Source organism: Odocoileus virginianus, chromosome 33, assembly GCF_023699985.2.
Source record: "Odocoileus virginianus isolate 20LAN1187 ecotype Illinois chromosome 33, Ovbor_1.2, whole genome shotgun sequence".
Classification (NCBI taxonomy): domain Eukaryota; kingdom Metazoa; phylum Chordata; class Mammalia; order Artiodactyla; family Cervidae; genus Odocoileus; species Odocoileus virginianus.
Window position 1 is genome coordinate 26,664,514 of NC_069706.1, and position 222,996 is coordinate 26,887,509.

Genomic DNA, 222,996 nt, shown 5'->3' on the forward strand with positions numbered 1-222,996 from the left:
CGGGAGAAGAGGGGTAGGCACGGGATCCCTCACATGAGAAGAATCCCGCTCCGCGCGGAGAGCGAGCAGGAGAGCGCAGGCCCTGCACTAGGGAGGCGCCTGACCGGAGCCTTGCCCGCTCTTGCTTTGGCCTCTCCCTGAGGTCTCTTCCCAGCCCACAGTGTCCCCACCGACCCCCGGACAGATCTGGACAGATCTGTTGTCCTCTTCTACTCCGGTCCCATGTGCCAACGCTGTGTGGGGCTGAGGCTGACCTTGGCTTCACCCTGGAGTTGGGGGGTGCCGTGGAGGCCCCCACTTGGCACGGCCAGCCTCCCCAAACACTCAGTCAGGAATGGCAGGTGCCTCCGGGGTCAGACCCCCAGGGACCTGCAGGCTGTGGTGTTGGGCAGTCATTCTGGATGCCCTGGTCCCCGCTGCCCACTCCAGCCCTCAGAGGGACCAAGACAGGGCCTCACAGTCCCTGAGGCTGGCCTGTCCACTTCTGCCCCTCCTCGAGGAGCCTGGTCTCTATTCACCCAACTGGGAACAGCAAAGGTGTTTTCTGGCCTCAGGAGGGAGTTGGGAGTGGGCCGAACCATCACAGCCTTTGCCCTTGATGGCAAACAGAGTGGAGAGTCACCTGGTTGAGGAGTTGGCACTGCTCAAGGGTTTGCATAAGCTGGAAGTTGAGAAATCCTGCTTGCTGGAGGGAGAACCGGAGGCAAAGGGGACTGAAGCCCCTTTAGGAGGAGACAGTCTCCTGTAGGTGACCCTTTATGGAACGGCTGACCTAAGCCCTCCTCTTTTCTGTCCGCTTGGTGAATTAATTAGGCTCTTTCGAACTTGATTTCCTCATCTTTGAAATTAGGGATAAGACCACCAGTTCCCCGAGATCCTTTTCTTTCTTTCCACGTGGGATCTTAATTCCCCAAGCAGGGATTAAACAGGGCCCTTGTCAGTGACAATGTGATGTCCTAACTGCTGGACCGCCAGGGAATTCTCCAAGATCCTTTCCATCTTGGCCATTCTATGAGATTATTAGTGAGATTGGTTTTCTAGTAAACAAACACTCAAAACAGTGCTGTGATGCTTAAGGTAGGCCTTAATGTATTCCTATAACCTTGTGCGTGTGTGTGTCTGTATGCTTAGTCGCTCAGTCTTATCTGACTTTGTGACCTCATGGACTATAGCCCACCAGGCTCCTCTGTCCATGAGATTTTCCAGGCAAGAATGCCGGAGTGGGCTGCCATTTTCTACTCCAGGGGATCTTCCTGACCCAGGGATTGAACACATGTCTCTTGGGTCTCCTGCATTGGCAGGTGGATTCTTTACCGCTGCATCATCTGGGAAGCCCCTATAACTTTGTAATTACCCCCAATAAGGAGGAAGTACCTGCAAAAAGAGACCTTATTCCCCTTCTTCCTCTTTTCCTTCCTTCCTTCCTTCATGGCTTCCTTGCTTTTTTATAGCCTTAATTACCTTCTTCAATCATATGTCTTTTGAGACTAGAGTTACCATTTATAAACAGCCATTTGAGTCAGGTCTTGTGGATAAAGGAGGGTCAAACACGATGTCACTGGCTGTGACAGTTTCCCAGGGAGCGTGCTGCAAACTCTGAAATGCTGTCTGCGAGTCACTGGGCCACAGTTCAGACTTCTTGCCAAGTTCAGAATCGCACATGAAAAATATCCTTCCTGTCAAAGGAGTGAAGCACCAGGGCTTCCTCTGGATCCATTTCTTTTCTCAGTTCTGGAATTTTTAACTGTAGATTTTGATGTCTGATTTGGTTGTACTAGGCACTCCCACTGCTGTTTCCTTTAAAACTCCCTGATTGGTCCAGCTCCTGAGAGAAATCTTTGCTGTTTTATATGTCAAAATACATGGACTAATAATTGCAGAAACATGCTACATATTCCAGGTTACTTTAAAAATTAGACCAAAGCTTTATTTACCATTTACTTTTCAGCTTTCATGAAAGTGGTTAGCCATCATTTAAAGAAAACAGTATTTTCTGACCTTTCCCCCATTTTCACAGGTTATGGGTTGCCTGCATGGGCAAGGGTGAACCTTACAGGCAGATGGCTTCTTGCCCAGAATGGCTAGGATACCATTTCTAACCATGTCACTGTGCAGATGTAGAACGAAAAGCCACTTGGCAGCGAGCTATATCGGGAATTCAGGCATCATGTGGGTGGCGGGATTTACAGGGCCTTTTCCTTTCAACCAGAAAATTCTACATTTCTGTAATGCTAACTCCTTCCCTACCTGCCACACACCATCAGTGGGCAGATTCTGACATGACTTTCCATAACCGTGCCTCTTGGTATTCAGTCCATTGGGTAATATCTTCCTCTGATTGTGGGTTGAACCTTATGACTTAAAAAAAAATTTATTTATTTATTGTTTTTGGCTACATTGGGTCTTCGCTGCTGCCTGGGCTACTCTCTAGTTGCAGTGCGAGGGCTTCTCGCTGGGGCGACGTTTCTTATTGCAGCTCCTGGGCTCTAGAGCACAGGCTCAGAAGTTGTGGCACACGGCCTTAGTTGCTCCGTGGCATGTGGGATCCTCCCAGACCAGGGATCGAACCCTTATCTTCTGCATTGGCAGGTGGATTCTTTACCACTGAACCACCAGAGAAACCTGGAATTTTAAAAATATGTATTTATTTATTTGATTGTCTCAGGTCTTAGTTGGGGCATGTGGGATATAGTTCCCTGACCAGGAATTGAACCTAGCCCCCTGAATTGGGAATATGAAGTCCCAGCCACTGGACCACCAGGGAAGTCCTATGATGACTGGTTTCTAAGGAACAGAACGCACAGAGATGATCAGATGTCACTTCCATGGCTAGGTTACTTGTAACACTGGGACTTCCATCTCACTACCACTTTCCTTTGCTGGCACTCTCTCTGCCTGTCTCTGCTTTCTTACCCAGATGAAGCAAGCTGCCACCTGGAAAGACTCAGACAGTCCAGAGCTGAGGTTGACCTCTGGGCAGCAGTCATCAAGGAACTAAGGCTCCCAGTGCAACCACGAGTGAGGAGGTGAATCTTGCCAAAACCGTGAGATGGAGCTTTGAATCAGCCCCTTCTCCAATTCAAGCTTCAGATAAGACTGCAGCCTTGGCTGAAACCTTGGCACAGCCTTGCGAGAAACTCGAAGACAGAGGACCCAGCTGGGCTGTGGATTCCTGGAAATCCAGGTTCCTGACTGAGAGAAACCGTGGGAAACAATAACTATTGGGTTTTTGTTGTTGTTTTGTTGCTGTTTTGTTTTCGGCCACGCCTGCAGCTTGCAGAATCTCAGTTCCCTGACCAAAGATCAAACCCACGCCCGTGCATTGGCAGCACAGAGTCTCAACCATGGATCACCAGGGAAATCCCACTATTGTGGTTTTAAGTCACTAAAGTTTTAAGGTTTGGGGGCTAATTTGTGATGCAGCAGCAAATAACCAATACATCATTCAATATTGTCAAAAACCCTCACTCTCTTAATGTTTTATTGACCCGAACTCCTTTTAGTGTAGCAAGTGTTTTGCTTTTAGATTTCATTTGACTGAAATTTATTATCAAAGGGGTTGGAATCAGTCATCTAGAAAGTGCCCCTCAGCTGCACATTTCAACAACAAATTCTTTGTTCCAAAGAACAAAACATTCTTTTTTTTTCATCCTTAGGAAATAAGAAGTCTTAAGTGGCCACAATCTTGCTGGCACAAGATTAACTGGCTGGCTGTGCAGACGGCTGCTGGTGTGAGCGGATTCAGGGGCAGGGTGTGCAGCTGTGACACAAGCTCTTTTGAACTTTCACCCTCTGGAGAAACTCAGGGTTCTCGGGGTCAGCCACCCCTCTCCCACTCTTCGTGGACTCTGACTCACTTTACAGTCTGGTCTTATTGTGGGTTCCTGTCCATGGTTGGTTTAGTCGCTAAGTCATGGCCGACTCTTTGTGACCCCATGGACTGTAGCCTGCCAGGCTCCTGGGGTTCATGGGATTTCCCAGGCAAGAATACTGGAGTGGGTTACACGTCCTTCTTCATGATCTTCCCCACCCAGGGATCAAACCTGGGCCTCCTGCATTGCAAGCGGAATCTTGACCAACTGAGCCACGAGGAAAGACCCATAGCATTTTTTAAATTACGTATTTATTTACTTATTTGGCTGTGCCTGGTCTTAGTTGCACCATGTGGGATCTGGTTCCCTGACCAGGGATCAAACCCAGTCTCTTGCATTGAAAAATCAGAATCTTAGCCACGGGACCACCTGGGAAGTCCCAGCATTGTTAGAGATAACTCTAAAATGCCTTTCTTCTTTCTTTTTCTGAGAACGAATGCCTGAGTCCTCCCTTCCCTTCTTTGAGGACATGGAGGCAAAGACAGGTTAAGTGGCCCACTCCTGGCCGGATCCTGACTTCTCCCTCGATACAGCAGCGCACCCCTACCTTCACTGAAAAAGGAACTCTAAGCCTCTTTAGAATGCTGATGTTGCTACCAGCACACCCTGAATCCTCTGACTTGAACATTTCATGCTGCTCCCTAAATTCTCTAGAGTTCTATGAAAGCGATATCGTCAGCTTTAAACTGTTTTCTCTTCTTGCTTTTCTCTCTTCTAAATTAATTTATACCGGAGTATAGCAAGGCCTATACTGGTGGCTCAGACGGTAAAGTGTCTGTCGGCAATGCAGGAGACCCAGGTTCGATCCCTGGGTTGGGAAGATCCCCTGAAGAAGGAAATGGCAACCCACTCCGGTATTCTTGCCTGGAAAATCCCATGGACGGCGGAGCCTGGTAGGTAGCCATGGGGTCGCAAAGAGTCGGACACGACAGAGCGACTTCACTTTCACTTTCATAGCAAGGCCTGGCGTTCTGCAGTCCCTGGGCTCACAAAGAGTCGGACACGACCGGGCAACCGAACAGCATAGTCGCTTTACAACTGGGTTCTACCGTACCCAGTTATACGTATACACACGTCCCCTCTTTTTGGATTTCCTTCCCGTTTAGGTCGCCACAGAGCACGGAGTAGCGTTCCCTGTCTGTACAGTAGGTTCAGTTGTATTATTTTATACGTAGTATCAATACTGTATAAGTGTCAATCCCAATCTCCCGGTTCATCCTGCTCCTCTTTCCCCCTCTTTCTAATTTCCCTATTTTCCACTCCTTTCTCCCTCTCTTTATGTCATCTTCTTGTATCATTTGCTGTTAAGTAAAGACATGAAAAAGTTTGTTCTTTTAAAAAACAAGTAGATAAATATATATATTTGATGTATACATACATCAAATTTGATGTATGTATATAGGTATATATATACATATATACACACACATATATATACTAAGCACAGTATATACTATATATATAGTTTCAGGTATATATATATATTTGATGTATGCATACATGTATGTATACATAAAACATATATATATACCTGAAACTATATATATATATATATATATATATAGTATATACTGTGCTTAGTCACTCAGTGGTGTCCAACTATTTGCGACCCCATGGAAGGCTCCTCTGTCCATGGGGATTCTCCATATATAGATATAAAATGGAAATAAGCAATGAATTTCAGAATGCAGCCAAAATGAGGGAGCATGACTTCTAAGGCTAGATCACAAAAGGCAGTGTGCTTTTCAACCTGTTTACTGGAACACTCATCCTGGAGCCCTGAGCTGCCCTCGAGGGAGTGGTTTGAGGCCACCATGTTGTGGGGAAACTCAGACAAACCCACATGGAGTGACCTCAGAGAGAGTTCATGAAACGACATGAAGAGGGAGAGTGAGAGGTACCAGCCAGCTCCTGCTGCTTCTTCCCCCTGCTGCTCCTCTTTTAAACGTTTTCAGATTTCAATAAGATGGGGAGACCCTGAGCCAACCAAGCCCTTCTCAGACTCCCAACCCATAAAAACTGTGAAATATAACAAAACGATTATTACTGTTTTAAGCCACTGTTTTGGGATAATTTGTGATGTAGCGATAGATAAGTAACAGTAACTTGCCCCCCCCACCCCCCACCGCCTTATTAAGTCATAGAGCTGAGATTTGAGCTGTCAGTGCCGTGAATAAAAAGACAACACATGCATACATAAAGACACATTTTTTAATCTTCAGGTATAGCTAGGAGGAGAACTGGCTATTGCAGTTCATCTGGCATTCACAGTCCACAAGGCTAAGTTGTAATTTAGCATAACTTTGTTTGCACACGTTGATGAGGTCTGAGAGATTCAAATTACACAGCAAAGTCATACTTTTTCTTTTAAAACATGTCTGACTTCTCTCTAGCATATGAATGACCAGAGTTCTTCTCAAAGACTAGCCCTGGAAGGGAAGGGCTGGTTGAAAACAAAGTAGATTCCTGTGTGCCACCCAGATCTCTGAATCTGATTCTCTTGGTGGTAGGATCAGGAATCTGAATTTTAAACAACTCTCCAGGTGGTTCTGTTTTTATTTTCTCTTAAATTTTTTTTTTTAATTTGGCTATACCAGGTCTTAGTTACAGCACACAGGATATTTAGTGGCAACACATGGAACCTTCTGGTTGCAGCCCATGAGAACTAGTTCCCTGACCAAGGATGGATCCTGGGCCCCCTGCATTGGGAGCAAAGAGTCTTAGCCACTGGACCACCAGGGAAATCCCTCTCTAGGTGCTTCTTAAGCACATTAGAATTTGAAAACAGCTGCTCTGTGGCCAACATCATTTAACTTGGAGAATATTCAAGGTAGGCCTTCCTAATTAGCCTCTCCAGGAAAAATCATGCAATCACTAACCTTTCAATCAATATAACTCCCTGAATTTGCCTGATTGTAAGGATCACCTAGGGGATTTGACAAAGATATACATTCCTAGGTCTCTCCTGGGAAACTGAGAAGCAAAGCCTAGGAATCTGAACTTTATATTAGTTGTTAAGGGAATTCCCTGGTGGTCCAGTGGTTAGCTTTCACTGCCGGGGGCACATGTTCAATCCCTGGTCAGGGAGCTAAGATCTCACGAGACCTTCGGTGTGATCCAAAAAAAAGTCGTTCAATGTTCTTCTAAGTAACTGCACAAATTTATGTGTTCCATGGAGTTATTGAAATATAAATCAGCTAGATTTTGGATAGCATTTACCCAAAATGATAATTTTAGTTTTCAAATAGCAGTGTATTTTAAGCCATCATTTCTGGAAGAATTAAATTTCACCGAATGCTTTATTTTTCTTTTATCCATAGAGATGAGGATTAAGATGACAATAGGTAGCACCTGGGCTTCCCAGGTGGTGCCAGCGGTAAAAAAAAAACCCACCTTCCAATGCAGGTAGATGTAAGAGATGTGGGTTTGATCCCTGGGTTGGGAAGATCCCCTGGAGGAGGGCACAGGCAACCCACTCCATTATTCTTGCCTGGAGAATCCCACGGACAGGGAAACCTAGCAGGCTGCAGTCCATAGGGTCCACAGAGTCGGGTACAACTGAAGCAACCTAGCACATACACACCTGGTTAGTATTTGTTGGGCACTTACTATGTGCCAGGCACCATACATTTGATCCTCCCCAAACCTTTTTAGGCAGGTACTATTGCTATCCATATTTCTTTTTTTTTTTTTTTTGGCTGAGCTGCACAGCTTGTGGGATCCTAGTCCCCCAACCTGGGATCGAACCCGCACCCTCTGCAGTAGATGTACGATGTCTTAACCACTGGACCGCCAGAGAAGTCCCACTATCCCTCTTTTATAGATGGAGATTCTGAGGCTGAGGGAGGTTATGTACCTTTTCAGGTACATCCAGCTTGAGAAGTTAGAGCTATGATTCCAACCCATGTGTTTAACCCATGCAATACTGCCTTTCTCCCCTTATCCCAGACCAATTCACCTGATGTTCAGAATGTGCCTTTGGGGCTTTCCTGGTCATCCAGGGGTTGAGAATCTGCCTACCAATGCAGGGAACATGGATTCAGTCCCTGGTCAGGGAACTAAGATCTTACATGCCACAGAGCAACTAAGCCAAAGCTAACTAACTAAATAAAAATTTTAAAAATGTCTTTGTTCAATATGCTTTTGTGAAATGTATTTCTTATATAAAACAGAAGGTTTACCTTGTGCTGTGTGTGACTCACAGCTAAAAGATTGCTAGAAACCTTGTTCTTAACACATAGAGGCCTCTTTTAAAAAAATATTTTCTATACCAGCAAGAGAAGCTTGCCAATTTAAATTATGAGAGAGTAAAGCCTCTTGTAGGACTATCCTGGTGGCTCAGATGGTAAGGAATCTGCCTGCAATGCAGGAGAGCCAGGCTCGATCCCTGGATTGGGAAGACTTCTTGGAGAAGGGAATGGCAATCCACTCCAGTATTCTGGTCTAGAGAATCCCTGTGAACAGAGGAGTCTGGTGGACTACAGTCCATGGGGTCACAAAGAGTTGGACATGACTGAGCAACTAACACATTCACACTTTTAGTTAATTATTTTTGAATGATTTATTCTTGAGATTCTTCTGAATTGTTGGGTGTCACAGAGTATCTTGGAAAACCTCTAATTAGGAACCTCTAATGATGAACACTTATAGAGTTATTGTTGAAGGCAACTGTTTTGGTTTTTTTTTTCATTTATTTTTATTTGTTGGAAGCTAATTACTTCACAATATTGTAGTGGGTTTTGTCATACATTGACATGAATCAGCCATGGATTTACATGTATTCCCCATCCTGGTCCCCCCTCCCACCTCCCTTTCCACCCGATCCCTCTGGGTCTTCCCAGTGCACCAGGCCCGAGCACTTGTCTCATGCATCCAGCCTGGGCTGGTGATCTGTTTCACCCTAGATAATATACATGTTTCAATGCAGTTCTCTCTAAACATCCCACCCTCGCCTTCTCCCACAGAGTCCAAAATTCTGTTCTGTACATCTGAGTCTCTTTTTCTGTTTTGCATATAGGGTTATCGTTACCATCTACTGTTTTTTAACACCTAATCCTGAAACTGAGCAAAGGGCTTATGCAGAAAGCCAAAGTGCCCATGGAAGTTTGCAGTAAAGTAAGGAATTATTGCAGTTACAGGGCAACAAGGAAGGACATGGGAGACAAGCCTCAGATCCACTCCATCCTGGGCTTTGAGACTGGAGATTTTTAAAGGGGAAAAACAAAGAGGCTGGAATTAATCATCATCTTGTGACATTTCTGTGACATTATAAAAACTGATGTATAGTTGATCTACAGTATTGTGTTAGTTTCAGGTATATAGCAAAATGACTGAGTGATATATATATATATATATATATATATATATATACTTTCCACTATAGGTTATTATGAGATACTGAATACAGATCCCAGTGCTACACAGTAAATGCTCGTTACTTATCTATTTCATTTATAATAGTTTATATCTCTTAATCTCATTCTCCTAATTTATCCCTCCCCCATCTTTCCCCCTTTGGTAGCCATATATTTGTTTTCCATGTCTGAGTCTGCTTCTATTTGTATTTGTATTGTTTTTTATATTCTACATATAAGTGATATCATATAATATGCATCTCTGTCTGACTTACTTCAGTTATTATATTCTCTAAATCCATCCACATGCTGCACATGGCAGTCTTTCATTCATTTTTACGGCTGAGTAATATTCCTCTGTGTGTGTGTGTGTGTGTGTGTGTGTGTGTATGACATCTTCTTAAACCAATCATCTATTTTTTTTCAATTAATCATCTATTGATGGGCACTTTGGTTGTTGGTCTTGGCTTTTGTAAACAGTGCTGTGATGAACACTGGTGTGCATGTATCTTTTTGAATTAAAGTTTTCATAATTTCTGGAAATATGCCCGGGAGTGGGATTGCTGGATCATATGGTAACTCTATGCTTAGTTGTGTAAGGAACCCTCCATACTGCTTTCCTTACTGGCTACACCAATCTTCTGCAATATTTCTTTCTTTCTGTCTTTCCTTTTTTAAGACAAGTAAGCCTTTATTTCCTTGTTTCACAAATAAAGCTGGCTCAGTTGGTTGCTTTCTGTGACATTTCCTGATAGTATCTTTGGAAGTCAGGATATCTCTGGCTAAGTGGTCTGTGTCTTGGGGCCCATTAGGTTATCTTGTTCTGGAGAACCAACCCTAGTTTGTACATTAAGATGATATCTACAAGAGCAATTTTAGCACATTGACGATGTTATTGACAATTGCCATTCTTGTCATCGGGTTTTCCTGGTGGCTCGCTCAGAAGGCAAGAAATCTGCCTTCAGTGTGGGAGACCTGGGTTCGATCCCTGGGTCAGGAAGACCCCCTGAAGAAGGAGATGGCCACCCACTCCAATATTCTTGTCTGGAGAATTCCATGGACAGAGGAGCTTGGCAGACTAAAGTCCATGGGGTCACCAAGAGTCAGACATGACTGAGTGACTAATACGTTCATTCTTATCATCTGACTCTGACGAGTGTTCAGTTAGCGGAGAATTGAGGTCAGAGGGGACAAGAAAGGGGATAAAGTTTTGGAGAGTAGTCACAGACTCGGTAAGGGAACTCACTTTTAGAGGGGCTGGATTTCAATCCCACTAGGAATTTGGCAAATTGGCATGAGTTTATTTATTATGTTTTCCTTTAAACCGAAAGCATGCATGTTGATTAGCTCAAACGTGTTCTCATCCTCATAGAGTGTAGAAAACAGGCAAGAAGAGAAGTGTGTGGAAACCTGTTGGTGGTCTGGTGATTAAGACTCCGCGCTTCCACTGCAGGGGGCGAGGTTTCCAACCCTGGTCAAGGAACTAAGATCCCACATGAGGCATGATGCAGCCAAAAAAAAAAAAAAAGAAGAAGAGAAAGTGTGGTGTAGTGTGTAAGGAGGGTCAGGTGCAACTTGTATTTGGCTTCACTGCTGACTGCAGTGTGGCTTATGAGAAATGAACTCATCTCTTTATGGGTGGCACATGATCCCCCTTGAAGAATCTCAGAAATTCTTACAGAAGGACCCTGTAAAGCCAGGGCTTTCTACAGTCATATAGATTGAGTATTCAAGGTGATAGAATGCAGAATACACAGATATACAGGTTAATCCAGCAGGATGAAAAACTGGTCTTGAAATTGGCATGAAGATCAAGGAGCTGCCCCAACCTGTCTCCTGCTGGGACTATGCGGAAAACATTGATTAAGACACAGCAGGTCTCTACGGAGAGACTAGGTTTGGTGAGTGAAAGAATCGAAGAGCTAGAAGGAGAGAAGAGTGTTTCAATTATTCTTACTTCATAATATATCACTTGAAAACTTTAGAGGCTTAACACAATAATCTCTCTCTCTCTCTCTTTTTTTTTTATGACTGGATTCAGTTAGGTGGTTCGCATGTGGGTCTCTGATGCTGTTGCTATGGCTGGGGCTGGAGTTATCATAAAGGCTTCTTCAGTCCCAAGTGTGGTGACTGATGTTGGCGGTCAGTTGAGACCTGAGGCTGTTGGCCTCTCCGTGTGGCCTGGGCTTCCTCACAGCATGGTGACTGGCTTCAACCAGCAAGCACCTCAAGAAGACCATGAAGAAGTGGGTCTATGATCTGGTTTCAAAAGATACAGAGCATCATTTTTGCCGGTTAGACTCTCTCCGATTTAAGAGGAAGGAACATCACCCCAAACTCTGGATGGGAGCAGGGCCAATATCACGTTGCAGAAGAGCTTGTCAGGTGGGAAATCTTTTTGCCGCCATCTTGGAAAATGCAATCTGCCATAACAGGGAAGAACAAAGGGCAGAATATGGGTGTTTAAGATGTTAGAAACCTGGCCATTCAAAAGGACAACAAGGACCACTCCTGTGGGCAGTTGAGGTGGAATGGCAGCAAAGGCCATCACAGTTGAGGAAGATATGGGACAACTAGTCAGGGGAGCTGCGTGGCCATCTACAAGAACACTGACATCTTTGGGAAAACAGAGGACTTGAGAGAGGTATGCCAAAGGCAGAAAGGTCAGATGCTATGGTAAAGGCTTTCTTGAGTTTTTGCCTTTTGTTCCCAGGTGGTGAAAAAAAAGTAATCTCTGGTGGGGAGAACTTTTTTATTTGGAAAAAGATATTTGCTGTAGGCTGGTAGCTTGTGCAAATATAGCTAACATTTTTTCATGCTCGTACATTCATTTGTTTATTCCAAATGTATACTTACTGCATACCTCCTCTGTGGTCAGGGCCTGTCTGAGATGCTGATGCAGTAGTTGACAAAGCAGAAGATGTCTGCCTTTGGGGGCCTTATATTCTAGTGGGAGAGACTGACATAAAATAGATTTTTTAAAAATAATACATATTATGTCATGTGTGTGTGCATAAGTCTCTTCAGTCATGTCCAAGTCTGTGTGAACCTATGGGCTATAACCTGCCATGCTTCTCTGTCCATGGGATTCTCCAAGTGAGAATATTGGAGTGAGTTGCTATGCCCTCCTCCAAGGGATCTTCCCAACCCAGGGATCAAACGCGTCTCTTAGGTCTCCTGCACTGGCAAGCGGGTTTTTACCACTAGCACCACCTGGGAAGCCCACATACTATGTCTTACAGTGGTAAATGCTGAGGAAAAAGAAGCCTTAATTCTCTATATGTGTATTAGCTCATAGCACAGGAGCTAAGAGCATGGATCAGGGAGCCAGCCTGCTGGAGCTTGAATCCCAGTTGGGCAACTTATTAGCTATGTGATTTTTGGCAGTTTATTTAGCTTCCCTGAGCCTCAGTTTCCTTATCTGTAAAACATAGATAACAATAGTTCCTACATCAAATGTTGCCGTCAGAATTACATACAGGTTAAGGACTTGAGAAGAAGATGGCAGGGGAGGGGCAAGTCACCAACATCAGGGTTCCTACTGGAGCTCTGGGGCCATGTTTAGACTGGGTGGTCAGGGTGGCCATCCTGGGGTTCATGGATCTTGGAAGAAAGGATCTCATCACGGGGACCTCAGGGTGCCCCAGGGCGGTGTCTGGGATAGCAGTGAGCAGATGGAATTTCAGCAGAGTTCAGCATTTAATCCTGGGTCCTGCCTACCATGGGGCTTTCCCAGTAGCTTAGTGGTACCCTTGTGGCTCAGTGGTAAAGAATTAGCTTGCAGTGAAGGAGACACAGGAGACATGGATTCTTGGAAGAACCCCTAGAGGAGGGCATGGCACCCACTCCAGTATTCTTGCCTGGAGAATCCCACGGACAGAGGAGTCTGGTGGGCTACAGTCCATAGTATAGCAAAGAGTCAGATATGACTGAGGCAACTTAGCACAGCACTCCAGCCTACCTCATATCACAGGGCTATGTTGTTTCTTACAGTGAAGCAGGAGCAGGAAAAGACCTTGAAACTTGGTTTCATGCAGAGAGTAGATGGAAGAGGAGGGTTGGTGAATAATCCATCCGTTCTGGGGGGAAGAAAAGAGCTTCCATGTCAAATTGAGAGACGCTTTCTCAGAAGGAAGCCGCATCCCCTGGTGGAAAGGTGGGAACGTGTAAACCAGATGGGCATAGGTACTAATTGAAGGTTTACTTCTTATAGTAATTGGGCCCGGTACTTAGCCCTCTGAGACTTACTTCTTTCTCATGGAAACTGCGGATAATGATACCGACCTTGCATAGAGCTTATGAAAATATATAATATATCAAGAAGCCAGTGCAGTGCTGGGCATGTATCTACATGTGCTTACAGGACAGCATCTTTGGTGGGTCGGCAGCCCATCTGTGCACATAGCATGTTTCCTAGTCCACTCCTCATCCAGTATTTATTTTATTTTTTTTAAATTTTTTTTTTATGTGAATGATTTTTAAAGTCTCTATTGAATTTGTTACAATATAGTTTCTGTTGCTTGTGTTCTGGTTTTTTGGCCATGAGGCATGTGGTATTTTAGCTCCCCAGCCAGAGTTTGAACCCCCACCCCTATGTTGGAAGATGAAGTCTTAACCACTGGACCACCAGCGAAATCCTTCACCCAGTGTTTAAGAAAGAGCATTTCCTCTGTACCAGCAATAATGAAGTGATATCAGAATCCATTATCCCTTGAAAGAAAAATGGCACATCCATCTGATCTCAATAGGATATTCACTGTGAATGGGATTTTCCCAAAGGACACTGAGAGGCCTGGGATTTCAGACTCTGCTATATAAAGATTCCTAGGAAATCCCCTGGTGGTCCGGTGGCTAGGACTCTGTACTTTCACTGATGAAGGCACAGGCTGGATCTTTGGTCGGGGAGCTAAGACCCAAAAGCTGTGGGGCACAACCAAAGAAAAAAGATTTCTAGCCAGCTACTGCCACACCTAAAGGGTCCCTCAGTATCCTTGCTGTGACCTTTCTCAAAACTTGGACAGGCTGACCTGTCCTAACAAGGGTCTCAGCACAGCGCCAGGACCCCGTGAGATGATCCTGCCTCCCGAGAGAGTCTTCAGTTCAAAACTGTCCCAGGGCTTCTCTGGTGGCTCAGTGGTGAAAGACCCACCTGCCACTGCAGGAGACAGGTTTGACCCCTGATCCAGGATGATCCCACATGCCCTGGAGCAGCTAAGCTTGGGCACCACAACTGTTGAACCTGTTCTCTAGAGCCCAGGAACCACAACTACTGAGCCCATCTGCCACCGCTGCTGAAGCCTATAGTGTCCTGGAGCCCATACTCTGCAGTGGGAGAGGCCACTGCAATTAGCCCATGCATGGCAACTAGAAAGTGGTCCCCACTCGCTGCAACTAAGAGAAAGCCCGTGTGTAGAAATGAAGACCCAGTGCGGCCAAAAATAAATAAAATTGTTTAAAAAAAAAAAACTTGGACAGGTATCCTTGCTGTGACCTTTCTCAAAACTTGGACAGAAAATATACAGTGTTGTAACCCAGTAGAGCAAGTTTGGGGTCATGAATAAGCTTGTAGAAATCTTTTGGGATTTCTGGTTTTGGTATGATGGATTGAGCCAACATAGAAAATACAGAAACACAAGATAAAACCTTCTAAGGAAAAAAGCTGAGGGCATTCCCTGATGGTCCAGTGGTTAGGACTCTGCCCAGGGCCTGGGTTTGATCCCTGGTTGGGGAGCTAAAATCTCATAAACCAAAACCAAAACCAAAAACAAACAAAAAATAAATAGGAGCACTTAGGAGAGAAAAAAGGAAAGAAAAAAAGCTTAAATATATAGCCGAACTCAGTAGGAAGACAGATTTCCAGGTGTGGATGAAAGAGACCTTAAAACCAGCCCTAAAAATGAAGTGCTGTAGCTGTAGTGTCCGAAGGGCATATGGCATGGGATGCTGGCTCCAGAAATTGTAATGACAAACTAGAGACTCTTCCAACCTGAGTCTGTCCTTTCATGAAAGAGAATTGTGGGTGGCTCTTTGGGAGCACAGAGGGGGAGAAGTTTCCAGAATGAGGTGGTATTTAAGCTGGTCCCATTCATTCAATAACCCATTCACCAAATAATTCTTAAGCACATGTTATTGTGCCAGAACACAACACAACACGTGAGTGGTCAGTTGTGTCCGACTCCTTGGGACGCCATGGTTTGGAGCCTGCCAGGATCCTCTTGTCCATGGGATTTTTCAGGCAAGAATACTGGAGTGGGTTGCCATTTCCTTCTCCAGGGGATCTTTCTGACCCCAGGATAGAACTCAAGTCTCCTTGGCATGTGGATTCTTTACCACTGGTGATGCCTGGGAAACCCATTGTTGTTCTAGGTACTACCTCCTATTGCTGGGAATACAGAAGATCCAGGCACCGTCCCCACAGAATTTGCAGTTGGTAGAGGGAGACATTAAGTCAGCAATTATAACACAGGAGCTCTGTGTACATCTTTTAAAAACAAGGTTTACTGAGATATAATTTACATACCACCCTTTTAGAGTGGTTTTATTCATAGAGCTGTGCTTCCACCATTCTAGTTTCAGAATGTTAGATTACCCCAAAAAGAAACCTTGTACCCATTAGCAATCACGTCACATTTTCCATCACCCCAGATCTTGGCTACAAGTAATCTATTTTCTCTCTCTAGGGATTTGCTTGTTCTAGACATTTCATTTGAAAGGAATGATATAGGACTTTCCTAGTGGTCCAATGGTTAAAAATCTGCCTGCCAATGCAAGGGACATAGTTTCAGTCCCTGGCCCAGGAAGATTCCACATGCCACAGGGCAACTAAGCTTGTGTGCCACAACAAAGACCCAGTGAACCCAATGAATAAATGCATAATTAAAATTTTAAAAATACATAAAAGGAATGATACAAAAATGAGCTTCAACAATATATTGCATAACACAGGGACTACAGGCTATATTTAATAATAATTTTAAGTGGAGTATGACCTTCAAAAATTGTCAATCACTATATTGCACACCTGTAACATATAATACTGTATTAGCAACCATGTGTACGTTTGTGCTCAGTCGCTAAGTCGTGTCTGACTCTTTGTGACCCCAGAGACTGTAGCCTGCCAGGCTCCTCTGTTCATGGGATTTTCCAGGCAAGAATCCTGGAGTGGTTGCCATTTCCTCCTCCAGGGGATCTTCCTGACCCGGAGATCGAATCTGCATCTCCTGTGTCTCCTGCATTGTAGGCAGATTCTTTACCACTGTGCCACCTGGGAAGCCCATTAGCAACTATAATTTAAAATAAATAAAAGGAGTGATACAATACTAGGCTTTTATATCTGGGTCTTTCACTTTGCATAATGTTTTCAAAGTTCATCCATATTGTAGCATATGTCAGTATTTCATTCCTTTTTATAATTGAATACCAACACTCCATTGTATGAGAACATTTTGTTTATTTATCAGTTGATGGGCATTTTTGGCTATTATGAATAATGCTGCTATGAACACTCATGGACAAGCTTTTGTGTGGACTTATGTTTTCAGTTCTCTTGGGAATATATCCAGGAGTGGAGTTCCGGGGTCACATAGTAACTAGTAACTATGTTTAACATTTTGAGAAATTGCCAAACTGTTTTCTGAAAGGCTACACCCAGCAACGTATTGATATGGTTTCCATCTGTGTACAGTGTGGTGTGGTTTTTTTTTTTTTTTTTTCTTCATCATGTGGCTTGCAGGATCTTAGTTCCTCAACCAAGAATGGAACCTGGGCCCTGGCAGTGGAAGCACAGAGTCCTAACCACTGGACCACCATGGAATTCCCTATATACAAGTTTTGAAGCTTACATGTTTGGACTGGCGCAAAGTGACTTCCCAGAGTTGTGCCCATCAAGCATAGAAGGTCAGTTACCACTCGGCACTATGGAAAGGTTGATGAACCACTTATGAGACACAGGAGCTTCTTCTGTACAGAGACAAGAGCTCTTCCCGGTGAGCCTCCAAAAATGACAGCCTCACCCAACTTCCCACAGTAGCTTCCTCCTGCTGGGTCTGCCCAGCCACCCCTTCCTGCCTCTGGGAACAGCACTCTTTTGTGTTTTTGGGAGAACAGGTTTTCATAGACTCTCTTGTAGGGCTACTGGGGGCTAAGGTCTCCAGCACTCTTTCTTTCTAGCCACAGGGCTCGTGAGTGATCTGAGTCTGGTTGAGCTGTCTGAATTCTTCATCAGGATTTTATCTTATTTTATGTATTTATTTAGCCAGGGCTGAGTCTTCGTTGTGGTGTGTGGGCTTATCCAGTTGTACCGAGCAGGCTTAGCTGCCCCACCATATGTGGGATATTTTAGTTCCTTGACCAGGGATCGAACCTGTGTCCCCTGCATTGGAAAATGAATTCTGAACCAGAGAAGCCCCTCATCAGAATTTTCAAAGTTGAATTTAAGGGAGGAAAGGCAGTCCTTTCCTGGTAGAGGGGGAAGAAAAAGGTGCAAATGGAGAAACAATGGGACCATTTTTTCTTCTATAGGCAGAAAACTGGCTTGAGAGCACAAAATTGACACATAGAGGTGAAAGTGGACAGAGAGAGTCTTGATGGGGTTTGAATCCCCAGCCTGATGAACTGGGTTTGTGTCACCAGAGTCCCAATTATGACAATAGAAGTGGGAAAGTCTTCCAAGAGAAAAAAAATATCTAAGTAGTGCGTCAGTTAAGAGTATGAAAGCTCCAAGGTGAAGGTAGTAGAATGTGTATGAGGAATTCAAGGAAGTCTCTTCGATTATTTGGCAAAAAACACCATTAACAGGGGAAAAGGGCAAGCCGAAGTATTGGAAACAATATCTTCAATACACATATTGACAAAGATTTGTATCCAGAAAATATAAAGACCTTCTATAAACCAATAAGAAAAAGACAACCTATTTTTTAAAGAGCGAACAAGGCTTAAATAGGCACTTCGAAAAAGAGAAAAATCTAGGTAATCAATAAGCATATGAAAGGTGCTCAGATTCATCGGTCTTCAGGGACAGGCAATTTAAAAACCACCACGATCCCTCTAGAGAACCACATTTCCTAAAACTTAAGGCACTGAACTTGCTGAGGGTTGGTGAGGATGTGGAGTACCCAGAACTCTCATTCTTTGCTAATAGTTTAAATTGGTACAACTACTTTGGAAAACTTTTTAACAGTGTGGTGGCCCTGGTAAAGCTGCTACGAACATTCTGTAAATGTCTTTGGGTGGCTGTATGCACTCATGTCTATTGAGAATATATCCAGGAATGGAATTAGAGTCATACAGTATTGGTAAATACTGCCTAGGTCAATTCAATCAGTCTCCCTTCAAGAGAATCTGCTGCAAAGAGGCTAGATGGCCAGTAGCCTCCAGCTGACACCCCTTTGGTTTTTGTTTTGCTTTTTTTTAAAGTAAGTCTTTAAAACACATTTATTATTACTTTGGTTGCGCTGTGTCTTTGTTGCTGCACACGGGCTTTCCCTAGTTGCAGAGAGTTGAGGGCTATTCTTCGCTTTTGAGCACAGGTTTCTTACTGCGGTGGCTTAGTTTGTTGTGGAGCATGGCTCTAGGTGCGTGGGCTTCAGTAGTTTCAGCACATGGGCTCAGTAGCTTCGGCTTTCAGGTTCTAGAGCACAGGCTCAGTAGTTGTGACATGAGGCTTAGTTGCTCTGTGGCCTGTGGAATCTTCCCTGACTAGGGATCAAACCTGTGTCCCCTCATTGGCAGGCAGATTCTTACCACTGTACCATCAGGGAAATTCTCAAGCAATGCTTTATTGGGGCCCTTGCTACAGCAGTGGGGAGCAAGAACAAGCAACAGGTTCCCTTGCTCCACACCTTTGGATCCATCACAGCATTCATGCCGAGCCCGTGCTCTCCCTAGGCTGCTCCCAGCCAATGACTGTGCCCGGCAGGATCACTAGATCTGGGTCACTCCTGCCTTGCTCCCTGTTAGCCTGGCTAAGACTGCAGAACTTTCACAGTGGACAGACCTGCCCTGTGATCTGGAGGCTCTCCATGCCTGCTCTTCTTCCCTGTCCCTTTTATTCTTCAGAGACATCGCCTCCTGTAAATATCTCTTACACATCTGATTCCACCTTGGCATCACCTCTTCAGAGGACATGAATTAACCTATGCAATATTTACTAACACCGTCTGACTCTAATTCCACTCCTGGATGTATTCTCAATAGACAAGAGAGCATATAGCCACCAAAAGACATTTACAAAATGTTTGTAGCAGCTTTACTCATTATAGCTAAAAACTGGCCAAATGTCCATCAATTGTGGTTAGTCATATAATAGACTATTATACAGCTGTGTACAATAACATGGATAAACCTCTCAGACATAATGATGAATCAAAGAAGCCAGATAGTCAATAGATCTCATTGAGTAGAGGAATCCTGAAGGAGAGGGGCTACCAGGAGAATGAGTGCATTCAGTTATATGAAAACCACCAGAGAGTTAGAGTGGTGATCTTTTTGAGGACTGTGGCAGGCAGCCTTTAAGATGATCCCAGTGATCTGTCTCCCTGTATTCATGCCTTTGTGTAATGCCCTTCCATTCAGCGTAGACTGGACCTAGGGGCTTCCCCCCACCCCAGTTTTATTGAGATATAATTGACATGTAACATTGTGCTAAGTTTAGGATAAACAACATGATTTGATAATGTATATATTGTGAAATGATTACCACAGTAAGATTAGTTAATGCATCCACCACCGTATCTAATTACCTTTGCGTGGAGGGAAGAAATGAGAGCATTTAAGATTTAGCAACTCTCTAAGCAATTTTCACATATACAATACATATTATTAACTACAGACTCCATTCTGTACATTAGAGCTCCAGAACTAATTCATCTTATAATTGGAAGTTTATGCCCTTTGACCAGCATCTCCCCATTTTCTCTACCTGCCAGCCCCTGCCAACCATCAATAAATGTTTCTATGATTTCAGCTTTTTTATTTTCCATGTGTGAGATTATATAGTACAGTTGACCCTTGAACAACACAGGTTTGAACTACACAGGTCCATTTGTACGTGGATTTTTTTCAATACATACATATACAGTTCTACACAATCCTCAATTGGTTGAATCTGTGGCGGTGAAACCTCAGATATGGACGGCTAACTGTAAAGTTATGTGTGGATTTTTTACTTTGTGGTGGGGTCAGTGCCCCTAAACCCTGCCTTATTCAAGGGTCAACTATAGTTGACTTTCTCTGATTTATTTCACTTAGCATAATGCCCTCAAGGTTTGTCCAGGTTGTCTCAAATGGGAGGATTTCCTTCTTTTTTGTGGCTGAATAATATTCCATTGTGGATACATACCACATCTCCTTTATCCATTCATTCATCCATGGACACTTTGGATATATAAGTAATAGAATATGTAAAAGTGGTGGGCTGTCTCTACTGAGAGTAGGTTACAAAAAAACTGTGACTTCCATTTCTCTCTCTCTCTCATCCCTTGCTCTAAGGGAAGTTAGCAGCTTCTTATGGAGAAATGCAAGTGGCCAGAAACTCATGAATCCAGTCAACAGCCATTTGAGTGAGCTTGAAAGAGAATTCTCTTGCCTTGAGATGCCGGCAGCCCCAGCGAACATCCTGATGGCATCCTTGTGAGAGACCCTAAGCCAGGGAATCCAGCTAAACAATTCCTGACCCACAGGAACTATGAGGAAATAAGAGGTATTTTCCTTTATTTTGGGCTTCCCTGGTAGCTCAGCTGGTAAAGAATCTGCCTGCGATGCAGGAGATCTGAGTTCGATCCCTGGGTCAGGAAGATCCCTTGGAGAAGGGAATGGCTACCCACTCCAGGATTCTTGCCTGGAGAATTTCATGGACAGAAGAGTCTGGCAGGCTACAGTCCATGGGGTTGCAAAGAGTAGGACATGACTGAGTGAATTTCACTTCACTTTCTTTAAGTTACTAAGTTTGGGGAAGTTTGTTACTGATCAATACAAGGACATCAGTTACTCAAAATCCCTATATAAAACAAATCTCTTGGACAGTTCAGTTCAGTTCAGTGTTCAGTCACTCAGCTGTGTCCAACTCTTTGCGATCCCGTGGACTGCAGCATGCCAGGCCTCCCTGTTCATCACCAACTCCCGGAGTTTACTCAAACTCATGTCCATTGAGTTGGTGATGCCATCCAACCATCTTGTCCTCTGTCATCCCCTTCTACTGCCACCTTCAATCTCTCCCAGCATCAGGGTCTTTTCAAATGAGTCAGCTCTTTGCATCAGGTGGCCAAAGTATTGGAGCTTCACCTTCAACATCAGTCCTTCCAATGAATATTCAGGACTGATTTCCTTTAGGATGAACTGGTTGGATCTCCTTGCAGTTACAACCAGGGAAAAGCTAGCAATATCTAAGAACAATATGTTTCTTAGAGACAGTGAAAATAACATACATGTGTTTTTCTTTTAGTTTTGGCCATCAGGAAGCTCAGAGCCAGATTTGTGGCTCAGTTTTAATTATTATATGATACTCTATGGCCTGCTTGTCTATGTTCTTACTCCTGGTCTTTCCTTATATTTTGAATAGGCTTTTTCTTCACCCTAATTTTTTAGTTCATTTTTATATTTTACTGTATTATATGAAGTATGTTGTTGTTGTTCAGTAGCTCATGAATGCTGGTGACTTTCCCCACCCCTGCCATCTTGTTCTCAAGTTCTTAACCTGTATGTAATTCTGACAACAACATTTGATGTAGGAACTATTGTTTTCTATGTTTTCAGTTCAGTTCAGTTACTCAGTCCTGTCTGACTCTTTGGGACCCCATGGACTGCAGCACGCAGGCTTCCCTTTCCATCAGAAACTCCCAGAGCTTGCTCAAAATCATGTCCATCGAGTCAGTGACACAATCCAACCATCTCATCCTCTGTCATCCCCTTCTTTTCCTGACTTCAATCTTTCCCAGCATCAGGGTCTTTTCCAATGAGTTGGTTCTTCGCATCAGGATGCCAAAGTATCGGAGCTTCAGCTTCAGCATCAGTCCTTCCAATTAATATTCAAGGTTGATTTTCCTTAGGATTGACTGGTTTGATCTCTTTGCAGTCCAAGGGACTCTCAAAAGTCTTCTCCAGCACCACAGTTCAAAAGCATCAATTCGTCGGCTCTCAGACTTCTTTAGTTAAGCCATCTCAAATTCAGCTCACAGGGAAGCAAGGCATTCAGAAATAATTTTTAAAAATAGTTCATTTTGCACTTGTTGAATACAAAGTGCGTGGAGGTGGTGATGGAGAACATTGGGGAATGTAAGCGTAGCTGTAGAGCTTGGCTCTGGAGTTCCGCCCAATGGCCAAGGTTAATTTGGATAGGGTGAGAAAATATCAAGTGATGGACAAAAAAAGGCGGAAAGTATGGCCATTGATTAGACCCCCAGGAGGTGGGGCCAAGGGCTTATCCAGTCACACACGTTGATATCTTTGAAATTTACTCCTCGCACCCAGTCCTACAAGACCCGCCCGTGCCACCCAACCCCGGCTCGCCTCGCCCCAGCTCGCCCCACCCGAGCCCTGCTCGCCCCTCCCCACCCCTGCTCGCCCCTCCCCTCCCGCCCGAAAGCCCCGCCCTTCACCTCATGGCCCCGCCCCTTCTTCGGCCCCGCCCGCTGCGCGCGCCGCACCGCCTCTAGCCCCGCCCGCCGACCGGCCTCTCGGGCGGTTGCGCGTTCCGCCCCCTCCCTCCGCGCCCGCGCGCGCTTTCCCAGCCCGGTCGGGCTCTCTCCTTTCGGGGCGGTTGGGCCGCGCGCCTGTGGGGGCGGGGCCCGGAGGAGGCGGTCGAGCCAATGGGGCAAGGCGGCGGCGGCGGCGGTGGCGGCGGCGGCGGAGGCGGTGGCGGTAGCGGCAGCGGCTGGGTCGGGCCCCGACGGGCGGCGGCGGCTGAGGTGGAGGCGGAGGGAGGCGGCGGCGGCGGCGGCGGTGAAGGAGGCGGCGGCGGCGGCGGCGGCGGAGGGGGGAAGATGGCGGCGCCCGTCCTGCTGAGAGTGTCGGTGCCGCGTTGGGAGCGGGTGGCCCGGTATGCAGTGTGCGCCGCCGGGATCCTGCTCTCCATCTACGCCTACCACGTGGAGCGAGAGAAGGAGCGGGACCCCGAGCACCGGGCCCTCTGCGACCTGGGGCCCTGGGTGAAGTGCTCCGCCGCCCTTGCCTCCAGGTAGCCCGGCTGGGGGGAGCGGGCCGGGAGCGGCCGAGCGGGGCGAGGGCGGAGGCTGGGGGTGGGGAGCGCGCGGCGGGAGCTCGGGCCTGGGGGGGGGCGGCGGGGACCGGGCCGCGAAGGGACCGACGGCGCCGCGAGCCGGGCAGGGGGCCGCGGCCGGGGCCGTGGGGGAGCGGCGGCCCGGGGTGGGGGGCGGCCGGAGTGCAGGCCGCCGGGGCTGAGGTGGCGGTGCCGCGAGACCGACGAGGAGGGAGGGATGAGGTGGCAGAGTGCACCCGGGGAGGCCGGAGCGGACCGGGAGCAGTTGGGGAGGCTGGGAAGGGGCGAGTGGGGTTCACGGAGGGTGGGTCCCGGCCGGCATGACAGATTTCCTGGTTCTCGCCCCGGGAGGCTGGTCGGGGGTGCGGGACCCTGCCCGAAGGAGCCGTGAGGTCAGTGTCCACCCCTTGTCTGGGGTCGCCGCTGCTGCCCTAGGCTGTGCGGCCGGCGTGAGCTCGGAGGTTGCATTTCCCAATGTCTTCCCGGTGCTAGGACAGGTGTTTCCGTGGGCAGGCCTCTTTGTACTCTGGAGCGCTGATGGGAATTTTGCAGACTTCTTGAGACAGTGACATTTGCGGGCAAACACGAATTTGACCCTACTCTGGAAGAGGATACCGGCACTCAACATATCTGATTTCTTGGATTCCCCCTCGTATATTTCAGGGTGCCTGGTGGCCTGAGTTTGGGTCTAGTTTCAGCTTAATTTCAGTAAAATATGTCATGTGTGATGACGATGTTTGGGGAATAAGGGTGACTTTTAAACGTTGTCGGTTATTATAATCAAATACCCACCGAAGATTAAAAATACGTAGATTGCTAAACTGATAATCTTAGGTTTTTAAGCATGTTGTAGTTGATTTATCTGTTACAGTTTATTTTATGCGTTAGATTTTCCTAGGCAAATTACTTTGAAAAAAAAGAGGAATTTACATCTTTAAAGTAGCGGCTCTTTTTTTTTTCTTTTTTTGAGGAGGGTTCCTTTTTAAAAAGTAGCAAAAGTAAGAGAAATTATTTTACAATTGCTAGGTTACACAGGTTGCACTGTTAATAGAGACATATTATGCCTAATATTTTGAGTTTGTTAGCGGTAGTCACGTTTGAGCAGTTTCTTCCTCTCCTGTTGATCTGTAACTTACTAGGCAGACAGTAATGTATATAGCTCACTAGTTATTTTGACCTACATATTGGTGATTATATGAACAACCTAGCTTTGGAGTTTGTCTTGTTACTATTTACAAGCTCCAGAGGAGGTTCTTTTCCACTTAATGTTCTTGGTGAGCCAGGTACTCTTTCTCATCTGTAACTTTTTAGTGGGAAAATAGTTACTGTTGCCACATTAGATACAATGTGTTTAAAATGTAGGTACCAGTTAACAGTTAAAATACAACAAAGTAACAAAAAGTTTACATTTGTTGTTGGGTATTTTGAACCAAGTTAATAGACCTAACAGACTCTCAGATACCCTTTTGAGGACCACTGAGTGTATTTTATGTAAACATTTGTATATTATTTTCACTATCCATTGAAAAGGACTTTTATACTTAGAGTACCTTGCACCCAAAGTTAGCTGAATAAGTATATAATGAAAAGACTGTGCAGTATATATCAGGTGTTTGAAAAGAGAATAAAATGTTTTGATATTAGATTAACGTGGAATTTAAGCAGAATTATTACCAATTTTAGCTTTTGGATACATTATAGTGTATAATTAATTTTACTAGATCTTTTAAGTTTTGGGCTTGGAAAGAGTGATTTATGTTATCCAGACTGCATGTTTAAGTTCTTAAAATTGGCTCTCCTTTTAAGAAGAGTGGTTTGAGTCATGTAGTAAGTACAGATTTTAAATATTTTCAGTTATGTGTCCTGCGAGATACAGGTTTTTGTGCTCTGATTTCATTTTAATAAGGCACCATAAAATAATATAAATAGCATCAAGTGAGATTAAAAGTTTATGTGTAAGACTGAAAAATCTGGCTCTCTTTATGATTTTAAATGTGAATTTAATATGTTGTGACTGAAACTAATATTTAAATTTGCTCACCAAAGGAGGTAAGAAATAAGACATGCTAATAAGAGAACTAAATAGCTTATTTGCCATGTATTCAGTAAAATTCAAGAAATTTATCTAGTTTGACCCACTTGTTTGTAAACTACCTGCAAAGCCATATGTGTATGTGTATATATATATATATATACACACACACACACACACTATATCTATCTATATACATGGAGATAGATAAATTTGGAAATTTGCTTGAGTCTGATTTATAGACCAATTTTCTTTTGGAAGTAGTAGACTAGACCTAATTAAAAGTTTTTATTTTGTCAGAGTGAAAAAGGCTTTAAATAAAAGCAAACTATTGGAGGCCTCAAGTAGTAGCTCTTTTTATTTGACTTAAGTATTGATTGCCAGTTAGCAGTAGTAGTAAAGAATGTGACTATTTTAGGAACAGAAAGTTTGATCCCAGGTTTGAGTGAGTAGAATTGAAGATAAAGAATGAGAAAAATCAACCAGTGAAACAAATCCTGAGGAAAGTTCTCTGCCCAAACCCTACATTAACTCATATTATTTTGGATTGCTGAAACTCACTTTACTCCCATTTCTCAATCCTTCAATGTCCCAATACAAGTAAAATAGAGATTAATGAGAGAGTCTTGAGGTGTGTGTGTGTGTGTGACTGAAGTCCTCTGTTATTTTGGGAGGCATCATTATCTAAGGAAGTAGTTCCCCAATTTTTTGGATTTCAGAAGTATTCCCCCCCAAATTGGGAGGCTGCAAGAGACATGCCAGGCTTCTTCCTAGTGGTAAAGAACCCACCTACTAATGCAGGAGGCAAAAGAGATGCACTGTCTACTGTCACTGTCATTTTAAGTAAGAATATTTTAACTCACATAATTAGAACTGAATCTCAGCATGAAAGATCTTTAAACTGAATCAGTTAGCTTTGTTGAAAAGTTTACTTTCTTTTTATTTTTCCTCATTTATATTTAAATTACTAAAAAACATCATTGCAAGTCTGCACCAGCCTGCCAGCTAATCCCTGTCTAGAGTGCACTGAGCTCAGATCCAAAGATTTTTGGTGGACTCCTAGCTCTCCACTTGTTATCTATGACCTCAGGCTAGTTGTCATCTTCATGGAGCCATAGTCACTTCTCCTGTTAAATGGGGATATTAAAACCTACATTGCCATATGAATGGTAGGATTAAAAAGGATACACAGAATGAATAAATGGATGATACTTGGAATAAAGTATGTACTCAATTAGTTACAGCTGTTATTGACTGGAGGTGGAATGATTATTTTTTTTGCAGTGTCTCATCATAAATGCCTTTATATAGTACAAGTTTCTTGTTATATTTTAAATGTAAATTGTTCTAGTGTATGTTATTGCTGGGGCTTCTCAGGTGGTTCAGTGGTAAAGAATCCTGCCAGTGCAGGAGACAGGAGATGCTGGTTTGATCCCTGGGTTGGGAAGATCCCTTGGAGAAGAAAATAGCAACCCAGTATTATTGCCTAGAAAATCTCATGGACAGAGGAGCCTGTTAGACTGCAGTCCATGAGGTCGTGAAGAGTTAGATACAACTTAGTAACTGAGCATGCGCACATGCACTTTATTGCTTACTCCATGGCATAGTATAAAGACTTTAGTATGAAAACTTAAAGTCCAGAGATTTCCCTGGTAGTCTAGTGGTTAAGACTTCGCCTTCCAGTGCAGGGGACATGGGTTCAATCCCTTGATCAGGGAGCAAAGTCCCACATGCCTTGGGGTCAAAAAACCAAAGCATAAAACAGAAGCAATATTGTAACAAATTCAATTAAGATTTTAAAAAATGGTCCATATTAAAAAAAACACACAAAACTTAATAAAATCCATTTAAACAACTCCAAAGATATGGCAAGAGACACAAAATAATGTGCAGAATATTCTTTAAAGGTGTATCCTGTAAGTTGCATTAGACCCCTTCTTCTAAGAAGGATTTTTATGTAAGACAGAAATAATCTTGAAAGATTAATAAGCTTGACAGTTATGTTCTCAAAAAGTTGCCTTACTTTGCAAAATGTTGAACTAGTACCCCCTCATATCTTAAAGATAGTACCATCTATTTACTACCCTCCTCTTTGAGATACATTTTTGAAATTAGATTAGAACCTAGAAATCTTTGCTGTCCCTGACTTGGTCCAGCTATACTCACAGGTAAATGACTTGCCCAGGGTAACAGAGTTAGTGGCAACTTGGGACTAGAAGACTAGCTTTCAGAGTACTTGTTTAGACGGACCACCACCCACCACCTCCATTTTTAAAATTAGGTTCTTATATAGATAATATGGGCTTCCCTGTGGCCCAGATGGTAAAGAATCTGCATGCAGTGCAGGAGACCAGGGTTTGATCTCTGGGTTGGGAAGATCCTCTGGAGAAGGGAATGGCTACCCATTCTAGTATTCTTGCCTGGAGAATTCCATGGACAGAGGAGCCTGGCAGGCTACAGTCAGTGGGATTGCAAAGAGTCAGACATGACAGAGCAACTAACACACACATAAATAATATATTTAGTGCTTTAAATTTGAAAGATACTAAAGTATATAAAATGAATCACCCCTTTCATTATCCTCCCAGGCTTGTACTTCTCCCTTTCCTTAATCAGACATTAAATTTTATAGAGCCATCTGATGTGTATACAAGCATAAATAGGACATATCAGTTTCCCAGTTTTTTAAACATAAAGCTGCCATATTCTGTGTTCTGATCTGTACTTTACTCTCCTTAGCATTCTTTCCATCACCACTATACTTTTAAGTGCTTACATTCATGTCTGGTGGAATGTTAATAGTAACTGCTTCTGTGTAAGAGAAAATTTGTTCTGCTAGTTAGTTTTGATCAAGATGAATTTAATAAATAAAACACAGATTCTTATGTGACCATTGTTTCTTGGGATGGAAATTTCAGAAGCAGTATGAACATCAGAGTGTAAGTGGAATAGATATCACAAAAGAGGTGAACCTGGATTGCCATGTGTTAGAGATAATTGTTAATACTTGGATAATGTTTACTGTGTGCTAGGCAGTGTTCTAAATGCTTTACATATGTTATTCTTAAAACTGTCTTGTGAGGCACTTTTTTCACCATTTTACAGATTCGAAGATTGAGGTACGCAGAAGGTAAATGAAACTTGATTTAAAAATACAGTGGCAGAGATCACATTTTTACCCAGGCAATCTGGCTCTTTACTACTACTTAATTTTTAAATTTTTTGCTCTGCAGCTTGTGGGATCTTAGTTTCCTAGCCAGGAATCAAACTGGTGCTCCCTGATGTGGGAGCTCAGTCTTAACTGGGCTGTCAGGGAAGTCCCTCTTTACCTCTACTTTAAGTTCCATTTGATCTGATAGTGATACAGTGATACCAATATGAGCCAAATTTTAAAAAATATACACACATCTATGCTTTTTTTTTTTTTCTTTCTTCTGTGTGTCAAAAATGCCTAGTTTCGTGTTTTAGCTTTTACTTGTTGAGAGTGATCTTTTTGGAAAAGCAAGGACATTACTATGAAGGCATGATGTTCAAGAAGTAACTCCTTGGAGTGTTTGCTTTCTAAGCCTAAACTTGTAGAGATATGGCTTTTGTCACACCTAGTTAGTGAACAGATTCCTAGTGGGGTGAGGATCAGGAAGACCTAACAGAATAGCTGAGAGAAGAAACATAAGGTGGATCTAGGTACCTGGAGGTATAGAGGGGAGGGGAAAAGAGTTAGTTTGAATTTGTACTAGGGTGGGGTATTCCTTTCAGAGAGAGGTGTTGATTCATAAGGACTTAAGAGACTTGTGAGTTGGGCCTGGGGTGTGGTGTAGGTAAATCTCCAGAACCAAGAATTTCAGAGGGATTCATTTCCTGGCTGATTTGAAAGAATTCTAAATATGTGGAAAGGCAAAAATGGTGACCGTTCTGTGGGGGGAAGCAAACAGTCATATTCTCACGTAGCAGAAACTTACCTGGGTCAGGAAAGGACTGGAATCTAGAGGCTGGCCAGAAAAATGCACAGCCAGGCATTCTTGTAAGCCACGTGTTCTTGTAAACATAGATAAGACTTAGAAGCACTGTGCCATGAGTTTCTCTTCTGTACTGTGTTTGTAGTAGATGGCACTAGATTTGTATCAGATTATTAATTTAAAGAATTCATTCTCCAAAATCCTAGTTTTATGATAGTACAACAAGGATTTCATAAGCATTTGAGTCACATTTTTAACATTGTAAACTTTAAAACACTGTAAAGGTTGTAAACCAGGACTTCCCTCGTAGCTCAGCTGGTAAAGAATCCACCTGCAATGCAGGAGACTCCGGTTTGATGTCTGGGTTGGAGACATCTGCTGGAGAAGGAATAGGCTACCCACTCCAGTATTCTTGGACTTTCCTGGTGGCTCAGGCAGTAAAGAATCCACCTATTTCCACCTGCAGTGCGGGAGACCTGGGTTCGACCCCTGTTTTGGGAAAATCCCCTGGAGAAAGGGAACGGTTTCCCACTCCAGTATTATGGCCTGGAGAATTCCATGGACAGAGTCTGGCAGACTGCAGTCCATGGGGTTGCAAAGAGTTGGGCACAACTGAGCGATTTCCACTTCACTTCAAACACTGATACACATTCAAATGTTATATCATGCTAAATTTTAACAAATGAGACTGCTGATTTGTACTGCCAGGTTGTCTAGGTTAAAAAAAAAGTCAGTCTTTAAAGGTTACATTCTGTACAGTTGCATTTATATAACATTATTGAGATAACAAAATTATAGAGATGAAGAATAGATTAGTTGTTGCCAGGAGTTAGGAATAGGGGAAGGTGTGGTTAAGGAGGCAGCATGAGGGAGCTTTGTGGGGAGGGAACTGTTCTGCATCTCAACTGTTGTTACTCAAAGCTACAAGTGTCAAATGTGGTAAAATTGCATAGAACACACATGAATGTAAAAGTGCTGAAGATATTAATAAACTCTGTGGATTGTACCACGGTCAGTCTCCTGGTTGTGATCTTGCATAGAAGTAAGATATTACCACTGAAGGAAGTTAGGTGAAGGGCCCTTGGGTCCCTCCTGTACAGTTTTTTGCAAATTCCTGTGATTTATAACTATTTTTAAATGAAACATTTAAAAAAAAAAACAAAGAAAAGGCAATGTATTTAAGATATTTGAGGAAAAATAAAATGAAAAAACTAAAATTGTCTATAATGCCAGCAGCCAGGTAACAATTCTTATAATGACATTTCTTGCTTGCTTTGTGCATGTACTTGAATTTCTAAAAATTCTGTTGATTGGAAAAATTGTAGCTTTATGTTCTTTTAAAAATTCAGACCACTGCTTATTTGTTCATGTAAGATTATAGGAGCAAATTTACTCCTATAAACACCTCTCATTGCATTGTGCAGTAAATGTGACCGCTTTATATATATAATGTCTTGATGTCAGATTAGTATATATTTTAAGCTTCATATTTGTTTTACCAAAATATTTGTGGTTACCACATATTCTCATTGATATTACTAGAGATTTAACATAGAATTTTTCTACTTGGACTTCTGGACAGGTATAGTAAATCCTTAGATAGCAATAATGTGCTATTTTTAAAAGAATGACAAAGACTTATTTGTAACTGCTAATCTCTGTGAATCAGGTTTTTTTTTGATACTGGGCAATAAACAAAACAGATTTGTCCCACTCTTCCAGAACTTTGAGTTTGTGTTCATCAGAAGAGTTTCACTGTAAATATTATAAATTTGAGCTTTTCAAATACACTAACAGAATAAAATGCTGCTTTGTTTCTTTTTTTTTAAAATTTGTTTCTCATACTGTAGGTCCATATAAAATTTCACTTAGAAAAGTATTTCTTTGCTTAAAAAATTTTTTTAAATCCCGTGGATTATGATCTATAAAGTTTCTTTTGTCATCAGCACCTGAAATTGTCAGCATTTCAAGGATGCTGTTGTCTCTGTTGTGTGATTATTGACCTTTTGAAAGCAGCATTGTATTTAGAAGTAAAATAATGGAATATCCATGACAAAATAGGAAGTAAGAGGAGTATATTCAACTCTCAGGAGTTTGATTTATTTCCTCCTGTCCATTGTACTAGTAGTTACAATCACAGACTAGACCAGATGTATCTGGGTTGAGACCTTGGCTCCATGACTTGATCTCTCTTGTCGAAGTTTCTCCATAAAATGAGGATAATAAAGCATCTAACTCAGGGTTATTGTAAATATGAAGTGCACCAATAACCTGTAGACAGTCTTAGCTCAGTGTCTGGCAGAGAAGAAAGTGTCCATAAAACTTAGCTATTATTTTAAAATATGGTTGAGATCATACTGTGTGTATTTTATATCTTTTTTCCTCATTTAACAAGTCACAACTCTTTTCTCATGTCATTAAAAATTCCACCTGTAAGGTAAATAGGAGAACATCAGGCACCCTGTACCTCTGACAGTATTGGGCATTCTCATTTTTTTACACCTTTATCAATTTCATGTGTGAAAAATGTTGTCTCATTGTTTTGACTTCCTTCCCCCCCCCCCCAAGTATAAGCAAGGTTTCATGGTTTTCACATTGTTTTAACTGTTTGCATTTTTTCTCCAGTTTTGCTTGTATAGATCTAAGAATTTCTATATTGATTTAGATAATGCTTTCTATATTTAAAGTACATAAATAATTTATTTGTTAATATTTTTGCCATTTTCTATTTCATTAATTTTTGCAGTACTAGAGGTTTTCTAAAGTATATAAAATTTATTTTTCTTTGTTTTTGTTAGGTTTTAAATTTAGAAGGGCATTTCTCATTCTGATATCAGATGAATGTATATTTATAATTTCTTTTGGTTTTGAAAAAATTAATTTCTTAATCATCTAAAATATAGCTTATCAGGCTTTAGATGAGTCTGTAAATTAACTTTTGTGCAGACATATGGTTAATGGGCATTCATATTCCTTCTGGATGTTGCCTGTTTATGTCTTTGGCCATTTTTTTCCCTTCAGGGTTGTCTTTTTTTTTGTTTGTTTGTTATTGGTTAGCAGGAATTCTTCAGATATACAGTAGTTTACAGTAGTTAATCCTTTGTTATATGCATTACATATATTTTTCACCTAATTTCTTCTAACTTGTCTTTTAATTTCACTTATGGTGTTTTTATTCATATAGAAGTTTAAACTTTGTATGTGGTCCCATCTTTGACTTCTTTGTAGCTTTTGAGTTTTTTTTTTTCCTTTAATCTTGTTTAACAAAATCTCTACCATCCCAAGATTTTTTTTTTTTAATTCTCATGTGTTTGAAATTTGTTTTTTCATATCATATTTAACTTGTTCATTTTGTGTGGAATTTACTGTTTTGTCTGACGTAGGGGTAGAGATTTTTCTCAACTGACAAGCTTTTCCTAATTTCACTTATTGACTTGTCCATATTTGAAGTGCTGCAAGAATTTCCTTGTATACGTAGGGCCTCTGGATGCTCTGTTCATTTCCCCTGGTGTGTTTGTGTATATTTCTGCAGAATTCTATTACACAGTGCCCCTTTCCCCTGCAGCTTTATATCCTACAGTTAGATACCAGATAGAGCAAATATGCTCATTTTCAATTTTTTCTGGGTTATTATCATGCATTTATTGTTTCAGATGAATTTTAGAATTTATTTTGATAAGCTCTAAAAAAAATCCCATTGAAATTTTTATTAGAGTTGTACTGACTTTATAGGTGAATTTGGGAAGGAGACAGCCTTCACTAAAATCTTTTTATCAAGGAACAAACAAACACTTTGAATTTCTGTTTCTGGAGTTGCTAAATCTCATGCAAATTTATCCTAGATGTCCATTGTGTTTTGTTTTGTATGTGATTGATGTGGTACTAGAAATTGAGAAATTTTATGATGGTATTCTGGTGTGATCCAGGAATGTTAGAATTCTTTCCAGTCCACAGCCACTGTTTTCAAGTCTTTGGGGTTCCTAAGGGAGAGATTTATATTAAGTATTTGTACTGGCAATAAAACCCCCCAAACTTCGCCTCTTATTCTTGACTAGGACTTGAGCACCAAACCCCAAGAGAGAAGACTCGAATGAGTCCCACTGCTTTATGTGGAGTTGCTGTTTTTCTCAATTTAGTTTAGCTTTATTTGTTTGAAACTGACCCAGGCCATAAGATGGACACCCTCCATCTCCCCAGTTTTCGAGCACAGCTAGATCTTTCCCTTGTGATGTGGGCAAAGCTGGTCTGACTCATTCGTATCAGTGCTCAGGGCCTTGTAACCAGAGAGAGCCCATTTGCCCCGGCTGACTGCTGCTCTGGCCTTGGCCTCCTGCCTCTGGCCTTTTCTGCCCAAGTAGTAGGTTTAGCCCTGGCTCTCCCTTGGAGTAGCAGAAGTCCTCTCTTGAAGGTGTCTCATGCCACTTCAGTCACATGGAAGACACGTAAAAGTGAGCCTGCACCTGTGTGCTGACCTTTTCATGGCAATTCTGCCCAGTGGTGCAGACCTAACAGTTCTCTCCATTCTATCTTCCGTCCTGAGAATCAGGGAGAAGAGTGAGAGGGGCCTTTGTTTCTCACTTCCAAAGACAACATGAAAACTTAGAACCGTTCTCAAAAGCATTGGTTTTCTCTTGGTTGTTGCTTTTCCCAAATCAGCCAGAGAGAGGTGGAGTAAAAACTGGCTCGCTGAGTATTGTGCATAACCCGTATGCTTTCTAAACTATGCACCAGCCTGCAGTGAGTGACTGATTACTCAGGAGACGTTCTCTTCCTTTGCTTAATGGTTCACCACACACTCTTGATAGTCCTCCCACCGCTTGGTTCCTTCCCAGTGTTTTGGTTTTTTTACTGGCTTCTCCTGTACCTGCCCGTTAATGTTGGCACATCCGGGGTCAGCCCCGTGCCTTCTTGTCAGTCTTCTTTCCCTAGACAGTCATCTCCCTGTCCATGATTCCCTTGACAGGTGAATCTGAAATTTCCCTCCTCTGGACCTCTCCTTTGAGCTTGAGATCAACATATCTAATTGCCCACTGGACATCTCTGCCTGGATGTCTCAAAGGTACTATAAATTCACCATGTCCAAGCTTTATTTCATATCTTTCCCCTGAAAATGCTGTTTCCTTATCTCAGTGAAAGGCATGCCCACCCAAACTGGTGTGCAAGTCAGAAATCTGGCAGTTTCCCTTGGCTGTCTCTGTATTCCTCTCTTCCCCCAGCAAACCCCATCAGTTACCAAGTCCAGCTGACTTTTTTACATCTTTTTTTTTTTTCTGATTTATAACCTTTTCACTTTTGTTCTGATACACACAGAAAAATCACCGGTCTGTGCATCTTTCTTTGATTAAAAAGTGATTAAAAAGCATAAGCCCTTGTAACCAACATTCAGGTCACTAAGTATTTGTCAGCATCGCAGAAAGCCCTGCTTAAAATTCCTCCTAATGAACTATACTTCTGCTCCTTCACTAGAATGATCTCTGTCCTGACTTGTATATATATATGTGTATGTTACATACACATATATATATACGTAACACATACATGTAACACACACACACATATATACAAGTCAGGACAGAGATCTAATTTTATTTATTTGTTTTTAGCTGTGCTGTCTCTTCACTGCTGTACGGGCTTTTCTCTAGTCGCAGTGAGCAGGGTTACTCTTCATTGTGGTACGTGGGCTTCTCATTGTGGTGGCTTTTATTGCAGAGCACTGGCTCTGGGGTGCGTGGGCTTCAGTAGTTGCAGCTCATGGGCTCTAGAGCGCAGGCTCAGTAGTTGTGGGGCACAGGCTTGGTTGCTCTAAGGCACGGGGGCCCTTCCTAGACCAGGGATTGGACCCATGTCTCCTGCGGTGGTAGGCAGGCTCTTTGCCACTGAGCCATCGGGGAAGCCCTCTGCCCTGACTCTTACGATATCATAATCACTTTCTTACTTTTCTACCTAAGGTTGCACCCAAATTTGGTAGTTTAGTTTTGCCTGCTTTTTCAACCTTATGTAAATGGAACCATTTATTTTGTATACTTTACTGTGGCTGTTTTCACTAAACATTATTTTGTGAGATTCATCTGTGTGCAATGGAGCTGTAGTTGGTTCGTCATTGTGGGATGTTCTGTTATACAAATACATCACAGTTGATTATTTTGCTCTTTTTTTCAATGAGTTGCACCAGTTTAGAGTTCTATCAGCAATGTATGAGAATTCCTATTATTCTACCTCTTTGCCGAGCCTTGGAATTGTCAATCTGTTCAGTTAACCATTCTGGTTTATATATAATGGATTTTTGTGTGTACTCTGAGGTATGTGTCATATCCAATAAGTTGCAAAAATTTTAAATGTACACCTTGAAGAATATTTTGCATATGCATGTACCGTATTCACATGAAAATGTAGAGCATTTCCATTACTCCAGAAAGTTCTCTCATACTCCTTTGCTTACAGAATCTGTATTCTGTTAAAACTGCTTTGACTTCTACTGGTATAAATTTGTTTTGCCTCTTCTTGAACTTCATGTCAGTGGCTCATAACAGTATGCACTCTTTTGTGTCAGACTTCTTTTGCCCATCATAATAATGTTTTTTGCAATTTATCCAATTTGTTTTATCAGTTATTCTTTTTTCATTGCTTAGTCCCATTTTATGATGATCATTTTTTTAATTGATTGTTGTTTCTAAGTTTGGCTGTTTTGAATTAAGCTGCTATGAACATTCTCATGCACATCTTTCTATATATACATACTCATTTCTCTTGAGTATATATTAAGGAGTGGATTTTGGGTCATCAGGCAGGCATTTAATTTTATTAGAAACTACAGAATAGTTTCCCAAAGTGGTTGTACTATTTAACACTCCTAGTTGGTTTTAATTTGTATTCCCTTGATTACTACTGTGATTGAGCAGCCTTTCGTTTATTTATTGACCATCATCTTTTAGAAGGACTCATTAAAATCATTTGCCCAATTTCCTATCTGCTGTTCTGTCTTTTTCTTATTTGTGTGTGTGTGTGTGTGTGTGTGTGTATTTTCGGATACCTCTATTGCAGATTTCATCTTCCACTTATGGCTTGCCTTACCTTTTCGTTTTCTTAAAGGTATTTTTGGATTAACAAATTCTCAATTTTAGTTTTTATTTTTAACATTTGGATCTTCCCAACCCAGGGATCGAACCCAGGTCTCCTTCATTGCAGGTGGATTCTTTACCAGCTGAGCCACAAGGGAAGCCCACAAATTCTCAATTTTAATATAGTTAAGTACATCAGTCTTTTCCTTTATAATTAGAACTTTTTGTATCCAGGTGATGAAGATATATTTGCTATTATTTTCTGTTAGGTTTTGCTATTCACAGATCAACAGTCTATGTGGGATTTTTTTTAATGGTGTAAGATAGGGATCAATTTAGTTCTTTTCCTATATGAATATCCAATTACTGTTGGGTTGACCAAAGTGTGTGGGCTTTTCCCATTACTTTGTACAGAAAAACCTGAACAAGATTTTTGGCCAACCCAGTATTATTGTGGCACTGCTTTTTAAAATGTCCGCTCTCCCCTGCTCTGTAGAGTCACTTTGGTCGTGAGTCAGCTGGTTGTATAGACAAGGACTTGTCTGGCCCTCCTGTTCCATTTCTCTGTTTTGTCTGTCCTTATGCCAAAATGCCATTGCATTAGTAGTCTATTTCAGTAGTTCTCCTGGGACCATGTAGAGTCCCTGAGACCCTTTAAGGGGTCTCTGAGGTCAAAACTGTTTTCATAGTAATAATAAGATGTTATTTGCTTTATTCACTCACTGTCTCATGAGTATACAGTAGGTTTTCCAGAGAATGTGTGATGTGTGATATTGAAGTTGATTGAATAAAGGAGCAGATTTGAGAATCCAGCCATCTCCTGTTAAGCTAGATGTTAAAGAGATTCATAAAAATGTAAAACCGTGCCACTCTTCTCACTAAATGTTTTGTTTTGGAAAACAGTTGTTTTTCATAAATTTATTTCTGTTAGCATGTGATAAGTTTCTTGTTATTTTAAAATGAATTTTCTGTTTAGTTTCAAAGGTAAAAAATAAACTCCCATAAACTAAAGCTCTTTAGAGTCTCAATAACTTGTAAGAGTATAAGACTAAAAAGTTTGAGAATTACTACTGTAGTTTGATAAATCTTGATATGCAATAGATAACTCTTGGTTATTTTGGGCTCCTTGCATTTGCATATACCTTTTAAAATCAGCTTATAAGATTCCGCAATGATAAGTTTAGGTGCAATTGAAATCTTTATAGCAGTGAGTCTTCTAGTTCATGAATATTATCTCTCCATGTATTTTGATCTTCTTTTGTTTTTTTCTCAATAATGTTTTATAGACTTCTAGAGGTATTGCATATCTTCTTAATGGAATTTTTGAATAGAAAAAAGTAATATAACAATAGGCATAAAATAAAAATTGTCAACATTATGCCATAGCTGGGCAATGTGATTTTTTAGTGCTATATAAAATAATTGTATCTTTTTAGAAAAATTTTTGTTGGAGTATACTTGATTTATAGTGTTGTCTTAGTTTCATATTGAAGGTATCTTGAAGTTCATAAAATATAATCTGTAAACCCAGTGTAATAATAATATCTCAAACAAAATTTTCAAAACTTGATTCTAAAGTTCATATGAAAGGACAAAAGTGGAATTTTTCATAAAAATCATGGAAAAGCCGATGTTCATGAAGAAGGGATTAATGCTATTAGAGTCTGTGTTAAAGCTGAAGTAATGAAGAGCACCAGAGTAGACAGGTTACACTGGATAGAGTTGAGAGGACTGAAGTGGCCTCAATTATAGAAATGTCAAATGTGATAAAGATGAAAACAAATTTTCAATAAATAGTATTGGGTAAACTCAGTAGCCATTTGAAAAAAAAAAAACCAGCTAGCTTGTGATCTCACTTCAAAAGAGAAAAACCTTGGAGAAGGAAATGGCAACCCACTCCGGTTTCTTGCCTGGGAAATCCCATGGACAGAAGAGCCTGGTGGGCTACTGTTCATGGGATCGCAAAAGAGTCAGACATGACTTAGCAACTAAACTGCAACAACAAAACCACAAACAACTTGGTCTTTCTGCCTCTCAGAAAATAAACATTTTTTTAAATGAAAAAGAAAAACTTTTATTGAAATGCAATTCACAGGAAAGTACACATATTTAAGGAATCAACAAATTTTTATGTATGTATACATAAAGTAGTCACTGCCTTGAATAAGATGGAGACTATCTCCAACACTTAAAAATTCTTTCTTATGTTCTTCCCAGTCAATATGACCTCCCCTAGTGATAACCACTATTCTGACCTTTGCCCATAGATTAGTTTTGCCTGGTTTTGGTCTCCACATAAATTGAATCATATGGTAAGTCTTTTGGGTCTAGTTTCTTTTGTGTAACATTATGTATGAGATTTATTTATGTTGCACATAGCAACATAATGAAAGCATTTTTAATATGTATGATTGGTGAAAAGAGTTTGATTTAGCTAACATGTAGGGGAATAGCTACTTCCATTTTAGTAAAAGTTCTTTGTTAGTGTTGTGTTGAATTATATTGTGTTAATATGTCACACTTTATTCTACTGTTGATAGAAATTTTGGTTATTTATATTTTGGGGGGTAAAATTGCTGAGAACATTCTTACGCATGTTTGTGGGGAGAGCACAAGTGTTCATTTTCTGTTGGAATTGAGAGGAAATGCTGTGTCATAGGATATGTGTGTGTTTAATTTTAGTATATATTGCCAAACAGTTTTCCAGAGTGACTTTACCAGCTTATACCCACCAGCAAAGTATGAGAGTTCCATTTGCCCTAAGTGTTGTGAAACACCAGAAACTATAAAGAAAAAAAGTTGATGAGTTTGCATAAAGACAAATAAAACCTATGCACGGCAATAACTAACAGAAACAAAATTAGAACTCCAAAGACATACTGGGAAAAAACTTGCCATGCATCATATTTAAGGAGCTTGTTGTTGTTCAGTCACTCAATTGTGCTGACTCTTGGTGATCCCATGGACTGCAGCACGCCAGGCTTCCCTGTCCTTCACCATCTCCTGGAGTTTGCTCAGACTTAGGTCCTTTGAGTTGATGATGCCATCCAACCATCTCATCCTCTGCTGTCCCCTCCTCTTCCTGCCTTCCATCTTTCCCAGCGTCATGGTTTTTTCCAGTGAGTCAGATCTTTGCATCAGGGGGCCGAAGTATCAGAGTCTCAGCTTCAGCAGCAGTCTTTCCAGTGAATATTCAGGACTGATTTCCTTTAGAATTGACTGGTTTGATCTCCTTGCAGTTCATGGGACTCTCAAGAGTCTTCTCCAACACCACAGTTCAAAAGCATCATTTCTTCGGTGTTCAGCCTTCTTTATTGTCCAATTCTCACATCTATTCATGACTACTGGAAAAAACCATAACTCTGACTATATGGACCTTTGTTGGCCATGTAATGTTTCTGCTTTTTAATATGCCGTCTAGGTCGGTCATAGCTTTTCTTCCAAGGAGCAAGCGTCCTTTAATTTCATGACTGCAGTCACCATCTGTAGTGATTTTGGAGCCCAAGAAAATAACATCTGTCACTGTTTCCATTGTTTCCCCATCTATTTGCCATGAAGTAACAGAACCAGATGCCATAATCTTAGTTTTTTGAATGTTGAAATTTAAGAAGCTAATTTTCTTTCAAAAAAACCGGGAATCCATTTAAATCAATACAGAAAAGGCCAACAACTCAATAGACAAGTAGAAACAGGACATTCAGGGGCTTCCCAGGTGGTAAAGTATCTGCCTGCCAATGTAGAAGATGCAGAAGATGTGGGTTCTATCCCTGGATCAAGAGGGTCCCCTGGAGAAGCAAATGGCAACCCACTTCAACATTCTTGCCTGGAAAATCCCATGGACAGAGGGGCCTGGCGGACTATATAGTCCGTGGAGTCACAGAGTCAGACACGACTTAGCAACTGAGCGTGCATGCACAGTTCAAAGATGGTTGAAACTAAAAACAATTTTTAAACAGGAAATAATTCTCAGTTTCAGTCATAATAAGATAAAAGCAAACAGTATATTGAAAGCATTTTTAATAAATATGATTGGCAAAGAGAAAAAAAAGTTTAATTTGGCTAACATGTAGGGGAATAGCTACTTCCATATAGTAACGGTAGGATTCTAAACTATGGAGAGAAGATGGTATCCATTAAAATTAAGAATGCACATCTCAAGAGTAGTATGGATAAGTTGTGATGTATTAAATGAAATATTGCAGAGAGCAAGAATGAATGATTTATAGGACTTCCCTGGCAGTTCAGTGGTTAAGAATCCATGCTTCCAATGCAGGTGGTGCGGGTTCAATCCCTGGTCTGGGAATTAAGATCCCACATGCCATGTGACCCAGCAGAAAGAAAAAAAGGAATGAATGAATTATGATTCATACATCATATAAATGATTCTCACAAACATATTATTGAGTGGAAGCTGCTGCTGCTAAGTCGCTTCAGTCGTGTCCAACTCTGTGCGACCCCACAGATGGCAGCCCACCAGGCTCCCCCGTCCCTGGGATTCTCCAGGCAAGAACACTGGAGTGGGTTGCCCATTTCCTTCTCCAGTGCATGAAAGTGAAAAGTGAAAGTGAAGTCGCTCAGTCGTGTCCGACTTTTAGCGACCCCATGGACTGCAGCCTACCAGACTCCTCCATCCATGGGATTTTCCAGGCAAGAGTATTGGAGTGGGGTGCCATTGCCTTCTCCGATTGAGTGGAAGAGCTAGACACAAAAGTTCAAAACCAGACACAATTAATCTATGGTGTTATAAATCAGGGTAGTGTTACCCTTGATGGAGCTCACTGAAAGGGAACACAAGAAGGGTTTGAGGGCTTGTAATGTTTTGTATCTTGATGTGGGTGCTGGTTACACAATTGTGTTTACATTGGGAAAATTCATCAAGCCATAAATCTAGGATTTGTCTATTTTTCTGAATGTATGCTATACTTTAATAATTTTTTAAAAGTGTATATACATAGTCATAAAGCACATGCCTTTGTTTTAGCAATCCCTTCTATGCTTGTAAGTACACACATACATAAACATACACGTTTGTGTTTATGGGGATGAAACAGTATGAACATATTCACTGCTGTGTTTATAACAGCAAAATTTTGGACAAAACCTATTTACCCATCAGTTGGGAGCTGGTAGAATAACTAATGGTTATAGTCATACAATGAATTAGTAGTAGCTCTCAAAAGTTCTATATGCACTCCTTTAGAAATGTCTCTAAGATACATTAAATGAAGAGACCAAGGTGCATGAAAACTCTATGTAGTTTGCTGTCATTTCCATGTGTGTATTCTTTAAGGCACGTACATACAGACTTATATAGAATATCTCTAGAAGGATAGAAAATATGCATATATATGTATATGGACAGAAAAATATGTATGTGAGTGTATACATTTTTTTTTTACTCTTTGAGAAGTGGGTGAGTGGGGGACATAATGGGAAACACTCTCCTATTATTATTTTGTGACTTTTAAATTTAAAAAAATTTAAATTGCCACAAAATACACAAAGCGTAAATTTTACCATCTTAACCATTTTAAGTGTGCAGTTCAGTATTTATTGTTAAGTTTATATACATTGTTGTGCACTCAACCTCCAGAGCCTTTTGTACCCATTAAGTGACTCTAAAATTTCCTACCCATTTCCTCTTCACCTTGATCCCTAGCTGTTAGCATTCTACTTTTTTTTTCCTATGACTTTGACTACTCTGGATGCCTCATAAAAGTAGAGTCATAAAGTATTTGTCTTTCTGCAATTGGCTTATTTCATTTAGCATAACATCCTCAGAGTGCATTTAAACTATTCTGTGACCTTTGTGTTCTGTACCTTGTTCATTTATTACTTAGTTTTAAGAGATCATTAAAGTAAAAAGTTACAACTGTATTGTTCAGAGATGGCTGATCAGACAGTAAAAAGTTGATCCTGTGTATTACTCACCTAACCAACATTTAACACCAGCTTTGGCAGCAAAAGCACTTTATGCCAAAGTGCTATTTGAAGCTTTATCTCACCTCATGTTTCTCCTGTTTTCATCTGTAGGTGCCAACCAAACTACAGGCTCATGAAGTTCTGTCTCTTGACCATCAGCCTGCTCAGTAGTTTTTCCCCTGGCCTTACTGTCCAACTTCGTTCTTCTCAAAATCTACCTCTTCACCCCAGGCACGGTTTGGTTCTGTGCCAAGGGAATTGCTTTCTCTTGGCAGCTTTCTCCACTATTTCTGACCTATCTTAAAGGGGGTTTTCATTCTGCTGGGTATTCAGTACTGCTTGAGATCATTAGTCTAGAGCCTTCTGTAGTAATACTGTTTCATTGGAACCTTTGACTGAGGGAATTGATGTGGAGATAGAGGAACAAGTTGAAATGACTTTGAAGTTTATGGGAGGACCTTGTCCCGTTAAATAGAACAGAGGGGAACAGGCAGGTCCTAGGTGGAAGATATATGGTTTGGGGAAATATTGAGTTGAGATGCTGGCCTATGAAACAGCAGGAGCTGACATAGAAATGGGGATTTAGAAAATAAACTTGTCATTGTAAATTTAGTGTTTGTGTATGTATATGTATAATGAAAATACAGAAAATATATAGAATAAAAAGTATTCATACAGTTATTAACATTGAATTAACTTCTGTTTTTTTTGTGTATGTGGTTACATACATATAAATGTACATATAAACTCAAATTTCAAGATGTAGTTGAGATTTTGCATTTTGTATTCTGCTTTCTTGTGTGTGTGTTCTATTCATGAATGAAGAAGTCCAAGGCCAGTTACATATGGTGCTTCTCTTGTGTTAAGAGTCAGCAGCAGAAGAGGTCACAAATGAAACTGAGGCTTGTTGAAATTACACATGGTACTATCCTGCACAGATGGAGAAGGAAATGTGGCAAGCACAGGACTTTGGAAACTTGCCTGTATTTGAGGATTCAAGAATAAATCATAATCAGAGAAGCAGAATTAAGAGAATGTAGTGTCAGATTGAGAGTGGAGCAAATTCCAGGAAAAAATAGATTTTTTTTTTTTTCAAAGAGGGAGTGCTGGATGAAGACTAAGACAAAGGCTTTAGGAAATTGTGAAATCGATAGTTGATATACCATATTTTTACCATATTTATTCTGTCCAGCATTGTGTGGAATAACAGGGACTGAATTTACCTTGCTACCTTAAGCAATTAGGAAACTAGGCAATATATGAAATAACAGACACACACAGGCATGTGATCCCTGAAAGAAGGGAAGCAAACCTAAGGAGGCTCTGTGGCTGCCCCACTGTATTATCTGGAGGTGGTTTGGGGCTGCAGAGAACCCAGATAGAGCCCGGTGATCTCCCCGAGTTGAGAAGACGAAGTGTGAAGGGCCAGGCAGCTCTGATTTGTAGGGCAGACAAGAGGAGGAAGTGGCACAGAAGACGCCAGAGGTATGCGGAGGTGTCCCCTTGAGTCTGGCTGAGTACTGATCTGCACATGCATGAGAGGAGATCACCCGAGGCCAGAGAAAGAACCGTGCTGGAAAAAGGGTGAGCCGGAACTCAGCCAGGTTGGGAATGTCTGAGTATGTGCAGGGCATTAAAAAGGTACTGCCTTGGTCATAGGGCTCAGTTAGCCTAAAATTGAAGGCTGCTCTGGACCCACTCCAACAGAGCACAGAAGCGAGCCTTGGAGGATCCAACTGATTTCAAGAAACTTCACTGTACACCAGCACGAAGTCAGCACCCTTTAAAGGAGCATAGCAAAATCCAGCACCCAAGGCATAAAATTCAGTCGAATCAAAAGTTACCAGACAAGCAAAAACCAGAAACTGGGGGCTTCTCCAGTTGCGATGCATGGGTTTAGTTGTCCCATGACATGTGGGGTCTTGGTTCCCCAACCAGGGATCCATCCACATCCCCTGCACCATCAGGGAAGTCCTTGTGTTGTTTTTTTTTTTTAGAACAAAATTGAGACTGTGCTCTTCGTTTTCATTTAATTTTGAATTGTAAGCATTTTGACTTGTAATAAAGTATTTGAAAGCAGCTTTTGATGTGTGTGTAGAATTCCACTAAATGACCAAAATGTAATTTGTTTCGTCCTAGATTGTTTCCCGTGTAGGTTTTTTCAGTTTGCTGTTTTAAATGCTGTGATGAGCATCCTTGTACACTTTTATGTAAACCTTTACCTCATTGGTTATTTTTCTATAACCAACCATTTTCAGGCTATATTCCTGGAGGTAGAATTGTGAAATTTAATTCTAGACAATTATAGCAATTTATGTTCCCTCTATAGCATATAGGAATGCCGAATTGATGTCATCCTTGTCCACCAGTAATAGTAGTTAAACATTGCCTAAATGTTTAACATTAAGCATTAAAACAGTTGTTTTAATTATAGGTAACTTGACTTCCACTCTGAAGACTTATAAGGATACTGTTTCTCTGAAGTTCGAAAATTCTACCAGAACGTCTTTGTATTAAATTTGGCCAGAAGACAAAATTGTACATTTGTTTTTCCTTCTCCTTCTTCCTCTTTTACCTTCTTTTCTTCCTTTCTCCATTCTTTAGCAGTATATTGTTTTCATTTCTTTGGTTATTGCTTCAGCCTCATTTGTTCTAGAAGATAAACTTCCATGTCTGTCTTGTTCACTATTGTTTCCTCACTGCCTGACTATATTGTACTATATGCTCAATAAACTTGTAGAATAATGAACTCTTTTCCTTTCTACAGCTCTCATTGGTAAAAGTTGATCTGTATAATATTTCTAACTTTTAAATTTCATTTATCTGTTTTGTCCTTTTGATTAGAGTTGTGGGATCATTTGTCCATTTGTGTTATCATGTCACTAATTTTCATTTGGTAATACTTCATCTGCTGTTCACTGCTTCTATTGCTATTTCAAATTTGGCAAATCATGTTTTTCATCTCAGAAAATTTTTTGATCTCTGTGAAATTGTTCCTCCTCTTAGATTATTCTCACTTCGTGATTATTTACATATGCAGAATTCTCTCAGATTCTTTTAAAACATTAAATTTTCACCTCAATTTATACCAGCTTTTTTAGACTCTTAGCTTTTTATATCTTTTTTATCTTTTTTATTACCTCTAGGGAATTTAAACCAGTAGGAAATAAAAGAAAATGGAGTGTCCATCTGTTGATTAGTTTTGTCATTTGTTTCTTTACCTCAACCACTTCAACACACAATTTAAATGTGGTACCACAAGATATTTAGTAGTAGAAATTTAGACTCAAGGGTTATTAGCAAATAGTTCTATGTGGGTCTATTCTAGCAAACACCTACTTCTTGAGCTATTTTTTGAGACCTCCAAAGGTAGAGAGCTGAATCAAAGAAACAGGTAATCAAAGAAAGTTTGAATACAAACTACCTATTCTTGAGAAGACCACAAATTCAGAACTCAAAGAGTGGGAATTATTCCTTTCCTTAATTACATACACTTTGGAATTTGACCTTGGGAACTCAGAAGTGAATAAGAGTTCCTGTCCGCCAGGAGTCCCTCACCTGTGTCTTACACGAGACAAAATTGTGGTGGTGGTGGTGATGTTCCGGATGGTGAAGGAGCTTCATAGTTCCTGGTCTCTGTTTTCTTCTGAGAGGAGCCAGGAGACATGCAGAGTGAGACTGCGTTTTGGAGTAATAGACTTAAACTTGCGATGAGTGAAAAAATTACAAATTAAGATTAAAAAATTTTTTTCTTAGTATGAGTCCTCACATAAGGGTAGAAAATGATAGTAAAATTGACTAAAGGTAATTTGAAGGAGAATGGGACTGAGCAACAAGTGCTTGACAAACTCGGTTTTGTATATACTTGAATCCTTGTTACTTTGCATATTTAATGTGAAATTAATTGCTAAAGCCTCAAGTTAGAATGGAAGTTTAAAATGTTTTTCCTCATACCTGAAAACTATTCCTGGTAGCAGTATTTCTAATGATCTCAGGCATCCTCTTTCCCAATCCTGATTACTGTCTGGCTTTGCTTTCACATTACAGAATGACCCACAGTTCATTACAGAATGAGCACATCCTGGTGTTCAGTTTTGATTACTGGCAACATACACCACTGTGAACACTACAGGTTTTGTGTTTTGTTTTGTATTTTAATCGTGGTGGAAAGGTCTAATATTTTCATCAATATTAGCTAGGCTAATGGTCTACCAATCTCTGAACCAGGTGTTTAATTAGTTTTCAAGTTCAAATTCACTTAAACTTCAGGGATTCTGAGATTAAAATCAGAACACTTTGATATTTCCAAAGACAATTTTGTTCAGCTTGTTACACTAAACTGGATAGGTTTTGTTCTTTAGAGAATCTTCCTTGTTCCCCTCCATCCCCACCCCACCATCAGAGACATCAGTTTCAGTGGATTTTGGATTAAATATGAAAATGTGCTCTAGTCCATGCTTTCATTATTTATTGTGAAAACAAGCAAGCAATATGTCAGGCCTAGTAACTCCTCTGCTACCTGGGGTCCATGAGTACTTTGCACATAAATACCCACAGCTGGATAACATATTTTCCTCTACCCATCAGATTTCAAGATATTTAAAAATTAAGGTTTACTTTAGGTGTTCACAAAATCTCAATAAACATGTGTTCAGAATTTACGTGAATTTACTCTGTTGACACAGACTCAGGACACAAGTATCTATTTGAAGTTAGCCCCATGTTTTGTGAACTGTGGTGAAGGAAGAGTGAGATTTCCAGTCAATTATGGGCCAATATTTGTGCAAAGTGAATTATTTAAAAATAGGTGAAAGCAACAAAACAACAGACATGCTAAATACAAGCTCATGTAGTTTAATCATCTTACAAAATTACATTTTAATGATTAATATAAGCAGTAAATAACAGAATACAGAGAGTTACAAAAACTGTAAAAAAAAACCACAAAAACCCAAAAAACTACCTGTGTAGTCAATGTGGTGAATTTCTCTGTTCTTAATGTAATTTTGTGGTTGTAACTAAAAAAAGTTATGCAATAGCTATTAGGTATTCTAAATACCTAACATACACCTTGAACAAACACTGTTTAAGTTTTTTAAAAAATGTTTATTTATTGTTTTTGGCTGGGCTGAGTCTTCCTTGCTGCTCATGGGCTTTCTCTAGCTGTGGCCAGCAGGGGCTCCTCTCTAGTTGTGGTGCGTGGGCTTCTCCTGTTGCAGAGCACAGACTCAAGGGCGAACAGGCTCAGTGGTTGGGACACACGGGCTTAGCTGCCCCATGGCATGTGGGATCAACCCTTCCTGGCCCAGGGGCTGAACCCATGTCCTTACATTGGCAGGTGGATTCTTAACCACTGGACCACCAGAGAGGTCCAGTGTTTAAAGTTTTACTGTGATAAGCTCACTTCTTGCTTAACTTATCTAGGTTGAAGACAGCTCTATTTTCAGGTAATAACATACAGCTAATCTATTGTGCTTTGATTTAACAGTACTCAAGTAGGGAAACCATCTTTACTGAGTTATGTTGATGGGACTGGAAGAAGAGATACTGAAGGCAATGTCATCAAGCTCAGGATATTCATTTAGAATTTCATCCAAAAACAAGTGCTGTAGTCTCAAATGTATCCTTTACCATTCAAGAGTAGCCAATTCCAGTAGTTTGTATGGTGAACAGTTAAATTGTATTTAAATGAAAGAAATAGGTTTAATTCTATTACACTTAACGGTCTGTGGATGCTATTGGGTTGGAAAGTTAAATTTCAAAATTTCATTGGAAAGTGTGGATTGAGGCAACATTTCCAAGCAGATATATTTGATGTAATTGTTCCTTTGTCTTTTAACAATTATATTTAGTGTTTTAGCCTTGCAATCCAAAGTGCAAGAATAGGATGCCTCTAAAACCAACATTTATTGAGAGAATGTTGAATATGTGCTTTTGTTAGCCTAATTCAGTGCTCTTTCTTTCAGAAAATTATTTTGGCTCTGAGCTTATTTTTGTGTATTTTTGTAAGTGTTATTCAGTCACTAATTCATGTCTGACTCTTTGAGAGTCATGGGCTGCAGCAAGCCAGGCTTCCCTATTGACATTCCACTATCTCCCAGAGTTTGCTCAAGTTCACGTCCGTTGAGTCAGTGATGCTATCTAACCAACTCATCCTCTGCTGCCCTCTTCTCCTTTTGCCTTCAGTCTTTTCCCAGCATCATGGTCTTTTCCAATGAGTTGGCTCTTCGCTGACTTTGTGAGTGCTCCTTAAATTTTGATATTTTTGTTGCTCCATTAACTAGTATATATCTGCAGTAAACACATGTGATGATAACACTTTTCCATCAGTTATGGCTACAAATTGATGATATGGGGCTTCCCCAGTGACTCAGATGGTAAAGAATCCATCTATAATGCAGAAGACCTAGATTCAATCCCTGGGTTGGGAATATCCCCTGAAGAAGGGAATGGCTACCCACTCCCAGTATTCTGGCCTGGAGAATTCCATGGACAGAGGAGCCTGGCAGGCTACAGTCATGGGGTCGCTAAGAGTCGAACACAACTCAGTGACTTAAAAAAGACTACAGAACTGAACTCAGTATATAAGGGATCATACTCCTGAGTGAAAGAAGGCCTCTTTTGATCTACATCTGTTTGGAATCACTTCCTTTACCCTCATTTGCTTTGCAGATACGAACACATTCAGAAAAGAGGTGTCTTTTCCACTAAAATGTTGCTGAAAAATCTACTGAAGCTTGTTTGTCCATGTGTAAATTTGGTCAATTTCACTTCTCTCATTTAGCTAATGATATTATAATTTAAAAAGCATGATTAAGAATAAACTGTTATAAAATTAACTAGTTATAAAAATGAGTAAACCTGTGTATTTTCTCAGGTTTTTATAAACCTTTAGATAGTTGACAAAATAACCTTAAAATGTCACATGAAACTTTGTTATACTGTGCTTCACTAGTGCATGTCATGCCAGATGCAATTCATCACGTAAGTCTGACAACAATTGGAGCTGTCTATATTTTCTTCATCAAGACAAATCCGCTAATCATGTACTTTGATGTCATGGCAATGTCAAATGTCTATAAAAATTTCTAAGTGCTTACTTTCAGTTTCTAAACTGATCACAGATCCATAGCAGATAGTTCATAGACTATCATTGATGTGTGATCCATGCTTTCAGTAGCAGTGGACCTCTAGTAGAGTTGTAGGCTTTATGTGCACGATACTTAAATCTGTAGGAAATAACCAGCCTCACTGCATCTTTTTAAAGATTTATACCTGTTACCTGGCACAACAGAGCATATTATGCACTATATGTGCTTAGTTGCTCGGCTGTGTCTGACTCTTTGTGACTGTATGGACTGTAGCCTGCCAGGCTCCTCCGTCCGTGGGATTCTCCAGACAAGAACACTGGAACAGGTAGCCATACCCTTCTTCAGGGGATTTTCCCCACCCAGGGATCGAGCCTGGGTCATCTGCATTGCAGGCAGATTCTTTACCAGCTGAGCCACCGGGGAAGCCCTATTACACACTGTTGAGGTATATAATTTCATAATAAGGTAATATTAAGGCAAGAAACACTGTACTTTATATTTAGTGATTATTATATTTTTTCAAAATTTGCAGTGCTTTCATGAAAAAATGTGCAGGCATCTCTTGTTTTAACTGGAATTTCAGAACACTAGAAAGTAGATATGAGCTGTTCTTTTTTGGCTGTGCTGGGTCTTCTTTGCTGCCCATGGGCTTTCTGTAACTGCGGTGTGCAGGCCGCTCGTGGTGGCTTCTCTTGATGTGGAGCGCGGGCTCAGTAGTTGTGGCTCATGGGCTTAGTTGCCCCGTGGCATGTGGGATCTTCCCGGACCAGGAATCAAACCCAAGTCCCCTTCATTAGCAGGCAGATTCTTAACCACTGGACCACCAGGGAAGTCCTGTGAGCTGTTTATAAGGCATGAATTTGCAGATGTAACTTCTTAATGTTGGTGGAGCTGCCGGGTACTGTTTCTTCCCCAGGAAGCCATCAAGAACCACTGTGTGGTGTAAGCTGTGGCTCTTCCCAAGATCACAGTGCTTACAGCTGACCCTTTTTAGTGCATACTTAACCCCCATGTTTCTGAGCTGGCCCCACCGGGTGTGTTCTGATTTATGTAATCGATAAGAATGTGTGAAGAAATGGGTAAGAATAACCCACCATTTTATTACAAGAATTTTCAAGCATTCAGAAATTGTTAAAGAATTTTAGAGTGCCTGTATACCCACCACTTAGATTCTTCCATTAGCATTTTACTATACTTGTATTTATTACATGCCTGTACAAATGTCTACACTTCTATCCAACCATCACTAAAACCTTTCTCCTAAAAACTTCCTCACACACATCATTAACTGGAATTCATTGTTTACAGTCTGTTTTCTTTTGAGCTAAAATACACATACAGTGAAATACACGGATTTCAAATGAATAGTCTCTGAAATCTGACAAATGTATATGTCTATGTAAGTCAAATCTGTCAAGATGCAGGGCAGTTGTGTTCATTTAGCGGCAGTTTTGCCTCCAAGGGGAGATTTGATGGTTTCTGGAGTTATTTTTGGTTGTCCAGGTTGGGCTGCGTAGTGCTGACATCTAGTGGGTAGAGTCCACTCACAATTCTTTGTCAGTAGTGTCCCATTTGAGAAATCATGTAGAGCATTACCCCAACCCTGGAAGGTTTCATCATGTCTCTGGCCAGTCAACCCCTTCCCTCACCCCCAACATTCCAGTGATAACCATTGGCATGGGCGTTTTTTTTTCTTACTATAGTTTTATTTGTTCTAGAATATCAATATAAATGGGACCAAACATTATATACTTCATGGCAGTCTTGCCTTAAAAAAATAACACAATACATTGCCTATAACTCATCAAGGGAGGCAATTTTTCCCCCATTAACTATAAAAGAAATCTTTTGTAGGATTTTACATAAAGGATGCAGAGATATATAGACAATATTCTCAGCAACATGCCTATAAGAAACAAATTACAGGTGTTCCCTCAGTATACACAGGGGATTGGCTCCAGGACTTACCATAGACTGTAAAACCCACAGATGCTCAAGTCCCTCTGTCAGCCCTTTGCAGTCATGCTCCACATCCTCAGATTCAACCAATCTCAGATCATGTGGTACTCTAGGTATTTATTGAAAAAATGTCTGCATATAAACCTGCATAGTTTAAACCTATGTTGTTCAAGGGTCAATTGTAAAGGAGTTCACATGACTGTTCCCTTCAGACATAATGCCAACATGAAACTCAGTGCAAGCAGCTTTACATAGAGACAATATTGTCCAAAGACATAGGTTTCTAATAGTCCAGTTTGATTTCAAATTAAAACCCTTAGATGAATGTTTGGGATCATCTTCAGATACTCCCCATGAAGGGTACTTTGTTCAGGCAAAATTTGACAAGACATGTACAGCATCCATTTCAAGGTATATACACAGTGCAGATAACATGATGCCAGTTAAAGGGAAATCTACCAGCTTTGGAGAACAAATAAGAAACTTGCCTCACATTTAATGTTCAGTTCAGTTCAGTCGCTCAATTGTGTCCTACTCATTGCGACCCCATGAATCGCAGCACGCCAGGCCTCCCTGTCCATCTTACCTATACATTATTTTCCTTGAAGGTAGTATTTGAGAATATCTGAAGGCAAAGAAAGAAGGTTTAAAAACCCAAACAACATAGTTGTTCCACTCTAACAGAAGCTCAGGTCTCCAAGTTAGCTACCACTTTCATCCTTGGTGGCTCTGATGACTAACAGTCATGTTTATTAGTCACTGATTGATTAATTGATTCATTTATGTCAGAAGTCCCTTGGTGATGTCATTGTCTCATGAATTTGAATGCCATGTATGTGCTGATATCTCCCAAATTCCTTAAACAATAAACTCATAAATCCAATTGCCTACCTGATGTCTCCACTTGGATATATAAAAGGCAATTCAAACTTGATGTTTCCAGAGCTGAAGTCTCTCTCTGATTATTTCCCTAAAGCCTTCTCTTTCACATCTCAGAAAATAGCCTAAGCTATTTTTCCTAATAGCCTTGGGCTTTCTAGCAGCTCAAGTCAAAACCTTGGTATCACCTTAGGCCATTTTTATCACACACTGCACATCCAACCAACTCTTTATTTATTCATTATATTCATGCCACGTGACTTGTGGGATCTTAGTTCCCCAACCAGGGCTGGAACCTAGACCCTTGGCAGTGACAATATGGAGTCCTAACCACTGGACCACCAGGGAATTCCCTGAAGAATTCAATTTAGTGTAGGTCTTTTAGTGAACATGTTTAGGTTTTATTCATCTCAGAAAGTATTTTCCCTTCATTTTCAAATACTATTTAGACTAGATATAGAATTGTAAGTTGGCATTTCATTGTCTTTTAGCTTCCCTTTCTGTTGGTGTTAGTGGTCAGTCTTATTGTTGCTGATTTAAGAGTAATGTGTCTATTTCCCCCGCTTCTGTGGCTGCTTCTTTCATTTCCTGGAGTTTTACTATAATATTCCTGCATGTGTTTTTCTTTAAATGTCCTGCTTGGAGTTCAGCACCTCTTGAATCTGGCTTGGTATCCATCTTCAGTTTTGGAAGATTCTTAACAGTTATCTATTACTTCAAATATTGTTTCTGTTCCACTTTCTCCTCTGTCTCTGGTGACAGCAAAGTGGAAGGTTTGATCATGGGGATGGAAAACTGACTTGGGGTTGCTGAGTGGGTAGTTGATGTGGTGGGATGATTCACCTATCTGGTGTCCAAGTCTCTTAAAAAGATGATAGGAGCTGGGGAGGAGAGAAAGACTATGAACCAGGAGCCAAAGCCTCCCTTGATTATAAGGGTGTGAGAGTACAAACATCTGTGTGATTATAAGGTTGGTGGGTGGAAATGGCTGGGCTTGTGCATTGAAACACAACTGCAAGGAGCAGGGAGTTTTGGAGGAGGGAAAGAGAAGCAAAGCCCTGAAGGCAAAAATTAGAAGAAAGGACCATATTTTCCTCCCTGGCTCTAACAAATGAATATGAGATGAAACGATGTCAGCATTTGAATGGTCTGTAAAGGAATTTGTGTTGTGAGAGAAGAGCTAAAGAAGGCAGAAGAGGGTCTTCTAAAAGTCAATGAACAGAATTTCAGAAGACATAATTTGAGAGGTTTGGGAGGTAGGGGAGAAGAATGAGAAATTAGATTTTAATGGGAAGTACAGAGCAGTGTGAGATTCATGTGATGATTTAGGAAGTTTGACCTTCTGCCACTGACAGGTACAAGGGTTGACAGGTACAAGAGGCATAGTGAGAAGGGTCCTGAGAGTTTCTGAGATAAAGATGGGCTATCATGTTTTTTCTCCTGTTTATGAAGGCTTCCCCTTCAGGTATGGAGAAATGAGATGGCTCTTAATATATCAGTTCTTCTGAGCTTTTTGGATAGGGTGACTTAGCCAGGGCAGGCTACCCAGTAGACTCAGTGTGCTAATATTTTCATATGTGGCTCACTGAGGTTGGAAATAGTAGCTTCTCAAGGCTTTTCAAGTTTTTGAGATTTTGAAATCCAAAGCCAGGCCCTTGACTATGACCAGTGAAAGCCAGACCCTTGGCTATGACCAATACACCGAGCTAAATACCAATTTGTGAGATGTCTGGCAGCCTCACGATTGGCATTTTTCTTTTTTTGGTTAGTCTTTACCCTCTGTTAAGCTGGACAATTTATCTTTACATTCTATAACGGTATGATCTTTATCAGTAGTGACATTATTCTGGTTAAATACAAAGATTGGCTTTTTCTTCATTTTACAGTAGGCCCTTGTTGGTTATCTGTTTTAAATATAGCAGTGTGAATGCATCAATCCCAAACAATTTATCCCACACCCCCCTTCCTCCTGGTAACCATAATTTCATTCTCTAAATCTGTGTGTGCGTTCCTATCTTGTAAATAAGTTCATTTATATTATATAATAAGTTCATATATTATATATATATGTATATGTATATTTAGATTACAGTATTTAGTATACAGTATATGTATACATATACTATATATAGTATATGTATATATACACACACATATATAGTATATGTATATATACACATATATTTAGTATACAGTATATGTATACATATATGTATATTTAGATTACAGCATTTGTCTTTTCCTGTGGGTGACTTTTTCTTTAAGGGCCAGATAGCAATTATTTTAGATTTTATGGGCCACATATCTCTGTAGCAAGAAATAGTACAGATGAGAGTGGTCATGTTCTAATTAAATTTTATTTACAAAAACAGGTAATGGGACTGAATTTGGCCCGTGGATTGTAGTCTTCCAGCATTTGGTCAAATGAAACCTCTAAGGATATTTTGCATTGAAACCACTGTCACTTTGACAGTACACTTTAGTAAATTTTTTGTGCCATATGGTCTTCAAATATTGTGAAAATCTATCTAGTAATTTTTGCAAATGCGGTAACAGACAAATATTCAACTGCTTAGTTTTATTTATATGAAATTGCTGGGTGGTGATTGACAGCTGTACCTACCCGTTATTTTTAAGTCATTGTTACTCACTAGCTTAATTGCCAACTCTAGGAAGTATTTTTTACTCTGTATTTTGCTAATCTTTTCCTCACGATTTGATATTGAATTTTCCTTCAATTCTGTCTTCCTGTCACTGCACTCACCTGGTTCTCCTACCACTCTCGCCCATTTTCAGTCACCCTCATGGATTTCTTCTCTATGCTCTTTTTCTGACTGCTCTCCCTGAGCTTTCTTACTCGTGGCAGTGGGTTTTAGAGCCACATTTCTAAACCCACATTTTAGACCAGTTTATAAACCTTCAGACTTTTACTTTTGGTTGCTTATTAAACATAATTATCTGTGTGACTCCGAGATACGTGAAAACTCAGAATGTCAAAACTAAACTCAGTCCTCCATTGTTCTTACTCCTGAGTTTGTCTCATAAGCAGCCTCGCCATCTATCCAGTCATCCTGGCAACTTGGGAGTCAGTCATCCTTCCTCCATAACTTGGTACATTATCAAATCCTCTCAATTATACTTCTTAACTATCTTTTGGATCCATCTTCAGTGCTCTGAGTCCTAGTCCACACCATATTTCCCCTAAATTATTATAGTGGTTTGCCAATTGGCCTTACTGTTTTCAATTCTGACCCCTTTGATCTTTGATTGGTGCTGTATACCAATGCCATTCTCCCTTGTTAACCCTCCCAGACAGAATTAAACCCTCTTCATCTAGGTACATAGTTACTTTACAGTGTTTATTACTTTGCATTATGTTTCTGGATGTCATTTTTCTCTCTGTTCTTGAGTATTTATTTATGTGCCAGGTCTTAGTTGCAGAATGTGAATGCCCACTTGTTGCACGTGGGGTCTAGTTCCCTGACCAAGGATCAAACCCAGGCCTTGTGCACTGGGAACGTGGAGTCTTAGCCACTGGACCACCAGGAAAGTCTCTCTCTCTGTTCTTTAAGACAAAGCTTCTTGAGGGTACGGACTGTGCTTCATGCATTTATGTCTAACTTCACACCCCCTGCTGCTTCAAACACCTGCTGCTTGGCATATATGTATTTGATAAAATTTGAGTAAGTGAATTTTAGATTTCCAGATAAACATGATGGATTTTACACATGTGTTTATACCCTCAGAGAATTCCAAGAAAAGGAGAATAAAGGAATAAAAGAAATATAAAACCGCAAGGACGGAAAGAATGGGGAAGTAGACACAGCTCTAAGAACACTAGCAGCCAGGCATCTTCACCATATCCTTACTAGCAATAGGAGACTGGGGGAGTTTTTTTTTTTTCAATGTTTCCTAAACATATTAGGAAAAAAATGTTTCTTTAGAAAAAAAAATTCCTCCAGTCTCCTATTGCTAGTAAGGATATGGTGAAGATGCCTGGCTGCCTGGCTTGCAGCAGTCCATGAGGTTGCAAAGAGCCAGACACGACTTTGTGACTGAACAACAATGATATGATTAACTCTGTTTTATAGCCCATCTATAGTAACATCTCATGTTGACAAAACCATACCCAATAATAGAAATTCCATTCTTCCCTGATGGCTCAGATGGTAAAGAGTTTCCCTTTTTACAGGAGACACTGGTTATAACATCCCTGGATAGGGAAGATCCCCTGGAGAAGGGAATGACTACCCACTCCAGTATTCTTACCTGGAGAATTCCTATGGCCAGAGGAGCCTGGTGGGCTACAGTCCATGGGACTCACAAAGAGTCAGACATGACTGAGCAACTAAATGATAACAATCTTGAAATTAGTGTGTGTTCTCTGGTTGCATTATTTTTAAAAAATATTTTGGCTTTTTCTAGTTCCTCTACCTTTCTATATAAATTTTTGTCACTATCTATAAAAAAAAAATCTCACTGTTATTATTATTTTTATTAGAATTGAGTTGAATCTGCATTAATGTCTGAGCAGAATTAGTATCCTAATCATTTTGAGTCTTCCAGTCTTTCTCCATCTATGTAGGTCTACTTTATATCATAACTTTCAGCATGTGAAAGTCACTCAGTCATGTCTGACTTTTTGTGACCCTATGGACTATATAGTCCATGGAATTCTCCAGGCCAGAATACTGGAGTGGGTAGCCTTTCCCTTCTCCAGGGGATCTTCCCATACCAGGGATCCAACCCATGTCTCCCGCAATTCAGGTGGATTCTTTACCAGATGAGCCACAAGGGAAAGTCTTCTTTATTTTATCATAATATTCAGCATACAAGTACTATTAATACACATATGTTGTTAGATTTGTACCTATGTACTTTATTTTTGTGTATGTACTATTGTAAATGATCATTTTAAATGTTTCATTTCCAATAATTAATTTCTAGTATATAGAAATATGGGCTTCTTCTCCGTGAGTAAAGAGCCTGCCTGCAGTGCAGGAGATGCTGGAGATAAGAGTTCAGTCCCAAGGTCGGGAAGGTCCCCTGGAGGACGGACAGCAGTTCACTCCAGTATTCTTACCTAGAGAATCCCCTTGGACAGAGGAGCCCGGCGGGTCATGATGTGTGATCCTTCATGTATTTTGCTGGATAGAATTTACAGTGTTTTGTTGAGGATCTTTGAGCCTGTTTTCAGGAGTGTAGTGGTTTTTTGGTTGGTATGTTTTGATGTTATTATCTGGCTTTGATATCACAGAATCCCCATGGACAGAGGAACCTGGCGGGCTACAGTCCATAGGTCGTAAAGTCGGACATGACTGAAGTGACAGAGCACAGCACAGCACAGTGTATAGAAATACAGTTGATTTTTTTTAATTTTGATCTTGTGCTGTATAACCTCATAAACTTACCTGTTAATTCTAGGAATTTCCTTTAGTAGACTCCTGATATGGATATAAATGAAGACCACCCAAAAGAAAAAGTAGGGCATCAGCCACCGTTTCTTGCATTTGGCACAGAATCAGAAGGAAATCTACAAGGAGAGTATGAAAACTTTTATAAGGAACCTGAAGGGAAAGCTTCAGGTTGCCTTAATTGGAAGTTGTTGGCATGGGGAAGCTGGAAGAGGGCCTAACTAGAAGTAGGGCATCCTGTGTGGTTGGTTGGGGGAGCTTGTTTGACTTTGGTTGGTCCTAAAATGGAAGTGGGGGCAGAAGTTAGGGAAGCTGGCAGTTATTGATCAAGGCCTGGCTGTTTGGAAATAGTTGCTACAGAAGCTATGGTTTGCCTTCCTGGATTGGTTGTTGCAGAGGGTGTGGGCCAAAGTTGTCTTTGGATGTGATCTTGCTGTTGTCCTTTTGTATATTCAGTCTCTCGCTTGGGATTTTCTATGTAGGCAATCACGTGGTCTTGCAAATAGAGTTTTATTTCTTCCTTTCTAATTGGTATGCCTTTATTTTCTTCCCTAATTGTACCAGCTAGGACTTACAGTACAATGTTGAATAGGAGTGGTGAGAGCAGACATCTTTTTTTTCCCCTGCTTTGAGAGCAGATGTCTTTGATTTTGTTCCTAGTCTTAGAGAAAAAAATTAAGTCTTTCCTCATTGAATGTGACATTAGCTGTAGGTTTTATGTAGGTGACTTTTTTAGATAAAAGAAAATCCCTTCTCTTCCTACTTTGTTAGGCACTTTATTTATTTTTTTTGTGTGTGTTAGGCACTTTAAAAATCATGAATGGGGGACTTCCTGGTGGTCCAGTGTTCAAGACTCCACACTTCCAACGGAGGGCACAAGGACTCCATCCCTGGTTGGGGAACTAAGACCCCTCATGTCACACAGCATGGCCAAAAAATAAGGAAAATAAGAATAATAAAATAATTGTTTAAAAAATCATGAATGGATGTTGTTTTGTCAAGCGCATTATCTGCATCTACCGAGATCATCATGTGGTTTTTCCCTTTAGTCTGTTAATATGATGAATCGCACTGATAGATTTTTTAATGTTGAACTAACTTTCCATTCTCACAGTTCATCCCCCTTGGACATGATGTGTTATCCTTCATGTATTTTGCTGGATTAAATTTACAGTGTTTTGTTGAGGATCTCTGAGTCTGTTTTCAGGAGTGTAGTGGTTTTTTGGTTTGTTTGTTGTGATGTTATTGTCTGACTTTGATATCATGGTAATTCTAGTCTCATAAAATGATTGAGTTGAGAAATGTTGCATCCTCTACTGTTTTCTGGAAGAGAGTGTGTAGAATTGGTGTTGATATAATTTGGTATTATATACGGTAGAATTTCCATATATATATAGTGCAGCCATCTAGATGTGGAGAGTTAAGTTGTCAAATTTATAGGCATAGAGTTGTTTGTAGCATCCTTTTAATGTCTGTACCTGTCTGTAGAGATACATGAGTGTGTGCTCAGTTGCACAGTTGTGTCCAGCTCTTGCAACACCCTGAACTATAGCCTGCCAGGCCTCTGTCCGTGGAATTTTCTAGGCAAGAATACTGAAGTGGGTTGCCATTTCCTCCTCCAGGGGATCTTCCCAATGGAGGGATCAAACCTGCATCTCTTGAATCTCCTGAATTGGCAGGCAGATTCTTTACCACTGAGCCATCTAGGAAGCCCCAATAATGATATATACCCTCTTTCATTTCTGATTTTGATGCTGTATATGTGTGTGTGGCCACAGCACACAAATTGTGGGATCTTAATTCCGCAGCAAGGGATCAAACCCAGGCTGTTGGCAGTGAAAACACAGAGTCCTAACTACTGACCTGCCAGAGAATTCCTTGATATTGATATTTTTAATCTTCTCTTTCTTTTTCTCTTTGTCAAGTATAGCTAGAGATTTATCAATTTTATTGATCATTTCAAAGAACCAGCTGAGCCACAGGGGAAGCCCAAGAATACTGGAGTGGGTAGCCTATCCCTTCTCCAGTGGATCTTCCTGACCCAGGAATCAAACCAGGGTCTCTTACATTTTAGGTGGATTCTTTACCAACTGAGCTACCAGCTTTTTATTCCACTTATTGTTTTTCTTTATCAATTTAATTGATTTCTGATCTAATCTCATTTTCCCCTTCCTTTTTAATTTTTATTTTTTATTTATTTATGGCTGTGTTGGGTCTTAGTCATAACACCTGGAGCCTTCACTGTGGCACGCGTGATCTTTCACTGGGGTGCCCAGGCTACTTGCTGTGACCGCGGGCTTCTCTCTAATCGCAGCTCTCAGTCTCCAGAGCACACACACTCTGTATTTACAGCAGGCATGTTTAGTTGCCCCACAGCATGTGGGATCTTAGTTCCTTAACCAGCGATCAAATCCGAGTCCCCAGCATTGGAAGGTGGATTCGTAACCACTGGACCACCCGGGAAATCCCCTTTACCATTTTTTTAAATTAAAATTTTGTTTTGGTTTTGCAGGGTCTCCATTGCTGCACATAGGCTTTCTTGAGTTACAGCGAGCAGGGGCTACTCCTTATTGCAGTCCACGGGCTTCTCATCGCGTGGCCTCTCTCGTTGTGGAGCGCAGGGTCTGCAGCATGTAGGCTCAGTAGCTGTAGCTTGAGGGCTCTAGAGCGCGGGCTCAGTAGTTGTGCACACAGGCTAAGTTGCTCCTTGGCATGTGGAATCTTCCTGGACCAGGGATTGAGCCCGTGTCCGCTGCTTTGGCAGGTGGATTCCCATCCACTGTATCAGGAGGGAAGACCCCCAATATTGCATAATTTCTATTAACCTTTTAGCTCACTGAATCTTCCCCTTTGCCATCTTCATTCTGCTTTTGACCTCCTCTAGTAGATTTTTAATTTAAGATAGTGCATTGTTTAGTTAAATAATTTCAGTTTAGCTTCTGTTTTATAGTTATTCTTTCTCTTCTGAAAACTTCCATCTTTCCAGCCATTTCTCATTACCTTCACCTGGGGAACACAGATACAACTGTTCTAAAGCTTTCCTTCTGGTAACTCCAGAATCTAAGCCATTTTAGGATTGACTTTTTATTCCCTTGAGAATTGATCAGTTTGGGGGGTCTTGTTTTGTTTTTGGATTTTTTTTGTTCGTTTTATGTCATGTGATTTTGAAAGGTATCTTTAGCTCATTGTATTTTGAACATTTTGCTTTTAGACTCTGGATTCTGTTCAGATCTTCTGAGGATGCTGACTTTTGTTTTGTTTAAACAGATAATCAAGTTGCAGATTAAACCTACAAGTTTTGTCTCCTCTGTGGGTGATGGTTTCAGTCTCACTTCCATTTTTAAAACCTTTGCCCTCACACGCCCCACCCGGTAGTCAGTCTGCCACTTGAGTGGTGGTTTAGGCAGTTTCGGTTTCAAAGACTTGGCTCGGCTTCTCTGATTCTGTTCCACGCATGTGCAACTCAAGGATGAGGCTGGTGCTTTTGTAGTTGTTACACAGCATCAGGAGCTCCTTTCTCTGACTCGCCCCTAGCTGGGATGTTCTTCCTAACCTCTGGTTCCAGCCACCCCCCCCCCGGCCTGGCTCCCCCCTCCGTGTCTAGTTCCTCTGGCTAGAAAGACAGGTTTCTCACAGAGCATTTTAGCTCGCTGGCTGTCTTAGAGTTCCATGTGGCAGATTTCACCCTCGGGGTGAAGCAATGCGAACAAAGAGGAAAAAGTGACAGGGATTGCCTTTCCCTGCTTAAGAGCACGGGGCCCCTTTTCTCTCTTCTTCCAAGCAGAGACAAGTTTTCTGTCAATTTGAGGTGTGTGGACTGTCATCCCTGAGATGCAGTTTCAGACCTCTTGCTCACTTTTAAGCAAGGCCAGGAGAGAAAAAAAATAAATATGGAAGCAAACTGTAGTTGCCCCCACACTACTCAGCTCACACAGGTCCTTTTTGTTCATCTAGCCACAAAGAAGGGCTCTGGGACTGTCTACCACCCCTGGTCAGTTCTGCAAGTTGAGCTACTCTTGGTTCAAAGGCAGATGGCAGAAGAGAAGAAAAACCCCAGAAAACTCCACTGTACTGATTTTTCAAGTTTCAGCGTCTCTCACCTGTCCCCTTGCTGGTTTTTACTTTTTAGAGTCCTCAGGTAGTTGGTTTTTGTATTCTTTCCAATTTTCAGTTGTAATCAGTGAAGGAGACAGGCTGTGGTGGGCATAATCTCTTTTGCCCAGCACTGAAATTGGCATTCAGATTTTTAATGCCTGTCTACAAGTGAGCTAAAGGGTCCTCAGACATTTGAGAAAAGTCTTCAGTATGGGAGACAGACACACATAGACATCCACCGAAGAACTCAGAGGAAACCGAAGAGTAGGACTGGGACAAAAGGCAGGAATGTTACCCAAATGGAGGCATCTCCATGTGGAAATTTGAAGAACAGGGAATAATTCAAATATCTGTATGTGTTTGTGTACAGAGAGAATTTTAAAATTGTTTTTAAAGAATATTGATATTGTTAAAAAGCAAGATGATCACACATTTATTGTTAACAGAAATTTAAATACCTAAGAAAAAAAGCAGATACTTTCCAAAATATCAGTAAAGCAAGTAAATGTAATCAGAAGTTTAAACTTGGGAGTGTATTTTCCTGTTTAAATGTAAAGGCAGGTATATCCTTAATTCAATTCTAGTTGTTTCAAAGAAGATATTTCAGGGACTGATGTATAAATTTCAGGGACTGAGGTATAAATTGGTGTAACTTTTATGCACAACTTTTTGCTCAATAACACAATACTTTTTAGGATGCTTCTGCCACCAGATCAAGTCATTTCTTTCTTTGTAGTTTATCTTATAGAAATAATGTAATATGCAGATAGACATTTTGCACAATATGTTCATTTAATGGTCTTTATGAGAGGTAGAAACAACCCACCAGAAAAGGATATGTTCAGTTAATTATAATACAAATATACCTATAAAATATAGAATATTTTACAATATTTAGGATCAAAATTTAAAAATTTCAATAAAGTAAGCATATATTTATGGATGGAAAAAAGCTTTATATAAATTCTATTTCAAAACAACTGCCTTGAAGAGAGAATGCCAGGTAGCAGAATGTCTTATGTATAACTCAGTCACACTGCTGTAAGCAGAAATTAAATACAACATTGTAAATCAACCATGCTTCAATAAATTTTGTTTTCAATGGTAAACCACTACATAATTATTCTCAACACAGTTATTTCTCACAACAGTCCTATGAATTGGCTCCCATAATCATCTCCATTCTACAAATGAGGGAATTCAGAGTTCAAGGTTAAGTGACTCACCGAAAGTCATCAAATCTGTTGACAGTAAAACCAAGTTTGTCTGACTCTGAAACTCTCGCTCTTTGCACTGCTGTCTCTGGATGCCTGTCAGGAAGCAGGTCCGCAGTGGGTAGACTTTTCCTTTGTGTAAATTACATTTGTAGGGTTATTTTAAAGCTGCTGTAAGACAATCTTATTTTTCTTGAAGATGCCCAACTTTTTGCCATATCCCTTCATAATGTCATAATGCCCCCAGCCAACTTTGGAAGTCGCTTGCATTTTTCTGTGGATTGCAGCTTATATAGATTGGTTGGTTGGTTGCTTTTTTCAGTAAAGTATACTTCCCAGAGTTGTACAACATCAAAAAATACAGTTTAAAATGCTAAAATGGACTAATACCAATAGGCTTACATCATGCTCATAAGATCTAAAATTAGAAAATTGTGGGCAAACTATACTTCATTAACCAAGCTGGAATTTAAGAGGGAAAAAAAGCAAGAGTCCAGTTGTCTTGGGTATATTTATAAGCGAAAAGAATATTTTTAAGTGAGGTATGTAAGCAAGCATCTCAGTAAAGTCTTCCTCAGAGTGAGGAAAATACTAGGGGAGCTCTTATATTCTTATATTCAGTCATTTCCTCTCTTTACTAATTTTGTATTCCTGAATGTTTTAGTCATGATCTTAGAGCTTTGGTAGATTTTCCATGATAAAAGAGATTGTTTGCAGTAAAATTTATCATAAGCTTTTTATGTATTGAGATTATATGATTTTTTTTCATGCTATTAATGTGATGTATCACATTGACTCATTTGCATAAACTGAATCATCCCTGCATCCTGAACATAAATCCCACTTGATTCATGGTGAATGGTCCTTTTAATATGCTGGTGACTTTGGTTTGCTAGTATTTTTTTTGTTTGTTTGTTTCACTGGATCTTAGTTGCAGCATGCAAGATCTTTTTAGTTGCAGCATGTGGGATCTAGTTCCCTGACCAGGGATCAAACCCATGCCCTCTGCATTAGGAGCTCAGAGTCTTCTTACCCACTGGACCACCAGGGAAGTCCTGGTTTGCTAGTATTTTATTGAGTTTTTGCATCGATATTCATCAGAGTATTGACCTGTAGTTTTCTGGTAGTGTCTTTCTTTTTGCTTTGGTATCAGGGTCGTGCTGGCCTCATAAGATGAGTCTGGCCTCGTCCCATATTTTGGAAGACCTCGGGGAAGACTGGTGCAAAGGTAACTGTTTTAAAGAGTACACTCAGTGACATTTAGCACACTTGCAGTGTTGCGCATCCATCACCTCATCTAGTGGCAGAACATTTTGATTATCCACAAAGGAGGTACTATACTCATTCAGCAGCCAATCCTCACTGCCCCCCTCCCCTGGCCTCTGGCAACCACTAACCTACTGTCTGCCTCTATGGATCTGTCTGTCCTGAAACTCTCATACGGATGTGATCTTTTGTGTCTGGCATTTTTCACTTAGCATAATTATTCAAGGTTCATCTGCGTTGTAGCGTGTATTAGCACTTCATTCCTTTGTATGGATATACCATGTTTTATGTATTGAGTAGTTTTTACCTTTGGCTATTGTGAATAGTGCTGTTGTAAACAAGTACTTGTACTTACTTGAATACCTGTTTTCAAATATTTGGGGTATATACCTAGGAGTGGAATTGCTGAATCATATGGTAATTCCATGTTTCACTTTTTGAGGAACCAACAAATTGTTTTTCTCAGTGGCTGCACCTTTTTATCCACCAGCAGTATACAAGGGTTCCCAAATCTCCACATCCTCACCAACATGTGTTAGTTTCTTCTTTTTAAAAAAAGTTACAGCCATGGAATCTTTTAAAAATATAATTTATTTTAAAAGGAATTGAAAATATAATTTACTGAAAGGTATAATATTTATTGAGGTATAATTGACATATAATTTTAGGTGTACAATGCACTGACTTGATATTTACATATATTGCAAAATGATCACCATAATAAGTCCAGTTAAAAACCATCACCATACACAAATATATAACATTTTTCTTCTTGTGATGAGAACTTTGAAGAGCCATTTACCTAGCTACTTTCAAATATACAATACAGTATTCTTAACGATAGCCACCATACTGTACATTAATTACACCCTCAGGGTTTATTCATTTTATAACTGGAAATTTGTGTCTTTTGACTCCCTTCACCAATTTTGCTTACTCCCTCCCTGAGGCAACCACCAATCTATTCTCTATATCCATGAACTCAATTTTTTTGTTCATTTGTTATTTGTTGTTGTTTTAGATCTCACATATAAGTGAGATCATACATTTTCTATCTTCTTCTGTCTGACTTATTTCATTTAGCATAATGCCCTTAAGTTCTATCCATGTTGTTACACATAGCAAACTTCCATTCTTTTTTATGGTTGAATAACCTATTATATGCCACGTTTTCTTTACCTATTCACCCACTGGTGGACATTTTAGTTTGTTTCCATGTCTTGGCTATTGTAAATAATGCTACAGTGAAGAAAAGGATACTTTCTTTTTCAGTTAATGTTTTTGTTTTCTTTAGATAAATACCCAGTAGTAGAACTGCCAGATCATGTGATTGGTCTATTTTTAGTTGCTTAAGAAAGCTCCATACTGTTTTCCATAGTGGCTCCACCAAAAAGCATTCCCACCAGCAATATACAAGGGCTCTCTTTTCTCCACATCTTTACCAATACTCATTTCTTGTCTTTTTGATAGTAGCCATTCTAACAGGTGTGAGGTGATATCTCACTGGTTTTGATTTGCATTTCCCTGATGACTCGTGATGTTGAACACCTTCAAATACCTATTGGCCAACTGTGTCTTCTTTGGAAAAATGTCTATTTAGTTCCTCTGCCTATTTAAAAAATCAGATTGTTCGATTTTTTGCTGTTGCACTGTATGAGTTCTTTATGTATTTTGGGTATTAACTCATCAGATATATGATTTGGAAATATTTTCTCCCATTCAGTAGGTTGCCTTTTCTTTTTTTTTTTTTTTTTTTTGATGTTTTTTTTTTTGCCCTGCAGCAGCTGCTTAGTTTGATGTAGTCCCACTTGTTTATTTTTGCTTTCATTGCCTTTGCTTTTGGTGTTAAATCCAAAAAATCAATGCCAGGACTAATGTCAAGGAACTTACTGCATATGTTTTCTTCTAGAGTTTTATGGCTTCAGTTCTTACATTCAAGTCTTTAATCCATTTTGAGTTCATTTGTACATGTGGTGTATAAAGTGGTCTAGTTTCATTCTTTTGATGCAGTTGTCCAGTTTTCCCAACATCACTTACTGAAGAGACTATTTTTTCCCCATTGTATATTCTTGGCTCTTTTATCATAAATTAATTGGCCATACATGTGTGGGTTTATTTCTGGGCCCTCTGTTCTGTTCCATTGATCTATGTGTCTCTTTTTATGCAACTGCCATACGGGTTTGATTGCTGTAGCTTTTTGTATAGTTTAAAATCAAAGACTGATGCCTCCAGCTTTGTTGTTCTTTCTCAAGGTTGCTTTGGCTATTCAGGGTCTTTTGTGATTCCATGAAGACTTTAGGATTGTTTGTTCTATTTCTACTTTATCTCACCCCAGTTTATAAAGTTTTGTCTGATTTGTGATTTGGGTTTTTTGCGGGGGGCGGGGAAGGGGGGGACTGGTCAAAAGCAGTGATTTTCAAACTTTTTGATAGGAGAACCCCTTTATACTTTTAATAATTATTGTTGTTGTGTTGTTGTGTTAGTTGCTCAGTCGTGCCTGACTCTTTGCGACTCCATGGACTGCAGCCCATCAGGCTCCTGTGTCCATGAGATTTTCCAGGCAAGGATACTGGAGTGGGTTGCCATTTCCTTCTCCAGGGGATCTTCCCAACCCAGGGATCAAACCCGGGTCACCCCTAAAAGGCCTTGTTTATGTGGGTTATACCTATATTTGGTATTTTGGTATTTACTGTATTAGAAGTTACAAACTGAGAAATTATTTAAGTATGCATTCATTCATTGAAACACAATAAACCCATTATATGTTAACAAAATATTATGAATAATACTCCCTTCCCCACACACACACACCACGAACACACACGATAGTGGAAAGACTTGCATAGTTTCTCTTATTGCAGATCTCTTTAATGTCTGCTGTAAGGTAAGTCTGTTGATTCTCACCTAAGGTCCTGAGATCTGCAGGTAGCCTTTGGAAAACTCCCCTATACACTTGTGAGAGAGTGATAATGAAGGAGGCAAATAATGTCTTAGATTTATCCTCAGTGACTGAGGATACCCAGGTTGGAGAGCAATTGGTTTTAAGATTTGTTTCTGGCAAAACTAGGAGTGTTTAAAAACCTTTCAGCAATTTCTTATCATAGCTTAGGGAATGGTATTGGTTGTTTTGAACCCAAATACAAAATATTCAAGGAACTTATATTTGGATCAAAGATGAACCTTTTTTTAAGAGTCAAAGATTAAAGACAAGTTATCAATTACATGATCTCTTTTTTTGTGTTATCATACTGAAGCAAAATGAACAGCTGTTTAAGTAATACTTTCAGAAAACAGTTCTTTTTGCTTAATCGGTTAATATCCCATCTCGTTCCATAAGGCACTTGGGGCAACTCTGCGGATAAGTGGTATAATAGAATTTTGAATATAGATGGGACAAGGAGAAAACGGTTAGAAACTAAGACAAAGCCAAGTATAAAGTTAGCACATACACTTTTGTATAACGTTTAGAATTGGGAGAAAACTACAGTATTTTCAAATGTTCCAGCTGGAGAAAGGCTCACTGAGGGTCTTAATGACTCCTGCCGTCCTTGGCAATCGTGCAGCATAGTGTCCTTAATGAAAATCTGTTCTTCCCTTCCCACGGAAATAATCTTGCTAACAGCTGTTACATCAGCTTTATCAAAATGTATTCAGGTATATTCAGTATTATTAATTGTATTTGTATGTGTGCTCAGTCTTGTCCAGCTCTTTGCAACCTCATGGACTGCAGCCCATAGGCTCCTCTGCCCGTGGGATTCTCCAGGAAAGAATACTGGAGTGGGTTGTCATTTCTTTCTCCAGGGGATCTTTAGTTACAGAGTGTGAGCTCTCGTTCCCTGATCAGGGATGGAACCTGAGCCCCCTGCATTGGGAGCATGGAGACTCAGTCACTGAACCACCAGGGAAGTCCCGGTAATTGCATTTTATAATGTTATGCAGGATAAAGAGCACAGCTGCCATCCAGGAGACCAGAGATGTAACTTCGGTTCTGAGGCTGGATTCCTCCAAGCCTCGGTAGTCACGTACTTCTTGCTCGTGGGAAGAGAGGAGAACAGGTTGCTGGAAAGGGACTAACTAATTTGGGAGATGGAAGCACTCTATAAGAGTGTTGAGTGGTTTAGGTTTTTTTTTTTAAATGAAAGGTACTTACACTCTCACTTCACACTAGTAGAATTACTTCACACTCCAGAATTGCTACACCATGATTACAATTTGTATACCAGGGTTACTCAGGTATTTGTATTGGTCAAAATTATACAGTTAAGATTTGTGCATTTATACACATTTTACCTTAAAAAAATTAAAAATAATCACGTGGTTAGTGGGTAAAGGTGGCAATGAAACAAGAAAGGCACAATTTTCAAAGCTGCGTGATAGGGACATGAGGTTACTATCCAGCTCTGTTCACTTTGTGTATGTACATTTGAAGCTTTCCATGTTAAAATGTTTTTGTTTAAGCAGCTTTTTGCTCTACCGTATTAGAATGTCAAAAGATAGCATTTAGAATTGATAAATCAAGAAAGCAATGTAAAGATATTCTTTAGAAATGTGGAAATAAATAAAAGGGGAAAATAATTAAAAGGCATCAAAGTGGTTGCCTATGGGGATCAGAACTGAGTGGAGAGAGGGCTGGAGTAGGAAATATCTCGATTTTGTTTTTTAAGGCTTTCAGTGTTATTTGATTTTAAACCTTATGCATATATTCCTTGGATAAAATGGTATATTCATTCTGTGGATTACTGCATTGTTTTCGAGGAACATATCCACAAGATCATATGTGGATAGTTAGTATTAATTCTAAACACAGACCAACGCTTAGAATAAAAATTCTGTTTACTTATGATAATTTCGGCAGTATGCCCAGTTATTTCCATTGCCAAAGTTGGTGATTTACATTTGAATTCCTACTTCAGATGCAGAGGGCTCCAGAGTTTGATTGCATAGTTTGTCCCTGCCCTCCTGCAGTTTGTTCTTGACACCAGAGTCAAGAGTGATCATTATAAAGCTTCTATTACTCTCCTGTTCAAAAGCCACTGAGTGGCTTCCCATGGCAGTTAGAATACAATTCAAACTCTTCATCATGGCCCACAGACAAGGCTGTTTAAGTTACATAAGTGATGGGACGGTGCCTTATCTTCCTGTCACTCTCCCTCCTCAGAGTCAGCTGGATCCGAGCTCTTGCCTGCCTCCAGGCTTTCATACTTGCCATTGCTCCTGAGACTGGCTGCTTCTCCTCATTCAGGAATTAATTCCTGAAAAAGGCCTCCCCTGACCATCTAGCTATAGTAGCTCCTTCCACCCCTTCTCCATGTAAAGCAGTGGTGCTGAGAGTGGTCCTCAGACCAGAGGCATGAGCATCACATGGGAACATTTTGTTTTGTTTGGAAATGCATTACAGACCTGCTGAAATAAAATCTGCATTTTAACAAAATCCCTCTGGTATGCAGTGTAAATTTTTCAAAAGTTCTGATCTAGAATAACCCCCCTTCTCAATTTTCCTGTTAATAGCTCATTTCTGAAGATAACCTGGTCATTTACCTGTCCATTACTTCTCCCTAAATGAAATAACTGTACAACGATCTTCATGGTGTTCACTAATTTGTATAATTGGGGTCATACTATCTCTCACCCTCATCATTATGAAGAGATTCACTATTTCTTGGACTACTGAAGTCATGCAGCTAATGAAGAATCACTCATTTATCCTTATCTTCAGGTAGTTTGTCTTCAGAACTGAAGTTTAGGTTTTATTGAGCACTTTGCTACAGACTGAAAACACTTTCTTTTTGGTATTTTATAAAGCACTTCCATTTAGAGTGCTGACTTTAAAAGATGCACGATGTGAGAGTTGCAAGTTAAGTTTTACTTGGGGCAAAGTGAGGACTGTAGCCCTGCAGACAGCATTTCAGATCAGCAGGGGAAATATACATGACCTTGGTGGGGGGCAGTCCATGCAGTCAAGCACATATTTTCTTGCAGGTTTCTTCTAGTCGGGAGCAGCAGTTGTCACTACGAAGGATTTTAGTGTTTTTCTAGATATGAGGAGATACAAGAACTGGGCTCATGAAATCAGCTCCTGAACATATCTGACTATCTGAAAACCTGTCCTGTGGGGTACTGAAAATCAACAGCTGCAGTAGCACATGATTTAATCCTTGGTAGATGTAGATGGCATCTACCTAGAGGTAGATGGCAAGTGCCCATTTGGAGCTGACAAGAGTTAAAGTTATCTTTAAAGGTTTTTATCCAAAGTAAATGTTAGTCTACTATTTGTATCAAATTTTATTAAGTCAGAATTTAATAATTTTTTAATAAGAAAATAAGATTCTGAAAATGGAAAGTCAAATGCAAAATTTTCAGTTAAACTAAAATAAAAACTGATGGGGCAAATAAGGCATCAACTTTTTCCTTGTGAGGTAAGATTCTAGGAAAAAGTTTAGTTTGGGATAGTCTACATTTAAAGATAATGTTCCAAGGATATGTCTCCTCATGCGTGTCCTGGGTCAGGAAAAGTTTCATTCTATGTACTTTGAGTGAAGAAATAGGACAGCTTACATTGGTGACTTTCAACTAGGGGTGATTTTGCTCCCAGGAGACATTTGCAATGGCTGAAGACATTTTTGGTAGGTGCAGCTGATGGAGAGGGGGGTATAGAGGCCAGGAACCTCTAAATACCCTGTAATGACCCCCACTGAACACCTCTCCACCACAAAGAATTATTTAGCCCAGAATGTCAGTGGTGCTGCTTCAAAGAGACCCTGGCTTAAATTGAAAGAGCCCTTCCTCAGCAAATATTAATGCTATCAGAAGAACAACACTTTGTTCAACCTTTTGGAAAAGAGACTATATAGAAACTGGCAATTTAGAGATTCAGATGGGTATGTGGGCAGGAAATGCTCAGATAGTTCTCCTTTTTTAAAAAGAAGAAAACTTAAAAATAGGGTTACTGGTTTTCTTTATTTTACAGATGGGGTCGAGGATTTGGTCTTTTGGGTTCCATTTTTGGAAAGGATGGTGTATTAAACCAGCCAAACAGTATCTTTGGACTTATATTTTATATACTACAGTTATTACTTGGTAAGTATTTATACAGCAATACATAAATAAGTTTGTTATATTTCACTTTGTCTCTGCCCTGATGTGTCTTTATAGTAAATAAAAAGCAGATGTTGATGGTAGAACCACTAGTTTGTAACACATTTTTGTGTTGTGAAAACTTGGTTCACTAAGATTTTGATGACACTCAGCCTGAACTTGGTATTTGTTGGTATTTACTCAGGGGTAGGAGCATCCCAGGATGCTCAGAAAAACAAGTCCCATTCAGGGAAATTATTACTCCAAACAGTTTGCCTGGGAAACCTTGTTTCCTTGTTATTTTGTATACTCTGTAGCTATTTTAAAATATTATGCATTGAGAAAACATTAATAGTAAATTATATTCATTCATAATTCCATCACCTTTATTGCCACTATTGCCATTGTTCCTTACCTTTTTTACTTAAATTTATGTGAACTCTCTTATACTGTCTATCCTCTTAAATGCCTTGCTGTTATGGATATCAAGGCCTCAGATTTTTTAATGTTCTAAATAATACTACAGTGATTAACTTTGTTTAAAGTCCTCTTCTCATACTCCCTTTTCTCTTTGAATTATTTCTGCAAAACAAATATCTAAATGTAGGATGAATGAGTCAACAAACATAGATTTTTTGGGGGGTATGGATTTTAACAGGTAGAAACAAACTGATTTTCCCTCAGTTGTCAGGTTTTCCCAAAGCTTCAACCATCCTCATTTTTTTTCCTATAAAATTTCTAATTCAGCAGTTACATATTAATAGCCATATTAATTTTATTTTTAATTTTATAGCATTTTAATTTCCTATTATTGCCACTTTAGTTATTGGGATCCTGATTACAGTACATTTCATATTTGTTACAAACATTTTACTCATTCTTTATTCTTGTTTTAGAAATACTGATTTTGTGAATTTTGATTATACAGAACGTTTTATACTTTCAGAGTTAAATCCATCCATCTTTGTCCTTGCGTTTCAATTGTTAATATTTTATCCTGTTATCTGGCAGGTCTTCTGTATAGCACCAATAGATTTATTGTAAGGCAAACTGTGCACCTAAATTTTTCTCAATAGCCCTATCAAGTTTGCTCCCTTCTGTTATCTGTATATCCTGCAGAAATAAAACACACACACACACAAGGATATTCATAGCAGTACAGTTTAAAATAGCAAAAAATTAGAAGTAGCTTGTAAGGATTAAATAAATTAGGTTACAAGCATGCTAGAAAATACTATGTAGCCATTAAAGAGAAAAGTAGGTCTACAAACCCTAGAAGATCAAAACCTAGTTTAGCAATTAAAAAATAAAGCAAATTGTGGTGTAATAGAGAATAAGTATATGTTTATATATGTGCAGAGTTGAGACTTTCACCTTTTATTCCATTTAATTGTTCTGTTTGAATTTCTAAAGAAGAATATAAAGTGTAAGTTCACAATAAAATAACCTAAGAAAAGCTTCTGACTCTGTTAATTTTGGGAGATGGTGTTGAACAAATTATTGTTTTGTAATATTTGTTAATTTCATTATATACACATTTAAAATCATGTGTATTTTATGTATTTTTTCTAGTCACATTTTAGACATTCACATGCATTTTTAGTGTTTGTGTCTTTACCACTGGAGGCACATTTGAACTCCCCAAACCTGGTTTTCCAGAGCACATCAGGTTCACTTCCTTCTAAGTTGTTCAAGATAGAGCCTTTTTGTTTTTGGCGGCACTGTGCAGCTTTGTGGGCTCTTAGTTCCCCGACCAGGAATTGAACCCAGGCTACCACAGTGAAAGTCCTGAGTCCTAACCACCGGACCGCCAGGGAAGTCCCATCCTATTAGCTCTTTAAATCTGCACAACAGTCTTAAGAGGCAGTCATGATTATTATTCCACTTTTACAGTTAAGGAAAAGAGTGGCACAGAGAGTAAATAACTTGCCTGTATCATTTTGAAATTAACTATCTTAGACAAAATTAAGGTGCCAGCGTTCATTTTTGAAGTTTGAGATATTAGCATCAATGAGGTCAGCCAACTTTGTTTTTTAGTAAAGGGCCAGATAGGAAATTATTTAGGCTTTGCTGACTGTCACAGCTACTCAATTCTGCCACTGTAGTGTGAAAGCAGTCACGGTCATTACATACATGAATGAGTGTGGCTGGATTACGATAAATCTTTATTTACAAAAGCAGGTGACATGAGTAATCCAACGGTATCTTAGTCTGGAAAGAGCCTTGTTAAAGCATCACGGATGTCGCTGGTGGTCCAGTAGTTAAGACTCCGTACTCCCAATGCAGGGGATGCAGTTTCAGTCCCTGGTCAGGGAACTAAGATCCCACATGCCGCAGTGGGGTAAAATAAATAAATTAATAAATACTCCTCTGCTTTTAAAAAAAAAAAAAAGATTCTTTAAACAACATGTATATTAAGTGGTCTCTAGGCAAGTCGGTCCCCATGGCTAGGCTAGAGCCCAGATGCAACTTCTCGTTGTACTGGTAGTGTGATCTCAGCTCCGTAATTAACCTCTTCAAACCACTACCACTTATTTATTTTTATCCTGTTTCTGTGCTCCTTATCCATTAGTTGTTGGGTAGGAACTCTGCTGTCTCCTCTTGTCCTTGAAAATAAATGCACATGTTCTCATTACTGTTGGCTACAGGAAATTACAAAACCAAACGTGAAGATGTCAGATGATAGCATCAAGAGTTCAGGCAAGTGTTTGTCTTGAGAACTCAGGTTAGCACATATAACTGCCTTTTTTTCTCCATCTGGTTTGACCCACATGTGGCCAACTGGCCAAATGTGGTTTTCCTTATGCCCCAGGGTGAGCCCTTCTGAAATGTTTATCATGACTTTTTTTTTCCTTCAACAGCATGTTGATGTAATCATCTCCCATTATGGGATTTTTGATAAATTTGATCTAAACACAGGAAAGCAAATTTTACTTTCCACAGGTGGGGAGCCTGTCTATAGTGAAAAGGGTTTGGGATGGTCTCACCAAATGTGTCCTGCTTGGAAGAGAAGGTTGTGGTCCTCACATTACTTTTTTTTTCTCCTTTCATTACTTTATTCATTATAGGAGGTCGGGGTGTCAGTTTTACAAATCTGCTTCATTGCATAATATGATTGCAAAAGTGCATATTTTCTTTACATGCCTTAACTAAGGCTAGTTTATGGAATACTTAATATTTCATCCAGAATATTTACCAGTCAAAAATAGTGCAGCTATGGGATGGACATGTACACACTGCTATGTTTTAAGTGGATGACTAACAAAGACCTACTGTAGAGCACGGGGAACTCTGCTCAGTGCTGTGCGGCAGCCTGGGCGGGATGGGAGTTTGGGGAAGAATGTTGTTGTTGTTTAGTGACTAAGTCATGTCTGACTCTTTTGCAACCCCTGGACTGTAGCCCACCAGGCTCCTCTGTCTGCAGGATTTCCCAAACAAGAATACTGGAGTAGGTTGCCATTTCCGCTCCAGGGGATCTTCCTAATCCAGGGATCAAACCCGCGTCTCCTGCACTGGCAGGTGGATTCTTCACCACTGAGCCACCAGGGAAGCCCTGGGAGAGAATGGATACATGTATATGTATGGCTGAGTTCCTTCACTACTCACCTGAAACTGTCACAACATCACAACATTGTTAATCGGCTATACTCCAATACAAAATTAAAAAAACAAAAAACAATAACACTGCAGCTATCAAATTTAAGAAAATAGACCTGTAGGTCTTGTCCTCAAATTTCAGAGTGTTTTGTCTTAAGATGAGTGTTCCAGCCCTGCAGCAAATCACAAAATGTTACCTTTGAACTCGGAAGCTTGTTCTCCAGTGTCCAGGTCTGACTGAGCCAAGTGTCCCTTCCTCTTGCAGGTCTGACAGCAAGTGCAGTTGCAGCTTTAATCCTCATGACATCCTCCATCATGTCCGCAGTGGGGTCTCTGTACCTGGCCTACATCCTGTACTTTGTGCTGAAGGAATTTTGCATCATCTGCGTCATCACATATGTGCTGAACTTCATTCTTCTTATCATCAACTACAAACGACTAGTTTACTTGAACGAAGCCTGGAAACGGCAACTGCAGCCCAAGCAGGACTGACTGCCTGACGAACTCTTTACCTGACACTCTGAAGTCCCTTTTTCCATTAAGTTTATTTTGCAGCAGTTTGGTGTTTTTTTTTTTAATTATTATTATTATTCTTCTTCACAACAGACACTTTCCCTAAGAATCTTAAACTGATTTTTTAAAATCCTGTAAATTAGAAGGGGCTCTAGCTATTTTCTGTGTCAATCTTCATTTTAAATATGGATACAAAAAAAGGATACACCGAGCCAATCAAAGACAAGCTTTAACTTTACTTTGGAGATGTTTCTGAAATGGTAAAATGTAGCCCTAGCCCCTTCCCCTCAGTTGTAAAGTGAGCAACCATTGCTAGTAATTCTCTAATGTGTATAAATTCAATTTCAGGTATAACAAATGTGATCATGACATGAAAATATTTTAGAATAGATACTGTATTCAATATTGCCATGTTTACAATATGTAATATGTTTTTTAGCCAATGGATTTAAACATGTAGATTCAACTAGAATCCATTTATGTGCTATTTGTAAATAAAGGTAGAGATATTGGATCCAGCCCTGCAGAAACTTGCTGTTCAGCTTAGTTGGAGTGTAGTGATGAGGAACTGTCAGCTCACTGCTGACTGAAGACATAGTGAAAATACTAAGTCCACACAGAGCATCTTGTAGAAAGGACTGGCAACTGTGGGTCCAGCACTGACAGCAAAAATAATAGGGTGACTGGTTCCCTTTCATCTCCTTCCTTTGAAAGGAAGAAACTAAATTTGGACATTCAAGTCAAGCTTGTACCTAGTCATAAAACTGGATCAATTAGAAACTTACAGTGTGAGTCATGTGACCAGACTTTCAAGGCCTTCAGGACACTAAAGGTGGGAAAATGGGTAGATTTCTCTGGCAAAAAGCTGGAAATAGTACTATGGCATTTCATAGTCTCTTACAACAGGTGAATTTTCATGCACTTAATTTTCCTTCACATTAGTGCCAGTCAACCAAACAGTATTGGCTTGGAAAATCATCAGTATAAGCCCCAGTCACTCCAGAGTAGGATTACTCTTGGGTAGCTCCATAGTGTTTCTCCTGTTTCTTTCTTCACTAACTAACCGGACATCTAGTTTAATTGTTTTAGGGTCAGATATTACATTTGTAAACTTTAGGGCTGACATGCTGCTCAATTGGCTTAACTGGGAGGAGTACTAAAGGGAGAAGTATCTCAAGGTGGAACATAGTACTCTTTCTAATAACTACCACAATGCAGAGTCTTTGAAAGCGATTTGAATAAACCCAAATGAAACAGTGACAGTACATTTCTGTGGTTAACATCTTCTATCAGAATGTTCAAAGTGCCTTCTGTCTTAAATCTCAAACCAAATATTTTGTGTGTTGAACTTGGGCAGAAGTGTCCTTCCTTCCTTTCTCAGCATGAAGTAGGAAACTTGCAATCTATAGAAAGGTTCTGTGTGATCTTTTCATTTCTTAGGTTGAGAAGGAGTAGCCATGTTTTTGCTTCCAATTCTGTTCATCATTATGTTAAGAAGAAACCGGTAACTATTGAGTGTTCTGCCTTTTGTAAGGAGGGGACAGGCTCTGCTCTGTAAACCATAACATGTAGAGTCATCAACTGTCCAGCAGTTTCCAACCAACTGTCATAATTGATGCAGTGTATTTTTCTAGCCCAAGGCAGGTATCAAATTGCATTGTAATGTACTTTTAACCAGTTTAAAAGAGTTTTGTAAAAGATAGCTTAGTTCTGATTTCATCCAGGCTTATATTTTTTCCCATGAATGTGAATATTTCAATGTCTGTTTTATTATGTATGTATTGTTCTTGTTTCTCTAAAGAACTCTAGAAAGTGTTGATTAGATGTCTGGTATTTATGGAGAAATGAGTTCTCTGGAGAGCTGCACAATGAGCTCGTCGGGCAGCAGAGCTTCCCCTCTACCCAGCAGATCAGCAGTTCACTGCTTCTCTTTTCTCCACTAGTCTGGAGACGGCTTCACCGTGATGACATCGTGGTATATATATATATAAACTCTGGTCGTGCTAAACAAATTCCTTGTGTCCCCATTTAAAATTGTTCTTTGCCCTCCTCTGTATCGGTCAGCGGAGTAGAGTTAAAAGCTTGTCTTGATGTTGCGTTCTTGCGAATGTCTGCAATTCTTTCGTGAGAAAACATCAGAGTGTTCAGTCAGACCCTTCAAGTTTTTCCTTTGCTTTTCTAAGCCTTGGGGACACTACTGTTTCAGTTACAGAAAAATTGTTGCCACATTCCTACAACCCCAGAATTCATGTCCTTCTCACTGAGTGATGAACATGTGCTGCCTAAAATACCACGTGGTGATGCCCATCTCTCTCTAAGCAAAGGACCCCCACCCTGGTGTGTGTGATTTGGTATTTTTTCCCTGGGAAGAATTTAGGCTTCCCTCTACATCCTCAATTCTACCCTAGAAGAAGGGGAAAACCCCCTGTTATAAAAGTCTGAGGGTTATTAAGATTATTTCAGACTGAATATTTAAACACTGCAACATTATTAGCTACCAGTGTTGAAGAACAGGTTGGGGAAAATATGAATTTCTACTTCTCAGTTTTCAAAATGATTTGTAACAGATGAAGCCTCTTATTTACTTGACAGTCCTATCATTTGAAGAAATAAGAGGTGTCATGGTTACATGATAAATTTTAGGAAGGCTCGGTGGTTTGAAGGGTTTCATTTTTTTTTTTTTTTTCATTGCAACTAGTTGCTATCAGTTGAGGGCCAACTTCTGGTGAAATGTCAGGTTTAACTAGCTGCGTGCCCTGGGTGTATGTAGCCCCTCCTTAAATCCATGACTTTCAAAGATGTTGATAGCATTGACTATTTTCATTCAAAGAGACAAAGATCTCTCATTTGATACAAGAGATCTTTGGACCTCCTACATAAAATACAGGACCAAGACTACAGTGAAATTAAAACTGTGAGTTGGCTTTAGTTTTCTTAGACTTCATTTAAGACTATCAGCAGAAGTACAAAGTTGTCTTCAGCAAAGCTTGACACCAATAACTGCTGACAGATCTTACCCTGAACATCAGTACTGGACAACTGCCAACAAGAAACCCACTCTCATTTTTGGTAACCTATTTGGGAAAGAATACCTAATATTCAATCTTTATCCTCGTGTATTTTTGTGTATTTTTTCCCCAATGGGCAAGTACTGGTGAAACACTGCTATTTATATATTTTAGGCAGCACTTATGAGTCCTAATTTGTGAGAACTACCCTTCAATAAATCAAAGGTATGGGGTGGGAGTCCAGGTGACTTGGTTAAACTTTTTTTTTTTTACATATTAGCCCAGAAAAGGTAAAATGTTTTGTTATAAAACTGTATTAAGCATGGCCTAAGTATTAGGTGTATGATCTGTATAGTATGTTCCATCAAAAAATATTTATTACTAGTGCTTTAAGCTCCAGAGTAAACATTCATTTTAAATGGAGTTCACTGGGCAGATTTCCCCTTTAATATAGATAGAAATATTCTTTATCAGAGATTTAGGACACAGTTTTGCTAACTGGTAAAAACAAATGTAAATATGTAAGAATGTTTATTTGTTGCACATAACTTTTTTGGTATAAAATAAATGTAGAAGTTACCTGTGGAAGTTGTGCTGCCCTCATTCTTATACTGCAGTGTTACATTTCAAAAATGTAACAGTCTTCAAAAATGAATTCAGTCTTAGAAATGATTTTAAGTTTTGGTCACACCCTGAGGTCAGGACCTTAGTTCCCCAACCAGGGATCGAACCCATGCCCCTTGCACTGGAAGACAGAGTCTTAACCATTGGACCATCAGAAGTCCCTATAACTGATCCTTACAATTAATAGCACAGCCTCATTTCTACAGGTATAGAGTTGACTCTTTTTCTCTTAAATTATATGTAACTTATAGAATACGGAAGCAGAATTCTTAGAGATTCTAGTTCTTGGAATTCCTGTGGGTTTATGATGTATGTGGTTGTCAAGAATTAATGACGATGTTACTGCTTACAGTTCTGTGAGCACATAGACTGTATTAATCAGATGTTTTTTTCACTGCTTTACTATAGCTCACCTTGAATACGCCACTCTTAAAATCTCCTAAAAAGTTAATATCTGCAAGAAAGATAATTTCATTGGAAATGCAGTTAGCCATATTTTATTGAATAGAACAATTGTGTCCTTTGTTAGGACCTTAGGACTTGAGAAAAGAATCTTACCCCTAATTTGTAAAACATTTAAGTGTGTCTGTCATTTTTCTTTTTTTTAATGTTTGTCAGGTAAAGAATTTTATATATTATTCCTTGACATTAAACTGGAACATAAAACTTGATTACTTCAAAGAACTTAGTTTTAGTGGTAACAAAATAAATATACAGCCCCTAAAATTCCTAACTTATTATTTGGGTGAACGACACCCTCATTTCTTCTTGGAGAAAAGGGCATGTGTTGAGACAAGAAATCCCCTACAAGTGGATCAAACTCTGTATTAAGAACTACATTGATTTATGGTCTTCAATTTGATTGAAGCTTTCAGCTTTAAATCAGGGTTGATGAACACTGACATTTTACAAATAACGTACCTTCCTTAATGGAGCCTGCGGAAGAGGGGCAGGAGGACAGATTCCTAAGGAAAGACCGTCCTCGGGGTCAGAGCAGGGGGCGGCGCCAGGTGCAGAAGTCTGCCTGTCTGCAGCCCGTGCATTCAGAGGCTGCATCTCCACCTTTAGTGGAGTCGGCTGTGACGGTCCAGTGGGCTTCTACACCTGTCTGTCCCTTTCAGTCCAGACAGAATGATGGCTGCGGTTAGAAGAATGTCCCAGAAGCACTGGTAACCTCTGAGCTCCCTTCCAGTTCCAACACTGCTCCATTCTTACCTCCCTTCTGCATCTCCGTCAGCTTAGCTCCAGTTCACGGACCCTGTGCCTTCTTCTTCCAGCATGATGCTACTTTCTGTGAATTTGCTGAAACTTCAGCCCTTCTGGGGGGTTCCTAGCAGTTGTTTTCTACTGTCACCCACTCAAGTCAAGGCTGCCCACAAGCGCAGGCAGCAGGGCTGGTTTGGTGGCAACACAGTTTGTAAGCCGCCACTCTGAATGGGGCATGAGTGCTGAAGCAGAGGTTTCCCAAGACTCTGTTAAGGCTACAAAGATGTAGAAGCTCTATACAGTCAGCAAAAACAACACCGGGAGCTGACTGTGGGTCAGATCAGGAACTCCTTACTGCTCAATTCAGACAAATTGAAGAAAGTGGGGAAAACCACTAGACCATTCAGGTATGACCTAAATCAAATCCCTTATGATTATACAGTGGAAGTGAGAAATAGATTTAAGGGACTAGATCTGATAGAGTGCCTGATGAACTATGGGGGTTCGTGACACTGTACAGGAGACAGGGATCAAGACCATCCCCCAAATAAAGAAATGCAAAAAAGCAAAATGGCTGTCTGAGGAGGCCTTACAAATATCTGTGAAAAGAAGAGAAGCAAAAAGCAGAGATATACCCATTTGAATGCAGAGTTCTGAAGAATAGCAAAGACAGACAAGAAAGCCTTCCTCATGATCACTGCAAAGAAAGAGGAAAATGATAGAATGCGAAAGACTAGAGATCTCTTCAAAAAAATCAGATATACCAAGGGAACATTTCATGCAAAGATGGGCACAATAAAGGACAGAAATGGTATGGACCTAACAGAAGCAGAAAATATTAAGAAGAGGTAGCAAAAATACACAGAACTGTACAAAAAAGATCTTCATGACCCATATAATCACAATGTGTGATCACTCACCTAGAGCCAGACATCCTGGAATGTGAAGTCAAGTGGGCCTTAGGAAGCATCACTATGAACAAAACTAGTGGAGGTGATGGAATTCCAGTTGACCTATTTCAAATCCTAAAAGATGATGCTGTAAAAGTGCTGCACTCAATATGTCAGCAAATTTGGAAAACTCAGCAGTGGCCACAGGACTGGGAAAGGTCAGTTTTCATTCCAATCCCAAAAAAAGGCAATGCCAAAGAATGCTCAAACTACTGCACAATTGCACTCATCTCACACGCTAGTAATGCTCAAATGTCTCCAAGCCAGGCTTCAGCAATACGTGAACCGTGAACTTCCAGATGTTCAAGCTGGTTTTAGAAAAGGCAGAGGAACCAGAGATCAAATGGCCAACATCTGCTGGATCATCGAAAAAGCAAGAAAATTCCATAAAAACATCTATTTCTGCTTTACTGACTATACCAAGCCTTTGACTGTGTGGATCACAATAAACTGTGGAAAATTCTGAAAGAGATGGGAATACAAGACCACCTGACCTGTCTGTTGAGAAATCTGTATGCAGGTCAGGAAGCAACAGTTAGAACTGGACATGGAACAACAGACTGGTTCCAAATCAGGAAAGGAATACGTCAAGGCTGTATATTGTCACCCTGCTTATTTAACTTATATGCAGAGTACATCATGAGAAACACTGGGCTGGATGAAGCACAAGCTGGAATCAAGATTGCTGGGAGAAATATCAATAACCTCATATGCAGATGACACCACCCTTATGGCAGAATGTGAAGAACTAAAGAGCCTGTTGATGAAAGTGAAAGAGGAGAGTGAAAAAGTTGGCTTAAAGCTCAACATTCATGGGAAAAAAAAATATGGAAAGCTCAACATTCAGAAAACTAAGATCATGGCATCCGGTCCGATCACTTCATGGCAAATAGACGGGGAAACAGTGGCTGACTTTATTTTGGGGGGTTCCAAAATCACTGCAGATGGTGACTGCAGCCATGAAATTAAAAGACACTTACTCCTTGGAAGGAGTGTTATGACCAACCTCGACAGCATATTAAAAAGCAGAGACATTACTTTGTCAACAAAGGTGTCTAGTCAAGGCTATGTATGGATGTGAGAGTTGGACTATAAAGAAAGCTGAGCACCGAAGAATTGATGCTTTTGTACTGTGGTGTTGGAGAAGACTCTTGAGAGTCCCTGAGACTGCAAGGAGATCCAACCAGTCCATCCTAAAGGAAATCAGTTCTGAGTGTTCATTGGAAGGACTGATGTTGAAGCTGAAACTCCAATATTTTGGCTACCTGATGCAAAGAACTGGCTCATTTGAAAAGACCCTGATGCTGGGAAAGTTTGAAGACAGGAGGAGAAGGGGGCGACAGAGGATGAGATGGTTGGATGGCATCACTGACTCAATGGACATGAGTTTGAGTAAACTCCAGGAGTTGGTAATGGACAGGGAGGCCTGGCATGCTGTGGTCCATGGGTCACAAAGAGTTGGACACGACTGAGTGACTAAACTGAAGGCTACAAAAACAGCCTGAGACACCAAAAACAAATGCAGATGCTTTTCAGCACTATAGATCATTCAGTTTACAGATGGTCACTTTTAAGCTAACTCTTTATTCTGATATGACAAAAGCCTTTATTTTCTTTATTATTATTGGCCATGCTGTGCAACATGTGGGATCTCAGTTTCTCAACCAGGGATCAAACTCAGGCCCCCTGCAATGGAAGTGCTGAGTCTTAACCACTGGACTGCCAGGGAAGGCCCTACCAGTCTTTATTTTCTAATATTCCCTTCTAGCAAATGACCACAAAATCCAGGTGAGAAGCTTCCAGGTCTGCTATGCACAGGGCAGGAAACACTTGCTCGGTGTGCGATGGAAGTAGCACCCCCTCCCTGGGGAGGAGAAGCTGACTGAGCCAGTGTCTGCAGAGAGGTAGTTCTCGCTTTAAACAGTAAACAGGCTGTTTCCCACACACTGTGACTTCACAGCTGACTGGTGGTACCTGGTTTCATTGGCAAGTCTCCAGTATCTCTCTCGCAACAGGAATGCTGCACTCTTCGGTTGTCTCTGCCGAGTGAAGATCCCTTTTCTGTTCCCTATCATCCGAAATGGTGCTAAAAACAAGGCAAAAGTTGTCTCAGATGACTGCTGATGGGGAAAATCAGAACCATCCTGGAGCCAAGCTGGGAACTCAGCAATGTCTTCATGCTTTAGAGCTGCTTGGCCTGCTGTGGACTCAGAAGTGGCCGCTTAATGGGTTAAAGACTTAAATACCAGTGCTCCCCGAAACACTTCAGCTTTCACCCATTAGGGGAAGAATCTAAAACTGTTTATCTTTTCCTTGCAAGATAATGTTTAAGACATTTAGGGTGCCCAGCTGCCTGGTAACTGGAGCGGGGCTGAGACAAAGTTACCCTTGGAAAGGCTGGAGCCCTCTCTGAAAGGACTGCTCTCCTCGTAGGAGCCAGAGTCTTGACCACTCACGGGTGCCCAAGCAGGATCTACTAGTAGACGTTAAAGTCCTCCCAGGCAAACTTCCACCTGGGTCCCCACCCCTGGAGGCAGGTCCGCCAGAGAGGGAGGTCTCTCCACCCCCAAGAGAAACCACGCCTTCCGTGAAATGGAAAGGCCTCTGCCACTGAAAAGTTCCAGACAACAATCATTTCTTCCATGAAAAGCAAATACCAGGCACCGTGCCAAGCACTTCAAGTGGAATCCCTATGTCAGCCTTCGAGGTGGTGGGTGTTATCCCCACTTCACAGGCTTGTGAAAAGGTACGTACCTTGTCCAAGGTCACACAGCTAATTCCTTAATACATAAAGCCAGTGCCCCTACTCACAAAACTAGGTTCCCATCCAAGTTTATTTCCAGGAGCCATTAATCTCATTTGCCAAGGAGAGTGGAGGCTCGTGTTCTCTTTCTTTTTCCTCTTTCACTCTTGCCATTCTGATTTTCTTTCTTTTTTTTCTTATTTTGGTTTTTTTGGCCATGCTGTGTGGCATGAAGTATCTTAGTTCTCTGACCAGGGTTCAAACCCATGTTCCCTGCATTGGGAGTGCAGTCTTAACCACTGGGCCACCAGGAAGCACCCCGCCCTCCCGCTGCCGCCCAAATTCTGATTTTTAATTGAACTTTAACCTTTCAAAAACCTGTCTTTCACCAGAAGTAGTAAAAGGTAATTCCCACTATTATCAGTTCTTCCCTACCTCCCCCAGCTTGCTCTCCTTCCTCAATTTACAATATATCAAGAATCTAGTAACCTAGAGGGGTAAAAAGATACAGGAAACATTCATTTGGAAGCTTGTCATCGTCCTCACTTGAGAAAGTACAGATCATGTTCACTCTGAAGGCTTTTAAACATACTCCTACATTCAAAACCCTTTGATACTTAGCTGTATTTGGTGAACCTGCCTTTCCTAAGCACATCATATAAAACAAACTGAAATGTCTTAGGTTTCTCAGGCTTTCTACCTTACCCTAGAATCCCAAGTGTATCCCAATAAATCCAGTGCAAGATCCACTTTTTCCTCATACTATCGTGAAACACAGAGGAAAGCTGGCCACCTCTGCCTTGAGACGGTCGCCTCTCCCATTTACTTCAGAAAATGATCTCCATTACTTGCAGCATGCAAGTAATCAGCTGATTGCTCAACACAACTGACTTTTTCCTGGGAAATCCTCTGTGTGGCCTGCTTTGATGACATCAGCCTTCCCCTGCTTGTTTCCAGGGTTCTTAGAACCAAATGTCCTGAACTAACACGCCCACCAGAAACAATGAGAAGGGGTACATCCCGTGCACCCACATGCCACTTACACTCATTAGTCATGAAATCAGCAAAATTCCAGATGAGCTCGCCAACCACATATTCTTTGCGTTTTTGGTCCAGAACCGCATGATACTGCTCGAGCAGGCCTTTCTGGTACTCTTCACTGAACATCAGTGGTGGATCCTGGAATTCACGGCAAAGAGAGAAGTTAGGAGTCAGAACCAGCAAAACTGTAAACATTAGATAAAAATAAAGATCCATGTGATGATGACCAAAATATCTGTCCTTGTGGTGGGCTATGGTGCCTGCAGGACTTGCTGATACTGGTGTAGGGACAAGCCAGTGTGTGATGTAGCCCAGGGTTTAAAAAAAAAAAAAGCTTAACAACAACCTTAATTAGTAACTGCTTTGTTTATAAACAGAATTTTTTTTTTTTTTTTGGCTGCACCAAGCGGCTGGTGGAATCTTAGTTCCCCAACCAGGAATTGAACCTGGACCTTTGGCAGTGAAAGCACAAGTCCTAACCACTGGACCACCAGGGAATTCCCATTAAACAGAATTTAATATTTGCTTTAATTTTTTCCACCTCTATTCCCCACTGCAGTCTTACAACTGAACTATACTATGAATAAAAGTACGTCTCGATAATAAATTTAAAACCCAAGGCTGAAGTAGCTGCCAATGCATAATTTGAGCACTGGTGTGACTCAGATTTAACTTGCCTCCAATTCCCCTGTATCTCATCTAGGTAAGGAGCTGCCGTTTAGCCCATTGACATTCAACAAGTCATTATTTCGCATCTGCTTATATGCCAGGCATTAGGGACAAAGTAACAAACTAGAAAGATAGGGTCCCTGCCCTCATGGGCTTTACAGTCTGGCAAGACCCAGCTCTAAGTGTAACAAGGGTGAATTGGGAGCGTGTAGTGTGTGTGAGGGGCTCGGTAGGAGGAGGTTAGCAGGGGGCACAGAAAGCTTCATTGAAGCTGAGACCTGCCAGGTGAGGAGGGAGAAAAGCAGAGGCCACATCTGTGGACTCAGTCTCCAGTGAAGAGCTCACGTTTGTCATGTGCTAAGATATGACAATCTTTGAGATGTTCTTAGAGCATAAGGTCTGAGTTTTCATCTCATGGGAATTTGTGGCAGGTGCTGAGTCTTTGACGCTCAAGGGTGCAGCACCGCAGTCATCTTCCAAGGGAACCAACCCCTGTTGGCTTGGGTCCTCCTTCCCGACAAGAAGGATTAAAATGCTATTATACAGGATGCAGTGCAGATGCAACTGTGGCGTGCTTACGAAGCAAACGGAAACACAATTTGATCTCCCTCCTGAAGCCCCCAGTCTGGTCAAGGAGAGAACAAAAGAGAGCATGACCGCTCACGGTGTTCCTCTGCCCAGGTAGGTGGGGTCCTCCTCACCAAAGCGTGGACACCTGAGCTGAAGCAGGAACGCTGAGTCAAGTTCCATTAGCTGGCAATTACGGAGCTAAGAAGGGCTTCCTGGGCAGAAGGAAGAGGCCAGGCCAGCATAGGAGCCACCAAACAGAATAGACCAGGATCTCCTGGGAGAGGGCAGAGGGCAGAGGGCATGCACAGCCCCGACCACAAATTAGGGCTTCGTCAGGGGTAGGCAGGGACAGGACAAGGTTTGGATTTGTCCCACGGACCACCTGGGCAGCCTGTGGGAGGCTACCGGAGGACCATGCACATGGATCAGAGGCTGAGTCCAGGGCGGCTATGTGGAGGGGCAGCTTCGGGCAAGCCTGGTAAGGTGGGAGGTGGCCAGGACAAGGGAGGGACGGGGAAGGAGGCAGATCTCTAGCCTGGGGCAGTGATGACTGACATCACTGTCTGAGAGAGAGAAAAAAATAACTCCCATCTTCGATGCAACTTACCTCGTGAAACCCTGCAATGGTGTCTGCTCCGTACTCGCTCTGAATCATCGGCTTCTGGTAGATCTTATGCCAGTTCTCGAACTGGGTTGCCAGCTGCAGCTGAATCACCTCCATGTGCCCATAGTCGTGGTACCAGGAATAGTAGCTGTTCACACAGATGACGTCCACGTACGGCGCCTGCAGGAGCATGGGCGCGAGTCCGCCAGCCAGCAGAGGGGGAGACTCACCCTCGGGGTGCCTCCGGCAGAGGAGATAAGAAGAGAGTGCGACAAGTGCGCTCAATGCGCACGTGTAGGAAGTAACAGTCAGAAGGGACCTGAATGGAGCGAGTGAACGGGGAAGGTCTCTTGTTCTGGGCTGGCACCCCGACCTGGCTGCAGCCAGGCTCCAGGGAGGGTGATGAGAGGCAGAGCTGGCGCCAGGCACGCCGGCCCCAGGGGAGCCCATCCAGACCGGACTTGTTCATCTCTAGGTTGTGCTCCTGTCACTAGTCATCCCCTCGGCCCCTTGAGGGCCGAAGGCAGTTTTTCTCCTCACAGAGCCTCCCGAGTCCCCTTTCTGAGCTACTGTCATGGGCCCTGAAGAGACTGGACAGTTCCCTCCTAGGAGGGCGGCCCGGCTTGGGGGGCAGCACTGCCACGAATCTGATCAACGTGGTGCTCGGTGGACCGCCAAGCTCACCTGAATGCACGCTCGCCTGCAGAGTCTGCAGTGGAACCCATGTGGGCCCTCTCTCCCAAGGGACTGCAGTGCCCTTCTGAACTTGGGGCAGAAAGATGCAGGTGGGAAGCGGTACCTCTGGGTGGGCACGTGACCACAGCTCACACATCCCAGCGGGTGAGCCTGGCAACCTTCTGGGGCGACCAGTACAGGCTCCCTTGCCCACTAGAGCAGGAAGGGATGCCACTGAGACTGAGACGCCCAGGTCTGCCTGTGCCCCACTGGTGTTCCACCACACTCGTGTTCCCTTGGAGGGACAGCACCGGAGCTCTAGGGCTGCAAACCATCTGGTCCATGTGAAAATGACAGTGCTCACAACTTACACTTGTACGCAGTGTTTTCTTATCCTCTCTTTCTTGAGAGGATTTCTCTTTCTGGAGCACTTTTTGGTACTGGCCTCAGTTCCCTAGTGAAGCATCTTCTTGCTCCCGTGTTTTACAGCTTTTGTGTAACAACTCAACACAGTTTCTGATGAGCTGCTGTGCCCAGGGACCATGAGAGGAGCCATGGGGTCCAACCGGCTGGGTGAGCCTCTCCCTTCAATTTTCAGTCCCCCCAGTGCTGGATCTCAGCAGTGGTTCCCAAAGCTGACTGATGCCTGGAATCACTGAGGAGTTTTTTAAAAACTCAGATTCCTACCCTGGACTTTACAAATCAGAATCACAAAATCCAGAGCTCTGTACTTTCAAAAAGCTTCCCTTTGTGGCTCCAACGATCAGGCAAGTTGGAGAAACACAAGTCAATGATGACTTTAGGCTCCCGTAAACCTCTGCCCTTTTCTGAGCATATTAAACTGGGGGCATAAAATTAAATCAAGGTCCGGAGAAACCGATGAATTGAGAACGAACTGAGAAGGAACTCGACCTCCCTACGCCTGACCTCCTTAGCTTCAAGAACCTACACTGCCTGGCAAAGGACCACCTGGCAGTTTTCTTTAACCCAAAGACCATCTATGGAAATGGTCAGACTGGCTGCTCGTGGTCCCTCCCAGCAGCTCATGTCAGCAAGCATCAGGGCAGGACAAGAGGACAGGCAGAGGGAAGACGTGTGGAGACCCCCAGGCTCACCCCCAAGTCTGCTTCATAGTTGGTGTTGGTCACAAAGGTCACAGGCCGGGAGGGGTCCAAGGCTTTAGTGTGGGCAATCAGCGTCCTGTCCACGGAGGGCAGAAGACACGGTGCTGTCAGTCTGGGGAGGGCTCTCAGGCACCCCTCCTGAATCCCCTCCTTCCCATCTTCCCAGACAAAAAACCCCCAAGACACGCTCTCCTCCCTGCCTTCTAGGGTATTTCAGGTAAGCAAACGTGTTCCTCAAAACATGTTCCCTGACATCATTCTCTCTTCCTCTCTCCCCAGATCTTAGCCCCTCACCCCTCCCGCAAAGGGGGCCACCCTCAAGAGATGAGAGGCACAGCTGAGATCTTTGAGCTGGGTGCTGCCAAAAGCAAGTTTCCGCATCTCTGACAAAACCAGGATGTGGTGCAGGTTAGGATGAGTATTAATTTAACACATCACTAGGGGGCGAGTCCTGGGAGGCAAGCTGTGAACTGGGCACTCATTAGAGACTTAAATAGGCATGTATTGGCTTGGCCAAAAGTTCATTTGAGTTTTTGCACAATGTTATGAAAAAACCCAAACGAACTTTTTGCCCAACCCGACCTCCAGCTGCGTGTCCAGAGCTCGTCTTTGCCTAGGAAGGTCCACTACCCAAGCCCTCCATCCAGAACAGGGGGATGCAGGCAGTGTCTCCTAGGGAGTACTTCCATAGCCTTTGCTGCCTCCGCAGTATGTGAAATAATTCCCCACTCCAGGCTACGCCACAACTGCAGGATGGTAAGAAAGAGAAGGAATCGCCAGGAGGCTGACCCACTGTGGGGAGATGGCCCCTATGTGAGGTTTCCGCCCACAGCAATGCCTGGGGGTTGGGGGAAGTTATTGGTATGCAGTGAACAGACAATGAACTTCAGGTGACCTGGTCCCGTCCAACAACGTAACTTTAGGATGGTTAGAATATGGACGTCACTGAAAATCTGTTTATAATTATATGCCTAGGTCAGTCACCTTTATAAAGCTTAAATTCCCTTTACAGCTGAACTCAAAAGCTTTGCAAAGTGGTTTTGTGCAGCTGTAACATGTACTAAATTTCCCAGGAATGGAGACACCATAAAAATCAAGGGAAGACCCAGGTGGTAAAGAACCCGCCTGCCAAGCGGAAGACGTGGGCTTGATTCCTGGGTCAGGAAGATCCCCTGGAGAAGGAAATGGCAATCCACTCTAGTATTCTGGCCTGGGAAATCCCGTGGACAGAGGAGCCTGGTGGGCTACAGTCCATGAGGTCGCAGAGTCAGACACGACTTAGCGACTAAACAGTAACAGCAGGGCTTGGTTTTCACTGGAACTCTATCGGCCACGGCTCAGTCCCTTAGAAAAGAGCAGAACGGAAGGAAATGCTGCTCGCAGCACCAGAGTCGCCGGCTGTGCTTCCCAGCCCTGTTATCAGCTTCTGTAGCTGTGTTTTCAGGGAGTTTCCCAGAAGGTGCAAGCGCCTGACTCCTTCACTGGCCCTTCTGGAGAGTCAGGCTCACACATTTATGTATTCTTTGACAAATGTCTCTTCCTTACGTCAGTCAGGCCACGTCACTACATTTTTTCTTTAATTTGAAGTTTTATGTATAAGTAGGTTAGGTTATCTCTGGATTTCATCGCAGGTGTGTTAAGGAGACACTTGGCTGAAATCATAATCTGGGTGGGTGGGTACCTTGTCCCCTGAATTGACTAGAGGTGGATGCACCTGGGCTGGGAGCAGCCCACACCCATCCCAGAGCCCACCGCCACTCTCCCGTGGCTGCCAGGCAAGGTTGAGCTGGGCCAGCAGGTTGCGGTCTCACCTAGGACCCGGCCCAGGCAAGGCAGGAGCACTCACTTGAAGTAGTAACCAGCCGGTTTCAGGAAGGAAGCGGGCTCATTGGCCAGGGACCACATTACAACGGCCGGGTGATTCTTGTCCCTGCGGATCATTTCCTCCATCACCTCCAGGTGGTGCTGCAGAGATACGTTGCTGAAGCTCTCACTGTGGGCCGAGGGAGGAAAGGGAGCAGGTCAGTCTGATTTTCTTTCCTTCTAGTAGAAACTCTGGGCTTCCTTGATGACTCAGTGGTAAAGAACCCGCCTCCCAACGTAGGAAAGGCAAGTTCGATCCCTGGGTCGGGAAGATCCCCTGGAGAAGGAAATGGCAATCCACTCTAGTATTCTGGCCTGAAGAATCCAACAGACAGAGGAGCCTGGTGGGCTACAGTCCATGGGGTCTCAGAGTCACAGACAGCTGAGCGACAGCACGCACACAGGCTGCTGAGCTGGGAGGGCCAGGCAGTGCAGGCAGCGGGCACTCACGCCGACTTGATGCCCACGCCGGGGCTCTCGTCGATGACCACGATCCCATAGCGGTCACAGAGTTGCAGCACCTCCTCCGCGTAGGGGTAGTGGCTGGTGCGGAAGGCGTTGGCGCCCAGCCAGCGAAGCAGGTTGAAGTCCTTCACCAGCAGCGGCCAGTCAAAGCCCTTCCCTCGGATCTGGGGGACAGCAGAGATGGGTGAGCCCCTGCCCTCGACCCCATCCCAGACATGTTTCCTCCGAGAGCTGGGCCCCCCAGAGTTACCCCATCAGCCCGCTCTCCAGGCCAAGCACAGGCAGTGGTTTGGGGCGGTTTGCTCTGAGCTGCCCTCAGCCACTCCACGGGCTGCGGGGAAGGGGATGGTGAGCAACAGGGACCCAGGAGCCCCTACTCACATCTGCATCCTCATGCTTGTTGACCCCTTGGAAATAGAACGGCTTCCCATTGATGAGGAACTGTCTCTCGGTGATGGCCACGGTGCGGATCCCCACGGGGAGGGTGTAGAAGTCAGACACGGGCCCCACAGCCGTCTGCGCCGTCAACTTCACCTGCGAAAGCCGAGCACTGGGTGTGAGGCAGCCTGACCGGCCTGAGCCCCACGCAGCCTGGGCTTCGCAGGACAGCCCCTGGCAAACCACGGCGGCCCACCTCTGGGGCTGCAGGTGGAGAGAGGCAGAAATTACATCTGCCGTGAGCAAGAAGAAACTTTTGCCCACACTGCCCCGGGGCCTCCTCTTCCAACTCGGCCTGCCCACCAAGGGCTGAAAAAATCAGGCTGGGGACTCTTCAGTCCAACAGCCCAGGAAGCTGAGGGGACCAGGCCTGCTGAAGCTAGGGCTGTTGGATGGGGCAAATGGCCTCCCCCAGCCCAATCCTCACCACCATTACCTCCAATGAGTACAGGTAGGCAGGGTGCTCATGCATCAGGTACGGCCACCAGAGGTGGGCATTGGGCACCTGCAGCTGGCCCTGGGCCCCTGCCCCCTTGGCCACGACTTTGCCTTCCTCATCCAGAAGACCCACGTCCAGTTGGAAGTGGTCACTGCCCTGGACGACGATCTGGTAATTCACCAGCCCTACAGGAGACAGGAGATTAGATGAGAGAGAAGAGGGGGGCATGTGACCTGGGGTCCTACAGGTGAGAGCACCCTGAGGAGGTGGGTGGAAGAGCCTGTCTCCAAGGGGATCTTTCCAAACAGGGAACCAAGCCACTCTGGGCCTGGCTGAGGGCAGATCCTGGCAGGAGCCTCACCGATGTCTTGATCCATGTCGGTGGTGACGGTAATGTCATCGATGTAGGTGGTAGGCGTGGTGTAGAGGAGCACAGTCCGATGCAGTCCCGCGTAGTTGAAGAAGTCAAACTTTATGTTCTGGACAAAGTAACCCTTGGGGTACCTAGGACAGAGCAAGGGGACAGTGGCCTTGTCCCAAATCCTTCGATCTCAACTCACATGTCTCCCTGGCCTCCCAGAGCCAGGGCCTCACCTCTGCTAAAGCCGCCCTGTCCCCTGGTGGGCACACGTCTGGGCAGGGTGGGGAGTGGGGGCGGGTGGTGGGCAAGGTGCTGCTCACATGGAGGGGTCCGTCTTGTAGAGGATGGTCCCGGGTGGCAGGGTGTGGGGGGACAGCGTGTTGTTGATGGCGATGGTGATACGGCAGGAGGACAGGGGCCCGCTCTGGACCAGCTTGCTGATGTCAGCCTCGAAGGGGAGATGGCCCCCCTCATGCTCTGCCACGTGGACCCCATTCACCCACTGCAGATACAAGGAGACAAGCCGGGGGGGGGGGGGGGGGGGAACCAGCCGTTTCCAGCATGCCCTCACACACAAGTGCAGGATGGGGAAGCAGGCAGAGCGGGCAGGCTGAAGGTTCTGCCAGCTGCCACTGACCTCGGGAGTGGAAGAATGGGGCTCCAGGGGAATAGACAAGACCACCCTCCTCCACCCAGGGCACAAACTCCAGTGTGGGGCCTTAAATGTGCCCCCGCCCCCCACCCTGCAACCCCAGAGGCAGGCACCCCAGGACAGCCTGCCTCCTGCCCCGCCCCACGCCCGGCCACCCGCCCTGCCTGCCGCCCACTGCACTGACCACGATGGCATAGTAGTGGGCGCTGCCAATCCTCAGCACCACTCTCATGCCCAGGTCCTCGGTCCACCGCTGGGGCAGGGTGATCTCCCGTTCATACCACACCCAGCCGACAAAACTCCGCAGCTGCCCGTCCTGGCCCACGTCGTTGAAACTTGAGGGCACCGGCATGTCCAGAGTAGGGCCTGACTGAGGAGACCAGGGCGGGAATCAGGTCCAGACCACCCAGGAAACTAAGGGGCCAGGTCCCCCAGCAATTCCGCCTGCAGGACAAAGCTGGACAAAATGACTTCTCCCCAGGGTCTTTCCTGGTGGCCCAGCAATAAGGAATCTGCTTTGCAATGCAGGGGACACAGGTTTGATCCCTGGTCTGGGAAGATTCCACATGCTACAGGGCAATTAAGCCCAAGGACCACAACTAAGGCTGGATGCATGTTAAAATATTAAAAAAGAAAAAAAAAAAGACTTCTCCCAGACCCTCCCAGATTCCAGACCACCCTACCATCAACTCACCAATGTCTTTAATGAACTCATTTAATTTTTACAACTCCATGAAGCAGACCCAGTCACTCACTCAGTCAAGGGTGCACCGGGAACACGACATGGTGCTCTAGGCGCTGGGAACAGAGCACCGGACAAGGTCTCTGCTGTCAGTGAGCAGCTCTATGCAGAGAGGGTGCAGAGGGGCAGGGAGCTATCCTGGGGTCCGGGGAGGCCTTTGGGGGCCAGGGCCCATGAGAAACAACCTCTGGACATCCTGGCAGAACCTGAGCCCCACAGAGAACCCTTTGAACTTCTTGACCCTTGAACACCTCAGGAAGAAGGCAAGGCAGTAGCAGACAGATAGCTCAGTGAGTCTGGAAGCAGATTGGGGAAAAGCTTCCTGAAGACACAGATGAGACACAGGAGCTCGGAGGAGGCGGGATTCCCTCTCCCTCACAGTTGTATGCCCAGCGGCTGGCCCAAGCCCGGCCACACAGTGAGGACCCAGTAAATACTGACTGAATGAATGGATAACTTTCTGATGACACCAACAGCGAGGATGTTTTGTGTCCGAGGTCTGGTGGGAGCAGAAGTTCTTAGGGCAGCGGGCACCCGCGTTTTCATGGAAAGGGGTGTGCCCAGGGCCACAGCCAGCCTGGGGCAAGAAGGATATCCAGAAATCAGACCCTGACTAAGAGGAAGATGATCAACTGACTGCCACAGGAAGGAAGGCTGGCCGGGGAGCAGGGGCCGCTCTGGAAGGAAACTGTGAGTGGGGCACGTGCCCGGCTCCCCCACCCCTTTCCTCCTCTGATGAGGGCTGAGCGGCAAAGACTGAAAAAAGAGGATGTAAGGGAGGTGACCGTTGGATGCTCACGGCCGATCCCCGCCCCAGTTCTCAGCCCACCCGACCCAAATCAAAAGGGGAGACCTAAAAGGGGTGCTCGGCTGGATGCCAAGCCCCGTTCTCTACCTAAACCTTGGAACCCAGAGTCCTTCCTGCCAGGACAAAGGTGCGGCCCCAAAATGTCCAAAGACTCCCCTCCAGCCACGGGGCGGCCACCGGCCCTAGCTCGCGGCAGGGACACTGCTCCAGCTCCGCCTCCCCTACCGAAGTCCGGCCCGCCCATTTCCTCCTGCAGGTCATTCTCCGGGTGGGTCGACCCCACGGCCCCCCAGGGCCGTCCATCAGTTCCAAGGGCACAAGGGATGGCTCCCCACGCCCCCCACACCGGGCTTCCAGAAGCTCCCCGGCCCCGGCCCAGGTCCCGTCCCCAGAGCGCGCACCTCCCGCAGCGGCGCCCGGTACCACTGCTGCTCGAAGCCCTGGCGCCGGTTGTCGGAGAAGTCGGCGCGGAAGCTCCAGAGGCCGTCCAGTTCCTTGCGCTCCCGCGACCGGCTCTCCCGGGGATAGAGCATCCCGCCCTGCAGCAGCGCCAGCCCGCAGCCCCAGAGCAGAGGGCCGAGCACGGCCCAGGCGCCCGCCGGTCCCCGAAGCATGGTTGCAGTGCGGCCGGGAGCAGCAGCTGCGGGGCGTCCCCGGCCGCGCGCTGATAACGGGGCCGGGGCGGGGCCTAGAGTCACGTGTCCCGCCCCCGCGCCATCTTGGCCAGTCGGGGCACCCCCTCCCTGCGAGGCCCGCGCCCCTCAGGCCGCGACCGGCCCTCCTTCCTGCCCGAGGGCGGCGGCGGCGGCGGAGGGCCCGCGGGGAGCCGGAGCGCTAGCCCGGACCCGGAAGAGCGGAGGTCGTAGGTCGCAGGCTTCCGCACCCGCGGGGGCGCCGCCCTCTTCCACCCTGGCGTCCCCAGCTGCTCGCGCCCAAGGCGGCTCGTCCAGGCCCCCGACCTGAGAGACTGCCGGGTTCCGCCCCCCACACACCGATTCTTCAAGGAGACCCGCTGGGGACACCCCCACTCGCTTATGCCTGCGGGACACCGGTAAGCTCAGGCGAAGCCTGTATGCCTAGTGCCCTCCGGCCCGCAGGTGTGATCACCCGGCTCTTAGCCTTGACCCTGGGCCTCCACCAGCGGTCCCCTGGTCCCCGAACCCCTACCCAGGGGCCCTGCGCTCCTTGGCATTGCGGACGGACACATAAAGATACAAGGAGATGGAGTCTGTGGCACCAGGATCCTGGCCTGGATGCATTTGTTCCTACAATTACTTGATTTTTAAATTATTAATTTTTGCTCTGATTTCATGTTCACCAAAGCAGCCTTCTGGCTTGGACCTTGACACTGTAAACAAAGTAGATCTCAGGACAGTACAAATAAATAAATTGCAAGAATTGGCAAGGTCTAAAAAATTTTTTCCCCAAATGCTTACAATATAAAAATAAGAAAAAGATGCAAAAATTTATACTGTATGATCCTAGTAGTGCTAAAATTAAATCCACACAGCTGTAGATAGATGTGAACTGTTATTATCGGTGTTACAGGTGATTTCCATTTTCTTCTTCATATGTTCTGAGTTTTTGAAAATTTCTGTCATGAACATGCATTAATTTTATAATCAGAAAGAAAACAGTGGGAACTTGCCTGAAGGTCCAGTGGTTAAGACTTCCCTTCCAATGCAGGGGGTGTGGGTTTGATCCCTGATCAGGGAGCTAGTATTCCCCTACCTGTAGGCCAAAAACCAAAACATAAAACAGAAGCAATAATGTAACAAATTCAATAAAGCCTTCAAAATTTAAAAGAAAAATAGTCCACATTAAAAAAAAAAAGAAGCCAATGATCTTCTTAAAACTAGCACCTGGGCACCAATAAGTAAAGTTGATCTGCTTCTGTATGTGTGTGTGATACGCGCTCGGTTGCTCAGTCGTGTCCCCCTCTTTCGACCCCACAGGCTATAGCCTGCCAGGCTCCTATCTTCATGGGACTTGCCAGGCAAGAATACTGAAGTGGGTTGCCATTTTCATCCAAGGGCTTCTTCCTGACTCAGGGATCAAGCTGTTGTCTCTTGCGTCTCCTGCTTTGGCAGGCAGATTCTTTCCCATTAGCACCACCAAGAGAGAAACCAATTACCCTTTGAAGCTCACAAATGGGCACAAATAAGTAAAGGTTGATCTGCTTCTATAAATTAATAAATTGATTTTCCATGTGAGAATCAACCTGTATATAATTAGTTGAAAGTTGATTTTCTACTATTTAATAAGAGAACACAGAAAACTAGGTTTCTGAACCCATGACCCTGACAACCAGACCCTGAAGGGTGAAATCCATTGGCCAGTTTCCTTACCTCTTCATTTTGCAGCCGTGCATAAACTGAATCTGGGGATGAAGTTCTGGGAGTTTCCAGCAGTGAGAATGGATGAGGTCACCAAAGAACAGAGGGCAGGTGGATAACAGATCCCAAGATTCGCCCTAAGACACCCTATGTTATGAGTGGAGGGGACAAAGAGGAGGAATGAGCAGGTCACCATCTCCTTGAGGATAAATGCAGACCCCTTAGTATAGTCTGTTGTGGTCTGACTGGTCCCCCTGATCCCTGGCTCTGAGTTCCAGAACACACCATGCTTCTGCTGGCTTCTGGGCCCTGGCTTAGGACCTTCGCTCTGTCTGGAAGCCCTTCCACCCTGACGAGTTAACTCTTCCCTCTTCTCCATCACTCTCATTCTTCAAGGATCATTTCAGAAATCTGTTTGTTTTTTAGCGACACCATGTGGCTTTTGGAATCTTAGTTCTTCAACCAAGGATGGAACTGAGGCCCTCAACAGTGAAAGGGCAGAGTCTCAACCATGAGATCACAAAGGAATTCTCTGTTTTTCCAAATACTTTTATCTTCACATCCCATGGCCTCCGGTTCATTCCCTCCACATGTGCACAGGCCTCAGATTCACTGAGCAATTTGGTCCTGGGCTCAGGTCCCCTCTCCATTGTACCTCCTGTCCATATCAGTGGCCTTCATCCTGGGCCTTTGTTCTGTGACCATCTTGACTTTATCTACCTTTCCATTACCTGTGGTGACTCATTTACTGGATCATGTTCTAGGTTCTTTTCATTTTCTGTTACCCAAGACTTCTGAGATTCCTCCCAGCCTACCATCTCCTCTAATTTTCATCATCCCCGTTTACTCTAAATTTGCTCTTACCAGATCCAAGCTCTGTTTTTCTCTATCCTCCCCACCCCCTTTCTTTTTTTTTAATGTTTGGTCGCACCTGGTGGCATGTGGTATCTTAGTTCCCCAACCTGGAATTGAACCTGTGCCCCCTCCATTGGAAAGCAGAATTTTAACCATGGAACTGCCAGGGAAATCCCTGTCCTCCCAATTTTTGTAAATTGAGCTCTCCTCCCCCAGTTTTTCAGCATGAAATCTATTGTAAGACCACACCCTGACTCTCGCAGGGGTCGCCCACCATTCTATAGCTTTTCTTCTGGAAGCTCTCCACTCCTGTCTCTCCTTTTCTCTTCTTCAGTTGCTGCCACCACCCACTTCACCCTTGGGAGAATCTTCTCCTCCCCAGCCCCCAACCCTGACGGGAATGAAACCAACTTCCTCTTTGCTGCTCGTGAAGGTGGGCACACACTCTTCCTATCCTAAGGACTCGTCTACACAGGGAGAAAGGGGAGACTAGGCTAACAAATGCAGGGAAGTTACTGAGTTCCATCTCTCATGGACACTGGTCTGTAGTTGCTGCTTTTCTTTTGAAACTTTCTTCTAGTTACTTATTTTTTAATAATTTATTTGTTTATTTGCACCAGGTGACTATGCCAAAGCCTTTAACTGTGTGGATCACAATAAACTGGAAAATTCTGAAGGAGATGGGAATACAAGACCACCTGACCTGCCTCTTGAGAAATCTGTATGCAGGTCAGAAAGCAGCAGTTAGAACTGGACATGGAACAACAGACTGGTTCCAAATAGGAAAAGGAGTACGTCAAGGCTGTATATTGTCACCCTGCTTATTTAACTTTATGCAGAGTACATAATGAGAAATGCTGGGCTGGAGGAAGCACAAGCTGGAATCAAGATTGCCGGGAGAAATATCAATAAACTCAGATATGCAGATGACACCATCCTTATGTCAGAAAGTGAATAAGAACTAAAGAGCCTCTTGATGAAAGTGAAAGAGGAGAGTGAAAAAGTTGGCTTAAAGCTCACCACTCAGAAAACTAAGATCATGGCATCTGGTCCTGCGGGGAGCCGGCCTGCTCAAGGCCCAAAAAGGCCCTGGGAAAGCCTTGAAAGAGGCCATTCCCTGTCCCGCCACCCCATTATAAAGTAGTAATACATTTGCTGGGTCTCCTTTGTTCTTCCTTGAGAAAAACATAGTAGCGACCTTCACTTAGTAGTTTATCTTGGAATGCCAAAAACAAGATGTAAGCTTCTGCAATCACTTAAGACAAAGAATTGTATTGATGTGACAAACACCAGATGGCATTTTTTATGAACTATGTTTTTCTGCTTGTACTAGTATAAAGGTAGGTGCTTTACTCAATAAAATCACTGACTTGCCTAAAGAGCATGCAGCCCTCTCGACTAAATCCTTTACTTTCAGCTTCTTTTTCTCAGGCTTCTGTGCTGCTGTGGTTGGGATCTGTTCACATTGCTGGCTGGTACTGGCATGGTCCCATCACTTCATGGCAAATAGATGGGGAAACAGTGGCTGACTTTATTTTTCTGGGCTCCAGAATCACTGCAGATGGTGATTGCAGCCATGAAATTAAAAGACACTTACTCCTTAGAAGGAAACTTATGACCAACCTCGACAGCATATTAAAAGCGGAGACATTATTTTGTCAACAAAGATCAATCTAGTCAAGGCTATGGTTTTTCCAGTAGTCATGTATGGATGTGAGAGTTGGTCTATAAAGAAAGCTGAGCGGCAAAGAATTGATGCTTTTGAACTGTGGTATTGGAGAAGGCTCTGGAGAGCCCCTTGGACTGCAAGGAGATCCAACCAGTCCATCCTGAAGGAGATAAGTCCTGGGTGTTCATCGGAAGGGCTGATGTTGAAGCTGAAACTCCAATACTTTGGCCGCTTGGTGCGAAGAGCTGATTCATTTGAAGAGACCCTGATGCTGGGAAAGACTGAAGGCAGGAGGAGAAGGGGATGACAGAGGATGAGATGGTTGGATGGCATCACTGACTCAATGGACATGGGTTTGTGTAGACTCCAGCAGTTCCTGCTGGACACGGAGGCCTGGTGTGCTGTGACTCATGGGGTCGCAAAGAGTTGTACACTCAGCGACTGAACTGAACTTAGTTGTGGCATGTGGGATCTTCCTACTTGACTAGGGATCAGCCCACACCCCCTGCATGGGAGCATGAAGTCTTAGCCACCAGACCACCAGGGAAGTCCCCAGACGTTTCCTTTAAAGATCTGTCAGAGGACTTGCCTGCATTGGCTAGCAGATGGCTAATTCATCTGCGCTGCGGTGAACTGTTGAAAAATCTGACATGGTCTTGAGGGAGGGAGGGATTCTTCCTTAACAGGTAACTAAGGCCCTTCCCCCTGCCCTCCACCCCACCCAGGGCATTGCTTCCTGTCTACAAATTGCTAACTCCAGGCTTTTCCCCCAACTCTAGTTTATTTAACAAGACTACTGACATGTGAACCAGCCTTCAAACTCAGCAAGATCCCAGTAAAGCCCACAGCAAGACTGCTGCTCCTCAGTTGCCTTTCACTTCATGCATGGAATACTGGAGAGCCAGAGGAGCAGGCAGGATGTGCCGGAGAGACGTTGGAACTCCAAGTAGCGGGGGACCAGGGAAGGAGGATACACCCTTGTGTGGAGGGCTGGCTTCCTCAGCCGTTCCCTCCAGGACAACCGTGAGTTCCTCCACAAAGGCAGATTGAAGCCTGAAGCTAAAAGCTTAAGCTCTTGGGCACCTCGTTAGCTAGAGCCCCTTCTAAAGTCCTCAGGGGCATGGGAGCGGTTGATCACACGGTACAACAGGTGCCTCTGGTGCCCCGTGTCCCATCCCCTTTGGCAGCCTCTAATTTCTGTCCAAGCTGAGTTCCCTGAAAATACAATTACCAATGAGCAATGCCCTGAAAACAGAGGCTCTCCGTCTGCAGGCTCTGAATGGCTCAATTCTGCTTCTTCAATAAATCTGAGAAGTGGAGGTGAAATGGGTATTAATAACCTGGAGACATCATCATTCAAAGAGAGATAGGAACCGTTGTATAAGTGTTTCAGCCTTTCCTGCAATAGGAACATTATGTACGATCAAGGTGTGCCCTTGATTATGCACGTTGCTATTGATAAAGCTACCATACTTCTGGGAACATTTTCCAAATCAGTGCCTGTGTGAAATAGACCTTTGTCTTCTGGCTTCTCTGCTGGTCCAGTGGGGAAGACTCAGCCCTTCCACTACACAGGGTGTGGGTTCCATCCCTGGTTGAAGAAGTAATATTCTACATGCTTCATAGGGTGGCCAAAATAATAATAGGCCTTTGTCGTTAGCTGTGCTTTGAACTAAACCCAACTGGAAGTGGCTCTGGGAAGTCAACCCTTAGAACAGGATTCTGGAACTAGACAACCTTTCATCATTCAGCAACAAGTACCCTACTTGTCACTCTGGTTAGGGGAGGGCGTAGCTCCTGAGGTGCCCTAACACTGGGATCACTAAGATTACCTGTTGTGAATTGAGATAAGGTACAGGTGGAAGGGGGAATAATAGGCCAGGCGATAGAACTGGAATGAAATGTGAGTAAGGTTAATTTTAAGGACTGTAATTTTTAAGCTGGCTGTGTTTGCTAAGTTCCCAGAAATAGAATGAAATAGAAATAGAAGAAAAAGAATGACAGGCTGTCTCCAGCCAACTATCAATCCAGGGCCCAGTGAAGCCAGAAGGCCTACTTGGCACTGTTTACAGAGACCTTCATCTCCTGCAGTTGTAGGAAAACTACTGAAAACTGGGCCTGGCATTTAACCATAAGCCTCCAGAGCTTATGACATGAGTCCTATGAGGCTCATAGGGAAGGACTGAGAGCAGGACTGATGTGGACCTTGGGATGGTTGAACCTGAACCTCTTGAACCCCAGCTGAAGCCCTATCTGCCTTGAGAGTGGCTTCCTCATGACAGAAACCACACATGAAGATTTCACTTGAAGGGACTTCCCTGCTAGGCCGGTGGCCAAGACTCCATGCTCCCAATGTGGGAGAACCGGGTCCGATCCCTGGTCAGGGAACTAGATCCCGCATGCTGCAACTGAGACCCAGAGCAGACAAATACATCAACTACTAGGTTTAAGAAAAAGGACCTCACCTGAGGGGGCTGCCTCACAGGACGTCCTCCTCTAGATCGCAACCCTCCTCCCCTCTGGCCGCAGACCATTAACTGGGTCAGGGCTCAGCACAGGATGAGCAGGGAGGTACAAGCCCTGCTCTGAGCAAAGAGATCAATCGTGGAGCATTGCAGGAGCTGCCCCACGTGTCCTGACAGAAAGGGTGAGCCTGTGAAAGAGCAGAGCTCAGTCTATGAGACCGAAGTGTGGAGGTAGATAGGGAGGGTTTATTGAGAGGGTGGGGCTACAGGTTTGGGACTAGGACGTAACATTCTGGAAATACCTGGACTCAGTCCTATGACACTCCTGGGAAGGTTCCTCCAATCCTGATCACAGTGGCGCTGAACTAAATGAGGGGGATGTTGGAACTGCCTTGGAGTATTAACGAAGGTCATGTGGAAGCCCTGGCACCACCCCAACCTCTCCCCCATCCCACCCTCCTAGATGCTAATCCAGAAGCATCACTCCATCCCCTGCCCCCTTTAACTGCGGAGTGGAGCCACCTTCCAAGACAGGGTGTGCAGGGCGCTGGTCACCACTGTATCCCCCTCCAGTGCACCTCCATGGCCCCTGCAAAGGTGTTGCTAGGGGGTTCAGTGTCAGGAGCCTTCCAGGGGTGTGCCTGCTACTCACTGTGCCAGCCTGCTTACCTCCTACCCTAATGCCCAGGTGCTGAGCCAGAGATGATGACCGCTTGCTACATTGTCACTGGGTGTATATGGGTTGTGGAGGAGAAACAAGGCTCAAAGTTACAGATAAGTACAATTGCAAGCAGATAATTCATGCTTGTTAATACCTAGTCATAATGCAAGATCTTTCCTTACACAGAATAGCCTCAGTAATTGAGAATATGCTCTTATCATTATACATGGGCTTCCCCTGTGGCTCAGCTGTTAAGGAATCCACCTGCAATGCAGGAAACCTGGGCTCAATCCCTGGGTTGGGAAGATCCCCTGGCGAAGGGGAAGGCTACCCACTCTAGTATTCTGCCCTGGAGAATTCCATGGACTGTAGAGTCCATGGGGTTGTAAAGAGTCGGACACGACTGAGCGACTTTCACTTCACTTTGTCATTATACATACACATGTATATACACACTCACCCTGTTTTCTTTTCCGGAAGGTATATGTAATAGAATTTATTCCAGTGCCTGTGTCTGTAGGGTACAAGCCTGTGCCAGTACCTTAAACAGAGATTGTATCATTCTGTGAACTCACATCCCAGTGTATCAGCTCCACCTTAGCATTGCTGGTGCTTCTTGTTCTGGAAGGTCTTTTACTTCCTAACAAAATAACTTGTGCTAAATTGCTCTCAATAGAGCAGAATGGCCTGAAGAAACAGTGACAACACTCTCTCAGGCAAGGACTTGTTCTCACAGTGAGCCCTCCTCTGGCCTGGGCACTATTTGCCCTGCTATTGAACCACTGAATGCAATGTCCAATGTTTGTTACACAGCCGTGTCCAACTCTTGTGACCCCACGGACTGTAGCTGGCAAGGCTCCTCTTTCCATGGGACTTGCCAGGCAAGAATACTGGAGTGGGTTGCCATTTTCATCCAAGGGCTTCTTCCTGACTCAGGGATCAAACTGTTGTCTCTTGCGTCTCCTGCTTTGGCAGGCAGATTCTTTCCCATTAGCACCACCAAGAGAGAAACCAATTACCCTTTGAAGCTCACAAATGGGCACAAATAAGTAAAGGTTGATCTGCTTCTATAATGAATAAATTGATTTTCCATGTGAGAGTCAACTTGTGTATAATTAGTTGAAAGTTGATTTTCTACTGTTTGATAAGAGAACACAGAAAACTTGGTTTCTGAACCCATGACCCTAACAACCAGACCCTGAAGGGTGAAATCCATTTGCCAGTTTCCTTACCCCTTCAGTTTGCAGCTGTACAGAAACTGAATCTGGAGATGAAGTTCTGGGAGTTTCCAGCAGTGAGAATGGATGAGGTAACCGAAGATCACAGGGCAGGTGGATAACAGATCCCAAGAGTTGCCCAAGGCACCCTATGTTATGAGTGGAGGGGACAAAGAGGAGGAATGAGCAGGTCACCATCTCCTTGAGGATAAATGCAGACCCCTTAGTATAGTCTGTTGTGGTCTGACTGGTCCCCCTGATCCCTGGCTCTGAGTTCCAGAACACGCCATGCTTCTGCTGGCTTCTGGGCCCTGGCTTAGGACCTTCACTCTGTCTGGAAGCCCTTCCACCCTGACGAGTTAACTCTTCCCTCTTCCCCATCACTCTCATTCTTCAGGGATCATTTCAGAGATTTTTGTTTGTTTTTTAGCGACACCATGTGGCTTTTGGAATCTTAGTTCTTCAACCAAGGATGGAACCGAGGCCCTCAACAGTGAAAGGGTAGAGTCTCAACCATGAGATCACAAAGGAATTCTCTGTTTTTCCAAATACCTTTATCTTCACATCTCGTGGCCTCCGGTTCATCCCCTCCGCATGTGCACAGGCCTCAGAGTCACTGAGCAATTTGGTCCTGGGCTCAGGTCCCCTCTCCATCGTACCTCCTGTCCCTATCAGTGGCCTTCATCCTGGGCCTTTGTTCTGTGACCATCTTGACTTTATCTACCTTTCCATTACCTGTGGTGACTCATTTACTGGATCATGTTCTAGGTTCTTTTCATTTTCTGTTACCCAAGACTTCTGAGATTCCTCCCAGCCTACCATCTCCTCTAATTTTCATCATCCCCGTTTACTCTAAATTTGCTCTTTTACCAGATCCAAGCTCTGTTTTTCTCTATCCTCCCCACCCCCTTCTTTTTTTTTTTAATGTTTGGTCACACCTGGTGGTATGTGGTATATTAGTTCCCCAACCTGGGATTGAACCTGTGCCCCCTGCATTGGAAGCAGAGTCTTAACCATGGAACTGCCAGGGAAATCCCTGTCCTCCCAATTTTTCTGAATTGAGCTCTCCTCCCCCAGTTTTTCAGCATGAAAGCTATTGTAAGACCACACCCTGACTCTCGCAGGGGTCACCCACCATTCTATAGCTTTTCTTCTGGAACCTCTTCACTCCTATGTCCCCTTTTCTCTTCCTCAGTTGCTGCCACCACCCATTTCACCCTTGGGAGAATCTTCTCCTCCCCAGCCACCAACCCTGACGGGAATGAAACCAAGTTCCTCTCTGCTGCTCGTGAAGGTGGGCACACATGGACTCTTTCTATCCTAAGGACGCGTCTGCACACTCAGAAAGGGGAGACCATGCTAACAATGCAGGGAAGTTACTGAGTTCCATCTCTCATGGGCTCAGGTCTGTATTTGCTGCTTTTCTTTTGAAACTTTCTTCTAGTTACTTATTTTTTAATATTTATTTTTTGTTTATTTGTGCCAGGCCTTAGTTGTGGCGAGTGGGATCTTCATCATTTTCTGGGGATCAAACCCACACCCCTTGCAATGCGAGCATGAAGTCTTAGCCACCAGACCACCAGGGAAGTCCCCAAACATTTCCTTTAAAGATCTGTCAGAGGACTTCCCTGCATTGGCTAGCAGATGGCTAATTCATCTGTGCTCCGGTGAACTGTTGAAAAATCTGAAATGGTCTTGAGGAGGGAGGGATTCTTCCTTGATAGGTAATTAAGGCCCCTTCCCCCCACCCCCATCACCCAGGGCATTGCTTCTGTCTACAAATTGCTAACTCCAAGCTTTTCCCCCAACTCTAGTTTATTTAACAAGACAACGGAAGTGTGAACCAGCCTTCAAACTCAGCAAGATCCCAGTAAAGCCCACAGCAAGACTGCTGCTCCTCAGTTGCCTTTCACTTCATGCATGGAATACTGGAGAGCCAGAGGAACAAGCAGGATGTGCCGGAGAGACGTTGGAACTCCAAGTAGCGGGGGACCAGGGAAGGAGGATACAGCCTTGTGTGGAGGGCTGGCTTCCTCAGCCGTTCCCTCCAGGACACACGTGAGTTCCTCCACAAAGGCAGATTGAAGCCTGAAGCTAAAAGCTTAAGCCGTTGGGCACCTCACTAGCTAAAGCCCCTTCTAAAGTCCTCGGGCATGGGAGCAGTTGGTCACGTGGTACAACAGATGCCTCTGGTGCCCCGTGTCCCATCCCCTTTGGCAGCCTCTAATTTCTGTCCGAGCTGAGTCCCCTGAAAATGCAATTACCAATGAGCAATGCCCTGAAAACGGAGGCTCTCCGTCTGCAGGCTCTGAATGGCTCAATTCTGCTTCTTCAATAGATCTAAGAAGTGGAGGTGAGAGACATCATCATTCAAAGAGAGATAGGAATCATTGTATAAGTGTTTCAGCCTTTCCTGCAATAGGAACATTGTGTACGATCAAGGTGTGCCCTTGATTATGCACGTTGATATTAGCTTTTCATTCTTTTCTGTCTTCCTCTTCCTGCTACCATACTTCTGGGAACATTTTCCAAATCAGTGCCTGCGTGGAATAGACCTTTGTCTTCGGGCTTCTCTGCTGGTCCAGTGGGGAAGACTCAGCCCTCCCACTACACAGGGTGTGGGTTCCATCCCTGGTTGAAGAAGTAAGATTCTACATGCTTCATAGGGTGGCCAAAATAATACTAGGCCTTTGTCTTCAGCTCTGCTTTCAAAAAACCAGCTAGAAGTGTTGCAGAAACCAGTACTCGAGAAACCAAGCACCACACTCAGAGAGTTGGAGAACTCAGGTTTATTACGCCAGCGGGCCCAGAGGGGTTAGCACTCCAAGCTCTGAGCCCTGAAGAAAGGAATTACAGGGTTTTTTTAGACTATAGTGGGCAACACTAACTCTCAATAGGTTGGTTAAAACTAAGCGGTTCGCATGCGCAGGAGCACTGGTCCAGGTGGGAAGGGGGATGCCTGACCTGGACAGGCATGATTAAGCAGGTTTGCAGGCCCTGGGCAAATGCAAAGATCAAGACAAGAGTGAGTGAGATAAACTCCAGTTCCTAGTATTGCAAATCCGCACTTTCTGAGACTATGTGACCTACATGATCTAGACTTTGCAAGGGGTAAGCTGAGTTACAGAGGCAGAAGGAGAAGGAGGTTATGTAAAATTTTAACTTTTCCTCTTCGTTCTCCCCTCTTGATGCTTCTTTCTATCACTCGTTGTAGAAAGCGTCATCGCATGTTTTTGGTAGGACACTCAGAGCTCCCCATTGTTTAGGGGGCTGTATTGAACTATTACCATTTGTAACTTTACGGATTCAATCTGAGAGGTTATGAACCGGGTAATTGCATTGAGAATGCAAGGCCCAAACAAGAGCGCTGCAAAGAGCATGAAGAGAGGACCTGTTAAAGGGAGAAATCATGATGCCCCACTCCAGATATTGCTCTAATTACCCCACGAATTAGCTAGTTTTTCTCTCCTTTTTATGATTTGTTCCCTTAGCTGTTGGGCCCTGTCCCTGAGTATTTCTGATTGGTTTATATAAAAGCAGCATTCTTCATTCAAGAAGAGGCAGAGTCTTCCCTTTTCTGCTGTCACTAGGTCTAGCCCTCTCCTGTTTTGTAAAACCACTTCAGCCAGGGAGTCTAATTGCTCCTGTAAGGCCACTAAAGATTTGGCCACTCTCTCAATGTCGTCTGTGAAGTCTTTGGATAGTGTATGGTAAAAGGTGGTTGATGAAGCAATTCCTCCAATTTCCATACCTAGCCCAGCCGTGAGTCCCAGACCAACTAGTAGGGGTATAAACTGGATGGCTCTTTTTGACCACGTATGTGCTGCCAGAGGTACGATGAGAGTCTGGTTGTTAGGAACAATGTTCATCTGGGGAGGAAAGCTAAGCTGCAGATACCCATCTAATTGACAGGTAGACATAAGTAAGCATCTGTCCCACAGACAAAGAAGAGGCCTTGATGGGGCGGTACCGTCTGTTACAGCAAGGGACACCAAAAGGCTGTAAAGCAGCCTGAACGTAACAGATGACAGAACACCATCAAAAGGTTTTCTCCCCATCTCTGGGTTGTCACGGCTGTAGCAACTGAGCCTTTTGTGAAGGGGGGTCAGCTATACTGTGGGGCAGTTTAGTTAGTAGGGAGAATAGATCATAAGAGACACTTAATAAGAATGAGGCTTCCCACTACAGTGAGATAACAGACAGCTAACTGCAGCTTCTGACCCAAATCCCAGTCCTGGGGTGCAACTAAAGCTAGTCCTGTAGCAAAGAGCACAAAAATAATAGCAATCAGGGATAGAGTCCAGGGTTGACAATGAAAATCCATTGATGTTTTGATAGCTGGATCCTCACGCTTCAGCCGTGCATTAACCACCCAGCCAGCTGCCGGAGCGTGGCTGGAGCAAGGCTGAAGAATCCTCAAGCTTCTGCCATGCATTGACTAGCCAGCTCCCAGAGTGACTAGAGCAGGGCTTAGAATCCTTCGAGGGTCAGGGTCGTTGTTTTTGAAACCAGACCTTGAGGGGATTTTTGGGATCCTGAACTGCTTTCCAGGTGTTCTCATTATAGGAAGCTGCTGCCTTCTTGACTCTGGTGTGGTGGATCCAAGGGATGACACCCATAACTCATCTCCTGGCTGATACGGATGAACCCACTTGCCCAGTGGAATGGGTGTCCTTTCTCAGGTTTCTCAGGCAATATGGCAGAAGACTTTCCCAGGACCTGGAGGTGTTGGGACATCTCCAGGTCAGCTAGTTGTTGGTGATCTCCCTTGAGCTTTTTTTATCACTGGGGGTGGTCTCCCGTATGAGATCTCAAAGGGAGAGTAGCAGCCTGAGGACCTTGGGGTGCATTTACAGAGGCCAATGAGAGTCCACAGAATAAAGCGGCTTGTTCTAGGTTTGTCTGGGCGTTGGCCGGAGGATATGCTTGTCGTACTACTGCTGCTTGGAGAAACAAACTTAACAAGAAAGTTAAAGATATATGGCTCAAAGATTAATAGAAGTAGGAATGCTTCTGAGGCTCTAGCTAGGAGAACCAGGTCCAGACATTGGTTCATGACATTAGTGTTTCTCTAGGCATGAGAAGATGCAAGAATTTGGACTCATAAAAATTTTTATCTGAAAACATCTGACTATCTGAAGGCCTTTTTTTCTGGGTTTTCCCAGAGTAGAGTGCCTTATTTTTTGTCTCCACCCTGAAGTCCTTTCAAGGGGGTGTTGAAGGTCAACATCTTATAGTAGTCATGATTTAATCTTTGTAGAGGCAGCTGGCAAGGGCCAGCTTCCAGTCAGCAGGGCCCCTTCATAGCCACATATTTGACCATGTTTTGGGGCATTTCAAGGTCATTGTGTCCCATGGTGCTGGGAAGGCTCATTCCCAGGTCTAACAAAGATTCCATTGACAGGCCACTCAATGTGTTGTCACTAGACCAGGCCTTGTAAGTAGCAAAAGTCTCTGGACCATACCTGTCTTACTAGCCTCTTGGTCCAGGAAAATATTTCCTCTTGTTGCTTCTTCCCATATCTAGAGTTACGTTATTACAGTTATTGATCTCATATGGAACTGCATATCAGCATTTTATCACAGGCTCGGTCACACCTTTGGTAACATAAGAAATAATCTGAAACAAGCTACACAGAACATAATATAGCTAGCAGTTATTAGTAAGGTCACAAGCAAGAATTTAAGTCAGCTTTCATTGCATATAGTCTGATATACCCCAGGTCATCTGTCTCAGTTAAATGATTGTATCCAGGTGTTAATCTCCTGATTGTACCTCATGGAGCATCTGAGCTTTATTCAAAGACTGGTTACTGAGATAAGCTTTAGAAACCATCTTAAGAGTATCCTTTTTAATAACTTAATTAAACCTTTTAGCAATATAACATAACAAGGAACTAGCTCAGAAGTGAGTCTTAGTAAGCACAGACCTTAATTAACAAAACTAGAACTTAATATTTAGTGAAACATAATGTTTTCTTGTTTAGAGAAATCATTCTGAAGGCATTAACACTGTAGCCAGGTAAGGCTTTAACCCGTCAAATAAAAATGAGGTCCGTCAGGGAGCCAGGAAAAGCCAAGCAGCCATCTTGGATTTCCCCTAGCCCTGGCTGTTTGATTTTTAGCTGTTGTTTGTTTATTTTTAATTTCCTGATTTAAGAGCAGACTATCGCCATGTTTTAAGGACATCAAGATAGCAAAAGTCTAACTATGAGGGATTATTTTTTGTAGAAGCAAAATGAGCTTTGTCTACATGTACCATAATCTTAAATAATGTTTATTTAGTTTACCAAAGTAATTTTTTCTTTTTTGGAGAACTCATTGTGAGGGCATTAACACTGTAGCCATAGTTAACAAAAGATTTTAAAGGTAAATATAGAACAGATCAATTGAGGGGTTAAAAAAAAAACTTAAATCTATTATTAAAAGCAGTTCAACATCTGAAGAAAGTATGTCCTCTTAACAGAGAGAAAGGCCGAATTAAAATTTTTGCACCAGCTTACTTTAAACTCATTTAGGTAAACATAATTAAATTTATTTTAAACTTAGTCCTAACCATGCACAAAACTTTTTTTTCAGACTTCACCTTCCAGAAACTTTTTAATCACTCTGTAACAGCTACCTGTAAGTCAGACCTACTTTCTTTTCCCTTTATAAAATGCAATTTTATTTTTTATATCTTCTTTATTAAAAACATACATCCTACTTTCTTATTAGATAAGCAAACAAACATTAATACTAGGTATTTAATATTGAATATTTTCCAGTCCATATGAATCTGAAATTTATTTAGTTAATTTTTCTTTTATTGCTTGTATTGTTTGATTCATAAGCGCTCACTTTTCTTTAGGCCAATTAAATTAGGACTCATTTACAACTTCCCTTCAATATTATCAGAAAAAAGACATAAACTGAGATATACATAAATCCAGACAGACAGACTGACAGAGATCTTATAGTTTTATGTTTGAGATTTAAAATATCTCTTTGACCCCCCTTTTTTTTCCTTCACTTGAAGTTCTAATTTCCCCAAGGCTAAGGTCTCAGGCAAAGCTGGCTGTGTATCTCAAGGACACAGGAAGGGTTAACTTCAAGCTTTTCCCTGGGCAGGCCTTTTAACAAGTTAGTTGTTTTTATTGTATATGCCAAAATAATTGGCTTTGTAGTTTCCAAAAAGTTTCTCTCCATTCAGTCAGCACACAACTCAACAATCATTCAGAGGCTATCACAGTGCCATCCTTCTCCTGAGTCCCCAGGATTCCTTAGCTGTTGCTCCCTTCCTGGGAGCTCCAAGAAGGTTATCAGTCACGATGCCTCCCTTCTCCTGAGTCCCCAGGTTTCCTTAATTGTTGCTCCCTTCCTGGGAGCCCAAACGAGGTTATCATTCACGATGCCTCCCTTCCTCCCAAGTCCCAGGTCTCCTTTTCTGATGCTCCCTTCCTGGGAACCCAAGGAGGCGATTAGTCTCCTCTTCTACCCGTTGGGGTAGGTTCCTGCCTGGGGACTGGCCCCGGAGCCTTACCTTATCCTGTGGCCCTTCCTGGTGAGTTGGTCCGTCCCTCCAATGAGTCCAGTTGGGGCTTGGCCAATGAAGAATCGGAACACCGGTCTGAAAGAGAACCCGGAATACCATCAGGTGGCGCGCCTCTTCCTTCGTCTCGGGGTTCCTTTGCTTCAGCGTGGCCCAACCACCAGTTCGGTAGCTCAAGGGGCCGGTGTGGTTGGAATCTCGCTGGGGCCTCCAGAAATGTTGCAGAAACCAGTACTCGAGAAACCAAGCACCACACTGGGAAAGTTGGAGAACTCAGGTTTATTACACCAGCGGGCCCAGAGGAGTTAACATTCCAAGCTCTGAGCCCCACCCAAAGGGATTACCGAGTCTTTATAGACAGACTATAGTGGGCAACACTAGCCGTTAATAGGCTGGTTTAAACTAAGGGATTTCCTGTGTGCAAGAGCAGTGGTCAAGATGGGAAGGGGGATGCCTGACCTGGACAGGCTTGATTAAGCAGGTTTGCAGGGGCTGGGCGATTACAAACAGCAGGACAAGGGTGAGTGAGATAAGCTCCAGTTCCTAGTATTGCAAGTCCCGATTTTCTGAGACTACATGACCTACGTGATCTAGACTTTGCAAGGGGCAAGCTGAGTTATAGAGGCAGAAGGAGAAGGAGGCTTTGTAAAATTTTAACTTTTCCTCTTGGGGAGTGGCTCTGGGAACTCAGCCCTTAGAACAGGATTCTGAAACTAGCCAACCTTTGCAGTCTTTCAGCAACAGGGCCCTCCTGTCAGTCCAGTGAGTGGAGGGCGTAGCTCCTGAGATGCCGTGACGCTGGGGTCACTAAGATTACCTGTTGTGAATTGAGATAAGGTCCAGGTGGAAGGGGAAATAACAGGCCCGGCAATAGAACTGGAATGAAATGTGAGTAAGGTTAATTTTAAGGACTGTAATTTTAAGCTGGCTGGGTTTGCTAAGTTCCCAGAGACTTCAGGGAAAGGAATGACAGGCTGTCTCCAGCCAACTAGCAATCCAGGGCCCAGTGAAGCCAGAAGGCCTACTTGGCACTGTTTACAGAGACCTTCATCTCCTGCAGTTGGAGGCAAACTGTACTAAAACTGGGCCCGGCATGTAACCATAAGCCTCCAGAGCTTATGACGTGAGTCCTATGAGGCTCATAGGGAAGGACTGAGAGCAGAACTGATGTGGACTTTGGGGTGGTTGAACCTGAATCTCTTGAACCCCAGCTTTACCTGAATCCTCTAACCAGTTAAAGAAGCCCTACCTGCCTTGAGAGTGGCCTCCTTTTGACAGAAACCACAAATGAAGATCTCACCTGAGGGACTTCGCTGCTGGTCAAGTGGCCAAGACTCCACGCTCCCAATGTGGGAGAACCAGGTCCGATCCCTGGTCAGGGAACTAGATCCCGCATGCTGCAACTGAGACCCAGAGCAGACAAATACATCAACTACTAGGTTTAAGAAAAAGGACCTCACCTGAGGGGGCTGCCTCACAGGACGTCCTCCTCTAGATCGCAACCCTCCTCCCCTCTGGCCGCAGACCATTAACTGGGTCAGGGCTCAGCACAGGATGAGCAGGGAGGTACAAGCCCTGCTCTGAGCAAAGAGATCAATCGTGGAGCATTGCAGGAGCTGCCCCACGTGTCCTGACAGAAAGGGTGAGCCTGTGAAAGAGCAGAGCTCAGTCTATGAGACCGAAGTGTGGAGGTAGATAGGGAGGGTTTATTGAGAGGGTGGGGCTACAGGTTTGGGACTAGGACGTAACATTCTGGAAATACCTGGACTCAGTCCTATGACACTCCTGGGAAGGTTCCTCCAATCCTGATCACAGTGGCGCTGAACTAAATGAGGGGGATGTTGGAACTGCCTTGGAGTATTAACGAAGGTCATGTGGAAGCCCTGGCACCACCCCAGCCTCTCCCCCATCCCACCCTCCTAGATGCTAATCCAGAAGCATCACTCCATCCCCTGCCCCCTTTAACTGCGGAGTGGAGCCACCTTCCAAGACAGGGTGTGCAGGGCGCTGGTCACCACTGTATCCCCCTCCAGTGCACCTCCATGGCCCCTGCAAAGGTGTTGCTAGGGGGTTCAGTGTCAGGAGCCTTCCAGGGGTGTGCCTGCTACTCACTGTGCCAGCCTGCTTACCCCCTACCCTAATGCCCAGGTGCAGGGCCAGAGATGACCGCTTGCTACATTGTCACTGAGTGTATATGGGTTGTGGAGGAGAAACAAGGCTAAAAGTTACAGATAAGTACACTTGCAAGCAGATATTCATGCTTGTTAATACCTGGTGATAATGCAGGATCATTCCTTACACAGAATAACTTCAGCAATTAAGAATACGCTCTCATTATACATGGGCTTCCCTTGAGGCTCAGCTGGTAAAGATTCTACCTGCAATGCAGGAGACCTGGGTTCAAACCCTGGGTTGGGAAGATAACCCTGATGAAGGGAAAGGCTACTGACTCCAGTATTCTGGCTGGAGAATTCCATGGACTGCAGCGTTCATGGGGTCACAAAGAGTTGAACATGACTGAATGACATTCACTTCACTTTATACATACATATGTATATACACACCCTGTTTTCTTTTCCAGAAGATACGTGTAATAGAATTTATTCCAATGCCTGTGTCTGTAGGGTACAAGCCTGTGCCAGTACCTTAAGCAGAGGTATCTATTTTGTGAACTCACACCCCAGTGTATCAGCTCACATCTTAGCATTGCTGGTGCATCTTGTTTTAGAAATTCTGGTACTTCCAAAGAAAATAGTGTGTTAAATTGCTGTCAATAGAGTGGAATGCCCTGAAGAAACAGTGACAACACTCCCTCAGGCAAGGACTTGTTCTGACAGTGAGCCCTCCTCTGGCGTGGACACTATTTGCCCTGCTATTGAATCACTAAATGCGATGTCCAATGTTTGTCACTCAGCCGTGTCCAACTGTTGTGACCCAGTGGACTGTAGCCCACAAGGCTCCTCTGTCCATGGTATTTCCCAGGCAAGAATACTGGATTGGGTTGCCATTTCCTTCTCCAGGGAATCTTCATTGCAGTTGGACTCTTTACTGTCTGACAGCCAGGGAATCCCATTAAATCAGTATTGTGAAGTATTCCAACACCTCCCAGAATCATACATCATGGAGCATAGTCTCTCATCCCAAGTTCCCCTCCACAGCACAGTTTATCAGAATTTTCTATGTTCTGGGTCACCAGATTCTTCCATCCTCTTTACTCTTAACCTACTCCAAACAGGATTAACACTCCATGGAAACTATTTAGGTTGGCCAAAAAGTTTCTTTAACATCTTTCCAAAAAGCTTGAATGAAGCTTTTGGCCAACCCAGTACTTAGCATGATCATGTGTTCTTAGATCCAAATTCCCTTGCAATCTTACTCTGGGTAATCTTTGGCTTGGTTGTCCAAGGAAAAGTGCCTTCGCTTCCATGAAGCTACATCCTCTTCTTTTTCCTCCAACCTCACTGGCCATTTCTCTGCCTCCTCTTCTGGCTCCCTCTCTTTTGTCCCATCTTCAGATATTGGGAGTGTCTCAGGGTTCTCTGTTCTATGTCCTCACCCCACCAAATTAACTCATCCATTTCCATGACTTAGTACACTATATGCCAAGAGAATCTTTTGAAACTTGTATCTCTTTATAATCTCTTCTCATATCATATGAGGGTTGGTCTATGTGAGATGAACAATGGAAGAATTGATGGTATGTTGCTTCCAAGACAAAGTCATTGTATAATTTCTGCCTATTGCTGTTTCTTGGATCGCTTGCTTCAGGGGAAGCTGGCTACCATGTTCTCAAGCAGCCTAGAGAAGTGGCACAGGTTGAGAAATGGAAGCCTCCTGCCAACAGCTGTGTGGGTGAACCATTCTCCAGCCCTCATTAAGCTTTCAGTTGACTTCCATTCCAGCTGACATCTTGACCACAACTTTATGAGACCCCAAACCAGCATTACCCAGCTAAGCCACTCCCAATTTCCTGACCAACAGAAACCATGAGATAATAAATGTTTGTTGTTGTAGGCTGCTAGATTTGTGGGTTTCTTGTTACGCAGCAGTAGAACCCTTATACAATCCCCAAGTTCATATCTCCAGTGTTTTCCACTCCACAGATCTCCAAATTCATGCACTGAAGTACCACCTCCATGATCAGTTTCCCTGGTGGTTCAGTGGTAAAGAACCCGCCTGCCAATGCAGCAAACTTGGGTTCAATCCCTGGGTCACAAAGATCCCCTGAAGAAGGGAATGGCAACCCCCTCCAGGGGACACATTTGCCACATTTGCCTGGCAAATCCCATGGACAGAAGCCTGGTGGGCTGTAGTTCATGGGATCTCAAAACAATGAGACATGACTTGGCGACCAAACAACAACAATGACTACCTGGTATCAACCCTGAAATATCAAAAGCACCTCATTATTAATATGGACAAATCAAAACTCTTGATTCAGAGAACTTTACTACCACCAGCTTCTACTCCAGAAGAAATCTACGCCTCAAGAGCCACTCAGCTTCTTGGGCCAGAAACCTAGGAGTCATTCTTGATTCCTTCCTTCCCCTCACCCTCTGCAAGCCAACCATCAGCTCTACTTCCAAAACTGATCTTGACTATGTTTGCTCCTTTCCACCTCTATTGCTGCTCTGCTGATCCAGACCACAGGCATCTCTCACTTGGACTGTTGCTTCTGAATTGATTTCCCTTTCTTCATGCTTGCCCATCCCTCAGAGCAAGCAGAATGAAGGGTCTTTATAAAAATTACACCTTGTTATCTGGTTAAAATCCTCCAGTGACTTCCCAGTACACCTTGGAGTAAAATTCAGACTTCTTACCATGGCCCTCAAGAACCTGTGTGTCCCAGCCCTGCCACCTCTCACTCTTATTCACCATTTTCCAAACATATGAGTCATTTTCCTGTTCCTCACATGCTTCAAGCCCATTCCTGCTTTGTGGACTTTGCATGCAATGTTCTCATAGTTTCTTCTCTGTGATCCAGGTCTTGGCTTAAATGTTACCTCCTCATTGAGTTCTCCTATACTTACTTTAAACTTGAATTATAATAGTTATCCATGGTAATCTTTAGTGTTTTTCACCAAGCGTTTTTCTGGTGTTGCCCTTTTCTAAACACTTGGTCCATGCCCCTTGGAAGTTAGGTGTGAACATATGACTATTTTTGCCAAATGAGCTTGATTGACTGATTGACTGATTCTTTTTTTTTTTTTTTGCTGTGGCATGTAGGATCTTAGTTTCCAAACCAAGAAGCAAACCTGTGCCCCCTGCAGTGAAAGCATGGAGTCTGAACCACTAGGCTGCCAGGGAATTCCCCCTGAGGAGATTTAGATAACAGAAAATTTAAGAGCCAGTGCCTAACCTGCCACATCTCTTATTCCTGCCTTGTGATCTTGGAAGCATGTGTCCAAATGGAACTTCCATTGGCCTAAATTCCTGAGTGACTTAGGGTGATAAATGTCTCTCTTCTAACCTCTGATGGATGTGTGGCATGAGTGAGATATAAACCTTTATTGTTTCTACCACAATGCATTACCTTATTCATCCTCATAACACCCTCTTAAGAAAGGCAGTGTCAACAGATCACCAGCCCAGGTTGGATGCATGAGACAAGTGCTCAGGGCTGGTGCACTGAGAAGACTCAGAGGGATGAGGTGGATAGGGAGGTGGGAGGGGGGATTGGGATGGGGAATACATGTAAATCCATGGCTGATTCATGTTGATGTATGGCAAAAACCGCTACAATATTGTGAAGTAATTAGCCTCCAACTAATAAAAATAAATAGAAAAAAAATAAAATTAAAAAAAAAAAAAAGGCAGTGTCAAGTATAATGACCACAGTTTTACAGACGGGAACACAAAGACAAATAGAAGTAGTGACTTGCCAAGATCAGAGAAAAACCTGTAGCAAAATTAAGGAATAGAACTTGCGTTTTTATAAATTCAAAAATTTTTTCCAGTTCTTCTCAATGATATGTCTCAAGTTTAACTTTGGCATTACTTTACCTATAAATTAGCATATTTAGAATCATGCTAATGATTATAATCTCATTTTATTTGAGAAATGTGCACTATAAACCTGGCAATTTCTAATTGAATAAATATATAAAATGGCAAAAAAAAATACACGCTTATTACTATTTCAAACAACTGAGATTGTTGTTAGTTATTCCAGCATAACTAGCCTGACTATCATGCCAGGTACTTACCTGGGTGTTTTACATGAATTAACTCATTCACTTCTCCAACAACTGTAATTATTCTTTTTTTTTTTTTTGTAATTATTCTTATGTTAGAATTAGAGTGACTGAGGCACAGAAAAGTTAAGTAAGGAACAGAGGTAGAATCTGAATCTGGTAAGAGGTTTATGCTCTTAGTCACTCTGCTATACTACCTCTCAAAGACATTCAAACTCATGTTCAAACAAGGAATTGCACAGTCATGGGTTTCATTACACATTCATACACATAGAGAGAAGAGGGAACTGCCAGTTTTCATCCTTGGAGTGTGTGTGTATTTTAGGAATACAGGGATGTCACTGGAAATATCAATTACTATTTAAATATAGTGTCAGTACCAGGATGACAATGATCAAGTATAACAACCAATTAAAATAACAAATATTTTAGAAGTTAAAGATTATTTTTACAAGATCTAAAGACAAGTCTGAGTGTCTGAAAAGACCCTTCCTCACCTTGTAGAAATAATTGCAAGGACTTTTTTCCCCAATTGTTTAAAACAAATTCTCTTGAGGTGTAGTTTACAAATGATGAAGTACACACTTATTCTAAGTGTACAGTTTGATAAGGCTTGACAAATGTGTATACCTGAATACCTGCGAGCACCATCAAAATACAAAACTTTTGGACATCCTTGGCTTTTTCACTGCAGGGGACACAGTTTTGATCCCTGGTCTGGAAACTAAGATCCAGCAAGCCATGTGGTGCAACCAAAGAAAAAAGAACTTTTCCACCACTCTGCCTATCTGTCTATCTTGCCTCCACCCCTGGCCTCAGGCAACCATTGATCAGCACTGTGTCACCACAGAATAGATCTGGCTTTTCTAGAATTCCACATAAATAGAATGATACACTGTGCCTTTTGTGTCTTGTTTCTTTTGTTCAGTACCATGTTTTTGAGATACTCCATGTTATTGCATGTGTCAGTATCTCATCCACAAGAACAGTTTTTAGTAACAGGAGATAGAATAAGTTTCAGCTCTGGGCAGAACTTTCATGTTAGGTAGTTAGAATAGGAAAAAGGAGTCCAGAAGGGCAGTGGCTAAAAGACAAGGAAGGGAAAAGCCAGCAAAAATTGGGCAAAGGAAGGTCCGAGGAGGACCAGAGTGAGGACCTCAGGTAGAACAAACAGAACTCCAGGCTGGCCCGGTTTACATAGGGCAGGCCCAAGGGGAGGGAAAAAAATATATATGTATAAAGAGGAGCCAAAGGGCCGGGGGTCTATCTCTCTCCCATGCTCACCCTCACTCACTCACTCTCTCTCCTCTTCGTGTGTTTTGCGTGGGCATGCCCTCATGCCTCGAGGATGTATTTTCTTTTCATTTTCTAAATAAAACTGAGGTGTAAAATGGAGCTGTAACACTGATCTGTCCAAGAGCTGAGAGCTGTAACGTGGTCTGTCTGAGAGCTGAGACACTTTCTGTCCGAGGGCTTTAACATCCGTTGCTTCAGATTTTTGTTGTGACGAGACAGAACTGAGGAAATCACACACTCCCTTGACATCTTTGGTGCCATGGCTCAGATTTAACCTGGCTGAAACAACCTTGGCGTGGCCCCCCCGAGGAGGAGGCCAAACACAGCAGGAACCCATCTCAGCAGAAGCTCCTACGGTGGTAGCTGCATGCAAAGAAAGCCCAGTGCAGGGGAAGTGACAAGCCCAGCATGCAGGAAACTGGGACAGCTAATAACAAACTCAGCAGAAAGCTCATATAGCTCAGTCTCAGATTCCAGAAGACCTCCAGTTAAGGTAGGAGGTCCTCGCTCCTATAACTGGAGGGACATATGCCTAACAAAATCTGAATTCCTTTACAATCTCTCGTTTCTTGTTTCCTCAAACACCCCGTGAACAGGCAATTGTGGGACTCTAGGGAGGCTACTCCTCAGTATGTCCGAAAGACACTATCTGCGGAGCCCCAGTAGCTGTTACCCAAGCCGGTGGGGATTCTTCTGTCCTTAATCTTATTTGTGCCAAGGATCAAGCCAATGAAAACTGTGAGCACAGGTCAGGTATTTAGCAGATTTTCTGACAGGCTATGAAGCGGATACGTCAAAGGTAAGAAAAACCCCAGTAAGATGGTAGGCACTGAGAGAGGGCATCAGAGGGTGGACAGATAGAAACCACAATCACAGAAAACTAACCAATCTAATCACATGGACCAAAGCCTTGTCTAACTCAATGAAACTAAGCCATGCCGTGTAGGGCCACCCAAGACGGATGGGTCATGGTGGAGAGTTCTGACAAAACGTGGTCCACTGGAGAAGGGAATGGCAAGCTACTTCAGTATTCTTGCCTTCGGAACCCCATGGACAGTATGAAAAGGCAAAAAAAAAAAAAAAAAAAAGAAAAAAGAAAGAAAAGATACTGAAAGATGAACTCCCCAAGTCAGTAGGTGCCCAATATGCTACTGGAGATCAGTGGAGAAATAACTCCAGAAATAATGAATAGACAGAGCCAAAGCAAAAACAACACCCAGTTGTGGATGTGACTGGTGATAGAAGCAAGGTCTGATGCTGTAAAGAGCAATATTGCATAGGAACCTGGAATGTTAGGTCCATGAATCAAGGCAGAGTGGAAGTGGTCAAACAAGAGATGGCAAGAGTGAGTGTTGACATTTTAGGAATCAGTGAACTAAAATGGACTGGAATGGGTGAATTTAACAGATGACCATTATATCTACTACTGTAGGCAGGAATCCCTTAGAAGAAATGGAGTAGCCATCATAGTCAACAAAAGAGTCTGAAATGCAGTACTTGGATGCAATCTCAAAAATGACAGAATGATCTCCATTCATTTCCAAGGCAAACCATTCAGTATCACGGTAATCCAAGTCTATGCCCTGACCAGTAACACTGAAGAAGCTGAAGTTGAACAGTTCTATGAAGACCTACAAGACCTTTTAGAACTGACACCCAAAAAAGATGTCCTTTTCATTATAAGGGACTGGAATGCAAAAGTAGGAAGTCAAGAAACACCTGGAGTAACAGGCAAATTTGGCTTTGGAGTACAGAATGAAGCAGGGCAAAGGCTAATAGATTTTTGCCAAGAGAACTCTCTGGTCATAGCAAATACCCTCTTTCAACAACACAAGAGAAGAGTCTACACGTGGACATCTCCACGTGGCCAACACTGAAGTCAGATTGATTATATTCTTTGCAGCCCAAGATGTAGAAGCTCTATACCGTCAGCAAAAACAAGACCGGGAGCTGACTGTGGCTCAGATCATGAACTCTTTATGGCCAAAATCAGACTTCAATTGAAGAAAGTAGGGAAAACCACTAGAAAATTCAGGTATGACCTAAATCAAATCCCTTACAATTATACAGTGCAAGTGAGAAATAGATTTAAGGGACTAGATCTAATAGACAGAATGCCTGATGAACTATGGACTGAGCTTTGTGACATTGTACAGGACACAGGGATCAAGACCATCCCCAAGAAAAAGAAATGCAAAAAAGCAAAATGGCCGCCTGAGGAGGCCTTACAAATAGCTCTGTAAAGAAGAGAAGTGAAAAGCAAAGTAGAAAAGGAAAGATATACCCATTTGAATGCAGAGTTCCAAAGAATAGCAAGGAGAGATAAGAAAGCCTTCCTCAGCGATCAATGCAAAGAAATAGAGAAAAACAATAGAATGGGAAAGACTAGAGATCTCTTCAAGAAAATGAGAGATACCAAGGGAACATTTCATGCAAAGATGGGCACAATAAAGGACAGAAATGGTATGGACCTAACAGAAGCTGAAGATATTAAGGTGTCAAGAATACACAGAAGAACTGTACAAAAAAAGATCTTCATGGCCCAAATGATCACGACAGTGTGATCACTCACCTAGAGCCAGACATTCTGGAATGTGAAGTCAGGTTGGCCTTAGAAAGCATCACTGTGAACAAAGCTAGTAGAGGTGATGGAATTCCAGTTGAGCTATTTCAGATGCTAAAAGATGATGCTGTGAAAGTGCTGTACTCAATATGCCAGCAAATTTGGAAAACTCAGCAGTGGCCACAGGACTGGAAAAGGTCAGTTTTCATTCCAATCCCAAAGAAAGGCAATTCCAAAGAATGCTCAAACTACTGCACAAATGCACTCATCTCACATGCTAGTAAAGTAATGCATAAAATTCACCATGCCAGGCTTCAACAATACGTGAACTTCCAGATGTTCAAGCTGGATTTAGAAAAAGCAGAGGAACCAGAGATCAAATTGCCAACATCTGCTGGATCATCAAAAAAGCAAGAGATTTCAGAAAAACATCTATTTCTGCTTTATTGACTATGCCAAAGCCATTGATTGTGTGGATCACAATAAACTGTGGAAAATTCTGAAAGAGAATGGAATACCAGACCACCTGACCTGTCTGTTGAGAAATCTGTATGCAGGTCAGGAAGCAACAGTTAGAACTGGACTTGGAACAACAGACTGGTTCCAAATAGGAAAAGGAGTACATCAAGGCTGTATATTGTCACTCTGCTTATTTAACTTATATGCAGAGTACATCATGAGAAACACTGGGCTGGATGAAGCACAAGCTGGAATCAAGATTGCTGGGAGAAATATCAATAACCTCAGATATGCAGATGACACCACCCTTATGGCAGAAAGTGAAGAAGAACTAAAGAGCCTGTTGATTTAAGTGAAAGAGGAGAGTGAGGAAGTTGGCTTAAAGCTCAACATTCAGAAAACTAAGATCATGGCATCCGGTCCCATCACATCATAGCAAATAGATGGGGAAAGTGTGGAAACAGTGGCAGCCTTTATTTTTGGGGGCTCCAAAATCACTGCAGATGGTGACTGCAGCAATGAAATTAGAGACTCCTTGGAAGGAAAGTTATGACCAACCTAGACATCATATGAAAAAGCAGGGACATTACTTTGCCAACAAAAGTCTGTCTAGTTTTTCCAGTAGTCATGTATGGATTTGAGAGTTGGACTATAAAGAAAGCTGAGCAGCAAAGAATTGATGCTTTTGAACTGTGATGTTGGAGAAGACTCTTGAGAGTCCCTGGGACTGCAAGGAGATCCAAACAGTCCATCCTAAAGGAAATCAGTCCTGAGTGTTCATTGGAAGGACTGATGTTGAAGCTGAAACTCCAATACTTTGGCCACCTGATGGGAAGAGCTGACTTATTTCCAAAGACCCTGATGCTGGGAAAGATTGAAGGCGAGAGGAGAAGGGGACGACAGAGGATGAGATGGTTGGATGACATCACCGACTCAGTGGACATGAGTTCGGGTAAACGCCAGGATTTGGTGATGGACAGGGAGGCCTGGCGTGCTGTCCATGGGGTCGCAAAGAGTCAGAAACAACTGAGTGACTGAAGTGAACTGAACTGAACGGAAGTTTGTGGTAACGCACCTAACCACTAAGCGGAGCTTGTCCTATTATTTTCTGTTCTAAACATTAAAAAGTCTTCTGGATAATGTGCCGTCAACAATAGTAAATGTAGGGAACTCCCTAGTGGTCCAGTTATTAGGACTTGGCACTTTTACTGCCAGGTCCTGGCTTCAATCCCTGGTCAAGGAACTAAGATCCTGTGTGCATATGTACATGCTAAGTTGTTTCAGTCATGTCAACTCTGCAACCCTATGGACTGTGGCCCACCAGGCTCTTCTGTCCATGGATTCTTCAGGCAGGATTACTGGAGTGGATTTCAATGCTCTACTCCAGGGGATCTTCCTGACCCAGGGATCAAACCCATGTCTTATGTCTCCTGCATTGGCAACGCAGGTTCTTTACCCCTAAGAGGCACCTGGGAAGCCCACAGGATCCTGCAAGCTGTGCCAAAAAAAGAAAAAAGGACAATGTAGCTTTGGGTATGTTTCCCTGAGCAAGTCATTTCACCTTGACTCTCAATTCAGCTTCAGTTTCCTCATCTGTAGCAGAGAACAAATAAGCCCACCTTACATTCTTCCAGAGCCTGTAAGAATCTTAGCAGAAATTCTGCTGGGAGCGGGGGGAGGGGGAGAGTGTGCTGTTACTAATGCCATCAAGCAGTAGGAATCCAGGGAGCACTCTAAGGGTCCCAGATCACCTTTACCCAGAGCATACAGGTACACTTATGAGGCGAGGCCCATGTCACTGTGGTTATGAAAGGAGGCTTGGCTGCCAGACTCACAGTTTGGCTCATGCCAGGCAGCCAGGCCTCCAGGTCAGGTCCCTGACTGCAAATGGGGTCAATAGCTGCTATCCCAGAAGGAAGTTTTGTCCCATCAGGAAACAAAAGTGCTGACATCTGAGCCAAGCTTAGAAACATGACCCAGAGAACAGGAGAAAGAACTATGCAGCCTCCAAGACAAGCCTGGGAAGGTATTTCTGGGGCCCAGGAGCAAGAATACCAGTATTAAAGTTATAGGGAAGAACTGACTCCATGTTAGATCCGTTTCTTTTACTTTTAACCTTTGCTTCTCGTTGCTTTTGTTCAGTAAAAGGATATTGCCCATACATAATAGCCTGCCTCAGGGAACCCAGCCCCTCTGCCAGAATGTTAAACCGAAACACCTTTATTCAGGACCCTGTCCACCTGTGGATGGCTACAGGAAGGAAGAAATTAACTCATCCCCTCCCCAAGATTGGCCATTCTAGGAGATAGCTGCAAGATTAATGGCCTTTTTACTTTAATCCTCCCCTCCCCCCACATTCTGTAAAAGAACCTGGCATCCATACCCTGATAAAGATTGTTATCTTGAGACATTAGTCTGCCATCTTGTCAGTCAGCCGGCTTTCCCGGTAAAGTTGTATTCCTTGCCTTGACACCTCTCTCTGTTAACTGGACTAGTGTGTGGTGAGTAGAGAGAGCTTGGACTCAGTAACAGAAGGGTACTGAGGGATGGGGGAGATGCATAGAAAAGTCGCTTAGGGCAGACTTACAGTCAAATAGCATCATGACTCCATGCTTTAGACATACAATGAAGATGAATGAAACACATGAAGAGAAAGGATTCAGAAAGAGCTAGTCAAGATGAAAATTAGCAAGACCTCTTTGTGAAGCAGACACAAGCAGAGGTGGTCAAAGGAGAGAGGCGTGGGCCTGGGCTGAGACCAGGGAGGGGCTGGTGGCTGGATGATTTTCTTTAGCTTTCATGTAGAGTCGGTTTAGTTCAGTCGCTCAGTCGTGTCAGACTCTTTGCAACCCCATGGACTGCAGCGCACCAGGCCTCCCTGTCCATCACCAACTTCCGGAGTGTACTCAAACTCATGTCAATTGAGTCGGTGATGCCATTCAACCATCTCATCCTCTGTCGTCCCCTTTTTCTCCCGCCTTCAATCCTTCCCACTATCAGGGACTTTTCAAATGAGTCAGTTCATGTGGAGTAGCTGGGACTAAAAATACCAGTGTGCACAGCCTCATGGAGAGTGCCTGGGGAAGATGAACAGGGAAAGGGAGAGGAAAGTCGAAAAGGGGAAGATGAACAGACTCTCCAGTCCCAGCAGCTCCATCTTGAGGAAACACCTGGGGGAAGTATCATGTGTGAGCCAAAGGTCAGGAGGCATGTGAGGAATGTGCTGATGGTAAAGTGAAAACGGGAAACCACCTAAATGCTCAAAGGAAAGGGTGAAATCAACACCTTTGTGTGGTGTAATTCTCACAATGTGTTACTCTCCAGTCATTGAAATGGACAGAGCAGAGCTATACATGTCAGCATGGCTGGATCTGGCCAAAGCTCGTGCCCAGCTGTGCCTGGCTTGCTAGGACTGGGAGTGGGGGATGCCTCTCCTTGGGATGCCGATGGCAGTGCTTTGTTATTCAGTCTACCGCAGGCATTCCTGGGAGGAAATAGACAGGGTTGTTCCGCATTGTGAGAACTGTCAGGGGTAGATCAGGGAGAGGTGAGAAGGTGACCTGAAGGTGCCAATTTCTTAAAAAAATTAATTAAATGTATCTTTTTATTTATTTATTGCACTGGGTCTTAGTTTCAGCATTCAGGATCTAGTTCCCTGACCAGAGATCGAACGCCCCCACCTCGGCCCCTGGCATTGGGACCATGGGATCCATTGGCCACTGGATCATCAGGAAAGTACCAAGGGTGCTAACTTCTATCCGGTGCCTCAGAGAAGAAGTTACATGTCCCTTACTCTGATTTAGAACTAGCATCTGCCTTTTTCCTTTCTGTAGGCCAGGTTTTGAGGTCCCCAGGTCTTCCTTTTCTGTAGGTGCTAATGGGAAGCAGGTATTGAGTCTTGAGAATGTTGCAAGAGAAAAAAAATTTCAGGAATCTCCTCTTTCTATGGCAACAGAGGATAGACACCACTCCAGGTCATATAAAATAGATTTAAAGGCTCTTATCTGAATAAAGTGTAGAATTGAGACTACTTATGAAATGTTAGGGCAGTGTGTAATTTCCTCGGTTCTGTCTCGTCACAACAAAAATTTCAAGCGACGGATGTTGAATCCCTTGGACAGAACGTGTCTCAGCTCTCGGACAGATCAGCGTTACAGCTCCGTTTTGTTTAGAAAATAAAAGGAAAATACATCCTCGCGGCGTGAGGGCATGCCGACCCAAAAGGCGCGAAGAGGAGAGCGCGAGAGAGCACACACGAGCGGGTGAGAGAGACCCCCGGCCCTTTGGCTCCTCTTTTTATATGTTTTTTTTCCTCCGCCTGGGCCAGCCCTGTGTAAATTGGGCCAGCCAGGAGTGCTGTTTTTCTACCTGAGGTCCTCACTCCCGTCTTCGGACCTTCCTTTGTTCTATTTTCATGGGCTTTTCCCTTCCTTGTCTTTTAGCCACCGCCCTTCTGGACTCCTTTCTCCTATTCTAACTACCTAACGTTCCCCCCTCAAGAGATGGGAGGCTCAATTCTTTGGGAATAGGGGCGTTGAGGTCTTTCTGGCTACTTCCTGCTGAACTGGAACGGCAAGGGGCATTGGGCCTCCCCCTCTTGCTAGTCTCAGGCCTCAGAGTCCTTATAGCGGTGTCCATCTAAGGACAATATTTTCCATGGTTGGCTGTAATTTTCTATATCCTTGTTGAACTGGCACTGAATGTTGTAGCTTGTTGACCTGGGCAGAGACAAAATGGGTTAGATAATTGATAATACATGGAGCAATCATAAGCAGCAGCAATATGGCATAACAAGGGCTAGTAGGGGCATTAGCCAACTCCAGATTCCCATCGCTAGGATGGCTCAAGTCCCTCCTTGTTCAGGGATCAGAAGATCTATCTCCTGTCTGTTTTGGAGTACAACCCCTGCCAAGTTGTGTTGGTTCTTTAGAGCTGTCCTGAGAAATCTTATCCCCAGAAACTAGATTTTTGGGGTGTTCATTAGAATGGCACTCATTTGTAGTTCTGAATATGTATCTGAGATCTCCCAGGGGCTCACAGGTATATTGAGTGTCCTCTTCTGTTTTCTTCCACTGCTTGACTCGTGAGTAGTGAATCCAGGAGTCGTGTCCTGGTACTTTGACTGCTGTGGGGGTAGAAAGTATTACAGGGTAGGGGCCCTTCCATGTGGCCTGGAGTTGAACCTTTGGAGACTCATCTTTCCAGACTTTAATTAGGACTTGAGTCCCTAGGGCATATAGCAGTGACTCCTTAGAATCTTTTGGGTCCTAGTTGACCCCCCCACAAGCGTATATCCTTTTGGAATTGACCAATGACCATGGTATAAGACTGGAGGGTCTGAGACTCTGGATCTAGGAAGAGGACATTGACCTAAAGAAAAGGTCCCCCATAGAGCATCTCAGAAGGACGAAGACCAACCTGTTCCTTAGGGGCAATATGGGTGTGGAGGAAAGCTATTGGTAAAGTCTCCTTCCATCCCAGAGAGGTCTCCTGGGTTATCTTTTTTATCGCTGATTTTAATAATTGGTTGGCTCTTTCTATTTTTCCTGAAGACTGAGGCCTCCAGGCACAATAGAGAAATAAGTAATGCCCAATGCTTTAGAGCCCCTTGGGTGACCTTAGAAGTAAATGATGTCCCATTGTCACTTTGTAATGACCCAGGCAGACCAAATCTCAGAATGGTTTCATGGAGCAGTTTTTTTTACCACCTCCTCAGCCCTCTCAGTCCGGGTGGGAAGGCCTTCAATCCATTCTGTGAATTTATCTATTATGACTAATAGGTATGTATACCCTTGAGAAACTGGCATCTGGGTGAAGTCCATCTTCCAGTCCTCTCCTGGATAGGTCCCACGTGGTTGGACAGGCTGGGCCAGCTGGGGTCTTCGAGCTCCTTGGGGGTTGTTTAATTGGCAAGTGGGACAAGAGGAGATCACTTGCCTTACAGTCGTTTGGAGGCCTGTTCCTCTGAAGGGCCTTTCTAGTAATCTTTGGAGAGCCTTTTCTCCTAAATGAGTGGTGGCATGTAAGGAGTTAACCAACTTCCATTGGAAGTTCCCAGGCAGAAAAAGGAGTCCCTCCATTTGGAACCACCCCATATGATCTTCTTGAAAGTCCTCACTCTTAGCTTTAAGAGTGTCACCTTCAGTATATGCAGGAGTTTCTGGCAAATTAGTCTGTGGAACTAAGGTGACCAGCCCTATTAGGTCATGGTTCTGTAACGCTGCTCTCTTAGCTGCCTGATCAGCTGCCTGGTCCCCTCGTGCCACTTCTGTGCTCTCTTTTTGGTCTCCTTTGGGAGACTGAAACCTCAGCGGGCAGATGGACTGCCTCCAAGAGTCTAAGGATTTGATCACCATATTTGATTGGGGACCCTCCGATGGTCAAGTGGCCTCTTTCTTTCCAAATAGCAGCTTGCACATGTAGCACCAGAAAGGCATACTTGGAGTCAGTGTAAATGGCTATTCTTTTTCCTTTTCCCAGCTCTAAAGCTCAAGTCAGGGCTATGAGCTCAGCTATTGGGCTGAAGTACCTGGTAGCAAAGGTTTAGCCTCTATGGTCTCAAAATTGGAGACTACTGCATACCCGCTCTTCTTTTTTCATCCAAGACAAAGCTGCTTCCATCAGTGTACCAGATTTCCTCAGGATTGGTCAGAGGGTCTTCACAATCCCTCTCGGGGTTTTGTCCAGTGGGCCAAGGTTTCTAGGCAAGAGTGAAAGGGGAGAGAACCCTTGGGGGTAGGCAGGAGGGTGGCTGGGTTAAGAACCTCACAAGCGGATATAGTGAGGCCTGGATTTTCCATCAGCATTCCTTGATATCTGAGGATTCTTTGATCAAACATCCATAAATGGCCTCTCCCATTTAGGAGTTGTTTCACTTGGTGGCTAGCAAAAATAGTTAATTTGCCCCCAAAAGAGAGTTTTAAAGCATCTTCTATCAGGACTGCAGTAGCTGCAAGATTTTGAAGGCACAGAGAAATTTCTTCCCAATAAGGGAGGAGAACAGTCTGGGACCACTAGAAACTGGTGGAAAAATATTTGTCCATCCCAGCAACAAAGTGTTCAGGTGAATCTTTTAGTAGTCTTAGATCTTATTGACAGCCTGAAGACTGGTATCTTTTTCATAGATAACATCCAGATTTTTCTGATGTTCTTATTTTTATCATTTTTTAAAATATTTATTTTCATTTATTTGTCTGTGCCAGGTCTTAGGTCAGTATTCTACATGGGATCTTTCAACTTTGCTGTGGCATGTGGGATCTAGTTCCCTGACCAGGGATAGAACCTGGGCCCCCTGCATTGGGAGCATGGAGTCTTAGCCTGGACTACCAGGAAAGTCCCTGATATCCTCATTTTTTTTTCCTGATATCCTCATTTTTTAACTGTGTGGCTTGTTGGATCAAAGCAGATGAATCTGATTTAAGGTCAACGCAAATCACTTTCAGGGCATGAGATACCCAATAAGCAAGCCCTGGCCTCATATGAGCCCTGCAGATTTTTCATCTAAGAAATTTCAGATTTCAACAAGACCTGCTCTCCAGAATAAGGGCTTGAATGGGGAAGTGAGCATACACAGACATTGTCTTGTGATGGAAGCCCAGTGGAACACCCTTGATCACATGCTGTGTTGGGCTAGAGACTGTGTGAACTGGAACTGGTTCCTCTCTGTTCCACTGTTAACCCGAGTCCCTTCCTATTCCGTCCCAGGAGGCTGGGTTCTATCCTGCTGTTGTCAGTCTGCAGGATCTCTCTGGGGCCCTTCACAAAGACAGTGTGTCCCTCCAGAGTGATGTCGATGTTTTCTGGAATGTCGTCAGTTCGGTTGCTGAAAATAGTCTTCTCATGGTAGATTCAGCAAAGAGCATCATAGGGTTTATTTTTTAAACAGTTTGTTAAAATTTTTTATTGTGGTGTAGTTGATTTATAATGTCTTTAAACGATTTTATTGAGATACAATTCACATACATAATTCCTTCATTTAAAGTATATAATTGAATGAACTTTAGTATATTCATGTATATGTACAACCATCATTATGACCAATTTCAGAATATTTTCATCACCTAAAAAAGAAACCCTGTGTGCCTTTTAGTTATCTATCCTTCTGCTCCTCCCAGTCAGCCCTAAGCCACCACTAATTTATTTTTTTCTCCAGATTTAGCTAATCTGGATGTTTTATATAAATTATGTAATATATGATATTTTGCCTCTCAATGTTTTTAAGTTAAATGTATTTAACTATAATTCTGCTTCATACCAAAATTCATCAGAATCAGTATTTTTCAAGATTAGCAGAACATTAGATTGGCAAACCCATAAGTTTATTTTGTCCTCCCTTCCTGAAGAAAAGCCCAGAGACTTTTAAAAACTATATATTTATTTACTTATTTGGCTGTACCAAGTCTTAGGTGCAACATGCAGAATCTTAGATCTTATTGAAGCATGCAGGTCTTTTAGTAGAAGCATTTAGGATCTAGTTCCCTGAACAGGGATTGAGCCTGGGTCCCCAGGATTGGGAGTGCAGAATCTTAGCCACTGGAGCACCAGGGAATTCCCTTTTGTCTTTTTTAAATGAAATGTCTGTAACCATTATCCTGTTCCTGTTTTGGGAAACAGCATATTTTAGTAGCAGATAATTTATTTCTAGAATTTTTTAAAAGGCTACTTTTTTCAATATATATTTGATTGCCTTGGGTCTTAATTGTGGCATGTGTGATCTTCATTGAGGCACGTGGGGATCTTTTGTTGCAGCATGCGGGCTCAGTAGTTGTGGCTCAGTAGTTGTCCTGAGGCATGTGGGATCTTACTTCCCTGGCTAGAGATCAAACCCACATCCCCTTCATTGGAAGGCAGATTCTTAACCACTGAACTACCACAGAAGTCCTCTTATTTCTTGAATTTTTATGTATGAACTCATTTAATCCTCACCACAATCACAGGTTCATGGATAGGGAGGAATTTTGCCCCAGGATGGGTCATACTCAAAATCTCATTCATACCCATTTTAAATGATGAGATATGGGACTTCTGAGCTGATGAGATTTAGATGAAATTTTGAACTTGAGCTGATGCTGTAATGAGTTGAGACTTTGGCGGATCTTGGGATGGAGTGAATGCACATTGCATGTGGGACAGACATAAATCTTTGAGAGCCAGACAGAATGTAGTAAACTGATTAATAATCCCTGGAACTTGCAACTGGTACTTAATAATCCCTGGTACTTAACATGATAAAAAGTGAAGATGTGATTAAGTTAAGGATATTGAGACAAGATTATCTTGGTTTATTCAGGTGGTTCTAATGTAATCACAAGGGTCCTTATAAAAAAGCAGAAAGGTCAGTCAAAAGATACGACAATGCAAATGAATCTGTCTATGAAACAGAAATAGAATCAGGAACATAGAGAATAGACTGGTGGCTGCCAAGGGGAAAGTGGGTAGGAGAGGTTTGGGTTGAGAATTTGGGATCAGCAGATGCAAACTGGTGTATGTAGAATCAATAAAACAATAAAGTCCTACTGTATAGCATGGGGAACTATATTCAATATCCAGTGATAAATCATAATGGAAAATAATATGAAAAGGAATGTATATATATGTCGTATATATAGATGTGTAGTCACTTTGCTGTACACAAAGTATACACAATTATTAACACAAAATTAACACAACACTGTAATTCAACTATTTTTGTTTAGTTGCTAAGTCATGTCTGACTCTTTGCGACCCCATGGACTGTAGCCTTCCAGGCTCCTCTGTCCATAGATTTCCCAGGCAAGAATACTGGAGTGGGTTGACATTTCTTCCTCCAGGGGATCTTCCCCTCCTTGGGGTCAAACTGGCATCTCCTGCATTGGCAGGTGGATCCTTTACCACTGTGCCATATGTCAATAAAAATAAATAAATAACAATATGACAGTGGAAGCAGAGGATCCGAGAGAGATTTGGCAGTGTTACACTGCTGGCCTTGAAAATGGAGGAAGGGGCCATAAGCCAAGGGATGCATGTGGCCTCTAGAAACTAGAAAAGACAAGGAGATTCTCCTCTAGTCTCTGGAAGAAGCCTGGCCCTGCTGACATACAGTTTTGCTTCCATAAAACCCACTTCAGATTTCTGACTTCAAGAATTGTAAGATAGTGTCATTTTGATTTAAGCCATGATTTTTTGGGTACTTTGTTACAGCAATAGGAAATCAATATAGGGTCACACTGAGCTTTGGTGTAAACAGCTTCTGAGATTAAAAACAGACAAGAGGAAAGGATGTAGCTGGTTGGTAGCAGAACAGAAAGAGGCAGACCTGGGCAGTTAGTAGAGAGTCTGCAGAAAAGCTGCACAAACCCTTGCTCTCCCTGAGCTAGAACAGGCCATTCCTTCTGGTCAGGCCGGATCACACGTGGCCAGGCTCCTGAGTGGCAAGCCCCATGAGGCTGAATGCAATTCACTTAAGGAATAACTTAACAGGATCATCTGGAAACAGAGTCTCCATTCAGGCTGAGGCGTCCCCCTTCAATGGAGGCTGTAGAGAGAGACGGAGGGAGGTGTCCCAGCAACTTCCTGCCTCAGTGTACTCCCACTCTCCCTGTGGAAAGTGCATCACAGTTATTTCAATCCTGTCTGGTTGTATGGACATAAGCCCCTCCTTCATTTTGAAAACTAGGTTTTAGGCATTCTCTAGATTAGCCTTTTTTTTTTAGTCCTACAATTTTGTTTGTTTGACCCCTCTGAGTTTATTTTTTTATTTTTAAAAATTGATATATAGTTAATTTACAGTACTGTGCTAGTTTTAGGTATACAGCAAAGTGATTCAGATACACACACACATACATATGTATTTTTTTCAAATTTTCTTCCATTATAGGATATTGCATGTATGCTGTCACTCAGTTGTGTCCGACTCTTTGTGACCCCATGGACTGTAGCCCACCAGGCTCTTCTATCCATGGGATTCTCCAGGCAAGGATACTGGAGTGAGTTGCCATGTCCTCTTCCAGAGTATTTTCTCAACCCAGGGGTCAAACCCACATCTCCTACACTGGCAGGTGGATTCTTTACCACTGAGCCACCTGGGAAGCCCATTATAGGATATGACAAGTTACTAAATATATAGTTTCCTGTACTATAAAATAAATCCTTCTTGTTTATCCACAAATCAGAATTTCTGACTCTTAAGTGTGCTCAGGAATCACCTGGGTATCTGAATCAGCAGATCAGGGCAGGCCCTGGGTGAGGATATTGCTGGTCTGCAGCAGCTTTGTGTAACAAGATTTAAGATCAGTCAGTCAGTCAGTCAGTTCAGTCGCTCAGTCTGTCTGACTCTTTGCAACCCCATGAATCGAAGCACGCCAGGCCCCCCTGTCCATCACCAACTCTCGGAGTTTACTCAAACTCATGTCCATCGAGTCGGTGATGCCATCCAGCCATCTCATCCTCTGATCAGGGCCTCTCAAACCTAAGCACACATCAGGATTACCTGAAGCACTTGTTAAAACAGATTGCTGGACCCCACCCAGAATGATTCAGTAGGTCTTGCTGGGGATTTCTCAGGTGACTCAGTGGTAAAGACTTTCCTGCCAAGCAGGAGAGGTGAGTTCAATCCCTGGGTCAGGAAGATCCCCTGCAGAAGGAAATGGCAACCCACTCCAGTATTCTTGCCTGGGAAATCTCATGGACAGAAGAGCCTGGCAGGCTACAGTCCGTGGCATCACAAGAGACACAACTTAGCGACTGAAGAACAACAGGTCTTGGTGGGGACTGAAAATCTGATTTTTAACAAGTTTGAGATGATGATGGTAATAGTCAGGAACCCCAGCTTTGAGAAACACTGCTCTAGAAGATGCTGTGACCCATAGCTTTGACCCTTTTGCGAATTTGGTGTCGTGTCCCCCAGTGCCAGGGTTTTTGTTCTTTAATTTACAAAATATTTTCATTGCTCCCAGACTCACTTGGAGGACTTAGTCATACTTTGTGTTTAGCTTATCTTTGTTGTTAAGAAATGTCTGAAATTTATGTTTTATTATCAGGGTTTTGGTGAGATTTGTGTATTAATAGAAGAGGTCTCTGAATCTCTGCTGGCTCTGGGGACTGCTGTTATTGAACACTGACCATGTGCCAGACCTCATCTCAGGCTCTTTGCAGCCTCAACGTGACCAACCTTTCCTTGACCACAGCATGGGCAGACCCCTCGGGCACCACCTGTCTGTGGGCCTCACCTCAAGGTCAGTGCTTGTGAATTTGTACATTACTCTCCAGGGTGGAGAAAGCGTCGTCTTTACCCATGCATGGAGTTCACCTAGCGCCAGGCATCACTCACTATCCAGATGACCAACTTTGCTACCAGATAGCGCATTCCCTTTAAGAAGGTACAGGGCACCCTGCAGTGCTGCCTGATGGTCCAGGGAAGGGCTGCGCTAACCCAGAGGAGAATGGGAGCAGGGGAGCCTAGGGAGGGCCCCAGAAGGAAGGGGGATGGAGAGGGGCTGACTGGGTGAGCCAAGCCCATCAGGTCCCCCCACGGATCCAAGGAGGCCTGTGCTGCCTGGACATCCAAGGCTGGAAATCACTGAGGGCCTGCGGTGACGGGGGCGGGGCCTGTGCAGGGGCGGTGACAGAGGCGGGGCCTTCGCGGGGTGGTGAGGGGGCGGGGCCTTCGCGGGACGGTGAGGGCGGGGACTGCGCAGGGCGGAGGAGGTGCTGGTGAGAGCCCCATTGGGCCTTCCGCTTGCGGGACTCTATCTACGTCACCCTGTTCTTCTACCTCCCTGACGGCCTCCACTGTGCTCTCAACAGACCCCCACCCGCCAGAGCTCACCACTAAGACAGACAGGCTGGGCAGGAAACACACACAGCCTCCTCTAGGGCCCACTTTATTTGGGAGAGGCGCGGGGAGGGCTTTAGGCCTGTTGTGCCCGGAGGAGAGCTCGCAGTTGGCCGATCTGCCAGTCGACACTGGAGCGCGCGGTGCCCCCCAGGGCCTCGTACTGCTCCACGCTGTGTCCGTAGTCCCACACGTGGTTCACGTCTCCCGAGAACAGAGGGCTGGGGGGAAGGAGGAGGTGGGCCAGGACCTCTCGGCCAACCCAGTCTCAGGGGGCCTGGGCTTGCTTCCCAGCAGATGGGGGGGGGGGGGAGACAGGAAGGGGGGCGCACCTGATGGTCTGCAGCTCCTGCAGTGACAGCTGATTGAGGGCGACCCCCTTGGTCTCGGCCATGAACACGGCTTTCCCGGAGGCCTCGTGGGCCTGGCGGAATGGCATCTGGGAGAGCCGGGTAGGAGGGCGGTGCTGACGCAACTTTCTCCACCCCTTGTTCTGTTGGGGTGCTGGCGCCGCCATGGCCCCCCCAACCCCGGCCTGGGAAACATCCCTGTCCCCTGGCCCCTCCACCCTGGCTGCCCCACACTCACCCCTTTGCGGACCAGGTAGTAGGCGAGGTCAGTGGCCAGCATGTCAGGACTCAGAGCCCGTCCCATGTTCTCACGGTGAATCTGGGGACAGCAGGCCAGGCCGGCAGTGAAGCCGGGCGCCCTGGGTCCTAGAACTGCCCGCTCCAGGCCCATCCTTCTCAGTCAGGATGTCCCCTGCCTTGGGCAGACCCCCTCTCACCCACCCTGTCCTGCTCTCTGCTTGAGCCACCATTTCCTAACTATTGATAAGTGTTAGCTGATCTTTAGAATGCATCAGAATCACCTGGAGGATTGATTAGACTATAGATTGTGTGGCCTATCCCAGAGCCTGTGATTCAGTGGGTCTGCAGGGGGGCCTAGGATTGCAGGTCTGTCAAGTTCTCAGGAGATGCTGATACTGCTGGTCCCGGGACCACACTTTGAGAACCACTACTTTAGAGACATACCCTGAGCTATATGTAGAAATGAAATTATATGAGGGGGATTTGCTTAAAAATAATGGTGGACAAGGTAGTGGGTAAAGATGGTTGAATCGAGAATGGCCATGAGCTGACTGTTGTTTAAGTGGAATGCTGTTACTATGTAGGGGTGTGTGGATGTGTGCATGCTCAGGCGTGTCTAACTCTTTGTGACCCTTTGGACTGTAGCCTGCCAGGCTCCTCTGTCCATGGGCTTTCCCAGGCAAGAATACTGGAGCGGGTTGCCATGTCCTCCTCCAGGTGATCTTCCCGACCCAGGGATGGAAGCCAGGTCTCCTGCATTGCAGGCGGGTTCTTTTATCGCTGTGCCATTGGGGAAGCATCCTCTCCACTGCTGTAGATTGAATCCTCCCACAGTAAGTGGTTAAAAAAGAAATCTAGTCGGGCCAGCTGAGGGGGCTCCTTGGATCTAACCCACTTCCATTCTCCTGCAGCAGCTTAAGTGTGTCTCTTCACTGTTCCCAGGGTAGGACCAAGCACATACCCCCTCCCTCTGCCCCATGTCTTCCGGACCCACCCACCCCTGCCTTTTCTCAAGATCACCCTCCTGGCACACCACCCCCAAGTTTAAGAGCCTCGGGGAGAAGAGGTGTGTCTTGCCTGCAAGGTAGAGATGACGCCAGTGGCCACTTGGAGGACGGCACTCATGGTGTCGGACACTTCAAACACGGCTTCCTTGTCCTCCTGGGAGACACGTGGCAGGAAGTAAGGGCCCAGGAGCTGGGTCCCCACGGAGGCTGGCCTCCCACTGGGAACACACAGCACCTCATACACCCCGCACTGAGGGAGAGAGAGCTCTCAGGGTGGTCAAGGGCTGGGTGTACACAATGAGAGATGGCAATTCTGTGGTGCCCCTGCCCGGATGAGCCAGGACCCCGAGAACTGGTGTGTGAGGTAGAACAGGTGGGTCCCAAACCTGTAAGTCCTTGTTGTAGGTGCTCGGAAGTCCCTTGAGTGTCATCAGGAGCCCAGCACACTGTGGGGAGAGGGAGGACTTCGGAGCCTGTCCAGGAAGTTCCCTCTGGACCCTCGGGTCAGTGCTGAGGCCATGCCCCCTTCCCTGCCTGGCTCACCCGCCCAAACACTCGCCCCGCCTTGCTCCGGATCAGCTCCAGGCTATCTGGGTTTTTCTTCTGGGGCATCAGGCTGCTTCCAGTGCTGGAGACAGAGATGTTGGGGCTGAAGGGGCTCCCGTGCCACTTGGCTGGTCTGCTGGGCAGCTCTGCCCGGGGCAGGGGTAGGGAGGAAGCCAGCCCTGCAGGGGGTGCAGAGCTGGGTGAAGGCGGGCACAGCCTCACCTGTAGGCATCTGAGAGCTGCACGAAGCTGAATTCCTTGGTGCCATAGAGGATGAGATCCTCAGCCATCCTGCTGAGGTGGGTCATGCACAGTGAAGCCCAGAACAGGAACTCGGCTTGTGAGAGAAAAGGGAGAGCAAGCTGTCTGCTCACCAGGCCTGTCTTGCTGCTCACCCAGCCTGGAGAGGCTCCAGGTGGGCCATATGGGGGTGGCAGGAAGCGTGGACTGCAGCCCAGAAGGCTCCTCTGTCCATGGGATCTCCCAGGTAAGAATACTGGAGTGGATTGCCATTTCCTCCTCCAGGGAGTCTTCCCGACCTAGGGATCGAACCCACATCTCCTGCTTGGCTTCCAGGACTCACCCACAAAGTCTCGCTCACTGGTGGCATCCATGCTGTTGAGAGTGATGGCCTCAAAGTCCAGTTCTGAGCGAGGTGGGAAAGGGAAGGCAATAGGGCTGGGCTGGAGGGCTGGGAGGGGCCTCTCCCTTCCCTGAACCAGGCTGCCCAGCCACCTCCCCCTGGACCCCTTCCCAGGGAGGCAGAGTAGGGAGGGGCAGGAGTTGGGGAGGTCTCTTGTACAGGCTCCAGGAGGGAGGCGGGAGTCCTGAGTCTCCCTGGCGCCACGCGCCCCTGGCATGGCCTCCCCAGGCCTCTCTAGCCTCAAGTCCACAGAAACAACCAGAGTCTCACCCAGACCCCTGCCCTCTCTAGGTGTGTGTCTGTGCGACTTGGTGGATGTTGAGGGTTGTCTCCTGGGAAAGGAGGGGCAGGGTGCCTCACCTGCTCGGAGCAGCTCCCGGTCCACACCCAGGGGGTTGCCTGCAATCGCCCCGCTGCAGAGTGGGGTGGGGTACTGAGTGAGCAGGGCTCCCGCAGGCGGGCCCTGGCCGTACACACATGCACATGCATGCTGAGTGCTGGCTGTCAGGGCCAGAGCCTGGTCAGCTTGGGAGCCAGACACCTGCCCCCTCAGGTGGGGAAACAAAGCTGGCTGGCTCTCCAGAGAGCCCTGGCTTTTCTCTGACGTACTTGTCCTCATCTTAGAGCTGAGGGCCCATGTATGGTCCCCTTCCCACCCTGGACAGGGAGGCTGATCGCCTGGCTTCCTGTCTGCCTCTGTCCTTCTTGGTTCCTCCTCTTCTGCTGAACCCCGAGGACTATACTAACTAGGTGGCAGGAACCCCACCCCACCCTCAGAGCACTGGACCCTGCTCACCTCCCCAGGGGCAGGACATTGATCCGCTTCCGCACCTCCAGCAGCCTTTCAGAGTCTCTGGTCAGAGCCACGGCATGGCTGTGGAAGGCCAAGAGGCCAGAGGGTCAGGGTAGCCTGGCCTGGACCCTCCCCTCTGCCACACCCCCTCATCACATCCTCCATCACGCATCTCCATCATGACCCCTCTGACCTCAGGATCCAGTGGCTCCAGCGGATGGGCTGAGCTCTTTGCAGGTGTGTGTACCCTGGGAAGAGGACATCACGTTCCCTGCGGGGAAGAGCAAGGACAGGGTGTCTGAGGGGCTCTCAAGATTCAGGTGAGGCCTGCCTGTCACACTTGGGACCCTGCAGGCCTGGGCCCCTCTTGAGAACAGCAGGGCAGGCTCGCCAAGGATCTGCCTGTTCAAGGGACCAGGTGACTTCCCGAAGACAAACATGGTGTCAGCGAAGGTTGGGAAGCAGGCAGTGTGCTGGGTCGTGGCTGTGGGGCCTCCAGGGGGTGAGTGTAGGACCAGATGTAGATCACACCTTCAGCTCCCGCCTCTGCACCTTGGCAGCAGATCTGGGCAGAGGCCAGGGCAGGGAGGAAGGTGCATGGCCGGCACCACTGGCAGTGAGAGGCTGAGTCTGTGAGCATGAGAGGAGCCCTGGAGGAGCCCAGAAAAGCTGGGAGCACTTTATAGGAGGCTGCACGGTAGCAGGCGTGCTGTGGGTGATGGTTCTGGTTTGTTAAAACTAACGACTTTATTGAGATATAGTCAATATACCAATCACCCATTTAAAGTGTACCGTCACCCCAAGAAAGAAACCCTTACTCATCACAGTCACTCCCTATTCTCCTGACACCTGTCTCCCACACGATGACATTTCTGGGCCCTTGTTTTCCCCTAGTTGTGAAGTCAGTGAAACCAGGGTCACCGCGGGTTGGGACAAGGAAGGCTCAACCCCGTCTCTGACACAAGTAGACTCTTCTCAGCAGTCATGTCAGCTTTGGGATGAGGTCAGTGGGAGGCAGCCCTCAGCTCTGTCCTTTGCCTGCCTTGCTGGGCAGAGACAGGGGACCTGAGGTGCAGGCAGCTGAGAAGGGACTCTCTGGCACCCCAGCAAGCCAGCCCCTTCCTCAGGCTTCAGGGCACCGGCCTGGTGCCTTAGCCTCCAGCCTGTGAATCCACAAAGGGTGAGCTCTCCTGCCTTCGAGCTGGGCCAGCGGGGCAGGCGATGCTGAAAGAAATGGCCCTCTGCTGGCTGCTCTGCCTCACTCGGCCCAGGAGTTCTGGGGCTCCCAGTAACCCAGAGCCTGGCCCCCCTGCCCTCTTCACCCCCGCCACTTAGGTCTGGCATTCGGGCTGCCCATCTGGGGGGAGCAGAGACCTTGGCTGCCCTCCTGGCCCTCTCTGCCACCTAGTGACCCTGGGACTCACGCCTCTGCCCGATCCACCATGGTTCTGATGAGTTCGCAGAGGAGGGCTGAGAGCGTGGAACAATTCTGCCGCATCCACAGCCTGAGGTCAGTGACCACCTGTGGGGAGGAGGAGCTGGCACTCAGGGACTCAGCCCTGACTCTGCTCCCTGGAACCCCAAGGTTGGGAAGGCCCTGGGTGGGGGGTCAGGGAGGTGGCGGCACCTGGTCATTCCGACTTCGTCCCGTGTGCAGCTTCCCCGCGGTTTCACCAATGAGCTCCTGGGGGTGGAGGGAGGCATGCAGTTGGGGTCTGCCTGCTCACAGCCCAGTGGGGTTAGCCCAGGCAGTTGCACTTCCTCCCTGGCCTGTGACCCTCCGTCCCTGTCCTGGGGTCCCCCAGATCTGCCCAGTCTCTGCCATCTCTGCTGATGCCTCCTGCTCTGAGCTCCCAGTGATGAAGCGGACAGAATGGTGGTGCTTATGCTCCAAGTGGCCCCAGGCAAGGCAGAGAGGGGAGGGGTAGGGGATGAGACAGTGGGTGTCGCACCTTCAGACGTCGCTCATTGGCCGTATGGATGTCCTCATCATTGGGGTTTAGTTTGAAGGTGCCCTGAGCCCATTCCTCAGCTACCTGCAGAGATGGCAGCAACACAGTGGGTCAGGAGGGTGGGCATCGGCAGCTGAGTCCTGGCAGCACTCCTCCCTTGGGAGCATCTCAGGTCCAGAACACCTTTCTCAGGAGCCACAGGAGCACAGGGGCATTGAGGGATGAAGGGAGATGGTCAGCGCTGCCCGTCGTTGAAGGGCACCTCTCTAGGCACCTGATCACTACCAGCGGAGATCCCTAGCCTGTCATCTCAGGATGTTACTGCAGCCTGTACTCAGGGATTTGGTGAAAGCCTGGGTCCATGGCAAGGGGCGAGGGGCATGCTCTGGGGTGTGGAGAGTACCTTGTCCAGGCCATGGAGTATCTGGTCCATCTCAGCTTTGGTGAGGAGCCCCGCCTTCTCCAGGCCCCGGCTGTAGGCTTTGCTGCCTTGCACGTCTGCCTCCCAGAGGTGCCGGTCATACGTGATGGATGAGTTGAACTTCTCCATGATGGGGTCCACTGAGCCGACAAACCGGCCACCCCATAGCTTCCCGCTCTGGCCAGAAGGGCAGAAGAGATTCATCTCCTCCCGCCTTGAGAACAATGCCTCCCACAAAGAGCCCCTGGGAGAGTTACCCAGTCTGACGGCAGGGGGAGCTAGTGGGCGGGGTTATTCTCACTGGACAGATAAGGAAACTGAGGCTCAGAGAGGGTCAGGAACTTGCCCAGAGTCACTCGGGGTGAATGTGGGAACCTGACTGGACACTGAAGTTAGGGTTCTTTCCCATCATGGGGCACTGCTCTGGGGAGATGGTGGCAGGCACCCTGAGACCACAGCCAAACTTCTGGGACCCCGACTGCCAGTGACCAAAGTGAGAAGTCACTCTAGAATCCAGCTCTGATGTATCAGGGACAGTGACAATTATACCGGGTAACATACGTCACATTCTCACTGTACCAGGCACCGTTCTCATTGCTTGGCACACACCAACCACAACCGTGCGAAGTGGGTACCCATCCTGTCCTCCTACAGAGAGGGAAAACTGAGGCCCAGAGAAGCTCTGTAATTTGTCCTTGCTGAGCATGGCAGAGCCAGGACCGCAGCCCCGCAGCCGGAAGTCAGAGCCCTGCTCTAAACCCCACACTCACTCCTCCAGTGCCTCTCGGCTGGCTCTGCTGTTCTGAACATTCGCTGCAGGGACAGGTGAGGAGGAACCCAAGGGGCCCCATCAGTCTCCAGTGAGCTGTATCTCCCTCCCACGCCTGGAGAGGGACCCAAGGTCCCAACCCCCACCTTACCTCTGGAGGGCACCCCCAATACACCCATTATCACTGGCCTTATAGGAGGTCACTGGCTGACCTGAGTCCCAAGAGTCAAGGGTAGAGGGATGGGGCAGAGGGCGTAGGCCAGGACATGGGACAGATCAGGGAGAGGGTGCAGAACCCCTGAGGGGCACACCCCAGCTTGCCAAGGATGGGAGCAGAGTGGTCTGGGGTGGAAGGGGGCATGTTTTGGAGGGGGTGGTTTACAGTGGCCACTGAGGACATATGTTCTCCTCTGTCCCCCTGCAATGTCCCAGACTCCTGTTAGCCACCTAACCATAGGCCTTTATGTAACCTCTCTAATGTCAGGGTTGCCCCTCTACACAATAGGAATAATAATAGTATTTATCTGGTGGGGTTGTTGTGAGTATTCAATTAGATTAAGCTAATTGCATACACAGCACAGTGCCTGGTACTCAGTAAATTCTAGATATTACTGAGGGAGGGGCCGAGGACTACCAGGGGTTAGGGTGTGCCTTAGCTCCACTCCTGTTCTCTGCATGTCCCCCTGGACCCTCCACCACCACCCCAGGCTGGGAGCTGATGCTTCAGTGCCCAGCAACCTCAGCTGCCAGAGGACTCTGCCCTGCAGACGCAGTCTCTGCCCTCCCTGTGAGCTGGATCCGCCCCTCGCCCTCATGCTGCCCGGCCAAGCCCAGATTTCCAGCAAAGCACCACGTGGGGCCCTGGTCCTCACCACTGGGGCCTGAGGGCCTCAGCCAGCCATTCAGGATGCAGAGCCAGGCTGCCCTTCAGCTAGGCGTCACCTGGCATCCCCTCCCCAGCAGGCCCCTGGACTCCCTTCATGGGTTGTTAGTAATAACAGCTATTTAACAACTGGGGCTGCAGCCAAACCAATTAGTGCCAACCCACAGGACAGCCTGGGGCAAGCAGAGGTCGCCCAGTGCCCTGGTCTCCTGAAGGCAGCCCATTCTGCAGTGGAGCTTGGGGCCAAGCTCCTACCCTGCTGGCAGGCATAAAAGGACTCCAGGGGGATGTCAGAGAGAGATGCCACCACCTGTACACCGAGGGAGGGGTGAGGTGGCAGGAGAGGGCACTGCTGTGAACCAGGGCACAGTTGGGCCAGAAGGATGTGAGGGGTGAGGGGGCAGGGACGTTGGTTGGCTGAGATGAAAGAGCAACAGCTATTGTTATTATTTTTAATTTTGCCATGCATGCAGCTAGTGGGATCTTAGTTCCCTCAACCAGGGATTGAACCCTAGCCCTCAGCAGTGAAAGCTGGGAGTCCTAACCACTGGACTGCCAGGGAATTCCCAGCAATAGTCAATTTAGAACACACAGGAAATACCAGTGTTATCCCTCTTAACGTCATTAGCCACAGTTTATTAACACCTACTATTGCTTGGCCCTGTGCTAGGCATTTCCAGATGCCGTTATACCCTCTATGAAGTTATCCCTATTTTACAAATGAGGAAATATGCTCAGGGAGGTTGAGTGACTGCTTCAGAAACCAAGTCTGTTTGGCTGCAAAGCCCAGGCCCTGCCACAGGCCCTCTGCCATGACCCAGAAGCTAGCAGAGCAGACAGTCTTAACAAACTGAGGCCCACAGAAGAAGTGACTTGCCAGCTAATGGGTGCCAGAGGGGTCTGGAACCCACACCTTGCGCTTCCCAGGCCCAGGGTTCCCTTCTCGGCATCAAGCAAACAGCCCCTTTTACCTGAAAGTTTCAAAGCAATGACCTCACCATCCGGTACCTCACAGAGGAGGCAGAGAGCTAACATTCTCCCCATCAGCCAGGTAAATCGAGGCCCAAGGAAAGGGATCTGTGGCCCAGACTCCTGCCACTCGGTCAGGGAGAGAACCCAGGAGTCCTCTGGCTCTGAGGGGGAGAGGCCAGTGGGACCGGAGCCACAGGGCACACAATTCCCTGCCTCCTGGCTCTTAACAAACACAAGAGTGCGGTGGCCTCGGCTGCGCGGGGACAGCTGCTAAGGCTGGGGAGGGGCATAGGACGGGAGGGGTGGGGCGGGGGGAGGGGTGAGTGGGAGGGAAGAAAGCAATGAAGACGTGGGGAGGCTGAGTGAGTGGGAGGCACCTTTCCCCGCCAGGCCCAGATCGCTGTCAGGTCAGGTGAGGTCAGAGCCGCTTTCCCCAGGAGTGCGCGTTGATGGGTTTGCCACATGGGCTGGGGAGAGCTGAGGGACGGGGGAGAGCAGATGGTGGCGGGGACACGGGGAAGAAGGGACAAAATTCTCTTCCGGGCTCTGGCAGGTGCGCCAGGGGGTACCCATTGCCTGGAGCCAAAGAGGACAGTACCCCAGGGCGGCAGGCGCAGGTCACGCCCCGGCTGGCTCCCAGGGCGCCCCTCGTCCCCATTTGGAGGCTTGGAGGACGGGCGCCCCCGAGGGCCCTCTCACCTCCGATGCCATGTTGGGCGGTTCCTTGTCCTCCGGGAGCCTAGGTCCTCCGGGTCTAAAAAACAAGGCGGGACTGACGACCTCCTAGGCCACCGGGCGGGGTCCCCCGGGCGGGTCCGGCACTGGGTTGGGGCAGCGCGCCTGGCGGAGGGCAGTCAGTGGAGGAGGCGGACGTGGGTAGCGCCCAGCGCGCTCTCCCGGGTCGTCTGCGTCCTCCGCTCCCGCCCGTCCGGCCAGTCCGGCCGCCGCACACTTACGCCGCCCAGGCGCGCCGCGAGTCTCTTGACCAGCCACTGGGCTGGGCTTTTCTGGCTGGGAAATCGTCAACAGCGGCCCGGCGCTGTCCCCGCCCCCATCTGCGGGCTTACCAATCCCAGGCGGTCCCGCCAGGTGGGCGTTGCCTCCTCCCTCCAATCCTGGTTGTGGGCGGAACCGTCTCCGGAGCGGATTTGGGCTGAGCGGCCCCAGTGAGAGCCTAAGGGGCTGGGAGGGTGGCGCCTGAGCGAAGACGCTCTAGGCTGCGGACTGTTCCGGGCCCTGGAGGTAGATCTGGGATAGGGGTAGAGGTAAAGACTCTGGGCCGCGCCTGGCGGGCTCACTGGACGTGGAAGCTGAAAAGCCACGCCCAATTCTTCATTCATTCAACAAACTCGTACTCAGCACCTCCTATGTGGTAGGTACAGTTTATTAGACACTGAAGAAAAAGAAATGAGCATAAGAAATGATGCTTGCCTCAAGAAGTTCATAACAAAGCGTGGACAAGGTGTGCAGCGGGGCAGCGCAGTGGGGCGTTTATCTTGGAGTATTCAGGAAAGATTTCCTTGACATGATTAATTATTCAACAGAAATGATAGCCTGGGTTCTAGGGATTAGGGGGCCTCAAACTTCTGCTCTGGAAGTTCTACATTCTGGAGGAGATGTCCTCTGAGTTGGGTCTTGGAAGATGAGAGTTTGTTGTTCAGTCGCGAAGTCCGACTGGGACCCCATGGACTGCAACACTCCGGACTGCAGCACTCCTCTGCCTCCACTATCTCCCGGAGTTTGCTCAAATTCCTGTTCATTGAGTCGTTAGCTCAGCGAAAAGGGGAGGGGTTAGAACATTCCCTTTAGGGGATGGGCAGCCTGGGCAAAGTTCGGGAGGCCAGAGGCCATAAAGTGAAAGATACACTTAAAGAAAGGGAAACCCTTATTTATTTATTTATTTTTAAATATTTTTATTTATTTGGCAGTGCCAGGTCTTAGTCATAGCATGTGGGATCTACTTCCCTGACCAGGGATCGAACCCAGCCCCCCTGCATTGGGAGCATGGAGTCTTAGCTGTTAGACCACCAGGGAAGTCCCAAGGGAAACCCTTAGAGTGGCTATAACAAAGGGTCGGGGCTTGAGGATGGGGATGGGGAGAAGTGGGAAGTAGGTTGGGGCAAGTTTGTAAACGGCCTTGAAAGTCAACTGAGAAGGTTTGGACCAATAGCTGGAATACCTCATGGGTTGAAGATTTTTAGCCCTTACTAAAGTGTGGGATTACTTGGAGTTCCTAGAATGCATAAAGCTGTTGCAAGGTTTCCTAAATGCTCTTCCCTATGCCTGGAAAACCCTTCCCTCCCTGTCTTGCTACTCTCTTTCATCCATCAATATTGGAGCCAGTGTTGGAAAGAACCCCCACTGATCCAGATGCCTAGCTCTGGGCTCCTGTATGCTCCCAGGAAAAGAGGGAGACTGGGAGGGAAAGGAAACATTCTTAGATCATGACGTCTCTGGAGCATCTTCAGAAATCTAAAGCTCTGGCTACCACCTGAGGAAAGAAAAGGTTAAGGAAGAAATTTGGAGATAGCCTGAGGCATTGCCAGTATATAAATAGAACAACAAACAAAATGACAATGATAGCTAATACTTCTTGACTTCTGATTGTCTAATACTTCTTGACTTCTAATTGTGTCCCAGGCTCTATCTATGCTGAACATATTTTATAGTGATTATGTACTTAGATCCTCACAACAACCTTCTGTGGTCAATGCTATAATTATTCCCATTCTGCTGATGAGAATACTGAGACTGGGAGTCACAAAACACCCAGCTAGGAAGTAGCAGAGCTGAGAATGACCTTCAGGAGTATGACCACAAAGCCTGTGTTCTGTGCAGGCAGCATCCATCTGGGGAGCCTTGACCCCAAGCAAATCTGTGTTCATTTTCTTTGCCAGCTTGGCAGCCCAGGACTGTTCAGACAATGAATCATACCCATTTTCAGCTGAGAACTGAGTGCTATATGGAATTTACCTTCCTTGGGAGAGTGAAAACTTTGTCTGATCTCTCTCCCCTGAAATGTCCACATTGGTACAGCAAAAGGGTCTGGAAGAATTTAGTGTAGAACAGGGAGAAATCCCTAATGTTGGCAGGAGACAGGCGGGGTTGGAGTTGACCAGAGAAGAGTGAGAATTCTGGCTCGGACACTTTCTGACCACTCTGTGAGCTTCACTGTCCTCTCTGTGAGTCAGGCCGATCATAGTGCTTAATTCTCAGAAATTCCTGAGAAAAGTGAATGAGACCATTCTAACACCATACCTGGTATGGTAACACCTACATATGTACCTAATGATATGTACCTAACACCTGGTACACATCCTGAAGGAGATTTAGTGAGGATTTGATGAGTGTACAATTGTGAAAGGCTCAGATCAGCTCTCTGGCAGCTTGTAAGCATCTAGCAAATCTTAGTATTCTAGACTCTCCCTGGGTAACTTCACTTTAAAGGCTTCAATTTCTACTTAAACCTTCAATAACTCTATCTGTGATTTTCTTCTGAGCTCTAAACCTGAACGCTTTAATGTTCAACAGGATATTTCTCCTTGGAGGACATACATGAAGCTTAGCTCATGTTCTAGCCCTTTGTATATCCAGTACTTAATACCTCTGCCTAAAAAGTTAGTTAAGAAAAAACAAAAAAAAACTATTTTCTAGGATAATGTGCTTTGGTGGGGGGGTGGGGGGGAGAACATAGGCAGCCTCAAGTTAGGAAAGTTGCAGGGAGGCTCTGAGTGGGGACAGGCCAGGCAGGAATTTCGGCTATGTTGCCTGGGTTACCTTTTCATGCAGTCTCATTCTGGGCAGCCTTCCCTTGGGGTTGGGCCTCTCTCGTGACTACTTGGCTGTCCCCATGGGATAGATTGGCTGCATATGGCCCCCAAAGTCTTAGGGGAGCATCTGTTGGAGAAACAAGTTTAGCCATCTTATCATGGGGCCCTCAGAGGCACTCATCTCTTCTGTGGAAGCCCATCCTTGAAGGCTTGGACTTGTGTGTTCTTCCCCGCTCCCAGTTCAAACACCCCTGGCTTTGGGACGCCTCTCCACCTCATTAGTCATCCCCTCCTCTGTTCCATAGCGTCTAAACACAGGGTATTGTAGTTATTGATGTCCAGAGCTCATTCCCAACTAGGCTGGCAGCCAGCCAGGGCAGGAGGTGTGTATCATTCATATTTGTATAATCACTACCCAGTGGGCCATCAGGACATGTTTGTTGAGTGAATAACACAACAGGGACTCTCCATATGAATTAGGCCATCTGGGTGTGGGTTGACATTTTATTTGTTGATTTTTAAAGTAAATTAATTGTTTTAAAAATACTTTTGTAGGGAGTTCCCTGGTGGTCCGGTGGTTAGGACTCAGTTCTTTCACTGCTGTGGCCCTGGGTTCAATCTTCAGTCAGGGAACTAAGATTCCACAAGCCATGTGACTTGGCCAAAAAAAATTTTTTTTCTATTTTGTAGTTTTAAAATAACATGTAAAAAAATAAAATACAATAACATGTATATTGAAAAACGTTTTAAAAATTGCAAATGTGTAAAGTTAAGTGTTAAAAATTCCCCTCACTTCCCTTCCAATGCAGGTGTCACAGGCAAATACCAGTAAAAACCATTTTAACAACTTTATTGATATATAATCCAAATATCTTACAATTCACCTATTTAAAGTGTACACTTTATTGTTTTTTTAGTAAATTCACAGGGATGTGCAACCATTACCACAATCTAATTTTAGGACATTTTTGTATCTCTCCAAAGAAACTCAGTACTCATCAGCTTCCCATCACCACCTCTACCCCCTCCCAACCCTAAGCAGTAACTACCAATCCACTTCCTCTCTGAAGATTTTTTTTTTTTGCCTTTTCTTGGACATATCATATAAATGGAATCATATAATATGTTGTCTTTTGTGTCTGGCTTCTTTCACTTAGCATGTATTTGAGGGTCATCCATGTTGTAGCATGTATAAGTACTCCATTCCTTTTTATTGTTAAATAGTATTCCATTGTATATATTCCATATATTCCATTGTTGCACAGTATGCAACAATACTGTGTGTTGCATTTATCCAGTCATTAATCACCATTAGCAATTTAATACCCTTCATGTATTTGTTCAGATTTGCCTGGGTTTAAGTCCCTACAGGCCTAGACGAGTGACTCTGGGTAAATTATAATCTCTCCAAGCTTGGTTCAGTTTCCTCAGCAGTAAAATTTGGATAACAAAGGAAACTACATAATGGAGTGTCATGACTGTACTGTCACCGTAATTATTATTTGTTGAGCACTCAGTATGTGCTAGGCACTTTAGATATCTAACAGATCCATGATTTATACACTAGGGATTTAAGGTTAGGAGAAGTTACGTAAACTCCCAAGGTTACCCTTAAGAAAGTGATGGAGGTAAGTAGAATCAGGTTGCTTGGAAAACCTGCACTGTTAACTGTTAAAATCATGGAATAGCAAAGCACTTATCAAGAACCTTGCAAAGAGAATGTTTAGTAAATGATAATTGCTATAACTATAAAAAAGTGGGAAAAGATTAGCAATTGACTCATTGTCTAAAGACACCAACCGCCCACTTCCCTGGTGGTCCAGTGGCTAAAACTCCATGTTCCCGGTACAGAGGGCTCTTGTTTCATCCCTTGTTTGGAAACTAGATCCGGCATGTCGCAACAAACACCCAGAGAAGCCGAATGAATGAATGAATGAATGAATAAAATTTAAAAAGATAGCATCTTAAAAAAACAAAGGACACCTGTCATTCTCATTTTTGGCATATTTCCTAACAGTCTTAAAGGAATATTTCAAACATACCAAAAATCCAGAAGATAACAGACACTGATGGTTCTGTTGTTGTCTTTTTTTAAGAGCACAAAACTTAGATTAGGTGGTTCTAGCGCCAATATTCTTAGATATTTTTTTCCCATGCTTATTTTTCCTTAAATTACTAGTCATACCACATCATTTTCCATCTTTTAAAAATCCTATCTTGAGCATTTCCCCAGCATATAAATTATGCTACATGGTTTCTCATGTTACATATATTATACCGTATGGGTGAAACAAGATTGATCAATTCCTCATTGCTGAGTATTTACGCTCTATCTCAGCAACATTATCGTTACACATTGATCTTTCTTCAAGTATCTGATAATTCCCTTTCGGCAAATTCCTAGAAAGGCCGAAAGGTCGGAGGCTGTGCTTCTCATTAAGGTTCTTTACACTTCCGTGCTAAGTAATTCCGATGAATGGGAAATGGAAGGAGGCTGAGGTCTGGTTTTGTTTTGTTTTTAAGGTTTGCTTTTCCCCCCCGCCTTTTAGAATGTTTTATTCAAGTATAACACACAAACGGAACAGTGCACCTATGCATGCAGCTCACTGGATTTTCATAAACAACGGAACACACCGCGAACCCAGCACCCAGGTCCTGAAATAGTGCGTTTCCAGCAGCCCCGGGCCGCCTCGCCCCTCGCCATCGCTACCATCCGAAGGGTCTTTAACGCCGGAAAGACCTGCTAATCCGATTATGTCTTTGGCAACTTACTAAAGTAAGTTAATACTACTTCTATACAACCTAGACAACGAAAACGCGAGCTTAATGTTCTTGCAAACGCTTAACATTCTGATTCCGAGCCACGCGAAGAGCGTAGGGGTTCAAACGGCTAAGACGGGCCCGCCCAGCTCGCGGCCCCGCGGGAGTCCTCCAGGCTCCCGGCGTGCATCGCGGCGATCCCGGCGTGCATCGCGGCGCGCGGAGCCGGCTCCCGGGCGTTCGGCGTGGAGCCCTGAGCCGCGGCGAGACGGCCGGGAAGCTAGGCGTGTGCTGGTGACCCGAGGAGAAGAGGCGGAGGCGATATGGAAGTGTGAGTGGTTCGCGGGCGCGTAGCCGGCTTTGGGCCGACGCTCACAGCTCGGGACGTCTCGGCCCTGGGAGCCGGGAGACGTGGGCCTTGGGCGACCTCTCGTCGCGGCGCGCCGGGTCCGGAAGGGGCTCTCGCTCTGGCCCGCTGACCTTCGCGCCCACTCCCACCGCGTGCCCAGGTCGCGGGGCCGCGTGCCAGTTGGCTCAGCTGCCTTTAAGTGCCTGTTCCCTTCCTCATCCACTCACTCTTGTTGCAAGGGTCACCGTGGGGAGCCAGGATCAGTGTCGGAACCGGGACTGAGGTATAAAGCCCCCGGTCCGGCCTGGAGGTACCAGGAGGAAAGATGGGTAAATCCTGGGGGGGAGCTTTGTTTAGGGGCCGTGGGCTCCTGGGGAAGCCTTAGTCAGAAGAAGTGCTCTCCGAGTTTGATGGGAAGTTTGTGTGTTTAGGGGTGTGTGTGTGTATTTAGGGGTGTGTGTGTGTGTTTGTGTCTCGAGAGTAAAAGCCATTCTAACAATTTTAACTCTGCATAGCCTTTTCCGTGTCTGCTCATTGTTCCGCGTGCAAATGGTAGTTTTTACGCCTTTTGTGTAATGAATTTTTCCATGGTTGACAAGTATCCGATGCTGCAGTGCCATGGACTGCCGCATGCCGGGTTTCCCTGCCCTTCACCATCTCCCGGCGTTTGCTCAAACTCGTCCTTTGAGTCAGTGATGCTATCCTACTACTTCCTCCTCTGTCGTCCCCTTCTGCCTTCAGTCTTTTTCAGTATCAAGATCTTTTCGAAGGAGTCGGCTCTTCACATCAGGTGGCCGAAATATTGGAGCGTCAGCTTCAGCATCAGTCCTTCCAGTGAATAATCAGGGTTGATTTCCTTTATATTAACTTAAAGTCATCCCCATATTGTGTGTTCTTTGGCACTGATTAATACTTATATTTTCCTTTTTGTTTTGTGCCACATGTTTAATGTTTAGATGTACTAGTGTTTTTCAGGCTTAAAAAAAAAGGCACAGTAGGTATATGTAAATGAAAACTTCCTAAAACAATACCATACACTCTGATACTGTCTTCTCTTTTATTAAAATAGAATCTTAACCCACTAAATTGATTTTGCAATCCACTAATGGGGTTTAATATGAAACTTGAAAAAACATGCAAGTATATTACTCTAGTCCAACCCATTATCAGTTTTTCCCTATTCAGTAAGCATTTCCTGTCAGCATACAAACTTGTTTTAATTTATCTGTCTTAAAAAAAGATCCCTTGTCTTAACTAAACTCTGCCCATGGATGGAGGCAGTCCTGGTCCTCTTGCTGTGACTCACTTGGGAAGCCAAGGCAGGCATGGACAGGTGAAAAGGGCTGGATGGTGACCTGGAGTAATTTATGAGTGAGTGACACTGAGACTTCATTTCACACATACACATTTTTAAAAGTACTAAAAGTATGGCCAGACCAGGGGGCAGGGGCAGTAATTCTCATACACTTCTGATGATAATATAACTTAATTCAGTTCTTTTGAAGACTCACCTGTATCAAGAGCCATAAAAATGGCCATGGAGTGGTGGGACCAGAGGCCATGATCTTAGTTTTTTGAATGTTGAGTTTTAAGTCAGCTTTTTCACTCTCCTCTTTCAGCTTCATCAAGAGACTCTTCAGTTCTTCTTTGCTTTCTGCCATAAGGGTGGCGTCTGCATATCTGAGGTTATTGATATTTCTCCCAGCAATCTTGATTCCAGCTTGTGCTTCATCCAGCCTGGCATTTCACAGGATGTACTCTGCATAAAGTTAAATAAGCAGGGTGACAATATACAACCTTGACGTACTCCTTTCCCGATTTTGAACCAGTCTGTTGTTCCATGTCCAGTTCTAACTGTTGCTTCTTGACCTGCATACAGGTTTCTCAGGAGGCGGGTAAGGTGGTCTGGTATTCCCATCTCTTTAAGAATTTTCCACAGTTTGTTATAATCCACACAAAGGCTTTAGCATAGTCAGTGAAGCAGAAGTAGATGGTTTTTTTTAATTCTCTTGCCTTTTCTAGATCCAGTGGATGTTGGCAATTTGATCTCTGGTCCTTCTGCCTTTTCTGAATCCAGCTTGAACATCTGGGAGTTCTGGGTTCATGTACTGTTGAAGTCTAGCTTGGAGAATTTTGAGCATTACTTTGCTAGCATGTAAAATGAGTGTAATTGTGCAGTAGTTTGAACATTCTTTGGCATTGCCCTTCTTTGGGATTGGAATGAAAACTGACCTTTTCCAGTTCTGTGGCTACTGCTGAGTTTTCCAAATTAACACTTGGTATGCTTATGAATAAAGGTAAAAGTTGCTGAGTAGAAAAAAATCCCTTGTCTGTCCCCACATCTTGTCTGCCTGTGGCTCCTTTTCTGTTTCCTGTCACCAGAAAGCTTCTTAGAAGTATCATTTACTCTTTATTTCTTTCCATCATTCTTTGAGTTTCCATCCTCACTGCTCTGCAGAAGTGGGTCTTACGTAGATTTACCTATCTTGTCAAACTCAGAAGTTGATTTTCTGACCTCAGCTTTCTCTCCATCCCTTAGCAGTAATTGATACAGAAACTCTTGGCTTTGTGACATGCTCTCCTGGATTTCCTCCTGCCTCCAGGACTACTTCTCCGTCTTCTTTCCTGGAGCCCCCTTCCTTGCTTGGCTCCTAAATGTTGAAGCATTTTAGGGCTCAATCCTGGGACCCTTTCTCTCCATACTCTCTCCCTTGGTCATTTTACCCATCTGTATGAAAATGATTCCCTAGAATATATTTCCAGCCCTTCTCTCTTAGCCATACACTTGCCTTGACCAGAAATCGAGCCCTGTTTCCTCACCGCTCAACCCAGCCCATCGGTCATTCCTGTCCTCTCCAATGTCAGAATGAATTTTGAATGCAATAACTTTTCACTGTCCCCACTGCTCATTTTGTTGTCAGTCTTCTCTGGTTCAGATTAAACAATAGCCTTTGGTTTTCACCCTTGCCCTGTCCCCTCCAGTCTGTTTCCACACAGCAGCCAAAGTGAATTAAAATATTAGATCAAATCACTCTCTGTGTAAAAATCCTTCACTGCTTTTCTGTTGTGCTTACAGGACATCTGCATTTCTTACTAGGACCACAAGACCCTGTTTAACCTCACGCACTCACCAGCGTGGTCTCTTGTCACATACCCTACTCCGAACACACACAGTTTGCACTGGTAGGCAAGTAACGGGTAACCCTCCAAGCCCTTTACTGCCTCCGGGCCTTTGCATTGCTGTTCCTTCTTCCTGGTATACTTTTCCTCCTGTTCTGCCCTTTTCTTACCTCTTTGACATCTCAGGTTGAGTATCCTTTTTCAGTGTTTTTCCTTTTTGGTAATTCTGAAATAAGTCCTGCTTTTTGTCTCTCATAGAACCTTGGTTTATTTTCCCCTTAAATAATTACAAGTTACAATAATAGATGTATGTTTACTTGATTTGTTTATTTTTGTTTATTATTTATATTTGTTTATATTTATATTTGCTTATTATTATTTGTTTACTATTTACTTGATATGTTTACTCTGTCTTCCTCGTGAGAGTGTGGGTACCATGAAGGCAGGGACCAGTGTGTGTTCAGCTAGCACTTAGCACTGCACCTGGCACACAGTAGGCCTTCAGTAAATATAGTCGGCCTTCTGTATTTACTAGTTTTGTATCTGGGTTTCACATCCACAGATACAGAGGGCTAACTGTACTTGTTGAGTGAAGTAATACAATAGTACTTCATTAGTTGAAGAAGTTAAATTAATATAAATTAATTAGCTAGTTTCTTGATTGCTTAGCATATTGATTTTCCGATTTTCCTAAGTGAAATGATTTCAGTCAAGAATTTTTTCTCCTCTAGTAACCTGCCCACTTCTAAGAAGTCATTGATGAATCAAGAATTTTGTGGCTAGCAGTTTTGGGAAAATGTGGTTTTCTGAGGTAGCATGTGGTTTGGGGGTGGCAGGGCCCCTGGAATGGGATGGTCTGGAAGCCTAACTTCAGATCTTGCCTGGTCTCCGGTATGAGGTGTGATCTCTGACAGTGTGGTCCTCAGGATCTTCAGGAGACCCCTGAGTTTCTGAGAGGGCAAATGTATTGTACCTCTACCAGGCAGTCCTAGGACCTGCAGTGAGGGTGCATGGATGGAAGACTCCCATGAGTTTTTACTTTTTTTCCCTAACTACCTAGTGTATGTGAATGGTATGTATAATATATACTAGAAGTTTTTTAAGGTTAAGGAATATTTATGCTTTATTTGGTTGAAAGGTAGAGTTTAAAAATGAAAACTTTTTCACCATCACATCAGATAAAAGGATACCAAATATTCATAGCAAGATTAAGTATTTGTTTACATAAGGTATTTGTTGTTTGACTGACTTTGTCTAATGTCTCTGGGTTATTTATATGCCTGGAAAACTTTGTATTCATCCTTGTATTCTTGAAGTTAAGATACAGAGTTAGGGAAAATGGACTTTCTTTTGTATCATCTTTTTGAAAGAGTATCAGAATTTCTTTCATCTTTCAACTGGAAATACTGATGTTTAAAGACATTAGCTAAGAGGTCCTACAGCAGATCAGTAACAGGGCTGGAAAGAGGATAATTTGTTTGCTAGCTCCCAAGTGAATGCTACGCTTTAACTTGTTCATTGACTTTGAAGGCGGCTTAGTTTTCTTGGAGCAGAGTTTAGTTTTTCAGAACAGGATTTGAATCAGCGACATAGGTTAAACATAGGAAGAATGTGAGCAATTCCGTTCGTCCTTGTGTCCGTAAGAGCGTGTGTGACAGTTACTGGGCACTGTTTGCTTGGACTTGGGCGTGTGTGCTTCTAAGGAACGTCTGTCAATAGATCATTTTGTTCTGTTTAGTCAGTATTTGGTTTTCCAGAGTAGTTGTTTGTGTCCATTAAATTGACTCAGCAAGTTAAGCAGATTTTACAGGTTAAATTTCAAATAGCAAGTCAGCTGATTCATTAAGAAGCTTAAGTGACTGCCGTCCTGTAAGTCTAGATTCACACAGTCTTTAAAATCCACTTGGAATATTTGCTTAAACATAAGTAATATCAGTGCTATTCTAAGTCCTACAATAGAGAATGAAGGGAAAAAAAATTGGAAGAGAGGGTCCTTAATTACAAGTTATACTGATGTCTTTTTTAAAAACACCTTCTGGAGTGTTTTAGTTTTACATCTCCATTTTTATCAACTTTTTACCTCATGAAATTTTAAACCCATGTAGCAGTAGCAAAAAAGAGCATTACAAATACCTGTATGTCCTTTACCTAGAGTCACCACGTATGCATGCATGCATTTTCTACACACACACACACACACACACACACACACACACACACACACACACTCACTCTCACTCTGTCTCACTCTCTACTGAACTATTTCAGAATTATAGCTGTGTCATGTTATCAGTCTTAAAAGGCATTTTCCTGTGTATGTGCAATACCATCGTCACACCTGGGGAATTCAGTGCTGATATAACCACTGTTACTAAAAGGCAATCTATATTAAAATTTCACCAGTTGTCTTGATAATGTTTTAGCTAGATTTAGGAAAACATTGATTAGGATCCAGTCAAGAATCACACATTGCCTTTGTTGCCAGGGTTCTTTAACCTCTTTCACTCTAAGACAGTTTCCTAGCCTCTTTTTGTGACGTTGGTATCAGGACAAATGATAGTGATATTTGAAGAATCTGGGCCAGTGGATTTGAAGAAGTTTCCTCAGGTTGCATTTGTCTGATTATATCCTCTTAACTAGGCTTAAATTAACCACTTCTTGACTGGATTGCTCTAAGACCTGTTTCCTTCTCAGTGCATCACCTCGTCATCATTGGTGCTGTTAAATTAGGTAACGATTAAGATGTCTCTCAAATCTCACCACATCCTGTTCCCAGCAGGCTGCCGGTTAGTGGTGGTTACAGTAACTTCTTCAGGATAAAAACTGCATTTAAAAAAAAGTTCCCCAATACACTCAATTCATTTAGGACCTAATAAAAACAGACACTATATTCATTGGGTTTTTTTGTTTTTCCACACCGATTGGCATGTGAAACTTCCCTGAGTGGGGATCAAACTTGTGCCTCCTACAGTGGAATTGCAGAGTTAACCATGGACCACCAGGGAAGCCCAATATTTTATTGAATAAAGGAATGAAGTTTTTTGCATTTATTCCATTAGTATTTAGCTGGGTAAAAAAAATTATTACTGTCTTCCTAATAAAATATCAGTAGATGAATCAGCTGTGCCCACCAGAGTGCAAGGTGCAGTATTTGTTTAAAGATCCATTGTTCTCCTGGCCCCAAAACACAGGTTCATGACAATACACCTGGAAGGGAGCACCTGTCCTTTGTATATTGACTCTAGAGAAGACAGGAGATATTCTCAGGATTCTCTCTCCATTAACAGCATGGACTTGGGCAGCGGGGCAGTACTTGAAGAGCCAGGACAGATTTCCCAGGGCCTGGAATAGTCTGCATGACCGAGGAGAGGCCGGGACTTGGACGTGAACTTGTCACGGTGGTACCTGGGATGGGTCCACTGGTCTTGAGGAAGAATGGCATTTGTAATTCTTCTCTACCCTGTTCCAGGAAGGGCTGTTTTGGTACCCCAGAATGGCACATAGGGAGTTGTAATTCAATTTTAAGCCAAGATCATAGGAAGGCTCTTGGGCTGACTTCCTGATTAAGTAGTCAAGGATGACAAGTGGCTTGATTTGTCATTTCCAGTTTTAAATAAACCATGTCATGGCCCCTAATTATGCACTATCCTTCCTGTGTCAGGTTCCTTTTAAATATATTCTTTGTGACATGAATGCCATTGTGGTCATTTGCGCAGAGCTGCTTGATGAAGTCCTGGCTTTCCGTTGAATGACTGGTAACCTTTGGTAAGCCTTGTGCTGATTCAATTACCGTGCTGACAGCGCTGTGTGATGACCTGAGGTCTCAACTGAATGCTGTGTCAACCTCTTGCTTGTTTTGCTTTATTTATTGACTGGGGAAACCACCCATCTATTTGGCCCGTGTTTTTGAAATTTTGTGTCCTTGTTTTCACCTTACAGCCCATCTCCTAGTTTAAGAACAGGCAGTAATATTTTGTTGCACATTATGTCAAATACAAACTCCTTGGTGAATTGATTCTGTATTACTGATTTCCATCCAGTTTTATTTTTTACAATCCCATAGTTATTGTCCACTTCAGTTAGTTTTTTTTTTTAACTGTGTGCCCTTGAGCATGGTTTTTAATCTTTGTACCTGTTTCATCATCCATAAGGAAGGAATCATAATAGCTCCTACATCACAGGCTTTTTAATGAGAATTAAAGTGAAATGATGTCTTACAGCTTTCCTTTAGGGTGATCCTAGTAAACCACAAACTGTTACACTTTTAAAATTTGTTGTTTTCTAAAGGAGATGGCAACCCACTCCAGTATTCATGCTTGGAAAATCCCATGGACAGAGGAGCCTGGTGGGCTGCAGTCCATGGAGTCGCAAAGAGTCGGACACAACTGAGCGACTTCACTTTGATCCTCAGAACAGCTTTTTGAAGTAGGAAGACGTGGTGGTGGTAGCACAGGTAGAAATGGTAATAGATAGTATTTATTGAGTCCTTACTGTGTTCCAGGGACTTTATGTTTCAGCTCAGTCCTATAACAGTCTTATGAGGTTGGCACTATAATTGCCATTTTATAGATGAGGAAATGTAAGCATAGAAAGATTAAATAACTTGCCCAGATTCACGTATCTAATGGAGGATGGAGCTGGATTTAGAATCTAGGCTATACTTCTGGGTATTAGTTTATCCTCAGTTTTTGTTTTGTATGGGGATGCTTAGGGGGGTGGTAATTAACTCATTAAAACTCATGTAAGTGGCAGGGCTGGAATATGAACCCAGATGTGTCTGATTTCAAAACTGTGGTTTTTGAAAATTGAAGTAGAGTTGATTTACAGTGTTTCAGGTATACAGCAAAGTGATTCAGCTATATATACATATATATTCTTTTTCAGATTCTTTTCTATTATAGATTATTACAAGATATAGAATATAGTTCCCTGTGCTATATAGTAGGTCAGAACTGAATTCTTAATTGTTACTAATAAAACTGCTTTCTTCACAGTGCATACTGTTAAGAACAGTATGTACTTTTTGATGTGATACTGTAGAATGGATCAGTGGTCATTTCATCAAGTCACACTGCTGTGCTCATTCATACATGAAAGTGACATTTTGCCTTGATTCACTATTGCACAGGGGTCAGGGTTTTGACCACTGTTCTACACGTGAACTCTGCCTGTTGAGTCGACAGTGAAGATAAACACTTCGGGAGTTTTGTGCCTATCTGGCAGGATTCCTGACGTTGCTGGGATTTCCAGGAGTGATGTTAGTGTTAAGGGTCTCATTTCTAGTGATCCAGCAGGAAAACTTGGCTGCCCAAAATGTCGATAGCTGGTGGAAGGCAGATGGTGCTGGAGAGGGGACATGGCTGTGGGATGAGGAGGCACTCTGTTTCTCCAGCTAATTCTAGCACCCTCTGTTTATTGCCATCCCCCTACTCCTATGGTTTGGCCCACGGTTTCTTCCTACTACTAACTTCCTCTAGATGTCTGACTTCTCTTAACTTCTGCCTACTTGGACCATGGATAAGTAGAGTATTTTAGTAACCTACCTGATGATGGATTTGTGATATACCTCAGTTTTAAAGAGGAGAATTTGCTCTGAATTTGTGCATCGCCAGCTAAACCAGTGAGATTTCGGACATTTCTCAATTTGGGGTTGTAGTCCCCAGGTTTCTGAACTGGGCTACTGAATCTTAACAGAGGGATTATTTTATATATTTAATTCCCACAAAAAAAAAAGAAAAAAAAAATTCCCACAGAGGGACATGAACCCTGACTGATGACAGTTTACTTTTTTTGCAGGAAGGATGCCAATGCTGCGCTGCTCAGTAACTATGAGGTAAATTGTTTTAGACTGTTGTGTTTTCCTCTCTAATTGTTTGCCGTCAGCTTCTGAAGGCTCTTCAATTAGTTTTGGTTAGAAATGGCGGAATTCATTGGGATTTGCCATTTAAAATAAGAGAGGTGGCACCATCTAGTGGACTTTGGAATACTCTTAGCTTGGTAAATCACACACAATAATTCAGGAAAGCTGAGAAGGTTTTAAGTTCATGTAGGCAACCATCTCTAAATGCCAGAGATTTTAGATCTTCATTTGGGATGCCTTCATAGGATGGAAACATCTATTTTGGAACTGTGTCTGTTTGTAAAAATTTTCCATTAAAAAATGTATGCCTTTTCCAAATTAACACTCTTTACCTGTAAAATGCTCTTGCAAGTTATTTGATCCTCATAATGGTCTCATAGGTATTACTGTCTTCATTTTGGAAGTGAGAGTTTAGTTGACTCACCATTATGAGTAATTAGTAGGAACTAACAGATTTGGAATTTGGGGGCTTGAGGGTTGGGTTGCTGAGGAAAGAAAGGAAGGAAGGAAAAAGGTTGATCAAGGGAGATAAAACATTCTTTCTGCCTGCTTTCTATTGTACCTGGGTAATAGCAAAACCATCTGATAGGTTAACTCTGGGTACAGAAAGAACAATTCATATATTCATCAGTTTTTTTTTATGTCAAGGTCTAAACTCAGGAAGACTTAGAGGAGATTTAAGTCTTTATTGTGTGATATATGTAGAAGGTAGTAGAATTAACACAGTGGGCCATATTCTTTCCTTCCTAAAGGTTCATCTTAAATGGGTTCTACTCATAACAGGAAGAAAATGGTTAAGCCATTGGCTTTTAGAAATCTCCTTGTCCAGTTAGACCTCTGGACAAGGTGTTTAGTGTTTTATCCATTTGGGAACATTGCATTAATGGGGTATCAAGCCACTATTTCTGAAAGGACCAACAGGCAGGGGACGGGTTGCATTGTATCTAGTCATTACTATGTCTGTGATACTATGCTTCTCACAATTTTATGGTATAATCTCTAAAGTAGAGAGATTTCCTCTCCTGACCCTTCTTAGCACTAATACACATGTGTTTCTTCCTTGTGGGAGAAGTTTACTTTTAAAGTTCTATAGCATTTCTACCCACCCCCCCCCTTTTTTTTGGTAAACCACTTTTATCCCTTGCCTCATAATTTTTCTTTTCCAGAAATAAAATAGATTTTCATGCTGGAGAAGAAGCAAGATGCTTTTTTTAAAAAAAAATGCTTTAGGAAAAAATTTTTAATTCAGTTACAATCAAATACATTATATTAGTTTCAGGCATACAACATAATGATTTGATATTTGTGTATGTTGCAAAATGATTTCCACAATAAGTTAATTAACATCATAGTTATATAATTCATTTTTCTTGTGATGAGAACTTTTTTCCCCCCATTTATTTTTATTAGTTGGAGGCTAATTACAATATTGTAGTGGTTTTTGCCATACATTGACATGAATCAGCCATGGATTTACCTGTGTTCCCTATCCCGATCCCCCCTCCCACCTTCCTCTCCACTTGATCCCTCTGGGTCTTCCCAGTGCACCAGCCCCGAGCACTTGTCTCATGCATCCAACCTGGGCTGGTGATCTGTTTCACCCTAGATAATATACATGTTTCGATGCTGTTCTGTCGAAACATCCCACCCTCGCCTTCTCCCACAGAGTCCAAAAGTCTGTTGTGATGAGAACTTTTTAAGATTTACTCTTAGCAACTTTCAAATATGCAGTAGAGTAGTAACTGGAGTTGCCATGCTGTACATTATACCCCCATGGTTTGTTTATTTTATAATTGGAAGTTTGTAACTTCTGACCACTTTCATCTATTTTGTCCCCCTCCCTGCCATCTCTGGCATCCATCTGTTCTTTGTGTCTTTGAGCTTGATTTTTGGTTTTGTGTTGTTTTAAAGATTCCACATGTAAGTGAGATCATAGAGTGTTTATCTTTCTCTGCTTTATTTCACTTAGCATAATGCCCTCAAATTCCATTCATGTTGCAGTTGGCAAGATTCCATTTTTTATGACTGAATAATATTCCTCTGTTGGTATGTATGTGTGCATGTATCTGTATTTATATACACCCACACACACACAAATATATGCCACATTTTCCATTTCCTTATCCATTCATCTGTAAATGGGCACTTTAGGTTATTTCCTTACCTTGGATTTTATAAATAATGCTTCATATATCCTTTCAAACTAGTATTTTTGTTTTCTTTGGGTAGTTATCCAGAAGTGGAGTTGCTGAATCACACGCTAGTTTTTTTTTAATTTTTTGATGATCCTTCACTGTTTTCCATAGCGGCTGCACCAGTTAACATTCCCAGCCGTCATATGCAATGGCTTCCTTTTCTTCATATCCTCACCAATACTTATTTCTTGACTTTTTGATAATAGCCATTGTAACAGGTGTGAGGTGATAATCTCATTGTGGTTTTGATTTGCATTTCCCTGATGATTAGTGACGTTGAACATCTTTTTGTGTACCTGTTGATCATCAGTATGTATTCTTTGGGAAAATCCCCATTTTTAAATTGGATTATTTATCTTTTTGCTCTTGAGTTGTATGAATTTACATATTTTGAATATTAACCTCTTATCAGCTACATAACTTACAGAAATTTTCTCCCATTCAGTAACCTGCATTTTGCTGATGATTTCCTTCGCTGCACAACAGCTTTTTAGTTTGGTGTAGTGCCACTTGTTTATTGTTGCCTTTGTTGCCTTACCTTTTGGTGCTGAATCCCAAAATTCATTGCCAAGACCAGTGTCAAGGCACGTGCTGCCTGTGTTTTCTCTGGGAGTTTTGTGGTTTCAGATCTTCCATCAAGTCTTTAATCCATTTTGAGTTAATTTTTGTGCATGGTATATGTAGTGATCTAGTTCCATTCTTTTCCGTATGGCTGTCCAGTTTTCCCAACACCATTTACTGAGACTATCCTTTCCCCATTGTATATTCTTGGCTCTTTTTTCATAAATTAATTAACTGTAAATGTGTGGATTTATATCTGGACTCTATTCTGTTCCGTTGATCTCTGTATCTCTTTTAGGTGAGTACTGTACTGATTTGATTACTATAGTTATGTAATATAGTTTGAAATCGGGGAGTGTGATGCCTCTAGCATTGTTGTTCTTTTCCAAGATGGCTTTGACTATTCTGGGTGTTTTGTGGTCCATACAAATTTTAGGGTTGTTCTATTTCTGTGAAATGTGCAATTGGAATTTTGATAGGAATTACACTGAATCTGCTGAAGCTGAAACTCCAGTACTTGGACCCCTCGTGAAGAGTTGACTCATTGGAAAGGACCGTGATGCTGGGAGGGAATTGGGGGCAGGAGAAGAAGGGGACGACAGAGGATGAGATAGCTGGATAGCATCACTGACTTGATGGACATGGGTTTGAGTAAACTCCGGGAGTTGGTGATGGAAAGGGAGGCCTGGCGTACTGCGATTCATGGGGTCGCAGAGTTGGATACGACTGAGTGACTGAACTGAACTGAACTGACACTGAATCTGGTTTGCTTTGGTTAGTACAAAGACTTTAACAATATTCTTCTAATCCACGAGCATTTGTGTCTTGACTTTTTCTTTCATCAGTGTCTTATAGTTTCCACTGGACAGGTCTTTTGCCCCATTGGTTAAATTTTTTCCAAGGTGTTTTGTCTTTTTTGTTGCAATTATAATGATTAGAATTGTTTTTTTTTTTAATTAGTGTATAGAAACACAGCAGATTTCTGTATGTTGGCCTTGTATCTTGCAACTTTACTGAATTCACTTCTTAGTTCTAACAGTTTTTTGGTGGAGTCTTTAGGAGTTTCTATAAATAATACCACGTAATGTACAAATAATGACAGTTTTATTTCCTTTTTACATCCCTTTGGATGCCTTTTATTTCTTATCTTGACTGATTGCCCTGTCTAGGTCTTCCAGTACTAAGTTGAATAAAGGGGGCAAGAGTGGGCATCCTTGTTTTATTCCTGATCTTAGAGGAGAAGCTTTTAGCTTTGCACTGTTGTGTACAATGTTAGCTCTGGGCTTGTCATGTACGGCCTTTACTGTGTTGAGGTACATTCTCACTCTGCCTGCTTTGTTTAGAGTTTTATGGTTTATATTGATAGGAAACACTTGAAATAGTTTTTGTAAACAATTGAATTTATTCTGTTTGACTTAGATAAAAGAACATCTTTAAAAAGTCAAATGCTTTTCAGATTCATTTGCTCTAATGCAAGAGTTTGGGGGAGGGTTTATGAGAAGAAAGAGATGTTCTATTTATCCTTCAAGATCATTGACCTTGGAATAGATACATTTCTCAAATTTATTTATGAAAATTTTTTGTATTTCTCTTCCTAGGTGTTCCAGTTACTAACTGATTTGAAAGAGCAGCGTAAAGAAAGTGGAAAGAATAAACATAGTTCTGGGCAACAGAACTTGAATACTATCACATATGAAGTAAGTCTACGTTTCCAGAGGGTCTGTCCAAACTACTATTAAAGGGGGTTGGTTTATCTTGCTGCTGACTGGCCACCGAATCATGACTATCCATTATCTGATTTGAGTAGTTTTACTGTAACTCAGTTTTTATTCTGTTTATAGAAGTGGAAAGAGTTTGGGCAATTGTTGGCCAAGTTGTTGGGCAAGTCAAGTGTTGGCCAACTGTAAAGTTTAGAAGAGGGAATAATCAAAAACCTGCCCGCCCTTCTAATATCAATTGCAAGTCAGAGCGCCCCAAGAGAACCCTCAGGTTCAATAATTCACTGAAAGTACTCATAGAACTTGCTAAAAGCTATTATATTCACAGGTATAGGTTATCACAAGGAAAAGATACAGATTAAAATTGGCCTAGGGACAGAGCAGTTGGGGCAGGTGCCAGGAGAAATATCACAGGCAGAGCTTTCATCATTCTCTAATGTGGAGTTAGAACATGCTTCTCTCGAAGTCGGCGTGTGTTAATACACTCAGAACATTTTCAACCAGGGAAGCTCCACCAAGTTTTGGTGTCCAGTTTTTACTGGGACTCCATTACCTAGGCACGACTGAGTGACTGACTGCCTGTGTAGTTCTTGTCAGCCTCCAGGTCGGCTGATACTGCTGACCCAAAGCCCCTGCTCTCAGTCTTATTACTAAGACTAGGCAGTAGGACGTCAGGCTCCCAGACAAAGATACTCCTATTAGGTGTAATGTTCCAGGCGTATGAAGACTACCTCCTGGAAGCAGAGGGCAAAGTCCAGATCATCTGATTTGGCAGAGACAAATTCTTTATTACAGCGGAAGTGATACTTTTTTGTGGTAAAAAACTTAGAAAGTACCAAAATGTATAAAGAAAATATCAAAAGTAGTTTGTAATCTTAGTATCTAATTGATAGTTTGTTGCATTCTCTCCCGTTCATATGCTTTGTTCTTAAAAAAGAGCATTTAAGCTGTTACATGTTTGATTTTGTATCTGTCATTTTAATATATTTTTTCTTGTTATTTATTTACTTTCTGTTTTCATTTTGTTTTATAAAGATTTGGATCTGTCTTTTAATTTATCTTTTCAAAGACATTAAAAAACTTGCCTTAAGTCATCATAATCTCTTTTAAGGAAAATAAGGGATTTAACACTTTTGTCACCATTCCCATCTGATTTTGTTCATTTAATTATGTGTTTAGAATCCTACAGTTAAATCTATCATGATCTTTTACTTTATTTAGTTCATCTATAGTTCGTTCAGAGCTGTTTGTCTTATGCTTGCTTTTTCCTTTTTTTCCATAGACATTAAAATACATATCAAAAACACCATGCAGGCACCAGAGTCCTGAGATTGTGAGAGAATTTCTGACAGCAATGAAAAACCACAAGTTGACCAAGTAAGTAAAAATAATCTTAAGTGGGAAAAGACTGACATATAATGAAAATGATAGCTTGCAAAAGTCATCCTTTGCAACTGTGTATTTATATTTAGTTGGGTTTTGAATTATAATCAATATGCAGTGCTCTTTTACAGTAGGATCCTAGGATTATATATAAGACAACTGAGACTTACACCCTGGGATCCTTCTAGAGCCAGAAATAGAACACAGTGGGCTTTTTAATCTCAAAAAATCTCCTCCAAATCTGTCCCTTAACCTCTTCTCAACATTCAGACTAAATTAGTTGAAAAATGGGATTTAAAAATTACAAGGTTTTGATCAAGTTGGTAAATTAAGTCATTGGACATTTGTGTTTGTGGGGCAAAAATGGCTTGATAATATTCTGTCTGCTCTTGTGTACAGTTACTTTCTTGATGACTTTCCTGAATAAGTTAAGTTTGTAGAAATTAAAAGCATCATTAAGAATTAGAGCAAGAGTTTCCATGAGAAAAAACTAGCCCTAGTCTTTTAGAATTAATAACACAGCTGATAAATCCAAAAAAGGCATTTGTCATTCCTTCAGAATAATCAGAAATTTTCTTTTGGAGGAAACATTTGGTATTGTTTCAGGCACACAGCTGATGCATTGTCAGTAAACTAGTGCCCTTCTCCCTTGCTTCTCTTCTCTATGAAGACAAATGTTTTTCAAATGTGTGCCTGTATGTGTTTATGTATGTTTATTTATAGTTTTACTTTTGTGATAAACATAGCATAAAATGTACCATTTCAACCACTTTTAAGTCTAAAGTTCATTTATATTAAGTATAATATTCACACTGTTGTGCAGTCAACATCCAGAACTTTTTAATCTTGTAAAACAAACTGTACCAATTAAACAACTCCCCGTTTCCTACTTAACCTAGCCCCTGACACCACCATTCTGTTTGTATGAATTTGACTACTCTTAATACCTCATATAAATAGAATGATATAGTGTATGTCTTTTTACAAAATCTGAATATTTTTTAATATTGTGGTATTTTTATTTTAACCATTTTTTAAAAAACATTTGTTTGTTTATTTTTGGCTGTGCTGGGTCTTTGTGGCTGTGCACAGGCGTTTTTCGAGTTGCTCTGAGCAGGGCCTACTTTCATGTTGTGTGTGGGCTTCTCATTGCGGTGGCTTCTCTTGTTGCTCTAGGTGCGTGGGCTCAGTAATTGTGACACATGTGCTTCGTTGCCCTGAGACATGTGGGATCTTTCTGCTTCATGGATCAAACCCATGTCCTCTGCATTGGCACGTGGATTCTTAACCACTGGACCAGCAGGGAAGCCCTATTTTTAACCATTTACAAGTGTGCAGTTTAGTGGCATTAGATAGAATCAGTCGTACAACCATCTCTGCCATCCATTCAAAGGATGGGTTTTCATCATGCAGAACTAAAACTGTATACCCATTAAACAGTGACTCCCCATCCTCCCTTCTCCCTCTGGAAACCACCAGTCTGCTTTGTATCTCTGGCTACTTTAAGTGCTTCATAGGAGAATTATGCAGTATTGTTCTTTTGTGACTGGCTTATTTCATTTATAACGTCTTCAGGGTTCATTAATGTTGTAGTGTGTGTCAGGTTTCCTTCCTTTTGAAGGCTGCATACTCTTCCATCTTATGTATATATGACATTTTGTTTATTCATTTATCCATTAGTGTATATATTTGGGTGGTGTCTGCCTTTTGGCTGTTAGGCATAATGGTACTGCTGTGAACACAAGTGTACAAATACCTCTTGGAGATTCAGCATCCAGCTCTTTGGAGTATATACCCAGAAGCCAAATTGCTAGATCTTAGGTAATTCTATTTTTTATTTTTTGAGAAACTACCATACTGTTTTCCATACTGGCTGTCTCATTTTACATTCCCACCGGCAATGCACAGGGTTCTTATTTCTTCACATCCTCACCAACACTATTGGGTAGGCCAAAAAGTTAGTTCCAGTTTTTTGTAAGATGTTATGGGAGACCCAGAGCAAACTTTTTGGCCAACCCAATACATATTTTAAAGAACATTAAGAGGACAAAAATAGTTTTTCTTGTTTACCTAGAATTTTACTATTTCTTTTGCTCATCATTCATTCCTGTTCATGTTTCCTTTTTAGCATTTACTTCAGCCTAAAGAGCTTCTACTCACACTTCACTCAGAACAGGCCTGCTGGCTACAATTTTCTTAGTTTTGTTTCAAATGGGAATGTTATATATATTCTTTCATTTTGGAAGGATAGTTTCATGGGGTTGAATGATCTTTTCTTCCAGGTCTTGAAAGATGTTTAAAAAAAAAGTCCTGTGACTGCTTTCAATACTTTTCCTTATATTTGGTCTTTGAATGATTTGATTATGATTTTTTTTTCAAGTTTATCTTTGCTGAACTTCTTGGTTTTGTAAATTTTTATTTCCTACCCCAGTTTGTGAAGTTTTGGGCCATTATTTCTTTAAACATTTTTTTCTGCCCCCGTCTCTTCCTCCTTTCATTCCAGAACTCTAAAGACGCAGCTATTAGAACTCTGATAATTTTTCTGCATATTCCTAAGGCTTTGTTTTTATTGTTGTTTTTTTAAAGACAAAGTAAGTTTTAAACTGAGGTGTGGTTGATGTACAGTGTTGGGTTACTTTCAGGTGTATTGATTCAGTTATCCATATATATATATATATATATATATATATATATATATATTCTTTTTAGATTCTTTTTCATTATAGGTTGTTGCAAGATATTGAATATAGATCCCTGTGCTGTATAAGAGGTCCTTGTTGTTTATTTTTTTGGTATATAGTGAATGTGTATCTCTTAACCCCAAATTCCTAATTTACCCCTCCCTTCCTTTGGTGATCATAAATTTGTCTTCTGTGTCTGTGAGTCTTTTTCTGTTTTGTAAATAAGTTTATTTGGGGCCTTTTTTTTTGTTTTAAGATTCCACATGTGATATAATGTGTGATACAACATGTGATATATTTGTCTTTGACTTACTTCACTTAGTGTGATAATCTCTAGGTCCATCCATGTTGTTGCAAATGGTATTATTTCATTCTTTTTATGGCTGAGTAATATTCCATAGTGTGTGTGTGTGTGTGTGTGTGTGTGTACACACCATATCTTCGTTAACCATTCGTCTCTTGATGGTCACATAGTCCCTTTTGGGACTTCCAAAATGTGTATGTTGTTTCATTTCATGGTGTTCCACCAAGCCCTTAGGCTTTATTCACTTCTCTTTAATCCTTTATTCTGTTCAAGTTTACTGATTTTTTGTTTGGCCTGTTCAGATCTGTGTTTGAATCCCTCTAGTCATTTTCATGTTAGTCATTGTAGAATTTCTTTTTGTTTCTTTCTGTCTCTTTATTGATATTTCCATTTTGTTCATGCATTGTTTTCTTGACTTTCTCCACATCTTTTAATTCTTGAAGCATCTTTAATGTTTTATTTATTTTTGAGAAGGTTGTTTTAAAGCCTTTGTCTAGTAGACTTTCAGGTTTTTTTCAGAGACATTTTCTGTTAATTTGTTTATGTATTTGCATGGGCTATACTTATCTGTTTCTTTGTTTACCTTGTGAGTTCTTTGTTGAAAACTGGATATTTGATCTAATAAAATCGTAGCTCAAAGTCAGATTTTCTTCCTTTCCCTAGGCTTTCTGACTTTTGTTTAGTGTTTACTGTTTTTGTATTGTAGTGGGCTGTTTCTGTGCTGAGAATCAGCTTGAGGTGTAAACTCAAGGTCTTCTCAGGTCTTCTCTGAGTGTGCCTCTTTCCCTAGGCATGCACAGCCTCTCTCTGATTTTCCCTACATATGAGCTTTGGGGGAAAAGAAAAAAAAAAGGTGGAGGGGGGAATGAACACCGGATTTGTAATCTCCTTCTTGACCCTTTAGTGTCTGCTTTTCATTTAAGGTTGTTTCCCGAGACGCGTGAACATGCCTGGATTCTGACAGATACCCTTGCAAAAGCTCCAGGCAGTGTTGTTCTGAAAACAACCAGTAGAGGGGGCTGCAGGCTCCTTTCACTGTAGCTGGGTCTGGCTTCTCTGGAAGCAGGCAAACTATTTGGAGCCCATTGGAATTCATCTGGCCTCAGTGCCTTATGACTCAGGGGGCTGCTTGCCACGTACTATGAAGACCTGGATCACTTGTGCTAGCCAGTGCATTTTAAGACAGGAATCACGTGTGTAGCAGAAAGTGCTGAAATGCTCTTTAATTCTTTTTTCTGAATATCCCCTGCTAGAGTATTTCTCTTATCCTTTTCTCAGGAAGAGGAGATTCAAGATAATAGCCCCTCAGTGACCCTGTTCTAGTAACACAAACTGGAGCTCCATTAATTTGCTTAAAAACCTCCACTGCTAAAGCTTGAGGGTTTGATAGAAACCATGTTTTATTTGACTCTGGGTGTCAAAGTCCAAGAGTAATCTGGAGGCAGCAAAGCTCAAAGTAGATAGATGGATGCAGGTTTCACTAACATCTGGAATGTGGTTACTCTATCTGCTTAGAGAGCCTGGAATCTCTCCCCTTGTCTCCCCACTGTCCCAACAGTTCCTCTCTGGAACATCTGCAAGTCAGTGCTACTCTAGCTCTTTGTTTTTCACCTCATATTTATTTCATGCCAGGTTTGTCTTAGTCGTTAGCTATTCAAAGATGAATAGCTACAGTGTAAGTGCTGTGGCAGTTGGGACATAGCAGAGAGACACTGAAGTGTCAGAATTTGAGTGTATCATTTTGCCTGTGGGAGGTGACACTGGGTTTTCATTTAAGGTAATAGTCAGCTAGATATAAATGAGCACATCCTTTCTAAGCAGAGGGAACATGATATGCTAGGGCCTGGAATCAGGGAGTAGTTCCTATGTAATGTTTGCAGTTTCATTTAATTGGAATATGAATGCATAGGGGACATGAAGGCATCTGAACCTAGAGAGACTGACGAGCACCAGATTTCAGTGGGTTCTGAAGGTTGAACTAAAAAAGTTTAAAAACTGTGCGGACAGTGGAAAGATTAGAAGCAGGATAATGAGATGACCAGATTTTTATCTTTTAAAATGTACTTTATTTGTAAGAATGAAGGTAGACTGAAAGTGGCAGACGCTTGAGAACAGAGGCATTTGCCCTTTAGCCAAGAAGAATTGAAGTGGCTTGTAGAAATGGTAAGGGTGGGGCTGGGGACAGACACCTTGAAAGGAACAGAATCAGTAATTCTTGGTGTCTTAATATGGGCTGTGGGTGAGAGGGAGGAGTCGAGGATGATTCTGGCCTGTGTATTTGGCTCTTCACCAAGATGAGAGGTATGGAGAGAGAATTGGTTTGTTGGGAAAGGTAGATTGCTTTGGGATAGGTTGAGTTTGAGGTATGTCTGGGGTGTTTAGGTGGCAGTTGGTTACAAAGGTCTGGAGATCAGCTCTCACTGCATTAAGACATGAATTTCTTGGTTCTAACCTGTAACAGCAGATGAGATTGTGAGGTTTGGATGAAGAACTCAGTAAGGATGAAAGATGATACCACGGGAATGCCACAGAGGCAACCGGAAGAGGAAACCTGGACAGAGATGAGGGAATAGAAAGATAGGTGAATCAGGGAAGAATGGTGTGTGGAGGCTGCAAGGGCGGGTAGTTTTAAGGAGGGAGTGACCAGCAGTGCCGGCTGCCACAGAGACAGAGCAGAGCAGAGCAGGGCAGGGCAGAGAAGCCCTCTAGAGTGATCGGTGTGGCGCTTTCTGGGCCCTCAAATGAGAGCAGTTTTGGTGATCATTTGGGGCAGGGGCTGAAGTGCAGTGAATTAAATGAAGGAGAGAAAGTAGAGACGATAAAAATGAGCCTCTGAAGTTGGGGGAATGTTTGGAACCCCCATCCCCAAAAATGGTGCCTGCAGTTCATGTGGTCCTGTGACTGGACTTCAGCTGGGCTCAGCTCCTGGGGTGCAGAGCAGAGAACTTGCTTGGTTGGTCTGGTTGCCTGACCTGCCTGCTGCGAGGTCTGTCGTCTGACCTTTATGCACCAGGGGCTGCCCCAGCCCCTGCTGCGTCCGCTGCTTTTCCTGGCACCTCGTGGTATCTGCCTGTGGCCTAGTCTGTGACTGCTGGCCCTTTAGGTTCCACAGCCCCCATGGCTTCGTGCCGGTGAGAGGAGGGTATCATTCAGGTGCCAGATTCGATACCGAGGCTACTGCTGGCAGCGTTCCTCCTCCACTGCCAGAGAGGCCGCCCGTGCTGCTCAGCTTGCAGTCCTGAAGGGAGCCTGGGTCCTTGTAATTCAGCAGAAGGGAAGATTCTCCATGGGCGGCTCAGAGGGTGGTTCCACCATCTGGTGAGGAACCAAGGTCACCTCTGTGCCGGCAAAGACATCACATAGCTTCTTACAATTGTGAAATGTGAAAGGTAAAATTCAAACGACTCCATTTTAAGACAATACCGCCATTTTGAGCTGAACTTCCCCGAAGAAGGAGAAAAGACAAAGAAATTTAAACGAGCCAATCAGGAAAGGACAGGAAGTCCCTCACCCCCTTGCTCTAACCCACCAATCAGTAGCTAACAAGACATCCTTAGTTGAAGAACTAACCAATCCCCTTAAGCTTCCCGCTTTCCCCACTATACGGTGTAAAAATAGATCGCCGCCATCACTCGGGGCTCTCTCCGCATGGCATTAGGTTGGGAGGAGGGAGTCCCTGCTCGAGCATGTAATAAAGTTCCTCACTGCTTTTGCATCGATCTGCGGCTCCTGTGGTGTTTGGTGGGATTCCGCCATCCGGGTACAACAATAATATAACTTCTTCAGTCACGTTAACCTGCAGTTGCGCTTTAGACATGTGTTGTTGGGATATCTTTCTGGTGCGCGAACATTAAGTCACTTTTCAAACTTAATAAGGGGGTGTGTGTGTTGTGGTGGCAGTACCTGCCTAAAGGTTGATGTGAAGGAGGTACCTGTTAATAAAATGAATGTGGCTGATGCAGCCCTCGGGATCTTCCTTTAGTTCCTGTGGAGTAATACTGTACCATACTGGTCTTTGCTTTTAGTGATAACACATGACATTAGGTTTGCAGAGGACTTCGATCTTCTAATTAAAGTTGCCAGATTATTCTGATTAATCTTTAATCTCCTCTAAGTCTTTGATTTGTATTTATTTATATTGCTTGTTATGAATGAAACACATTGGTTGTCTGCCCTTTCCTTTCCACCCTTTGCCCTAATCCCACCCTTAACCCTAGTCTATTGTTCCCTCCCAGCGGTCTCCATTGATTCTGTGGTGCAGGGCAGAAAGCAGTCAGACCCATTTCCTTTTCTGCTTGCTCTTCTCCCGCTTGTCTTTCTTAAAATTTATTTATTTCTGGCTGCACTGGGTCTTCGTTGCTGCACACGGGCTGTCTCTAGTTGTGGTGAGTGGGGGCTCCTTTCTAGGTGCTTGGGCTTCTCATTTCGCAGAGCACGGGCTTAGTTGCCCTGCGTCGTGTGGAATCTTTCTAGACCAGGGCTTGAACCTGTGTACCCCTCATTGACTGAGCAGACTTTTAACCACTGGAGGGCCAGGGAAGCTCCTTTGTCATCTTTTACCTAGTCTTTGTCATCTTTTACCTAGTCTTTCACAAGGATCCTCTGAGACCCGCTCTGTGCCCTGAGCACCAACTCCACTACTTCTACTTTGGATCTCCTTAGACAGAAGTGGAGAGTGCCTTTGGACCCTCTTCAGAGACTGTCTCCATATCCATGAACCAAACCCAGTTTTGCTTTGGTGCCAGAAAAACTGAGCTTTGTCTGGTATCAAAGCATATCAACATAAACCATACTGAAAACAGTTTAAAATATGAGGACAACAAAGAGGATGCCTTTCAAAAGCCTGGTGACTTTAGAGCAAAATTAATTTAGAGCCAAATTTCTAGAGTTTTCAAATCAGAAACTGGTTACCATTTATTGTCAGAGTGCCTGGTGCGGCCACTCGTGGCTCCAAGAATTCCTGAGCTGGGTTAATGGGGTCATATTGTGAATGCCTCCCTCCAAAATGACTTGAGTCCAGTGAAGCTCATTAGGGCTAAGAATATTTTGGGGTTCTTAATCTTTTAATTTTTGTTTTCCAAAATTGGATTTTGCTTTATCTTATAATTTCAGTTCACCTAAATTTTGTGCTCTCTACATGCTATATTTGACTGTTGGGGAACTTGTGTTGTATGTCTGTAGCTGTACTGTGGTGCATCTGTCTTGTGGGGTTTTTATTACTAAAAGTGTAGATCAAAGACTATTTGGAAGATTTGAATAAAGTGATGGAATTGCTTTACAAAGAAAAAGGAATTTCTTCCACAGTTACTCCCCAGTCCTCACAGTACAGTTGTCACCTTAACTATCGTTCTACTGAGCTACCTGACCAGGCCACCAGTGCCCTCCGTTTTGGCAAATCCAGTGACTTCTCTACCATCACCCTACTTTCTTCTCCTCCGCATTTGACACTGTTGATGATAGCCTCTGTCCTGAACTTTTCCTTTCTCCTGTGCGGCCTTCTCTCCCAGCCCCGGGAGTAGAGGTGCCTTACAGTGTCTGCCGTGGGACTTCACTTCCTCTGCAACTGGCCTCTGGACTGTGATATCCACTCTCCTGGTTTCACATAACTCCTTCATAATAAAGCCGGCTCTGATCTTTTTCTCCAGTTCTAGACCAAGCTAGAACTAAGACTAGAGAAACTGTTGGGTGAGTTCTTCATTGTGGCTCCAAAAGTACCACAAACTCAAATTCAGATTTCAGTTAATACAGTATTTCCAGACAGGCTAAACACCTGACAGGAAACCTTAGCTCTCCCCTTCCTTTCACCCCCCCACACCCCCAGCCTAGGCGGTCGTCAGGGCCTGTTGACTGTACCTGAGGGTGACCAGGGGCAGCTCAAGACTCTCATGGCCATCCCTGCTGTTGCTGCCGCCACCACGTAAGTACACAGCTTTGTTTTCTCTCATCCGGGGGTTTTATACAGTGTCTCTGCCTCCATTTTCCCAGACTTTCCAGACGCAGCAAGTCCCCTCCTTTTCTTGGTTGCTCTGCAGTGTCTCTGGAGGAGTGTCTTCGTAGTGTAGGCCCCTTGTGGTCTTGTCCCAGTTGACTCTTTCAGCCTGAGTCCCACAGCCTCTCTTGCAGCCATTTCCTAAAACTCCATGAATGTTTGTTCTTCTGGATGCTTGCATGTGCTGTTCCTGCCCTGACTGCCCTTTCCTCTCATCCTTTTTGCCTAGAAAATCCTTAAGAACCCAGTACAAGAGCCTTCTCTCTGAAAAAGAAAGAGCATTGTTATGTCCAACTCTTGGCGATCCTAGGGACTGTAGCCTGCCAGGATCCTCTGTCCGTGGGATTCTCTGGACGAGAATCCTGGAGTGGGCTGCCATGCCCTCCTTCAAGGCTAGAGTGCATGTCTGGGGGCTTGTGAGGGGTAGAACTTGACAGCATTGCCTTAATCCTGCTGCCGTTTATGGGGAAATGACTGTGTGAGTCGTCTTTATGAACACTGAGTACTTTTGGAAGCAGACGGTTCAGGACATAAGCTAGAATAGCAGTCTCAGCTCTGCCATTTACTAGCTGTGTAGCCATGGACAAATTATTTCTTTACCGTCTCAGCGTCAAGTCTGAGGGTTAAATGTGCTTGCCATATGGAAAGTAAGCAATAAGTGGTTGCCACTCTCGCTCTAAATGGTAAAATTTTTGTCTCTTGTAACCTCCTCATGAGACAGGTAAGTACTGTAGCCATTCCTGTTTGACAGGTGATGAAACCAAGGCTTAGGGAGAGCTGGGTAACTACTGCTTCCCCAGACACCTGACTCTGGAAGTTGTGGCTTATTCATCACTTTATTCCAGAATATGTTTATTGAATTGAATTCAAAAGAGGAAGCTGTAGAGCTCCAGGGTCAGAGAGAGAAATGTGGAAATTGTCACCTGCACAGGGGTGGCAATCATTGAAGCCACTTTTTCCCAAGTCTTAGCTTTTTTAAAAAACATTATTTATTTTTAGTTAACAGGTAATTGCAATGTTGTGTTGGTTTCTGCAATACATCAGTGTGGACCAGCCGTAGGTACACATGTGTCCCCTCCCTCTTGAGCCTACCTCTCACAAATTCTGTCATCTTTGAGAGTACATGCATTTCAAGCACCCCTGCAGCAATGAGCTATATTTTGTCTTGGGGCAGATAACTGGTGTCTTCATTGTGAATTTTTTGTTAAAATTTGCTTTTATTTGTAAAATTTGCTTTTATTTGTCCTCTTTTCCCAACTGGATTATAAGCTCTTTGAGGGCAGAAAACTTTGTCTTATACTACCGTGTATTACCTGCTGCCTCCTTAGAGTCTTTGGTTTTGTTTACTAAGATAACAGGTCAAGTCTGAGTAACATTTAGTCTTAACCTCAAAAAGGAATTTTCAACTGTTTGTAAGTGACGAACAACCAAGATGATTTTTGTCAATCTTTACTATAATTTGAATTAAGATTTCCCAAATACAATTTATTAAAACTGCAGCGGTACTCTCTGTTACATTTCTTATAACCCAAGCCTCCGGACCCTTTAGGATTCTAATCCATGTTTGTGCTCTTGAGTAAGAGTCAGTGATCCAGGACTCTCCCATTCTCATTCTTTCATTTCACAGTTGAAGAAACTGAGGGCCATGTTCCAAGTTGTTCTTCCATGTGTTATCTGACAAAGTGTTCTCTAAACTGCGTGGTGAAGACTCAAAATCCTTAGGCGTATAAGAGTTTTCAAGGCTCTGTACTTCTCTTTTGACAGAGCTGAAAAGCTTCAGCTGCTGAATCACAGGCCTGTGACTGCTGTTGAGATCCAGCTGGTGAGTAAACGAGGGTTGAACTTGGGTGGGTTAGTTTCTGGGTTTGAGATGTAAAGTGGGTTCTAAAGGCTGACCTCAGACAAGCCAGAAACGGTCATTACTTAAAAAGACTGCTAGACCATCCATATTATAAGTGAAAGGAAACCTCAACAGTTTGATCCTAGTTACTATGGACTTAGGGAAAAGGAAGGATTGGAGAAATGTCGTCCTTCTGTAGGACTTGGGGATCTGACTTGGCAGCTCTTTGTCTCCCCCGTGTCCTCCACCGTTTTGGCCATTGCTTCTCTGTAGGGTTAGATTCAGCATGGCTCTGGTGGAGTTTATCCTCCCTCTTTACCGCCCCCACCCCCCACACCTTTTGACCTCCTCTTCCTGTATTTCTTCTCTCGATGAATGGAGCATGTGTGCACTTTCCCGCAGGCTCACGCTCTCACCCTCCTGGCCCAGTGTCCCAAGCTAGACCCCTGGAAATCATTTGTTTCCCTTTAGTTCCTAGTCTGTCAGTCCTAGCTTCTCTTCCTTCTCCCGCCTCTTGCTTTTTCTTCTCCCCGTGCTGCACTGCAGTAATTCCTGTCATTATTTCTCTGCTCAGCTCTTAGAGTCGTCTTCTCACTGTTTTCCTCCCTCCAGTCCAGCCCCTGCCCACCCGTCTTCCATACCACAATCATAGTTTGCTTTCTAAAACCACACATGTGATCATCTAGTTCCCCTTTGCATGTAACCATTCAATACTTAGAGAGTCTAAACCACAAGCACAGCATTAAGTTTCAGGATGGGGGGAGCCAGAGTAGGGCTTCCCAGGTGGCTCAGTGGTAAAGAAGCCGCCGGCCAGTGCAGGAGACACAGGAGATGTGGGTTTGATCCCCGAGTCGGGAGGATCCCCTGGAGGAGGAAGTGGCAACCCATTCCAGTATTCTTGCCTGAAAAATCCCATGGACAGAGGGGCCTGGCAGGCTATAGTCCATGGGGTCACAGAGAATCAGACCCCGCTGAGTGAGTGAGCATGCGCGCACACAGGCCAGGGCAGACGGCAGAGGTGATGGGAGGAGGATGTGAGGCGGAGGCCCAGGGCTGCAGGCTGAGCGGTTGCCGTCCTGCCGTGTGGTGCTCTTTTCTTCCGTGTCCCGGGCGGAGGCCACTGGTAAGCTCTTAAATATTAGGCAGGCCCTTCAATTGCAAGTGAAAAACTTTGGTTGGAGAATTAATAAAATGAAAATAAAGCAGTTTTCAAAGTCACTTTTATAAGTATTTAGCTCTTTGTCAAATTTCCTTTAGAAAAATATGGAAGAAAATGGCAGAAAATACCTCTGATATTTAAGAGTCGCTTAAAAAGAACAAAACCAAACCCTTTTTAAGAGAGTCCTGGGATATTTACTTTTTGACTAAAAGTTTAATTGTCCTCTCAACATTTTGTTTCTACCCTTTAAAATGCACCCAAAATTAAATTAGAAGAATTCCTTCCATAAAGGGTGCCTTTTAGGGGGAACTGGTCTTCAGGCTAAATAGAGATACTTTTTTTTTTTTTAATACCCTCAATTATTCTGATGCTTTTGACTATATTGGAAATTCAGCTTAGAAAAGAGAAAAAAACAAAACAGCAAGAAAATAATCCCCATCCCTCTGGGTTAAAGATCACATGTCATGTCTCCTCCAACTTTAATCAGCAACATATGTTATTCATGGCTTAATGACAGATGGAGAGAAGAGATGAGGAGGATTAGCGTGACCTCATCCTGGAGCCTGCAGAAGGCTCTTAGTACTTGGTAGGATTAGCTGCTATTAAGTTGGCCTGCTCTATGCCAGACTCAGTGCCAGAAACTGTGTGTGTGTCACCTTTAATGCCCTCACCGTGGTCTCGGCAGTGAGTGCCCCAGTGGTCTGTCTGACTCAGAAGCCCTGTTCTTCATCTAAGCCCTGTGCTGCTGCGTGGCGAGGAGAAAGGTCTCTGACGTCTCTTCAGACTATGTTCATCCTCTTCTTTCCACAGGTAGATAGACCTTGTTAAAAGCTGTCTATGTTGTTTCCCAGCATTTTTTGGCCAGATTTTTCCCAGCCAGGGATCTGGCCATAAAGGGTAGTAAATCATTTATCAAGGTGTGTAGCAATGTCTCTTCTCACCAGAAAGGGATAAGAAATGAGGTTTTCCCTGGATGGGAAGGTGCAGAGAACTTGAGAATTTCTCCATGTTAGCTTTACAGCCGTGTGTTCTCCTTAGGTCCAGAAGTAATCCCAACATCCAGCGTCTGTCAGGATTCAGTGTTGGAGGCCGAAAAGCTTCTCTTTTTCAATTACCCTGGTTAATCCTTCAGCCATGGTTTGTTGTGATCCTCAGATCCACAGCTGACTGCCTGCTGTGTGTGAGGAAATGGGGAGGCCACCAGCTCTGAGACTTCTGCCATGCCCTTTTGTGTCTTCATTTGGGACCATTTGTGAACTCTGGCCTGACACAGAACTGTGAACTCCCGGACCTCACAGACCACGGTCCTAATCAGCGCTACCATCAGTGCCTGTTGTAGTTTAATGATTATAAAAAGGCTTGGGAAAAAAAAAAAGGCTTGAATCATATAGTTTCCTGCTTTATGAAACACTGAAATGTATGTCTTTTTTGGTCCTTATTAGAGGCATTACTTTAATTTTACTTTAGAGAAAATTGAAATTTATAGAGGTAAAGTAAACTGTTCTGGGTCAAATAGCTAGAAGTGCCTGTTGTTATTAGATTTTTAGTTGTTTTGAGCAGAGTAGGAGGTTAGGCTTGGCAACTTAGAGTGAGAAACATTTTTGGAGTGCAGCAGCCCAGTCTGACAGCCCTTGGTAACTGATATAATCTTCACATATAAAAAATTTATCGTTTATGTTGACTCCCCTCAAATACTTTTTTTTTACGTTTCATTTGCCCTTATGTTCTGAACAACTTGAACCCTTGGCTGTTTTGGAATGTAGACACCGCTTTGCATTTCTTTATTTGAACTCTGTTACTTCTGTGTTGGAGAGAAAATTTGAAGAGTAGTGTTATTATTTTTCACTCAAGCAATCCAAGGAGGGTTAGTAAGTTTTTTGTTTCTGCAAGTTTCTTTTTTGTGTATATTTCATTTTGCTTAATACAGCTCATATTTTCTTCTGTGACTAGGAAAGAAAATTTCCTGACTATAATTGTTCCTGAGGGTTGTTTGCTAATAAAAGCATTTGCTCTTGGCAAATTTGGCAAAAGTTAGTAAAGCTTGTCAGCCCTATTGCCAAGAACACACCTAGCTGAAACCAGATCTGTCAGACCCAGAGACTGGATGCAGGAAGGTGGCCTGTGGAAATCCTCCCTGTTTGGTTTTCTAAAAAGACCCCTCAGAACTCATATAACCAAACCGTTTCAAACCAGTGGACTCTGGTGTGCCATCCGGTATCTCCAGAAGAGGAGTTGATAGAAGCGTCCTGCTGGAGGCCATGGAGTTCTGGAAGGAGCTGGGATTCGAAGTCTCAAGAGGCCCTGCCCGGCTTGCTGTGAGCTCAGGCCCGTCTCCGTGCGGCGCGGAGCCTCCTTGTTCTCGTCTGTTGGTCGTCCTTGCTTTACGTTCAGCGGCCTTGAGAGTTCTGGTGCAGTGATTGTGAGAAGGAACGCTGATAATGGTGGGAGGTTGTCACTGGTCTTGCAACACTCACATTCTTCACCTGAGGCAGGAAGCAGTTCATCAGCAACTATGTGTGCCGGTTATTCATAAGCTGGGAGACATTGTTTTCCCGAATGGAGATCATTTTCCCCTCAAGATTAAATTATCAAATCAGGTATATGTCTCCTTCCTCCCCCTTCATTCTTCGGAGGCAGTGCATGTTAGAATATTTCCTTTTACAGACTGTAATTTTACATGGCTGATTTTTTTAAAAGTGGGCTTTTGAGGATTTTTTCTTTTTCAGTAGAAAAGTTACATGGAGCCTTTGAATCTTTATAAAGTGTAGTTGTTTTACCTCACAGCGTAATGGTAAGTAGCTCCATTCGTTCACTCTGGATCTTTTTTTTTTTTTCTTACTCTGAATCTTTATTCTAGAACACCCAGTGTTACTCTCTAGTTGTGGAAACATTTTTGGACTGAGGTGAATGAAGAGGGTAGTGGTTTGCCAGAACTTTGATCTTGGGCATGTCACCTGGCTTCTTTAGCTTCTGCACTGTTGTTTGTGCAGCTAGGCAGTCAGACTGAAGTCCTTTTGAGGATTGTAAGCCTAGCTTGTCATCATGCTATACTTAAATCTGCCAAGATTTCTTTCTGGAACTCCTTTTGGTCTTAGTTGCCAGATTTCAGAGACTGTTACTGAGAAATGCCATAGGACAGGACCCTGGACACCTTTAGTTGAGAAAGCTGTTTTGACAGATGGCTAATGCCTACAAATGAGCATGGTTAAGTAACTGGACTGCTTGCATGATGCAAGATGGTTTGTGTTTATTAACATGGAGGATTAGAGTTAAGCTTGAAAGTGCGGATCTCATCTGTGCATTCAGATGTCCAGGACCATGTCAGAAACTGGGCTATAAGTGGATCTTTGATGGGGCAGTGAGAGATTGTTTCCCAGCCGTCACCCCCTCAGGCTCCTGTTCTGCGTCCCCAGGAGATGACCATGGCCCAGGGTATGTGTTAGACTGTAGGAGTCAGAGATGGACAGGTCTGGCTTTGGATTCTAGATCTGCCCTTTGCTGAGCTTGTCATGAGGTTTAAAAGAGAAAATGGGTGTGAAGTGCAAGACGCAGTGCCAGGCCCAGGAGCTGTTGTCAGTGGGGATAGTAGTAAGGATTAGAAAAAGTAAACAAACCATTTGGCACATAGTGGGCAGTCATCAGCTGAGCTGCTGATACAGTACATAAGTTAACAGATGTGCTGGTTGTGATACCCCAAAGTGTATATAAAATGCCATTTTACTCAGGTGAGTTTTCTTTGTATATGTAGTGTATTTTGTGTGTATGTGGATGGGTAGAGAACTGTTAAGGTTTGCTTTTTCTTTAAGAAAAGATGCTAACCTGCAACTTGCTTTTTTCACTGACTCGTGTGGAGCAGCCACATCGGCTTACCCTGGCATTTGAGCAGGCTTCTCCCTCCTGGGGAGTTAAGGCGGAAAGGGCCTGGAGACCCAGGGCGGCTCAGGAGCCAGCCCCTGAGTTCTGTGCTGAGGGGCTGGGCCGAGACCAGGAACAACATGGGGAGGGGAGGTTGGGGGTGGGCCCAGTCTGTGAGGCTCTTTGTAGTCCTGAAGGGTTTTCTTTCCTTCTGCAGATGGTGGAGGAGAGTGAGGAACGGCTGACAGAGGAGCAGATCGAAGCTCTGCTCCACACCGTCACAAGCATCCTCCCCGCGGGGCCAGAGGCCGAGCAGCAGCAGAATACCGGTGACGACGTGGCGATGGATGAGGAGGACCCCGCGTAGAAGAGCACAGCTGGCGAGTGTCTCCTGAAGTTGAAGGCCCAGCAGCCGTTTCCCAGACGTTCAGAGGATTGTTTATTTGATTTTACCTTCTGTCCCAACAGGCCTCATTTCCCGGTTAGTTGGGTAAACCACAAAAATAATCTTAAAAGAAATCCTTGTGCTCTGGGAGAACAAACATGGTGGACTGGCTGAGATGGTCAGGAAGAGAGCTGAAGAGAGGAGGAGTGAGTCAAAAAGGACAGTGACTGTGGAACTCTCAGCGGTAAAAATATTTCTTCTGTGGCCTTTGCCATGGTTGTGGGAAGGTCTCTGTACACAGCTGGTAAAATACTTGCCTTGGCTTTAATGGGCTGTATCCTAATTAATTTCATCTGCTTCCCTTGGAGCTTCCCAAGCAGGGATGCAGAGCACTGCTGGAATGAGAGCTGACTTAGGAGAATCCTGTTAGATGGCTGACAACTCATGAAGCAGCAAATAGTTGCTCTAAGTTAAAATGAGCCACTGAGCTTGGCTCACCTTAGAGGAATCTTTTCCTTAATAACAATAGACATAGGAAAAGATTGGCCTAGGAACGTGGTGGTCCAGTGGCTTAAGATTCCACACTCCCAATGTATGGGACCCAGGTTCCATCCCTGGTCAGGGAACTAGATCCCACATGCTGCAACTCAGAAGAAAAAAAAAAAGATTCCTGCATGCTACAGTGAAGATTGAAGATCCCGTGTCCAAATAAATATTTTTAAAAAAATAACTAAATAAAAGAATGGCCTGGACAACTCTTCATCAGGTCTAAAGGCCCCTCTCTTCTACTGGCATGGCCTTTGTTTAGCAGTTTCACTAGTTAGTCTTCAATGTTAGGACACCAGCTCTCTGCAGTTGGAAAGAGGCACTCCAGTGTTCTTGCCTGGAGAATCCCAGGGACAGAGGAGCCTGGTGGGCTGCCGTCTGTGGGGTTGCACAGAGTTGGACACGGCTGAAACGCCTTAGCAGCAGTGGCAGGCTGAATGGCCGTGTCACCTGCCTTTCTGAACACCTTCAGTGTGTTCTGCCTTATTCCCTTCTGAACACCTTCTGCCTTGTGACAGGTGCAGCCTGTTGCAACTAGGTGAGCTTCATTTGCACAGGGGGCAAATGGTTTGCATCTTTTAAAAAGGGCAGTTCTCTGGTGGTCCAGGGGTTAAGATTCAGTGCTTTCATTGCAGGGGGTGTGGGTTTCATCTGTAGTAAGGACTAAGATCCCATGTGCTGCAAGCTGTGGCACCCCCCCCCCAAAAAAAAGAAACCCTAAATAAAGAGGGCACAATTTCGTAGCTCTTTTTGTGGCTGGAGTATGAAGAACTAGAGGCTGATTAATAATAAGAATTTGAATTTGTTGACTATTGTGTCAGTTTTTTAATTTAAAATATTAGAATAATTACCATGCAAGGAACTTCTTAATATTCAAGCTTTGGAGAGTTTAGTAGCCCCAGACGTATGATTGCCTTAGATCTTAGAAGTATTGTTAAAAATTAATTCCCTGTATTCACTCTACTCTCTTATTTCGAGAAGAAAATGCCCATAGACATTTTTCAAATTCATACTCATTTTGTTGTAAGATCACATATTTTCAATGCTTCTGTTAATTGGATTACTTCCCACCTCTTACAATTCCCAGATTATTTCAGCCCCCACAGTAGGCAGTTATGTTTACCTTAACCTTATCATCTAAGGATCAGTTGAGATCTACTTACAGGCAACATTGAAATTAACAGGACATTTATTTTTAAATCTCTCTTGAGTATCAGGAATTTTACCAGGAGCTGTTGTTTTGTCAAGGCATACAGGTGCTTATGTCTTTGTTTCATTTTGACCTTGAGTGCATTTGGTACTTTTTCTTCATGGATTTAGGGTTTAATTAGTTAGTAAATGGTTTCCAGGTGACTACCGACTTACACTATTTTAGAAAATCTAAGAAGAGTTTATTTTACCATGGGTAGTAAGAGATAAAATGAAATCTGACTTAAAAACTAATATATACTTATTAATTTTGGGTTTTTTGCTTAAGTTGAATCTATTTAGATCTAAATTTTGTGTTGAATTTCAGTAAAATTTTCAGTTTCTTTATTTGGGACCTGAATTTTGCCTCTGATTAAGTCAAACAGGATCTAGAAGATTGAACCTTTATAAGAAATATGGACTGTGTAATATCCCTGTTGCATTAATAATCCACATTTTAGAAATAAAAATTTACACAAGGAACTTAACCAGTATCATCTGGGAAGGAGAGCTGGGAGTCTGTGCGACTTGCTTTTCACTTTATATCCTTCCGTATGGCTTCAGTTTTTGATTGGGTGGCTGTTTTATTCTTTAAAAAGAAAAAAAATTTGTGCTTATTTGCCTGTTGTCCTTGGCCTCTGAAAGTTATTAAAGGTATAGTCCATAATTAAATTATGTCCCCAAACATAGAGACTGACACCCAATGTAGTCACTCTGGGAGACACAGCACTGAGGGAAGTTGATCTTTTAAGAAAGTACTACTGAGCCCTTGAAAGATGAAGCTGACTCACTGTTAGAGGTTTAGCCAAATATTGGCTTGGCCTAAAAGTTCATTCAGGTTTTTCCATAAGACATTATGGAACGAACTTTTTGGCCAACCCAATAATTGCCTTGCCTCTTTTTGCTTAAATGGTACCCACTCCCACCTCAGAGAACTTGCTATTTATTCACGGCTTGTTTATAAAATCATGGGTGGTGTTCTCCCAGTCAGTCACTGTGTGAGCACACCAGCTCTCAAGGCTTCTACCCTAGTGAGGGATGAGAGAATTAATCCCCCAGTATATCCTTTGCTAAATCGTCACTGTTTTTAAATTTAAAAAGCAAGAAGGAGAAAAATCCAGGTGTTTAACCCTAGCTTTCTAGGTCATTCACAATTTGGTTCCCAATAAAACTTCCAATTTTTGTAGTCTCATGTACAACCCTCCGTTCCAGCTAAGTGGATCCACCCATTCGTTAACTCAGCACATTGAGTGACTGTGATGGCAAGGCTTTGGGCTGGGCAGTGGGGTTATGATGTGACTCTGTCATCCTGAGTCCCTGCCTTCAGAAAGCTTTTATGTTCTAAAGGAGGAGATGGTAAATGACCAGTTTCACAATTCATTATTTTGTTGTAACAGTGGTTCAAATTAGAAACAAGAATGAGCTAAGAGAGCATGTTACAGAGAACCTGACCTTGTCGGGTAGGGTCAGGAAAGGTTCTCTGAGAAAGTAATGTTTAGACTTGAAGGATGAGTAAGTTAGTGAAAGAAAGAACAATCCTTGAAAATACTCTTTGTTTCCCCATCTCTATGCTTTTGTTTATATTATGCCATCTGCTTATACTGTACCCCTTCTTCCAGTACCCAGATTCTAACTCAAGATTTGGGCTCACATCTGCCATTTTCCAGAAGGCCCTCCCTGAGCTCTTGCATGTTGATAATAGCATGTGCTTTTTATATATGAACGTCAGTTTTGCTGGATACAAAGTCTTTTGAGTCACATTTTATTTCCCTTGGATTTAAGATACTCAATTACTCTATTATTTTCTTCTGGCATCAAGCATTGGTGTTAAAAAACCTGACAATATCCTCCTTTTGTTTCTCATATAAGCCACTTGCCTTCTCCCCCCCCCCCCCCCCCCCAGATGCATAAAGGATTTTTTCTCTCCTGAAAATCTGGTAAATTTACTAGAATGTGTCTTGGTATTGGTTGTTTAAGTATTCTTAGATACATGGATACATGGTGTATATATAGTTTTAGATATTTTTTCCTCAATTTGAGAACATTCCTGGGAGTTTTTACAGATTTTCTTGATTTTATACCAGGATATGTATACCTTGATTTTTTAATATATATTTTCTTGATTTTTTGTATCTTGTTCACTTGCTTCAATTCTCTGCTTCAGAAGCTTCTATATTCTATATCAATTCTTCTTTGCTAATCTGTCATATTGTCATTTTCATTCAAATCATTTTACTGTCTTCTGTGATTTCTTTAAAAATTTTCCTCCTGTTTTGCTAAAGGCATTTTAAAATTGCATTTATTTGGTCTTGTGTTTCTTCTAATTTAGTCTTAATCTTTTCCCCTTTTACTTCTAAGTGTTTCTTTGAGTAAAGTATAACTCTTATGAGTTTTTCTAATTTCATTTACCGTGGTTCTTTCATGTCATGTATCATTTTCTTATTAATGTTTAGCTGGTTTTAAAATACTTTAGTATATGTGCTGCCGAAGCGAGCACTGGTTTTAAGATAGTTAATTGTAATTAGAGCTATTTTATATGCATATATTTCTGGTGTGGTCTCATCTTACAGAAATGTTATACTTCTCTTTTTTTTTTTCTTTTTTTTTAAATAATAACTTTGAATGAGATTTGACCTTAGTAATTTTCTGCTGTTTATTTTTATATGAAATTAGTTTCCTGGAACTTTTAGAAGGAGTTGTGTGGTTCAGGATGGTTTTCCTAACCTCACAGGGCTCCCTTGTGATACCTTGCCGACCCTCTTCCCCTCCCGCACTTTTATGTAGACCCAGGATTGGCAGAAGCCTCCTGTTTTCATAAACAAGGTTTGATTAGAACACAGCCCTGCTCGTTCATCTATGTATGTTTATGGGTACTCTCAGGCCAAACCTGCAAAATTGAGAAGTTGCACCGTGAACTCCATAGCCTACAAGCCCCAAATGTTACTGCCGAGTCCTTTAAGACCCTGATTTAGGCCTTTCTTTGTCTGTTGTTCCTGTTCTGCTCAATTTTAACTTTATCCCACATGTGTCTTCTCAGTGTGGGGCACTGTCAAGCAAGCCCTCACCAGTCAGTTTAGAGAGTTCAAAGGGACTTCATACTGCTTCAGACCTGAGCACCCTTTATGTTTAAAAAATAATGGTAAAATATACATATAAAGTTTATTATTTTAAATTTAACAACTCAGTATATTCAGTTGTGCAGCCATCACCACCATTTAGTTTGAGAACATTTTTTATTACCTCAGACTAAAATTCACCATTAAACAATACACCCCACTACCCCTCTTTCTGCAGCCCTTGGTGACCTCTATTCTACTTTCTATCTTTATGAAATTGCCTATTCTGAGTACTTAGTGCAGGTGGAATCATAAAATATTTGTCTTTCAGTGTCTGCCTTATTCCACCAAGCATAGTGTTTACTACATCCATGTTGTAGCAGGTAATAAGATTCCATTGTATGTATATCATATTTTGTTGATCCATTTTATTTATTGATGGACACTTCAGTTGTTTCTGCCTCTGAACATTGGTGTACAAGTATCTGAATCTCTGCTTTCAATTCTTTTCAGTATAAATGTAGGAATAGATTTGCTGGATTTATATGGCAGTTCAATTTTTAACTTTATGAAGAACTGTCACAATGACTTTTCTATCTTTCCACAGTGGCAGCACCATTTTATATTCCCACCAGCTATGCACTTGGATTCCAGTTTCTCCACATCCTAGGCCAGCATATGTAGTTTTCTGTTTTGCTTTTGTTTTAACGATAGCTCCCCTAATGGGTTTTAAGTGGTATCTCATTATAGTTTTGATTTGCATTTCCCCAATGATTAGTGATGTTGAGTATCTTCTCATGGACTTATTGAACACTTGTATTTCTTCTTTGGAGATGTGTCTATTTGAGTCCTTTGAATTGCATTTGTTGTTGTAGAGTTGTAGAAGTATAGTTCTTTATTCTGAATATTAACTCCTTGTCATATGTATGCTTTGCGAATACTTACTCTCATTTGTGGGCTTTTTTCACTCTCTTGATAGTGTCCTTTGATTATTTTCCCTTTAATAAGTAATTTGTGTAGAGATACTTTAAAGTTGGGCTTAAGTGGCTCAGAATCTGTCTGCCAATGCAGGAGATGCGAGTTTGATCCCTGAATCAGAAAGATCCCCTGGAGAAGGAAATGGCAACCCACTCCAGTATTCTTGCCTGGAGAATTCCAGGGACAGAGGAGCCTGGTGGGCTACAGTCCACAGGGTTGTAAAAAATTTAGACATGGTTTAGTTGATGAAACAACAACAACAACATCTTTAAGATTTTATAGCTATCTTGTTCTTCATCAAACTTTCACTCATTAACTTAAGCATCTGTTGATGATTCTTTCTTGAATCAATGGCTCCTGTTTTTGTTCATCAGCTGTGTTCCTGATACTGCCCTAGGTGTTTACCATGCGTTGTTCCCTATGTCACAGATGAGGGGACTGAAGCTGAAGAGGTCAGACAACGCTGGAAGGGCTCCTAGTGAGTAGAAATGGGTGTAGACTCTGGACTGAACTAAAGCTCATGTGCTGGAGCTTGGGAAGCAAGTGTTAGCTAAAGACTTGGGACTCTAGGCATCAGGTCTGCTGAGCAAGCCTGTTTGCTTGAACACCCACAACCTCGAGACGGGGTAGGACAGACAGACTTCAGGACTGTGGGCTTTGACCTACTGGGTGTGTTCTGCAGTGAGGAGCCAATTCCCTGATGGAGTACCAGCTACTCAGGCTGATCCCCTGCTTGCAGCTTCATGGGTCACTGTGTATCCACAGTGTTCTGCAGGTGTGGTTGGGTCAGTAGCTGGGTTCACAGAACCAGAAGGCCCAAGTGGTAAGGGTGCAGGGTCTTCGTAAGCTAGCAGTTCTGAGGTAAACATTCCCATTCTTTTCTCCTCTGGGCCTTAGCTGGGAGGAGCAGAACATAGGGAGGGTGGGGTCCTGGGCCGGGAGCCAGAGCCCTGAATCATAGGAAGACCATGGAGTCAGGGCCAGGGCAGTGCATGCTTAGCCAGAAAACCTGGAGGGAAGCCATGGTTTGAGTGCCGGGAGGAGGGAGAAGTCACCAGAAGCGGGCGAGGCCACAGGAGGGATTTCGGTCAGAAATGGAGCCACGAACAAGCTCTACTGGGTTAGGATCACATGAGGTTGGTAGAGGAGGTGCTGAACCTGTGTCTGCAGTTCTCCACCGTGGGAGGCTGACTGTCCAGGGCTGATAGCGGCCTAAGCCTGGTGGATGATCGCGGGGATGCACGAGGCAGGTGTGTGCCTCGGTCCCGGGTGCCCTACTGGCTCTGGCTTCACGATGGACACTCACCTCTCCAGCTGCAACTGGGCGTCTCCACCAGGCCCATACTCACCTCCATCACCGGGGATTCACCCTTTGTCCTGTCAGCTGGGGTCACCTCGCCTAGCTCCTCGTCTGGAGGATTGCCAACCCTCTCTCGGATGAAAACTGCATTCTTCAAGAACTTCCAAGAACTAGTTTTTGCCCTCCTTTGAGTGACCTGGCCCTGGCTCTTGGGAGCCATACTGGTGAGTGGCTAGCAGGAGTACCAGCTTTGGGCCAGATGAATCCAGGCTCTGCCATTTACCTGTTGTCGGACTTTGTGAAATTACTTAACTTCCTTGTGCCTTGATTTCTTCATTTATGAAATGTGAGTAATCAGAGTAACCTGGGATAGTAGTGGGGGGGCTATCAAATGAAATCATATTCACAGAGTGCTAATGCATTCCTGACATGGTCAGTGTCCAGCAAATGTTAGCTGTCTGAGTTTATCTGTCTTGCTTCATTTCTGACTTTGTACCCCAAGCTCTTCCTGGCTCTCCTGTGGTCCTTAGTGTTAGCCTTTAGATCCTCTCAGCGTGATGGCTCTTGATTCGTGTGTCCCGTCCTAGAACTTTCCCTACTCTGACACTTGTGAGGGTGGAGGCCTGAAATAAAGTTCCCTGTTTATCAGAGATCTACTTCAAGACACCCTAAGAGCAAAGCATGCCACTGTCTCTCTGTTTAACACAATTCCAAGCACAAGTTTTGAGAAGAAAAATCTTTTCTGTTAATGTATTGTTATGTAACAAAGTATCTCAAAACTTGGTGGCTTAAATAGCCGTTTTATTTTGATCATAATTTTGTGAGTCAGGAGAGGGTTTGGTTGGGTGGTTCTGATCTGCGCTGGAAGCAGCTACTGCTGAAAGATTTCTTTCCAGGACAGCTTCTTCACGCCTGTAATGAGCACTTCCACATACTTCTCATCCTCCAGAGTCTTCAGAATGTTTGGGTTGCAGATAGCATGGCTGTCCCAGGGCAGTCAGATTTCTCACATAGCAAATGCCCTAGAGCAAGCATTCCAAGAGGTTGGCCTAGATGGAAGCTGCAAGGCCTCTTATGAGCTACAGTCAAGAGTTTGAGAAGGTCACTGCTGCTGCATTCTTCTGGCTGAACAAATATCCAAGGCCAGTCAGATTCCAGGGGAGAGGAATTAGATTCCACCACTCCGTGGGAGTCTTCCCTGAGAGCTCAGCTGGTGAAGAATCTGCCTGCAATGAGGGAGACCTGGGTTCCATCCCTGGCTTAGGAAGATCCCCTGGGGAAGGGAAAGGCTACCCACTCCAGTATTCTGTTCTGGAGAATTCCATGGAGCATATAGTCCATGGGGTCGCAAAGAGTCGGACACGAACAAGTGACTTTCACTTTCTCAGTGGGAGGAGTAGAGTTAGGGTTAGGGGTGCAAGCAATCTTGAATCTACCATAGCACCTGATGAGTGGATGCTGACTCCCATCTGGCGCTCCACTGCAGTGGGGTCAGGGAAATGGAGTTTTTAGGATGTCTTGTCTCTGCAGCCTAGATGGAAGATGGGGCACAGGAAAGAGGATGGGACAGTCCACCATTCAGTCATGCTTGTCATGCTTTGGTGATCAGATTCTGTGAGTTGGCCAAAAGGTTCCTTTGATTTTTTTTTCTGTATGATGGTTCTAGTAACAGTTGTCTTTAACTTCATTTGAAACAATTTTGTTAGGTTATATTATTACACCTGTCATACTTGTGTGCATTAAAAATTTATCAAAATTGGTAAATTTTTGTATAGCTGTTTTAATGTTGAAGGTGGAAGAAAAAGGCAAGATTTTCAGCATATTGTGCTTTATTATTTCAAGAGAGGGAAAAACACAGCTGAAACACAAAAAAAGATTTGTGCAGTATATGGAGAAGGTGGTGTGAGTGATCAAACATGTCAAAGGTGGTTTGTGAAGTTTCAGGCTGGAGATCTCACTGGGTGATGCTCCACAGTTGGGTAGAGCAGTTGAAATTGATACTGATCAAGTCAAGACATTAATAGAACAGTCAGCATTATACCACTTGAGAGATAGCTGACATGCTCAAAATATTCAAATGAAGATTGAAAATCACTTTAACCCGCTTGTTTGTGTTAATTGCTTTGATAAATTTGGGTTCTACATAAGTGAAGTGGAAAAAACCTTGACCATATTTCCACATGCAGTTCTACTGAAACATAACAAAAACTTTCTATTTTTAAAATAAATTATGATGGACAATGAAAAGTAAAAGTGAAGTCGCTCAGTCGTATCCGACTCTTTGCGACCCCATGAGCTCCTCCATCCATGGGATTTTCCAGGCAAGAGTACTGGAGTGGGTTGCCATTTCCTTCTCCAGGGGACCTTCCCGACTCAGGGATTGAACCTGGGTCTCCCGCATTGCAGGTGGATGCTCTACCCTCTAAGCCACCAGGGAAGCCCTGAATGAAAAGTAGACACCGTACAATAACGTGAAACAGAAGAGATTGTGGGCAAGCAAAATGAACCACCACCAACCTCACCAGAGGCCGGTGAAGTGATGATAGGATTGGAAAGGAGTCCTCTATTATGAGCTCCTTCTGTAAAACCAAACAATTATTTCCAAGTACTGCTCCCAGTTAGACCCACTGAAAGCAGGAATCAACAAAAAGTGTCCAAAATTAGTCAACAGAAAGCCCACAATCTTCCATCAAGGTAATGTAAAACTCCGTATTTCTTTGATGACCAGGCAAAAAAAACTGGTCAGCTTGGCTGGGAAGTTCTGATTCATCTGCAGTGTTCACCAGACATTGCACCTTTGGATTTCCATTTATTTTGGTCTTTTCAAAATTATCTTAATGGCAAAAAAATTTCAGTGCCCTATAGTAAAAGGCACCTGTAACAGTTCTTTGCTCAAAAAGATAAAAAGTTTGGGAAAGGTGGAATTATGAAGTTGCCTGAAAAATGGCAGCAGGTTATAGAACAAAACAGTGAATATGTTACTCAATAAAGTTCTTGGTGAAAGTGAAAAATGTGTCTTATTTTTACTTAAAAATCAAAGGAACTTTTTGACCAACCCAGTATAACAAGTTTCCCTTCATCCTTGATGTCAGCATTCTTGAGTCCAAATGGGAATGGGGATCCCTCAGTCTATCCTGTCCTCTGGGTCAAAGCTTAAATTTTTTTTTTTTTTTTCACTAAAACAGCAAAAGCTACAGTTTATAACAGCATATGGACATATATATGTAACTGAAAAAAAATTTGTGATGCAATTTTTATTATGTGCAATATTGTCTCATAATTTTCTAGTCTGTTCCTTTTAAACAGATAGCAGATTGTGCCTCCATTCAGTTAATCTCATGATTCACTGATTTACAAATTGTAGTTTGAAAAGCATTGCTGAAAATTCTTCTCTATTTTCTCATAGGGATTGAAAACAAAAAAAAAGGAAAAAAGTACATAAGAACATTCCCCCAAAAGATTTGAGGAAGCTACCTAAAAGCATTGCCTATTAACCTCTATCTCATTCACATCCAGTTTACTTGTTTAGATAACTCAAAAAATTTTTATCATACCAAGTTACTTTTCTTGCCAACAAATTTTGTAACAAAGATAACATGAACTTACCTGACCAGTAAACTCAAGGAGAATAAAAGTTGTATGCCTGCATTATTTTCAGTGTTGATAGCTCTAAAGACATGCTTGTTTTACTTAAAAACTCCAAACTTGCTTTAATACACCAGAATTAATCTCAGATCATGTAAACCTGAAAAGCTCTGGATCCAGTCTCTGTTATATTTCAACTGGTATAAATGCTTTGGGCTGTTTTGGGTTTGGTTTGGTTTGTTTGGCTGTGATTTGTGACATGTGAGATCTTAGTTCCCAGACTGGGGATCAACTCCCATCCCCCCACCCCAACCCCTCGCAGTGAAAGCTTGAAGTCTTAACCATTGACCACCAGGGAAGTCCCATTGCTTGCTTGTTTTTAAGCCAATTAAATAGAGCTCTTCTGCAAATCAATTTTAGCAATACCACCAGCAGGTAGGAAATGAAAACACATCTGTAACACATGTATATACACACACTTACAGACATGAAAACACAGACAGAAGGAAACGGGGACCTTCTACGTTTGTTTTAAATTTCAGCCGTGTCTCAGATCAAACTCAAAAGAATAGTTAGATCCAAATTGTGTTTCTGGCATACTGTTAAGGATGCTTTTAGAGCTCTTTATGAAGTCAGTTTGCCTTTTAGAAGCTTCTGCAGACCAATCAAAGAATGCATTACATTGGCTCCCTAAAGATTTGGACTCCTCTTTTAGGAGTGCTCCATAAGGTGAACTTTTTTAAAACAAAGATTCCCCCTTTTGAACAGGATGGATGAATTCCCAAAACCCTTCAACAGACAGAAATACCAAAAATCTAAGGCAACTGCTATTTAAATCTTTCCTTCTTGTTGTGTGTTTGCTCCAGTTAACTTAGAAACAGTAACGAGGGGTTTGACGTTTGGATCCTCAGATGATAGTTCAGTGTTAAAGGGGCTGGATTTCACAGAGGAGAGAGGGCAGATGGCATCGGGGGTGGGGCCGGACTACAAGGTGGAGTCCTGAGACAAGAGCCAAGGAAGATACAGAAGAGGGCCCTCAGACAGAACCCAGAGGGCGGGGAACACAGGAGGAGGTTTCAGAAGTCATTTTGTTCTTTTTCTAATCTAGTTTTTCGGTTGTGTCTGCCAATTTAGAAAGAGTACCTTGCTGAGAAGCAATTTTAGAGTATTGAGTGTATCTGAAAGCTTATTGGTACTAACAAAAATAAATATGCCATTTGTTTTAACTTTAAAATCACAATCCTCCAATGTGATCTTAAGGATGAATTTAGGAAGATTGGAAATTCCTCATAGTGGCCATGGTAATTCTGAGTAACCTTTAGGTTTTTCAGCCTACTTTGTTAAAAAATGTACATGTGGGGAGCCTGTAGTTTTTCACATGAAACCAACTGGAGTCCCCAAAGGAGGTCTGCCCTCAGGGCATTTAGATGGCCAGGGTCTTATTTTCTTAAGTTCGCCTAGAATTCTAAGAAAGTTGCTGCAGTCCTGGCCCAGATTCCAAAAGGAATAAAACAAACTCTTAGATCCCCCTTAGCCTGGTCCTCAAAAGAACCTCACTACCATGTTCCAGAAAACAACTTAATACTCACTAATGAAGAAGCCTTGATCCAGAAAGAACAAAACTTTTCCAGATTCCAGATGAAGTCCAGGAGCTCTAAGTGCAAAAAGAGTGGAGCTTGGAACCCAAAATGAGACTCCAGACTGAAAGCAGGTGCTGACCACAGAACCAATGAGCATAAAGGACTTTGCAGGCACCTCATTCAGTTCTGGGAGCCATCATCTCTTGCGTCCACCTCCTTTGGATCCCACTTCTGACACCAAGTATGTCAACTTTAGTAATACAATAGCCAGCTATTTTAGCAGCCAAAGTGAGTTTATTTACTGATAGGAGAGAAATTCCAGTTTGGGATAAGTGAATGACAGCACACCATAGGCAAATGCAGAGCACAAGGAAAAGGAACTTGCTTTTATGGGGAAAAGGAGGGAGTTGAGAGGGGCTGTGATAACCAAAGAGTCCATTGGAAGAAGCTGGGAATCCAAAGTACGGTGGCTTCTTATTGGTTGGTCTTCTACAGTCTGATTAGCTGGGCCATCATGGAGTGGAAAGATGTTTTCTTCCTCTTGATGGATCATAATGTAGAGGCACCTTCCTGTCAGAGATGTAGGTGAGGTCTCTTCCTGTCTGGTGTGACTGATGATGCATCATGGTCATGAGAGCTCCTCCTACAGGCCTGTCCCAATTCCAGTTTAGCAAAGTTTGTTGTTTTTTAATAAAAAGTCTTAATTATAAATTCATAACAGATTTAGTCATAAATAGATAAAAATAAGCCAAGTCTATCAACAGGAATTTGGATAAACAATTTGTAGTATGTCCATACAATGAAGATTTGTACAGCCATAAAATGAACAGACTACCAGTACACACAACATTATGGATAAAAACATGTTGAGCAGAAGCTAAGCACAAAAGTGTACATATTTTGTGATTCTATTCACATAACATTCTGGAAAAGGCAAAACTATACTGAGAAAGTGGATCAGTGGTTCCCTGGGCCGGTAGTGGGAGGGGGGCACAAGGAAGTTTTGGGAATGATAGGAATGTTCTCTATCTTCATGGTAGTGGAAGTTCTACAGGTATATACATTTGTCATATGAGTTGGACACAACAACTAAGCATACATTCGTCAAGTCACACTGAACTATATACACTTAAAATATATGCAGTTTATGGTATGTATGTAATAAGTCGCTTCAGCTGTGTCCGACTCTTTGTGACCCTATGAACTATAGCCTGCCAGGCTCCTCTGTTCTTGGGATTCTCCAGGCAAGAATACTGGAGGGGGTTGCTGTGCTCTCCTCCAGGGGATCTTCCCCACCCAGGGATCTTATGTCTCCTGCATTGGCAGATGGGTTCTTTACCACTAGCACCACCTGGGTCTGTATACCATACCTCAATAAAGGTTTTGAGATACACCATTTTTTAAAAAGATGGTCAAATAAATAAATAAATAAATAAAAAGATGGTAGTAGGAGACCTCCTAGCCAGATAGGCGAGGTTTGTTTTAAGTCAGACATACATGTTTTTATGTGAAATCTCTTCTTTTAAGACATTAGTACCTAATTCAGAACTTAATTATGCCACACAAGCCAAACAAATGAATCCTCAGGCTACATTTGGCTCACAGGCAGCCAGTTTGTGGTCTGAGCCTTAAAATCTTCCTTGAGCTCAGCCACTAAAGCTGTGAGCTGGAACTACATAAAGTGACTTTTCCTGGGTGTGGCTCTGGCATGTTGCTCTTGACCCTCCTTGAAAGAGGTGATGGGTAGTGAAATGTAGTGGGTCTGGGGAGCTGAGTTTTTAAGAATTAATTTCACAAGCTACATTATAATGATCACACCTAGAGTATTTAACATTGATCTAATTCTACTGACTAATATCCACATTTCCCCAAAATTGTCCTGAAAATGACTTTCTTAGCCTTCCCCCCCAATTCAGTTTTTAATTAAAGATTATACAGTGCATTTATTTATCATTTCTCTTCAGTTGCCTTCAATTTAGAATAGTTCCCAGTCTTTTTTTTTTTTTGTAATTTCCCTGGTGGCTCAGACGGTAAAGCATCTGCCTGTAAGGTGGAAGACCTGGGTTCAATCCCTGGGTCAGGAAGAGCCCCTGGAGAAGGCAACGGCACCCCACTCCAGTACGCTTGCCTGGAAAATCCCATGGACAGAGGAGCCTGGTTGGCTATAGCGCATGGGGTCGCAAAGAGTCGGACATGACTGAGCAACATCACTTTCACTTTTCTTTCACTCCCAGTTTTTTTAGACTCTCATGAAGCTTTTTTTGAAGAGTCTGGACAGATGTTCTGCAGATTGTCCATTTGGATTTGTCTGGGATTTGCAACTGCAGTATGGGATTCAGGTTAGTCATTTTTGGCCTGAATTGTGCATAGGTGATATGTTCTTATTAGGAGGCTCATGCCGTCATTTTGACTAATTATTTGTGATGTTAAGTTTTATCACTTGTTTACATAGTGTCTGCCAGGTTTCTCTGCTATAAAGGTCATTTCCCCCACTTTATAATTAATAAGTCATCTGTGGGGAAATTCTTTGAGCTGTGCAGAAAAATCAATAAGCTTTTGCCCTGTGGTTTTGGCTCCATTGATGATTCTTTCCTGAATCAATTGTTATCATGTAGGATGTAATTGGACATCAGTGTTTAAAACAGCCCCTGAGAAATTTTATAATTTTACTTATTTACTTATTTTTGGCTGTACTGGGTCTTTGTTGCTAGGTGGGCTTTTCTCTAATTGCAGCGAGCAGGGGTTACTCTCTAGCTGTGATATGTGGGCTTCTCATTGTGGTGGCTTCTCGTTGCAGAGCACAGGCTTTTGCGCATGCAGGCTTCAGTAGTTGCAGCTCCTGGGCTCTAGAACACAGGCTCAATAGTCATGGTGCATGGGCTCAGTTGCCCTGAGGTATGTGGGCTCCTCTTAGATCAGGGATTGAACTCATGTCTCCTGCGCTGGCAGGGTATTCTTTAAGACTGAACCACCACAGAAGCCATCCTCCTTATATAAAATATAAGTGATTTTATTAAAGTGTAGCCAGTGTTGGGAATTGCTAGACCAGTGCTTCTCATTCTGTGTTTACAGTTTCCCTGGAGATCTTGTTATAAAGCAAGTTTGGATTCAGTTAAACTGAAGTAGAGGTAAGAGTTAGCGTTTCTAACAAATTTCCAGGTGCTGCTAGTCCACACAGGTCACATGTTAAATGTTAAGGGCTAATCTAGACTTCAGAAAACACCTGCAATTCGTTCTGGATACCGTGCCTTTTCCCCCTAATTTAGTTCTGCCCAGCGTGTCAGTCAAGATTCTCAGTAACAAATATCAAAACACCCTCTAGCTTGTCTGCACAGAAAAGGTATTTGTGAATCAGCATTGGGGAACTCTCAGAACCCCTTGGCACTGAGCTCCCAGGAACAGTGCCCAGACATGTTGCAGAACTGATCTCATGAGAGAACCAGCCTTCCCACTGCTGGGCACTGAACCCATCAGCACTGATGCCAGGCATGCATGCCAATTGTGACCAGTACTGCCACCAGCACCAATGCCACCCTGGTGCCTGAAACCCAACCTCACAGCTATTATTGGCTGTCAAAGCTAGATGTCAGTTGTCACCCTCGCAAACAAACAGATTCCACACAGAGCACACTTTCTCATGTTGTTTATTTCTAAAGTTTCATTCCAGTGAGTGGGATTGCTGGAGCCTTGTTCACATGTCCATTCCTTAGCTGCAAGGGAGGCAGGGAAATCACATTTCCTGGCTTCTCTCTTGGGAGATGGGGAAAAGGCAGAGTTTATAAAGCAAAGATGCTCTAAAGAAGCAGCTCCTAAACATGGCAAGTGTCCAACACACTGTTACTTGAAAGAATCAACATCATTAAGTGCTGAGAAGTCTACAAAAAATAAGAGTAATACTAGAGACATTCTCTCTGATGTAGAAAATACATCATCAAACTGTGATAATGTGTGATACCAGAATGAGAATAGATAAATATTTGAGGTATACTTGTCATATTTACATATATATGTATATGTGTACTGGGGGAAAGGACTTAGATCCAGGCCTTTACATCAATGTTAGTCAAAGCTAATCAGGATGACCAAGCTCAAAGTCAGCGTGGGAGGGCATCAGTCAAGGGCTTGGATAGAAGGAATCATGCACCAATGGAAGGTCTTTGCTGCAAGAGTCTACCTTAAGTATGTTCTCATCTATGATTTTTAAAAATTGTACATTAGTAAGGCCAAAAGGAACTATCAGAATGTCACTAGTGATGGGAATTCCCCGACAGCCTAGTGGTTAAGGCTTTGTCTTCCAATGCAGGGGATACAGGTTTAATCCCTGGTGGGAAAGCTAAGATCCCACATGCCTAGAGGCCAAAAAACCAAATCATAGAACAGAAGCAACATTGTGACAAATTCGATAAAGGTTTTAAAAAAGGTCCATGTGAAAAAAAAAATTTTTTAAAGATTGTTACTAGTGATTATCTCTGAGTGATAGTTTTCTTTCCATATTAATACTTTGCATTCTTAAAATTCTTATGATAAATAGGTTTTCTTTTTTAATCATTGGAAAAAATTAAGTTAGAAGAACAGGAAGAAAGATAAGAAAGGTGAGAAGGGAGGGAGGGAAGAAGAGAGAAAGAAAGAGAGGAGGGGAGAGAAATTGAGGGAGGGAAAGAAGGAATAACTGAAATTGATTTACAGCTGGAAAGCTGGTGGCTTTCTTGGGGCTAAATTTTCCAGAAGAGCAATCTGAGCAGTGTGATACACTCTGAGTGGCATCTCTCTCTCTTCCTCCTCACCCCTTCCTGGGCTCTTGGATCTGCAGAGCGCCACAAGCAGCATCCAGGCCAGTTCTTGTGTTTGGCATTCCCTTGAACTGACTTCTGCTCTAAGCTTCTGTGTTGCAGTTTTGGCTTCACCCAGAGATTTGGGTGGACTATTCCAATCCCAGTTCTGAGACTGGAGAACTAGGCTGATGGGAGAGTCCTTTGATGTGGAGCAGGATGGAGTGAGACAAAGGATAGCAGGATCTCCTTATGTTTCCGTGGAAGCCTTGAGCTGCCTCTGGCTGAAGCCGGGACCAACCTTCAGAGCTGGTTTGAAGTGGGAGGGGGAATGAGAGGGCTTGATCTTTATACTCCTATGTCGATCAGTCCTTAGACATGGGCTGCCTGAAGTGAGGATGTGACCTTGGGTGAGGTGGCTCTCCTCAGTGAGGCTCTTCTTGACTGTGGCTGAGGCTTATCTGTGAGGGTCACTCTGAGGTCACATGTGCTTCGTTCCTGAAAGGGGATCTTCATTTCCTTTGGGGGATCCCAGCGTCCACCATGAATTTACAGAATAGTGTGTTGATATGGACCTGGGCAGGCTTCCCAGGTGGCGCTAGTGGTAAAGAACCCACCTGTCAACCCGCAGGAGACATAAGAGACATGGGTTCGATCCCTGGGTCAGGAAGATCCCCTGGAAAAGGGTGTGGCAACCCACTCCAGTATTCTTGCCTGGAGAATCCCATGGACAGAGGAGCCTGGCGGACTACAGTCCATGGGGTCACAAAGAGTTGGACATAACTGAAGTGACTTAGCATGCACATACGAAGTTTGGAAACAATGGGATAAGAAGATACTAGAAGAAGCAGTGGAAAAGAAGGCAGGAAACAGTGTCTTGTTTATGTGGGGATTGGTTCTGTCCTGTCTTCACCCACAGTCCAGGCCTGCAGTTTTCTTAAACGTTCTGCTCTGAGGCACCTGTGCTTAAAAGCCTTTGGTATGTTTGGGACTCCAGGTCTGTTTCCCATTTGGCCTCCACTCGAAGCTACTCTCTTGGGTGTGTTGTTTCATCCTGGAACCATCACCAAGGGACATTCCAGACACCCTTGGCTCGCAGGACCCAGGCTGAAGATGAAACACTGCCTCTCCTCATCTTGCTTCTGAAAAAAAGAAAAAAGAAAGGAAATATATTTTATGGGATTATCCTTTTGGAAATAAAAGACACAGAGCCACGATGTGACAGGTGGATCTCCCTCAAGAAAGAACGTGCCCTTTGAGACTTCCCTGGTGGTCCAGTGGCTAAGATGTGCTTCCGATGCAGGGGGCCCCGGTTCGATCCCTGACCAGGGAATTATATCCCACCCACGTGCCACAACTAAGGATCCCACATGTTGCAACAGAAATCGAAGATCCTGCGTGTCGTATCTAAGAACTGGGGCAGTCAAGTAAATAAAAAAAAAAGAAATGTGTCTTTTAGCTGCCACAGAATGGAAGGAAATATTTGCAGATCTTATGTCTGATAAGTGACTTATCTGCAGAACACGTAAAGAACTCTTGCCATGGAATCCTAATACAAGCAAACGATCCAGTTAAAAAATAGACAAAGGATCTGAACAGGCATCTCCAAGGAAGAAATACAAATGGTCAAAGGGCACGTGAAAAGATATTCACCATCACTAGCCATCAAAGATTTGCAAATCGAAAGCATAGTGAGATGCCACTTCATATCCATGAGTGTTGAGGATGTGGAGAAAGTGGGAACCTCAGGGTGTGGGTGGCAGTGTGAAATGGTGCAGCCACAGCAAAAACAGCCTGGCAGGTCCTGACATGACTAAACATTGAGTCACCATATGACCCAGCAGTTCCACTCCCAGGTTCGTCCCCAGGAGAAATGAAAACATATGTTTACACAAAAACTTGCACACAAATGGTCACAGCAGCACTAGTCACAAGAGCCAAAAGGTGGAAACAACCCAAATGTCCATCAAAAACCCAGGTGGGAAGCCCAAAGTGGGGGAATAGTTCCAAGTAGCTAACTTCTGAGTGCTTTCCAAAACTGGGAAGAGAGAAAACGGAAGTGGGAAAGTTCTCACTTGAACATTTCTGCTGTGTGTAGATTTCAGATTTGTTGGATGTTTAAAGTCCCTTCTTTGAAGCTTTGGGTACTTGAATGAGTTCTCTGAGGCATCCTTTTTCTCAATCACTGGGTGTGGAGCAAACACACCTCTCCTAGAAAATTCTCTCTAAAAAATTTCCTCCTTAAATCCAATTGCCAACCTTTTTGTACCTTTGATAGGGCAAGGAGTTAAGACTGATTATTTTTCAGAGACCTGATAAATTCTGCATTTGGTCTAATTCAGGGTTTTTCAACCTCAGAATCACACTTTGGTGGATAATTCTTCACTGTGAATTCTGTCCTGTCCTCTGTATGATGTTTAGCAGCATCCTTGGCACCAGCTTGCTGGTTAACACCCTCCCCTTCCCCAGTTGGCAAGCCAAAACATCTCCAGACATTGCTCACTGCCACATGTCCCCTGGGGGTGTTGATGGCAAAATTGCCCCAGGTTAAGAACCACTGACCCCTCCCCTTTGCTACTCAAAGTGTAGACCATGGACCATTAGCATAAACATCATCTGAGAACTTGCTAGAAATGTAAATTACCAGATTCCACCCTAGACATGCTGAATCAGACTCTACACTTGAACAAGATGTGTGATTTGTGTGCTCATTCAAATGAGAAGCCTGGTTTAATACACTGCGTTATGTGGGATCTTTCTTCCCCCATGAGGGATCGAACCCATACCCCTGCAGTGGAAGCATGGAGTTTTAACTACTGGACCACCAGGGAAGTCCTGAAAAAGACAAAGGTACCAAGGCCTGGCCTTGCTGGCACCATATTCTCTTGCATTAGTCCTTCACTTGTGGCTTGTGTTAGAATCTCCACAACCTTTCTCAAACTGCATGGGCCCAAGCCCCAGATTTTCTGATTCTGTGGGTTCAGATCGGCCATCCAGGGTCTATGAATTTTGAAACACCTCTCCAGGTGATGTGCTGTCAGTTAAGATCCCCTGGGCTACCTTTAGTGGATACTGAGTTCTTCCTTCCAAATCAGTTATTCAGGTTGCAGAATCTCTTGAGATAGGGACTTCCTTAGTGATCCAATGGTTAAGACTTGTGCTTCCAGTGCAGGGGTGTGGGTTTGATCCCTGGTCCAGGAACTAAGATCCTATAGGCCATGCGGCATGGCCAAAAAAACTCTCCTGAGATAGAATAGTTGGCTGTCAAGTGAGCCCTGGCCACGTTTCAGAAGCAGAGGGGAAATCATGCTAGGATTCTGGAGTGGATTCTTCTCAGGCCTCAAAACCTGGGGAGTGTAGTCTTTGGAAGTGGCCAGTTGCTGAATCCTCTTCTCCTGCTCAGAGGACCCAGGGAGCTGCTCCTTCTTTCATCACACTCTGCATTGCACATACCCCTGCAAAAATTTTGGCCACCAGACTCAGGCATAGCGTTCCTTCCAAGAATACCCAGCCTTTCTCAATTTCTTCTGTGTCCTCAGACAAGAATGGCTGGAAAAAGTGACAGGGCAGGCTTTCTTGGAAAGCAATCTGGCCTGCATCAGCATTAATGAGTAAAATGTGTCCTTGTGTGGCTATTCCCCAACAGACAGCACATTCCTAAGCTATTTTAACTCATCGGTTCAGAAAGTCGAGAGTCCTAGTCTTCAGTCCTGGATCCTTTTTCTCCTAGCGAATCAGACCAAGACATCATTGACTAAAGGGTTCAATTAGTCTCAGAGAATATCTCCCTTCGTGTTGTTTGGTCATTAAGTTGTGTCCAACTCTTTGCAACACCATGGACTGCAGCACTCCAAGCTCCCTTGTTCTTCACTATCTTGCAGAGTTTGCTCAAATTCATGTCTGTTGAGTCGGTGATGCTATCTAATCATCTCATCCTCTGCTGCCCCCTTCTCCTTTGGCCTTCAATCTTTCCCAGCATCAGGGTCTTTTCCAATGAGTCAGCTCTTAGCATCAGGAGGCCAAGGTAGTGTAGCTTCAGTCCTTCCAATGAATATTCAGTGTTGATTTACTTTAAGATTACCTGATTAAATATCTCCCTATCTATCACCTATCTATCTATATATCTCTTATCATCATCTAGATATAGATTGATAGTTGTAGAGATTTTTATATTACAAAGTGGTAAAAAAAATTCAACTGAGGAAAGGTTAAAGATCTTATTGGCTATATTTAATGATTCATAAATCAGGCAGCATCCCACCTGGTAGACAGAAAGGAGCTCCCAGGAGCTATACAAAATAGAAGACTTCCTGGCAGAAGGAACAGGGTAAGGAAGTTAAACTAGCAAAGAGTAGGTTGGTTGTGACAAGGTCACCTTTCTTTAGGGGAGAGTAAGAGTCCTCACTACTGCTGACCAGGTAATTCCTCGTTGACTGCTTTAAGACTCCATTTCCAGGAGAGACCAAAACTAGAATTAAGTATCAATTAGGTGACATGGGGCTTAGCCTAAGTGACTCCATTTTGGACCTGTTGTCTTATCTTGTTTTTAGCAAAAGTAATATAACCTTGATTTAGAAAGTTTGGAACATGATACATTTTTTTAAAAACCGGTTAAAGTGTAGTCAAGGCTATGGTTTTTCCAGTAGTCATGTATGGATGTGAGAGTTGGACTGTGAATAAAGCTGAGCGCCAAAAAATTGATGCTTTTGAACTGTGGTGTTGGAGAAGACTCTTGAGAGTCCCTTGGACTGCAAGGAGATCCAACCAGTCCATACTAAAGATCAGTCCTGGGTGTTCGCTGGAAGGACTGATGCTGAAGCTGAAACTCCAATACTTTGGCCACCTCATGCGAAGAGTTGACTCATTGGAAAAGACCCTGATGCTGGGAGGACTGGGGGCAGGAGGAAAAGAGGACGACAGAGGATGAGATTGTTGGATGGTATCGCCAACTCGATCGACATGAGTTTGAGTAAACTCTGGGAGTTGGTGATGGACAGGGAGGCCTGGCGTGCTGCAATTCATGGAGTCGCAAAGAGTCGGACACGACTGAGCGACTGAACTGAACTGAACTGAACTGAAAGTGTGGTGGCCAGAACCTTCTTGGAGCTGTCAAAGTTACGTAGAAAAGGCCAAGAATAGGCTGCTTTTTAGAACATAAGAAAACTTGACTATCTTTTTTTTTTTTAGGCTCATTTTATTTTTTGAATTTTTTTGGCCATGTTGCACAGCATATAGGATCCTAGTTCCCCACCAGGAATTGAACCTGTGCCGCCTGCATTGGAAACACAGAGTCTTAACCACTGGACCACCAGGGAAGTCCCTTAACTATCTCTGTTATGCTTCTCAGAGCCATAGAAGTGGACCATACAATACTTCAGGCCCTGTCCAAAAGAATACATTTTTCCTAGTCAACTGGGTCTTTTATCATCCTACAAAAGTTAGTTATTTTCCTTCACAAATAAATATGCAATTATCTAGTTTCAGTGTGATAAACACCTGACTTGAAGCTAAAGAGTCACAAATTTTAGCTTAGCTAGTCATCCCCACTTTTGTCTCAACCCAGGTTCATGAGATCTTTGTTTCTTATCACTGATCGACAATGTCATTTGTATTGTATTTTCTATTCAATTAAATATTTAAATAATGACATCAGTTGCTATTCTAAGACTGAAGACAACTGGTGATGCTGAAATGTAACTCTTGGCAGCTATATAGCAACCCCAGGAATTAGCCTGAAATCATCCAGAGTCAGCTGAGAGATACAAGTGCAAATTCAGTCTTTGAAAGTTGCATTCAGTCTGTCAGAATATGAAACGTAAGAAAGTGTAGACTCAGACCTGAAATTAGCAAAATTGTGGACTGTATATATATATATATATATATATATATATATATATATATATATATGACATACTCTTTCCCTGCAGCACAGTTATCTTCAAAATTCTTCCCTTCAATCTCCTGAAAACTCAGAACCTTATTCTCCTGTCATCATAACAACCCCTGCCTTGTGGTGAATAGGGTCTTTACCAAGAAAGGCAGAAGTGGTGAAGATATTTAGTATTTCTTTTGAAGTTCCATCTGGTGCTTGCATCTTATTTGGGGGCTCTCCTCTTGACATCTTGACCTATGCAACACTTCCCAGTGAGGCCTATAACAGCCCAAGAGTGATCATCCAGGTGATCTTAGTGAACAAACATGGTAATTAAATTCTAACCAAAGTTTGGCATCCATATATAAAAATAAGACAAGCATTTAGAATAGATAAATCCTGCATAAAAAAGAGGAGGAGAGCATTCGCCTCTGATTACTTATCCCAAGAGAGGCAGCAAAATTCTTGCAGAAGAAGGAAATAAAGAGTGCTCGAATACTATCAAGGGTGAAACAGATCACCAGCCCAGGTTGGATGCATGAGACAAGTGCTCAGGGCTGGTGCACTGGGAAGACCCAGAGGGATGGTGTGGGGAGGGAGGTGGGAGGGGGGATCGGGATGGGGAACACATGTTCCATGGCTGATTCATGTCAATGTATGGCAAAAACCACTACAGTATTGTAAAGTAATTAGCCTCCAACTAATAAAAATAAACGAAAAAAAAAAAAAAAAAGAGTGCTCGAAAGGGGCACCAGAATGCAGTCCAAACTGTGAGCCTGTTAAGTCCAGGTGCTGAGGCTTGCTCACCTGGAATCTATTTGCCATCACCCATTTTCAGTCTACTCAACTGCAGTAGGTAGGTACCTTGGTTGTGAGCAGTAGAAACTCAAAATAGCTTAAGCCTGAAGATGGATTTATTTTAAGGAACAATAGACCCTTGGAATCAATGGCTATCTTGGAACATGGGTCTATTGGAACCCAGGAGCAAGAATGCAGCTGGCACTCAGAAACTATGTGGAACCACAGATTCAAACACCACCAGCCTCTCTGTCTTGTTTCTGTACCCCTCTGAGTGTCACTCTTTTTTCTCAGCCTTGCAGCTGCCTGTAATCCTCCAGTTCACGTGATCCGAAACATGATTGTAGACAGCACCTAAGTTTTATATTTTCACAGCCTCAGACACCAAAAAGAGTCTGTTTCAACTCTCTGTCTCTTGTCCAAAAATTCTGGGAGAAAGCACTCATTGGATCAGCTTGGGGCAGGTGCCTTCCCCTCCCTTGAGTCAGTTAGCTGTGGGCAGAGGACAAAGTCACATGAAAACCTGGCAGCCTGGAAGCAGGAAGCAAGAGTGAGTAGCGCCAGCCACTTGTTCCCGTGGGATATCCACTGAGCCAACTATCCCACCATTTTGATGTGTTCTCTTGTATTCATTAAATGTACATATGAGTCTGGAGAAATACAGCATGTTCATGGATTGGAAAACTCATGGATTTAGTCTCCCCAGATTGATTTCTAGGTTATATACATCCTTATCAAAATCTCAACCTTTTTTTTTTTTTTTTGGTATTTGTTTTGTTTTTATATTTTGATTTTTACTTATTTTGTAAAGGTTATTTATAATTTTTAATGATTATATTCTTCTGTTTTTAATTTCTCTTTTTCCCCAAAACAAAAGTTTCCCCCAAACTTTTTATTGAAGTGTATTTGATTTGCAATGTTATGTTGGTTTCAGGTATATAGCAAAGTGATTCAGTTATACATGTGTGCTTGTATGTGTGTGTATGCATGCACATAGTCGCTCAGTCATGTATGATTCTTGTGACCCCATAGACTGTAGCCCGCCAGGCTCCTCTGTCCATGGGGATTCTCCAGGCAGGAATACTGGAGTGGGTTTCCATGCCCTCCTCCAGGGGATCTTCCTGACTCAAGGATCATACTAGCATCTCTTAAGTCTCCTGTATTGGCAGGGCAGGTTCTTTACCACTAGCATCACCTGGGAAGCCCATATATATATCTTTCTAATTCTTTTCCAAAATAGGTTATTGTAAGATATTGAATATAGCTCCCTGTGCTATACAATAGGTCCTCGTTGGTTATCTATTTTATTTATAATAGTATGTATCTGTTAATCCCAAAGTCCGAATTTACCCCTCTCCCTCTCCATTTCCCCTTTGGTAACAAACCCTATAGTTTGTTTTCTATGTCTGTGAGTCTGTCTCTCAACATGTTTTTTTAAATAGAGCTTGACAAGCTAATTCTAAATTTATATGAAAATATAAAGGGCCTAGAAGAGTCAAGATATCAGCCAGTTCTGGAAGCTCTGGGGTATGAAATGATCCTCTTCTTATTCACTGAAGATGTGACTTTTAAAAAATGTCAGAAATAAAGAAAAACCGGCAGAATACCACCCACAGTTTTCACTCAATAAAAGAAGGGAAGGTCACAAGCAAGCTAGAGCCCCACAGGCACAAGCTTGTGCACAGGCACTCAGGAAGGGAAATCCAGCGGGAAAAGAGAATTGAGTGAATTACAGGCAAGAACTGTGTGTGAGCTACACAGTAGCTCCTATCTTCCTTCTGTCCTCTGACTCTCATGAGAGAGTCTCGCTGGTAGCACACCCTAACTGGAGTCCCACTTGAAAGGGAACTTGGGAGTCAGTAGACCAGCCTAGCCAACTCGCCACATCACACATCCACTGCACTAGCGTGCGCGCTGGTTTGGGTGGATAATGCCAGGATAGAGTCATTAGTCTCACCTTACCCTGCAGATCATCGCTGACGGCTGAGCCCCGGCTGTGTCTCTTGTGGTCACGCTCTCACCCCCCAGGTGGCCCAGCACGCCTTGTCCTTGGGGCTGACCTCAAATCCAGCAGGTGCCGGCTGTTCCAGGCCCAGCTGGTCCCTCTGCTCAGGTTCCTCCATCTGTCACCCCAGAACTCCAAGCGCCTCCATAACAGTGCTTTGAGCTTTCAGAAATGGGGAGTTCACCCTTGCCCGCAAGTGTTTTCCTTAATCAAGGATTTGTTGTTTCAAAAATGACCTTCCTGGTGACTTGGTTTATTTGCATTAAGGGCCTTCACATCCCCTTGCTGCCTGTGGCCTGGAATTGCTGACTTTAGTCCTTCTGGGAGCCCCGGGCATGGAAAAACCTTGTGGTCTCTGCGTCTACATACATCATCGTGTGTGCGTGTAAAGATTTCAGCAGAATGTCAACAAGAAGTGGGCTTGCTGCCTCGTTCCCTGCAGTGTTCCCAGTGCCTCCGCAGGGCCCAGCACACGGCGAGGACTCAACAAATGCGTGTCAAGTGAAGGACAGCACACGCACATTCCTGCACAGGACCTGGGGACAGTGTGTAACCATCTGTGCGCAGATATGCTGTTGTAGCCACGCGTTCTGGAAAACACACTCACTCAGAAGGACAGTGCAGATAGTGGAGTGCAGTTGATTACGCCGGTGGGCCCAAGGCAGAGTCTCCTCTGAGCCAAGGACCCCGACCAGTTTTTCTGAAAGACTTATATACCCTAAGTGTACGTGCCCAAACCCACCTCCCCAAAGTCCCTGGAACTAGTCTGAACAAAGGAAAAGAAAGATACAATCAAAGTTAACCTGTGAGTCGTATGCCTTAAGCCTAGGTAGTTAACAGTGGACAATTATCAATAGGCCTGTGGTCATACCCCAATAAACATAATAGAATGTATGATTCTATTCGGTTACACAGATAATTAGGGTATTCTTTTAGGCAGCAGAGAGTCTAGGTAGGAGCCCTGGGGCTCTTCCATCCAGGGGGTCTGGTTTTCCAGTTGGTATGTTGTTTCCATAGATACTGGGCATATAGCTCGGAGTCCACAGTCCGGCTCAAGATGGAGTCCTGCTTTCGAGATGGAGCCTGTTCTGTCTGTTTCCTTCTTCAATGTTATTTTGTGTGTGTGTGTATGGGGGTGGCAGGGGGAGGACAGAAGTATTTGGGTAGGTCCGAAACAGCCATCGGGGACTACTTTAATGACGCCTGACCATCAACAAAGTACAGAATTTGTTGGAGAAACATATGGAAAACTAATATTTGTTCAGAGTGGAAGAGCAGACATGAATTCCTTTCATAGCGAGGTGACTGGTGGCCCCCCAAAGATATGCAGTAACTCCCAGAGTGTGAGCTGGTGTGGAAAAAGGATCTTTGCAGATGTAAATAAGGGTCTCACTAGGAGATCATCCTGGATTATCTGGGGGTCCCTAGGATCCTGCCCAAAACCCAAGAAAAAGTATCCTTAGAAGAGAGAGGAAGAGGAGGCAGAGTGACCGCAGTGGCAGAAGCTGGAGGATGCAGCCAGGAAGCGAAGGCCTGCCAGCCGCCACCAGAAGCTGGAAGAGGAGATGAGAGATTCTCCCCTACTGTCTGCAGGGAGAGCCCGGCCCTGCCGACCCCTCCATTTCAGACTTCTGACCTCTGGAACCGGAAGACAATAAACCCCTGTTGTGTGAAGCCACCCCATTTGTGGTCATTGGTTACAGCAGCCACAGGAAAGGAACTGTCCAGCACACAGGAAGTCGTGGCCTCTTGGTCCGGGGCTGTGAGTGTCCTGTGGGCATGCACTGCATACATGCCACCGTGACTGCCAGCCCAGGGTTGTGTACCACAGCAGAGCAAATATTTGTCAGGAGTGGAGCAAACAGGCAGGGGTGGGGTGGGGTGTGGGGGAGCCTGGCTGCAAGGGCCAGGCCAGGCCCAGAGGTCTGGATCCCTTCACTGGGAGCCCCTGGAAATATTCTGGAACTAATGCCTCTGAGGCATTTCCTGCACTGAGCACCAGGGGCCACCAGGGAATAAGGACAATAGCATGGTCTTCCTGCTTCCAGCAAACTGGTCCCTCTCCCAGTCCTGATTCTGGTGAAGGGCCTGTACCCTCGGGGCTGCCCTGAGGTGCCTGGTGTGGTGTGCCCGCCACCTACACCGCAGTGAGCTGCAGCTGCTCCTGGCATAGCCCTCAGACTGCCTGCCTGCTCTCCGCACAGTTCCTTGTCCCTGCGGTGTTTCTTTCTCTGCGCATCCTGGCTCTGTGATCTCCAGAGCCCCAGCTCCAGGCTGCCAGCCAGCTCCACTTTCCTTGAATGACTGGCAGGCTCATCAGGCAGGAATCATCATCAGATTGGGAACAGAGTATTTCCACAGTCTCTAAAATACGAAGTCATCTCCACAGATTGCTTATAAGCACAAAAGGAAAAACTGCACTGCTCCATGGAGAAACCTGGCGGTTACCACCTTAACCAGATCATCAAAGTTAACCTGACCCAGACTTCCGTGGCGGACCAGTGGTTAAGACTTTGCACTTCTATTGCTGAGGGCCCATGTTTGATCCCAGGTTGGGGAATTAAGAGACCACATGCCTTGCAGCTGGGCTTCCCAGGCGGCGCAGGGGTAGAGAATCCGTCTGCCAGTGCAGGAGATGCAGGAGACGTGGGTTCAATCCCTGAGCTGCAAAGATCCCCTAGAGAAAATGGCAACCCACTCCAGTATTCTTGCCTGGAAAATCCCATGGACAGATGAGTCTGCAGTTCCTGCAGTTGCAAAGAGTTGAACATGACTGAGCATGGACCCACGGAGCACAGGCAAGCCTTGCAGCCTCCCACAAAAAAATTAACGTGACTGACAATGGGACAGATTGACCTCATGTGGGTTCCTGCTGCCATGTTCTGAGAAAGGCACAACCTCATTCCCAGAGCCTTCCTGTCCCCCAAAGGGGGACATAACCTGGGACAGCAGACAAAGTCAAGTCGAAGGCTATTTTATAAGTAACTAGTATGGCTCAAGAATGCAAGAGAGAGAAACTGTTCCACATTATGAGACTAAATGACACAATAACTAAATGCAATGCATAGATGATGTGAATGGAAAACATTACCTGCCATATCAGTAACAAAGGAGGCTGCAACCTTCACATTACAGCTGCCCCCGGGGGTGAGCCCTGAGGGAATCCAGGATGGGAAAGAACTGGATATGGGCCCTCGGCAGCTAAGGTGCAGATAAAGGATGTTTTCAGTGAGCCCAGACTCTTGCATCTTCCCATTTATACACAAGCACTAGATTCATTGAGATGTCTGATTTTCTTTAATTAACAGTAATCTTTTTTTTTTTAAGTTTGAAAGTGAGATTTATTAAGTGCACTGCATGAGGGCTGCTGGCAAGACCAAGAGGGGGTCTGCCAACAGTAATCTTTTGATTACTACCTGGTTTTTGTTGCTAAACTCCTATATAACCTGGCTCTTCCCTCTTCAGAGCAGTCCCTCGGAGCTCTCCGAGAGGCCGCCTCCTGGGCTTTCGTGTTCAGAAAGTCCTTGGAATAAAACATAATTCTCAACTTTTAGGTTATACATTTTTTGTTCAACAGACAATGAGAATGAAAAAAAATAGCTTAAAGATCATAATTGGGACAACTGGGGAAATTTGAATAGGTACTGTACATGGAGATAATTATGGAGTAGGAAATGGCAACGCACCCCAGTGTTCTTGCCTGGAGAATCCCATGGATGGAGGAGCCTGGCAGGCTACAGTTCATGGAGTTGCAAAAAGTCGGACGTGACTGAAGACCATGAAGATAATGGAGACCATGAAGACCATGGAGATAATAGTATCCTATCAAGTGTTGAATTTCTTTCACTGGATTATTGTATAAGAAGAGAAGGTTCTTGCTTTTAGGTGGTACCAATGAAGTATTTAGGGGTAAAGGGATGCAAGACACAATGTCTAATTTATTCTCAAATGGTTCAATAACTAAAAATAGTGATAATTATAGTTAGCTAGCTAGAGAGAGATATAGTAAAGCAAATGTAACATATGTTAGCAAAATGATGACTCAACAGACATCTGGTAAGGATATATATATTGAAGTTGATTGTACTATTCTCACCAATTTTTTTCTAGTTTAAAGAATTTCAGGGAGGGGAATATATATAATTATTACTGATTCGAGTTGATGTACAGTGGAGACCATGACATTGTAAAGCAATTATCTTCCAATTAAAAAAGAGAAAAAAATTTTTTGTCTGTGAATCACAGAGATGTAGAACAAAGTGAACTGTTTATTCTTCAGGGAGATAACGTCCCATCATTCAATTTAATCCATCCCAACAAACATTCTAAGGCCTCTTAAGGGCCCAGAAACAGTGTTGGGTGTTTCAGGGAAAAATTCATCTGCCAGCTCAGCAGCTTCCTTTCTGATGGGACTGATAGGGGAGAACCGGACAAATATAATAAAGAACAAGAATACGAAGTGGAATAGGAGAAGGGCCTTAAGAAAGGTGTAAAGTGGGGCAGAGGTCACAAGAGCCACACAGGTGAGACCCTTCTGAGTGGAGTTGACATTTCAGTGCAATGTGAGGGGCTGGGTTGGCCCTGGGAGAGCTGCACTGACTTTTCACTGGCTGGGTGGAGGTGTACCATGCATGTAGAAGGCTATGCGTGAACACAGGACCCAAGTGGAGACAAGGGCACATTGAGTGATGGGTAAGTCTTTTTTTTTTTAAATTAATTAATTAATTTTTGGCTACACTGGTGTTTAGTTGTGGCATGAGGGCTTCTAATTGAGGTGCGTGGGCTCAGTAGTTTTGTGGTATGGGCTTCATTGCCCCTCCATATGGAGGATCTTAGTTCCCCTACCAGGGTGTGAACCCCTGCCCCATGCTTTGGAAGGTGAATTCTTAACCACTGGATCACCAGGGAAGTCCCACGAGCAAGCCTTCTTTGCCTTGAGTGCCTTTGTGAAGTCCGGGTAGGCAAGACAACGCTTGTCTTCTGCTCCTCTTAGGTTCAGCAGCTGCAGCCTGAGAATTAAACTGAAAACAGATTACGCTTTGCTTTATTGTGCTTCACATATACTGTGCTTTTTTTTTTTTATAAATTGAAGGCTGGTGGCCACAGCAACCCACTCCAGTATTCTTGCTTGGAGAATCCCATGGACAGAGAAGCCTGGTGGGCTACAACCCGTAGGATCACAAACAGCTGGGCGTGACTGCAGCAACTTAGACAGCACGGCATGGCCACCCTGCAAGGAGTGAGCCTACTGGTGCCACTTTCCCAGTCTCCTTTGCTAACTCTGTGTCTCTGTGCCACGTTTTGCTCATTTTTAAAATATTTCAAACAGTTTCATTGTTGTGCTTTTTATGGCGATCTGTGATCTTTGATATCTTTGATATGACTATTGTAATTGTTTTGGGCACCAGAAACCACACCCATGTATGATGGTGTACTTAATAAATCTGTGTATTCTGACTATTCCACCAACCAGCCATTCCCCCATCTCTCTCCCTCTGCTCAGGACTCGCTACTCCCTGAGACACAGCAATATTGAAATTAGGCCAACTGATAACGCTGCCGTGGTCTCTTAGTGTTCAAGTGAAAGGAAGATGGGCATGTCTCTCACTTTACATCAAAAGCTAGAAATGCAAAAAAAAGCTAGAAATAATTAAACTTAGTGAGGAAGTCATTTTGAAAGCCAAGATAGGCTACAGGCTAAGCCTCCTGAGCCAGTTAGCCAAGTTGTTAATGTAAAGGGAAAGTTCTAGAAGTAAATTAGAATGGCTACTCCAGGGACTTTCCTGGTGGTCTAGTGGCTAAGATGTCGCACTCCCAACGCAGGGGGCCCAGACTCAATTCCTGTTCAGGGAACTAGATGCCACTTGCTGTGACTGAGAGTTCACACCCCGCAACTAAAAGGTCTTGCATGTCACAACTAAGATCTGGCACAGCCAAATAAATTAGTATTTTTAAAAATTGCTTCTCTAAGCATTGAAACATATACATTACCGTATGTAAAACAGATAGCCAGTAGGAATTTGCTGTATGATGCATGGAGCTCAAATCCGATGCTCTGTGATAACCTAGGGTGGTGGGATGAGGTAGGAGTTGGGAGGGAGGGGACATATATATACCTATGGCTGATTCATGTCGACGTATGGCAGAAACCAACACAGTATTGTAGTTATCCTTCAATTAAATATATTAAGAAAAAATTGCTACTCCAGTGAGTACATAAATGATGAGAGAGCAAAACATCTGTATTGCTGATATGGGAGAAGTTTCACTAGTCTGGTTAGAAAATCAAATCAACCACAACATTCTCTTAAAAGTCTAACACAGAGCAAGACCTTAACTCTCTTCAGTTCTGTCAAGGCTGAGAGGTGAAGAAGCTGCAGAAGAAAAATTTGAAGCTAGCAGAGGTTGGATCAACTCAGTTCAGTTCAGTTGCTCAGTGGTATCCAACTCTTTGTGACCCCATGGACTGCAGCATGCCAGGCCTCCCTGTCCATCACCAACTCCTGGAGTTTACTCAAACTCATGTCCATCAAGTCAGTGATGCCATCCAACCATCTCATCCTCTGTCTTCCCCTTCTCCCACCTTCAGTCTTTCCCAGCATTAGGGTCTTTTCCAATGAGTCAGTTCTTCTCATCAGGTGGCGAAAGTATTGGCATTTCAGCTTCAACATCAGTCCTTCCAGTGAATATTCAGGACTGATATCCTTTAGGATGGACTGGTTGGATCTCCTTGCAGCTCAAGGGACTCTCAAGAGTCTTCTCCAACACCACAATTCAAAAGCATTAATTCTTCAGTGCTCAGCTTTCTTTATAGACCAACTCTCACATCCATACGTGACTATTGGAAAAACCATAGCTTTTGACTACCTGGACCTTTGTTAACAAAGTAATGTCTTTGCTTTTTAATATGCTGTCTAAGTTGGCCATAACTTTTCTTCCAAGGAGCAAGCGTCTTTTAATTTCATGGCTGCAGTCACCATCTGCCGTGATTTTGGAGCCCAAAAAGATAAAGTCTGTCACTGTTTCCATTGTTTCCCCATCTATTTCCCATGAAGTGATGGGACCAGATGCCATGATCTTAGTTTTCTGAATGTTGAGCTTTAAGCCAACTTATTCACTCTCCTCTTTCATTTTCATCAAGAGGCTCTTTTGATGAGGTTGACTCATGCAGTCTTAAAAAGCAAGCCAGCTCCATAACATAAAAGTGCAAGGTAAAAAGTAAGTGCTGATATAGAAGCAGCGGCAAGTTATCCAGAAGATCTACCAGAGATAATTGATGAAGCTGGTACACTGAACAACAGATTTTTCAGTGTAGACAAAACAGCCTTCTCAGGGAAGAAGACGCTATCTGAGACTTTCATAACTAGAGAGGAGAAGTCAATGCCTGGCTTCAAAGATTCTCTTGTAAGGAGTTAACACAGCTGGTGACTTGAAGTTGAAGCCAATGTTCATTTACCATTCTGAAAATCCTAGAGCCCTTGAGAATTATGCTAAATCTATTCTGCCTATGCTCTGTAAATGGAACCATAAAACCTGGAATAACAGCACATTTGTTTACAAATATTGAATATCTTAAGCCCACTGTTGAGACCTACTACTCAGAAAAAAAGGATTCACTTCTAAACATTACTGCTTATTGACACTGCACCTGGTCACCCAAGAGTGCTGATGGAGATGGACAATGAGACTGATGTATTGTTTTCATGCCAAGGAGTAATTTCGACTTTCAAGTCTTATGATTTAAGAAATATAGCCGTAACAGCCAGAGATAGTGATTCCTCTGATGGATCTGAGCCAGGGAAATTGAAAACCTCTGGAAAGAATTCACATTCTAGAGCCATTAAGAATATTTGTGGTTCGTGGGAAGAGGTAAAATATCAACATTAACAATTTAGAGGAAATTGATTCCAACCCTCATGGATAAGTTTGAAGGGTTCAAGACTTCAGTGGAGGAAGTTAGCTGCAAATGTGGTGGAAAGAGCAAGAGAACTAGAATTAGAAGTGGAGCCTGAAGATGTGACTGAATTGCTGCAACCTCAATATAAAACTTTAATGCACGAGGAGGTGCTTTTTCTGAATGAGGCAAAAATGTGGTTTCTTGAGATGGGAACCTGCTCTTGATGAAGGTGCTGTGAAGATTGTTGACCTGACTTTAGGATGTTACATAAATTTAGTTGAGAAAGCAGTGGAAGAGTTTGAGAGAATTGACTCCAGTTCTGAAAGAAGTTCCACTGTGGGAAGGGTGCTATCAAACAGGATTGCATGCTACAGAGAAATCATTCATGAAAGGAAGAGCCAGCAGACTTCATCATTGTCTTATTCTTAAAAAAACAGTGCATTTTGAGACACTTCACCTTCTGTCCATGGAATGTATATCTCTCTAAATAAACCTGCTCTCACTTTACTATGGCTAACTCTTGAATTCTCTTCTATGCAAAGCCAAAGACCCTCACGTGAGGCTGGTCCCAGGAACTTGCCTGAGACCTGGAATGTGACCATTCTCTGTCTCCCGTTCTCCTGCAACAGTTGCACATCCCAAAGTGCGATTTTTGCTGCTCCTGGATTAATCCATTTTGCTGGTAAAAATAACTTGGCTGTTTTATTGTTAACAAATGTAATCCAAAGGGCATTGGAGATTGACTTGTTCACTGCTATGTGCTCAGCACTTAGAACAGTGACTGGTGCTGGATGTTGTTAAATTGCATGTGCTGGAGTCCCCCAGATCGTGCAGGAGTAGTAGGCAAGAGACCTGGGAGGGTGGCAAGAAACCGGTAGCCTCCACAGGCTCTTTAACCAGGGAGGGAAAACCAAAGTCACAGGGAAGAATGTGCTGTGTGTTAAGTCGCTTCAGTCGTGTCCAACTCTTTGTGATTCTATGGACTGTAGCCCACCAGGCTTCTCTGTCCACAGAATTCTCCAGGCTAGAATACTGGAGCAGGTTGCCATTTCCTCCTCCAGGGGATCTTCCTGACCCAGGGATCGAACCCGCCTCTCTTATGTCTCCTGCATTGGCAGGCGGGTTGTTCACCACTAGTACCACCTGGAAAGCCCCTCCTAACTCCCCTCTCTGTAGTTTTCTCTGCTGAGGGTCAGAGACTTGCTTAAGGGAGGCAGATCCTGTACCTACTCTAGCCAGTACTCAAAAGCATCCAGTCTCTCTCTCTTTTTTTTTTTTTTCTCTCGTTGCAGAGCACGGGCTCTAGAATGCAAGGGCTCAGTAGTTGCAGTGTGTAAATTTCTCTCTAGTTATCCTGAGGCATGAGGGTTTCTTAGTTCCCCAAGCAGGGATTGAACCCACATCCCCTGCATTGGAAGATGGCTTCTTAAACACTGGACCACAAAGGAAGTCCCCCCCTAGCTTCTCTCTTTTGTGTAACCTAAACCCTTCATCCTGAACCTCCAGCTCAGTTCTGAAACCTGGCAGGGGAGCAGGATTGACCTGGGAGCTTTTTTTTTTTTTTCCTTTTAAAATGAAGTGTAATAAATGTACAGAGAAGTGCACATGTGTGTATAGTTTGATGAATTTTCACAAAGTGAACAAACCAGATAGTCCTCAAGTCAGGAAACAGAATATCGTCCACCAGCCTTTCTGATGTTCCCCAAGTGCCATCTCCCCCTCACTACCCCCGCCTCTTTCCCTTGGGAGTCGGGGGGATCCTTCCCCCAGAGCCTCTGCTTTATGAAAGTGACCAAAGGCCCGGTGTCAAAGCTGCGCAGGTGGTTTACGTGCGTAGTGAGGTTTGGCAACTACTCCTGGAAGTCACATAATCTCTATTGCAAGTGGAACCAGAAGCTGCTCTACTCCCAGTCTTGGGCTCAGCACCAGTAGCTGTCTGGCTAGGTTTCCCCGCGAAGCAGTGGGCATTTCCTGTATCTGGGGCCTGCAGAACACGGGAGGGGCAACTCCTGGGCTCAGGAAGGTCGGTGGGTTAGTTCCAGCCTGGGCATGTGGCCCTCCTTCCCTGGCAGGAGGTGCGTGAAGAGGTATTTTTGGAAGGTGCAGGAGTTCTGTAGCCATTTGGAAAATGCCTGCTCATAGGCTGGGCTGGATTCTCATTTTAAAATGATGATGTGGCTGAAGGGCCTGACCTGGCCAGTTTTCCTGGATCTACGGGTGGGGAAAGCGAAGAGACATGCTCATTTTTCTCCCCTTTTTCTTTAAATTTTGTCACCATTTTCTTTTTGTCTCGAATCCCTCTAACAGACAGGCTTCAAGAGAATCGTGCGGTGTCTCCCGCAGTTCATTGGCTCTTTGATGCTGTTTGCAGGTAAGTGTTTCATCTTGTCTCAAATCAGCCAGGGCTCTGGGGTCACTTTAAGTCGCGTGAGAGTTTAAACCTCAATTCTCCACCAGGGATCTCTGGCTCTGGAGCTCTCACCTGGCGTCCCCCTGCCCTTCCAGGCAGGACACTGAGTGCCCTCCCACTCTCTCCCCTGTGTCTCTCTCTGCTTTGCCCTGCTGCGTTCATCCTCACTGAGAGCTGCAGCTTTTTAAAAAAAGAATTGTAACTGATTTACAGTGTTGAGCTAATTTCTACTGTAAAGCAAAGTGATTCAGTTATATATATGTATGTACATCTTTTTCATATTTTTTCTATTATGGTTTATCACAGGATATTGAATATATTTCCCTGTACTATACAGTAGGACCTTGTTGTTTTTATATATATATATAATGTATATATTAATATGTATATATAGCTTATATATATATATATATGTATATATAATAGCTTATATCCGCTAACCCCAACCTCCCCCTCCACCAGTCTGCTCTCTATGTCTGTGAGTCTGTTTCTGTGATACGATATCGTAAGTGATACCGCATTGTATTTGTCTTTCTCTTTCTAACTGATCATCTCCAGGTCCATCCACATTGTGGAAAAGGTGTTATGTCATTCTTTTTTATGGTTGTGTAGTATTCCATTCTAAATAGATACTACATCTTCTTTATCCTTTCATCTGTCGATGGACATTTAAGTTGTTTTTTTGTCTTGGCTATTGTGAATAGTGCTGCTATGAGCACTATTATAGAGGTGCATGTATCTTTTTGCACTGTAGTTTTGCCTGGATATATGCCCAGGAGTGGGATTACTGGACCCTATGGCAACTCTAGTTTTAGTTTTCTGAGGATCATCCATACTGTTTTACATACTGGTTGTACCAACTTACCTTCCCACCAACAGGGTAGGAGGGCTCCCTTTTCTGTACACCTTCTCCATCATATATTTGTAGACTCTTTTTTTAATTGGAGCATAATTGTTTTATAATGTTGTGTTAGTTTCTTTTGTACAATGAAGTGAATCAGCTATACATATACACATATCCCCTCCCTTTTGGACTTCCCTCCCCAACCCCCCATCCCACCCATCTAGGTCATCAAAGAGCAACAAGCTGAGTTCTCTGTACTGTATCACAAGTTCTCCATTTGACCAGTATAAGGTGGTACCTTACTGTAGTTTTGATTTGCATTTCTCTAATAATTAGCAATATTGAGCATCTTTAATGTGCTTATTGGCCATCCATATGCCATCTTTTGGGATACCCTCATAGCTCAGTTGGTAAAGAATCTGCCTGCAATGCAGGAGACCCCGGTTCGATTCCTGGGTCAGGAAGATCCCTTGGAGAAGGAATAGGCTACCCACTCCAGTATTCTGGCCTAGAGAATTCCGTGGACTGTATAGTCCATGGGGTTGCAAAGAGTCGAATACGACTGAGTGACTTTCACTTTCATATGCCATTTAGAGAAATTTAGCAGCTGCAGGTGTGTGTTTTCTTTTAAATAATTTTATTTGTTTATTTATTGGCTGTGCTGGGTCTTGGTGCTGCTCAGGCTTTTTCTCTAGTTGCTGTGAGCAGGGGCTACTCTCCAGTTGTGGTGGGCGGGATGCTCATTGCAGTGGCTTCCCTTGTTGCAGAGCACAGGCTCTAGGGCATGTGGGCTTCAGTAGTTGCAGTTCCTGAGCTCTAGAGCACAGGCTCAATAGTTGTGGCACACGGACTTAGTTCTTCTGCTTATGTGGGATCTTCCCGGATCAGGGATCAAACCCATGTCTCCTGCATTGGCAGGCAGATTCTTTACCACTGAGCCACGTAGGAAGCGCCAGTTGCAGTTTTTGCTAATCATCTATCCATTCACTCACTCATCCATTCATTTGGCCCGTGCCAAGCCCTGTCCTGGAAACAGGATGGAGGATCAGGCAGACAAACGACTTTATATCATCACCATTTTTGCCTTTACCCTTGAGAACTCTTTGCCCCCACTTCTCCACTTCCTCCCAAGGCCATGTCCATGCTCTCTGAAGAACCTCTGCTCCTTCACTTGCATAGCAAAGGTAGCCTGTCCTCCCCATTATCTGGGTCCAAACCCCTTGCTCAGTTCAGTTCAGTCGCTCAGTCATGTCTGACTCTTTGCGACCCCATGACCTGCAGCACACCAGGCCTCCCTGTCCATCAACAACTCCTGGAGCTTCCTCAAACTCATGGCCATCGAGTTGGTGACGCCATCCAACCATCTCATCCTCTGTCATCCCCTTCTCCTCTTGCCTTCAATCTTTCCCAGCATCAGGGTCTTTTCCAAGGAGTCAGTTCTTCGAATTAAGTGGCCAAAGTATTGGAGCTTCGGCTTCAGCATCAGTCCTTCCAATTAATATTCCTTTAAGATGGACTGGTTGGATCTTCTTGCAGTCCAAGGGACCCTCAAGAGTCTTCTCCAACCCCACAGTTCAAAAGCATCAAATCTTCGGCTCTCACCTTTCCTTATAGTCCAACTCTCACATCCATACATGACTACTGGAAAAACCATAGCCTTGACTAGATGGACCTTTGTTGGCAAAGTGATGTCTCTGATTTTTAATATGCTGTCTAGGTTGGTCATAACTTTTCTTCCAAGGAGCATGTGTCTTTTAATGTCATGGCTGCAATCACCATCTGCAGTGATTCTGGAGCCCTCAAAAATAAAGTCTGTTACTGTTTCCAGTGTTTCCCCATCTATTTCCCATGAAGTGATGGGACCGGATGCCATGATCTTAGTTTTCTGAACGTTGAGCTTTAAGCCAACTTTTTCACTCTCCTCTTTCACTTTCATCAAGAGGCTTTCTAGTTCTTCTTCACTTTCTGCCTAAGGGTGGTATCATCTGCATATCTGAAGTTATTGATATTTCTCTCAGCAATCTTGATTCCAGCTTGTGCTTCATCCAGCCCAGCGTTTCTCATGATGTACTCTGCATATAAGCAAATAAGCAGGGTGACAATATACAGCCTTGACATACTCCTTTTCCTATTTGGAACCAGTCTGTTGTTCCATGTCCAGTTCTAACTGTTGCTTCCTGACCTGCATATAGGTTTCTCAAGAGGCAGGTCAGGTGGTCTGGTATTCCCAACTCTTTAAGAATTTTCCACAGTCTGCTGTGATCCACCCAGTCAAAGTCTTTGGCATAGTCAATAATGCAGAAGTAGATGTTTTTCTGGAACTCTCTTCCTTTTTTGATGATCTAATGGATGTTGGCAATTTGATTTCTGCCTCCTCTGCCTTTTCTAAATCCAGATGCCTTCTCTAAACCCCTTGCTGCTGACCCTCATTTCCAGCTCCCTTGGTCTGAGACAGAGAATAAAAAGTAATACTTTTGGCATGAGTTTCTTCCCCAACATTCCCTTTCTGAGACCCTCTCCATCCCCCATCCTCTCTCCATGCCAGATACTGGAATGGAAGTGCCATTTGTGGGAGCTGCTGTACTTTCGTCCTTCCAGAAACCACAGCAGGGAGCTCCCCGGTGGCCCAGTGGTTAGGACTCAGAGCTCTTACTGCTCAGGCCCCAGGTTTGATCCCTAGTTGGGGAACTAAGATCCCATAAGCTGCACAGCTCAGTCAAAATAAAAGACACCAAAGCAAAACCAAAGAGTGGTGGCAGGGATGAGAGGAAGGGACGGAGAGAGTCTCAGAAAGGGAAAGTTGGGGAAGAAAATGAAATAAAAGCTCTGGAGGGCTGGACTGCTTGCTGGGAGATGACTCTCTGAGGCAGAAACAGAGTAAAGGTTGACCTAGAGGATGGCAGTGGCTTCCGCGTGCTCACTGGGGTGTCAGTGAACACTCATCCGCTTCCTCTCTCTTCTTGGACCTGCCAGACTGTTTGGAAGAAGCAGTCTCTGAGTTCTTTGAACTGCCTGTTGGTCAGAGGGAGAAGCTGTCTAGGCTCTCAGGTAAGGTCTCTGAATCTGAGCTGATCACCTGGAAGAGGTATATAGCTGGGGAGGGAAAATAGATCCAGGGCATTCAGAGTGTATGTGCTGAATCTGAGAGTCACTAAATGACACAGAGCAATACAAATGCCATGTGAACTGGATGTTCATAAAGGCTTGATCAGTGAGCTTTCCAGAAAAGACTTCTTTAAAAAAAATTACATGTTTATTCATTTCAAATAGGTAATACAAGCACAGGACACAGCATTTCAAAAAGTGCCGAAAGGTATGTGTGGTGAAAAATAAATGTCTTTCCCTCTCCTGTGCCCAAGTTCTTCAGTTTCCTTCGCAGAAACAACTACTGTTGTCAGTTTTTGTTATTGTCGTTCGGTCGCTAAGTTGTGTCTGATTCTTTGCAATCCTGGCATGGATTGTAGCACGCCAGGCTCCCCTTCACTGTCTCCCAGAGTTTGCTCAAATTCATATCCATTGAGTTGGTGATGCTATCCAGCTCAGACTCTGTCACCCTCTCAATCTTTCCCAGCATCAGGGTCCTTTCCGATGAGTTGGTTCTTTACATCAGATGGCCAAACAAAGTTTTGGAGCTTCAGCATCAGTCCTTCCAATGAATGTTTAGGGTTGATTTAATTCAGGATTGATCGATTTGAACTCTGAAAATCACAAGTGTACGTGTGTTTGTATTTCTGTGTGTACTTGAAACAATATGAATGGGCATATTACATATACTGTTTTTAACTGTGTTCTTTTAAGAGTACATTTTGGAATCTTTTTTCTTAACATATACTGTATGGGTTGGGATAGCTTTGAAAAGCAGAAAAACCTTGTTCCCATACAACCCTGGAGTTTTACTTCAGATCAAGCAGCTCCTTATTTGCAGCTTTTTTTTTTTTTACAGACAGTGTGGTCCCTGGGCGACCTGAAGCTGTCTTGCTCAGGGAAACATCCTGGCATGGAACAGACAAAGAGCTAACATCCCTGCCAGATTTCACTGGGATTCATGTCCCCCATTCTTATGGAATTCCCTACATCTGGAATTTGTTCTTAGAGTTTATATGAGAGATACCAGCACCAAGCCCCTACCTGGCTACTCTATTTTTTTTCCCCCCCAAGTCTTGTAAGTGGGTGAAGTGTTTTCTGGGTGTTGTGGAGGTCATTTCAGAGAGCTGCATTTCTGGCTCATGGAGAGAGGCTGGCAGGGGCTGTGTTTAAGGGATTAATGCCCCATGGTGCTGTCTGTGGCTTCAAGATTACTCAGGTCAGGGTGAGCTGTTTCCCTGAAGTGGTCTGGAATGCAGGAAGTGGAATGAGACACAGCTCTTAATGTTAAAGGACTGGTTAATCAAACCACTTTGGGTGCAGGTGTATCTGAATCACTTTGTAGAATGCTGTGTCCTTTCCCTTTCCTTTTGCTCTCTGCCTGCCAACGTTGCTCATTTTCTTTTCTTTTTAATATTTATTTTATTCATTTATTCGGCTGTATCAGGTCTTAGTTGCATGGCACAAGGCATCTTTGATCTTTGTTGCAGCATGTGGGGTCTTTAGTTGTGGCATGTGGGATCTAGTTCCCTGACCAGGGATCAATCCTGGGTCCCCTGCATAGGGAACAAAGAGTCTTAGCCACTGGACCACCAGGGAAGTCATGCTCCTTTTGTTTTGATGAGCTTTCTAATCCTAGTGGTCCATTTCTGCAGCCCCAAAGCAGCTTGGGTCAGATCAGATCAGCTTCTTAATTTGATTTAAATGTTCCAAAGAAAAAATATCATGGTGGGTATTTCTTTAAATTTCATCAGATCGAATTGCTTACAAGATTTTGGCCATCAAATAAAGGGAAAACAACCAGATATACTGACCCCTTGTTCTTAGAGTGGCTGCCGCAGCCTGGGGCTCTTGGAGGTTTATTACCTTATTTACTCTTTTAAAAAAATAACAGTTTTATTCAGATATAATCCATATACCATACAACTCACCTACTTCAAGTAAACAAGTCAGTGTTTTTTTTTTATATTCACAGAATTGCACAATTATCACCACAATTTTAGAACATTTTCATCAATCACTCCCTCCCATC

The 222,996-nt window shown here is 43.6% G+C and overlaps 4 protein-coding genes, 1 long non-coding RNA gene and 1 other non-coding gene across 17 annotated transcripts; 3 read left to right on the forward strand and 3 right to left on the reverse strand.

Annotated features, from left to right (window-relative positions):
- The first annotated feature begins 23,063 nt into the window (after positions 1 to 23,063).
- On the forward strand, positions 23,064 to 79,104 carry VKORC1L1 (vitamin K epoxide reductase complex subunit 1 like 1). Its single transcript, XM_070461265.1, has 3 exons — positions 23,064 to 23,396; positions 71,292 to 71,401; positions 75,261 to 79,104. Exons 1-3 carry the CDS (start codon positions 23,203 to 23,205, stop codon positions 75,485 to 75,487), a joined length of 531 nt encoding a protein of 176 aa, XP_070317366.1. The 5' UTR covers positions 23,064 to 23,202; the 3' UTR covers positions 75,488 to 79,104.
- Positions 79,105 to 82,860: 3,756 nt separating this feature from the next.
- On the reverse strand, positions 82,861 to 95,203 carry GUSB (glucuronidase beta). Its single transcript, XM_020873871.2, has 12 exons — positions 94,892 to 95,203; positions 93,125 to 93,310; positions 92,609 to 92,790; positions 92,289 to 92,431; positions 91,925 to 92,112; positions 91,432 to 91,584; positions 91,036 to 91,214; positions 90,569 to 90,715; positions 88,714 to 88,798; positions 86,927 to 87,103; positions 85,083 to 85,218; positions 82,861 to 83,382 (listed from the first exon to the last, which is right to left on the reverse strand). Exons 1-12 carry the CDS (start codon positions 95,102 to 95,104, stop codon positions 83,213 to 83,215), a joined length of 1,959 nt encoding a protein of 652 aa, XP_020729530.1. The 5' UTR covers positions 95,105 to 95,203; the 3' UTR covers positions 82,861 to 83,212.
- On the reverse strand, positions 85,506 to 85,577 carry TRNAE-UUC (transfer RNA glutamic acid (anticodon UUC)). Its single transcript has one exon. It is a non-coding gene; the product is annotated as a tRNA-Glu (tRNA).
- A 13-nt stretch (positions 95,204 to 95,216) lies between the features above and the next one.
- LOC110127034 (uncharacterized) lies at positions 95,217 to 133,927 on the forward strand. Of its 5 annotated transcripts, none has more exons than XR_011485527.1 (5): positions 95,217 to 95,541; positions 98,302 to 100,373; positions 104,889 to 104,987; positions 105,508 to 105,751; positions 133,754 to 133,927. It is a non-coding gene; the product is annotated as an uncharacterized lncRNA (long non-coding RNA). The 5 variants fall into 5 exon arrangements; XR_011485526.1 differs by lacking the exon at positions 133,754 to 133,927 and adding an exon at positions 105,180 to 105,417 and having other exon boundaries at positions 105,508 to 119,818; XR_011485530.1 differs by lacking the exon at positions 133,754 to 133,927 and having other exon boundaries at positions 95,220 to 95,541; positions 98,302 to 100,036; positions 100,130 to 100,373; positions 105,508 to 119,818.
- A 653-nt stretch (positions 133,928 to 134,580) lies between these two features.
- Positions 134,581 to 144,134, reverse strand: ASL (argininosuccinate lyase). Of its 4 annotated transcripts, none has more exons than XM_070461262.1 (17): positions 144,080 to 144,134; positions 143,823 to 143,877; positions 140,482 to 140,676; positions 140,079 to 140,162; positions 139,754 to 139,810; positions 139,551 to 139,648; positions 138,320 to 138,397; positions 138,130 to 138,207; positions 137,694 to 137,746; positions 137,274 to 137,336; positions 136,913 to 137,027; positions 136,688 to 136,793; positions 136,531 to 136,590; positions 136,215 to 136,298; positions 135,136 to 135,216; positions 134,880 to 134,986; positions 134,581 to 134,768 (listed from the first exon to the last, which is right to left on the reverse strand). In XM_070461262.1, exons 2-17 carry the CDS (start codon positions 143,832 to 143,834, stop codon positions 134,624 to 134,626), a joined length of 1,416 nt encoding a protein of 471 aa, XP_070317363.1. In that variant the 5' UTR covers positions 143,835 to 143,877; positions 144,080 to 144,134; the 3' UTR covers positions 134,581 to 134,623. The 4 variants fall into 4 exon arrangements, with proteins under 4 accessions (XP_070317363.1, XP_070317364.1, XP_070317365.1 ...); XM_070461263.1 differs by lacking the exon at positions 144,080 to 144,134 and adding an exon at positions 143,150 to 143,284 and having other exon boundaries at positions 143,823 to 144,051; XM_070461264.1 differs by lacking the exon at positions 144,080 to 144,134 and adding an exon at positions 143,123 to 143,284 and having other exon boundaries at positions 143,823 to 144,050.
- A 5,712-nt stretch (positions 144,135 to 149,846) lies between these two features.
- On the forward strand, positions 149,847 to 191,131 carry CRCP (CGRP receptor component). Of its 5 annotated transcripts, none has more exons than XM_020873917.2 (7): positions 149,848 to 149,984; positions 158,919 to 158,955; positions 163,337 to 163,435; positions 164,739 to 164,833; positions 173,646 to 173,741; positions 175,578 to 175,635; positions 180,885 to 191,131. In XM_020873917.2, exons 1-7 carry the CDS (start codon positions 149,977 to 149,979, stop codon positions 181,032 to 181,034), a joined length of 543 nt encoding a protein of 180 aa, XP_020729576.2. In that variant the 5' UTR covers positions 149,848 to 149,976; the 3' UTR covers positions 181,035 to 191,131. The 5 variants fall into 5 exon arrangements, with proteins under 5 accessions (XP_020729606.2, XP_020729576.2, XP_020729612.2 ...); XM_020873953.2 differs by lacking the exon at positions 149,848 to 149,984 and adding an exon at positions 150,271 to 150,331; XM_070461266.1 differs by lacking the exon at positions 149,848 to 149,984 and adding an exon at positions 156,856 to 156,887.
- Positions 191,132 to 222,996: the final 31,865 nt, after the last annotated feature.

What these genes read in the sequence shown, in the direction of transcription:
- VKORC1L1 (XM_070461265.1), top strand. Translation starts at nt 23,203, where the DNA reads ATGGCGGCGCCCGTCCTGCTGAGAGTGTCGGTGCCGCGTTGGGAGCGG. An exon ending in TCCGCCGCCCTTGCCTCCAG is followed by an intron (nt 23,397 to 71,291) that starts GTAGCCCGGCTG and finishes TTTATTTTACAG; the next exon opens with ATGGGGTCGAGGATTTGGTC. An exon ending in TATACTACAGTTATTACTTG is followed by an intron (nt 71,402 to 75,260) that starts GTAAGTATTTAT and finishes TTCCTCTTGCAG; the next exon opens with GTCTGACAGCAAGTGCAGTT.
- GUSB (XM_020873871.2), bottom strand. Translation starts at nt 95,104, where the DNA reads ATGCTTCGGGGACCGGCGGGCGCCTGGGCCGTGCTCGGCCCTCTGCTC. An exon ending in ACTATGAAGCAGACTTGGGG is followed by an intron (nt 87,104 to 88,713) that starts GTGAGCCTGGGG and finishes ATGCTCCTGCAG; the next exon opens with GCGCCGTACGTGGACGTCAT. An exon ending in CCATTGCAGGGTTTCACGAG is followed by an intron (nt 85,219 to 86,926) that starts GTAAGTTGCATC and finishes CGTGAATTCCAG; the next exon opens with GATCCACCACTGATGTTCAG.
- ASL (XM_070461262.1), bottom strand. An exon ending in TACTCCATGGCCTGGACAAG is followed by an intron (nt 140,163 to 140,481) that starts GTACTCTCCACA and finishes CCATCTCTGCAG; the next exon opens with GTAGCTGAGGAATGGGCTCA. An exon ending in ATGGTGGATCGGGCAGAGGC is followed by an intron (nt 138,398 to 139,550) that starts GTGAGTCCCAGG and finishes TCTTCCCCGCAG; the next exon opens with GGAACGTGATGTCCTCTTCC.
- CRCP (XM_070461266.1), top strand. An exon ending in TGAATACTATCACATATGAA is followed by an intron (nt 163,436 to 164,738) that starts GTAAGTCTACGT and finishes TTTTTTCCATAG; the next exon opens with ACATTAAAATACATATCAAA. An exon ending in AAAAACCACAAGTTGACCAA is followed by an intron (nt 164,834 to 173,645) that starts GTAAGTAAAAAT and finishes CCACACCCCCAG; the next exon opens with CCTAGGCGGTCGTCAGGGCC.